General features: G+C 31.4%; 1 protein-coding gene, 1 long non-coding RNA gene and 4 pseudogenes across 2 annotated transcripts; 4 read left to right on the forward strand and 2 right to left on the reverse strand.

Moving 5' to 3' along the window:
* Positions 1–14,396: 14,396 nt before the first annotated feature.
* On the reverse strand, positions 14,397–219,729 carry LOC135950599 (transcription factor GATA-6-like). The gene is made up of 4 exons (XM_065500132.1): positions 219,726–219,729; positions 219,520–219,650; positions 167,768–167,869; positions 14,397–14,716 (listed from the first exon to the last, which is right to left on the reverse strand). The coding sequence occupies exons 1-4, from the start codon at positions 219,727–219,729 to the stop codon at positions 14,477–14,479; spliced, it is 477 nt and encodes a 158-aa protein (XP_065356204.1). The 3' UTR covers positions 14,397–14,476.
* LOC135949937 (uncharacterized) lies at positions 58,894–64,735 on the forward strand. Its single transcript, XR_010575915.1, has 2 exons — positions 58,894–59,095; positions 64,256–64,735. It is a non-coding gene; the product is annotated as an uncharacterized LOC135949937 (long non-coding RNA).
* On the forward strand, positions 183,846–184,958 carry LOC135952592 (putative nuclease HARBI1; annotated as a pseudogene).
* Positions 186,459–187,695, forward strand: LOC135952593 (putative nuclease HARBI1; annotated as a pseudogene).
* On the forward strand, positions 189,455–190,691 carry LOC135952599 (putative nuclease HARBI1; annotated as a pseudogene).
* Positions 219,730–269,272: 49,543 nt separating the features above from the next.
* On the reverse strand, positions 269,273–270,175 carry LOC135950600 (uncharacterized; annotated as a pseudogene).
* Between the last annotated feature and the right edge of the window lie 18,183 nt (positions 270,176–288,358).

Consider the following 288,358-nt stretch of genomic DNA (forward strand, 5'->3'; position numbering starts at 1 on the left):
TAAGTAAAATAGATTGTATTCCAAAGCTCTTGTCTAGCAAAAATCATGACTGCATTTTTATAAATAACCAACACGTGAATTCAGTTCAGGAATTATACCCTGGAGTTATATTGTTGAATCAATTTAATGGTTCAGTTAAAACTTCTAACAATGAAACAAATGAATTATCAGGAACATATTTAATACAGTTCCATAATGATAACATTACTATAATTAATAAAACATTTGTTGAAATTTCATATTGGAAGCCTCTTCCTGCTTTGCTCTAACCAACGCCAAATAAACAGGAAGTTCAAGAGGTTCTTTCCTTAGAACTAATGAAAGATTTACATATCAGAAACATTGACGAATTGGCATCAATTACGAATAAAGGCAAAATATATTTTCCTTCAATATGGTCCTCACAATTATATTGATCTTATGTCTATTGATGTTAGCTTATAAATTTTTCTTATCAAATAATAAAGGTAAATCAACGGTCACGAAAGTGATTAATGAAATTAAATTAACAGAGACTACAGATGTTAATAAAACATCCTCTTCTGGGTGCGAATTTCGTAACATCAGTGATCTTCCTATTCTAAATGAATCGGGACGATTCACTTAACAGATGGGAGAGTTAGGGAAACGGTGTAAACCGGACTTAAGTTTTTTTAAAAATAAATATTTTCAATTTTGTATTTGTATAGTTCCCACTCAGCAATAATTTATTCTGCTGTAAAAAAGTAAAATATCATATTTCAATTCCAAAATATTGCAACATATTGGTTTTTATTGTTTCTGGCATAAACAACAGTTTGAGCTGATTAATATTTTTTGACTATCGATTGCAACATGAAAATGTCGCAATCAAACAAATGTGCTGATCTAATGAATATGTCGGCAGACAAGCAGCGGTAACAAGTGTTTGTGATTTTTGCAAAAGAAAAAGGTTTAGGAAAATTAGTCTTTAAGTCAGTCATGTCTTAAGTATGAAAAAGACGGTTTTTTTAAAGACAAGAAAAAAATTTAAAATATAAGTAAATTTTAATCATAAGCAAATTTGTGTTAAACCAAAAGATTAATTAAAAATAAAATAATTAAAAAAAATGTGTTAACCAAATTATTTAATTTGCATGTGTTGTTTATTTGTTTATTCTTACATGTGCATGATCAATACATGTACTTGTTTTTTTATTTACATCTTCTCTTGTGCAGTTATTTACAATAATCTCTAGTCCGTAAGATGATATCATTTCCATGTATTTTGTTGTTGTGATATTTTGTGTGAGTATATTGATATTCATATCTCCAACAATAATGATGTCTTGCTTGTTTTTAATTTTGTTTATTATTTGATCAAGTTCTATTATGAATTCATTTAAGTTTTTATTTGGTGGACGATAAAGTGTAATAAGAGAAAAGGTTTTGTGTTTGTTTGTTTGTTACTTCAATTTGTATAGTTTCGAAGGAGTTAGTAGTTGAAGACTACTCTACCTCCTCTACTATCTCTATTTAGAAAGTAAGAGTTAAAGCCGTCTATATTATAAATATGATTTTCGGCATCGGTTATGTTGGTCTCTACTATAAGAATAAATTTGATGTTTTAATTATGTTTTGCATGCTTGCCATGAGGGGTGTAAAATGTTTACGGACTGAACGAATATTCATATAAAAGATCGTTGTGGGATAACTTAAAATAGATTTGTTAATGTGAGAAAGACTTTCAAGTGTTTGGTTTTGTGTGTGGTTCATTTTTTAATTAAAAAAGACTAAAAATTAGCAAAAGTGTATTTATTAAAATTTAGTTTTGGGTTTAAATTGTTAATGTAATTAACTCTATATCAGCGACATTGTTTTTTAAAATTGGGTTGGATATTTCGTTTTTCTTGGCAAAAATATTTCCATCACGCTCCCATACAAATTTCCAATCGGACTCTCTGGCTTTTGTTTTTGTTTGCCAAAGTAAACGGCGTTTGTATGTTGTTAGTTGGTCATTAATGTAGATATATTTGTTTTCGTTATTGTCATCGTTATTTATAATTTGATTTTCTACTCTATGGCGCTTAATCTTACTCATCAATTACTTTTTCTTATTTAAAGAGTTGAATTCCATTATAATTTTCTGAGATTTTTTTAAGCTATACGAGTTCTGATATCGACATCGTTAATTTGAACATTTACAGATGCTGCAATTTTTTTAAAAACTTCGGTGGGTGAAACATTTTGGTTTGTGATGTTTTTTATTTCAATGTTTTTGTTTAATATTTGTTGTTCCAAGTTGTTTATTCTTTTATCCATTTCTTGGATTTTTTTATCCATTTCCTTATTGCTTTCGCACAATTCGCTCACTTGAGCAGTAAGGTTTGTGAGGGTATTTGTTATTGTTTTAAGTGCTGTTTCTATGTTTGCGTTTATTTGTGTGTTGTTATGATTTATATTGTTAGCTAAATCGATCATTGTTGTTTTTATGTCGCTTATATCAGTTTTTACTGATGTTACATCGGCTTTCAGACCTGTGACATCGGAAATAACCATAAAAACTCTCTTATTTACATCTCTTCACAATCATCATCTCGCTGCTGTTTTTGTTGTTGGGGCTGTGTAGAGCAATCTACAAAATAGGGCAATCTTTTGACATCTCCAATTAGATCTTCGCTCAGCATGCATGGTGTCATATGTTTTTTCTGACAGAGAACAACACAAAGAGAAATGGTAGTTCGAATTTCAAGAGAAACACTTTACAAATTTTGTTAGTAATTCTTTGTTGCACTGATCACAGAGATTCATTTTGATTTTATATTTTTTTGTTTATTTTCTTTTGGTTAAAGCACTCATCAAAAACTTTGAAAAATGGTTTAGTGAGCAAAAATTCTACCGAAATAGTGTCCAGTTCGATATACCGACCTCAATACGTAATCATCTTTGTCTTTTTCACATTAGTCTTTTGACTTTGTAGATTATAACGCTTATCCCGCAGAAGAAGTAATTTTTCAATAGGATGGTGACCCAATACACACGTCAAAAATCGTAAAGAATGGTGTTCCTAGAAAAATTTCTTATTAATGCAGTTATCAGTTTTTAGTGAATCGTGAATTGGCGGTTGAAACAATACCGATTAACTCCTACCAATTTGTACGAGCTTTAACAGCAGATTGAGCACAAGAGAGAGAGTATTCCAAAAAAAGTTAATGAAAAATTTATAGAAAATATGCCAATGCGTGTAAGATTTTATTTACGTAATAAATGATTTTGAAATTTTTTTTAAAAAATGCAATTCTTTCCTAAAGTTATTGTGAAGGGAAAATTGGTGCAAAATTGAGTACATGCGAATTATTTTAGTTTTGTCTGTTTTTTATTTAGAACTGGATGTTTTTTGTTTTGAATTGTAATTCATTTTGTTACATATTAGACATAAAATAAATGACAGAAAAAATTTTTGGATTTGCTTTATTAGTTTTATTTTTATTCCATAAGAAGTGTACAAAATAGAAACATGTACTCATTTGAGCTCCCCACTGTATATATATTAGAGTGACAGCGGATTTTTTTTTTTAGATTTCAAAGAGTGCCGGGTGGAATATTGTGACACTAGGCCTAAATGTTAAGTGCTGAAAATTTGAGCCAAATCGGGCAACGATTTCTGGACGCGCATCGAGGTCAAAGTTCAGATATATGCAAAATTTTACTGTTAATATGGAATAAATAGGTGAAACTCGTTAACTTTCTGCATTGTTTTCTAGAAATGTGTAGATTTATTTATATTAATGAATACTACATTAAAAAAAATTTTGGAAATTAACCCTGTATCTCCTTTGGTTCAAAATGACCCAAAAACTGTATTATCGCCAAAATTAGAGAAAAATGCAAATTTTACAGTTTTTGAAAAAATTTTGCTACTAAATAAATACTTTTGCAATTGAATGCAAAAGAATCGAAATATGTACGTAATTATCGTTGTAATGAGATATAAATGACAAAATTTGATTAAAAAATTTTAAAGTTATTACAAATTCGCTAGACCATTAACGTGTTTCAGGCCACTTGATCAAAAAATTTAAGATATTTCGAGAAAAATTAAAATAAAAGCTCATTTTTACTTAAAATATGTCCATATTTACTTGTATATGAGTTTTTGTCTTCGTAGGATACCGTTAACCTATTCGCAGGTATGGCCAAAAAAAATAATTTTTTTAACGGCTGTTTCAAAACTCCATTTTCAAATTTTTAAAAATTTTGTTAAACAAATTTCAGATTTTTTCGATCATCACATTGGGGTTTATTGACATCAAAATAGAGAATAAAAATATGAAAAAATTATGTCAATACCTCTTACAGTTTTTCCCTACCTGCGATTTAAATTTTGCGTTTTTCAAGAAAAACTAATTTTTTGTCCATATTTAGGCGAAAGAGTCCAATTTCCTTACTGTTATAAATTTTAAGTAAAACCTATTCATAATATTATAGTCCTTGTAATTTTAAATATATTCTAAAATTTTCAGCACTTAACATTTACGCCTAGTGTCACAATATTCCACCCGGCACTCTTTAAAATTTTAACAAACATTTTTTTCCATACAACTTTAGTTTTGTCTGTTTTTTTATTTAGAACTGGATGTTTTTTGTTTTGAATTGTAATTCATTTTGTTACATATTAGACATAAAATAAATGACAGAAAAAATTTTTGGATTTGCTTTATTAGTTTTATTTTTATTCCATAAGAAGTGTACAAAATAGAAACATGTACTCATTTGAGCTCCCCACTGTATATATATTAGAGTGACAGCCGATTTTTTTTTTTTAGATTTCAAAGAGTGCCGGGTGGAATATTGTGACACTAGGCCTAAATGTTAAGTGCTGAAAATTTGAGCCAAATCGGGCAACGATTTCTGGACGCGCATCGAGGTCAAAGTTCAGATATATGCAAAATTTTACTGTTAATATGGAATAAATAGGTGAAACTCGTTAACTTTCTGCATTGGTTTCTAGAAATGTGTAGATTTATTTATATTAATGAATACTACATTAAAAAAAAATTTTGGAAATTAACCCTGTATCTCCTTTGGTTCAAAATGACCCAAAAACTGTATTATCGCCAAAATTAGAGAAAAATGCAAATTTTTCAGTTTTTGAAAAAAATTTGCTACTAAATAAATACTTTTGCAATTGAATGCAAAAGAATCGAAATATGTACGTAATTATCGTTGTAATGAGATATAAATGACAAAATTTTATTAAAAAATTTTAAAGTTATTACAAATTCGCCAGACCATTAACGTGTTTCAGGCCACTTGAACAAAAAATTTAGGAAAAAAATTAAGATATTTCGAGAAAAATTAAAATAAAAGCTAATTTTTACTTCAAATATGTCCATATTTACTTGTATATGAGTTTTTGTCTTCGTAGGGTACCGTTAACCTATTCGCAGGTATGGCCAAAAAAAATAATTTTTTTTAACGGCTGTTTCAAAACTCCATTTTCAAATTTTTAAAAATTTTGTTAAACAAATTTCAGATTTTTTCGATCATCACATTGGGGTTTATTGAGATCAAAATAGGGAATAAAAATATGAAAAAATTATGTCAATACCTCTTACAGTTTTTCCGTACCTTGAAAAAATTTTGCTACTAAATAAATACTTTTGCAATTGAATGCAAAAGAATCGAAATATGTACGTAATTATCGTTGTAATGAGATATAAATGACAAAATTTGATTAAAAAATTTTAAAGTTATTACAAATTCGCCAGACCATTAACGTGTTTCAGGCCACTTGAACAAAAAATTTAGGAAAAAAATTAAGATATTTCGAGAAAAATTAAAATAAAAGCTAATTTTTACTTCAAATATGTCCATATTTACTTGTATATGAGTTTTTGTTTTCGTAGGGTACCGTTAACCTATTCGCAGGTATGTCCAAAAAAAATAATTTTTTTTAACGGCTGTTTCAAAACTCCATTTTCAAATTTTTAAAAATTTTGTTAAACAAATTTCAGATTTTTTCGATCATCACATTGGGGTTTATTGAAATCAAAATAGGGAATAAAAATATGAAAAAATTATGTCAATACCTCTTACAGTTTTTCTTACAATTTTGCGTTTTTCAAGAAAAACTAATTTTTTGTCCATATTTAGGCGAATGAGTCCAATTTCCTTACTGTTATAAATTTTAAGTAAAACCTATTCATAATATTATAGTCCTTGTAATTTTAAATATATTCTGAAAGTTTTACTAAAATCAGAAAACGACAACCTTTGAATCGTGAAGTTCAAAGGTAAAATTTTTCAATATTTGGAATTTCTAATGAAAATATAGCGAAATGTTATATATTTTTGGGCTGATTTTCATGAAACTTGAGGTTAACGGTATCCTACGAAGACAAAAACTTATATACAAGTAAATATGGACATATTTTAAGTAAAAATTAGCTTTTATTTTAATTTTTCTCGAAATATCTTAATTTTTTTCCTAAATTTTTTGTTCAAGTGGCCTGAAACACGTTAATGGTCTGGCGAATTTGTAATAACTTTAAAATTTTTTAATCAACTTTTGTCATTTATATCTCATTACAACGATAATTACGTACATATTTCGATTCATTTCCATTCAATTGCAAAAGTATTTATTTAGTAGCAAATTTTTTTCAAAAACTGAAAAATTTGCATTTTTCTCCAATTTTGGCGATAATACAGTTTTTGGGTCATTTTGAACCAAAGGAGATACAGGGTTAATTTCCAAAATTTTTTTTTAATGTAATATTCATTAATATAAATAAATCTACACATTTCTAGAAAACAATGCAGAAAGTTAACGAGTTTCACCTATTTATTCCATATTAACAGTAAAATTTTGCATATATCTGAACTTTGACCTCGATGCGCGTCCAGAAATCGTTGCCCGATTTGGCTAAAATTTTCAGCACTTAACATTTAGGCCTAGTGTCACAATATTCCACCCGGCACTCTTTAAAATTTTAACAAAAATTTTTTTCCATACAACTGATTTCTGGACGCGCATCGAGGTCAAAGTTCAGAAATATGCAAAATTTTACTGTTAATATGGAATAAATAGGTGAAACTCGTTAACTTTCTGCATTTTTTTCTAGAAATATGTAGATTTATTTATATTAATGAATATTACACTAAAAAAAAGTTTTGGAAATTAACCCTGTATCTCCTTTGGTTCAAAATGACCCAAAAACTGTATTATCGCCAAAATTAGAGAAAAATGCAAATTTTTCAGTTTTTGAAAAAATTTTGCTACTAAATATAATTCTAATTCTAATAAAGATAGCGAAATGTTATATATTTTTGGGCCGATTTTAATGCAACTTGAGGAAAATATATATTGGGGTCTAGCATTTACAACAACAGTGCAAAAATGAATTTTAACCTTTAAGAGGACTTGGGGTCAAAATGGTTGTGTTTTTCGTGATTTTAAAAGTTGAGGGTAATTTGGACCCCAAGTGCTGCTAAGGGTTAATTTCCATTTTTGTGCTGTTATTTTAAATTCTGGACTTTATGTTATATTTTCCTTAAGTTGCATTAAAATCGGCCCAAAAATATATAACATTTCGCTATCTTTTCATTAGAAATACCAAATATTGAAAAATTTTACCTTTGACCTTCACGATTTAAAGGTTAACGTTTTCCGATTTTAGTAAAACTTTCAGACCATATTTAAAATTACCAGGATTATAATACTATAGATAAGTTTTACTTAAAATTTATAACAGTAAGGAAATTGGGCTTATTCGCCTAAATATGGACAAAAAATTAGTTTTTCTTAAAAAACGCAAAATTTAAATCGCAGGTACGGAAAAACTGTAAGGGGTATTGACATAATTTTTTCATATTTTTATTCCCTATTTTGATCTCAATAAACCCCAATGTGATGATCGAAAAAATCTGAAATTTGTTTAACAAAATTTTTAAAAATTTGAAAATGGAGATTCGAAACGGCCGTTAAAAAAAATATTTTTTTTTGGCCATACCTGCGAATAGGTTAACGATATCCTACGAAGACGAAAACTCGTACACAAGTAAATACGGATATATTTTAAATAAAAATTAGCTTTTATTTTAGTTTTTCTCGAAATATGTTAAATTGTATGTTCAAGTGGCCTGAAACACGTTAATGGTCTGGCAAATTTGTAATAACTTTAAAATTTTTTAATAAAATTTTGTCATTTATATCTTTTTTTTTTTCTTTTTTTGCATTCAATTGCAAAAGTATTTATTTAGTAGCTAAATTTTTTCAAAAACTGAAAAATTAGCATTTTTCTTTAATTTTGGCGATAATACAGTTTTTGGGTCATTTTGAACCATAGGAGATACAGGGTTAATTTCCAAAACTTTTTTTTTAATGTAATATTCATTAATATAAATAAATCTACATATTTCTAGAAAACAATGCAGAATGCTAACGAGTTTCACCTATTTATTCCATATTAACAGTAAAATTTTGCATATATCTGAACTTTGACTTCGATGCGCGTCCAGAAATCGTTGCCGGATTTGGCTCAAATTTTCATCACTTAACATTTAGGCCTAGTGTCACAATATTCCACCCGGCACTCTTTGAAATCTAAAAAAAAATCGGCTGTCACTCTAATATATATATATATATATATATATATATATATATATATATATATATATATATATATACACATCTGCTCAAAATAATAGATACACCTAATTGGAAAAAATTTAAATGGCGGTAACATTGAAAATTTCCTCGCAAGCGTTAAGAATACATCATATTATTAAAATTTCTATCTGGCAATGTCATGTCAGTCAAAAATCTGGCAACTATTTGCTTTCATGTTGATTTTTAAAAACGAATTTATTTGAATTACATCAGTAATTTGTAATTTGTTTATATACAATTTTTTTTTTGTGCAATTTTTTGTTCCTATTTACGTGAAACAGTAAGTATAATTTAAATTTTAGCAACAATTTTATAAAAAATAGGACTCTTTTGAAGAAAATGGGACGAAATCATCATTGTACCGAAGATGAGAAAAAAATTGTTCAAACGATGAGAAATCAAGGAAAATCATTACGGGAAATAGCAAAGAGCATAGGAAGATCTTTACATTTTGTCCAAAATGCTTTATCTAAAAAACAAAAAAGAGAAACTCGCGGTAGACCAAAGAAAACCAGTCCAGAAACAGATAGGCGGATCGTCCTTATGGTTAAAAAAGACCCTTTCATATCATCGAAAGCTATTTCTGCGGAGCTATGTAACGAAATCAGTCCACAAACAGTTCGTCGTCGTCTTTTACAAGCTAAATTGCCGGGAAGAATTGCCAGAAAAGTGCCACTAATGCGCCAAAAAAATATCAAGACAAGATTAGAATTTGCTAAAGAGCACTTACAATGGTCCGGGTGTGAAGGCGAAAAAAAATGGAGAAATATTTTATGGAGCGACGAAACAAAAATAAATTTATTTGGAAACGACTGCCAAAGAAATGTACGCCGACCAAAAGGAAAAGAATTCCACGTTAAATTTACAAAAAAGACGGTAAAACATGGCGGGGGAAACATAATGGTTTGGGGTTGCTTTTCATGGAATGGTGTTGGTCCGATATTCCGAATAGAAGATACCATGAATGCTAGTGGGTATAGAGACATATTGGAAAACGTAATGCTTCCATATGCATCGGAAAATATGCCATTAATATGGACATTCCAGCAGGACAACGACCCAAAACATAGTTCAAGATTAGTTAAAAACTGGTTCTTGGAGAATAACGTACCTGTTTTAAGCTGGCCCAGCCAATCCCCTGATTTAAACCCAATAGAAAACTTGTGGAGTGAATTAAAGATAAGGCTTTCGAAGGAAGTTTTCAAAAATAAAGACGATTTATGGGAGAAAACGCAAAAAATATGGTACGAGATTCCATTGGAGAAGTGTCAGAACTTGATATCCAGTATGCCCAGAAGAGTGGAGAAAGTTTTACAAAACAAAGGTGGATATACTGGATACTAGCTTTACTTTAATAATAAACTAATTTTTTTAAGATAAAATTTATTAGCTTTTGTTTAATAAGAATTTTTAAAAATGTATCTATTATTATGAGCACCAAATTTTTCGAAATTTAAGAAATTTAATTTACTTTATAATATTCATTATTAATTATGAAATATTTTGTTTTTGTTTTTTACTCTCCTTTTAACTATAAATAAAAATCGACTGAATTTTTTTTATAATTTTACAATATACCATTATTTTTTTTCGTTTTTAAAAAATAAATTTTGGTGTATCTATTATTTTGAGCAGATGTGTATATATATATATATATATATATATATATATGGGGGATTTCATGTCAAGTGAACCAACTTTTGAAATCGATGTCTTCCGATCGGGATGAAATTTGCACCAAGGTTAGCTCTATTGGATAGTAACTCAGACACAATTTTTCAACAACATCGGTCGAGAACTCTCTGAGTTATAGGGGGTAAAATTTTGACAATTTGGTCAAACAGGGGTTTTTTCTTATCCATGTAACTTATTACCTATTGTTCTTAGCAAAATGTGTCCCAAATAGTATAGATAGCTATTTCTTCGATCTTTCGAAAAAAAATATTTAAAAAAAAAAATAAAAAATTTTTAATATTTTTTTTCCGAAATCAAAAACTTTTTTGACTTTTTTTTAAAATACGCCCTATTTTTTTTTTTTTTTTTTCTTAAAATAAAGTTTAGATATTTTCCTTGAACACCTACTTGGTCGCTTAGTGGGATGCGAGTGGGATATCTATCAAAATAAATATTTTGTAACTCAAAACATAAAATTTTTGACTTTTTTTGCAAAATCAAAAACTTTGTTGACTTTTTTTTTCAAAATGGACCCTTTTTTAATCTTTTTTTTTAGGTCAAACAAAAGCTTAGATATTATCCTTGAAGACCCTTTTGGTCGCTTAGTGGGATGCGAGTGGGATATCTATCAAAATAAATATTTTTTAACTCAAGACTTACAATTTTTGACTTTTTTTTTTTGCAAATACGATTTTTTTTTCCAAATGGGCCCTTTTTTTAAAATTTTTTTTGTAGTCAAAAGAAAGCTTAGGTCCATTCCTTTAAGATATTTTTAGTCCCTTAGTGGGATGCGAGTAGGATATCTATCAAAATAAATATTTTGTAACGCAAGACATACAATTTTTTAATTTTTTTTTGCAAAATCAAAATTTTTTTCCAATATGGGCCCTTTTTTAATTTTTTTTTTTTTGCTCAAAAGAAAGCCTAGGTCCATTCCTTTAAGATATTTTTAGTCCCTTAGTGGGATGCGAGTGGGATATCTATCAAAATAAATGTTTTAACACAAAAATTGTATGTCTTGAGTTACAAAACATTTATTTTGATATATATCCCACTCGCATCCCACTAAGCGATCAAAACCATCTTAAAGGAATAGGCCTAAGCTTTCTTTATAGCAAAAAAAAAAATTACAAAAAGGGCCCATTTTAAAAAAAAGTCAAAAAAGTTTTTGATTTTGCCAAAAAATCAAAAATTGTATATCTTGAGTTACAAAATATTTATTTTGATAGATATCCCACTCGTATCCCACTAAGGGACCTAAAATATCTTAAAGGAATGGACATAAGCTTTCTTTTGACTAAAAAAAAATTTTTAAAAAAGGGCCCATTTTGAAAAAAAATTCGAATTTGCAAAAAAAAAGTCAATAATTGAATGTCTTGAGTTACAACATTTTTATTTTAATAGATATCCTACTCACATCTTCCTAAGTGACAAAATAGGTCTTAAAGGAAAAGACCTAAGCTTTCTTTTGCGCAAAAAAAAATTTTTAAAAAAAAGTCCCATATTGGAAAAAAATTTCGATTTTGCAAAAAAAAATTAAAAAATTGTTACAAAATATTTATTTTGATAGATATCCCACTCGCATCCCACTAAGGGACTAAAAATATCTTAAAGGAATGGACCTAGGCTTTCTTTTGAGCAAAAAAAAAAATTAAAAAAGGGCCCATATTGGAAAAAAATTTTGATTTTGCAAAAAAAAATTAAAAAATTGTATGTCTTGCGTTACAAAATATTTATTTTGATAGATATCCTACTCGCATCCCACTAAGGGACTAAAAATATCTTAAAGGAATGGACCTAAGCTTTCTTTTGACTACAAAAAAAATTTTAAAAAAAGGGCCCATTTGGGAAAAAAATCGTATTTGCAAAAAAAAAAGTCAAAAATTGTAAGTCTTGAGTTAAAAAATATTTATTTTGATAGATATCCCACTCGCATCCCACTAAGCGACCAAAAGGGTCTTCAAGGATAATATCTAAGCTTTTGTTTGACCTAAAAAAAAAGATTAAAAAAGGGTCCATTTTGAAAAAAAAAAGTCAACAAAGTTTTTGATTTTGCAAAAAAAGTCAAAAATTTTATGTTTTGAGTTACAAAATATTTATTTTGATAGATATCCCACTCGCATCCCACTAAGCGACCAAGTAGGTGTTCAAGGAAAATATCTAAACTTTATTTTAAGAAAAAAAAAAATAGGGCGTATTTTAAAAAAAAGTCAAAAAAGTTTTTGATTTCGGAAAAAAAATATTAAAAATTTTTTATTTTTTTTTTTAAATATTTTTTTTCGAAAGATCGAAGAAATAGCTATCTATACTATTTGGGACACATTTTGCTAAGAACAATAGGTAATAAGTTACATGGATAAGAACAAACCCCTGTTTGACCAAATTGTCAAAATTTTACCCCCTATAACTCAGAGAGTTCTCGACCGATGTTGTTGAAAAATTGTGTCTGAGTTACTATCCAATAGAGCTAACCTTGGTGCAAATTTCATCCCGATCGGAAGACATCGATTTCAAAAGTTGGTTCACTTGACATGAAATGCCCCATATATATATATATATATATATATATATATATATATATATATATATATATTTTTTACACAATTTGTATGTTCTCATCAAGACCCACGCTAGGTCGTTTTCCAAGTTCTTTTCACTGTAGCATCGTGTAATATATATATATATATATATATATATATATATATATATATATATATATATATATATATATATATATATATATATATATATATATATATATATATATATATATATATATATTACACGATGCTACAGTGAAAAGAACTTGGAAAACGACCTAGCGTGGGTCTTGATGAGAACATACAAATTGTGTAAAAAATTTCAGAAACACCCTCAAATTTAGAATTTATTCCAAAAAACCGTTTTCAGTGATATTCAGCAACACAACGACAAGTATAATTTTTTAATGGGTTTAGAAAAAAACTGATTACGCTTTAAAATTAATTTATGCATACATTTTATGAAAGGTTAATTTTTTGCCTTTCCGTAAATGTTTAAAATTTAAATCGGTATAAAAATGTGTGAATTAGAGGTACTAAAGTTCTACGACCTACCGTAAAACAGTTGTTTCAAAATAACTCAAATTTTTTTTTAAAAAAAAACTTTAAAAATAAAAGATGAAAATTGGACTTTTACGCTTTTCATTTGTTATGTATTAAAATTTATATTAAGTACGGTCATTATATCGTGTAACTCTAAAAATGTACAAGGGTCATTATCAAGAGTTGTAAATTCCTGCATTATGTTTTGCATAAAATATAAAAATTCTTCTAATAATTCTTCACGTTTACATTCTTCTTCATTGGCATCATTATCAGAAATTCCATATGACACGTATTCCCAGAAAACTTTTTGGTATTTATTTTGTTCCTTTCTTCAAAAAATACATAATAAAATACACGTTTTTGCATAAGTTATTACTGTGTACTATATAGTAGTAGTAAATATTAATTGATGGATATTATTGTCGAAAGATTCTATTTAGCTGGACAAATTCAATTTTAGCTTGAAACTGTACAGGCATCAAAAAAGCTGGACAATCCAGCCAAGTCCAGCCCGGCTGGCAACCCTATTCACCAGTATCCATGCTGGTGTTGTATTATTGTTTGTACACACATGAATGTAATAACACTGTGCAGTGTGTACACTTGGTTTTATATGAAATTGTTTTTGTTTGAAATATTTTTCAATTTAGTGTTTTGCAAAACTTTTTTTGTAACACATTAATTATGGAATGTTTTGGTTTTTAAATAACACACTAGTTGTTTTTGGAGATTCACATTCGGTTTTGTTTTTTTTTGGAACTATTTAAAATTGTTTGTTTTAAAAGAAAAGAATGTCTTTAGAAGAAAATAACGTGTGATTGCGATCGCGGTTTCATAAAGACTGTATAACAAATATTTAAAATCAAAATGTTTACAAATACAGAAAACTGATTTGTAAACGCTCCTTAACATGTCGGAGAGTTATGTTTAAAATTCTCTAAATCTATTTTTTTTGAGCAGTGTTTCACGAACATATACCTCAATGTTTTAAAAAGCTTGTATGATTCCTATTTTTTTAGTAATGTAAGAAGTAATTTACACATTGCTTTATTTTAGAGTTAGGTAAAACATTTAAAATACATATTTAGAACTCATTTTTTTTATCTAATTTGTCAGAGTCCCTTGGACGCCTGCGTCTGGTATGAATTGTATCTCTTCTCATGGAATGAGGTCTATTTACTCCATGCAATTTAAAGTACAAGCCACATGCATTACAAACGATTTCACCACGTATACTTCGTCTCCATATAGTTGTTGTTAGGGTCCCACAATTTGAACATGACATATCTCTTTGAGATCCAGTTTGCAAAGTACATATTTTTGGCTAAAAGTAAAAAAATAAAAAAATTACTCACTTTTAATAATCATAATATTTCATAAATATTAAAAATTACCTTAAACAATATTTCAAAAAAAGTACATCATACAAAGTTATTATCAAAAATGTAATCTATCAGTAGTGCGATACACTAACTTTTAACGATCTGACAATCGCAAAATTAGTCAACAATTTTTGTTGTTTGCAGTAACGTAAAAAAGAGGAATAAAAAACAGATATACAAAAATCTAAATTTTACACAACAAAAGTGAAATAAAAAGTGTAAATGATTGGAACATTATTATTAATTCATAAATGCCTTACTATATTGTTTAATAATGATCAATGATATTGTTGCCAAAGAACGCGCATCTCAGCTGAAGCCGACAATTATCGATTTAGTAATCAACACGAAAATAACAAACGACTATTATTTTCGTGTTGTTTACTAAATCATAAGTATTTGTCTTGTCGATAATCGTTTAGATAACAACAAAAGTTTACTCACTTCATGATAGAATATCGTTTAAAATGTTACTGAAATATTAACAATGCGATTATCGTTAACAATTAATAGTGAATCGCACTACACGTGTTTCACACCCACATGTGAAAATGTGAAAGCGAAATATTAAATGTGATTTTAGAAGAAATATTAAAAAAATATGTCATGCCTATTTTAAGACACGACAATTTATCTGAACATTTCTACATGAAAATAGTTTGATTCAATTTATTTTGTTATTCCAATTAATTAATTTTGTTAATAAAATTAAAAGGTTTAAAGGTTGTTTTTACAGTTTTTCGCTTATATATCGTGTAATGGTAATGTATCTTCCTATCAAAAATTGTGAGGTGTTTAAAGGATTTTTGCCTGCTTTGTTTTGTACCGGCGCACAGTGGTATGAGAAAAAAAATAGGGAAATAAATCTGTAACTTCTAAACCCTTAGTCCGATTTGAATGAAGGAAGTGCTGTCGAGTTTAAGTTTTGAACTCGGACCTCATGACCCCACCACGAGCGGGACCAGGGATCCCTAAAGTAGGACACCTCGGGTATGTTCAATTTTTAAAATTATCCTATTTCTTCGTTTGTGTTCCGATTCAAAAAAAAAATTACACATACAGAATCTCCTCGTCGAGCACTACATAAAACTATCAATTATCTCTTATAGCTAAGGAGATATTCGCATTTGAAAATTAAATTTTCAAAATTTGCAAATATTCAAAAGTTATATACATCAAAGTTATATACATTTTTGAAAAGTAGACATAATCCTCTATCCATTGATATATAACATGTCTACCTTATGTTTTTACGTGTTTTTTACGAGGCAAATAAATTAGAGAAAACTTAACAACTCGCTTAGAATTAACCTACATACTTTTTTAAGAATTTCTAAAAACATAAGATACTAATTTTGTATTCCCGAATAACCTTTTAACGATAAATTTGCAAGTTGCTTGTGCATTAAGACTAAACTGGCAACTCGCTTTATTTTGATTTTCTTGCGAAAACAATAAAGCAAGTTGTTTTTATTTTTTTTGTTTTTTCTTTACTCACTTACATACTACAGGTTGTGTCGGCAAGAAACCAACCAATTGTAGTAAGGAAATGTAAGAAAAGATAAATCATGGTTTATTGTTGGTGTTTTGTTTAAGCTTTGATATTTTTACAAATATAGTGTTACGAAATTGTACTTGAATTCAAATATAACGATTTTAACGGCTGATTTGAAAGCCTAATGCTTTCAAATAACAGTGCTGTAATAGCAAACTGTAACATATCTGTGGGCATTATTAACATTGAATAAAAGCTTTCAGTTGACCATTGATCGTAAGTTGGCAACGCTGTTTGCTGCGACTGTATATTCGAATTCGAATATTCAGTTAAAGAACATTGTAGAAAGTACACCACAGATGGCGTATGTATTAGAAACCTCTAGACCCATGGTAGGCGTTCATATTGTTCAGGTTACGATGATTTTCGTCGAACAACCCGAATGTGAACAAAAGAGCGTAATAGAGCGTTAAAATACACACATTTGATTCAGTTGCCTGATGTTGTTGTAGATATTTTATTTTTTACCCAAAAAAGCACACAAAATAAATGCCTCTTTTTGCCTACCAATGCTCTAGACAGTTAAAGAGAAATCTAGAGTGCTGATGGCAGTGTTATAAATAGTGGCAGAGGTTGCAGTCGTTAGTTAGTTTATCAGAGACGCTTTTCGAACAAACATCAACTGAGTGCTGTGTTTTTCAATTGAATACGTGTACATTATAAAGTGTGCCTGTATTTCTGCGAATTTATAAACGTGTATAAAAAACATTTGTCCAATTCACAATTGGTGTTGTATCGTTGTATGTCGTAATTTTTTTTATTGATGTTTTGTTTCGAAAAATTAGTTTGAAAAATATTTACGACATATAACGCTACAACACTAAAACATCAATTGTGAATTGGGTAATTGTGTGACTATTTAATTCTGTGGTTGTTGTACATTTTAAATAAATAAAGAGTTGTTACAATCTTTAAACTACTAAACGGCTTTGATTTGCAATCAAAAGTATCCGGTTTATTTAAAGGAAATAAACAAACGTTTTGAATAGGTTAAAACGAAACAATTGGTGTCAGAAGTGGGATTGCAAAATAATAAGCATGAAGTTTGAGGAACTAAAAGTTGAACAACTCAAGAAAGAATTGAGTAAGTTGGAGTTACCTACAGCTGGCAATAAGGCGGAATTGCAAAAGAGGCTGATAGATGAATTCAAGCGGCGTGATATTGACATTGGAGCTTACGAATTCGAGTATAAAGAAGAAATGGAAGTTTCTACCCGTGCAACAATAAGCAGCATGGATTTAAGCACAATGTTTGCTGCAATGATGGCACAATTTGCTGGAGTTAAAGAAGAAAATAAAATAATGGAAATGAAACTTCAAAAGTAAATAACGAGAAACTTCTTGCTGAAGTTAAAGAAGAAAATAAAATAATGGAAATGAAACTTCAAAAAACTTCAAAAGTAAACAACGAGAAACTTCTTGCTGAAGTTAATAAAGAAAATAAAATAATGGAAATGAAATTTCAAGAAACTTCTAGAGCGACAGACGAGAAGCTTCAGCAAATATCGGAAGTTATAAACAGCAGAGTGGACGGCAAAAAAAGCTATCGAGTTGATTTTGGCCTTAAAAGGAAATGCAGCGGTAGTTATTGAAAGCATGCCAGCGAGCAACAGAAATTGTTATAATGACATAATGGCGCTACAACGTAAGTATGATGGCGAACATAAAAAAGAATTATACCGAATGGAATTGCGTGGTACAGTGCAGAAGGCTAATGAGACACTACAAGATTTTGCGTTGAAAATCGAGCTACAGCTCACTTATCCAGGGGAAAACAATCCATTTTTGGACCATATCAAGATAGAGGCATTCGTCAATGGCATTCGCGATCCTGAAATAAAACATGCGCTTTGTGCTACACCTAAACCATCATTTGCTGAAACAGTCTCATTTGCACTGGCGCAAGAAACGGCGAAAATAATTTCAAAACCGCGAATATGCAACGTGCGCAATATCGAGGTTGTTGCTGAAGACGAGAGAAATATAGTCGACGAATTAAAAAAGGTGTTGGAGGCGTTTAATGATAAGCATAGCAAAGTCAGAGTAAAATGATATATAGATAGTAATATAGTTTCCTATATTAAGGCTTTCAAGGTCAGTGATTTGATGTAAATAAAAGATTATTTATATCATTTTCAATATAATCCGACGTTTCGTTGGTATTATTTCCAACTTCTTCAGGGATTGAATTTTATTTTAATCTGGTAACATTATAAATATACAAAAGGAAAAATTCTGGTCAATAACAACAATAATTATAATCTACATATTCAACAAATTTACTTACATATAATATTTTTTGTCAAGTTTACATCATTTATAAAATATATCACAGTTTTTTGTATAAGTGGACAACACAACACAAAACTTAAAAATATTAAAATAAATGTATGCAAAAATAAATAAAATATCACAGTAAATTTGTCTTATTCGATCACAGTTGTTGTTATTACTAAAATATTGCAATGGTGTAGTTTGCATTTGTATTATTTTTATCCTCTTTTGCATTTATTGCACTTTTTGATTTTTGCTGTATTCTCAAGTTCTCCAACGTATATCTCTTATTTTCCCTTTTTTCCTTATCTAAAATCTTCACTCTTTCAAAGTTTGGTTTGTGTCCGTTTTATGTGCAAATATTATTTGTTGGTCTTTTATCATCTCTCTCAATTTGTTGTTCTCAGTTAGTCTTGGGATAAAAGGTATACTGTAATATTTGGCGTTGCCAGATGTGTCCTCTTTGTCATTTTCCCGTGAAGAATTATAATTACTCCCATTTTTAACCTTAATTATCAGTTTATCCACTAGATCATTTGGAAAGTCATTTTTCCTCAGTATAATCTTAATTTTCGCCATATTTCCTATTTCAAATTGTCGGTCACTCATCTTCATAACTTTGTTAATTAGATTCATCGCTGTATTCATCTTTTGTCTCATGGGTTGTGTTGAGTGGAAATTCAATAATCGTCCAGATGCAATTGGTTTCATATACCAATCTGTCATTATCCTCTGGTTATTCCTATGTATTCTCATATCAAGGTATGGTATAGAGTTGTCCGTTTCTCTCTCCAGCGTAAATTTCAACTTGTTGTGATATGAGTTAAATGTCTTTAGTATCATGTCCTCATCCTCATATCTTATTATAGCAAATAAATCATCGACATATTTTGTGATGAGTTTTATTTTAATATTTCTCTCCTGTAGCTCCGCTAATGTTTGATCCAGTAGGCAGTCCAATATTATATCAGCAACTGTCGGTGATAAAGGGTTTCCCATTGGCATACCATATGTCTGGTGGTATAATTTGTCGTCATGTACAAAATAATTATTGTCATTCAAGCAGAAGGTATGTTTGTAAATAATTGCGGTAAATCTGGTCATATTCAGCGAAACTGTAAAGCACCGAGAAAACGAACCAGATCTGTTTCGCCTCCAAGAAACAACCAGCCGTCAAATCATCAATCGTCACAAGAATCACCTTTAAACTAAAACGAGCTAGCACTATGGGGCAAGAGCTAGCTCCCACATCTGAGGGCCCCACAATCTCCATATCAGTAATGCAGCAGAAAAATAGCAATCTTACGGCTAGTGGATACATCAACGGTCAGAAGCTCATTTTTACTATAGACACAGGAGCGTCGCAGTCCATCGTCAAGCCCGATTTAGTCAAGAACACAATTGAACCATTATGTGGGGTAAGTCTGCGCACAGCTACTGGGGAGCCAGCCACTGTCTATGGTAAAGTAAATGTGAAAGTAACCATTGCCAATGTTAGCGTCAATCATGTATTTATTGTTGCCGATATTATGGACGAAGTAATCATTGGTGCTGATTTCATGATTACTCACGGCATTACTTTGGATATGGGACAAAAAGTTATGTTTGGGCGAAATGTGGAAATACCCCTTGACGTCGGATATGAAAATAGGACTCAAGTAAGAAAGCTAGTTACCGTCGAGCATCAGAGACTACCACCACAGTCAGAAACTTTAGTATGGGCCCGTATGGAGGGAGATTGTGAGGACAACAGTTTGTGGGTGGTAGAACCAGCAGAAATAAAAAGTGATCTTATAACAGCAAAAGCCCTCGTTAAACTCTGCAACAACAAAATAGTTCCTGTAAGAGTGCTTAACCTGTCCAGCTATGAAAAAGTCGTTAAGCCAAATTCCGAAATAGGTCGATGCAATTCAGCAGAGGCAGTTATCAATTGCGAGAAAAACCCGGAACATCTCAATAAATCCACAAGGAACACGAGCTACTAGCGGAATATGTAGGGAAATTGGTAGGAGGATTAGCGCCGCCCGACAGAATTAAGGCCAAACAGCTTCTGAAGAAACATACCTCGGTCTTCGCCTTAAAAAGTCAAAGCCAAGGTAGAACGGCAATTGTAAAGCATCAAATAAATACTGGCGAAGCGAGGCCCATAAAGCAGGCGCCCAGAAGTATTCCTCTAGCAAAACGAAGTGAGGTGAAGGAGCTGGTTAACGAAATGGAGCGGGATGGAGTAATCCAACCATCTTCAAGTCCTTGGAGCTCGCCTGTTGTGTTAGTTAAAAAGAAAGGCAGCACTAGGTTTTGCGTCGATTATAGAAAGCTGAACGACGTTACCAAGAAAGACAGCTACCCGCTACCAAGAATTGACGACACCCTGGACACATTAGCTGGAACAAAATGGTTCTCCACATTGGACTTGCAAAGTGGTTATTGCCAGGTAGAGATTGCAGAAAAAGACAAAGAGAAAACCGCGTTTAGTGCTAGTGATGGATTATGGCAGTTTAATGTGATGCCCTTTGGACTTTGCAATGCTCTAGCCACATTCGAGCGTTTAATGGAACATGTGTTGAAAGGACTTCACTGGAAGACATGCATGGTGTACCTCGATGACATAATTGTCATGGGGAAGTCTTTCATGAACACTTGAAATACCTTGATGAAGAAGTCCTTAAACGAATAGCTGCGGCTGGACTAAAACTTAGCGTAAAGAAATGTGCATTGTTCCAGAAAGAAGTTAAGTATTTACGGCATCGCGTAACAGCAGACGACATATCAACATATGAGGATAAAATACGAGCCGTAAAGGACTGGCCTTGTCCGAGAAATCTACACGAATTGCGCAGTTTTCTAGGCCTTTGCACGTACTACCGACGATTTGTACCGAATTTTGCCAGTGTTGCCGTAAGCCTACATGAGCTAACGCAGAAGTCGCGAGCGTTCCTGTGGAGTGAATCTCAAGAACAGGCATTCCTTCAGTTAAAGAAATTGTTGTGTACAGCACCAATTTTGGCATATCCCATCCCAGGCGAAGTTTATGCTAGACAGCGATGTGAGTGGATACGGAATAGGCGGTGTGCTTTCGCAGGAGATCAACGGGACGGAAAAGGTCATAGGCTACTACAGCCGAATACTTTCCAAGCCTGAGAGTTCACGTAACGCGACGTGAACTCCTGGCAGTATTAGAGTGTGGGAAACATTTCCACAAGTATTTGTATGGTTAGCACTTCCAACTGAGAACCGATCATTCTGCCCTCAGGTGGTTTTTGCAATTTAAATAACCTGAAGGGCAACTGGCTCGTTGGATTGAGCGGCTTCAGAGCTATGACTTTAGCATCGAGCACCGGAAGGGTTTGAAACACGGCAATGCGGACGCGCTCTCAAGACGGCCTTGCAACGTAGAATGCAAGCATTGCGCAAAAGCCGAGAGAAAGGAATGTGTCATTGACGTTCGACTAATGCATATAGAGTCAAGAGCAGATTGGTCTGTATCGCAGAGAAATGACCCCATACTGTCAAAAATAATATCGGCAAAAGAAGGCCAACCCGCAATGAAATATCGGCCGAAAGTCCACTTATGAAATCATATCGGGCCCTATGGAATAGTCTACAATTGTTAAATGGCTGCTTATACCGCATATGGGAAAGTGCTGACGGTAAAACAGTGACAAATCTAATTGTTGTACCATCCTCTAAAATAAACGAAGTAATGAAAGAGTTTCATGACGGTACCAGTGGTGGTCATCTTGGTGTGACAAAAACCTTAGAGAAGCTAAAACAACATTTTTATTGGGTGGGTTGTCAGCAAGCAGTAGCCGATTGGGTAGCCAATTGTCCACAATGCATAGCAGCGAAGGGCCCAGTAAGAAGAAGTCGTGGACAACTTCAGCAGTATAACTCAGGTGCGCCATTTGAGCGGATTGCGATGGTAGCTCTTTCCCTGTCAGTGATGCTGGAAACCGTTATGTTTTAGTGGTTATGGATTATTTCAGCTAATGGCCAGAGGTATATGCAATACTCAATCAGGAAGCCAAAACGGTTATAAGCGTATTTGTAAACAACTGGGTGTGTAGCTAGGGTAGAAATTTTGAATCCGCCGTATTCAAGGAAATGTGCGATTTATACGGAATAAGAAAAACCAGAACAACGCCACTGCATCCTCAATCTGATGGCATGGTCGAAAGATTCAATCGCACCCTGGAGGAATATTTAAGAAAAGTGGTCAGTGGCCAGAAGGACTAGGATGAACACTAGGGTGGCTCACAATTTTTTTTCTCTTAAATTTTTGAAAGGCTCAGAGATAAAAATGTGCCAAATGGTGTAGCTAATATGTATCTAAAATTTTATTGCATTGTTTGAAGTTTTACTGCCTCCGGATCGAGATTGAATTTTTGGAAAGAGTAAATTTTTTACATCACATTAATAATACATTTTTATGGGAAATAATATTAACTACTGATACCAATATAAAATTTTACCATTCAAATCCGGATTCTTACTGTTACATTTCAGCAGAACACGTGTTTCGATATTACTTTTTTTTATACAAATACCCTAAAAATCGAGCTTTCCACATATTTCGATAGATTAAGGAAAAAGTGGTATTATTTATTAGGTTTTCATAATCTGAGAAGTGGAATAGTTGGAAGTGTCCCTTATTTTGGTGTTTTGTGTGATTTAAAAAATAATATATTGCCAACCTATGCAGATCTTATGAAATTTTATGAGTGGACCATACATAGCATTAAATATAAGAGGGAAACTAAAAAAGAGCCAACATATAAAGAAATATAAGCAATCGTTATTGGAAAACTGATATAAATATGGGAAAATCGCCAATACCTTCAGTATCTGTTAGACGAATGAAGGTTATGATACGAACATATAATTTAAAATGTAAAAATCTTATAAAGTCTCACCCGAAAATTCTTAAAGAAAAGTTGGAAAATATCCTTTGTGAAAGCAAGACTTTGTTTGATATTTCGGCATGTAAGTGCAAAGATTTTCGGAAATGTACTTGCATTAAAAAACAAAAAATACCTGCAAGAGAACGAATTTTGACAACATACCAGAGAACGGTTACACAAATGGCTATAAGTAGTCAGATACTTATATTGAACAGAGCATCTGAACTTGAATATGATCAGTCAGATTGTGAAGAAACAGAACAATTATATTTAAAATCTTTTTCTTGCATTCTTGTATCACTAAATTTTTTAATTGTATATTAAGTTTATTAGAAAACCTGAATGAACTGTCATTCAGACACCTGTTTCAACATATTGATGGTGGGACATCAAGGCCACAAACATTTTTAGGAGAAATTTGCAAAAAACGTGAAAACTTTAAAAAAGGCTAACAGTGAAGTTTCAACCAATTCTCACGAACTTACCAGAGCTTTGCGTTGAAGATATAAGTGTAGACCTTCATCTTTATATTTCAGTTGAGAACAAATCTAACAACTCTTGCAATATATATTGTAAAGGTTTACGCTCCAGTGTGGTTTTCTATAAAACCTCTTCCCAGCTGTAAAGACGGACCTCGACACCTTTTGAACTAATCAAACTTAGCAGATATTTACCAACAACTTTGAAGGTTTGTCGGCCCAGTGATTCAAAGAAACGGTTATTTAGCAGATCCTGAAAACTTATTAATTGTAAAGTTAATATATCCCCAACAACATATTCGTGAATTAGCTGTCCATCGAATTTTGAAAAGTAGATTCACATCGTCAAATAAATTACGGCTGTTTCAGATACCAACGATAAATTTTAATGCTACGTCATACTATGACCTTTTGAAATGGGGTGAAAATATTACTGAATCACCTATAATAAAATCTGAAGATGAAAAAAATCTTCTTCTGTTTATTGAAGAAGGAAAAAACGGAGGAATTGAGCTATTTCAGCCCCTGTCATACTCAAGCGGTAAAGAGAGCAGTCAAAGTAGTGTAAAGCAACATCAACTTTGTGCAACAAAACAACAGTAGAATCAAGAAAATTAATACCAAAATTTGATAGCAAAAATAATTTTGTCGCTATATGAACACTTCATTATTATTTTGATTATTCTTTCTTTCACTTCTGTGAACATTTTTGTAATACTTTTTTTCTCTAAATATTTAATATGTTATATGTAATTATAATTTATTTCTATTTCTACAAATAAATACAGTTACCTAGAATAAACATGCTTATCATGCTCTATTGTCATTTTCAATTACATTTTTGAAAAATTCAACATGAAACCGGAGGCAGAAAATTATTTCCGATTGCAGCCAAACTTGGTGACATGAAAATATTTATAATATGGCACATTTATGTCACCGTGCCCATAAAAAAACTTAAACAAAAAATTTCTTCATACACGGGTGACCCACCCTAATGAACACATACCAAAATTTCTATTGGCATACAGGTCAGCTGTTCATGACTCGACCTCTCGAACACCTGCAAAAATTGTCTTCGGGACAGAACTCAAGTTGCCTGGTGATTTAGAATTCGGTATTAAGCCCTCATCAAATAATGAAAACACTTCCCAAGACCTTAACGAACTTCACGAATTCGTACGCAGACGAATAAAAATGACCAGCGACAAAATGAAAGCCAGATACGATCGAGCAGCGAATTCTGAGGGATTTAATGAAGGCCAACTTGTACTGCTGTATAACCCACAACGCAAGAAAGAACTGTCTCCCAAACTACAAACCCATTGGGATGGACCATACAAGGTGATTAAGAAATTAAACGACGTGGTGTACAGAACACAGAAAGAAAAGAGCCCGAGATCTAAAATGAATGTAAAATAGATGTACATAGAACGACTATCTGCCTATGGGGGAAGTGAATATATGCCTATTCGGGACGAACGGGTGGGAGGCAGTGTTACGAAATTGTACTTGAATTCAAATATAACGTTTTGAAAGTAGCCTAATGCTTTCAAATAACAGTGCTGTAATAGCAAACTGTAACATATCTGTGGGCATTATTAACATTGAATAAAAGCTTTCAGTTGACCATTGATCGTAAGTTGGCAACGCTGTTTGCTGCGACTGTATATTCGAATTCGAATATTCAGTTAAAGAACATTATAGAAAGTACACCACAGATGGCGTATGTATTAAAAACCTCTAGACAGTTAAAGAGAAATCTAGAGTGCAGATGGCAGTGTTATAAATAGTGGCAGAGGTTGCAGTCGTTAGCTAGTTTATCAGAGACGCTTTTCGAACAAACATCAACTGAGTGCTGTGTTTTTCAAGTGAATTCGTGTACATTATAAAGCGTGCCTGTATTTCTGCGAATTTATAAACGTGTATAAGAAACATTGTGTGACTATTTAATTCTGTGTTGCTTACAAACTACATTTCCAATAGGTTTCCAATTAAATATAATTTTCCAAAAAGAAACTAACATTAAATTACGGGAACACATAGTTACATAGGTTCATAAAATAAACCTTAGCTCAACACATTGTTACATAGGTTCATAAATAATTAAGTAAGTATATTAAATATATTAAATATACTACACCTGTATGAGAATTAATCAAACTACACTTTTGATTTTAACTTAAATTCAAATTTATTAAATAAGCAGCTTGGCTGTAAACTTTATCAAACTTAAATTCAATTATTAAGCAGCTCGGCTCTAGACTTAATTACGCAGCAAGGCAGATGATATTATAATGTTCTCAGTTTTAATGTTTTTTAACAGAGTATCAAGAATAGTAATATAATTTTAAGTCGTAGTTAATATGTACCAAAAATTCCAAAATCAGTGTAAATAAAAACCGTTATTATACTTAAGTACAGAAGTAAGTAGATAAAAGAAGAAATATATAATTAATACAAAAAATAAAATGAGCATGAACAATGTAATTAACAAAATGTACATTACATAAATTAACAGCAGCTTAAAAATACTGGTTATATTTTAATATTGAGATAAAGAGATAGCAAATGTGAGTTTAATGATAAGTGTTACATTTTAGAAACCCCAATAGGAAATTTATAATTATAAGTTAAAATAAATAAAATAAAATACTGATTCTCCAACATTTTCCCCCTCCAAGAACAACTGTTCTTCAGTCAGAGTTATTTCTTAGCTTCTCATAATCTTCATCTGACGGCAAAAATGCAATTTTTGAAACGGGTCGCTTAAAGATTTTTCCATGGGATTGTATAGTAACCACTCGTACGATACCATCTGCACCAGGATGCACTTCCTTCACGCGAGCTAACGGCCATGTTCCAGGTGGGCAGCGTTCATCAATAATAAGTACAAGATCACCCACTTTAGTATTTCTTTTTGGTTTCAACCACTTAGGCCTAGATTGTAAACGACACAACCATTCATTTCTCCAACGGTGCCAAAAATGTTGTTTAAGCTTTTCAATTGCCTTCCATCTTGTGAGTCGATTAACGTTGCAGTCTAATAAATTTTTCTCTGGTATACAGTTTGTTGCTTCTCCGATTAGAAAATGAGATGGTGTCAAAGCATTAGTTGGATCATTGTTTATTGGACACTGAGGTCTAGAGTTTAGACAACTTTCTATTTGAGCCAGAAAAGTGCTTAATTCTTCATAAGTAACAACCTTGCAATCTAGTAAACGTTTAAGATGGTACTTTGTCGACTTAACGCCGGCTTCCCAAAGACCGCCGAAATTTGGTGTAGCTGGTGGTATAAAGTGCCACTGAGTTCCATCAGTAGGCAGTATTTTTAGCAATTCCTCTGGTAGCGACGACTTATTTCGGTTATATAAAATCTGCAGTTTTTTATTTGCAATAATGAAATTCGTACCGCAATCAGAGTACAGATCTGTATATTTTCCACGACGAGATGAAAATCTGCGGAATGCAGCCAAGAATGCTTCCGTTGACAGACTCGTAACGGCTTATAAGTGTAATGCCTTTGTTACCATACAAATAAAGAGACATATGTACCCTTTCGTTGTAACCGCATTTCTCACAGTTGACTGTTTGATAATTATGGGTCCTGCATAATCGACGCCGCTATGTTTAAATGGACGAGTAGGCGTTAAACGTACAGTAGGCAGGTTACCCATCATTTGTTGTGATGCTTTAGCGTTATATTTGAAACACTTTGTGCAACATCGTATTACCATTTTTGCCAAATTTCTACCATATAAAATCCAGTACTTTCTCGCTACGTACGATTGCATCTGTAAAAGAGACCCATGCAAGGTTTTTATATGCGCATCTGTAAATATAAGAGTTGACATTGGGTTTTGTTTTTTAAGCAAAATTGGATGTTTTGAAGAATAATCCAAATTAGAATTTTGTAACCGTCCTCCCACACGTAATATATTCTCAGAGTCAATAAATGGACACAAGCGTGAAAGGTGATTATTGACCGATAGCTTTCCATATTTTTGTAAATCACTTATTTCGTCCAAAAAATCAACATTTTGAGATATTACAATAAGTTTTTGAAGTGAAGCTCTTTGTTCAGTTGTGGTGAGAAAACCAGTCATCTTACATTTATCTAATGCTTGATTTTGTTTATGTCGTTTTTGAATCATTATGTTATATTGAAATCGATAAATATAAGAGGTTATTCTAACAAGTTTTTCTAAAGACGAATAGAGTTGAAATATATATGGATATTTAATTTTAACAGTTGTATTAGTTGAAGCATTTATATGTTAAATATGACTTAGATATTTCCTCAGTAGTTTCATAATTTAACGAGGGTTGTATTGGCCAGTTTTGTATGTTCTCTTTCAACCATTTAGGGCCCGTCCACCACATATCATTTTTAGCAAGATCGCTTGGGAGTATGCCTCTGGACGCACAATCGGCAGGATTTTCATTGGATGCTATATATTTCCACTGCTCTGCGCTTGAAAACCTTTGAATATCAGCCAATCTATTACCAACGTAAACTGTCCATTTCGAAGATTGACCTCTTATCCAGCATAAAACGGTTGTATTGTCAGTCCAATAAGTGATATTATCAATTTTATGTTCAAATTTTGTGTGGATTTTATTAAATAACTTGACTAAAAGTGTAGCGCCACATAATTCTAGCCTTGGAATATATAGTCTTTTAAGAGGACTTACTTTTGTTTTAGCTTGTAGGAGACTTATTACGGAATTACCTTCAACATCAGTAACTTTAGAATAAACTACGACTGAAAACGCTAATGTGGACGCATCACTAAATGCGTGTAGCTCAAGTTTAGCTGTTTTAACTAATCCGATCCATCTAGGTATTTTAATAATTTCTAATCCTTTTAAATTTTCCATATATGTTAGCCACTCGGATACTATATGATGGGGAAGGGGGTCATTCCAGTCTACTCCTAACAACCACAGGCTTTGAAACATTATCTTTGCCTTAATTGTTTATGGGGACAGCCACCCTAACGGATCATATAATTTTGCAGCATCAGAAAGTATACTTGTTTTGGTTACTGTATCATTACGCTTAAAGTTAACTTTAAAAGAGAACGAGTCTGTGGTGACATTCCATTCCAGACCTAGAGCTTTAACACTGTCGGTTTTATCTATTTCAAATACGTCCTTAATCTCTCTATATTCAATAGGTATACTACTAATAAATTGTCTGTCATTAGAGATCCACTTTCTTAGCGTAAAACCGCCCTTTTTTAACATTTTGGACAACTGTTGTTGTAGCAGAATAGCTTCATCGTAATTATCAGCACCTGAAATTATATCATCAACGTAAGTATCAGAGGTGAGCACTTTACTTGCTGTTGGATAATTTTCAATCTCATCTTCTGCTAATTGATGTAGTACTCTCATAGACAGAAAAGGGGCAGAAGTTGTACCGTAGGTAACTGTCGATAATTTGTAGATATTGATTTATAACATTAATTTGGCGAAACATTTTTTCTAAGTCTGATCGAAAGCCAACATTAAAACGTCTCCAACGTATAACAGTAGTAGGTAAATCATTTTGAAGTGCTGGCCCTGCAGCCAATTCATCATTTAATGAAGATTTTGTACAATTTTTAGCGCTACCGTCAAACACCACTCTTAATTTCGTTTTGGAACTACTTTCCCTCCAAACTCCATGGTGTGGTAAAAAGTAGCAATTTCTTTCCAAATCATTGGGATATACACCAACCGCTTTCATGTGATCTAAGTTTTCATATTCAGTCATAAATTTATAATAAGCGTCCCCAAATTTAGGATTTTGTTTACATTTTGCTTCCATATTTTTCAATCGTGAAAGTGCGCTATAATCAGTCATACTAAATATTGGCATTTGTTCACCTTTAATTATATTTTTAAACGGCAAAGAAACTTTGTATCGACCCGTGTTATTTCTTGTTGTTGTTGCTTTAAAATATCATTCACAAAGTTCTTCTTCTTCTTTCCTCTTTTCTAGTAATTCTTCTTGAAACCAGAAGGCCTTTAATTGTTCTTCTAATGAGCATTAATGAGGTCTCTATAAACGAATTTAGAAGTGGGTCCAGATACAATCCAACCAAAGTGGGTGTACTGTAAGAAAATACTATTTTCAAATTTCTTTTCATCGGGTAAAATTATCTCACCATAAACATCTCCACCCAGTAGTAAATCAATTTCTCCAGGATTTAAGAATTCTGGGTCAATTATCGATATTTGGAAGTTTTCCCATATTTGTTGGTATAGGTTGGTAATGTGTGATGGACGGTACAACAAGAGCACTACATTTCAATTCAAAACTAGGTTCTGTTCTAGATTGCAGTACTAAATTTACATATTTATGAGTAGTAATAGATTTATTTTTACAAACTCCACTAATTTGAGCAAATGTTTTAAAGGACTGTAATCTTAAAGTTTGTGATGCATTTTCAGTAATAAGTGTGGCTTGGGCACAGTGGTCTAACATTGCCCTGAGGGAAAAAGTTCCATAGTATGTTTTAACACTAACTCGCATTGTGGCTAATAAAACTTGAGGTTTTGCGAGTGCACTAGAGTGTATTGCAATATTGGAAGAGTTCTCTGTTGTCTCTGATCTATTAGACGATATTTGGTCCGTAGACACTGATGTTGTAAATTCATTATGAACTATGGTGTGGTGTTTTTGTTGGCATGTCTGGCAACGAGCTGTTGAGCGGCATTCGCGACTAAAGTGACCAACATTCAAACAATTATGACAAATTCGTTTGGTTTTCATAAGTTCACGTTTTTCGTTCGATGATATAGATATAAATTTAAAACATTTGTATAAGAAATTACGTCTGTTGCAGCATGGGCAATTGCTATCATCGTTCGAAGTTGTTATATGAATATTTCTACGAAAATTATTTCTAGAGTTTGGGTATGTCTTTACACGCGAAATTGACTGAGTAGGTTCAGCGAGAGATTCAAGTGTCCTAAACGATGTTTCCAAAAAACTAAAAAGTTCGCTGATCTTAGGAATTTCTACTGTGGCTTAAAGCGACTGTTCCCACTCCTTTCTTGTTTGAACGTCAAGGCGATTTACAGTGATGTGTATTATAATTGCATCATAGGTTTCCTTTGTGACTCCTAAAGTATTTAGTAGAGCTAAACAATTGCGTGTAGTATCCAAAATATTCTGTATACTTTCGGCAGTACCATTGGAATTCGGAATTGAGAACAGTTTAGATAATAGAGTGCTAACAATTTTCCTACGATTGTGATAACGCATATTAAGAGCATCCCATGCTAAGTCGTAATTTTCCTCAGAAGCTGGATATTCATTAAAATGTCTAGTGGAGTACCAGAGCAAGAACCCTTAAGGAAATAATATTTCTGTATCTTTGATAGTGACACATTACTATGTACTAATGATACGAACATATCTCTATATGAGATCCAAGACAGGTAGTCTCCAGAAAAGTTCGGCATATCAATTTTGGGCAATCGTGCTTCAGCTGGTATTGTCGTATTTTGCCTAGATGTTGATGCGTGAAATGTGCTTGAGTGAAATATAGGCGAATGAGGTTGCTGAGTCTCAGCATTAATATCTAGCAATCTTCCTTTAAACATTTGAAAGAAATCTTGGAATTCCTCAAAAATTTCCTCAGAAAAATAGGGTACCTCATCTGACCTAATGGACCTTTCTCGAATTAAACTAATAAGATGGTAGTGTGTATCTGTAAACTGCTGACATACTGATTCTATAGCTTCCAAAATGGTTTGAACATAACCTCGTGTCTTTAGAACCCTAGATTTACTATCAAACCTCTTAGATGTTCGTTTTAAATTGTCTAATAACCCACGTTGGTCTTCAATTATATTTGAAATGTCTTCCATTCTTAATACAAAAAATAAGATTTATACATACGGTTTATTATGATTTCAAACCAACATTTTCCGATTAAATAATCCTGGAATCGATCGAAATACAATTTCAAATACAAGCAAGATAAATGCAAAGCTGGTTTATTTATTTGGCTTCGGTTGATAGCGGAATCGTTCAATAAAAAAAAGCCTTCTCATAAGTCCACCAAGATGAATCCAATTCCAAAAAGTTTCCACAATCAGAGTTCAATTACAAGCGGCTATGATATTTTATTACAAATGGGTTTTCCCGGGTTTCGGCACCAATTTTAATGTATGAGAATTAATCAAACTACACTTTTGATTTTAACTTAAATTCAAATTTATTAAATAAGCAGCTTGGCTGTAAACTTTATCAAACTTAAATTCAATTATTAAGCAGCTCGGCTCTAGACTTAATTACGCAGCAAGGCAGATGATATTATAATGTTCTCAGTTTTAATGTTTTTTAACAGAGTATCAAGAATAGTAATATAATTTTAAGTCGTAGTTAATATGTACCAAAAATTCCAAAATCAGTGTAAATAAAAACCGTTATTATACTTAAGTACAGAAGTAGGTAGATAAAAGAAGAAATATATAATTAATACAAAAAATACAATGAGCATGAACAATGTAATTAACATAATGTACATTACATAAATTAACAGCAGCTTAAAAATACTGGTTATATTTTAATATTGAGATAAAGAGATAGCAAATGTGAGTTTAATGATAAGTGTTGCATTTTAGAAACCCCAAAAAAAATAATTTAAATAAATTTTTTTTTTAAAAATATTTATATATTTATCTAATATATTTTATAATATTTTATTTTTCAATATTTAATCCAAAAAAAATGGAAAACAAAACATTCATTATTGCTACGTAAATATTTCATTGAATTTTGAAGGGGTGCTGTATTTCATACAAATATTACTATATTTACACAAAAACAATTAGGATTTGCCAATTAAACCTTTTTTATTCCAAAAAATTAATTTGGGACACATTCGTTATTCAATTTATACATTGAATCTCACGTTAAAGTTTTACGTAATATTAACGTAAAAAGTTTCGTAGCATCAATGACACTACGAAATGACAAAAATACTCATTTTGCTTGAATCGTACTATTAACGTAATTTTCGTAAATACAACGTAAAATACCATATCATTAACGAAACTTTTCATTGCATTAACGTAAACAGGTTAACGTAAAAGTTTCATTGGGGTTACGATGCGTTTTTCTTTCAGTGTAGTTATATAATACTTATATGAACTTATATAACACACAATATTAATAATACAAATTTCAATCATGTGTTTAATATTTTTTAAATTGTTGTTATGAAATTCTATAGGGCATCCTATAATATATTTAGTAAGGTCATCTTGCATTGTAAGTATGTATCTGTATTGATTTGAATACCTTAGTGAGCCTACTGTGTCTATTGAAACGACATCAAAACTATCTTTTGATTCGATAGGGCATCCTATAATATATTTAGTAAGGTCATCATGCATTGTAAGTATATATCTGTATTGATTTGAATATCTAAGTGGGCCTACTGTGTCTATTGAAACGACCTTAAAACTATTCCCCGGTGTGTCAGTTATAGATAACTTTTCCTTTGTGTGTTTGGTTTGTTTGTTGATTCTACATTCCTCGCAATTGGTCACGTGTGTTTTAATCATTTTACCCATATTCTTCCATATATATCTCTGTTTTAGTTTTAGTGCGGTTTTTCTTATACCTAAGTGACCGCCTGTAGTTGAATCGTGATATCTAGTAATTAATTCGTTCTGCAAATTCTTGTCAGTTATGCGAGTTGGTGACCTATATATTAAGATTTTCAAATTCTCTCGTTCTTTTCTATATATCTTGTTAAAAATATTCTTAAATTCTTCAGTATTTACTATTGTAAAAATGGCATCATTGACACTCAAAGCAAGTTCCTGTATACTGTATGGGATAGTGTTATAGGTAAAAGCTTCTCCAAAGACAACTATGTGTTTATTGGATTATCGCCGCATTTTATTACTATCTCCATATCAGTAACTATTATGTGAGGTTCTCTAAATTTAGTATCTACCTCAAATCTTAATTTCATCACATGCACGAAATCGATGTGCATTCCCATGTGAAAAGTTCATGATGCTTTTCACCAGAAATTAAGGTTCCATCTTTGTTAATTCTTTTGTCTAATTTATTCTTCATACCACGAGTTATGCCCAATATCCTTTGCTTGCTGAGTTCTGTATCAGCTGGGATCATAGCCTTTAATGTATCTGTATTCTTGACAATGCATCAGCATTAGTGTTCATTTTGCCGTTCTTGTACGATATTTCGAAATCATAATCACAAAAATCTAGTCTAATCCGAGTCATTTTGGACGATGGATTATTATGTGTAAATAATGACACTAATGGTCTGTGATCTGTAACTACATAAAATTGTTTACCATTAAGATATGGACGAAAGAAGTTAATTGACCAATGTATTTCTAGAAGTTATTTTTCAATAACGCATTTATTTAATTCATGTTTTGTTAATGTTTTACTTGCGTATGATATGTGTTGGTCTGAGCCAATATTTCCTTGTGAAAGGTTGTTGTCAAAATAAAAGGTTTTTCGAAATCTGGATATTGGAGACTTCTGGTAGTTTTCATCCCATAAGAATGATTTATTCTTCTTTAATAGCTGGTTTAAATTCCTTGCTATTAGAGCAAATACTTTTACAAATCGTCTATAGTAATTGCAGAATGCAATAAATCTCCTGACTTCATCAGCATTTTTTGGTATTGGATAATTTCTTATCGCACTGTCCATATTTGGATCGGTACTTATTCCTCTATCGGTTATAAGGTGATTTAAATAAACCACCTCTGTTTTCAAAAGGCAACATTTGCTAGTGTTTAGTTTTAAGTTATATTGTTTCAAACGTTTGAAGACTTTTAGCAAGTTATCATGATGATACTGTATATGTTGTGTATACAAATTATTTACAGTGAGTTTCTCACCTTCAATATGAAAAATGTCATTATATTCAGCGATTATATTTAATAATGATTGTTTCGCCATAGGATCTATTGACTCAATATTTATTTCTTCTGAAACCTTTCTTATTCGACGTTTCTCTATTGTGGTATTATTTTCTCTATAGGTATATATTTGGTAATCGTCTAAATCCCTCTTAGAACCTTTATATGTTTTGTGCCTACGACTGGTATAATGCTATTCGCAACAAAAATACCTGGAGTTATTTCTATATTCAAAATTATGCTTTTCTTGTCTGTGTTTCTGGTAATCTATATGGATTAATATATACTATATATATACTATATATATATATCATTTATTCCATCCTTTAACATTTTGTCCACCTGAACATTTATCTCATTCATCGATACATTGAAATTTATTGTATACTAGTTGACCGCCCCGGCTTCGCCCGGTAGCATTTACTAATGTTCTTATTTATTATTATTTGGCAATTTTTACTCGAATGAGCTCTATTTCCTTACTCTTATGAATTTGAAGCAAATCTTATTCAGAATATTATAGTCCAGATAGTTCTAAATATACTCTGAAACTTTTACTAAAATCGGAAAACGTTAATCCTTAAATCGTGAAGGTCAAAGGTCAAATTTTTCAATATTTGGAATTTTTCATGGAAAGATAGCGAAATATTATATACTTTTGGGCCGATTTTGATGGTTTATAATAACAGCACAAAAATGGAAATTAACGCTTAATGGCACTTGGGGTTAAAATGACCCCAAACTTTTAAAATCATAATTTTTTATGGTTTTAAAAGTTTGGGATCATTTTAACCCCAAGTGCTCTATTGGGTTAATTTTAATTTTTCTGCTGTTTTTGTAAATACTAGGCTTTGTGTTATGTTTTTGTTAAATTTCATCATAATCGTCCCAAAAATATGCAACATTTCGAACATTTCGAAATCTTTCCAAGAGAAATTCCAAATATTGAAAAATTTTACCTTTGACCTTCACGATTTAAGGATTAAGGTTTTCCGATTTTAGTAAAAGTTTCAGAGTATATTTAGAATTATCTGGACTATAATATTCTGAATAAGTTTTGCTTCAAATTCATAAGATTAAGGAAATAGAGCTCATTCAAGTAAAAATTGCCAAGTTTTTCTCGAAAATTTCAAAATTTAAATCGCAGGTACGGAAAAACTATAAGAGATATTTTCATAATTTTTTCACATTTTTATTCCCTATTATATTCTTAATAAATTCCAATGAGATGATCAAAAAATTCTGAAATTTGTTTAACAAAATTTTTAATAATTTGAAAATGGAGTTTTGAAACTGCCGTTAAAATTTTTTTTTTTTTTTGTTCATAACTAAGAATAGGTTAACGGTATCCTACGGAGACAAAAACTCATATACAAGTAAATATGGACATATTTTAAGTAAAAATGAGCTTTTATTTTAATATTTATCAAAATATGTTAATTTTGTTCCTACCTTTCTTGTTCTAGTTGCCTGAGACACGTTAATTGCCTGGCGAATTTTTAATAACTTTAAAATTTTTTGACCAATTTCTGTTTTTTATGTCTCATTAGAACGAAAATTACGTACACATTTCGATTCTTTTAAATTAAATTGCAAAAGTAATTTTTTAATGGCAAAATTTTTACAAAAACTGAAAAAAATGCATTTTTTCCCCTTGTAAATGCATCTCAAAACTTCAGAGGGCTTGCGGCACGTCTTAACCCCAACCGATTTACCTAAAACTTTTTCAGGATGGTTTTTTTTACTAATGTTCACCAAACTGGAGGGTGAGAATGGACAAAATCCAACTTTCGTTTATTAAGGGCCACCCTAACATACATATATACTAGGGTATTCAATTAATCGGGTTTCTGATTTAATCGGTTAATCGAGCAAATAATTAATCGGGGTTTAGATTTATTCGGTTAATTTCAAATTATTCGATTAATCGAATAATTTCTATTTTAATTTTAAATTGAAAATACAACCACGAATTTTGTGTACAAAAACATAAAAAACAAACAAAACATAACAATTCAACCAAAAATAATAGCAAATATAGTATTTAAAATCCTTTTTGTATACACCTGTGAGTTTTTTTTAGGATTTTAGTGAGATCTTCTGAAATAATCTTTTAAACAAAATATAATTTAAATGTTTTCCTTTTAAACGATTTTTTTTCTTTAGAATTAATAAAACTTGACTTTGATAAAACTCTCTCGCTGATTGTAGATGTTGGAGAAATCGAAAGCATGATAAAGAATATCCAATATCTCAGTTCTTTTTTTTAGTTTTATCTAAGAATATAAAATCCTTCGTTATACCATTGGAGTCCTTTTTGGATTGTTTTAGATTTTGAATACTTTTAATATTTTCGTTAAGTTCTGATAAAAGACTCCTTTCAAAAAAAAGTTTCGTCTATGCATGTAAATACAAACAAAGTTTCAAATACATGTAAATACAGTTGTTATATTCATTAAACATGTTTCTTTGATGTTCGAAAAATATGTAATTTTAATTTCACATTTGTATTGGAATTAAAACGGAAAAATAAAAACCAAAAAATATGTTAAAGTGCAAAAAAAAGAATTTCGGTTAATCGGTTAATCGACACAAATTAATCGGTTTATTTGTTATTTGAAAATCGGCGATTTTAAATTATTCGAACAGTTAACCGTCCAAAATTAATCGGTTAACCGATTAACGGTTAATCGATTGAATACCCTAATATATACTAATTATAAAAAATAATAATGCATCCACAACAAAGGTGAAGGGTATATAAGATTCGGCATAGCCGAATATAGCACTCTTACTTGTTTTATTTAATTTTTCACCAAGGAGACACCTAGGTCCTTATGAATCTTAATATTTTTCACATACCAAGGCGCTGCTGTTATCATTCGTAATATTTTATTTTGGAATCTTTGAATTTTTTCAATATTAGAAGCTGAGGCCGTGCCCCATAATTGAATTCCATAGCACCATATGGGTTTTATTATTGAGTTGTACAGCAAAAGTTTGCAATCTTAACTCAATCTCGAGTTTTTACCAATTAGCCAGTAAATTTGTAGTAATTTTAACTTCATTTGAGTCAATTTCGTATCTATATGCTTTTTTCCAGGTAAGACGTAGAACAGTGGTATGAGAATAAAAAAAGAGGGAAATAAATCTGTAACTTCAAACCCTTACGCCGATTTGAATGAAATGCAAACCCTACTTGGGAACCAGGGGTTCCCGAAGTAGGACACCTCGGGTATGTTCAATTTTTAAAATGATCCTATTTCTTCGTTTATGTTTTTTAAGATTCTACATTACACATATAGAATCTCCTCGTCGAGCACTACATAAAACCTCGTCGTAGCTATCAATTATCTCTTATAGCTTAGGAGATATTCGCATTTGAAAATTTAATTTTCAACATTTTTACCCACCCTACTCCAGTTATTTGGTGACCGCGGTTCCAAATATTCCCGGATTTTATCAATTTTTCTTTTATAGGATTAACAATAGATCTATATATCAAATAAAGAAAGAAGTGTTTAAAAATCATGGCTGAGTCCAAAGTTACATGCATTTGAATTTAAAAAAATTAAAAAAGGGGATTTTTCGCAATTTTTTTTGGAAAAAAGTACTTTTATTCTTTTTAAGTTATCTAAAAAATTTCTAAGAGGATTTTTTATGTTAAATTCCACTTTAGGGCAAAAATTCTCAAATCGCATACTCGATATCAAAATATAGTAACCTATTTTAGATGGCCCAATAAGTTCTTAATTATTTTGTAAAGGGTTCCGATAACCCCGCCCCTGGTGTGGATATTATAGCCAAAAAACGAAAAAATCCCATTTTTGGGATTTCTTATAGCTTAGGAGATATTCGCATTTGAAAATTTAATTTTCAACATTTTTACCCACCCTACTCCAGTTATTTGGTGACCGCGGTTCCAAATATTCCCGGATTTTATCCATTTTTCTTTTATAGGATTAAAAATAGATCTATATATCAAATAAAAATCATGGCTGAGTCCAAAGTTACATGCATTTGAATTTAAAAAAATTAAAAAAGGCGATTTTTCGCAATTTTTTTTTGGGAAAAAAGTACTTTTATTCTTTTTAAGTTATCTAAAAAATGTCTAAGAGGATTTTTTATGTTAAATTCAACTTTAGGGCAAAAATTCTCAAATCGCATACTCGATATCAAAATATAGTAACCTATTTTAGATGGCTCAATAAGTTCTTAATTATTTTGTAAAGGGTTCCGATAACCCCGCCCCTGGTGTGGATATTATAGCCAAAAAACGAAAAAATCCCATTTTTGGGATTTTTCAAGATTTTTTTGGTAACTGCGGGATACTTGATAACAAATTTCAAAATTTGTTTTTATTTTTCCATTTTAAATAGAAAAATCTACATAACTGAGAAATTTCATTAAAAAACATTCATAAATAAAAATTTTATTTCAATTTAAAAAATTTGTATCTATGCAAAATTCAATAAAAAGCTTTTTTTGTCATATTTTTCAAAAAAGTATTCCATTAATTTTTTAATTGTCAAAAAATATATACAAGTAGACAAAATCCTCTATCCATTGATATATAACATGTCTACCTTATGTTTTTTACGTGTCAAATAAATTAGGGAAAACTTAACAACTCGCTGAGAATTTACCTAGCACTGTTATTTACATTCATAAAAATGTTGTTATGTAGGCAACATGCTTTTTTATGAATTTCCATGTTAGGTAAATTCTCAGTGAGTTGTTAAGTTTTCCCTAATTTATTTGACACGTAAAAAACACAAGGTAGACATTAGACCGTCTCAGTTTTTACACTTTTTTCGAAATTCCTTCAGGCACATCAATTTTCTGAATCTACTCTAAAAACCAAGAATTTTGGTGTATAACACTTAAATATTGATGAACGGGAAGTGGTCTCTCAAATCGTTTTTTCGTTTTTTTAAGCAAAATGCATTTTTTCCAAAAAATTAAAATATCATTCTTTAGTAATTAGAAAGCTAATTAAATTTCCTAAATGTTTCTTAAAGCAACATTGCCATTTTGTTCGATGGTTTTTTATTCAAAGCATTACAAATTCAGATTTTCAAATACCAATTTATAATTTTTTTTAATTTTTGCTTACCTTTTCTTATATAAAAATTGAGGTAAATTTTTTCTATTCTGTAAATGCAGTATGGTAGGAAATTTTAAAGTGAAGATTTTGATGTAGCATTCTGTTAAGCAAATCTGCAGTTTTAGTTGAAATTATGAAATGACTAAAGTTTTTTATTTGTAAATTTTCATCAATTTCATAAATACATTAATATAAAGTAAGAAGAGTTGAAATCTTTACTTAAAAATTTCCTACCAAACTGCATTTACAGAATATAAACATTTTGCCTCGTTCAATTTTTATATAAGAAAAGGTATGCAAAAATTAAAAAAAAATTATAAGTTTGTATTTGAAAATCTGAATTTGTAATGCTATGAATAATGTTGCTTTAAGAAACATTTATGATATTTAATTAGCTTCCTAATGCAAGTAATTAGGTTTAAATCCGTTAAGAACAGTTTGAGTTAGAGGCAAATTACTAAAGCAAGTTTTTTTAATTTTTTGGTAAAAATGCATTTTGCCTAAAACAACGAAAAAACGATTTGAGAGACCACTTCCCGTTCACCAATATTTAAGTGTTTTACACCAAAATTCTTGGTTTTTAGAGTAGATTAAGAAAGTCGATGTGCCTGAAGGAATTTCGAATAGAGGATTTTGTCTACTTTTCAAAAATGTATATAACTTTTGACAATTAAAAAATTCATGGAATACTTTTTTGAAAAATATGAAAAAAAAGCTTTTTATTGAATTTTGCATAGATACACATTTTTTAAATTGAAATAAAATTTTTATTTATGAATGTTTTTTAATGAAATTTCTCAGTTATGTAGATTTTTCTATTTAAAATGGAAAAATAAAAACAAATTTTGAAATTTGTTATCAAGTATCCCGCAATTCCCAAAAAAATATTGAAAAATCCCAAAAATGGGATTTTTTCGTTTTTTGGCTATAATATCCATACCAGGGGCGGGGTTATCGGAACCCTTTACAAAATAATTAAGAACTTATTGGGCCATCTAAAATGGGTTACTATATTTTGATATCGAGTATGCGATTTGAGAATTTTTGCCCTAAAGTTGAATTTTACATAAAAAATAGGCAATTTTTGAATGGACCTGATCCTGTCGGTATGAAAAATTATAAATGTTTTTTTGATTTAAAATATTTGGCGTAAAGTTAGCTTTTCAAAAAGTACAAATTCATTATACATCCTCTTAGAAATTTTTTAGATAACTTAAAAAGAATAAAAGTACTTTTTTCCCAATAAAATTCCGAAAAATCGCCTTTTTTAATTTTTTTAAATTCAAATGCATGTAACTTTGGACTCAGCCATGATTTTTAAACACTTCTTTCTTTATTTGATACTAGCTTCACCCGGTGCGCTTCGCTACCCCTGTCGAAGTAAAATAAACAAATGTGAAAAGATTTTATAAGCAAATAAATTAATATAATTAATACCGGAATTTCATGATTGTGATTAATTGCATACATGCCGTTGAAGGTATTAAAAATATCCTGTGATTTTGAAAAATCTTGAAGCTTTTTTAAGACATTCGCCTATTTTTAGTCAGACTCCTTATAATGATATGAAAGCTATTTATTATAATAGTTAAATTAATGCTTCAAATGAGTTATTTTGTTACCATTGTAGATAAAATATATAAATATTCGAATATCAAGTGAATCTAATTGTAAGTCTTTAAACTTTGTGTAAATTACGTTGATGCCAGTGTCCTGTTATGCCAGAAATTAAGAAGGGGTGCCACACCCCTTGTTCCCATCCGTCCCAATTTTGGATAAACTTCATGTACTGGTAAGAAATTGATTAGTATAAGTTTGAAGGCTGTCGCAATAATAGTTCCGCAGATATTTGAAAATACTATATACTTTGCATGGGAAGTTACACGCCCACTTATCCACTCCAGCCCATTTTCAGCTATTCTATGTAAAATGATAAGAGAGCTATTCGGACAAAGTTGGAAGAATCTAGTAATTTTAGATCTCAAGATATTTAGAAATAACTAATTACTTTGTATGTGAGGTGACTCACCCCGAGTTCCGATCCTTCCCATTTTTTTATTACAGTGATAAGAAATTAACTCATATGAAGTTTGAAGCCTTTCACATTTACAGTTCTCCAGATATTCGAAAATAACTATTTACTTTGTATGGTAGGTGCCACGCCCACTAATTTAATACCGCCCATTTTCAGCCAAACCATGTAAAATGATAAGTGACTAAATTTCAAGACTACCACAATTATAGTTCACCATATATTTGAAAATAACTATTTACTTTGTATGGGAGGTGCACACCCCATGTTCCGATCCGTCCCATTTTCAGTTAAACTTCAAACAGTGATACGAAATTGATTCGTGTAAAGTTTGAATATAGTCTCAATTTTAGTTCTGCAGATATTCGAAAATAACTATTTACTTTGTATGGGTGTCCCTTTGTGGTCCAAGCTAAGAAAAACTATATAGTCTATTATTGCTTCCAAGTAATGGAATATCTATGTTCCAAATTTCAATCAAATCGATGCAGCCGTTTACTCTTGATTGTTTAAGAACTAAAGGTACCAATTTTACCGGTTTTCCCCCTTTAAATCTCTTCTTGGTCGAAGTATTAAAAAAAGATATAGCCTATTGACGCTTCCAAGTAAGGATCTATCTATGTTCCAAATTTAAATAAAATCAATTCAGCCGTTTAGGCGTGATGCTCAAACAAACCAACAAACTTACAAAGACATTTATATATTTATATAGATATAGATCTATTGTTAATCCTATAAAAGAAAAATGAATAAAATCGGGGAATATTTGGAACCGCGGTCACCAAAAAACTGGAGTAGGGTGGGTAAAAATGTTGAAAATTAAATTTTCAAATGCAAATATCTCCTAAGCTATAAGAGATAATTTATGTAGACGAGGAGATTCTATATGTTTTAAATCGGAACATAAACGAAGAAATAGGATCATTTTAAAAATTGAACATACCCGAGGTGACCTACTTTGGGAACCCCTCAAAACTTAAACTCGACTGCACTTCCTCTTTGGGCATGTGATATTTCATTCAAATCGGCGTAAGGGTTTAGAAGTTACAGATTTATTTCCCTCTTTTTTTATTCTCATACCACTGTGCGTCGGTCTAGATGCAGACCTAGATATTTAACTTCAGTTTGTTGAGGTATTATATTATTATTTATTAGGATTGGAGGGCACGAATCTCTACGCAATGTGAATGTAAGATGTATACATTTTTGCACGTTTACTTTTATTCTCCATTGTTTTAACCACCTTTCTATGTCGAGTATATGGTCTTGTAAAAGTACAGATGCTTCTTGGGGGTTTTCATGAATGGCTAGTATAGCTGTGTCATCAGCAAAAGTTGATATGTGGGTTCGATTTTTTGTAGGCATATCACAAGTATATAGCAAATATAGGAAGGGACCCAGTATACTTCCTTGGGGTACGCATGCTTCAATAGCCTGTGGTGAACTTATGAAGTCTCCCTCTTTAAGAACGAACTTTCGATGACTTAAATAACTTTCTAGAAGCTTGTGTGTGTTCACTGGTAAATATTGTTTTATTTTTATCGATAATCCTTCATGCCATACTTTGTCGAAGGCTTGCGAAACGTCGATGAAGTAGGTGGTAACTCTTTTATGTCGTTTGACTCGTTTGGGGAAAATACATTCTGTAGATGACTAACAAACAGGTTTCCTTTTTCAGTATCGTTTCTCGCCCAGCCTCCACTAGAATTACGTAGAGGAGGTCTGCTCATAACAGGTGTTTTTAATTTTATTGTAGCTCGCCATAGAGAGTAATTTGAGTACTGGGTGGCATCTAAGTTCTCCAGATATTTATTGAGTCAGTTTTGCGTTTGTGAAGAAGCACACTGAGGCGTTTGCGACATTATCTAAGCTCCGTTTTAAGTTGAGGGGATCTGTAGACTTGCCACTAGGGTTTGGGAAATTTAAAATAATTAAAAATACTTTAATACATTTAAATATAACACTCTGTTTGATGAATGGCTTGTTCCAAATATTAGTGGTGGTTTTAAACCCCATTAAGGATACAGTAGAAGCATTAAGCCGACATTTTGCTATGATGAACACTCTTATCTAAAAATTCTACGATTTCTCAAAAAATGGTTCTTGCAATAAAATTTAATGTTAATAAACAATATAACACCAGACTTATTTAAATTTCTTAATAACTTCACAACATAATAAGTTAAATTATAATACAAAAAGACAATAGCGGTATTCACAATGTAGAGTACTTGGCCTGGTAATGTAGTAAAAGAGCACACTATCAAAAAACTAAAAACAAAATATATTAGAAATTGAAATGTTTGTCAATAAATAGCTTTTCTGTTTTTTTACTAGGCCAAGTACTCTACATTGTGAATACCGCTAATGTTCACACATACGCCTATTTGACCCAATTAGAGATGCCAAACGGGGAATCCCGTTCCCGAAAATCCCGGGATTTTTTAATATTAAATCCCGGGGTTTTCTGAATTTTCCAAATCACAAATCGCTCGTATTTTCCTGAATTCGCCACCGACACCACATTGTATATAAATTCGCCTTGGCCTTTTTCATGCATGTTGACATTCTACATGCCCAAATATCACAAAGTGATGTTCAGAAAAGTTGTTAAGCTCAACTCCTGCTACAATATAGTTAATAAAGGAAAACGGTATTTTTGGTTTTCCTTGAGTGGGACTCTAGAAAATCAATTCTTCACCTTTTTTTGTAAGTTGTGTAACAAAAATCAATTTAAATCCTCTTCAAACGAAATAGATTTTATCTCAGATGAGGAGCTTGAACAAAATGAAAATATTTCGATTGCTAAAAGATAAAAGATAAGGTACTGTTTTTACCAGTATGTAGATTAGGCTGGATCGATTTGTATGGACGATCAAACTGTAAAAAATCGTATAGCAGAAACGCAATCTACGGAAAATTCTAAGAAAGTTTCCTCAAGAAACCATTGGTCTAAAATCAAATCCTATCTTGTACATTTCGTATTTTATCCAATAAAAAAACTATTAAAAAAAATAAATACGAAATTCGCAAGATAGGATTTGATTTTAGACCTATTGTTTCTTGGGGAAAATTTCTTAGAATTTTCTGCTATACGATTTTTCATGAAAAAAATCGACCCACCCTAATGTACATACTTTATTGTTATTTTTTCTTATATAATGTATTCATACAAGTATTTCATGCTTTTTTAATATAAATTAATTGCTAAATAAAAAATTTTCTTTCAATTGTAAAGACATAATTATGTACGTTTCTTTCTTATAATTTTCGGGATATTAGATTTGCCGAAAATCCCGAAACCCCGGGTCGGTTTTTCGGAATTTTTTACCAAATCCCGAACCCCGGTATTTTCAAAAATCAATCAAAATTTTAAAAGCGACTTAGATTATTCAATCAATATTGAAAATGAAAATCCTAAACATTTAAAATCAGATGCTGAAAGTAGTTTTAAGCGGGAATTAGCTCTATTTAAAGCAAGTAGCAATCGGAGAAAAAATTTAGATTGTCTTTATTAATGATAAATCAACCACCTGTTTAAAGCGAAAGAGTTTTCTAGGAGTCTAGAAATTTTGCCACTAAAATAAGAAATCGTCAATTGACTTACTGAATGCATTTTGAAAACTCAATTTTTTAAAAAAAATAGTTCTCTGACGAACATATAATATTGTTTATATAAAATAATAGCGGTATTCACAATGTAGGGTACTTTCTCTAGCAAAGTAGCAAAAGAGCAGTTTAGCAGAAACCAAAAACAAAATACATTAGAACTACTTTTCTACTTATTTACACTTTTTAGACTATATGATGTAATTTATGTAAATGTATTAAATTTTATATTAAAATACATATGTATATGTATTTATGTGTGTGAAGTTAAATTCGAATTTAACTAGCACAGACAAAAACCACATTTTTTAACATTGATCATTTTACAGTCAACATAGCACTGTTAAGCACTTAACAGTCATCATAAATAAATTGTAGTACATGAAATATATCTGAAATATGTATCTGAAATAATTTCAGAACTATAAAAAATAAAAAAAATAATAAAAAAATAAATTTCTGACGTGAAATAAAAGTAAGATAGTAAGAATTAATATTGGAATTTAAATAAAATTGAGTTTTTTGAAAACAAAAGCTGGATAGGATTAGTGACCATTTTGGGAACTGGGTGAAAGGTTCGCATACTACACTATATAGAAATGTTGGTGCAATGAGCACTTGTTGGAACTGCTATAGTGGGATACCTGAAATAATCTTGGGATTTGAGAAAACTTAAGTTTTTTGAAAAAAAAGCTCGAGATGATTTGTGACCATTTTGGAAACTGGGTGAATGGTTCGCATACTATACTATATGGAAGTGTTGGTGCAAGGAGCACTTGTTGGAACTGTGGTAGTGGGATATCTGAAATAATCTTGGGATTTGAGAAAATTTGATTTGAAAAATAGTATTTTTTTGAAAAATTTTCTGGAGAGGATTTTTGTCCATTTTGGGAATTGTGTGGAAGGTTCGCATATTACACTATATAGATATAGTGGTCCAAGAGGTACTTGTTGGCACTGTGGTAGTGAGATATCTGAAATAATCTTGGGATTTGAGAAATTTCGACTTGAAAAATGTAATATTGCTGGAGAGGATTAGTATCCATTTTGGGAATTGTGTGAAAGGTTCGCATATTACACTATATAGATATGAAATTTTATTTAAAAAAAAAAAAATTCTGGAGAGGATTTTTGTCCATTTTGGGAATTGTGTGGAAGGTTCGCATATTACACTATATAGATATGGTGGACCAAGAGGTACTTGTTGGAACTGTGGTAGTGGGATATCTGAAATAATCTTGGGATTTGAGAAATTTCGACTTGAAAAATGTAATATTGCTGGAGAGGATTATTGTCCATTTTGGGAATTGTGTGGAAGGTTCGCATATTACACTATATAGATATGGTGGTCCAAGAGGTACTTGTTGGAACTGAGGTAGTGGGATATCTGAAATAATCTTGGGATTTGAGAAATTTCGACTTGAATAATTTAATTTTTTTTTGAAAAATTTTCTGGAGAGGATTTTTGTCCATTTTGGGAATTGTGTGGAAGGTTCGCATATTACACTATATAGATATGGTGGACCAAGAGGTACTTGTTGGCACTGTGGTAGTGGGATATCTGAAATAATCTTGGGATTTGAGAAATTTCGACTTGAATAATTTAATTTTTTTTTTAAAAAATTTCTGGAGAGGATTTTTGTCCATTTTGGGAATTGTGTGGAAGGTTCGCATATTACACTATATAGATATGGTGGACCAAGAGGTACTTGTTGGCACTGTGGTAGTGGGATATCTGAAATAATCTTGGGATTTGAGAAATTTCGAAATGAATAATTTTTTTTTTTTTTAAATTTTCTGGAGAGGATTTTTGTCCATTTTGGGAATTGTGTGGAAGGTTCGCATATTACACTATATAGATATGGTGGTCCAAGAGGTACTTGTTGGAACTGTGGTATTAGGATATCTGAAATAATCTTGGGATTTGAGAAATTTCGACTTGAAAAATTAAATTTTTTTAAAAATTTTCTGGAGAGGACTTTTGTCCATTTTGGGAATTGTGTGGAAGGTTCGCATATTACACTATATAGATATGGTGGACCAAGAGGTACTTGTTGGAACTGTGGTAGTGGGATATCTGAAATAATCTTGGGATTTGAGAAATTTCGACTTGAAAAATGTAATAATCTTGGGATTTGAGAAATTTTGACTTAAAAAATGTAATAATCTTGGGATTTGAGAAATTTAAACTAAGCAATTTTATTCCTGGTCAGTTTTGTTAAGTTTTCATAGTGCGATATAAATTTAAAAATATTTGTTGGCGTGTTGCCAACAAGTCCTCTCCAGAAAATTTTTAAAAAAATTAAATTTTTTAAGTCGATATTTCTCAAATCCCAAGATTATTTCAGATATCCCACTACCACAGTTCCAACAAGTACCTCTTGGTCCACCATATCTATATAGTGTAATATGCGAACCTTCCACACAATTCCCAAAATGGACAAAAATCCTCTCCAGAAAATTTTTAAAACAATAAAATTATTCAAGTCGAAATTTCTCAAATCCCAAGATTATTTCAGATGTCCCAATAATACAGTTCCAACAAGTACCTCTTGGTCCACCATATCTATATAGTGTAATATGCGAACCTTCCACACAATTCCCAAAATGGACAAAAATCCTTTCCAGAAAATTTTTCAAAAAAAAAAAAAAAATAAAATTATTCAAGTCGAAATTTCTCAAATCCCAAGATTATTTCAGATATCCCACTACCACAGTTCCAACAAGTACCTCTTGGACCACCATATCTATATAGTGTAATATGCGAACCTTCCACACAATTCCCAAAATGGACAAAAATCCTCCGGAATTTTTTTTTAAAATATAAAATTTTTCAAGTCGAAATTTCTCAAATCCCAAGATTATTTCAGATATTCCACTACCACAGTTCCAACAAGTACCTCTTGGACCACCATATCTATATAGTGTAATATGCGAACCTTCCACACAATTCCCAAAATGGACAATAATCCTCTCCAGCAATATTACATTTTTCAAGTCGAAATTTCTCAAATCCCAAGATTATTTCAGATATCCCACTACCACAGTGCCAACAACTACCTCTTGGACCACCATATCTATATAGTGTAATATGCGAACCTTCCACACAATTCCCAAAATGGACAAAAATCCTCTCCAGAAAATTTTTCAAAAAAAAAAATAAAATTTTTCAAGTCGAAATTTCTCAAATCCCAAGATTATTTCAGATAACCCACTAATACAGTTCCAACAAGCACCTCTTGGTCCACCATATCTATATAGTGTAATATGCGAACCTTCCACACAATTCCCAAAATGGACAAAAATCCTCTCCAGAAAATTTTTCAAAAAAAAAAATTAAATTATTTATATCGAAATTTCTCAAATCCCAAGATTATTTCAGATATCCCACTACCACAGTTCCAACAAGTACCTCTTGGACCACCATATCTATATAGTGTAATATGCGAACCTTCCACACAATTCCCAAAATGGGCAATAATCCTCTCCAGCAATATTACATTTTTTAAGTCGAAATTTCTCAAATCCCAAGATTATTTCAGATATCCCTTTACCACAGTTCCAACAAGTACCTCTTGGTTCATCATATCTATATAGTGTAATATGCGAACCTTCCACACAATTCCCAAAATGGACAAAAGTCCTCTCCAGAAAATTTTTAAAAAAATTAAATTTTTAAAGTCGAAATTTCTCAAATCCCAAGATTATTTCAGATATCCCACTACCACAGTTCCAACAAGTACCTCTTGGACCACCATATCTATATAGTGTAATATGCGAACCTTCCACACAATTCCCAAAATGGACAAAAATCCTCTCCAGAAAATTTTTCAAAAAAAAAATAAAATTTTTCAAGTCGAAATTTCTCAAATCCCAAGATTATTTCAGATAACCCACTAATACAGTTCCAACAAGTACCTCTTGGTCCACCATATCTATATAGTGTAATATGCGAACCTTCTACACAATTCCCAAAATGGACAAAAGTCCTCTCCAGAAATTTTTTCAAAAAATAACATTTTCAAGTCGAAATTTCTCAAATCCCAAGATTATTTCAGATATCCCACTACCACAGTTCCAACAAGTACCTCTTGGACCACCATATCTATATAGTGTAATATGCGAACCCTCCACACAATTCCCAAAATGGACAATATTCCTCTCCAGCAATATTACATTTCTCAAGTCGAAATTTCTCAAATCCCAAGAATATTTCAGATATCCCACTACCACAGTTCCAACAAGTACCTCTTGGACCACCATATCTATATAGTGTAATATGCGAACCTTCTACACAATTCCCAAAATGGACAAAAGTCCTCCAGAAAATTTTTAAAAAAATTAAATTATTCAAGTCGAAATTTCTCAAATCCCAAGATTATTTCAGATATTCCACTACCACAGTTAAAACAAGTACCTCTTGGACCACCATATCTATATAGTGTAATATGCGAACCTTCCACACAATTCCCAAAATGGACAAAAATCCTCTCCAGAATTTTTTTTTTAAAAATAAAATTTTTCAAGTCGAAATTTCTCAAATCCCAAGATTATTTCAAATATTCCACTACCACAGTTCCAACAAGTACCTCTTGGACCACCATATCTATATAGTGTAATATGCGAACCTTCTACACAATTCCCAAAATGGACAATAATCCTCTCCAGCAATATTACATTTTTCAAGTCGAAATTTCTCAAATCCCAAGATTATTTCAGATATCCCAGTACCACAGTTCCAACAAGTACCTCTTGGTTCGCCATATCTATATACTGTAATATGCGAACCTTCCACACAATTCCCAAAATGGACAAAAGTCCTCTCCAGCAATATTACATTTTTCAAGTCGAAATTTCTCAAATCCCAAGATTATTTCAGATATCCCACTACCACAGTTCCAACAAGTACCTCTTGGTTCACCATATTTATATAGTGTAATATGCGAACCTTCCACACAATTCCCAAAATGGACAAAAGTCCTCTCCAGAAAATTTTTAAAAAAATTAAATTTTTAAAGTCGAAATTTCTCAAATCCCAAGATTATTTCAAATATACCACTACCACAGTTCCAACAATTACCTCTTGGACCACCATATCTATATAGTGTAATATGCGAACCTATTCCCAAAATGGACAAAAATCCTCTCCAGAAAAGTTTTAAAAAAAAATAAAAATTTGCAAGTCGAAATTTCTCAAATCCCAAGATTATTTCAGATATCCCACTACCACAGTTCCAACAAGTACCTCTTGGTCCACCATATCTATATAGTGTAATATGCGAACCTTCCACACAATTCCCAAAATGGACAAAAATCCTCTCCAGAATTTTTTTTTTTTAAAATAAAATTTTTCAAGTCGAAATTTCTCAAATCCCAAGATTATTTCAAATATTCCACTACCACAGTTCCAACAAGTACCTCTTGGACCACCATATCTATATAGTGTAATATGCGAACCTTCTACACAATTCCCAAAATGGACAATAATCCTCTCCAGCAATATTACATTTTTCAAGTCGAAATTTCTCAAATCCCAAGATTATTTCAGATATCCCAGTACCACAGTTCCAACAAGTACCTCTTGGTTCGCCATATCTATATAGTGTAATATGCGAACCTTCCACACAATTCCCAAAATGGACAATAATCCTCTCCAGCAATATTACATTTTTCAAGTAGAAATTTCTCAAATCCCAAGATTATTTCAGATATCCCACTACCACAGTTCCAACAAGTACCTCTTGGTTCACCATATCTATATAGTGTAATATGCGAACCTTCCACACAATTCCCAAAATGGACAAAAGTCCTCCAGAAAATTTTTAAAAAAATTAAATTATTCAAGTCGAAATTCCTCAAATCCCAAGATTATTTCAGATATCCCACTACCACAGTTCCAACAAGTACCTCTCGGTCCACCGTATCTATATAGTGTAATATGCGAACCTTCCACACAATTCCCAAAATGGACAAAAATCCTCTCCAGAATTTTTTTTTTAAAAATAAAATTTTTCAAGTCGAAATTTCTCAAATCCAAAGGTTATTTCAAATATTCCACTACCACAGTTCCAACAAGTACCTCTTGGACCACCATATCTATATAATGTAATATGCGAACCTTCTACACAATTCCCAATATGGACAATAATCCTCTCCAGCAATATTACATTTTTCAAGTCGAAATTTCTCAAATCCCAAGATTATTTCAGATATCCCAGTACCACAGTTCCAACAAGTACCTCTTGGTTCGCCATATCTATAGTGTAATATGCGAACCTTCCACACAATTCCCAAAATGGATACTAATCCTCTCCAGCAATATTACATTTTTCAAGTCGAAATTTCTCAAATCCCAAGATTATTTCAGATATCCCACTACCACAGTGCCAACAAGTACCTCTTGGACCATCATATCTATATAGTGTAATATGCGAACCTTCCACACAATTCCCAAAATGGACAAAAATCCTCCAGAAAATTTTTCAAAAAAATACTATTTTTCAAATCAAATTTTCTCAAATCCCAAGATTATTTCAGATATCCCACTACCACAGTTCCAACAAGTGCTCCTTGCACCAACACTTCCATATAGTATAGTATGCGAACCATTCACCCAGTTTCCAAAATGGTCACAAATCATCTCGAGCTTTTTTTTCAAAAAACTTAAGTTTTCTCAAATCTCAAGATTATTTCAGGTATCCCACTATAACAGTTCCAACAAGTGCTCATTGCACCAACATTTCTATATAGTGTAGTATGCGAACCTTTCACCCAGTTCCCAAAATGGTCACTAATCCTCTCCAGCTTTTGTTTTCAAAAAACTCAATTTTATTTAAATTCCAATATTAATTCTTACTATCTTACTTTTATTTCACGTCAGAGATTTATTTTTTTATTATTTTTTTTATTTTTTATAGTTCTGAAATTATTTCAGATACATATTTCAAATATATTTCATGTACTACAATTTATTTATGATGACTGTTAAGTGCTTAACAGTGCTATGTTGACTGTAAAATGATCAATGTTAAAAAATGTGGTTTTTGTCTGTGCTAGTTAAATTCGAATTTAACTTCACACACATTATGTATTTTATAAAAAAATATAATAAAAATATGTATAACAGAAAAATTAAAAGAATGAAGCTAAAAACTGCATTACAAATGCAATTAAAATATTGATCGACAGTGAATTATAAAGGTACATTCACAATTTATAAAATTTTGTGACACTTAATTGCTCTTTTGCTTTATTACCAGGACAAGAGCTCTACATCATGAATATCGCTAATATTTAATTTTATAGTAACAAATGATCTCCAAATATTTTATCCAACATTTTTTTTGTTTTATGTTTGTAGAATTGAATTGTAATGTATTGTTTTTCATTTTCTTTTAATAAAATGAAACAATTTTGTACTTTTTTTTACTTATTTTTCTAGTTGAAAAGAAGTTCCCGGGAATCCCGGGAAATGAAATTTTTCATTCCCGTTTCCCGGGAAATAAAATTATCCGGGAAACCCCAAACCCTAGTTGCCACTCTCGAACTCTTCTTTTTTCAGCTAATAACTGTTCAATGTCTGCAGAATAGAGTCTACTGTATCTTATTTGTTGGGTTATTTGAGTGGCGTGTTCAACAGCAAGTTTTAAGTTTTGTTCAAAATTTTTGAGTGAGATATCGATATCTTCTGGTGTTCTTAGCGATATATTTTCTGTACTGTGTGTGCTAATATATTTTCTATATTTCAACCAATTTATTTTCGTGCTAGATATTGCAGAGTGACCAGTCGGGGATACTATTTCTAAGGGGTTCAATAGAGTAACGAAGGTGGGTGAGTGATCCGAGGATAATTCTAATGATTTAACCTGCATTAGTTCCATTGGTAAATTTTTTGTAACTGCAAACTCAATGACATCGGGTATTTTACTTGGGTCAGTAGGCCAGTATGTTGGTTCTCCGCTCGACAGCACATTCAAATTCAATTTAGAAATTGTATTAAACAAAGCGCGACCTTTCGGGGTTACAAGTCTTGATCCCCAGTAAGTATGCTTAGCATTATAATCGCCAGCTGCCAGGAATCGGGGTCCTAGTGATTCGTAAAAATGTTCATATTTGTTTTCAGTAATCGAAAACCTTGGAGGTGAATATATCGACGAAATTAATAGGTTTCTGTAGCAATCATCCAAACAGATTGTCGTAGCTTGAAGATAATCTTCACAAATGTCACACATTGAATGGTGTTTTATACGGGTTTTAATTAAAATTCCACAGCCTCTACATGCTCTATCTCTTGAATCATTTGTACTATAAAGAACATATCCATTTATCTTAAATAAACTTCTGGACGTCAAATAGGTTTCCGAAACTAACATTATATCAACTTCATGACTTTTAAGAAAATATTCGAGTTCGTTTTTATGTTGCGAATGCCGTTAGCGTTCCAAAAACATATTCTTAGGCAGTTCATGGTCTGTTAAGCACAGCCTGCAATAACATTGATTGCATCTTAAGCATTTCTTGCATCATGTTACTCATTGAGTTTGTAAAGTTATTTACCGATTGCACAAGAGTTTCTATTGTAGATTCTAGTCTGGTAAAATTGAAAATTGGCGTTTGCTCTCTTACCTCTGGGTTCATATTTTGGTTTTGTGGTTGACGGACTTGCGTCTGAGTTTGGTTGTTTCTTAGTACATTTGCATATGTTTCTTTGTTGTCGTATGTCTGTTGCAACGGGGGTAGTTCAAATTGATGTTATTTAATGGCTGAGCGAGGGAAATCTTCGGTTTCTGGCTTTGTGATTTTTTAACAATTGAGTAGACAGGACAACCCCTATAGTTTGCTGTGTGGTTACCTCCGCAATTGCTGCATTTTTTTATTTTATGATCATCTTTGGATTTGTTACATTGGGATGTGTTATGCAACTCCCCCAAATAACACATACGGGTGGCAATATGCCTTGGTGTGTCCATATTCTTGACAATTCATACATTGGACGGGGCCAAATCGTTTATGTGGTTCTTCTACCGTAATTTTACGATGCAATAAGTATTTCAGGTTATATATGGGATGTGTTTCATTTTTTTTCAGGTTTATGTCACCGGGTTCAAGTTCAACACGGAAGAGTGTGGTTGGGGTTTTTTCCCGATTTCTAATGTTTATCACATTTTTATACCCTTCACCTTCGTGAGAAGGGTATATATAAGTTTGTCATTCCGTTAGTAATTTCTACATTTTTCATTTCCGACCCTATAAAGTATATATATTCTGGATCCTTATAGATAGCGGAGTCGATTAAGGCATGTCCATCTGTCTGTCTGTCCGTCTGTCTGTTGAAATCAATTTTCTGACGACCCCAGATATCTTCGGGATCCAAATCTTCAATAATTCTGTCAGACATGCTTTCGAGAAGTTTGCTATTTAAAATCAGCTAAATCGGTCCATAAATAACGGAGATATGAGCAAAAACCGGGACAACCTCCATTTTTGACCTATTTTTGATCTATATCTGGATTACTAAGTCATTAATATAGACAATATTTATATCTAATGATAGATATTTCAAAGTCCATTGCAACGATGTAGATAAGGCTATAGTAAGTTGGACCTACAATGGGTCAAAATCGGGAAAAATATTTTTTGACCCGAATTTTTTTTTCATGAAAAATTTTTTTTTGTCATAAATTTTTTTTCCAAAAAAAAAAAATTTAAAAAACAATTTCGAAAAAAAAAATTTTTTAAAAACAATTTAAAAAAAATTAAATTTTGTTTACCTAAAAATATTTAAAAAAAATTTATTTTAAAGTATAATTTGGTGGAGGGTATATAAGATTCGGCACAGCCGAATATAGCTCTCTTACTTGTTTGTCTTAAAACCGTTATCTTGTAAGCTTTGCTTTATTTCGAGTGGTTCAACAGTACAGTCAATACCCTTTATATCAACTTGTAGACCCTTGCTTCCTTTCTGCTGATAAGTGTAAAAACTTTTCTTTTGAGTTTCAAAATCTGTTACAACCTTTCTATAATCGTTTTCACTATTGACCTGTATTTTAGTTTCATGAATCGTGCCTTTCTTGATTGGGATAACGTAAAAAGAGTTCTCTCCTATTAATGAGATCAGGCTCTGAATCAGTGAATTTGAATTATTTTCTCTCAAGTAAATAGGGGGTGGTTTTGTAGAGGTAATTTTATTTACTGGTTTATCTGTTTCACATTCCAGAATAGAAAAACGATTTTCATTGTTTAGTCTAGCAGGTTAATTATCCTTTTATAATTTAGCCAAGGGTGCCGCTTTCGAAGACTTGCCCGTTTTAATACTGTAACATACCGGTCCATTCCAACCAGTATTTGGGATTTATTATCCTTATTTAATGGTTGACTAATCTTAATGGGTTAATTTCAATTGTAGTCGGTGTGGTGGATTTCGTTTCTGAACCTGATATTGCTAGCATACATTCCGGCGTAAATAAAGTATTTGTATTTTTTGGTAACTCCAAATTAACAGCTGTTGGGTTTTCTTTTGTTTGACAATCATTAGTTGTTGACAATGCGGGGGAACAAGAACGAGCACGGTTAACATGCTTGGCGGTTAAAAACAAGCTGTCATCTATTCTTCTGTTTGTTTTGTTTATATTTTTTTCATCTGCATTAACTGTTACGTATGCATTTCTGCCGTTTACACTTAAGGCTGGGTTAGCCGACCGTTGATGTAATGTAACCGTAATGTTGACTTAACGTAACACTTTAGTGCAATTATAGAACATTAAAAACGTGTCATATGATTTTGACATAAACAAACAAATTTAAACAGCTGTTTGAAAGTGTTATCAACACAATTGTTTTAAATACTGTTCAAGCGATTTTATAATTTTTTTCTGCGATTTTAAAAAAAAAATGATTAAACTTTTTTGGTAATAGTATTAAAAAACCGTATTTTTTTACACATAATGTATTCATCATCATTGTGAAGTGCTTCGAAGTGACTTCATATACAGACTTTATTTATTAAAGGTCCGATAACTTAAAAATTAATTAATTAAATTGGCTTTATGTTCGTAATAGTAATAGTTAACTTTAAGGGTACCTTTTTCTATTGCTTAAAGTTTCACCTTCACTATTTCGAAAATAAAGGCAAGTTGTAATAATTTAATATTTTCAAACTTATTACTTTCGACTATTATTAGTATACATTTTATAAATGCTTGTATGAACTAATTTGTATAATAAGTAATACACACTGTACCTCTTCAAACCCTCGCCATCAAGTATGTCTGCCTTTAAATTTCTACATTGTAAAAGTGGACTATGCGCATTTCACTGGTTACTTAGGCCAGATCATCAGGAAACCTTTTCCCAAAAGGCTTTAGAAAAACTAAAGATATTATACAAATCAAACTATAGAGTGAATGAGAATTACAGACTCTCAAGCTTTATTTGTAAAAATATCAAAGCTTAAACAAAACATCAACAATAAACAGTGAGTTTATCTTTTCTTACATTTTGTTTTTTATTTATGTATTTATATCATTGAAATATTTAAAACATTGAAAATATTGTTAAGCGTTCTGAGCATAAGTATTTTTTATACAAGACTTTTAAAATCAACAAGTTGGCAACACCGTTAGTAAATGTCAAGTAGAAACGTAAAGAAATTCAGTTTTTAACAGGTTCAGACGTTACAGTTAAGTTACATTTTGTCACTATAACTGCTTTAACTACTTTACACACAATAGAAAGGATCAGCTGTTCCGTTCCGTTAAAGTTACATTACATTACAGTCGGCTAATCCACCCTTTAACCTTCGCTCACTGTTTTCGTTAAAGAGACTCATTAAAGAGTAGTTGTAAATACTTTAGTTAACACTCTTGATCTATATTTAATAGTTAATGCACAAGGTTCAAAGAAAAAAATAAAGAATTTTCACTTATTTGTCTTTTAGTTTTTGTTTTGATTTTTTTTATTTAATAATATTATTAAATTAAAAGCGTCCTTTCGCGTAATTATTAAACCGGTGTAATTTATATTTATTTTCCGAAAGAATCATTTAAAATAACAAATTAACTCGGAGTAAAAATAAAACACGTCCAATTTCAATCACAGTGTTGTGATGGTGCATTGTAATTTTGTTGAAAAGCTAGTATTGCTTTTCAAAGATTCAATTGCTTGTTTAAATAATTTCGCGAGTTATAAAGAAGAAATTGAAAATGGAGAACAATAAATTAAGTTAGTATTAATGTTTTTTGTTAAACAAGTTGAACATTTAGTTTGACTTGCTTGAAATAACCTTAAAAGTGCTGAAATTGGTCTATTATTCCATTTAGCCCCATACAAATGTCCTACCGAAATTGGACTTTATCGGTATATAAACAAATTTCGCTCCAAATAAGTTTTATATATACCGAATTCATGTCAGTAAGTTTTATGATAAGACCCGTTTCCGAAAATCACTTTAACGTAACAGAAATAGCTTTCATATATAAATTAATCACACGACCTAATTTCATGGCGATCGGTCCATAATTGGTCATAGTTACTGTTCAAGTCTGAACGAATGATTATGGTACTACCAACCTTGGCTTTCCCTAGTTAGGACTGTATTATCCTAAATCTGATGACAGCTAATGTCATCAGAAATTTTATTTTATCTTATTTTTTCGTATTGTAAAGTAAAGCTTTTCGAGCCAGTTCGTTGGTGTTTTTCAAGTCAAGTAATTGGATACTTGACCAGTTCTCCCGGGCTCCAAATCCTCTCCAGCGCACATAATCGGTAGCTTTTAATTGGTCCTTCGAACCGGATTAGTGGATTCTTGGTGAAACAGAGGACTTTGTCGGAAAAAAAGGTTAAATTTGTTTTATTTCATTTTAATTTTATTTTTGGTACAAGATAATAATTTGTGTTATAAGACAATACAGTGCAAAAGGTCTGTGAATTAGATAAGTACTAATTCACACTGTATTATCGTCTTGTCAAAATTTCTCACAATAGATCGGTATTGTAAATGAAAGGTGTGTGAAATCGGTAGATTTAGTTTATACATCAACCACTTTTCTGAACCAATTTACTAAAAATTTAGTTGGCAATACCGCCTATTGTTTAACTCGACATCTCTGCTTTTGATCGGAAAACATTATTATCTACACATATCATACATGTCATTTTCATGTCAATTTCAACAGCTGTTTTTCTTTTAATGTTTTTTTTCCACATTTTCGTTTATTTACATACAATTTTTTTTTCAAGTTTAATTTATTAAATTTTTTTTGCTATATGATAAAATATAAATTATAAGACAAGATCCTAAGTGCATAGAAAGGCGAACAACTGATAGAGACCGGAGGAAATAGCTGCAGGTATTATTTATCCTATTAAGGTGTGAGTGTTCCGATCGACAAAAAGAGGACAGCTAAGAAGGAAAAAGGAAGGTCCAGAGGATCCGCTCATGGCAAATAAGGTACGAAATCATTATATGCATATTTATAAATATTAATACAAAGTGCAGTTTGTTTGTTATTAACAGAGTACGGAAATAAACAAATCGAAACGTTTGCTATCGTTTTGTTTTGTTCTTTGCAGTGAGTAAAACATAAACAATGAGAATGATTGTGCCATTTTGTTTTGTATTGTTTTTGCTCGTGAGCGCAAACTGTACATTAATATAAACGTACGCAGCTAGAAAAGAAAAGAGTTAGAACAATATTGAAACATTCTGATAAAAAAAACGCTTAACAAACGTTTGGTAATTGATTTACTCATTACACCGTCCGACAAATAGAGAAAAAATTAGATAAGAACCGGATGGTATACGTCTGAAATTATAAATTTAATGGAGAAAAACTGTGCTTTCAGTTTTTCATTTCGTGATCCTGTGTCCTTTTTTAAGGACTTCAAAGTTTCAAAGAAGTACATTTTTCAAAAAATATTTAAAAATACTCCTGGTATTCCAACAATGACAAATTGTATGTCAAAAGAACAAGAAGAGTTGTAAAATATTTTGTATTATCTTTATTGTATCCTGTAACCACCTGGTTATACCTGATAATTTTTTATCCTGATAAACTTCAAAATGGTTGTCAAGATAAAAAATTACCTGGTATAGTCTCCGTTTATTAGTATTATTGCTTTGTTATGACAAAATTGTTAGTGCTTTTGCTCAGACAACTTTGTCATGACAAAAAATGTCATTTATTGTTATGATGAATATTTGTCAAGTATAGACAAAATGCCTATCCTTTAATATCCTTTAAGATTGCCAATAAATTCCTTTTAAAAAAATAGTGCGGTAAAGACCCAAATATTCTATACTAAATGTCAAAATTCCATCCTTTATATATAAAGGTCAAATTAAAATATAAAAAAAAAATATTAGTATACAAAAAAGTTTTAATAAGAAAAGTGCATGTTTATAAAATACACCACCATAGCGGGGGGAGGTATAATGGGTTAGGGCTGTTGTTTGCAACATACAAAAATATTGTCCCAACACCCACCTTAAATTACACCAATCTGCTCAGGATCACTTTCTGAGTCGACTAAGCGATGTCCGTCCGTCTGTCCGTCCATCCATGTAAACCTTGTAATCAAACTACAGGTCGCAAGTTTAAAGATAATAGATAAGATAATAGAACAAAATTTGGCACAAACCTTTATATTTCCCCAAGGACAAAGGCTATTGAATTTGGTTAGAATCAGCCCATTATTTATCCTAGCCCCCATACAATTGGCCTATTTGAAAATAGTTAAGTTCACATAAATATTTTAATTATAAACATATTCAAACCAAATTCAGCACAATTAAGTTTTATGTGACGATTGGTAAACTATATTCCATAGCTCCCATATAAACAACATTCTAGAAAATGTCATTAATATATATAAATCTCTGAAATATGTCAGTTTCCAAACAGAATTCAACACAAATATGTTTCATATATTCGCAATTCATCCCACCAAATTTTGTGACGATTGGTCCATAATTATTCATAGCTCCCATATAAGGCCCACTACCGAAAAAGTGTGTATTCAAATAAGATTCAACACAAATAAGTTTCATATCAAAAGAAAACTCTTTATAATCATATACCCGGTGTAGGGTATCATAAGGTCAGGCTTGTCCGACTATGCCATTTTACTTGTTTATTAAAAAGTATTCTTCGTTGCTTTTCACAACTGATTTTGTTATATTTTTTTCGAATGAAATATTAAAATAAAATATAAAAAATCAAATAATTCAAATTTAAAATATTTTTTAACACTTAGGCCCAAATTTTGTAAATCACGTCACCAAAGTGATGTTTAGTGACATTTTAAAAATTTGTTTTTGTTTTGTGTACACAATTTTCAAATTATGAAAGGCAAATCAACGCTTGAATTTTTGTGCGTTTGTTTGGTTCACAATTTGTACATAAAACAAAAACAAATTTTTGAAATGTGTGAATTGTTGTTTTTGCTTTGCACATAAATATCACTTTGGTGACGTGATTTACAAAATTAGGGTCTTAAGTAGTTAAGATAGAAGGATGAAATTTAGGCATGTGGTATTCAATATTTTAACTCACTATTTTATTTTTAAAAAAATTATTGGAAATCTAAAAGGATATTCAAGGATATAAATTTGAAAGGACATTTTTGAAATCTCTTGATCCTTACAGGATAAAATAAAAATAATACGAAATATTTTACAACTCTTCTTGATCATTTGACACCAAATTTGACATAGTAGGATGATCAGAAGTATTTTAAAACATTTTTTAAAAATGTACTCCTCTGAAAATTTGAAGTCCTTTTAAAAGGAAACATGATCCCGAAATGAAAAACTGAAAACGCAGTTTTTCTCCATTTAATTTATTGTTTCAGACGTATATCATCCGGTTCGTGTCTAATATTGAGTGTCGTACGGTGTTATAATAGAGAACACAGTTCCAAAAAAACAAAACGAATAAGAAATACGTTTCTTTATCTGTTTTGTACTCAAATGTACGATTGTAACGGTAAATTATTATATAATGCAGATGAGTGAAAAGCTAATCGTTTCGTTTTCTCTCTTTGCCACTTGAAAAGTTTTTGTGGAAAATTTTCAAGGTTTTGCTTAAATTGTTTGGTTAAAATAAGATATTGGAATTTTGTTTCTAGTATTTATTTAAGTTTCTGGCAACTTTTTAGGGAAACAAACAAGTTGCTTTCAGATTTTCGTCCCCATTTTTGGAAAATTATCGAAAATAAAGACATTTTTAAAACTGATTGTGAAGTTTTAAGAGTTTTACTTTTTTCTATTGAAATTTCTTGTTTTGTTTTTTGAATTTTCTATAATTTTTGGAGCTTTGGTGAAACAATAGTGTTTCATTTTACGTTTTTAGTATTTTGAGAAAGAAACGAGTCTCTTTTGATAGTATTTTTGAGATTAATTTGTCGAAATAATGGGTAAATCTGATCATTTAGATAAATTTGAGGTGATGGCAGCGTTATTACTCGAATTTGAGAAAGATTACGACGAAATGCCACAGGAAAGTAAGAAATCATTTACTGTAGACATTCAGAAGGAAGAATTTAAATCTTTATGGGAGAAGGTAAAAGATGCATATGAGGTTTTTTTAGTACAAGTAAACCCATGTTAGATTCTGATGATCATTGTGATCAAGTAAAACAGCTTTTTAAAGAATGTAGATTGGCCTACATTAATGTGGCTGCTCCAGTGGGTGAGCTGCAACAATCTTTTGTTAATAAATCGATTCTTACCTCTACTCAATATGGGCAAGGATTTGGCAAATATTCAGCCACTGTGGTGAATAATTGATCAAGCCATCATATGAAATTGCTACCATGCACGATGGAGGTTTTTAAAGGCTTTTAATAAATCATGGCCATCTTTTCAGGATATGTTCAGCGTAGTTTCATTAATTGTGATGATCTACCTGGCGTTGAAAAATAGTTTTATTTGAGACAATTCACTTCTATTGAATCACTGGAAATTGTAAAAGATTCCCCATTCACAAATGAAGGATTTGCAAACGCATGGAAAAATATACCTGAGGCTTATGAAAACAAGAAACTTTGTATAAATTGTTTGAATGAAGGCCATATGTTAAGTGAGTGTAAGAGTAATTCTAGTTGTTCAAAGTGTTATCTTAAACACCATACTCTTCTTCACAAGGAAATTAATACATCTGAACCAGAAAGTACCACTCGAATTAATGATGATATTCCTTCTGTATCAGGGAATAATACAACGGTATAAAGTTGTTTTTCTACGACTTCGAAAAATATATTGTTGGGTACTGCTATGATAAATATCATATCTCATAGTGAGGTTTTTTTCTGCCAGAGCAATTATAGATCCAGGCTCTCAAACCAGTTTCATTTCACAGAAATTACGAAATAGGTTGAAGTTGACAACATGAGTGACAAATGTGTGCATTTCGGCACTAAATAATTCAACACCTAGTCCAGCTTTGAGAAAATGCGATCTTACATTGGGCTCTCCTATCAATAGAGATTTTAAATTGAATATGTCGGCTTTTGTTCTACCTAAATTAACTGGTAATTTAGCAAATGAAACTGTTGATATTTCAAATCTAAGTTTTTCGTTAGATTTTTATTTGGCAGATCCAAGTTTTTCTACCAGTGGATCTGTTGACATTTTGATTGGAGCTGATTTTTACCCGAACATAATGAGTGGCGGTTCAAGGCAAAATGTGAAAGGGGACATATAGCCCATGAGAGTCATTTTGGATGGATATTGTTTGGTACAGTGCCTTCAAGTAGATACAAATCGACTGTTCGAAAATTTTTCACAAAAATAAGTTCTGATAAACCAGTAAAGCATATATGGAAACATTTTAAATCGACAGACGCTCATAGAATATCACAAGAAGTGAAAAACAGCTCAAATAAAAATCGTACTGAATGGAGAAAATAATGTATTAGGAACATACATACATCAAAATTTGAAAGTCGATGACATGGTTTTACATCGAGACGATAATTTTTCTATCAGTAAATGGCACTTAATTCATGTGGTCAAGGTCCATGTGGATAAAAAAAGGTTACACAAGAGTTTTTAAGCTTTTTTTGCAGTATCATGATCTCACATTGGATTATGAAATATTGCAATTGAAGTCTATCCCACTCGAAGGGAATTTTGAAGGATGTTGTGATGGGTGCAAAACCTAGACTACACCTGGCGTACTTATCGGAGTACAAGGTATTTCATTAATAGGGTATAAACTAAGTTCGTTGGCCCATACGATAATGACATTTTTGTTGTAGGACCTAGTTCGTCCGCTAACCTAAAGAGCAATGGACCTCGTTCGTCCCAAGTCTCTGCCAGGAGACCTCGTTAGTCTAGTGAGTCTGGTTATCGTTCGTCTCAATTTATAGTTCCTAATGTTTCGAGGGACTGTCACCAATACTTTAGATCATGATACATTAACTACATAATTTTATAATTTTTTTGGAATTATTTGCAGTACGTTTTGGATCGAATTCAGTACTGCTTTTGGATAACTACGTATCCGTAAATTAATTGTTGGGTTTTTTGGTTGGAGATATTTTATATGTATTTTGAATTCTTTTTTTTGAAATATAAATGATATTTGAATTCTTTTTTTGTTTTTAGTTTTTTTTTGGCGTTTTTGATACAGTTCTGAGTTGCAGTACTGCAAGGCCGCCGGGATGTTCCAGTCTGAACGAATGATTATGGTACTCCCAACCTTGGCTTTCCCTAGTTAGGACTGTATTATCCTAAATCTGATGACAGACGACAACTGGAAGCGGTAATGTCATCAGAAATTATATTTTATCTTATTTTCTTAGTTTCTTTGTATAAAATATAAGTTTTGTTGTTGTATTTTGGCGAATCGTTGCAATAGCTAATTAATCTGTCGCATTGTAAAGTCGAGCTTTTTGATACTTTGTTGTGCTTTTTAAAGTTAATTATAAAATATTTAATCAAATTAAATATAAATTGTTATTAAAAATTTGTAAACCCCCAAAATTAATAGAAAAAATAATCATAATAAACAAGGAAAGTGATATTCATAATAAACAAGGAAAGTGATATTCGATCACTTGTTAATTCAACAACAAATAAAACAAATTTCTGTCTATTTTTTGCTAGGCCAGTTAGTTGGGGTTTTTCAAGCCAAGTAATTGGATACTGGCCAGTTTTCCTGGGCTCCAAATCCTCTCCAGCGCACATCATCGGTAGCTTTTCAGTTACCATATAACCCCCACTTCCGAAAATCACGAATATAAATTATTGAAATTTTAAAAGAAAAATGATAAAAGCAAATGAGACCCTTTCCAAAGTTTCGGTGCAATCCATTTTACTGCATATTGCTGAAAGAATTGTTGAGATGCAATGGATGAGATGCTTACAAAAGCCGAATCGTTCCACACTTCCACCTGAAGTAATTGAACTATTATGTTGCAGTAAATGCATGAAAGAATTTCACCAAGACGATAATATTAATGAAAGTGAAGAGGACATTTTTGATTTAAATTTATGCAATTACTATTTGGATACCACTTATTGGATACGGCAGTACAAATGATGGGAATACGGCAAGAAGGTTTTTCCAAAATTACGAAATAACATCGACAATAACTGGAATTAATGAGGAACTTCTTCGAAGATGTCATGTTATACTGTCGGTAATAAACAGTAAAAATAATATAAATGGAGATAAATTTGAATCCTATGCCAAAGAAACCTTTAACCTTTTACGTTCCTTGTATGAATGGAGAGAACTTACTCCTACTGTGCACAAAGTTCTTCGACATGGTCGTGAGATTATAGAATCGAATCTTCTCCCACTAGGTGAACTAACTGAAGAGGCACAGGAAGCGAGAAATTCCGATTTTAAACACATACTGTTTTTTAATACAAGAAAGTGTTCCAGGCAGTCGCAAAACGAAGATCTCATAAATTATCTTATGTTGTCTTCTGATCCTGTACTATCTTCAATTAGAAAGAAATGGAGCAGGGACAGAAATTTATCATATGAAAACGAAGAGCTCAAAGAAGTACTAGATCTATTCGATGTAAATGAATATATTGTTGAAATAAAATAAAAAAAAACATATTTAAAAATAAAAAAATTGTGTCTCTAATTAATATCTGTCAGACATGCTTTCGAGAAGTTTGCTATTTAAAATCAGCAAAATCGGTCCATAAATAACGGAGATATGAGCAAAAAACCGGGACAACCTCGATTTTTGACCTATTTTTGATGTATATCTAGATTACTAAGTCATTAATATAGACAATATGGATATCTAATGATAGATATTTCAAAGTCCATTGCAACGATGTAGATAAGGCTATAGTAAGTTGGGTCAACAATGGGTCAAAATCGGGAAAAATATTTTTTAACTCGAATTTTTTTTTATCAAAAATTTTTTTTGTCATACATTTGTTTTCCAAAAAAAAATTAAAAACTAAAAAAAAAAATTTGGAAAAAAACTTTTTTTAAAAAAAATTAAAAAAACAATATCAAAAAAAAAAAATAAGATTCGGCACAGCCGAATATAGCTCTCTTACTTGTTTTTTACTAAACCTAAACTGTCAGCTTTCAAACTGCTTTTATTTTGCGTATTTGGCAACACTTACAAATGGAAAACTATTTCAAATCTTGCGTGAATTGTGACACAACCTTTATATGCAAAAGGAATAGTGCAAATTTTATTTTACTGATACTAATTTTTATTACATGTACAAATGTATATGTATAACGATTACATAGAATTCAAACCGGCCCAATTACTGCTAATTTATGGTAGGACCCATATTATGGCCTACAATATAAGGATAAAAATGTTCAAATAATATATATCTAAATGAAGATTAACCTACACGAAAATAAATATTATTTGTTTTTACTGCGAAAAATGCATTATACCAACTTTTCTTTAAGGTCAGTATACGTTTGAATTCATTAGTTACATTTAATATGTAAGTATACACATTTTGCATGCAATATATGAAAAAACGTTCAAATTTTTCAAAGGCGGCAAGGTTTGTGGAGCTTCTGAGTAGTAGATATATGCTTTTTATATAAGTATTTGATATTGGTAAAAACCTTAGGACTTGTAGATTCATATTTTAATAAAATTAAAGAATTTAATTAATTTTTTGAACGTCATTTACCTTAAAAACTAAAAAAATTATAATATGGTGATTTTCCATGAAGAAAAATATAAAATTTGATTTAATGTAAAATTTTAACGGTTAAAGATATCAGATAGATCCAAATGTCCTTAAATTAATGACATTATAATTTTTGACATTTTTTATTTTCAAATACCAAAATTCCTAAAACGGGGAAAATGTGTTACCGTGTGATAGTAAAACAACTTTCGAAGTATTTAAAAAACATATAGGGTTATACAAATACGGAACTTTTTCAAGGATCGGTGCTTTGCCTTTTTAGAATTTTTTACTGAAACCTAAATATTTTTTTTAAAATTGTCCAAGTTTGGATAGGTCTGGGGGATACTGTGTCCGCTTAAGTGAGCCCAATTTTACTTTACATGCTTTTGCATTAAGTTTTCTTTCCGGAACATATAAAAATTGTATATAGTCCCAAAGAAAATTTGTTTCTACAAAAGAAAAAATATAGGGACTTTTTTAGGAAAAATCGTAAAAAATTAGGCCCATTTTACATGTTCCAACTTTGGATGCGTGTAATTTTTTACACGGACGAGATAACTGTTACCAAGTTTTTTTTATTTTATTTAGAATTTTATTGCCAATATAGCTGATATTTTGAAAAAAAAATTCGACCCTCCGTAGGCCCGCCATATCTAAAAAACAAAAAAAAAATCGAGCAAAATTAAAAAAAAAACTAAATAAACCTAAATATCTCTTCAACTGAAGAAGATAACCTACACATGTAAGCGTATTTTTTGTAGATCTTCTCAAGGACTATTTATATTTTAAATTTCAGCTCATTCGGATCATAAATGAATTTTTGGGGATTTTTTTAAAAATTTTGAGACCCGAGGTGACCAACTTTGAGGGGGCACAAACTGGCCCGTATTGCCCCTAGGAAGCTGAACAAATGTAATTCAACACCTCAGCTCTAACCATGTGATATTTTGTAATAATATCTCCAATAGTTCCCGAGATACCGAATTATTTCCAAAAAAAAAAAGTTTCTAAACCACTGTGCATCGTTGGAAGAACTAAAAAAATTAAAACTTTTGGTTGCATATGAACGTGTCAAACATGTGTGGAAAAATTAATGTAGTTTTGTTTCCATATTTGGACGCTCTAAAAACCGTTACAAAATAAAAGAGTTGCATGTATTATAGTGTTAGATGTGATATTTTAACTTATATTAGTACATTATAAAACAGCACTTTGTTGTCTCATGAGGTGGCATAGTGGATGTGTGTATGACTGCGGTGCATTGGGTGCAGGTTCTAGTCCCGGTAGGACTTTTATATTTTTTCGATATTTTTTTTTCTTATTAATATTAATTCATATTTTAACATTTAAGCAGCCCGGAAAAAAATAATTCATTGGGATATGTAAACAAATATATCAATCAAATTTAAATAAAAATTAAATTAATTCACAAAAAATATTTCTTTATGAAGTTTTTTTTTTAAATCACTTTAGAAATATATAAAATGACTCTTGCCCTTTTTGTATGATGAAAGTTAAAACAAATTTTAAAAAATCTAACTCTGATACAAAATAACACTTTTTGTCAGAACTTGAAACACCCTCAAAATTTTGAAATGTTTTGAAAAAACTATTTTAGGCTAGAGGTCGTAGTACTTTAATTTAAACAGTTATGGATATGTAAAGAATTAAGCTTTCATAAAATGTATACATAAAATGTATATTCCTTTCAATACAGGAGCATCGAGAAAAATTATGTAAGTTTTTTTTTAAAAAGTTTCGCTTTATTTTTTTCGTAATTTTTTAAATTTAATAATAGTTGTTTTAATTTTTTTCTATATGTATATGCAAAAGCTATTTCGAAAAAAGTTCGAAAAATTTTACATTGTTAATTAAAAACTGTCCGAATATTTTTTTGTATTGTTTTTTTATCCGACTTGTATAATATAAACTATGTTTTGTTAAGAACTAAATTTCCTTTATACATTGCACAGTGGGGCAGAATCGAAATTTTTTGGAAATAAATCTGGCATTTCTAAACGGCTGGTCCGATCGGGATAGGGTACCTTCGACATGTAAAATTTTTAAACACGTGCCATTTTTTGTTTCCAATCCGATTTCAAAGAATTTTATATTTTTGGAAAGCGCTCGGCTAGATCGCTTGCGTGTGCTATTTATCTCTTATAATTTTCTAGTTATAGGCATTTCAAAATTGAAAGTTTAAAATTTTGCCATACCTTGGTCCGCTTTTTTAAAAATATAGGGCGCACTTTTGGACCGAATGGACTCTAATTTTTTTGTTAGTTAGACAACTAAATTACAAACAACATACAAAAGATTTCAGAGCAATGTCAATTACGAATCCAAAAATAACAGATTTTCAATTTAAAAATTCAAAAAATAGTATATTTTTGCTGTTTTTTTGACAAAAAGGTTAACTCTTTTTTATTAAAAAACTACTTTCTTTAAGACCATAGACCACAGTTTTATGTTTTTCTATAAAGTTTCTTTACGGAGAACATTTTGGTATAAAAAACATGTCCTATTTTTCGAACATGTCGGCCCTACGCCCTTTGGAAATTGACCTATTTATTAAATCCCAAAGCTGGGATTCCCTATTTATCCCTAAAGTATTTTCCCAACCCCGAAGGAAATGTGGACCCTATAGACAAAATTGTAAAAAATACCATTTTTGGGATTTTCGCTTCAATTTTTATGAATTGCGGGATTCCATTTGACCTTTTGACAAGTTTTTTTACACCTTTTTATTTAGAAAGAGAAACTTAAAAAACGCTGAAAATTTCATTGAGTTTCGTTAATATCCATATTTTTTCCGAGCTATATTTTTTTGTTTAGATAAGTTAATTTTTGGTCTTACAAAAAAAATTTCAAGTCAATATCTCAATTAGATTCAAAAATATGCCACTTTAAAACTCCGTCCTTCAAAAATATTGCACGTTTTAATAATCGATATTGCTCTGAAATCTTTTGTATGTTATTGGTAATTTAGTTGTCTAACTAACAAAAGGTTAGACATCCAAGGTATGGCAAAATTTTAAAATTTAAATTTTGAAATGCCTATAACTAGAAAATTATAAGAGATAAATAGCACACGCAAATTCTTTGAAATCGGATGGGAAACAAAAAAATGGCACGTGTTTAAAAATTTTACATGTCAAAGGTACCCTACTTTGAGCCCCCATAGCGCCGCCCCTGGCCGCATGTGATAGTCATCACCATTACCTACATTTCCTATATAGTGGTTACGCATGCCTCTGCCCCATTTGCCAAAATCCCTCATAGAACTCCAAAATTCTCAATGTGAATTTTAAAACATTTGTCAAAAATCTCACAAGTTCAATTCTGGAATTCCATAAACATGGTGATAGCCATCATCATTACCTACATTCCCCGTATAGTGGTTATGCATGCCTCTGCCTTATTTGGCCACATTGGCCAAAATCCCTCAAAGAACTCCAAAATTCTCAATGTGAATTTTAAAACATTTGTCAAAAATTTCACAAATTCAATTCGGGAATTCCATTAACAGCATGTGATAGCCATCGCCATTCCCTACATAGTGGTTATGCATGCATCTGCCTTGTTTGGCCAAGAACTCTATCAGAAATTGTAACTTTGTCCAAAATTCTTCTAAGAGCTCCAAAAATGCATGTAATTTTAAAATATTATATTACTTTTAATAACCATTAAAATTTCTAAAATAAATTAAAATTATATATTTTAGTGATAACTTCTACTTAAATGTGTTTTTTCAGTGTTAAATGTGTATGTCGTTACGTCATAACATATTTAACTTTATACTTAAATATGTTTTTTCTAAGTCGTTACGTTAAAAACATATTTATCTCGGCATATTTATCTTCACCAGTGTTGCCAATTCATGGTGAACAAAAATGGCTAAATACTTAGAAAAAAAAGGCTAAAAGGGGCTAAAAAGTGGCTAAAAAAGAGCTAACATTTGTAATTAAAAAAATACATACATTTGACACAAAAAACAACTTAGAATGTTATATTTGGCTATGCCGAATAGAAAACCAAAAATGTATGAATATAACACATGTTCAAACGCAAGAAAATAAGAATATTTATTCCTGTATGTTGATCCTTAACTTTAAAAATAACGTAATATGGGGCTACACGTATATCATATGCCGATGTTTTTAAAGCCTCGTATTTGTCACCTGGCCTGCAAAATGCTCCTAGGCAAATTTTTTTATATGAAAGACAAATTATGTAGAAAGTAATCCTTTGTGATAACTTCGATGGAGAATATTTTGATAAGTGAATATGGCAAATATGCCTCTCATGTAATGCAGAAAAAAATATTCTAAAAATTATACACGTCGCCGGACAGAATTGATTTTCATTGGCAAAAACATAAATTTTGCCACTAGTTAGTAAACATATCAAAATTAAGATAGCCAAAATATGTAAACATAAATATTTAATTTAATTTTGGAAAAAAGTTAATTTTCTATATTTGATCAGATAAAAATGATCATAGCTAAATTATTATCGATAATGAACTGAATTTTTCTTTCTAAATTGGTTGGATTGTAGTCTTTGAAAACGGTATACTACATGGCATGTGTTATAAAATATTTGTTAAATTATTTATCGCCCAGATAAAGTTAAAAGTATTGTCTTTAACCCTATATATGATTTTATAATCGCCCGGACCCGAGCGTAAAACATTAACATATTTATTAACAATTTTTATTCAAATAACGTCCATTTTCTCTATATTAGTTATGACATTTTTTTAATGTATGGAAGGCCCAACAATTTGTATGTGCTTAAATTGTTTACTGGTTCAACATTTTTTTTTACTAATTTTCAACAGCAAAAGTAAATAAATTAGAGTAAATAAATAATTTTCATTAGAGTAAATATATATGGCTAAATGAAAATAAAAAAGGCTAAAAAAATGGCTAAAGGCTAAATTTTTTTGTGGCTAAACAAGATTGAAAAGGGCTAAATTTAGGCCAAAAAGGGCTAAATTGGCAACACTGTTCTTCACTCACATTAATTTACATGCTTCGTACTACAGCTAGACGGACAAATATTTTTTTAAATCCATAAGAATCAATAATATTTTGACTTTTTGTGATTTGGATAGCAATTCTGATAATTTCAAATATCCCTTGTTTTTAAGTCTAAGTTCTAACTTTTAATCAGATGAATAACATACTTTAATAATGAATAATAATTTAGTCTGACTTTGTTATCATACTCAAAAACTGACGTTTTCTTAGTCTAATAAATAAATATACATCAAGAAGTACTATACTTATATGTAAAATTGTTTAATATAAATAGCACAGATTAAGTCATACTTAATCTGTGGGGATCTACAATCACTCGATTATTCAAAATTATTATCGAAATATCTGAACTGATTTTTTCTCCTTAACAAAAATAAAAAAGATGACTGACATACGCCTTATATTTATTAATTTTGTCCTTACTATATTTTTTCGCACATAACGGTTGTACATTTTTTTAATAACTATAGTTAGATTGCTATTTTCAACACTATTTTAATTTCACTAATGGGGAATTGGGAAAAACATTCAGCTCAATTACGAAAAAAAAATCCCCGGGAGTTTCTCAATTTTCCTATTCAAATTCTATGTTAAAAAACAAAAAGGAATAAAACTCCCGGGGAATTTTTTTCATAATTGGGCTGATTATGTTTGAAAATAAAATTAGTTTCCTGGTTATTAGGTTATCTGGTTTATTAAAAATAACATTAAAACGAACCTATTTCTTCGTTTGTGGACATGGATTGATCGACTCCGCCATCTAGAATGATCCAGAATATATATACTTTATAGGGTCCGAAAATTATATTGTGGAAATTAGAAACGGAATGACAAAGGGTATAAAAATGGGCAAATTGAGAAAACTTAACTGATTATTGGTTTGGTTTGATTAGTTTGTTTTTTTAGACTTTACTACTTAGAAAGTAAGTTATTAAAAAATACATTACTTGTATCTTTGTAAGCGAAGTTTTTGCTGGGTAATGCACACCTTTGAGCTTTGTTGAATACAATCCTATAACTACGTTTCCTCATTTCCTCCAACCACACCGTACAACCGTGAGGGAGAGATAAACTAATGCGTCAATGACTTCACGTCATTAATTACTTCGGCTCTGGATCATTCAAGGATCGAGATCTCTAGAAAGCCAAAAATGCATATTTCCAATTCAGATATTGAACGATTGCTTCTCGAAAAGAGGAAGCTTAGAAGAGAGTGGCAACAAAATAGATCACCAGCTGCAAAGCAGAGGCTGTCCATCTCTGCTAGAAAACTGAAGAGCCCTTTGTTTAGAAGAGGATCGCAGAAACAGAAGATACATTGAGAGTTTGACGAATACTAAACATACGAATTTTTCTCTTTGGCCACACGTAACATCAAACCACCGGTAGAGGGAAAAACTCCGTTGAGAAAAGCTGACGGTAATTGGGCAAGAAATGCTAAGGACAAAGCAGTAATTTTTGCCGAGTACCTACGTAATGTATTTAAGCCAAATCCACCCAACTATGATTTTGTACTGGAAAATCCTCCTGTTAATGAGACAGCGAATGATCATATCAGAGTAAGTCCCGAGGACGTCCGGAAACTTATCAAAAATAACATAAATACAAAAAAATCTCCGGGATATGACAAAATTACGCCATCCATAATTAAAAACCTACTGAATATAGCTATAATCGTGATATCTGTATTGTTTTTTGCCATCATTAGACTAGGCGTTTTCTCGACAAATTGGAAAATTGATCAGATCATAATCCGAATTCTTAGGACAATTTTAAAATGAAATAAGTCCCCAAACGCGGTGAAGGTGATCAAAAACAATGTTTTTATTTACTTTTGACAAAATAAAATAAATATTTTTGTTAATAATTGTATAGTTTCCTGAACTGTAATCCAACAACATTGATAGTTGAAATTTTGGAAAGCATTTGAAATAACATCTGTCATTAGCTTCATATCGTATTGACTGCATATTTTGAGACGTTTTCACGGAATAAAACAATGTTTGGAGCTATCTCCTTTTGTGTTGAAATCTCTTTTAAGACTTTTGGATGAAAAAAAAGGCGGCATGAAATAACCCCCCACGAAATAACACCCCAAAAATAAAATGAAATAACCCCCCAAAATTTGGGGCCTTATTTCATATGCAATAAAACCCCAGTTTTGAAAATGAAATAAGACCCCAACGAAATGAAATAATTCCCCAAACTGAAATGAAATAACACCCCAACATTGGGGTCTTATTTCATATGAAATGGAACCCCAATTTTTAAAATGAAATAAGTCCCCAAACACAGTGTAGGTGATCAAAAACCATTTGGGGTTTCAAACGGTCTGCTATAAGCTCATATTTTCATAATGTCCGATAGTTTAAACACATTTTTGTTGTTTTTCAAATAAAAAAGTTTTAATCTAATAAGACTTTTATAACTATTTTTATTGTTTTATCATAAAATAACACTTTTTGTTTGACATTATATTAGGACATTATCCAACAAATGAGCTTGTAGCTTTCTCATTTTGTGTTGAAATCTCTTTTAAGACTTTTGGATGAAATAAAAACTATATCTGTTTGAATACGAAATATATTTGGATTTAATGAGATTTGTTAAAATATTGATTTGTAGATATATTTTGAATTAATGTAATTGTGTAAAAAATAAAAAATCGCGAGATTTTTTATTTTTTACACAACTTTTCGGCTGCGGCGCTTGATTACAAAACATTACAGTAATTTACAAAACAATATTTCAACTAAACTTGTTTTAAGTTAAACCTTATAGCTCTTACTAAAAAAGTTAGAGCAGACTAAATATACAAATTTCTTATGAAAAAGTAGACCTTTTTTAAAATTAAAATCTTTTTATTTTTTATTTATTTAAATATGAGAAAATAAATAGAATTGCTTTCTCGGAAAATATTTTAAAACAACTTTAGAAATTTAGAAAAAAATATTTTTCAACTCCCTAACATACAACAATATACAATATCTTATTAAGCTCATTGCAGGGGTATCGCCTCAAAATATTCCTGCAAGATCTTCGCATTCGTCCTTAATTATATTAAGAGCCTTTAACTCCTAATACAATTCTTCTTCGTTCTTGAGGTTGTGCTCAACATAATTCCTGGCAAATAAGCAGTTACCAGCTGTTAGCACACTTACTCTTGTCTTGTAAGTTTTATTCCTGTATTTACTTGTACTATTGAATACCAACTTTTTGACATTCTGAACTAAAAAAAGTGATTCTGAACCCAGCTTCAATTTCAATTTCAAAATTAAAATTTATTCTTTACAACTTTTTTTGCACTGCGAAATTGTTAATATATCGGGACATAATTTACAGATTTTTCGTTTTCTTTATAAATTAAAAAATGAAATTATCCCTCAAAATTTATATTGGGGACTTATTTCATATTGATTTTTTGGGGTATTATTTCATATGAAATAATCCCCCAATTAAAAAAATTAAATAATACCCCAAAAAATGAAATAACACCCCAAAAATCTTTGTTGTTGCTCTCTGTACTAATTTTTGGGGGGTTATTTCATTTTATTTTTGGGGGATTATTTCGTGGGGGGTTATTTCATGCCGCCGAAAAAAAAACTATATTTGAATATAAATATTAGAGTGACAGCCGATTTTTTTTTTAGATTTCAAAGAGTGCCGGTTGGAATATTGTGACACCTGGACGCGCATCGAGGTCAAAGTTCAGATATATGCAAAATTTTAGTGTTAATATGGAATAAATAGGTGAAACTCGTTAACTTTCTGCATTGTTTTCTAGAAATATGTAGATTTATTTATATTAATGAATATTACATTAAAAAAAAATTTTGGAAATTAACCCTGTATCTCCTTTGGTTCAAAATTACCCAAAAACTGTATTATCGCCAAAATTATAGAAAAAGGCAAATTTTTCAGTTTTTGAAAAAATTTTGCTACTAAATAAATACTTTTGCAATTGAATGCAAAAGAATCGAAATATGTACGTAATTATCGTTGTAATGAGATATAAATGACGAAATTTGATTAAAAAATTTTAAAGTTATTACAAATTCGCCAGACCATTAACGTGTTTCAGGCCACTTGAACAAAAAATTTAGGAAAAAAATTAAGATATTTCGAGAAAAATTAAATTAAAAGCTCATTTTTACTTAAAATATGTCCATATTTACTTGTATATGAGTTTTTGTCTTCGTAGGATACCGTTAACCTATTCGCAGGTATGGTCAAAAAAATAATTTTTTTAACGGATGTTTCAAAACTCTATTTTAAAATTTTTAAAAATTTTGTTAAACAAATTTCAGATTTTTTCGATCATCACATTGGGGTTTATTGAGATCAAAATAGGGAATTTTCCTTAAGTTGCATTAAAATCGGCCCAAAAATATATAACATTTCGCTATCTTTTCATTAGAAATTCCAAATATTGAAAAATTTGACCTTTGACCTTCACGATTTAAAGGTTAACGTTTTCTGATTTTAGTAAAACTTTCAGACCATATTTAAATTACCGGGATTAAATACTATGAATAAGTTTTACTTAAAATTTATAACAGTAAGGAAATTGGGCTCATTCGCCTAAATATGGACAAATAATTAGTTTTTCTTGAAAATCGCAAAATTTAAATCGCAAGTACGGAAAAACTGTAAGAGATATTGACATAATTTTTTCATATTTTTATTCCCTATTTTAATCTCAATAAACCCCAATGTGATGATCGAAAAAATCTGAAATTTGTTTAACAAAATTTTTAAAAATTTGAAAATGGAGTTTTGAAACAGCCGTTAAAAAAAAATATTTTTTTTGGCCATACCTGCGAATAGGTTAACGATATCCTAAGAAGACAAAAATTCATATACAAGTAAATATGGACATATTTTAAGTAAAAATGAGCTTTTATTTTAATTTTTCTCGAAATATCTTAATTTGTTTCCTAAATTTTTTGTTCAAGTGGCCTGAGACACGTTAATGGTCTGGCGAATTTGTAGTAACTTTAAAATTTTTTAATCAAATTTTGTCATTTATATCTCATTACAACGATAATTACGTACATATTTCGATTCTTTCAATTACAAAAGTATTTATTTAGTAGCAAAATTTTTTCAAAAACTGAAAAATTTGCATTTTTCTCTAATTTTGGCGATAATACAGTTTTTGGGTCATTTTGAACCAAAGGAGATACAGGGTTAATTTCCAAAATTTTTTTTTTAATGTAATATTCATTAATATAAATAAATCTACATATTTATTCCATATTAACAGTAAAATTTTGCAAATATCTGAACTTTGACATCGATGCGCGTCCAGAAATCGTTGCCCGATTTGGCTCAAATTTTCAGCACTTAACATTTAGGCCTAGTGTCACAATATTCCACCCGGCACTCTTCAAAATTTTAACAAAAATTTTTTTCCATACAACTGATTGTCACTCTAATAAATATATATGAGATTTCTTGAAATAGTTATTTGTAAATATTACACTAATTTAGAAATCAATATTTCAACTTAACTTGTTTTTAGTAAAAGATTATAGCTCTTATTAAAAAATTTAAGGTAGGCTAAATATACAAATTTCCTATGACAAAAATCTTTTTACTTTTTGTCTTAAAAATGTTTAAGTGTCATTTTACGGTATGAAGATCTTTTTTCTCCTCCGGGGTGTATCAAAATCTGGCTTCGATCAGAAAAGATTTCTTTCATTGCAGAAAGGTTTTATAATATTTCAGAAAGCCGATTTTCATTTCGCACCAGATTAAGAAATCGTTGCAACCTGACAAAGACCGACGATGTAAAAATAATCTTTTCTGCGTTTGCATCACATCCCATAAACAGGATAGCACCTTTTCTTTTTGCATACTCCGTCAGCTCCAGCAACACATTACCAGGTGGATCTGGTGCTTCATTCGTCATATACACCGATGCCAATGTTAGCGTACGCTCACCTCTGGTTTCGCTGTTAACAACAGTGATGTCACCGCACCTGAAATAATCTCACCTTGTCCTCAGTGGGCGGGATATACAACATTCTTGGATCAGGGCCACGTTAGTCTAGGATCGTGTGGATCGAATACCGGAACCTGATAGTGCCAAACCCAAACTCACCTTATTCAAGATTTCCTTGCACACCATTGACACCACAGACTTCCATTGGTCTGTAGGGAGATTACCATTCTGTTTGGTCACTATTGCCAGTATGGTTTCCACCGGTCTTACGGGGGGTGGAATACACACTGTCACTATTGACTTTAGTGGTAGCTCCGAGGCGAGTATAACTTCCAGTTTTAAGACCTGTTTTCCCAAATATGGTTTTTAAAAATTCAAAAGAATTTTTATTACCACATTTGATAATCTTTATTCCCTTAGCCCAGTCAGTACCTTTGAAGGATACATCCTCCGAGTCACCACTATATATGGCGATCTCATCCAAGAGTCTGCTTTCAATAAGTTGCCATTGATCGGTACTGATCTTTCCATCCCACTATAGGTCAAATGAGCACTTTTTCTGTGCAAAATTAATAACGACTACAAAATCATGGTATTCAAACCAAAACCTGAAAGAATTTCATAAGTAAGAATAACGCTATTAAAAAAATGGAATTTAACCTACTAACGAATTAACCCATTTGCAACCATTAATGCAAATATATTACATTACAATTACTTCAGGTGGAAGTGTGGAACTATTATGTTGCAGTAAATGCATGAAAGAATTTCACCAAGACGATAATATTAATGAAAGTGAAGAGGACATTTTTGATTTAAATTTATGCAATTACTAAATGTTCATAAAAAAAATTAATGAATACAATGTAATATATTTGCATTAATGGTTGCAAATGGGTTAATTCGTTAGTAGGTTAAATTCCATTTTTTTAATAGCGTTATTCTTACTTATGAAATTCTTTCAGGTTTTGGTTTGAATACCATGATTTTGTAGTCGTTATTAATTTTGCACAGAAAAAGTGCTCATTTGACCTATAGTGGGATGGAAAGATCAGTACCGATCAATGGCAACTTATTGAAAGCAGACTCTTGGATGAGATCGCCATATATAGTGGTGACTCGGAGGATGTATCCTTCAAAGGTACTGACTGGGCTAAGGGAATAAAGATTATCAAATGTGGTAATAAAAATTCTTTTGAATTTTTAAAAACCATATTTGGGAAAACAGGTCTTAAAACTGGAAGTTATACACGCCTCGGAGCTACCACTAAAGTCAATAGTGACAGTGTGTATTCCAGCCCCCGTAAGACCGGTGGAAACCATACTGGCAATAGTGACCAAACAGAATGGTAATCTCCCTACAGACCAATGGAAGTCTGTGGTGTCAATGGTGTGCAAGGAAATCTTGAATAAGGTGAGTTTGGGTTTGGCACTATCAGGTTCCGGTATTCGATCCACACGATCCTAGACTAACGTGGCCCTGATCCAAGAATGTTGTATATCCCGTCCACTGAGGACGAGGTGAGATTATTTCAGGTGCGGTGACATCACTGTTGTTAACAGCGAAACCAGAGGTGAGCGTACGCTAACATTGGCATCGGTGTATATGACGAATGAAGCACCAGATCCACCTGGTAATGTGTTGCTGGAGCTGACGGAGTATGCAAAAAGAAAAGGTGCTATCCTGTTTATGGGATGTGATGCAAACGCAGAAAAGATTATTTCTACATCGTCGGTCTTTGTCAGGTTGCAACGATTTCTTAATCTGGTGCGAAATGAAAATCGGCTTTCTGAAATATTATAAAACCTTTCTGCAATGAAAGAAATCTTTTCTGATCGAAGCCAGATTTTGATACACCCCGGAGGAGAAAACCTTAGCGCCCGGCCGAAGGCCGGCAATGCAAAAAACTTTTCTGAGAGAAGTCAGTTTTTAATACACCCCAGAGGAGGAAACCTTAGCGCACGGCCGAAGGCCGGCAATGCAAAACAAATTTTGTGAGTGAAGCCAGTTTTTGACACATCCCAGAGGAGAAAACCTTAGCACCCGGCCGAAAGCCGGCAATGCAAAACAAATTTTCTGAGTGAATTGTATTAGGAGTTAAAGGCTCTTAATGCTTAATGGACGACTGCGAAGATCTTGCAGAAACATTATGAGGCGATACCTCTGCAATGAGTTTAATAAGATCTTCATACCGTAAAATGACACTTACACATTTTTAAGACAAAAAGTAAAAAGATTTTTGTCATAGGAAATTTGTATATTTAGCCTACCTTAAATTTTTTAATAAGAGCTATAATCTTTTACTAAAAACAAGTTAAGTTGAAATATTGATTTCTAAATTACTGTAATATTTACAAATAACTATTTCAAGAAATCTATATATATTTATTAGAGTGACAATCAGTTGTATGGAAAAAAATTTTTGTTAAAATTTTGAAGAGTGCCGGGTGGAATATTGTGACACTAGGCCTAAATGTTAAGTGCTGAAAATTTGAGCCAAATCGGGCAACGATTTCTGGACGCGCATCGAGGTCAAAGTTCAGATATATGCAAAATTTTACTGTTAATATGGAATAAATTGGTGAAACTCGTTAACTTTCTGCATTGTTTTCTAGAAATATGTAGATTTATTTATATTAATGAATATTACATTAAAAAAAAAATTTTGGAAATTAACCCTGTATCTCCTTTGGTTCAAAATGACCCAAAAACTGTATTATCGCCAAAATTAGAGAAAAATGCAAATTTTTCAGTTTTTGAAAAAATTTTGCTACTAAATAAATACTTTTGTAATTGAAAGAATCGAAATATGTACGTAATTATCGTTGTAATGAGATATAAATGACAAAATTTGATTAAAAAATTTTAAAGTTACTACAAATTCGCCAGACCATTAACGTGTTTCAGGCCACTTGAACAAAAAATTTAGGAAACAAATTAAGATATTTCGAGAAAAATTAAAATAAAAGCTCATTTTTACTTAAAATATGTCCATATTTACTTGTATATGAATTTTTGTCTTCTTAGGATATCGTTAACCTATTCGCAGGTATGGCCAAAAAAAATATTTTTTTTTAACGGCTGTTTCAAAACTCCATTTTCAAATTTTTAAAAATTTTGTTAAACAAATTTCAGATTTTTTCGATCATCACATTGGGGTTTATTGAGATTAAAATAGGGAATAAAAATATGAAAAAATTATGTCAATATCTCTTACAGTTTTTCCGTACATGCGATTCAAATTTTGCGATTTTCAAGAAAAACTAATTATTTGTCCATATTTAGGCGAATGAGCCCAATTTCCTTACTGTTATAAATTTTAAGTAAAACTTATTCATAGTATTTAATCCCGGTAATTTTAAATATGGTCTGAAAGTTTTACTAAAATCAGAAAACGTTAACCTTTAAATCGTGAAGGTCAAAGGTCAAATTTTTCAATATTTGGAATTTCTAATGAAAAGATAGCGAAATGTTATATATTTTTGGGCCGATTTTAATGCAACTTAAGGAAAATTCCCTATTTTGATCTCAATAAACCCCAATGTGATGATCGAAAAAATCTGAAATTTGTTTAACAAAATTTTTAAAAATTTTAAAATGGAGTTTTGAAACAGCCGTTAAAAAAATTATTTTTTTGGCCATACCTGCGAATAGGTTAACGGTATCCTACGAAGACAAAAACTCATATACAAGTAAATATGGACATATTTTAAGTAAAAATGAGCTTTTATTTTAATTTTTCTCGAAATATCTTAATTTTTTTCCTAAATTTTTTGTTCAAGTGGCCTGAAATATGTTAATGGTCTGGCGAATTTGTAATAACTTTAAAATTTTTTAATCAAATTTTGTCATTTATATCTCATTACAACGATAATTACGTACATATTTCGATTCTTTTGCATTCAATTGCAAAAGTATTTATTTAGTAGCAAAATTTTTTCAAAAACTGAAAAATTTGCCTTTTTCTATAATTTTGGCGATAATACAGTTTTTGGGTAATTTTGAACCAAAGGAGATACAGGGTTAATTTCCAAAATTTTTTTTTAATGTAATATACATTAATATAAATAAATCTACATATTTCTAGAAAACAATGCAGAAAGTTAACGAGTTTCACCTATTTATTCCATATTAACACTAAAATTTTGCATATATCTGAACTTTGACCTCGATGCGCGTCCAGGTGTCACAATATTCCAACCGGCACTCTTTGAAATCTAAAAAAAAAAATCGGCTGTCACTCTAATATTTATATTCAAATATAGTTTTTTTTCGGCGGCATGAAATAACCCCCCACGAAATAATCCCCCAAAAATAAAATGAAATAACCCCCCAAAAATTAGTACAGAGAGCAGCAACAAAGGTTTTTGGGGTGTTATTTCATTTTTTGGGGTATTATTTAATTTTTTTAATTGGGGGATTATTTCATATGAAATAATACCCCAAAAAATCAATATGAAATAAGTCCCCAATATAAATTTTGAGGGATAATTTCATTTTTTAATTTATAAAGAAAACGAAAAATCTGTAAATTATGTCCCGATATATTAACAATTTCACAGTGCAAAAAAAGTTGTAAAGAATAAATTTTAATTTTGAAATTGAAATTGAAGCTGGGTTCAGAATCACTTTTTTTTAGTTCAGAATGTCAAAAAGTTGGTATTCAATAGTACAAGTAAATACAGGAATAAAACTTATAAGACAAGAGTAAGTGTGCTAACAGCTGGTAACTGCTTATTTGCCAGGAATTATGTTGAGCACAACCTCAAGAAAGAAGAAGAATTGTATTAGGAGTTAAAGGCTCTTAATATAATTAAGGACGAATGCGAAGATCTTGCAGGAATATTTTGAGGCGATACCCCTGCAATGAGCTTAATAAGATATTGTATATTGTTGTATGTTAGGGAGTTGAAAAATATTTTTTTCTAAATTTCTAAAGTTGTTTTAAAATATTTTCCGAGAAAGCAATTCTATTTATTTTCTCATATTTAAATAAATAAAAAATAAAAAGATTTTAATTTTAAAAAAGGTCTACTTTTTCATAGGAAATTTGTATATTTAGTCTGCTCTAACTTTTTTAGTAAGAGCTATAAGGTTTAACTTAAAACAAGTTTAGTTGAAATATTGTTTTGTAAATTACTGTAATGTTTTGTAATCAAGCGCCGCAGCCGAAAAGTTGTGTAAAAAATAAAAAATCTCGCGATTTTTTATTTTTTACACAATTACATTAATTCAAAATATATCTACAAATCAATATTTTAACAAATCTCATTAAATCCAAATATATTTCGTGTTCAAACAGATATAGTTTTTATTTCATCCAAAAGTCTTAAAAGAGATTTCAACACAAAATGAGAAAGCTACAAGCTCATTTGTTGGATAATGTCCTAATATAATGTCAAACAAAAAGTGTTATTTTATGATAAAACAATAAAAATAGTTATAAAAGTCTTATTAGATTAAAACTTTTTTATTTGAAAAACAACAAAAATGTGTTTAAACTATCGGACATTATGAAAATATGAGCTTATAGCAGACCGTTTGAAATCCCAAATGGTTTTTGCTCACCTACACTGTGTTTGGGGACTTATTTCATTTTAAAAATTGGGGTTCCATTTCATATGAAATAAGACCCCAATGTTGGGGTGTTATTTCATTTCAGTTTGGGGAATTATTTCATTTCGTTGGGGTCTTATTTCATTTTCAAAACTGGGGTTTTATTGCATATGAAATAAGGCCCCAAATTTTGTGGGTTATTTCATTTTATTTTTGGGGTGTTATTTCGTGGGGGGTTATTTCATGCCGCCTTTTTTTTCATCCAAAAGTCTTAAAATAGATTTCAACTCAAAAGGAGATAGCTCCAAACATTGTTTTATTCCGTGAAAACGACTCAAAATATGCAGTCAATACGATATGAAGCTAATGACAGATGTTATTTCAAATGCTTTCCAAAATTTCAACTATCAATGTTGTTGGATTACAGTTCAGGAAACTATACAATTATTAACAAAAATATTTATTTTATTTTGTCAAAAGTAAATAAAAACATTGTTTTTGATCACCTTCACCGCGTTTGGGGACTTATTTCATTTTAAAGTTGTCCTAAGAATTCGGATTATGATCTGATCAATTTTCCAATTTGTCGAGAAAACGCCTAGTCTAATGATGGCAAAAAACAATACAGATATCACGATTATAGCTATATTCAGTAGGTTTTTAATTATGTTTGGCGTAATTTTGTCATATCCCGGAGATTTTTTTGTATTTATGTTATTTTTGATAAGTTTCCGGACGTCCTCGGGACTTACTCTGATATGATCATTCGCTGTCTCATTAACAGGAGGATTTTCCAGTACAAAATCATAGTTGGGTGGATTTGGCTTAAATACATTACGTAGGTACTCGGCAAAAATTACTGCTTTGTCCTTAGCATTTCTTGCCCAATTACCGTCATCTTTTCTCAACGGAGTTTTTCCCTCTACCGGTGGTTCGATGTTACGTGTGGCCAAAGAGAAAAATTCGTATGTTTAGTATTCGTCAAACTCTCAATGTATCTTCTGTTTCTGCGATCCTCTTCTAAACAAAGGGCTCTCTTCAGTTTTCTAGCAGAGATGGACAGCCTCTGCTTTGCAGCTGGTGATCTATTTTGTTGCCACTCTCTTCTAAGCTTCCTCTTTTCGAGAAGCAATCGTTCAATATCTGAATTGGAAATATGCATTTTTGGCTTTCTAGAGATCTCGATCCTTGAATGATCCAGAGCCGAAGTAATTAATGACGTGAAGTCATTGACGCATTAGTTTATCTCTCCCTCACGGTTGTACGGTGTGGTTGGAGGAAATGAGGAAACGTAGTTATAGGATTATATTCAACAATGCTCAAAGGTGTGCATTACCCAGCAAAAACTTCGCTTACAAAGATACAAGTAATGTATTTTTTAATAACTTACTTTCTAAGTAGTAAAGTCTAAAAAACAAACTAATCAAACCAAACCAATAATCAGTTAAGTTTTCTCAATTTGCCCATTTTTATACCCTTTGTCATTCCGTTTCTAATTTCCACAATATAATTTTCGGACCCTATAAAGTATATATATTCTGGATCATTCTAGATGGCGGAGTCGATCAAGCCATGTCCACAAACGAAGAAATAGGTTCGTTTTAATGTTATTTTTAATAAACCAGATAACCTAATAACCAGGAAACCGTGAACACCTTACTAATTTTATTTTCAAACATAATCAGCCCAATTATGAAAAAAAATTCCCCGGGAGTTTTATTCCTTTTTGTTTTTTAACATAGAATTTGAATAGGAAAATTGAGAAACTCCCGGGGATTTTTTTTTCGTAATTGGGCTGAATGTTTTTCCCAATTCCCCATTAGTGAAATTAAAATAGTGTTGAAAATAGCAATCTAACTATAGTTATTAAAAAAATGTACAACCGTTATGTGCGAAAAAATATAGTAAGGACAAAATTAATAAATATAAGGCGTATGTCAGTCATCTTTTTTATTTTTGTTAAGGAGAAAAAATCAGTTCAGATTTGTCGATAATAATTTTGAATAATCGAGTGATTGTAGATCCCCACAGATTAAGTATGACTTAATATGTGCTATTTATATTAAACAATTTTACATATAAGTATAGTACTTCTTGATGTATATTTATTTATTAGACTAAGAAAACGTCAGTTTTTGAGTATGATAACAAAGTCAGACTAAATTATTATTCATTATTAAAGTATGTTATTCATCTGATTAAAAGTTAGAACTTAGACTTAAAAACAAGGGATATTTGAAATTATCAGAATTGCTATCCAAATCACAAAAAGTCAAAATATTATTGATTCTTATGGATTTAAAAAAATATTTGTCCGTCTAGCTGTAGTACGAAGCATGTAAATTAATGTGAGTGAAGAACAGTGTTGCCAATTTAGCCCTTTTTGGCCTAAATTTAGCCCTTTTCAATCTTGTTTAGCCACAAAAAAATTTAGCCTTTAGCCATTTTTTTAGCCTTTTTTATTTTCATTTAGCCATATATATTTACTCTAATGAAAATTATTTATTTACTCTAATTTATTTACTTTTGCTGTTGAAAATTAGTAAAAAAAAATGTTGAACCAGTAAACAATTTAAGCACATACAAATTGTTGGGCCTTCCATACATTAAAAAAATGTCATAACTAATATAGAGAAAATGGACGTTATTTGAATAAAAATTGTTAATAAATATGTTAATGTTTTACGCTCGGGTCCGGGCGATTATAAAATCATATATAGGGTTAAAGACAATACTTTTAACTTTATCTGGGCGATAAATAATTTAACAAATATTTTATAACACATGCCATGTAGTATACCGTTTTCAAAGACTACAATCCAACCAATTTAGAAAGAAAAATTCAGTTCATTATCGATAATAATTTAGCTATGATCATTTTTATCTGATCAAATATAGAAAATTAACTTTTTTCCAAAATTAAATTAAATATTTATGTTTACATATTTTGGCTATCTTAATTTTGATATGTTTACTAACTAGTGGCAAAATTTATGTTTTTGCCAATGAAAATCAATTCTGTCCGGCGACGTGTATAATTTTTAGAATATTTTTTTCTGCATTACATGAGAGGCATATTTGCCATATTCACTTATCAAAATATTCTCCATCGAAGTTATCACAAAGGATTACTTTCTACATAATTTGTCTTTCATATAAAAAAATTTGCCTAGGAGCATTTTGCAGGCCAGGTGACAAATACGAGGCTTTAAAAACATCGGCATATGATATACGTGTAGCCCCATATTACGTTATTTTTAAAGTTAAGGATCAACATACAGGAATAAATATTCTTATTTTCTTGCGTTTGAACATGTGTTATATTCATACATTTTTGGTTTTCTATTCGGCATAGCCAAATATAACATTCTAAGTTGTTTTTTGTGTCAAATGTATGTATTTTTTTAATTACAAATGTTAGCTCTTTTTTAGCCACTTTTTAGCCCCTTTTAGCCTTTTTTTTCTAAGTATTTAGCCATTTTTGTTCACCATGAATTGGCAACACTGGTGAAGATAAATATGCCGAGATAAATATGTTTTTAACGTAACGACTTAGAAAAAACATATTTAAGTATAAAGTTAAATATGTTATGACGTAACGACATACATATTTAACACTGAAAAAACACATTTAAGTAGAAGTTATCACTAAAATATATAATTTTAATTTATTTTAGAAATTTTAATGGTTATTAAAAGTAATATAATATTTTAAAATTACATGCATTTTTGGAGCTCTTAGAAGAATTTTGGACAAAGTTACAATTTCTGATAGAGTTCTTGGCCAAACAAGGCAGATGCATGCATAACCACTATGTAGGGAATGGCGATGGCTATCACATGCTGTTAATGGAATTCCCGAATTGAATTTGTGAAATTTTTGACAAATGTTTTAAAATTCACATTGAGAATTTGGAGTTCTATGAGGGATTTTGGCCAATGTGGCCAAATAAGGCAGAGGCATGCATAACCACTATACGGGGAATGTAGGTAATGATGATGGCTATCACCATGTTTATGGAATTCCCGAATTGAACTTGTGAGATTTTTGACAAATGTTTTAACATTGAGAATTTTGGAGTTCTATGAGGGATTTTGGCAAATGGGGCAGAGGCATGTGTAACCACTATATAGGAAATGTAGGTAATGGTGATGACTATCACATGCGGCCAGGGGCGGCGCTATGGGGGCTCAAAGTAGTGCCATTTTTTTGTTTCCCATCCGATTTCAAAGAATTTTCGTGTGCTATTTATCTCTTATAATTTTCTAGTTATAGGCATTTCAAAATTTAAATTTTAAAATTTTGCCATACCTTGGATGTCTAACCTTTTGTTAGTTAGACAACTAAATTACCAATAACATACAAAAGATTTCAGAGCAATATCGATTATTAAAACGTTCAATATTTTTGAAGGACGGAGTTTTAAAGTGGCATATTTTTGAATCTAATTGAGATATTGACTTGAAATTTTTTTTGTAAGACCAAAAATTAACAAAAAAAAATAGGTCGGAAAAAATATGGATCAAATTGTTCCTAATATTTGCAATCCTATTAAAATTTTGATATAAATTTTAGTTTTAGAAACTCAATGAATATGTAATAAAATCTTTATTTATTAACGAAACTCAATGAAATTTTCAGCGTTTTTTAAGTTTCTCATTCTAAATAAAAAGGTGTAAAAAAACTTGTCAAAAGGTCAAATGGAATCCCGCAATTCATAAAAATTGAAGCGAAAATCCCAAAAATGGTATTTTTACAATTTTGTCTATAGGGTCCACATTTCCTTCGGGGTTGGGAAAATACTTTAGGGATAAATAGGGAATCCCAGCTTTGGGATTTTAGAACATGTGGCCCAAAGTTGAAATTTTGATAATAAATAGGTCAATTTCCAAAGGGCGTAGGGCCGACATGTTCGAAAAATAGGACATGTTTTTTATACCAAAATGTTCTCCGTAAAGAAACTTTATAGAAAAACATAAAACTGTGGTCTATGGTCTTAAAGAAAGTAGTTTTTTAATAAAAAAGAGTTAACCTTTTTGTCAAAAAAACAGCAAAAATATACTATTTTTTGAATTTTTAAATTGAAAATCTGTTATTTTTGGATTCGTAATTGACATTGCTCTGAAATCTTTTGTATGTTGTTGGTAATTTAGTTGTCTTTTCGAGTCCATTCGGTCCAAAAGTGCGCCCTATATTTTTAAAAAAGCGGACCAAGGTATGGCAAAATTTTAAACTTTCAATTTTGAAATGCCTATAACTAGAAAATTATAAGAGATAAATAGCACACGCAAGCGATCTAGCCGAGCGCTTTCCAAAAATATAAAATTCTTTGAAATCGGATTGGAAACAAAAAAATGGCAGGTGTTTAAAAATTTTACATGTCGCAGGTACCCGATCGGACCAGCCGTTTAGAAATGCCAGATTTATTTCCAAAAAATTTCGATTCTGCCCCACTGTGCAATGTATAAAGGAAATTTAGTTCTTAACAAAACATAGTTTATATTATACAAGTCGTATAAAAAACAATACAAAAAAATATTCGGACAGTTTTTAATTAACAATGTAAAATTTTTCGAACTTTTTTCGAAATAGCTTTTGAATATACATATAGAAAAAAATTAAAACAACTATTATTAAATTTAAAAAATTACGAAAAAAATAAAGCGAAACTTTTTAAAAAAAAAACTTACATAATTTTTCTCGATGCTCCTGTATTGAAAGGAATATACATTTTATGTATACATTTTATGAAAGCTTAATTCTTTACATATCCATAACTGTTTAAATTAAAGTACTACGACCTCTAGCCTAAAAAAGTTTTTTCAAAACATTTCAAAATTTTGAGGGTGTTTCAAAATATTTGAAAACGGTTTTAGTATGTCCTCACCTAGGCCTATAACCCCCATTAGATTGCTTTTCAAGTTCTGACAAAAAGTGTTATTTTGTATCAGAGTTAGATTTTTTAAAATTTTTTTTAACTTTCATCATACAAAAAGGGCAAGAGTCATTTTATATATTTCTAAAGTGATTTAAAAAAAAAAAACTTCATAAAGAAATATTTTTTGTGAATTAATTTAATTTTTATTTAAATTTGATTGATATATTTGTTTACATATCCCAATGAATTATTTTTTTCCGGGCTGCTTAAATGTTAAAATATGAATTAATATTAATAAGAAAAAAAAATATCGAAAAAATATAAAAGTCCTACCGGGACTAGAACCTGCACCCAATGCACCGCAGTCATACACACATCCACTATGCCACCTCATGAGACAACAAAGTGCTGTTTTATAATGTACTAATATAAGTTAAAATATCACATCTAACACTATAATACATGCAACTCTTTTATTTTGTAACGGTTTTTAGAGCGTCCAAATATGGAAACAAAACTACATTAATTTTTCCACACATGTTTGACACGTTCATATGCAACCAAAAGTTTTAATTTTTTTAGTTCTTCCAACGATGCACAGTGGTTTAGAAACTTTTTTTTTTGGAAATAATTCGGTATCTCGGGAACTATTGGAGATATTATTACAAAATATCACATGGTTAGAGCTGAGGTGTTGAATTACATTTGTTCAGCTTCCTAGGGGCAATACGGGCCAGTTTGTGCCCCCTCAAAGTTGGTCACCTCGGGTCTCAAAATTTTTAAAAAAATCCCCAAAAATTCATTTATGATCCGAATGAGCTGAAATTTAAAATATAAATAGTCCTTGAGAAGATCTACAAAAAATACGCTTACATGTGTAGGTTATCTTCTTCAGTTGAAGAGATATTTAGGTTTATTTATTTTTTTTTTTAATTTTGCTCGATTTTTTTTTTGTTTTTTAGATATGGCGGGCCTACGGAGGGTCGAATTTTTTTTCAAAATATCAGCTATATTGGCAATATAATTCTAAATGGTAACAGTTATCTCGTCCGTGTAAAAAATTACACGCATCCAAAGTTGGAACATGTAAAATGGGCCTAATTTTTTACGATTTTTCCTAAAAAAGTCCCTATATTTTTTCTTTTGTAGAAACAAATTTTCTTTGGGACTATATACAATTTTTATATGTTCCGGAAAGAAAACTTAATGCAAAAGCATGTAAAGTAAAATTGGGCTCACTTAAGCGGACACAGTATCCCCCAGACCTTTCCAAACTTGGACAATTTTAAAAAAAATATTTAGGTTTCAATAAAAAATTCTAAAAAGGCAAAGCACCGATCCTCGAAAAAGTTCCGTATTTGTATAACCCTATATGTTTTTTAAATACTTCGAAAGTTGTTTTACTATCACACGGTAAATAGCGTCACAGTAGGCACTTTTCTAAAAAAACTCAGTTTTTGGAACACATTTTCCCCGTTTTAGGAATTTTGGTATTTGAAAATAAAAAATGTCATTAATTTAAGGACATTTGGATCTATCTGATATCTTTAACCGTTAAAATTTTACATTAAATCAAATTTTATATTTTTCTTCATGGAAAATCACCATATTATAATTTTTTTAGTTTTTAAGGTAAATGACGTTCAAAAAATTAATTAAATTCTTTAATTTTATTAAAATATGAATCTACAAGTCCTAAGGTTTTTACCAATATCAAATACTTATATAAAAAGCATATATCTACTACTCAGAAGCTCCACAAACCTTGCCGCCTTTGAAAAATTTGAACGTTTTTTCATATATTGCATGCAAAATGTGTATACTTACATATTAAATGTAACTAATGAATTCAAACGTATACTGACCTTAAAGAAAAGTTGGTATAATGCATTTTTCGCAGTAAAAACAAATAATATTTATTTTCGTGTAGGTTAATCTTCATTTAGATATATATTATTTGAACATTTTTATCCTTATATTGTAGGCCATAATATGGGTCCTACCATAAATTAGCAGTAATTGGGCCGGTTTGAATTCTATGTAATCGTTATACATATACATTTGTACATGTAATAAAAATTAGTATCAGTAAAATAAAATTTGCACTATTCCTTTTGCATATAAAGGTTGTGTCACAATTCACGCAAGATTTGAAATAGTTTTCCATTTGTAAGTGTTGCCAAATACGCAAAATAAAAGCAGTTTGAAAGCTGACAGTTTAGGTTTAGTAAAAAACAAGTAAGAGAGCGAATCTTATATACCCTTCACCAAATTATACTTTAAAATAAATTTTTTTAAATATTTTTCGGTAAAAAAATTTATTTTTTTTAATTGTTTTTAAAAATTTTTTTTTTTGAAATCGTTTTTTTAATTTTTTTTAAAAAAAGTTTTTTTCCAAATTTTTTTTTTTAGTTTTTAAATTTTTTTGGAAAGAAATGTATGACAAAAAAAATTTTTTGATAAAAAAAAAATTCGGGTTAAAAAATATTTTTCCCGATTTTGACCCATTGTTGACTCAACTTACTATAGCCTTATCTACATCGTTGCAATGGACTTTGAAATATCTATCATTAGATATCCATATTGCCTATATTAATGACTTAGTAATCTAGATATACATCAAAAATAGGTCAAAAATCGAGGTAGTCCCGGTTTTTTGCTCATATCTCTGTTATTTATGGACCGATTTTGCTGATTTTAAATAGCAAACTTCTCGAAAGCATGTCTGACAGATATTAATTAGACACAATTTGTTTATTTTTAAATATGTTTTTTTTTATTTTATTTCAACAATATATTCATTTACATCGAATAGATCTAGTACTTCTTTGAGCTCTTCGTTTTCATATGATAAATTTCTGTCCCTGCTCCATTTCTTTCTAATTGAAGATAGTACAGGATCAGAAGACAACATAAGATAATTTTTGAGATCTTCGTTTTGCGACTGCCTGGAACACTTTCTTGTATTAAAAAACAGTATGTGTTTAAAATCGGAATTTCTCGCTTCCTGTGCCTCTTCAGTTAGTTCACCTAGTGGGAGAAGATTCGATTCTATAATCTCACGACCATGTCGAAGAACTTTGTGCACAGTAGGAGTAAGTTCTCTCCATTCATACAAGGAACGTAAAAGGTTAAAGGTTTCTTTGGCATAGGATTCAAATTTATCTCCATTTAAAGCCGATAGCCTAAGTTGCTAGTGCTTTTAGTTATAAGATTTATTGTAATTTTAATTATAATAAATATCTAAATAAATAAATAAAATTATCTCCATTTATATTATTTTTACTGTTTATTGCCGACAGTATAACATGACATCTTCGAAGAAGTTCCTCATTAATTCCAGTTATTGTCGATGTTATTTCGTAATTTTGGAAAAAACCTTCTTGCAGTATTCCCATCATTTGTACTGCCGTATCCAATAAGTGGTTTATCTATATTTAAGCCAGTTATCTCTTTAAACTCTTCTTGAATTCTCCGTTTTTCGTTTGCTCTCATTTCCATGAGTTCTTTTGTTATTTCTAACCATCTTCGTTTGGTTTCCAGGTATGCTTCTGTATTTTAGATCATATGCAATGTGAAGCATGTGTTCTAAAAAGCGTATCCGTGCATGTAGGGGAGATATTCCGAATTGAAGTACATCTTTGTTAATTGATGTCGTACTTGGGGTATCGTCAGAAATTTTAGAAAATTCAGATTTTTTCATTCCGCATAAAAAGCATTTCCACGCGGAATCTTTTTCCGTTATTGCATTACATACTTTTCCATCAATCATCGTTAGTTGAAGCTCGAACTGTATGTTAATATAGTAACCATGGATTTCAATACAAAGGGGATTCAATTTTCTATTGAGCGATTAATGCTATCAACCCAGTCTTTTGTAACTGACTTATTTTCTTTGAGATATTGAAATCTGATTGGTCTACAGAAAGCTTTAGATCCAGGGGTTTTGTTTCTCCATACATAGTTGATACTATTGGCTGATGTCGAGGCAACAATTGAATCATTCCTTAGGCGCAGTGGAACCAGTGATGCCATAAAGACACTTTTGTAGTCAGAAGTTGTATGTGTTCCAGATACTTGTTTGTATTCCGGCAATGTTGATAAGCCATCACATCCCCATTTGCATATTAGTGTTAAATTTGATTTATTAAGTTCCTTCGCTTGGTTTCTCGAAAATGTTGCAAGAAGTCTTATAACTGTATTTTCCAGGATTGCAGGCAATTCAACTATTGCTCCATCATTAGTTACTTCAATTGGCGATGGTATTTATTTTTACTGAGTCCTAGTTCCAGCATAAGGGCAATAGCTTCATCTTCAGAAAATTCTGACTCTGGAGACGTTTCGGTGATGCATCAGGAAGAATGTCTGCTATTTGTGTTGCTTCTGCAGGTTGTTTATTTCTTCTCAGCACTTCTTTAAAAGAATCCTTGACTTCAGCATCCGAATGGGTAGTATAGGATTGTTTGAATAAAAGAAAAAGTTATTTATTTTATCACTTTGCTCGAGCTAAATTACAGCTCAGAGTTGGTAATGCAAAGTGTGTCCATTTATTAAAATTTTATTGATTATATACTAAATTAATCCTTACATTGCATTTTAACCTAAAGTGGAGAATGTAGCAGTTGGACAGAATAATGAACGCAAGAATCACAGAAAAATGAAGTAACGATTAGTACAACACACAAAGTGTTTACTGTTTTATCGTTTCTGTAATATGATATTAATTCTTTTGTATTTCAATATTCTGTCGGTATAGTTGACATATGGTTTATGCTACACCTCCCTTTTACGGAAGAATGTTCATACAGTTTTTAAGTGTATGGACATTCTTTAACAAATGATTACAATAACCTTAATATTAAATTTTATTACAAAATATATATCTTATAAGTAATTTAAAATATGTCTACGTAGACTTTATAATGGAAAATTTTAATTCTATTCATTGTTAAAAATCTTAAGTCTATTCTTATGAACTATTTGCTCTTTGTTATTTTTCTTATCTATTATTGTTACATTATTTCTTAAATCTATATTTTTAATTTCAAAAGGTCCTTTATATTGTGGATCTAATTTATGACCTGCTTCATTTTTAACTAAAACTAAATCTCCTATTTTAAATGTATAATCTAACAATGTCTTATCATAATTTAATTTCTGTTTTAACTTATACCTATCAATTAGTTCTCGGGCCCTCTTATGTGCCACTTCTAATCTATATCTAACTTCCTTAGCATAATCTTCTACATTATATACAGGAGTAACTAATATGTTAATAGTTCAGTTCGGACGTGTTTATTTTTACTCCGAGTTAACTCGTTATTTTAATGTATCTATCGGAAAATAAATATAAATATCACCTGTTTATTATTTACGCGAAAGGACGCTTTTATTTTAATAATATTATTAAATAAAAAAATCAAAACAACAACTAAAAGACAAATAAGTAAAAAAAATTCTTTATATTTTTTTCTTTTTTTGAACCTTTTTTTTGCATTGACTATTAAAAAAAGATCAAGAGTGTTAACGAAAGTAATTACAAATACTCTTAAATGAGTCTCTTCAACGAAAACAGTGAGCGAATGTTAAGTGTAAACGGCAGAAATGCATACGTTACAGTTAATGTAGACGAAAAAAATATAAACAAAACAAACATAAGAATAGATGACAACTTGTTTTTAACCGCCAAACCTGTTAACCGCGCTCGTTCTTGTTCCCCCGCATTGACAACAACTAATGATTGTCAAACAAAAGAAAATTCAATTCAATCAGAAAATAAAAATATTTTATCTATGCCTGAAAGTATGCTAGCTATATCAGCTTCAGATACGAAATCCACCACACTTACTACAAATAAAATTAACCCATTAAGCGGCGCTGTACCCAAGATTAGTCAACCATTAAATAATGATAATAAATCCCAAATACAGGTTGGAATGGACCGCTATATTACAGTATTAAAACGGGCACGAAGTCCCAAGTCCTCGAAAGCGACACCCTTGGCCAAATTATATAAGGATAGTGAACCTCATAGACTAAACAATGAAAATCGTTTTTCTATTCTGGAATGTGATACTAATGAACCATTTACTTGAGAGAAAATAATTCGAATCCACTAGTTCAGAGCCTGATCTCATTAATAGGAGAGAACTCTTTTTACGTAATCCCAATCAAGAAAGGCACGATTCATGAAACTAAAATCCAGGTCAATAGTGAAAACGATTATAGAAAGGTTGTAACATATTTTGAAACTCAAAAGAAAAGTTTTTACACTTATCAGCTGAAAGGAAGCAAGGGTCTACAAGTTGTAATAAAGGGTATTGACTGTAATGTTGAACCACTCGAAATGTGATATGTGATAAATATTAGAAATCGCCAAAAAAATACCCCAACCACGCACAGTAGGGAATCTGAAAAAAAAAGTGGAAATAAATCTGTAACTTCTAAACGAATAGCCCGATTTTAATAAAATTTCCCATGGCTATAGAGGAGGTGTCGATAAGTTTAAGTTTTGAATTTGGGATTAAACAACCAAGGGGGGGCCGAGCCACAATGCCCCAAAGGGGCACCTCGGGTATATCAAAAATTAAAAATGATGCCAAATTTTTGTTTGCGATCCGATTTGAAAGATTTTTATATATATGGAATGTACTAGACGAGATCTACAAAAAACATTGCTTTAGCCATATATTATCTCTTATAGTTTACGAGTTATTCGCATTTGAAAAGTAAAATTTTATTTTTTTGCCTACCTTGGTCTGCCATTTTGCTAATAACGGATCCAATTCTTTCCCGATTTTCTTGAAGTATCTTTTTATTGAATTAACAACAAATTTATTAATAATCTTAAGAAAGAATTGTTAAAAAATATATACTGAGTCAAAAGTTATGTGCATTCACACATAAAAAAAATAAAAAAGTCGTTTTTTCGCCATTTTTTTCGAAAAAAGTACCTACATTAATTTTAAATTATACAGAAAATGAGAACAAAAAAATAATGTGTTTATATTTTTCTGAAAAATAACATTTCGGGAAATATTATAAAAGCAAAATTCGTATTATTGCGTGGTCCAGAGCCTTCAGAAGTAGACCTATTTTTTATGTAAATTTCAACTTTAGACAACGTATTCTAAAATCGCATAGCTGCTTTCAAAAAATTAAGACCAGTTTTGTACGTCCCAATCTGTTCTTCAATATCATGCAAAGGGATTTCATAGCCCCGAGCTTGGTACCTTCAATAGATCCAAAAATCAAAAAAATCCCAATTTTGGGATTTTTGAAAAGTTTTTTGGGAATTGTGGGATTCTAAATAACAAATCTAAATCCAAATTTTCACTTTTGCATTCCGACAAAAAATGTCTATATAATTGTAAAATTTAATTAAAAAATATTCATAAACCAAAAAGTTATAGCAGTTTAAAAATTTAAATTTTCAACAAAAAATAAAAAAAAATTATCTTTTTTTTTTTGCAAAAACTCTTCTATGAAGTTTTTAATTTTCAATATATTTAAACATTTTTGAAAAGAAGATGCAATTTCCAAAATATTGATGTATAATATGTCTACCTTATTTTGTCCACGTGTCACAGTAATGAACGAATGATTAACATGTCTAGTGTAATTTCATCACCAAGTTATTTTCTTCCATAACAACTTCAATGTTAGGTACTTATATAATACATAAGTACAAACATTAAGCGATTGCAACTCTTTTTTAACAATGAATCCCAGGTATAATATGAAATACCTGGGATATCCCTAAAACATATTTCATACATAATACTATTTTTTTACTACAGGTAATAGAACAGGTAAATTTCCAAATATACCTTCACCTATATAAACGTTGACTACAGGTAACCTATTATATGAAACTCATGAAGAATAATTAATATATAATCATACTCAATCCACAATTGACATTAGTTATAATTAGCTAAAGATGACGATCACATTAAAAAAAAAACTTTGTCCTCCATTTTACTTAAACATAAAACTGATCAATTTCAAGATAAAGTCAACCTCATATTGAAATTTATCGAAAGTACGCATAATAATAAAGTGAATAAAACGGAATTATGTAAAATCGAAAAGTTTGTTAAATCCTTTGACATAAAATGGAAAACCGTAAAATTTTCTGCTACGAAATTTGAATCCAAATATTGTGATTGGTTGGATGAAAATATAGAATTTTATGTGCCCACGTCTGCCTATGGTGCTCCCCGTAAGGAATACATGGAATTGTGCCCAAAATCCAAGAAAAAGCGGTTATCGGATTCACTATCAACCCTGTCTACTGAGGAAGTTTCAGATACATTTAAGGCTATGTTAAAGCAAGAAAAACAGCCTTTGGAAGCTCTTAAAACCGCTGATATTCTTCCGAATGCATCGCCTAGACGATTAAAACGAATTGTTAAGAGCATACCTACACCATCATCTAATACTGCTTTTACCGAAGAAGAGGCTATTGCGCTTATGTTGCAGCTGGGACTAAGCCCATTTATTCTCAGCACTTCTTTAAAAGAATCCTTGACTTCAGCATCCGAATGGGTAGTATAGGATTGTTTGAATAAAAGATAAAGTTATTTATTTTATCACTTTGCTCGAGCTAAATTACAGCTCAGAGTTGGTAATGCAAAGTGTGTCCATTTATTAAAATTTTATTGATTATATACTAAATTAATCCTTACATTGCATTTTAACCTAAAGTGGAGAATGTAGCAGTTGGACAGAATAATGAACGCAAGAATCACAGAAAAATGAAGTAACGATTAGTACAACACACAAAGTGTTTACTGTTTTATCGTTTCTGTAATATGATATTAATTCTTTTGTATTTCAATATTCTGTCGGTATAGTTGACATATGGTTTATGCTACACCTCCCTTTTACGGAAGAATGTTCATACAGTTTTTAAGTGTATGGACATTCTTTAACAAATGATTACAATAACCTTAATATTAAATTTTATTACAAAATATATATCTTATAAGTAATTTAAAATATGTCTACGTAGACTTTATAATGGAAAATTTTAATTCTATTCATTGTTAAAAATCGTAAGTCTATTCTTATGAACTATTTGCTCTTTGTTATTTTTCTTATCTATTATTGTTACATTATTTCTTAAATCTATATTTTTAATTTCAAAAGGTCCTTTATATTGTGGATCTAATTTATGACCTGCTTCATTTTTAACTAAAACTAAATCTCCTATTTTAAATGTATAATCTAACAATGTCTTATCATAATTTAATTTCTGTTTTAACTTATACCTATCAATTAGTTCTCGGGCCCTCTTATGTGCCACTTCTAATCTATATCTAACTTCCTTAGCATAATCTTCTACATTATATACAGGAGTAACTAATATGTTAATAGTTCAGTTCGGACGTGTTTATTTTTACTCCGAGTTAACTCGTTATTTTAATGTATCTATCGGAAAATAAATATAAATATCACCTGTTTATTATCTACGCGAAAGGACGCTTTTATTTTAATAATATTATTAAATAAAAAAATCAAAACAACAACTAAAAGACAAATAAGTAAAAAAAATTCTTTATATTTTTTTCTTTTTTTGAACCTTTTTTTTGCATTGACTATTAAATAAAGATCAAGAGTGTTAACGAAAGTAATTACAAATACTCTTAAATGAGTCTCTTCAACGACAACTAATGATTGTCAAACAAAAGAAAATTCAATTCAATCAGAAAATAAAAATATTTTATCTATGCCTGAAAGTATGCTAGCTATATCAGCTTCAGATACGAAATCCACCACACTTACTACAAATAAAATTAACCCATTAAGCGGCGCTGTACCCAAGATTAGTCAACCATTAAATAATGATAATAAATCCCAAATACAGGTTGGAATGGACCGCTATATTACAGTATTAAAACGGGCACGAAGTCCCAAGTCCTCGAAAGCGACACCCTTGGCCAAATTATATAAGGATAGTGAACCTCATAGACTAAACAATGAAAATCGTTTTTCTATTCTGGAATGTGATACTAATGAACCATTTACTTGAGAGAAAATAATTCGAATCCACTAGTTCAGAGCCTGATCTCATTAATAGGAGAGAACTCTTTTTACGTAATCCCAATCAAGAAAGGCACGATTCATGAAACTAAAATCCAGGTCAATAGTGAAAACGATTATAGAAAGGTTGTAACATATTTTGAAACTCAAAAGAAAAGTTTTTACACTTATCAGCTGAAAGGAAGCAAGGGTCTACAAGTTGTAATAAAGGGTATTGACTGTAATGTTGAACCACTCGAAATGTGATATGTGATAAATATTAGAAATCGCCAAAAAAATACCCCAACCACGCACAGTAGGGAATCTGAAAAAAAAGTGGAAATAAATCTGTAACTTCTAAACGAATAGCCCGATTTTAATAAAATTTCCCATGGCTATAGAGGAGGTGTCGATAAGTTTAAGTTTTGAATTTGGGATTAAACAACCAAGGGGGGCCGAGCCACAATGCCCCAAAGGGGCACCTCGGGTATATCAAAAATTAAAAATGATGCCAAATTTTTGTTTGCGATCCGATTTGAAAGATTTTTATATATATGGAATGTACTAGACGAGATCTACAAAAAACATTGCTTTAGCCATATATTATCTCTTATAGTTTACGAGTTATTCGCATTTGAAAAGTAAAATTTTATTTTTTTTGCCTACCTTGGTCTGCCATTTTGCTAATAACGGATCCAATTCTTTCCCGATTTTCTTGAAGTATCTTTTTTTTGAATTAACAACAAATTTATTAATAATCTTAAGAAAGAATTGTTAAAAAATATATACTGAGTCAAAAGTTATGTGCATTCACACATAAAAAAAATAAAAAAGTCGTTTTTTCGCCATTTTTTTCGAAAAAAGTACCTACATTAATTTTAAATTATACAGAAAATGAGAACAAAAAAATAATGTGTTTATATTTTTCTGAAAGATAACATTTCGGGAAATATTATAAAAGCAAAATTCGTATTATTGCGTGGTCCAGAGCCTTCAGAAGTAGACCTATTTTTTATGTAAATTTCAACTTTAGACAACGTATTCTAAAATCGCATAGCTGCTTTCAAAAAATTAAGACCAGTTTTGTACGTCCCAATCTGTTCTTCAATATCATGCAAAGGGATTTCATAGCCCCGAGCTTGGTACCTTCAATAGATCCAAAAATCAAAAAAATCCCAATTTTGGGATTTTTGAAAAGTTTTTTGGGAATTGTGGGATTCTAAATAACAAATCTAAATCCAAATTTTCACTTTTGAATTCCGACAAAAAATGTCTATATAATTGTAAAATTTAATTAAAAAATATTCATAAACCAAAAAGTTATAGCAGTTTAAAAATTTAAATTTTCAACAAAAAATAAAAAAAAAATTTATCTTTTTTTTTTTGCAAAAACTCTTCTATGAAGTTTTTAATTTTCAATATATTTAAACATTTTTGAAAAGAAGATGCAATTTCCAAAATATTGATGTATAATATGTCTACCTTATTTTGTCCACGTGTCACAGTAATGAACGAATGATTAACATGTCTAGTGTAATTTCATCACCAAGTTATTTTCTTCCATAACAACTTCAATGTTAGGTACTTATATAATACATAAGTACAAACATTAAGCGATTGCAACTCTTTTTTAACAATGAATCCCAGGTATAATATGAAATACCTGGGATATCCCTAAAACATATTTCATACATAATACTATTTTTTTACTACAGGTAATAGAACAGGTAAATTTCCAAATATACCTTCACCTATATAAACGTTGACTACAGGTAACCTATTATATGAAACTCATGAAGAATAATTAATATATAATCATACTCAATCCACAATTGACATTAGTTATAATTAGCTAAAGATGACGATCACATTAAAAAAAAAACTTTGTCCTCCATTTTACTTAAACATAAAACTGATCAATTTCAAGATAAAGTCAACCTCATATTGAAATTTATCGAAAGTACGCATAATAATAAAGTGAATAAAACGGAATTATGTAAAATCGAAAAGTTTGTTAAATCCTTTGACATAAAATGGAAAACCGTAAAATTTTCTGCTACGAAATTTGAATCCAAATATTGTGATTGGTTGGATGAAAATATAGAATTTTATGTGTCCACGTCTGCCTATGGTGCTCCCCGTAAGGAATACATGGAATTGTGCCCAAAATCCAAGAAAAAGCGGTTATCGGATTCACTATCAACCCTGTCTACTGAGGAAGTTTCAGATACATTTAAGGCTATGTTAATATTCTTCCGAATGCATCGCCTAGACGATTAAAACGAATTGTTAAGAGCATACCTACACCATCATCTAATACTGCTTTTACCGAAGAAGAGGCTATTGCGCTTATGTTGCAGCTGGAACTAAGCCGTGATAATTATATAACTTTAAGAAAGGCATTGTTGGGAAAAGGAGTTGAAGTGTTACCATCATATGGCTCAATTCAGGAAAAGAAAAGAGTATTATACCATCACCTATTGAAGTTACTGATCGGAAAGCTAGAATTGGACTCTCCACTCTACTCGAAAATACAGCATTAAGGATTGCTTGCGACTTTTCTACAGAACAGCTCAACAAAATAAATACTTATGATCTGCAACTAATCTGTAAGTGGGGATGTGATGGCTTATCATCACTTTCGGAATATAAGCAAACTACATCGAGTCAAACATCATCAGAGTATAAAAGTGTATTTATGTCATCATTGGTTCCATTAAGAATTCGGAAGTATGCTGCCAGTGATTCTCCATCAACTAGTTTTGAGGATATATGGATTAATTCAACTCCTGGATCGAAAGCCTTTTGTAGGCCAATATGTTTCGAATATACAAAAGAAACAAAGATTACGACACAAGATTTGATCAACTTAATTGAATCTGAAATTAAAGACGTGGTACCGGTTACAATCCAAATAGCTCAATATTCCTTCAACGTTTCTTTTAATATGAAACTAACGATGATCGATGGAAAAGTCAGCAACGCCATAACAGGAACATCATCTACTTGGAACTGTTCCATATGTGGTGAAAAAAAATCGGAATTTTCGAATATATCCAAGGAAAGAACAATTAACGAGGAAGTGCTCAAATTCGGAATATCTCCTCTACATGCCCGTATAAGATTTCTTGAACATTTTCTACATCTGGCATATGATTTAAAATATAGAAGCATACCAGAAAATATCAATGAATCAGTAAATAAAAATGAAGAACTGATGGAAATGAGAGCCACGGAGAAAAGAAGAATTCAAAAAGCAGATTGGATTAAACATTGATAAACCACTCGTAGGATATGGAAGCACAATTGATGGAAACACAGCTATACGATTTTTCAAAGATTTTGAAACAACCTCAGATATAACGGGAATTAATATGGAATTACTGAAAAAAGTCAATATTATTTTAATGGCAATAAATAGTAAGCACAAAGTGAATGCAACAAAATTTGGCGAGTATTCCACAGAAATTTCAAAACTTCTATTATCGTTGTACCCTTGGAAATAAATGACACCAACAGTACATAAGGTATTATGTCATGGAAAAATCATAATTGAACATAATATTTTGCCCTTAGGAGAACTTACAGAAGAACCCCAAGAATCGAGAAATAGGGATTTCAAGTATGTTCAGCAGTTCAACTCCAGAAAGTGTTCTCGACAATCTAAAAATGAAGACATTTTGAATAATCTAATTTTATCATCAGATCCAGTCTTATCATCTATGAGGAAACGTTGGATTTGCTACAGAAGTTTGACGTTTGAAAATAGTCATGACTTTAAAGATTTGCTTTATCTTTTAGATATGGATTGCTCTATGTCTGATTATTTTACTAAATTAAGCTAATTATATATAAAAATAAAAAATATTTTCCCAAAAAAACATTACTTGTTTCTTTAGTTTTTTGTTTATTTATCAAATATTTCACATGAAATGTATGCTATGAAATCTACCTGTTCTATTACCTGTAGTAAAAAAATAGTATTATGTATGAAATATGTTTTAGGGATATCCCAGGTATTTCATATTATACCTGGGATTCATTGTTAAAAAAGAGTTGCAATCGCATAATGTTTGTACTTATGTATTATATAAGTACCTAACATTGAAGTTGTTATGGAAGAAAATAACTTGGTGATGAAATTTCACTAGACATGTTAATCATTCGTTCATTACAGTGACACGTGGACCAAATAAGGTATTATATACATCAATATTTTGGAAATTGCATCTTCTTTTCAAAAATGTTTAAATATATTGAAAATTAAAAACTTCATAGAAGAGTTTTTGCAAAAAAAAAAAGATAATTTTTTTTTTTATTTTTTGTTGAAAATTTAAATTTTTAAACTGCTATAACTTTTTGGTTTATGAATATTTTTTAATTAAATTTTACAATTATATAGACATTTTTTGTCGGAATGCAAAAGTGAAAATTTGGATTTAGATTTGTTATTGAGAATTCCCAAAAAACTTTTCCAAAATCCCAAAATTGGGATTTTTTTAGTTTTTGGATCTATTGAAGGTACCAAGCTCGGGGCTATGAAATCCCTTTGCATGATATTGAAGAACAGATTGGGACATACAAAACTGGTCTTAATTTTTTGAAAGCAGCTATGCGATTTTAGAATAAAAAAATAAAAAAAATAAAAAAATCTAAAGTTGAAATTTACATAAAAAATAGGTCTACTTCGGAAGGCTCTGGACCACGCAATAATACGAATTTTGATATTATTTTGCTTTTATAATATTTCCCGAAATGTTATCTTTCAGAAAAATATAAACACATTATTTATTTTTTTCTCATTTTCTGTATAATTTAAAATTAATGTAGGTACTTTTTTCGAAATAAAATGGCGAAAAAACGACTTTTTTATTTTTTTTAAGTTTGAATGCACATAACTTTTGACTCAGTAGATATTTTTTAACAATTCTTTCTTAAGATTATTAATAAATTTCGGGAAATAAAATCGGGAAAGAATTGGATCCGTTATTAGCAAAATGGCAGACCAAGGTAGGCAAAAAAAATTAAATTTTACTTTTCAAATGCGAATAACTCGTAAACTATAAGAGATAATATATGGCTAAAGCAATGTTTTTTGTAGATCTCGTCTAGTACATTCCATATATATAAAAATCTTTCAAATCGGATCGCAAACAAAAATTTGGCATCATTTTTAATTTTTGATATACCCGAGGTGCCCCACTTTGGGGCATTGTGGCTCGACCCCCCCTTGGTTGTTTAAGCCCAAATTCAAAACTTAAACTTATCGACCTCCTCTATAGCCATGGGAAATTTTATTAAAATCGGGCTATTCGTTTAGAAGTTACAGATTTATTTCCACTTTTTTTTCAGATCCCCCACTGTGCCACGCTTCCGTGTTGAACTTGAACCCGGTGACATAAACCTGAAAAAAAAATGAAACACATCCCATATATAACCTGAAGTACTTATTGCATCGTAAAATTACGGTAGAAGAACCACACAAACGATTTGGCCCCGTCCAATGTATGAATTGCCAAGAATATGGACACACCAAGGCATATTGCAAATTGCCACCAGTATGTGTCATTTGCGGGGAGTTGCATAACACATCCCAATGTAACAAATCTAAAGATGATCCTAAAATAAAAAAATGCAGCAATTGCGGAGGTAACCATACAGCAAACTACAGGGGTTGTCCTGTCTACTCAATTGTTAAAAAATCACAAAGCCAGAAACCAAAGATTTTCCCCTCTCAGCCATTAAATAACATCAATTTGAACTACCCCCCGTTGCAACAGACATATGACAACAAAGTAACATATGCAAATGTACTTAGAAACAACCAAACTCAGCCGCAAGTCCGTCAACTCCAAAACGAAAATATGAACCCAGAGGTAAGAGAGCAAATGCCAATTTTCAATTTTACCCGACTAGAATCTACAATAGAAACTCTTGTGCAATCGGTAAATAACTTTACAAACTCAATGAATAACATGATGCAAGAAATGCTTAAGATGCAATCAATGTTATTGCAGGCTGTGCTTAACAGACCATGAACTGCCTAAGAATATGTTTTTGGAATGCAAACGGCATACGCCAACACAAAAACGAACTCGAATATTTTTTAAGAAACCAACAAATTGATGTAATGCTGGTTTCTGAAACTCATTTGACGTCCAGAAGTTCCTTTCGAATAAATGGATATGTAATATATGACACCAAATATCCCAGAGGTAGAGCATGCGGAGGCTCGGCAATTTGAATAAAAGCTCGAATAAAACACTTCAAGCTACTACATCGAAACTTAATGATTTCATCGATATACTCACCCCCAAGATTCTCAATTACAGAAAGTCAATATAATAGATTTTAAATCACTAGGCCCCCGTTTCCTGGCGATTATAATGCTAAGCACACATTCTGGGGATCACGACTGATTACCCCTAAAGGTCGTGTTTTGTTCGACTCAATTTCTAAAATGGATTTGCATGTGCTTTCGAGCGGCCAGCCTACTTACTGGCCTACTGACCCACGAAAAATACCGGATGTTATTGATTTTAGCGTGATGAAAAATATCCCTAGAGAAATGATTCAAATTGAATCCTCGCTGTAACTATCTTCAGACCACTCACCCACTATTATTACTTTATTGAGCCCCCTAGAAATTGTATCCCCGACTGGTAATTTAGCGATGGCAGGCACAAGAATAAATTGGCTCAAATATAAAAAATACCTCAGTACACATTGCTCGGAAAACATACCGCTAAGAACACCAGAAAACATCGATCACTCTCTTATCAATTTCGATAAAAATCTCAGACTGGCTGCTCAACATGCTACCCAAACCCCCCGACAATTCAGATATAATAGAATTAATTCTGCAGATGTTGAACGGCTCTTAAATGAAAAAAGAAGATTTCCAAGAGAGTGGCAATTGCACAGATCCCCCCAACTAAAATCAAAGTTTAAAGATTGTATAAAAAGACTTAAAAAGCTCTTGGAATTTCGAAAAATGGAATCATTGAATAAATATTTAAAAAGCCTGGACGCAACCCCGCAATCGGATTACTCATTATGGCGAGCAACAAAAAATCTTAAAAGACCCGTTATATGTAAGTCCCCCTTGCGAAATTCAAGTGGTGGTTGGGCAAGAAATGATACTGAAAAAGGGAATCTGTTTGTTAATCATTTAAAAAAAGTATTTACACCGAACACATCAAACGAAGCAATTGAGTTGCCACCTGTTGCGCCCTATTTTGGAGCAGCCGTACCCCTACGTTTTGAGATTCGAGAGATCGAAAATGCTATTGCTGATTTAAATCCCAAGAAAGCGCCTGGTATGGACAAGATCAGCAACAAGATGCTTATGGAGCTACCCCGGATAGCAATAAAAATAATTCTTTTTATTTTTAATTCTATATTACGACTTGAATGGAAGGTTTCACTGGTTACCATGATACCCAAGCCGGGAAAAGATCACACAAAAGTAGAATCATGCAGACCCATCAGCCTATTGTCTAATATATCAAAGCTATTTGAGAAGATACTTATGAACAAGTTGTACCCGATGTTAACTGAAAACAATTGTATTCCGAATCATCAATTTGGATTTAGAAGAAAACACAGTACTATCGAACAAACTCATAGACTTGTAAATATGGTGAGAAAAGCGTTTGAAGAAAAGAAATACTGTTCTGCACTCTTCATCGACATCTCTCAAGCGTTTGATAAGGTATGGCATGCTGGATTAATATACAAATTGAGTCAAAATTTACCGGCAAACACACATAAGCTGTTGGAAAGCTATTTAACTGGTCGAACATTTATGGTTAAAGAGGGAAACTTTTTAAGTACTGCACAACCCATTGAAGCTGGAGTCCCCCAAGACCTTTTTTATATTTGATGTATTCGTCTGATATGCCAACTAACAATCGCACTCATACATCAACATTTGCTGATGATACTGCTATTCTAAGCATTCATGAAAACCCTCAAGAAGCGTCTCGTTACTTACAAAACCACATATTTGAATTAGAAAAATGGTTAAAACAATGGAAAATTAAAGTCAACGAGCAAAAATGTAAACACATTACATTTACATTGATTAGAGAATCATGCCCCCCTATTCATATCAATAACCAAACAATAATTCAACAATCGGAAGTGAAATACCTCGGAATACATCTCGATCGTCGCCTTACATGAAAAAGTCATATAGATGCAAAGTTGACTCAAATGAAATTGAAGAAGAATGCCAATTTAACCAAAACCATGAACACAAAATTTTTTCGTCCGGCACTGGCTGGACTAATTAAATAATAATATTAGATATAAGATTTGAACCACTTATTGTTAGTTCATTAAATAAATGATGAAAAAAAAATATACAGGAGCTATTGATTGAACCTCATTAAATTGTTGAAACCCATTAGGAAGCTTACCAAAAACTAACTCATAAGGACAGTAGTCATGTACCGTAGATGGCGTAGTATTAAAACAATAAGTGAAATACTTGAGCCATTCATCCCAATCGCTATTGTCAACGGATATGTATGATCTTACATATTCGTTGAAGGTTCTATGACTTCTTTCCACAGTTCCTAGTGTCTGATGATGATAAGCAGTCGATGTAATATTCTCTATTTTTAAAAGATACACAATTCATTAAGTACTGAGTTTTTGTACTCTGTACCCATGTCCGTAATGAACGTCTTCATCGGACCATAAGTAAGAATAAAATGTTCAAATATAGCTTTCGCAACTGATTTTGCGCTTTTCTCTTGTATGGGTACCGTTACAAGATATTTTGTCATGTCACATATTATTGTGACAGCATAAGAATTTCCGTTATAAGATTTTGGTAGTGGACCTATAGTATCCACTATTACCGTATCAAATGGTTTAGTCGGTGTGTTTGTCAAAGTCAATGGCATTTTTGTGTGTTTTGTAATTTTAGCCGACTGGCATTTTTGACACATTTTAACATATTTCGTAATATCACGAGTCATATTCTTCCAGAAATAATATCTTTTTATTTTATTAAGAGTTCTTGAAACACCGTTACAAGATATTTTGTCATGTCACATATTATTGTGACAGCATAAGAATTTCCGTTATAAGATTTTGGTAGTGGACCTATAGTATCCACTATTACCGTATCAAATGGTTTAGTCGGTGTGTTTGTCAAAGTCAATGGCATTTTTGTGTGTTTTGTAATTTTAGCCGACTGGCATTTTTGACACATTTTAACATATTTCGTAATATCACGAGTCATATTCTTCCAGAAATAATATCTTTTTATTTTATTAAGAGTTCTTGAAACACCAGAATGTCCTCCTTCTGCTGGATCATCGTGGTATCGTTTCATTATCTCTGTTATTAATTTGGCATTTGTTACGTGGATCACCTCATTAAGTAGCGCTACTTTTAATAATTTATTGCCCATTTCTTTAAATTCATTAATAGAGATAAATTCGAAAATTTTCTCACTAGGTGCCACTTTTAATTTATTAATGTTTAGTTTACCGGCCACTTCTTCGAGCCTTGGGAAAAATTGTCCTAAGTCAAATTTCCCATTAATAAACAATTCATTCATTTGTATACATGCTAATGCAGATTTGCCACGTTTAATATAAAACTTTTGTGGGGTAATCTTTAGCTTACAAAATTTTCTGACGTCAGAATTCATAATTGGTACAAATATATTGGGCTTCTCATTTTCATTTTCTAAATGCCGTTTGTTGATTGTAACTGGAGACTTTTTAAGTGACTCTTTTGCCATTGATCGTGTGTTTATTTTGTATATATTGTTATTTTCATTGTTTATTTTTTATGTCATTTATGGATATACGTGATAATGCATCTGCAACATAATTATCTTTTCCCCTAAGATATTCAACTGTAAAATCATATTCCTCCAAATCAAGTCTCATTCTTGTTAACTTTGAGCTTGGATTTTTCATTGAAAACAAATAAGATAATGGTCTGTGATCAGTGCGGACTAAGAAATGTTTGCCATAAATGTATGGTCTAAAATATGTTATTGCCCAATGTATGGCAGTCAACTCCTGTTCAATGGTGGATTTGTTGCTTTCACCCTTTGTAAAGGCCTTCGACGCATATGCTACAGGCAAATGTTTTCCTTCATACTCCTGTGTTAATACAGCGCCACAAGCTTGTTTGCTTGCGTCTGTGGTTATGCAAAATTGTTTTGTGAAATCAGGATATTGAAGTAATGTTGGGCTCATTAACTCCCTCTTTAGGTATTCAAATGCATAATTGCAATCTTCTATCCATTCGAACTTTGCACCCTTCTTGGATAATTTTGTTAAGTGTCTCGAATATTCTGAAATTTTTTTTTATAAATCTTCTATAATAGTTGCAAAAAGCGACAAATCTTTTCGCACTATCTGCATCCAATGGTGTTGGATAATTTTTTATTATGGAATATTTACTATCATCTGGAAGTATTCCTTTATCAGTACATTTATGACCAAGATATGTTACTTCTCTCATAAAGAATGAGCATTTTTCTGGATGCAATTTCAGATTGTGTTTTCTGCATAGTTCAAAAACATATTTTAAATTAGAAAGCATATGTTTCTCTGAACAACCTAATACAACCAAGCCATCCATATACAGGAAGGCTTGATCTGGTTTTAATCCACTAAAAGCGAGAGTCATCATTCTTTGAAAGGAGTTAGGAGCTACCTTCAGACCATAAGGTAATCTTGTTAATTGGTATGAACCATTATTGGTTGAAAATTATGTTAAATTTCTTGATTCTTTTTCTAAACCAATCTGGTGAAATCCAGACATACGGTCTAAACAAGAAAAATATTTTGCTCTACCAAGTTGATCTAAAATATCGTCTATTCTAGGCAAAAGGAATTTGTCTGCTATTAGTTTTTTATTTATTTGCCTATAATCGATCACAAGTCTCCACCTCTTGTTTTCAGAATTTGGTAATGATTTCTATGGTACCAATAAGATTGGACTATTATACTCAGAATTAGAAGGTTCAACTATTTTGTCATTTATAAGTTTTTTGACTTGTTTATCTATTTCTTCCTTGTGTGAATGAGGTATTCTGTAATTTTTTTTATGTATACTGGAGTTGAATCTTTTATTCTTAACCTTTGTTCATAGAAATTATTAACAGTTATAGTTTCTGTTTCCAAACCAAAAATGTAACTATATTCAGAACAGATTTTTGTTAAAATTTTATCGAATTATTGTGGAAAATTTTTCTGTAATTTTTGTAATATCAATGACTTCCTATCTTCGCCATTGCCAGATTTTTCTGTTACTTTATCATAATCTGCAATCTTCTCCGTCCTTAAATTTTCAGTATTTAGAATACGAATATATGCGTTGTCAGATTTTACTAGAGTATTTGCTATGAATACACCTGGCATTATTTCCTGATTTGGTATTAATAACTCTTTTTCGGAAGTGGGAAGATTTACTTTTCGTATTGTTTCTGATCTAGCTGGCAAGACAATGTCATTGTTTGTTAGTGGTATTTTTATAACTTGCGAAATATTAGAAGGTCTAAGGATAAGGTAATCGTTATCGTCATTAAAATCCAATACACAATTGAATTTTTTAATGAAATCTATGCCAATGATTCCATCGCATGGTATTGGGAAATTATCAGGTACCACATGAAAAACATGAGGTATCAGAAAATTTTGATATTTTAATTCGAAGAATTTAGTACCCAATGAGCTAATTTTTCCTTTTCCTATTCCACTTAGTGTTGTTATTTTATTTCTATTTATTTCATTTAGTTTAAAAAATTTAATTTTAATTAAAGAAATATCTGCGCCTGTGTCTACAAGTAGAGTAATTGGTGTTTTAGTTTCGGTAATGTGAACATTTATAAAGAAGCAAAAGCTAAGGTTAAGTTTGTATACTTTTCTTTTTACTGAGTTGATCCTAGGGGAAGATTCGGGTTTTCCGAATGGCTTTCATTTTCGATTGCGTTAACGTAGTTTCTTTTCTTACGGTTATTATAATTTTGTCTGTTTCTGTAGTTGTAATTATTTCTGTTATTATTGTTTTGATTGCTATTCTTGTCATTGTTTCGTGGATAGTTATTTCTTCCACGAAATCTATTATATCCTCCACGATAATTGTTGGAGTTTTGCCTATAATGAAGTATTGCATTCTGTTGTCCAGTTGCTTCTGTACAACTATTTACGAATTTGCATATTGCGTCATTCATAGTATTGAATTGACCTGCTTCCATGATATTTTTTACCTTATCTATGGTGCAGTTTTTAGTTAGTGCTTTTACAGCTACTTGAGTTGAGTATTTGCTTGCTAACTCTGTTTTTAAGCCGTCATTTATGTAAGCACTTTCTAGTGATTTTGTCAAATTTTCAATTTCGCTGCAATATGCGTTTGCAGTTTTATTGTTTTGTTTAATGTTCATGATTTTGGCAGTCAGTACCTCGACTGATTCACCTTTAATGCTATTATTTAGCTTATTTATAATTGCAATTATTGTGTTTTCATTTTCAATATAATTTCTTGCTGTTCCTTTTAATTTTGGTTTAATAATGGATACAGCAACTGCTTTGTGTTCGCCCTTAATTGAATCAACAAGTTGCAATGAGTCAATGAAAGAACGTAGGTTTTCAGACTTTCCATCAAAGTCATTAATAAGCTTTGAAGCTGTATTAAGAAACTCTACTACTGTTTGGGTCATTTTGGAATGTTTTTTGAAACCTTTATTTGAAAATATAGTTTCGATTTTTATCTTTTCATGTATAGTGTCTGGAAGTTCAATTTAAATTTTCTTTTTGGCTGCTAATGTTGTTATTCTATTGTTGACATCATGAAAAAATGCCTCTGCTGCAATTTTATGTGCAGCTGTTAATCGTTCATAATTTACGTTTAGTACTATTCTTATTTCCTCCAAACAATGCAAAAGAATGTTAAAATGTTTGTCTACTGTTTCTTCCTTAGCTGGTCTGTCAACATTTAGACACTTATATGAGCGGTCAAATTCTTCTCTAATTAATCTAACCTTGTTCACTATATCTTGCCACTCCATCTATACTTTGTCTAAATCATTTGCTCTACTCGTGTATTTCTTTTTTAATCTTTTATTGTGTAATGCGTAAACACGCAAGACCGAATTTAAACCTATCAAAAGTGTTATTATTATTAAGCAAAATTCAATTAATTCTAAATTTACGTTTCCCTGTACTACTTCTACCTCATTGACCACGTTGGCTGAAGGATTTTCTATTTTTGATTGAGGTTTTCCCATTTTAATTTTCGAATTTCCTGATTAATAAAATCTGCAATAATGTTTTTATACTTTCTACTCTATCTCAAAGGACCTTAATTTTTTTTACTTAATTAGAACTAATTACAGTGGAGTCGGGTTAGAATGAACACTTGATAATATGAACTACTGGATAGTATGAACACACAAATTTTACATTGGAGACTCTAAAGAGTGAACATCGCCTACCTCTATAGAGTGAACATTAGTTTTTTTTTGCAAAAAAAATTAAAATCAAAAGTTTTTATTTGTTATTTTTTGTCTACATGCAGTTTTGACTCTCATTAGTATTTTTATACCACTTAAACTAAGTTTCTATATTTTTTTACACACATTTTTTATACAACACCGTTATTTCTGTTTTGGTTTTTCTGAGATTTTTGACTTTTTTTGAACCTACTATTTTTATTGCTATATAAACCCAAAAAATCTTTCTATAAAAGTTTAGCTAGAAATAATTAAAGATATGGACAATGGAGTGGGAGTTACAGGTCTAGCAAATAAATTTGGTGTAGCAAAGTTCACAATATGGGGCATTAAAAAAATACAAAGTGGAATTATATGCCACAATAAAAGTGCTATAAATAAAGAAAAACTTTGCGAAAAGCGGAATGTCGAAAAATACTCCATAACTGACTTTTAAAGCAGCGATGTAAAATTTGCCTGTCAGTGGAGAAATGCTTAAGGCAATATAAAAAAAAATAAACGAGCAGTTACACGATCAGGAGATTTCAATGCAAGAGCATGCTGGCTTCAAGGGTACAAAGCAGCAACTCAAGCTGTTCAAATTTTTGAAAAAGCCATTGACTGGGCTGAGAACAATACTAAGGATTATGAAAATATCTTAGTTTTACAAATTTCGTGATTTAGCAGTACAAAAAGCCAAAAGTACATGTACAAAACAAGCAACCATTAATGATTTATTTGTTCCTTTATAAAAATATAATAAAATGTACATTTTTGACATAAAATTTTATGATTTTTCATTATTTTTTCAGTCTCGATAAAGTGAATTTATTGGATAAAGTGAACAGGCCTTGCATTAATTAGTTCACTCTATCCCGACTCCACTCCACTTTTTTGAGAAGATCTACAAAAAATACGCTTACATGTGTAGGTTATCTCCTTCAGTTGAAGAGATATTTAGGTTTATTTATTTATTTTTTTTAATTTTGCTTTCAAAATATCAGCTATATTTGCAATAAAATTCTAAATAAAATAAAAAAAACTTGGTAACAGTTATCTCGTCCGTGTAAAAAGTTACACGCATCCAAAGTTGGAACATGTAAAATGGGCCTAATTTTTTACGATTTTTCCTAAAAAGTCCCTATATTTTTTCTTTTGTAGAAACAAATTTTCTTTGGGACTATATAAAATTTTTATATGTTCCGGAAAGAAAACTTCATGCAAAAGCATGTAAAGTAAAATTGGGCTCACTTAAGCGGACACAGTATCCCCCAGACCTATCCAAACTTGGACAATTTTAAAAAAAATATTTAGTTTTCAGTAAAAAATTCTAAAAAGGCAAAGCACCGATCCTCGAAAAAGTTCCGTATTTGTATAACCCTATATGTTGTTTAAATACTTAGAAAGTTGTTTTACTATTACACGGTAAATAGCGTCACAGTAGGCACTTTTCTAAAAAAAAACTCAGTTTTTAAAACACATTTTCCCCGTTTTAGGAATTTCGGTATTTGAAAATAAAAAATGTCAAAAATTATAATGTCATTAATTTAAGGACATTTGGATCTAAATTAGTTCCCAATTTTGTTATGATATCTTTAACCGTTAAAATTTTACATTAAATCAAATTTTATATTTTTCTTCATGGAAAATCACCATATTATATTTTTTTTAGTTTTCAAGGTAAATGACGTTCAAAAAATTAATTAAATTCTTTAATTTTATTAAAATATGAATCTACAAGTCCTAAGGTTTTTACCAATATCAAATACTTATATAAAAAGCATATATCTACTACTCAGAAGCTCCACAAACCTTGCCGCCTTTGAAAAATTTGAACGTTTTTTCATATATTGCATGCAAAATGTGTATACTTACATATTAAATGTAACTAATGAATTCAAACGTATACTGACCTTAAAGAAAAGTTGGTATAATGCATTTTTCGCAGTAAAACAAATAATATTTATTTTCGTGTAGGTTAATCTTCATTTAGATATATATTATTTGAACATTTTTATCCTTATATTGTAGACCATAATATAGTATTTGGGCCAATGTGTATTCTATGTAAATTGTCTTTGCAGAGTTATAAAATTTATTGAACACGATTTTTATTTTTTTTAAATGTACCTATCATAATTTCTAAAATTTACAGTGAGTAGTAATGGAACCTATTTTTTACCTACAATAAATTAGTTTATTAGGTAGAATAAAGGTTGCATTTATTACATAAACTACAGGTGTGAGGTGTCACAGTGGGCACTTTTAGGTGTTAGGTAGGCTACACATTATGCCCCTACAATTCCCTATTTAGTTATATGGATTTTCTGCTTTACCTGTAGATTTAACATATGAATGAATTATAAATATAGAAGAAAATATTATTATTTATTCTACCTATGTGAATATTTTTTAATATATAAATTAATATTTTTTAAAATATTCATCATTATTTTTTAACCATCATGGCTTTAACATTGCAATATAAAGTATTTTGTTGCGTTTTGTGGGAGACTCCGAAAACCTTGAGAGCCGAAAAAATACAAACGATAATTCAATATGTTGAAATTGAAAACCAATCGAAAATTATTAATACCGAATATTTGAGTTGAAGATGAAGTCTGTTAACTACAATATACGAAGATTTCAATCCAAATTTGCTACTTGGTTAGAATGTTTTATTGAAATAAAAACAACTAATGCAGGAGCCCCCTGTAAATCATACGAAGACCTGGGAGACAAATCTAAAAAAATGAGGCTATCAGATATATTATCTACTATAGCATAAACCATATGTCAACTATACCGACAGAATATTGAAATACAAAAGAATTAATATCATATTACAGAAACGATAAAACAGTAAACACTTTGTGTGTTGTACTAATCGTTACTTAATTTTTCTGTGATTCTTGCGTTCAATGTTCTGTCCAACTGCTACATTCTCCACTTTAGGTTAAAATGCAATGTAAGCATTAATTTAGTATATAATCAATAAAATTTTAATAAATGGACCCACTTTGCATTACCAACTCTGAGCTGTAATTTAGCTCGAGCAAAGTGATAAAATAAATAACTTTATCTTTTATTCAAACAATCCTATATGGCGATCTTGCCAGCCTTTTGGAGTGCTTGAAAAATAAAAAGCACCCAAAAGAGTATTAAAAAAAAGTCCTTTGGAGTGCATTTTCAAAAAGAAAGCACCTAAAGTAATCTTTTATTTACACCAGTCTTTTGGAGTGCTTAACAAACAAAAAAGAGCACCCAAAAGAAATCTTGTGGTTCCTGGCGGACAGCCAAGTCTCCGCCAGAAGTCTGTACGGCCAAAAGTACAGAATGGGAACGCCTGGACCAAAGGCAATTACGCTTGAGGAGTATATGAAAAGAAAAAAACCATCCCAGCCAACCAAAGATCTTGCCAAATTTCCAGTAACCACAAAACCCAAACGCAGGGGTGGTTTTAAAGCCAGACTGAGAAGGGAGAAGGCGATCCTAATCCGATTGCTGAACCAGGATCCTCCACCTCCATGGGACCAAGCGTCCTCAATGTGGATAAAGATCGAGAGGATTGATCTCCTTTTAAAAAATAAAATAAAAAAAATAAATAATAATAATAGTTTAAGAAAATAACTGTGCATTCAGTTGCACGTTTAGGTCAGTAGGCGTTAACCGCCATTTGACGGGTTAGAATGAACACTTGATAATATGAACTACTGGATAGTATGAACACACAAATTTTTACATTGGAGACTCTAAAGAGTGAACATCGCCTACCTCTATAGAGTGAACATTAGTTTTTTTTTGCAAAAACAATTAAAATCAAAAGTTTTTATTTGTTATTTTTTGTCTACATGCAGTTCTGACTCTCATTAGTATTTTTATACCACTTAAACTAAGTTTCTATATTTTTTTACACACATTTTTTATACAACACCGTTATTTCTGTTTTGGTTTTTCTAAGATTTTTGACTTTTTTTGAACCTACTATTTTTATTGCTATATAAACCCAAAAAATCTTTCTATAAAAGTTTAGCTAGAAATAATTAAAGATATGGACAATGGAGTGGGAGTTACAGGTCTAGCAAATAAATTTGGTGTAGCAAAGTTCACAATATGGGGCATTAAAAAAATACAAAGTGGAATTATATGCCACAATAAAAGTGCTATAAATAAAGAAAAACTTCGCGAAAAGCGGAATGTCGAAAAAATACTCCATAACTGACTTTTAAAGCAGCGATGTAAAAATTTGCCTGTCAGTGGAGAAATGCTTAAGGCAATATAAAAAATAAATAAACGAGCAGTTACACGATCAGGAGATTTCAATGCAAGAGCATGCTGGCTTCAAGGGTACAAAGCAGCAACTCAAGCTGTTCAAATTTTTGAAAAAGCCATTGACTGGGCTGAGAACAATACTAAGGATTATGAAAATATCTTAGTTTTACAAATTTCGTGATTTAGCAGTACAAAAAGCCAAAAGTACATGTACAAAACAAGCAACCATTAATGATTTATTTGTTCCTTTATAAAAATATAATAAAATGTACATTTTTGACATAAAATTTTATGATTTTACATTATTTTTTCAGTCTCGATAAAGTGAATTTATTGAATAAAGTGAACAGGATAGAGTGAACTAATTAATGCAAGGCCTGTTCACTTTATCCAACAGAACATTGAACGCAAGAATCACAGAAAAATTAAGTAACGATTAGTACAACACACAATATAGTAGATAATATATCTGATAGCCTCATTTTTTTAGATTTGTCTCCCAGGTCTTCGTATGATTTACAGGGGGCTCCTGCATTAGTTGTTTTTATTTCAATAAAACATTCTAACCAAGTAGCAAATTTGGATTGAAATCTTCGTATATTGTAGTTAACAGACTTCATCTTCAACTCAAATAGCTTGATGAAATTATTTACTTTATCTACTTCGGTATTAATAATTTTCGATTGGTTTTCAATTTCAACATATTGAATTATCGTTTGTATTTTTTCGGCTCTCAAGGTTTTCGGAGTCTCCCACAAAACGCAACAAAATACTTTATATTGCAATGTTAAAGCCATGATGGTTAAAAAATAATGATGAATATTTTAAAAAATATTAATTTATATATTAAAAAATATTCACATAGGTAGAATAAATAATAATATTTTCTTCTATATTTATAATTCATTCATATGTTAAATCTACAGGTAAAGCAGAAAATCCATATAACTAAATAGGGAATTGTAGGGGCATAATGTGTAGCCTACCTAACACCCAAAAGTGCCCACTGTGACACCTCACACCTGTAGTTTATGTAATAAATGCAACCTTTATTCTACCTAATAAACTAATTTATTGTAGGTAAAAAATAGGTTCCATTACTACTCACTGTAAATTTTAGAAATTATGATAGGTACATTTAAAAAAAATAAAAATCGTGTTCAATAAATTTTATAACTCTGCAAAGACAATTTACATAGAATACACATTGGCCCAAATACTATATTATGGTCTACAATATAAGGATAAAAATGTTCAAATAATATATATCTAAATGAAGATTAACCTACACGAAAATAAATATTATTTGTTTTACTGCGAAAAATGCATTATACCAACTTTTCTTTAAGGTCAGTATACGTTTGAATTCATTAGTTACATTTAATATGTAAGTATACACATTTTGCATGCAATATATGAAAAAACGTTCAAATTTTTCAAAGGCGGCAAGGTTTGTGGAGCTTCTGAGTAGTAGATATATGCTTTTTATATAAGTATTTGATATTGGTAAAAACCTTAGGACTTGTAGATTCATATTTTAATAAAATTAAAGAATTTAATTAATTTTTTGAACGTCATTTACCTTGAAAACTAAAAAAAATATAATATGGTGATTTTCCATGAAGAAAAATATAAAATTTGATTTAATGTAAAATTTTAACGGTTAAAGATATCATAACAAAATTGGGAACTAATTTAGATCCAAATGTCCTTAAATTAATGACATTATAATTTTTGACATTTTTTATTTTCAAATACCGAAATTCCTAAAACGGGGAAAATGTGTTTTAAAAACTGAGTTTTTTTTTAGAAAAGTGCCTACTGTGACGCTATTTCCCGTGTAATAGTAAAACAACTTTCTAAGTATTTAAACAACATATAGGGTTATACAAATACGGAACTTTTTCGAGGATCGGTGCTTTGCCTTTTTAGAATTTTTTACTGAAAACTAAATATTTTTTTTAAAATTGTCCAAGTTTGGATAGGTCTGGGGGATACTGTGTCCGCTTAAGTGAGCCCAATTTTACTTTACATGCTTTTGCATTAAGTTTTCTTTCCGGAACATATAAAAATTTTATATAGTCCCAAAGAAAATTTGTTTCTACAAAAGAAAAAATATAGGGACTTTTTAGGAAAAATCGTAAAAAATTAGGCCCATTTTACATGTTCCAACTTTGGATGCGTGTAACTTTTTACACGGACGAGATAACTGTTACCAAGTTTTTTTTATTTTATTTAGAATTTTATTGCAAATATAGCTGATATTTTGAAAGCAAAATTAAAAAAAATAAATAAATAAACCTAAATATCTCTTCAACTGAAGGAGATAACCTACACATGTAAGCGTATTTTTTGTAGATCTTCTCAAAAAAGTGGAGTGGAGTCGGGATAGAGTGAACTAATTAATGCAAGGCCTGTTCACTTTATCCAATAAATTCACTTTATCGAGACTGAAAAAATAATGAAAAATCATAAAATTTTATGTCAAAAATGTACATTTTATTATATTTTTATAAAGGAACAAATAAATCATTAATGGTTGCTTGTTTTGTACATGTACTTTTGGCTTTTTGTACTGCTAAATCACGAAATTTGTAAAACTAAGATATTTTCATAATCCTTAGTATTGTTCTCAGCCCAGTCAATGGCTTTTTCAAAAATTTGAACAGCTTGAGTTGCTGCTTTGTACCCTTGAAGCCAGCATGCTCTTGCATTGAAATCTCCTGATCGTGTAACTGCTCGTTTATTTTTTTTTATATTGCCTTAAGCATTTCTCCACTGACAGGCAAATTTTTACATCGCTGCTTTAAAAGTCAGTTATGGAGTATTTTTCGACATTCCGCTTTTCGCAAAGTTTTTCTTTATTTATAGCACTTTTATTGTGGCATATAATTCCACTTTGTATTTTTTTAATGCCCCATATTGTGAACTTTGCTACACCAAATTTATTTGCTAGACCTGTAACTCCCACTCCATTGTCCATATCTTTAATTATTTCTAGCTAAACTTTTATAGAAAGATTTTTTGGGTTTATATAGCAATAAAAATAGTAGGTTCAAAAAAAGTCAAAAATCTTAGAAAAACCAAAACAGAAATAACGGTGTTGTATAAAAAATGTGTGTAAAAAAATATAGAAACTTAGTTTAAGTGGTATAAAAATACTAATGAGAGTCAAAACTGCATGTAGACAAAAAATAACAAATAAAAATGTTCACTCTATAGAGGTAGGCGATGTTCACTCTTTAGAGTCTCCAATGTAAAAATTTGTGTGTTCATACTATCCAGTAGTTCATATTATCAAGTGTTTATTCTAACCCGTCAAATGGCGGTTAACGCCTACTGACCTAAACGTGCAACTGAATGCACAGTTATTTTCTTAAACTATTATTATTATTTATTTTTTTATTTTATTTTTTAAAAGGAGATCAATCCTCTCGATCTTTATCCACATTGAGGACGCTTGGTCCCATGGAGGTGGAGGATCCTGGTTCAGCAATCGGATTAGGATCGCCTTCTCCCTTCTCAGTCTGGCTTTAAAACCACCCCTGCGTTTGGGTTTTGTGGTTACTGGAAATTTGGCAAGATCTTTGGTTGGCTGGGATGGTTTTTTTCTTTTCATATACTCCTCAAGCGTAATTGCCTTTGGTCCAGGCGTTCCCATTCTGTACTTTTGGCCGTACAGACTTCTGGCGGAGACTTGGCTGTCCGCCAGGAACCACAAGATTTCTTTTGGGTGCTCTTTTTTGTTTGTTAAGCACTCCAAAAGACTGGTGTAAATAAAAGATTACTTTAGGTGCTTTCTTTTTGAAAATGCACTCCAAAGGACTGTGACGAGCAAAGTCTTTGGTATTCGTTTTGCTGCCAACATTGCTACATCGATTGATTTGATTATTTTATATTTTATTTTTTATATTTAGAATGTATTTTGTTATGTTATTTAATGGATATTGTTTTTTTATTATTATGGAGTAACAAGAGAGACTGAAATATTAAATTGTGTTATTAGTTTAAGTCCTTATGTTTAATTATAGTTTAAATATAACGTATATTTTTGTGAATTGTAACGCCACCTAGTGCTAAGTAGACAATTTTATTAAAACCACTGAGTGGTGTCGAGTACAAAAGTTGTGTGTACCATGCATGTGTGGGTGTGTGTGTATACTTAACGTATGCATCTACATGATAGTATGTAAAACACATGTGTGTAGATGATGGTACAAAAAACAGAAAAGGTATAAAAGGCGAGCCTTTAGTCGACATCGGTGAGTTGGTTCGTAGCGGCCAGTAAGGTAAGAGCTACTAGAGACAGTGGTTTCACATCTTTAGTAGAATTTAAATTACTGGCTACTAAAGAACTAGTGTGGAGGAATTGGGAGTATTGGCAGCAGGCTTCTCTGCTGATACTGACAATTCTTGGCGATTCCCGGAGATTGTGGTCAGTGCGCGTGGTTTCCGCGTGCTGCTCCTACGCTCCCCAGTCGCGAGACTAGACGAGGAACGAGTGCTGTTGAGAGGACGGTGGTTTCCCGCTCTTTCAGGAGCACTGGTTGTGAGTCTGCTACACAATTACTTGGCGTAATTTCGAACCTGTTTAAATAGTATCTGTAGTTAGTGTAGAGTGTAAATAAAAAGTTTGTAACGTTTTCTAAAGACACGTGTTTTTATTAACCGACCCTGGACACCGCAGAGCATACCCCAGCTTACAGCGGAAACGTGTCGTTACAATTGGCGCCCGAGCAGGGACTTTCGTGTCCAACAGATGACTACAACCATGTCCAACGTGTTGCGAACCACGTGGGTCTATTCCCTGAAAAAGGACGAGCTAGCTGGCTACCTACAACAATTTCAACAAAACTCTACAGGTACGGTCGAAGAATTGCGGAAGAGGTTCGCTAAGTTTGTCACCTCCGAGCATGAGGAAGAGCGACGGGAGAAACTTCTCGAATTGCAAACCCAGCACGAGCCTAACGTCCCGATGTCCCCGGATGTTCGGTTGGAGGTCCCTGGGTTAAGTGGTAACCGGACCCCGACAAACCGTGAAATGGTCAGGCCAATGTTTCATAGCGCATCCGTCAAGACCGAGACAACTAAGCGCCCACATGAACAGTGCGACATACCCACGACAACAAAAGTAGCTCGAGTAATGGTCATAGATGTCGTCCGTAAATGGGGAATCACCTACCATGGGGGCAATAACCCTTTGGAGTTCCTGGAAAGAGTGGAAGAACTAGCTGTGATGTATGATATTGCCTTGAATGATGTCCTCCCGGTCTTGAGTGAGTTCTTCCGTGATAGGGCACTGGTTTGGCTGAGAAATAACCACAAACCATGGAAGCAGTGGACGACATTTAAAGAAGATTTCTGCAACTTTTTCCTACCACCACGCTATTTTGAGAAGCTAGAAGATGAAATTCGCAAACGAACACAGCGTACACGGGAGCCGTTCAAGGATTACATTCTCGCCCTTCAGGACCGAGAACGTCATACTAACCTTACGGCCGAACAAAAAATCGAAAGGATATTCCGAAATTCACAATCCGATTACCAGTGGTACATTCGGAGACATGACTTCACCACTTTAGAGGATCTCATCCAGTTGGCCGCCGACCTAGAGTCCATTCCCAACACGCAACATTCTTCACGAGGCGAACACCATCGTGTGATGCAAGAGGTTTCAACCTTAGGAACAAGCGAACAACCATATATTGACATACATCCCAATAAGACTTACTTGGCTTGGGACTCTGATAGACTTAAAGCCGCTATTATGATGGAAGGAAAACGCTTTCCAGCTGGTATAAAAATACTAATGAGAGTCAGAACTGCATGTAGACAAAAAATAACAAATGAAAACTTTTGATTTTAATTGTTTTTGCAAAAAAAAACTAATGTTCACTCTATAGAGGTAGGCGATGTTCACTCTTTAGAGTCTCCAATGTAAAAATTTGTGTGTTCATACTATCCAGTAGTTCATATTATCAAGTGTTCATTCTAACCCGTCAAATGGCGGTTAACGCCTACTGACCTAAACGTGCAACTGAATGCACAGTTATTTTCTTAAACTATTATTATTATTTATTTTTTTTATTTTATTTTTTAAAAGGAGATCAATCCTCTCGATCTTTATCCACATTGAGGACGCTTGGTCCCATGGAGGTGGAGGATCCTGGTTCAGCAATCGGATTAGGATCGCCTTCTCCCTTCTCAGTCTGGCTTTAAAACCACCCCTGCGTTTGGGTTTTGTGGTTACTGGAAATTTGGCAAGATCTTTGGTTGGCTGGGATGGTTTTTTTCTTTTCATATACTCCTCAAGCGTAATTGCCTTTGGTCCAGGCGTTCCCATTCTGTACTTTTGGCCGTACAGAATTCTGGCGGAGACTTGGCTGTCCGCCAGGAACCACAAGATTTCTTTTGGGTGCTCTTTTTTGTTTGTTAAGCACTCCAAAAGACTGGTGTAAATAAAAGATTACTTTAGGTGCTTTCTTTTTGAAAATGCACTCCAAAGGACTTTTTTTTAATACTCTTTTGGGTGCTTTTTATTTTTCAAGCACTCCAAAAGGCTGGCAAGATCGCCATATAGGATTGTTTGAATAAAAGATAAAGTTATTTATTTTATCACTTTGCTCGAGCTAAATTACAGCTCAGAGTTGGTAATGCAAAGTGGGTCCATTTATTAAAATTTTATTGATTATATACTAAATTAATGCTTACATTGCATTTTAACCTAAAGTGGAGAATGTAGCAGTTGGACAGAACATTGAACGCAAGAATCACAGAAAAATTAAGTAACGATTAGTACAACACACAAAGTGTTTACTGTTTTATCGTTTCTGTAATATGATATTAATTCTTTTGTATTTCAATATTCTGTCGGTATAGTTGACATATGGTTTATGCTATAGTAGATAATATATCTGATAGCCTCATTTTTTTAGATTTGTCTCCCAGGTCTTCGTATGATTTACAGGGGGCTCCTGCATTAGTTGTTTTTATTTCAATAAAACATTCTAACCAAGTAGCAAATTTGGATTGAAATCTTCGTATATTGTAGTTAACAGACTTCATCTTCAACTCAAATAGCTTGATGAAATTATTTACTTTATCTACTTCGGTATTAATAATTTTCGATTGGTTTTCAATTTCAACATATTGAATTATCGTTTGTATTTTTTCGGCTCTCAAGGTTTTCGGAGTCTCCCACAAAACGCAACAAAATACTTTATGTTGCAATGTTAAAGCCATGATGGTTAAAAAATAATGATGAATATTTTAAAAAATATTAATTTATATATTAAAAAATATTCACATAGGTAGAATAAATAATAATATTTTCTTCTATATTTATAATTCATTCATATGTTAAATCTACAGGTAAAACAGAAAATCCATATAACTAAATAGGGAATTGTAGGGGCATAATGTGTAGCCTACCTAACACCTAAAAGTGCCCACTGTGACACCTCACACCTGTAGTTTATGTAATAAATGCAACCTTTATTCTACCTAATAAACTAATTTATTGTAGGTAAAAAATAGGTTCCATTACTACTCACTGTAAATTTTAGAAATTATGATAGGTACATTTAAAAAAAATAAAAATCGTGTTCAATAAATTTTATAACTCTGCAAAGACAATTTACATAGAATACACACTGGCCCAAATACTATATTATGGTCTACAATATAAGGATAAAAATGTTCAAATAATATATATCTAAATGAAGATTAACCTACACGAAAATAAATATTATTTGTTTTACTGCGAAAAATGCATTATACCAACTTTTCTTTAAGGTCAGTATACGTTTGAATTCATTAGTTACATTTAATATGTAAGTATACACATTTTGCATGCAATATATGAAAAAACGTTCAAATTTTTCAAAGGCGGCAAGGTTTGTGGAGCTTCTGAGTAGTAGATATATGCTTTTTATATAAGTATTTGATATTGGTAAAAACCTTAGGACTTGTAGATTCATATTTTAATAAAATTAAAGAATTTAATTAATTTTTTGAACGTCATTTACCTTAAAAACTAAAAAAAATATAATATGGTGATTTTCCATGAAGAAAAATATAAAATTTGATTTAATGTAAAATTTTAACGGTTAAAGATATCATAACAAAATTGGGAACTAATTTAGATCCAAATGTCCTTAAATTAATGACATTATAATTTTTGACATTTTTTATTTTCAAATACCGAAATTCCTAAAACGGGGAAAATGTGTTTTAAAAACTGAGTTTTTTTTTAGAAAAGTGCCTACTGTGACGCTATTTCCCGTGTAATAGTAAAACAACTTTCTAAGTATTTAAACAACATATAGGGTTATACAAATACGGAACTTTTTCGAGGATCGGTGCTTTGCCTTTTTAGAATTTTTTACTGAAAACTAAATATTTTTTTTAAAATTGTCCAAGTTTGGATAGGTCTGGGGGATACTGTGTCCGCTTAAGTGAGCCCAATTTTACTTTACATGCTTTTGCATTAAGTTTTCTTTCCGGAACATATAAAAATTTTATATAGTCCCAAAGAAAATTTGTTTCTACAAAAGAAAAAATATAGGGACTTTTTAGGAAAAATCGTAAAAAATTAGGCCCATTTTACATGTTCCAACTTTGGATGCGTGTAACTTTTTACACGGACGAGATAACTGTTACCAAGTTTTTTTTTATTTTATTTAGAATTTTATTGCAAATATAGCTGATATTTTGAAAGCAAAATTAAAAAAAATAAATAAATAAACCTAAATATCTCTTCAACTGAAGGAGATAACCTACACATGTAAGCGTATTTTTTGTAGATCTTCTCAAAAAAGTGGAGTGGAGTCGGGATAGAGTGAACTAATTAATGCAAGGCCTGTTCACTTTATCCAATAAATTCACTTTATCGAGACTGAAAAAATAATGAAAAATCATAAAATTTGATGTCAAAAATGTACATTTTATTATATTTTTATAAAGGAACAAATAAATCATTAATGGTTGCTTGTTTTGTACATGTACTTTTGGCTTTTTGTACTGCTAAATCACGAAATTTGTAAAACTAAGATATTTTCATAATCCTTAGTATTGTTCTCAGCCCAGTCAATGGCTTTTTCAAAAATTTGAACAGCTTGAGTTGCTGCTTTGTACCCTTGAAGCCAGCATGCTCTTGCATTGAAATCTCCTGATCGTGTAACTGCTCGTTTATTTTTTTTATATTGCCTTAAGCATTTCTCCACTGACAGGCAAATTTTTACATCGCTGCTTTAAAAGTCAGTTATGGAGTATTTTTCGACATTCCGCTTTTCGCAAAGTTTTTCTTTATTTATAGCACTTTTATTGTGTTATATAATTCCACTTTGTATTTTTTTAATGCCCCATATTGTGAACTTTGCTACACCAAATTTATTTGCTAGACCTGTAATTCCCACTCCATTGTCCATATCTTTAATTATTTCTAGCTAAACTTTTATAGAAAGATTTTTTGGGTTTATATAGCAATAAAAATAGTAGGTTCAAAAAAAGTCAAAAATCTTAGAAAAACCAAAACAGAAATAACGGTGTTGTATAAAAAATGTGTGTAAAAAAATATAGAAACTTAGTTTAAGTGGTATAAAAATACTAATGAGAGTCAAAACTGCATGTAGACAAAAAATAACAAATAAAAATGTTCACTCTATAGAGGTAGGCGATGTTCACTCTTTAGAGTCTCCAATGTAAAAATTTGTGTGTTCATACTATCCAGTAGTTCATATTATCAAGTGTTCATTCTAACCCGTCAAATGGCGGTTAACGCCTACTGACCTAAACGTGCAACTGAATGCACAGTTATTTTCTTAAACTATTATTATTATTTATTTTTTTATTTTATTTTTTAAAAGGAGATCAATCCTCTCGATCTTTATCCACATTGAGGACGCTTGGTCCCATGGAGGTGGAGGATCCTGGTTCAGCAATCGGATTAGGATCGCCTTCTCCCTTCTCAGTCTGGCTTTAAAACCACCCCTGCGTTTGGGTTTTGTGGTTACTGGAAATTTGGCAAGATCTTTGGTTGGCTGGGATGGTTTTTTTCTTTTCATATACTCCTCAAGCGTAATTGCCTTTGGTCCAGGCGTTCCCATTCTGTACTTTTGGCCGTACAGACTTCTGGCGGAGACTTGGCTGTCCGCCAGGAACCACAAGATTTCTTTTGGGTGCTCTTTTTTGTTTGTTAAGCACTCCAAAAGACTGGTGTAAATAAAAGATTACTTTAGGTGCTTTTTTTTGAAAATGCACTCCAAAGGACTGTGACGAGCAAAGTCTTTGGTATTCGTTTTGCTGCCAACATTGCTACATCGATTGATTTGATTATTTTATATTTTATTTTTTATATTTAGAATGTATTTTGTTATGTTATTTAATGGATATTGTTTTTTTATTATTATGGAGTAACAAGAGAGACTGAAATATTAAATTGTGTTATTAGTTTAAGTCCTTATGTTTAATTATAGTTTAAATATAACGTATATTTTTGTGAATTGTAACGCCACCTAGTGCTAAGTAGACAATTTTATTAAAACCACTGAGTGGTGTCGAGTACAAAACATATGATTATAAAAAGTTGTGTGTACCATGCATGTGTGGGTGTGTGTGTATACTTAACGTATGCATCTACATGATAGTATGTAAAACACATGTGTGTAGATGATGGTACACAAAACAGAAAAGGTATAAAAGGCGAGCCTTTAGTCGACATCGGTGAGTTGGTTCGTAGCGGCCAGTAAGGTAAGAGCTACTAGAGACAGTGGTTTCACATCTTTAGTAGAATTTAAATTACTGGCTACTAAAGTACTAGTGTGGAGGAATTGGGAGTATTGGCAGCAGGCTTCTCTGCTGATACTGACAATTCTTGGCGATTCCCGGAGATTGTGGTCAGTGCGCGTGGTTTCCGCGTGCTGCTCCTACGCTCCCCAGTCGCGAGACTAGACGAGGAACGAGTGCTGTTGAGAGGACGGTGGTTTCCCGCTCTTTCAGGAGCACTGGTTGTGAGTCTGCTACACAATTACTTGGCGTAATTTCGAACCTGTTTAAATAGTATCTGTAGTTAGTGTAGAGTGTAAATAAAAAGTTTGTAACGTTTTCTAAAGACACGTGTTTTTATTAACCGACCCTGGACACCGCAGAGCATACCCCAGCTTACAGCGGAAACGTGTCGTTACAATTGGCGCCCGAGCAGGGACTTTCGTGTCCAACAGATGACTACAACCATGTCCAACGTGTTGCGAACCACGTGGGTCTATTCCCTGAAAAAGGACGAGCTAGCTGGCTACCTACAACAATTTCAACAAAACTCTACAGGTACGGTCGAAGAATTGCGGAAGAGGTTCGCTAAGTTTGTCACCTCCGAGCATGAGGAAGAGCGACGGGAGAAACTTCTCGAATTGCGGCCGAACAAAAAATAGAAAGGATATTCCGAAATTCACAATCCGATTACCAGTGGTACATTCGGAGACATGACTTCACCACTTTAGAGGATCTCATCCAGTTGGCCGCCGACCTAGAGTCCATTCCCAACACGCAACATTCTTCACGAGGCGAACACCATCGTGTGATGCAAGAGGTTTCAACCTTAGGAACAAGCGAACAACCATATATTGACATACATCCCAATAAGACTTACTTGGCTTGGGACTCTGATAGACTTAAAGCCGCTATTATGATGGAAGGAAAACGCTTTCCAGCTGGTATAAAAATACTAATGAGAGTCAGAACTGCATGTAGACAAAAAATAACAAATGAAAACTTTTGATTTTAATTGTTTTTGCAAAAAAAAACTAATGTTCACTCTATAGAGGTAGGCGATGTTCACTCTTTAGAGTCTCCAATGTAAAAATTTGTGTGTTCATACTATCCAGTAGTTCATATTATCAAGTGTTCATTCTAACCCGTCAAATGGCGGTTAACGCCTACTGACCTAAACGTGCAACTGAATGCACAGTTATTTTCTTAAACTATTATTATTATTTATTTTTTTTATTTTATTTTTTAAAAGGAGATCAATCCTCTCGATCTTTATCCACATTGAGGACGCTTGGTCCCATGGAGGTGGAGGATCCTGGTTCAGCAATCGGATTAGGATCGCCTTCTCCCTTCTCAGTCTGGCTTTAAAACCACCCCTGCGTTTGGGTTTTGTGGTTACTGGAAATTTGGCAAGATCTTTGGTTGGCTGGGATGGTTTTTTTCTTTTCATATACTCCTCAAGCGTAATTGCCTTTGGTCCAGGCGTTCCCATTCTGTACTTTTGGCCGTACAGAATTCTGGCGGAGACTTGGCTGTCCGCCAGGAACCACAAGATTTCTTTTGGGTGCTCTTTTTTGTTTGTTAAGCACTCCAAAAGACTGGTGTAAATAAAAGATTACTTTAGGTGCTTTCTTTTTGAAAATGCACTCCAAAGGACTTTTTTTTAATACTCTTTTGGGTGCTTTTTATTTTTCAAGCACTCCAAAAGGCTGGCAAGATCGCCATATAGGATTGTTTGAATAAAAGATAAAGTTATTTATTTTATCACTTTGCTCGAGCTAAATTACAGCTCAGAGTTGGTAATGCAAAGTGGGTCCATTTATTAAAATTTTATTGATTATATACTAAATTAATGCTTACATTGCATTTTAACCTAAAGTGGAGAATGTAGCAGTTGGACAGAACATTGAACGCAAGAATCACAGAAAAATTAAGTAACGATTAGTACAACACACAAAGTGTTTACTGTTTTATCGTTTCTGTAATATGATATTAATTCTTTTGTATTTCAATATTCTGTCGGTATAGTTGACATATGGTTTATGCTATAGTAGATAATATATCTGATAGCCTCATTTTTTTAGATTTGTCTCCCAGGTCTTCGTATGATTTACAGGGGGCTCCTGCATTAGTTGTTTTTATTTCAATAAAACATTCTAACCAAGTAGCAAATTTGGATTGAAATCTTCGTATATTGTAGTTAACAGACTTCATCTTCAACTCAAATAGCTTGATGAAATTATTTACTTTATCTACTTCGGTATTAATAATTTTCGATTGGTTTTCAATTTCAACATATTGAATTATCGTTTGTATTTTTTCGGCTCTCAAGGTTTTCGGAGTCTCCCACAAAACGCAACAAAATACTTTATGTTGCAATGTTAAAGCCATGATGGTTAAAAAATAATGATGAATATTTTAAAAAATATTAATTTATATATTAAAAAATATTCACATAGGTAGAATAAATAATAATATTTTCTTCTATATTTATAATTCATTCATATGTTAAATCTACAGGTAAAACAGAAAATCCATATAACTAAATAGGGAATTGTAGGGGCATAATGTGTAGCCTACCTAACACCTAAAAGTGCCCACTGTGACACCTCACACCTGTAGTTTATGTAATAAATGCAACCTTTATTCTACCTAATAAACTAATTTATTGTAGGTAAAAAATAGGTTCCATTACTACTCACTGTAAATTTTAGAAATTATGATAGGTACATTTAAAAAAAATAAAAATCGTGTTCAATAAATTTTATAACTCTGCAAAGACAATTTACATAGAATACACACTGGCCCAAATACTATATTATGGTCTACAATATAAGGATAAAAATGTTCAAATAATATATATCTAAATGAAGATTAACCTACACGAAAATAAATATTATTTGTTTTACTGCGAAAAATGCATTATACCAACTTTTCTTTAAGGTCAGTATACGTTTGAATTCATTAGTTACATTTAATATGTAAGTATACACATTTTGCATGCAATATATGAAAAAACGTTCAAATTTTTCAAAGGCGGCAAGGTTTGTGGAGCTTCTGAGTAGTAGATATATGCTTTTTATATAAGTATTTGATATTGGTAAAAACCTTAGGACTTGTAGATTCATATTTTAATAAAATTAAAGAATTTAATTAATTTTTTGAACGTCATTTACCTTAAAAACTAAAAAAATTATAATATGGTGATTTTCCATGAAGAAAAATATAAAATTTGATTTAATGTAAAATTTTAACGGTTAAAGATATCATAACAAAATTGGGAACTAATTTAGATCCAAATGTCCTTAAATTAATGACATTTTTATTTTCAAATACCGAAATTCCTAAAACGGGGAAAATGTGTTTTAAAAACTGAGTTTTTTTTTAGAAAAGTGCCTACTGTGACGCTATTTACCGTGTAATAGTAAAACAACTTTCTAAGTATTTAAACAAAATATATGGGGTTATACAAATACGGAACTTTTTCGAGGATCGGTGCTTTGCCTTTTTAGAATTTTTTACTGAAAACTAAATATTTTTTTTAAAATTGTCCAAGTTTGGATAGGTCTGGGGGATACTGTGTCCGCTTAAGTGAGCCCAATTTTACTTTACATGCTTTTGCATTAAGTTTTCTTTCCGGAACATATAAAAATTGTATATAGTCCCAAAGAAAATTTGTTTCTACAAAAGAAAAAATATAGGGACTTTTTTAGGAAAAATCGTAGAAAATTAGGCCCATTTTACATGTTCCAACTTTGGATGCGTGTAACTTTTTACACGGACGAGATAACTGTTACCAAGTTTTTTTTATTTTATTTAGAATTTTATTGCAAATATAGCTGATATTTTGAAAGCAAAATTAAAAAAAATAAATAAATAAACCTAAATATATCTTCAACTGAAGGAGATAACCTACACATGTAAGCGTATTTTTTGTAGATCTTCTCAAGGACTATTTATATTTTAAATTTCAGCTCATTCGGATCATAAATGAATTTTTGGGGATTTTTTTAAACATTTTGAGACCCGAGGTGACAAACTTTGAGGGGGCACAAACTGGCCCGTATTACCCCTAGGAAGCTGAACAAATGTTATTCAACTCAAAAACACCTCAGCTCAATAGTTCCCGAGATACCGAATTATTTCCAAAAAAAAAGTTTCTAAACCACTGTGCGATGCAGCATCTGCAAAAAAACATTGTTTTTTTTCTTCTAGATTTTGCACACACAAAATTATTTACACTAGTTAACGAATTCACAATGAGAATTAGCAAACATTTTTTAAAAATTTCACAAATTCCAAAATCCCTCATAGAACTCCAAATTTCTCAATGTGAATTTTAAAACATTTGTCAAAAATCTCACAAATTCAATTCGGGAATTCCATAAACAGCATGTGATAGCCATCACCATTACCTACATTCCTTATATAGTGGTTACGCATGCCTCTGCCCTATTTGGCCACATTGGCCAAAATCCCTCATAGAACTCCAAAAATCTCAGTGTGAATTTTAAAACATTTGTCAAAAATCTCACAAATTCAATTCGGGAATTACATAAACAGCATGTAATAGCCATCACCATTACCTACATTCCCTATATAGTGGTTATGCATGTCTCTGCCTTATTTGGCCACATTGGCCAAAAATCCCTCATAGAACTCCAAAATTCTCAATGTGAATTTTAAAACATGTTGAATCGAGTTCAACAAATCATATATATGTATTATTTTTTTTATTTTTAGTTTTATAGTACCATGGCTTTGCCATCTCTGTGGTATTATTTTTTTTGTACATAAGACAAGAAGTCTAAATTTTGTTATATTCTTTTTTTTTAACGAAACATTTTTTTTCAGTCAAAATTCTGAAGTGCTTTTTATTTCAACACCAACAAACCTAACGGGAAGAGGAGTCACATCGCCCCAACCTAGAGGAACTAGGGCTGGAAAAAAACAAGGTGAACTTGTCCACTTATTTGTAGTTCCACCGCAACAACAAAGGCAAAAACAACTACCAAAAATTCTGTTGAAGTCGAAAACAGAAAAGGCCCTTACCGTGCGCGGAGAAGTACATCAATATCTTTCCAACGTCCCAGAAGCAGAATCTATAAGAAAAATACATTTAAGAAGGCGCCATGCTTGTAAGGATTGCGTCTTAAGCTCCAGTCGTAGCCAGAGGACAAACAACTTCATAAAAGAAAAGAAACGGCCCAGAAAACAAAAAAAAACTAACAACAACTTCAAAGGAAAATTAAATGGGTATGTACAGTGCTAAAATTAAATTTTGTGCGATTACTTTATTAGCTATTTAACAAAAGTGTTAAAATTCAAAGAAAAACAAAAAGAGGAAAAAACGTTGTAAGCAAAGCGTTATACATATGTATAATAAATAAAAACAACAACACATGTAATATTAAATGTAAATATTACATAAAGATTAGTCCATCACAGATTAATAGATTAGTCCATCACAGATTAATAAAATACCATATGCATTACAAAGTACCATCACTGTTAAGAATTCAACGAAATAGAAGAAGTTAAAACATGCGCAATAGTACATAAAACTATGAGTCACACTCTTCTTACGCACACAAATGTTCCAATTTCTACATGTTCCTATTAAACAACCACTTGATCAACTACGAAAAGAACGAACAACAAGTCAAAGCAGCAATAATTAAAGTGGTGTGTTAACAAGTGCAGATAAATGCCGGTATAAATATTAAAACAAATTCAAAGTGATAAATACAATTATTAAAGAATAAATCTGTGCTCAGTTTGAGTTTAGCTGTCATAGCGTAAACATTATTTTCTCCCTACGTTATTTTCTCTCTATATACCCAAGTATTTAAAACAAGTATATTTAAGTTACAAAAAACAAAATAAATAATATAACAATAACAAAATCTGAATAAAATTTAACAACAACACTTTTGGAATCGAAGTGTCCGTTATTAAATAAACAAAAACAATTAACAACAGCGCTTGCTGTAATTCCTACGATGAATAAACCACCCAATATAGGAACTCAATGTTCCCCTCACCAACATTCATTTGTTCTGGATAATAAAAAGCTAATGAAAGATTTGACCATAGGCCCGTAATACTTAGTAATGACCAGAACTGGAAATAAATCAACAAACTCATCAAACAAAAACGAAAACCTAACAAATGTATCACCATTCCTTATTAAAAAAGTGATTGATAGTATTTGTGGTGAGATTGAAATATGCAAAAAATTACAGTCAGGTGTTATCCTACTAAAAACCAAAAATTTTTCTCAAGCCAACAAATTGATCAAACTAGTATCGCTATCTCCTTCGATTCAAGTCGAAGTAACTGAACATAGATCTCTCAACCAATCTAGAGGTGTCATTTACTGCAACGACCTTAGGAACATTCCAGACAACGAAATTCTTGAAGAGCTAAAGTCCCAAAACGTCATCGAAGTCAAAAAAATCTTAAAGAAACAAACCAACATAACTACATCAAACAACGACAACAAAGAAATTAATTTAATTGAAACCGGTCTTATAATATTGACATTTGCAGCAATAAACACCCCAGAAATTATAAACATTGGCTACCAAAAAACCAGAGTCAGAACTTACATACCTCCTCCAATGAGGTGTAAAGACTGCTTTCGTTTCGGGCATATATCAAAATTTTGCAAAAATGATAAATTATGTATTCACTGCTGTAACATTGATCATCTTGCTGAAAACGAAATATGCGAAAACACACAACTATGCAATAACTGCAAAGAAAACAATTTAACTGAAACCAACCATTCAGTTCTTAGTAAAACTTGCCCAATTTTTATAAAGCACAAAGAAATCCAAGCAATAAAAACAATTGAAAAAGTAGATAACAAAACTGCTCACATGAAATATAAAGAGAGACATACAAACAACATCACTTACTCACAAATCACCAAATCCAACATCACTAATGATATCTCAAAAGAAACACCAACAACATCTAAATCCAGCTCAAGCAATAATAACAACAACATAGCAAATAAAAACTCAACACCAATAACAGAAAACAAAGAAAACGATAATGACAAAACCTCCACTATAATAAATTTACCAACAGATAAAACAAACATAACAAAAATAGTCAAAATCCTACCGAAAACATCATCAAGACGTACCAGAAGCCAAATTAAGAGTAAAGCAAAGAAAGTCAAAATTAGCAAAGAGAGCCAAGAGAGTGAGGAAACAGACAGTAATTTGATGGAAGAATAATAAATTATTAACCCATTATGGACCATCGGTGATGTGAATGATTCCTGCATCGAGCGGATTTTTTCTTTGAATTCATAGTTAGTTGATGTTGATTGCAATATTGCTTAAGTTTATTTATTTGAGCCACTATTGTTAATCTCTCTTCAATGTCTGGGGATCTAGCGATTAAGTCTCGTTCGATTTTTGAACCATTTACATCACCGATGGTTCTATTACTTTATATACTTATATATTTATATAATCATTATACATTATTATATTATTTTTTGTAGTTCTTATATTCACTATTAATATTATACACTCATTTTATATTTCTCTATAGTAAAATACATAAATATGTCACTAACAATATTACAATGGAATATTAGAGGATATACCAACAACTACAACGAACTACAGATACTAATAGCAAAATACAGACCCAAGATAATTACTTTACAAGAAACTCACATCCAAAATTCTGTCAACATTATAACTCCAATACCTTACAAAATTTATTTATCAAATACCACTCACAATTCCTTTGGCGGCTCCGCAATATTAATCCACGACTCTGTTCAACACGAATTAATCAATTCACCGAGCAACTTTGACTCCATATCAATATTAATACACTCAATGAAATCATTTATAATTTTTAGCACATATATTCCACCGACTAGAAGTTTCACATATAACCACCTACACAGTTTATTTAATTCTAGACATCCAGTAATAATAACTGGCGATTTCAATAGTTGGCATGTTAACTGGGGTTCTAATACAACTAATAGAAGGGGTAAGATACTATCTAAGTACATTTTGAACTCAAGATTATGTATTCTGAATGACAATACTCCCACTCATTTTTCCACACACAAAACATTTACAAATATTGATTTAACACTCATATCAGCCTCATTATCAATTTACGCCGATTGGAATATCGAAACTGATTTATCAGGTAGTGACCATTTCCCAATCGTCACTTCCCTATTTCAACACAATTTTACACAGCCAAAGTTTAGAAACCTTTTCAATTTGAAAATGGCAAGATGGGATCAATACAAAATACATTCTAAAACGTTCAGTGATAAACGACCTATTAGCCTTAACATTAATAAAGAAGCTGCTAACATAAATAAGATAATTTTACAAAGTGCTAATGAAAGCATACCTCAACACAAACCATATAGACGTAAACACGCTGTTCCATGGTGGTCTAACCATCTGGAACTCTTAAAGGCTAAGAAAAATCATCTATGGAACAAATTTAAGAGAAACATTTCAACAGAAAATGAATTAAACTTTAAAAAAGCGAATGCTCTATATAAAAGAGAAATTAAAATTGCAAAACGAACATCCATGTATAATTTCACATCTCAAATAAACCCCAAAACTAATACAGAAAAAATGTGGAACTATATTCGCAAATTTTGTGGATTAAGACCTAAAATTACAATACATTGTATACAAGATCCAATTAATACCCAAACTAATATTATAGATCCATTTTCCATTGCGGAAAATTTCTGTGAATATTGGTCTAATCAATCAAAAGACGATAATTTCTCCACTACCTTCCAACAATCTAAACATTATTTCACGTCTGCCCCCAATATAATTTTTCATACAGATAATAAAGCTTCTCTAATAGAGGATGATATTAATATGATGGAACTCAAAATTGCTTTAAGCAAATTAAAAGGAAATACTCCAGGATTAGACCGCATATCTTATCCAATGATCTCAAATTTATCAGATCATGTACTCTCAAGACTAATTCTATTATATAACAATATTTTTAACAACTACGTTCCTCAAATTTATAAAAATAGTCTAGTTATTCCTATATTAAAACCCAAGGGAGATAGGACTTTAATCCCATCATACCGCCCAATTTCCCTCAATCCATGTTGTTCCAAGGTACTAGATAAAATCATAGCCGGTAGACTATGGTGGTTTGTCACTACTAACAAATTGATCAATGAACATCAGTATGGTTTTATAAAAGGCAAATCTATTTCAGACCCATTACTTTATTTAGATTTTAAGATTAGTCAAACTTTACAAAACAAAAACCATTTATCTATAATTTCTCTTGATTTCGCCAAAGCTTTCGACAATACTGGATTGCATACAATATTGAAACAACTGATTGAATGGAAAATAGGGCCAAAAATATTTAATTACATAAGAAACTACCTTACAAATAGAAAAATTATTGTCCGAAATAATTCATATTATTCACAGTATAGACCATTATATAACGGGATTCCGCAAGGATCTCCTCTGTCCGTTGTTTTGTTTCTAATTGCCTTTGATAAACTATCGAACATCATATCATTACACAAAGAACTAGATTTCGTGGCATACGCCGACGATTACGTGATAGTGAGGAAACTTAATAGGGAAAAGAACAGTAACATAGATTTTAATAATGTTATTTCCGACATACAAGACTGGTGCACTTACTCAGGTGCACAATTGTCTCTAGAAAAATGTAAGCACTTACATATATGTCGAAAACTTAATTGCACTCCCATTCTTCTTACAAATAACACCACAATAGGATCAGTCAACAATCTAAGGATATTAGGAGTTATATTCAATAATCGCTACAGATGGAAATCACACGTAGACAATCTCATATTATCCCTTGTAAACAAACTAAATATCATAAAATGTCTCTCCTCTAAAAAATTTGGCTGCAATACTTCATCTCTTATTCAAATTTTTAAATCGATCATAATTTCTAAAATAACTTTCGCCCTATACCTCTATGGATACGCACCAAAAAGTACTTTAAACAAATTAAAGACCATTTTCAATTCCGCATTACGTTTATCATTAGGAGCCTTTAAGACCTCCCCAATTAGAAACTTAATCTTTGAAGCTGACGTTATGTCAATTGAACAATACCGCGACTACTCCACAGCAAAATTATTCAAATCAATTCTTTTCAAGGACAGATATCCACTTTCAAAACTTTTGGCAAAATCCTACCGACAAACTAAATTTACACAAATTCCATCGTCATTAACACGTATCTTTAATTTCTGTATTGATCATAATATACCCTTCAATGAAACACAAATACACACCTCAATCAGGCCCAATTGCATAATCGATCCACTCACAATTGATGTCTCTCTTAATGATCAAAAAAAATCTACTACAAACTCAAATATTTACCAACAATTATTTTACGAAATTCAACAAAAGTTTGCTGATTATAAATTCTTCTATACCGATGGGTCAAAAACCGATTATGGAACTAGCTATAGTATAGTCGATAACGAAGGAAAAACAGTAATTAACTCTATTTTATCCGAATACAGCACTAATTTTTCGGCTGAGATAATAGCTACATATAAGGCTACTCAGCATTTGAAAAATATTAGAGGAAAATTTGCCATATGTACTGACTCCCTTTCCGCATTAAATGCTATACGAAATTTCAATAATGATCAATTCTATCCAAGAACTATAAGACAAATAATAATTGAAAGACAGCCTCATATTAAACTAATATGGGTTCCAGGTCATTCTGGAATAAAAGGTAATGATGATGCAGACAATTGTGCTAAAATTTCTTTAAAAGCCCCCCTTATAACTACACTAAATCTATCATCGGACAATATAGCAAAATTTATTAAAGACATATTTCTGAATAAAAAAAAAGATAACTGGAATCAAACTACTGAGTGGTATAAGAACAATAACCCCAAAAAAATAAGCGCCCACGAAATCCTCAAGAATACCGATTATAACTTACTTCCAAGAAAGGACCAAGTTAAAATTATACGTTTAAGGCTAGGACATACTTTAATTAGCCATTCGCACTTAATGGATAATAACCTACCAAAATTATGCAACTTTTGCGGATTTGACCCAGTTAGTATTAGACATATTTATTACGACTGCCCCCACGTAAACAGATCTAAGAACGCAATACTTAACGGTAATGACCTTTTCCAATTAATCGACATTCCCATGTCCAATAACAATATTAAATTAATAATAAATTTCTTGAAACATTGTAATCTCTACAATTCCATTTAATTTTCTTAGATATCAATAAGCTTAAGACCCTCGCTGTCATAGCTTTATTTGTTATTGTACTAATAATTAATTATAAGTATAATATGTAAATAAATAAATAAATAAATCTGTGCTACAAATAAAACAATCATTTGATTTGTGTGGATACAAAAGGAAAATAAGTTATAAAATAAAACAAATTAAAACGAATGTTCTACAGTGAAAATTAACATACACACACATAAATTAAAGGTGCACAAAAACAGCAAATTCCACAAGAATAACACAAAATCAAATTCAACTGCAAATTCCACAAGAATAAAACAAAAACAACTTGAATTGTCACAAACAAGGGTTTCCGATAAGAAGAAAAGCAGGGGAAAATAAAGGTGAGTGGTAATTTGAAAAATTTTTAATTAAAATCAGTTAAATAAATTGAGGGTGGATTAAATAAAAATAAATAGTTTTTGGAAACTACAGTGGTGCACAAAAGTGGTAAAAGGTTGTTGAATTTTAATAAAATCTTTATAGAAGAAATTTATTCCATTGTCAACAGTGATGAGTAAAACTACAACGAGGGGTGCGTAATAATTTTATAAAATTTATTTTGGAGAATATATTTTACGATTTGGTACCGTTACACAAGTTAAAATCATTTTCATTGTGGAAATAAGAATTTCGCGTTTACAACAATATAAAAGTAATCTGCTACTTTCACTTATCAACGTAAATAAAAAATGGCAGCAAGAAGGAGATGTAAGTTTGACATCAATCTGGTGGAAAAGTTTTGCAATAATTATGAGGCAACAGCACCAGAAGACCGAACTGTTCCATACTTAGACATATCCATAAACGAATTGGATAGAAGGTGGCAAAAATTAAACGAATCGTTCGAAAATTATATGATGGACAGCGACAAAGAGGGCGAACCAGACTTCAAAGACGAATTAGCTCTAATCTATGAAAGAACTTGCGATAAGGCTCACAAAACCAAAGCAAAAATATTAGGGTTAATTACTTCAGCTACTTTAGAAAATTAATCCCAAAGAGGCGACACTACATTTGCACAACAGTCTTCCGCGACACTCAAGTTACCACCATGTGAGATAGAAAATTTTGAAGGAGGTTATGCACAGTGGCCAGCCTTCAGGGACATGTTCCATGCCGTGGTCGGAAGTCATCCTCATTTATCTCAAGCTCAAAAACTGTATCATTTGCGTAGCAAAACGCGGGGGGAGGCCAACCAAATTGTGAAACGTTTTGATTTGGTTGATGAAAATTATGCTTTAGCTTGGGAAGCCTTAAAAACAAGATTTGAAAATCCGAGAATCTTAGCTCATCAACAAATGAAGCAGATGTTTAGCATACAAGCTATACACAACGAAAGCGCTAAAGCTATAAGAAATGTTCAAAGCATGATAAATGAGAGTTTGGCTATTTTCGAGTCACTACATCTCACAAAAACGTGGGATGCCATATTAATATATTTATGTGTTTCAAAGCTTCCGGATATCCAAAAGATGTATCGGCAAATTTTGGTGAACGAAGCTGATCGGTCATATCAGCATATTTTGTTTCGTGAAAACGGGCAGGGTTCCGCAAAAACCTTTCAACTAAAAACGGTGACTTTTGGAGTCAACTGTGCCCCCTTTTTGGCAATACGGACTCTACAAGAGCTTAGTAAAGACCACAAAGTATACAGAGGCGACACGACCAAAAATATATATTTGTCTCTTTCGCTCGAAACAATTTCAACCAGTTTGGTTTTGTGCTTATTAATATAGTTGTTTGTTTTAACGCACTGTCTGTATTAAACCGCAAATTTGTTTTCTCTTTCTATCGAAACAATTTCAAAAAAAGCTGATTTTAGTGTTTTTGAACTGTCAAATTTGACACCTCTGTATACTTTGTGGTAAAGACTGTCGACATTTGTACCCGGAAGCGTCGTATATTTTAGAAAAAGAAATTTATGTCGACGATGCAACGACAGCAACAACTGATTCAAGCCCTGCAATCCGCCGGATTCCCATTGAGAAAAGTAACATCAAATGATCGGGTTCTGCTGCAACATTTGCCGCGGGAGCATCTTCTAGATGAAGAATTTTTGATGATAAATGGTTCATGCACAGTCAAAACCTTAGGGATCTACTGGAACGCTAAAGACGACTATTTTTACTACATCTTAGGGTCTATAGAAATTTTACCGTCCACTACAAAAAGAAAAATTTTATCGGCAATTGCGAAATTGTTTGACCCACTAGGATGGATAAGCCCAGTTATAGTAGTTGCCAAAATTTTGATGCAAGACTTATGGAAAGAAAAGTCTGGGTGGGATGAGGATGTCTCACCAGAAATATATAATAAATGGAAGGTGTTTGCCGAAAATCTACCTCATGTAGAAAATACTAAAATACCTCGCTGGTTAAGTTTTGCACCAAATTACCATGTCCAAATTCATGGATTTTGTGACGCCTCGGAGAAGGCGTATTGCGCTATGATTTATATAAGGACTGAAAGCACCACGGGTAACATAAATATCAGCCTACTAATGGCAAAAACAAAAGTCGCTCCTATAAAGAAAACTACTGTTCCAAAACTCGAATTGTGTGGAGCTTTGTTGCTGACCAAATTGATAAAAAGTGTTATAAATTACTCAAAATTATCTTACGAATTGTTATTGTGGACGGATTCGTCAATTGTGCTCGGTTGGTTACAGAAGGATCCCCATACACTTAAGACTTTCGTTGGAAACCGAGTATCGGAAATTCTCAGCGTTGCAAGTGCCAAGCAATGGAAACATGTAAAAACTTTAGAAAATCCCGCAGATTTAGGTAGTCGCGGCTGCTCTCCACAAGAACTCTTGCAGAGTATACTCTGGTGGAACGGGCCCCCTTGGCTTAAACAATCCGTATCTAGCTGGCCAACACCCAGGACATTTGATCCCATTGATTTAGAAACGAAGGGAAACGCCAACAAATACAAATGTGCAGAACAGAGTTCTAACTTTCATTTACAACCTAAGCACGTAGATTCCACATTGAATACTTCAAAGGCACATCACAATGAGCTAAATGATATTCTGGAAGAATTTTCATCGCTTGATCGAGCTTTAAGAATCATTAGATATCGATTGAGGTTTATTCACCGCATAATGAGGAAACCAACTTCAACCGAAAAGTATATAACTGCCGAAGAAATTACATTTACCAAGCACAGGCTTCTAAGCATCGCTCAACAACTCCACTTTGAGTCTGAATACAAAAGTTTAAAAGAAAAGACACATTTGTCTCTCTAAATCCATTTATGGATGATAAAGGTCTTATACGAGTAGGTGGGCGACTTCACAATTCCGAACTAAGCTATGAGGAGCAGCATCCAATAATAATACCTGAAAATTGTCAATTCTCTAAGCAACTTGACGATTTTACACATCGTATCTTGCTGCATGCCGAGCATCATACTATGGTAAGAGCAATCAGGCAAGGATTTTATATTCCCCGGCTGAAAACTCTGGTACGAAAATGCATCCGTAATTGCAAGACGTGTACAGTTTACAAACAAAAGTTGCAGCATCAGATCATGGCAGCTCTTCCCCCGGAACGAGTTAAATTTTCGCTACCGTTTACCTACACGGGAGTCGACTTTGCCGGCCCCTTTGGCGTTAAGTCCTCTAATTTAAGAAATGCAAAAATTTTGAAAGCCTACACCGCAGTTTTCGTTTGTTTTTCAATACGTGCAGTTCATCTAGAGCCTTGCTCTGACCTATCCACTGATGCATTCCTTGCTTGTTTTAGCAGATTTACTGGACGTAGAGGTCTACCTAAGACGTTGTTTTCCGATAATGGAAGAAATTTCATTGGAGCAAATCTGGCCCTCCTCAAAGCCCACAACAATTTTCTAAAAACAGCAGAACAAGCGTTAATAAATAAATACAGCCTATTAGGATTTACTTGGTCATTTATCCCACCTTATGCACCCACATGGGTGGTATATGGGAGGCTGCCGTGAAAAGCATGAAAATGCATCTAAAAAAGGTAACCAACTCCTTCTCATTTACGTTCGAGGAATTCACCACATTACTTATTAAAATCGAGGCAGTATTGAATTCAAGGCCACTATCCTCGATAACTGAAAATCCCAACGAGATTTTACCATTGACCCCGGGACATCTGTTACGCGGCGCACCTCTTGTGGCTCCACCTGAAACTCCATCTGACCCGAATGCTAAAAACTTGCTTTTCTTGAAACGCTGGGAGCGTTTAAAATCCCTACAACATATTTTTGCTCAAAGATGGAAAAATTAATACATCACCGAGTTACAACGTCGCTATAAATAGAAAAAATAAAGAGATAATCTTAAACCAAATGATATTGTCATTGTAAAAGACGATTCGTTACCGTCCACCGATTGGCGGCTTGGTCGCGTCACGAACGAAGTTTATGGAAAGGACAGCAAAGTTCGCGTCGCTGACGTTTTAACGCAGAATGGAATTATACGAAGATCCATCGTGAAACTCTGCATACTTCCAACTAAGAGTGACCACCAGAAAAATGTAGGCAGAAATACAACCCCTAATTCATCAAAAGTCACCTCTCAAAACCCAAAGAAAATTTGATTAATCCAATCCATTCAAACCCTCAAAAAAAAAAAAAAAAAAATAAACTGAAATGCAGCTAATAACACTTTTAGATAGTAACCGCACAATTTATTTTTTTTTCGCGCTGTATGTATTTCTTTTGTCTCCTTTTCTATGTATTTAGATGGAAGAGAGACGCCCCCGATGTCACATATGCTGTCAAAACCATCCTATAAAATATTGTAAGCAGTTCAAGGAATGGAGTGTTACGCTGAGACGGCTGTCGATACAAAATAAGGGATACTGTCTAAACTGTTTAGCGCACTTTCATACCCGGGAGTTTTGCTATTCTAGAGGCCGATGTACCGTCCGGATGGCAGATGATCGGATATGTGAAGCTAGACATCATACCCTTCTCCACCGTTCGATATATGACCCACTTTCATCGAGCTTTGAAGATGAATACGAGGACTATCCATATTCTTTAAGCGAAACGCCGGAGAAGGAAATTTCAATAAATCTTGATCCAGTGGATGTTACTACCCCTCCACATGAGGAAGAAGAAGACCGATTAATTGAATTTCCAATCCCAGTCGAAGATAATATCCCTCCTCATGAGGAAAAGGATAAGCTGATAACACAACTTCCTCATACAGCGTTACACCATTCAGTGGTAATTGACCCCCTAGTCCGGGTTAACCTCAATTATCGGGGACAAAAGATGTATACATCCTTCATACTAGACCGTAATGTGTCGCAATATTTTCTATTATACGATGTTGCTCGAATGCTCCCAGAATTTAGACCAAATCCTAGTACTATCGGAGAGCGACTCGGACGATTTGTAATCGAGCCGGCGTTCCCACATCCAGAGCACAACAAAATCGGAATTGACTTGCGTCTAGTAGACCACATACCTTTCTCTCCACCAGAGCCGAGTCAAGCTACCACCATTGCAAAACATTTTAAATTCTATGAGCCCCTAGCTCACCCTGACTTTACCACCTGCAAAGAAATTGACGGTGTATTGGGCGAAGACGTTGCTTCACAAATATTTAAGCCACATTATGTTCCACCAATCACTAGTTTTGCTATTGCACACAAGTCCACATTTGGCTATATAATTTCTGGAAAATGGAGCGGCTGCATTTGCCACAGTTTAGAGGCCGGAATATGTTGAATCGAGTTCAACAAATCATATATATGTATTATTTTTTTATTTTTAGTTTTATAGTACCATGGCTTTGCCATCTCTGTGGTATTATTTTTTTGTACATAAGACAAGAAGTCTAAATTTTGTTATATTCTTTTTTTTTAACGAAACATTTTTTTTTGTATTATTAGCCCATACGGTTCTTTATTTTTTCTTTTTAAGTCAGTAATAAATTGATGTTTGTAGCTTGAACAATAAACTCAAGCATTTGAATTCAGTCAAAATTCTTAAGTGCTTTTTATTTCAACACCAACAAACCTAACGGGAAGAGGAGTCACCTCGCCTCAACAAAACATTTGTCAAAAATCTCACAAATTCAATTCGGGAATTCCATAAACAGCATATGATAGCCATCACCATTACCTACATTCCCTATATAGTGGTTATGATGCCTCTGCGTTATTTGGCCACATTGGCCAAAATCCCTCATAGAACTCCAAAATTCTCAATGTGAATTTTAAAACATTTGTTAAAAATCTCACAAATTCAATTCGGGAATTCCATAAACGGCATGCGATAGCCATCACCATTACCTACATTCCCTATATAGTGGTTATGATGCCTCTGCGTTATTTGGCCACATTGGCCAAAATCCCTCATAGAACTCCAAAATTCTCAATGTGAATTTTAAAACATTTGTCAAAAATCTCACAAATTCAATTCGGGAATTCCATAAACAGCATATGATAGCCATCACCATTACCTACATTCCCTATATAGTGGTTATGATGCCTCTGCGTTATTTGGCCACATTGGCCAAAATCCCTCATAGAACTCCAAAATTCTCAATGTGAATTTTAAAACATTTGTTAAAAATCTCACAAATTCAGTTCGGGAATTCCATAAACAGCACCATTACCTACATTTCGTATACAGTGGTTATGCTGTAATGACACGTTTCCGCTGTAAGCTGGGGTAGGCTTAGCGGTGTCCAGGGTCGATTAAGAAAACACGTGGTTTTTTACAAAACGTTACAAACTTTTTATTTATACTCTACAGTGCTCCTGAAAGAACGGGAAAGCCAAAGTCCTCTCAACAACACTCGTTCCTTGTCTAGTCTCGCGACTGGAGGGCGTAGAGGCAGCACGCGGAAACCACGCGCACTGACCACAAACTCCGAGAGTCACCAAGAAATTGTTAGTATCAGCAGAGAAGCCTGCTGCCAATACTCCCAATTCCTCCACACTAGTAATTTAGTAGCCAGTAATTTAAATTCTACTAAAGATGTGAAACCACTGTCTCTAGTAGCTCTTACCTTACTGGCCGCTACGAACCAACTCCCTGCTATCGACTAAAAGCTCGCCTTTTATACCTTTTGTGTTGTGTGTACAACCATATACGCACATGTGTTTTACATATAATCATTAAATATACACACATTTATACATGTGTTGTACTCACAACTTGTTACAAGCATGTGTTTTGTATATGTCACCACCATTGCTTACAACCATGTGTTGTTACAAACATCTGTTTTGCACAGGGCACCACTAGATGGTTTTGATGTAAATCATACTTGTCCAGTTAGCAATAGCTGGCGTTACTATTCACAAAATATACGTTATATTCAAACCATACAATAATATAAAAGAAAAATATGAAATAGTAGAATACAAGGACTTAAACTAATAATAAAACAAAGCTCAACATTTCAGTGTAGCACTAAATCAACGGCACGACATAATAAAACAATATAAGAAACAATATCAAAATATAATATAGAATAAAATCACAAATAACAAATATAAAAATAAGGACTATTGAGAACAAAACGATACCTGCAGACTTTGGTAGTCACAATGCATGCTTCTGCCCTATTTGACCACATTGGCCAAAATCCCTCATAGAACTCCAAAATTCTCAATGTGAATTTTAAAACATTTGTCAAAAATCTCACAAATTCAATTCGGGAATTCCATAAACAGCATGTGATAGCCATCACCATTACCTACATTCCCTACATAGTGGTTATGCATGCCTCTGCCTTATTTGGCCAAAAACTCTATCAGAAATTGTAACTTTGTCCAAAATTCTTCTAAGAGCTCCAAAAGTGCATGTAATTTTAAAATATTATATTACTAAATTTTTTTGTAATTATTTGAACTTTTTTTATATATATAATTTGAAAGTAAATTTTAAATAAAAGACTAAAATCAGTTTTCAATCTCCAGTTTGATTCAATGAATCAACACCAAGGAGAAAGAAAGAAAAACACAAAAACAAATTGTTAACCAAAGGTTGACTACAGCAACACTAATAAAATGATAAATTTCTAATAATAAGAATACAGATATATAATAAAAATATTTGAAATTTCGTCTAATTTACAAATAATATAAATATGAATTAGGCTTCCCATATTCTAATTCCTAATAATAGTAAGTTAAATAAATGATATTTACAAATAGACCTTGACAATGAAGATTGTTGATGACGCCCTTGGCAGGGTAGAAAATGCATTCCAATTTGTCAATTGTCTAAAATTTTAGTATTCAGTGATATTCTTTGAATTATTACAAATAAATTATAATATAAATGAACTTAAGCCTAATTTAAAATTTACTTTCAAAATATTATATTACTTTTAATAACCATTAAAATTTCTAAAATAAATTAAAATTATATATTTTTGTGATAACTTCTACTTAAATATGTTTTTTCAGTGTTAGATATGTATGGCGTTACGTCATAACATATTTAACTTTATACTTAAATATGTTTTTTCTAAGTCGTTATGTCAAAAACATATTTATCTCGGCATATTTATCTTCACTCACATTGTAAATTATGGTATATAAAATCAGCGAAATCCATTTACAAATCATGGTGTTATAAGACATTTTCCAGGTTTTCCCATTGAAAATGGGTTCTTGGACCACTGCAAATATTTCTGTTTTTTACATATAGGTCACATATATTTCGAAATTTGTGAATCTGGGCAACTAAAAGAAAACAAGTCTTTGCTTCGTTTTTATTTAGATACTTTTTGAGTTTTTTAAACAATGAAAAAAAATAAAGGTTAATTTACCATATGTATCACGAGAGAATAGGTAAAAAATCCAATATTTTTGACTAAATTATAATATTTTGACCAAACAACCGAAATATCAAAGTAACACTGAATTCGATGAACAGTAAACACTCTGTGCTCTTTTTATTGAATGCGTGAAAGTGTCTTAAAAAACTGATTTTTACAATATTTTCAAATTAATATATTTATCTAACCAGATCACCCTGACGGCAATACATATCTAACTATTTGTTGAAATTACGACCAATAATGGAACTTTAAAGCATACATAGAGTTAGATTTTGTGTCAGCATACATAAGTACAGTTTCCAAAAAACCGAAGAATTTCAAAATCGCGGTTTCTGTTTTAAAAAATTTAAAACTGGTTTCGGTTTTGAGATAATTTGCTAAATATTAAGTGTTATAGAAACAAATGTTGATAATATAGGAAATGCTATACAAATTTAAAATTCAAACTCGATGGGTGTTCAAGAGGATAAAGGTGAGATGGGTGTTATTTTAAATTAGTTAGCGTATATACATTAGTGTGTATATACATTAGTGTTTTTATTTTTATACCCTACACCACCATAGTGGGGAGGATATTATGCGTTTGTGCAGATGTTTTTTTTTTTTTTTTTTTAGCTTTTTATTTATTTATTGAATCTGCCTATATCATTAGGCCTAACAATAAGTGATTAAATCTTATAACTAAAATTAAAACTAATTGCTCTCTAAAGAGAGCATTGTTTGATGGATGGACCACATCTCTGCAGATGTTTGTAACGCCCAAAAATATTAGTCTAACACCCACCTTAAAGTATACCGATCGACTTAGAATCACTTTCTGAGTCGATTAAACGATGTCTGTCCGTTCGTCCGTCTGGCTGGCTGTCCATGTAAACCTTGTGCGCAGAGTACAGGTCGCAATTTTGAAGATATTTCGATCAAATTTGGTACATATGGCCCAAGGACCAAGCCTATTGAAAATGTCTGAAATCGGTCCATTATTTCACCTAGCCCCCATACAAATGTCCTTCCGAAATTGGACTTTATCGGTCATAAATGTTTAATTTATTAATGTATCTCCACAAATTGCGCTCCAAATAAGTTTTATATACACAAAATTCATGTCACCAAATTTTGTTACGATCGGTCTATAATTAGTCATAGCTCCCATATAGACCCGCTTCCGAAAATCACCTTAACGTGCATAAATCGCTTAAAAATTATGGTATACTCACAAAATTCAACATAGTAAACTTTCATAGACATAAATCACACGATCTAATTTAATGGTGATCGGTCCATAATTGGTCATAGCCCCCATATAAGGCCCACTTCCGAAAATCACTCAAAAATATAAATTATTGAAATTTTAAAAGAAAAATGTTTTTGCTCTTTTACTTAGTGTATGGTCGGTCAAGCCCGACCATACTTTCTTATTTGTTTTTATTTTCTTGGGTGCTCAAACATAATTTAAAAGCTTATAGGGTGAATTTTTTTTTGAGATTTTTCGGAAGACGTTAGAGGTCACTCAAGTTGAGTTTTTGCCAAAAATAGGGGTTTTTCGGCATTTGAGTTTTCTTCATAACATTGTCAAAGCCCAGGATTTTCTTTTCTTTTGAGGGAACATTTTAAAAGAAAAATATCCAAGCTTTATTTTGGTGTGCAAAAACTATTAGTTTAATTTATTCATAAATTTTGTAAATAACGCTTTATAACTTTTAAAAATTTTATGAAAATGAAAAAACTGACAATGCGGTTGAAAGATCAATTAATTCTATATAAATAAAAATCAACGCATCAGTTGAGAACGGCTGGACCGATACAATTTTTTTTTAAATGTTCATCATAGTCCAACTTAAGTTTTTACAGAAAGAAAAATTGACAAAGCCCACTTTTTCCGATTTATTTAAAATTGGAAAACGGCTGTACCGATATGGCTAATTTTTTTTAGTTAAATGTTCGTAGTAGTCCAATTTATGTTTTTACTGAAAGAAAAATGGACTACGTCCACTTTTTTCGATTTATCTAAAATCGGAAAACGGCTGCACCGATTTGGCAAATTTTTGTTTAATGTTCGTTGACGACCACACTCACTTTTTTACGATATATCTAAAATCGCAGAACGCCTGGACTGATTTGGCTACTTTTTTTAATGTTCGCAATAGTCCACAAAAGTTTATTACATAAAGACAAATTGTCCATGCCCAAATTTTCCATGCTAATTTTTCCGTTGGATTGTTTCGTATTCGCCACTACTCTCAAAAACATTCAAAGCTAATCAAACTATTATTCATTTAGCCGTACATCTGGAAAATGGACAAAATGTGTACTTTACTGAGGATAAAGTATTACAACGAATTTCCATTAGCTGAAAATCTCAGCTTTTTAATTATCGTTAGCTGCACGACCGCCATCTACAACATTGACCAGGTTTTTTTAAATGTGCCGGAATGATGAATTTGCCAAAGTCAATCGTCAAAGAATTTTCAACGGCGGAAATAAGGAAATCCAGTTCTATTAGCGTCTGCTATTAGTCAACGTTCGTGGTCCAACATCATTCCAAGATTTGCGAATATAAATGGTGAGACACATATAGAAAAGCGTGTTAACGATTGAGATTTTTAGAGAATGACACTCATTCGAAGATGGTATAGCAAATACAAGATACCATGTGTGATGATATTTTGCATCACATGCGTATTAGAACATCAAATCCAAATTTGCCACAGAGCGAAGAAATTTACAAAGAAGCTTTTATTTTGTCACGTTTTAACCTTTTTAAAACGCTGGTTTATTTCCTTTAAATAAACCGGATACTTTTGATTGCAAATAAAAGCTGTTTAGTAGTTTAAAAATTTTAACAACTCTTTATTTTATTAAGAGCACCATACACTATAAAAATGCTTGATGTCACTTTCGTGTATGTGTAATTTGATGTACATTTGATTGACGACTCGTCAATTTATTTTTGATTTTGTGGTGTTAACACCAATAGCGGGAATTATATTTAATTTTTATTTGCACTAAAATGTATTTAAAAATGTCAATATCGGATGCAACTTTAATTGCAATAACGACAACATGTTGAGAATAAAGAAAAAAACTAAAATAATAAGTGAAATATGTAATATAAAAAATTATTCTCTTCATCCGACACACTCATCAACCTCACGCCTTGAAATATTTTTGTAAATGACTTCGTGATTGATGAGAAAACACCATACACTATCAAAAAGTGACATCAAGCATGCTAAAAATCAAAATGTTTTTGATTTTCCATCAAGCGTTGTCGGTGTCACACATTCAAACACATTTTCACTAAAACTACCATAGTGCTTGATGAGTATTATCCCTCCCAGCAATTGCAAGTTATATTTTCGATATGTATACTAAAATGTGTCTCTTTTGTGTCGCAAAAATGTTACTCAGCATATAAAAAATATTTTACAAAAACAAATTACATTACTATCGAATTATTCTCATCTTAAAGTACATTTTAGTTACAAACTAAATTAAAAATTAGATAATATTAAAAAGTATATTTTGATACAAAAACGATCCATTTTGGTATACAAAAGAATATTATTTTTGGTTAGTGACAAATTTTACAATAACAAATTACATTAATACCAATTTTTTACTGTTTACATTTTAAAAGAAAGAAGAAGAACATGATAATACTCAGTATATTTATGAATTTTAAAATCTGTTGTGTTAAATAAAAAGTGTGTGTTTTAACTTAAGTTTTTTTTATTTTATATAAATTTTTTTACTCTAATTTTTAATTAAAATCATATTAAGTTAAGTTATATCATTATTTTATTTTTAATGTAAATAAGTATATGAATAGTGTTTTCATAACTGGAATGCAATAAAATATTTCCATTTTAATACAAGAAGCAGAATTGGAAACATTATCTTCTCTCTGGACACTTTTTAGACATAAATTTAGATATAATAATACACTAAATGGATAGAATTGGTAGGTATCATATGCGTGGCACGTTTTTTCCCGCAATGTGACACTATTACGATAAGAAAGCGATATCATATTCGATGAGTTTCAACTTCAAGATGATACGTTTGGGACACTTTTTGGATAGTAATTGTTGGCAGGGATGATAGTGTATGGTGCGCTTTATACACGTTTATAAATTCGCAGAAATACAGACACACTTTATAATAGAGTTGGGTTTATTAGCTCAGTGAAGTGACCGCTCTTTTCAGCTCAGCTCACTGAAATGAACTAGGCGCTCATTAGCTCAGTATGTTGTATAATGACCATTTCATTTTGAGAATTGCTTGTAGTGAATTAAATAAATTATTTCTGTAGTTAGTTGTAAAAACACACAGTCTTTTGACAATTAGAGATTTATGCGTGAAATAATTGATTAAAATTTTAAAAAATCAAATTGCATTTTATTTAAACTAATATTTTTGCAATAACATGTGAAATTTTATTCCCATGAAATATCCATTTCCCTCGAAGGGAAAATTGCTATCGGGAATATCACGATAAAATTTACATTAACAATAGTTGATTTTGTTCGTAACAGCTGTTTATTATTTACAAAATTCCATCTAAAAATTTCACAACAAGGGGAATTTTTTCACGTGAACAAAGTTGATGAACGAAAAAAGGAAAAGGGAAAATATTTCATGTGAAATATTGATTCGCGATAGGGGTGCTAACCAAATGTTTAGACAATATTTGTTAAGCAGAATATTCACTAACTATAAGGTATTATTTTACCACAAAATAATAAAATTAACAAAAAAACTCAAGATATTAACTGGAATTTGAAAAAGGAAAAATAATTTGATATTGTGATCCAAAATAAAAATGTGACAATAACTAAACCAAAATGAATATTGTTGCAATTTTTTGGGTGTTTTCCCATTTACATAATGTTAGTTATCAATTGGCAAAATATATATTTTTTACCTGACTTTTACAACTTATATATATACGATCAACAAAATTTCTACTAAAAATACGAAAGAAAAATAGTTTTGTGATACAATTTTTATATTTTCAACATTAACTTAATGATTTTATGATATAACAATATATAAATAGAATTTCTGAATTTAAGGAATAAGATTTTATTGTTTTACGAAATAAAAAATAACGTAAAACTGTCATTCCAAAAAACAGCGAAAACCCCACGATAGGTCGCTCATGGCAGCTGCCAAATGTTCTGTTGATGTAGAAGTATGTATAGTAAAAAAGTACATAAGATATATGTTTTCTAAAAAAAGTAATTGAAATAATATTTCTAATTTAATTAAGAATGTCAGTACTTTGTATTTTTTTAATTATGTGTTTTGTTAGATATAATCCCACTAATGTATTTTTGAAATAGTATTTTTTTTTACTAATTACATACTTTCAATTACAAATATTATTTTAACAATAACAATTATGTATTTCCCTTTTTCATTATTATTTTATGAAATTTACTTAAAAACTGTAGCAATACTCTTTCTTTATTGCATTCTACATCACCATACCATAAATAAATTCACATTCATTCAATAGCACACATATAAAAATTCATTCATAAAAACAAAAACAATTTGAATTACTCTAATAATTCTTGAAACAAAAATATATACGCGGCAGCATACGATCATATATATGGGGCATTTCACGTCAAGTGAACCAACTTTTGAAATCGATGTCTTCCGATCGCGATGAAATTTGCACCAATGTTAGTTCTATTGGATAGTAATTCGGACACCATTTTTCAACAAGATCGGTCAAGAACTCTCTGAGTTATAGGCGTTCAAAATTTGACATTTTGGCCAAACAGGTGTTTTTTTTATCCATATAACTTATTACCTATTGTTCTTAGCAAAATGTGTCCCAAATAGTTTAGATAGCTATTTATGCAATCTTTCGAAAAAAAATTAAAAAAATTTAATAAAATATTTTTGATTTTTTTTTTAAATCAAAAATATTTTTGACTTTTTTTTCAAAATGGGCCCTTTTTATTTTTTTTAAGAAAGCTTAGGTCTTTTCCTAAGCGACCTATATGGTCGCTTAGTGGGATGCGAGTGGGATATCTATCAAAAAAAATATTTTGTAACTCAAGATTTAAAATTTTTGAATTTTTTTGCAAAATCAAAAACTTTGTTGACTTTTTTTTAAAAAAATGGACCCATTTTTTAATTTTTTTTGCTCAGAAGAAAGCTTATGTGTTTTCCTTTAACACCCTTTTTGTCGCTTAGTGGGATGCGAGTGGGATATCTATAAAAAAAATGTTTTGTAACTCAAGACATACTATTTTTTACTTTTTTTTAAAAATCAAAAACCTTTTTGACTTTTTTTTCCAAAATGCACTCTTTTTTTATTAATTTTTTTTTCTCAAAAGAAAGCTTAGGTCTTTTCCTTTAAAACCTTTTTGGTCGCTTAGTGGGATGCGAGTGGGATATCTATCAAAATAAATGTTTTGTAACTCAAGACAAAGGTTTTTAAATTTGCACTATTTTAATTTTTTTCATATTTGTGTGTAAACCTTAAAAATTAAACTTACGCAGAGAAACTAGACACATTAGCCTTTCCGATGGTATATAACATACCCAACTAAAATTTCATAGCCTCGATACTGTAATACCCATAATATGTTAACCTCAGGAATAAAAATCACTTTTTTTCTATGGAAATGTTGAATAATTTAATTTTGTTATTTATTTGTAATAATAATTAATTTAATATATAATAATAATAATAATAAAAAGATGAATAATTTAGTAAAATTTAATCTTAATCACAATAGATCAATTTATATAATAACTATTTTTACACTTAATTTATGAAGTTTTTAAATTTTCAAATATCCATACTTTTATCCTCCTTATTTGTCACCTTTATTAGCTGCTTTTTTTTTGTCAATCCTTTCTTGGCGTTATTAGATTCAGCTACTGATTTCGCTGCTGGAAAGAAATCGCATTGAGTAGATGCAGAAAACTTTTTTAATTTGAGTCTTCCATCGACAAGCGGTATGAAAGCATGGTATTGGTCAGTGCCATCGATTGTTACCGCAGCATCGAATCTGCTCTTTAGTGTTTTCAATGTTTCCTCATGGTCCTCTTTGCTACTAAAAACTATTTTAGTTTCTTTACAATAATTCTTTGCCCAATGGAATAAAGCAGTCGCATCTAAGATGCGATCTTGATGAGAGCACTGGAGGCTATACTTCGCAGCATTTCTTTTGAGGTTTGCTCCAATACCATCACATGCTCCTCTACCATGAGCAGTAGGATGAAAATGCCACTCAGCTGGCATTCCAAAATCTTTTTCATGAGCTGTAAGATTTGCGAAGCTACTTTTGTTTTTAAAATGTTGACGAGCTCCGTCCGAAACGTAGTATACCTTTTCTACTGTAAATTTTGATTTTAGATAATTTAGTATTATCTTCTGGTACTCATAAACTGCAACGGTGTCATGTTTTAAATCGTCGGATATGATTGCCATACTTTTGTGTTCCAGGTTTTCTTCTTTCATGTAGTAAATAACTACTGTGAATATAGTTGCTTGGTCGTTATTGAAGTGGAATGCTTGTATGGAATCCTGAAGAACACATTTATAGTTCTCTGCGAAATCAAATGAAATAATGAATTCACCAGACTTCAAATGTGTTTTCAAGTCCTTGAAGAATGACCACTGCTCTTTGACTAAAAAGTCATGGGTTCTCAAATTTAGCAATCCTCTACACAGTTCTTCCACAAAATCATCCACATTTAAAATTATGGTTTTCAGTGTGCATCTTTCAGTCTGAAGCCAAGATTCAAATTTTAACTCCTCAATACATTCTCGATCAAAAGAGTTGATTAAATTTTCTTTGATGGATGTGGTTTCCGGGCAATTCGAACATTCACCTAAGTGGCAAGAAGTTGTAGCATTAGGGCACATAGTCAATTTAAGGCAATCGCGGTAATGGTGTAAATCTTCTGATGAATCATCTTTTAAGTAATTTAAGTTGATTTCCTTCAACATCAATTTAACATTTTCATGGTAAATACAAACACATACTGTGTGAGTTCCGCTGCTTCCTTCCAAAACGCAATTTTTTGGCCTCAGTTGTGTAAATTTTGTGAATCCAATTTTGACATCCTCGTATTCAGATTGAAATGTTGCGAATAATTCATTCAGGTTACAGAGAACCGATTCGTACAGACATCCAGTCTTTCATCCCTGGCATCAGGCGACTCATATCATCTCGCTGATAAAACTGAGTTATTAGAGATTTAGTATCGCACTCCAAAGTTTTTCCCTTCTTTTTGTTTGGGAGTGTGAGAATCCCATGCTCAGCAACCAATTGTTTAGCAATTCTTGCTTTTCGTTGAGACGTTCCAAACTCAGTCATTGTTTTTGCAGAACTCCATGTTCTTGGAGCAAGCGTGAGAAGTTGAATTCTTTCAGCTTCACTCTGTGACGTTTTGTATTTCTCTTTTATTTGTTCAAGAACTTCTACTGCATCCTTATGGTATTGGTTTCGACACTCATTCGTTGAATTTGAAAAGTTAGAATAACCATCATCATCAACAGTTCTGTCTTCATTCTCGGAATTACTTTTGTCTTCATCTGAAATAACTTCAACGCAAGGCTCATTACTATTCAAATTCGGTAATTCGTTCAACTTTCCGAGCTCTTTCCTGCATGATCCACAAATTTTCAATCGTTTTGACAGCGTAGGGAATTTTTTTAATAAGCCGTCGGAAATATTTCGCATATCTGATGATCTGTGCTTCATTTTTTTAAAGGGATTAAAACAAAAAGACGAATAATTTTCATTTTCAACCTTAGCCTTTTTAGAAGTCGTAGACATTTTGAATTTTGTAAGTATTTATGTAAATAACACACGTCTTAACTTTAACGCTGTTTCTAAAAAAACTGATTTCCGTATGTCTTCAGAATGACAATAAATAGTTTTTTAAGATCATATACGTAGTACGTTTTAATGAATGAGTCTAAAATCTTTTATTAGGGTCAAGAAGGGCTTACATACTAAAGTACCTAGTTTAACCAAATGTTACAAATAATAATAAAAATAACCTACTTGTCAACTTCTACCTCTCCACCCACTTCTTAAAGTCAAATGTCATAAAATAATAAATAAACTGGTACTTCGGAGAAGGGCCATAAAATATTTCCACTTGATTCCAAAAATTTGTTTCTGGGGCACCTGATATTTTAACAATGAAAATCACGTGCGCTGAAAACTACCTCTAGGCTTGACTAAAAAAGCCGCAAGATACAAAACTCAGACAAATTTTGGGGGTGGCTATTATCGGCCAGTTGTTGTGGTTTTTATTTTTAAGGTTTTAGAAACACTTACACACAAATATGAAAAAAATCAATTTAAAAACATTTGTCTTGAGTTACAAAACATTTATTTTGATAGATATCCCACTCGCATCCCACTAAGCGACCAAAAAGGTTTTAAAGAAAAAGACCTAAGCTATCTTTTGAGAAAAAAAAAATTAATAAAAAAAGAGTCCATTTTGGAAAAAAAAGTCAAAAAGGTTTTTGATTTTTCAAAAAAAAGTAAAAAATTGTATGTCTTGAGTTACAAAACATTTTTTTTATAGATATCCCACTCGCATCCCACTAAGCGACAAAAAGGGTGTTAAAGGAAAACACATAAACTTTCTTCTGAGCAAAAGAAAAAATTAAAAAATGGGTCCATTTTTTTAAAAAAGACAACAAAGTTTTTGATTTTGCAAAAAAATTCAAAAATTTTAAATCTTGAGTTACAAAATATTTTTTTTGATAGATATCCCACTCGCATCCCACTTAGGAAAAGACCTAAGCTTTCTTAAAAAAAAATAAAAAAAAAAAATAAAAAGGGCCCAATTTGAAAAAAAAGTCAAAAATATTTTTGATTTAAAAAAAAAAATCAAAAATATTTTATTAAATTTTTTTAATTTTTTTTTTCGAAAGATTGCATAAATAGCTATCTAAACTATTTGGGACACATTTTGCTAAGAACAATAGGTAATAAGTTATATGGATAAAAAAAACACCTGTTTGGCCAAAATGACAAATTTTGACCTCCTATAACTCAGAGAGTTCTTGACCGATCTTGTTGAAAAATGGTGTCCGAATTACTATCCAATAGAACTAACATTGGTGCAAATTTCATCGCGATCGGAAGACATCGATTTCAAAAGTTGGTTCACTTGACGTGAAATGCCCCATATACATCACAAACCTACATTCGAATGATCGTTTTATTTTTGTAGGACACAATCAGCGTTGCCACTCATAAAATATTTTTCCTACCAAATTTCTAATTAAAAACTACCAAAACCTACTAAATTTAAAATATTTTAGAAATGCTATATGGATTCGTTTCAAAATTAATAGTTAACTTAAAATTATATTATTGCTGCTATAAAATTACCCAGAGGAAGAAAGTTATTTAATAACACTACAATCATAAATATGTTAAAATCGTTCAGTTTTCGAGATTTTATTTTCGAGTCGATTTAACGATGTCCTTCCGCACGTCTGTCTGGCTGGCTGTCCATGTATTTCACATAGCCCCATATAAATGTCCTCCAGAAATAAGACATTATACGTCATAAATGCTTGATTTATATAGATATTAAATAACATTTTTGCAAATAAATTACACCTAAAAATTCAATTCATAATTGACCATAGCTCCCATATAAGGCCCTCTTCCGAAAATTACTTAAACGAGCATAAAAATCCTAAAATTTTTGGTATCCCGAAAAAATTCAACACAAATAAGTTTCATATAGAAATAAATTAAGCGTCCTAATTTCCATAATTGGATATTTAAAGTGTCAGATGAAACTGAAATATTGAAGCAGAGTTTAACACATATTATTAGAAAATAAAAGTTTTGAGAGCCCTTTGGCATTTTTTGAACTCAACACTACTAAATAAATACACATTTACCTGACTAAACTAAATATTTAAGAAAATGCTATCTTCATATTTTGCAAATATGTAGTTTTATTATTATAAGTAGTTTTTTCGTTATTATTTCAATTATTTTGTTATTAAAAACACTTATGTATTAAGAAATATCGTAGCCTACCAAAATACGACAAATATCGGAACAAACCAACCAAACTACCAAAAGTCAATTTGTTAACTTGAAACTACCAATTTTGGTCCAATTGGACCAAAGCGGCAACGCTGGACACAATACTCACTCACTTTTCAATGTCAGTGAGCGAAAGAATGTTACAGAATTGACGAGTAAAGTGAAACATGTGAAACATTGAAAATGACAAATAAAACATGAGCATAAAACAAAACCGCTCAGTTGAAAACGCTCAGTGCTGAGCTGAAAACGCTCAGTATGATGAATGATTCACTTCGCTCAGTTGAGTGAATAGCTCAATTGAACTAGGTCATTCATGAGCTACACAACTCTACTTTATAATGTACACGAATTCACTGGAAAATACAGCACACTTTAAGGCACTCAGTTGATGTTTATTCGAATAGCGTCTCTGATAACCTGAACTCACGACTGCAACCATGGCCACTATATACACACTAGGGTGGCCCTTAATAAACGAAAGTTGGATTTTGGCCATTCTCACCCCCCAGTTTGGTGAACATTAGTAAAAAATCATCCTGAAAAAATTTTAGGTAAATCGGTTGGGGTTAAGACGTGCTGAGACACGGTAATGTGCTGCCGAATTTTTAATAACTTTAACATTTTTTGACCTCTACGATGGGTAGTCATCTTGACGCGATGTAGAGGCTTAAGTGCGATGATTCGTGTTGGACATGCTGGAGGGGACAGTTTAACTTGAGTTGGCTGTCTCTGGCAGGGTCTCCCATTCCAGAAGGGCACGCGTTGAGCATGATACTAAGAACTACCCTCCCCCCTTTGTCTGATAGCGTCTGTTCTCCTATGGGGCGGCTATCATACGCTATTTCCATCGAACCATTTTCCCCTCATTGAGAGGGGTGGTTAAGGTGGATAGTCCGGCTGGTCCGTAAGGACTCTTTAATGTCCGTCCGAAATCCACCAGCGTCTGTTTCCCATATTGGGCGGCTGGTGGTCTGCGTCTGTTTCTCCAATGGGGCGGCAGTTATCTCAACACCTGGCAGCAGGTATAAAATGCAATTAATTGTCCATCAGGACACATGGAAGAAGGAAAGCCATGCCCCATGTACCCGGTCGGGGGCTTCATAATATCCGGGGACCCTACTCCCACAGCGATGGTTTCGGGCTGTGGTGAGTCGAATGCTACTGCAACTCAGGCTAGTCAGGTGATCACACCGGGCCAGACTAGTCTGCATGCTACTGGTGTCGCAAGAGGTCAATCTGGCATACCCAGATTGGCTGATTGTAAAAAATCTAAGGCAATAGGTGGTAGTGACCTAAGCGGCGAGGTACCTCTGGACTTCTCTCCAAGTACCTCCAAAGCCGCGAAAGCCCAATTCGTCAAGGCGGCTAAACCCCCTGTTTCGGGTGCCTCTAAGGGGGAAGCGACTAAGTCGCCCCTCACGGATGCTTCCCATATGCCAACTGTGCGGTCAGGTCTTGTGAAGGAATCCTCCTGTCCTGAAGACGCATCACCCCTGGCCAATCCCGGCTCTGAAATTAACCCCAGGCATAAAAACCCTGCTAGAAGGGCTGCTACCACCAGGCGTTCCGCTTACCGCTTTGTTGAGGCACTTGGCTCTAAAAAAGTCGAGGATCTCACTAAGGAGCAACAAGCTTCACTTTCCTGGGCGAAAGCCTATATTGCTGGTCTCAAGACCGCTCCTCCTTCTGCTGAATTACCAGCGGGGACTAAACGGCAACGTTCAGAGGAGGATACAGCGACCAAGAGCCAGCAACCGGGACCTAAACGGCCCAAAGCGACACAAAGGTCGTTAGCTAAGTCCTTTAGCGAGATTGTCAAAGACAGTCTTGTCAGGGCGGTTATCAACCGGAGTGCCAATGACGGATCCATATCTCAAGAGGGCATGGATTGCAATGACGCCACTGATCCAACCGACACTGAAGATACCAACTCAGTCTCCGAACTAGTTGGTACATTCTTTGAACGGATGGATGAGGTGGTGGACGAGGACGCCCTCCTGAATTCTGACCAGGAGGACGCCGACGTCACTATTGTAAAAATGGAGCATGGTGAGAGTGACACAGATAAACCTTCACCACTCTAAAGCAGCATCAGCTGCACTGCTCCTCCGCATTGCTCAGAACGGGGAGGAGCTAGTCATGGTCCAAGAATCTTGGGTCCATCAGGATCGTATCTGTGGAATATGTCTGAAGGGCTATAAGCTCTACTTCGCTAAAGGCGCAGGTAAAATTAGATCCTGTATAATGGCTAAAAGCTCTTTGAAAATCTTCATTCTGTCTGATTACAGTAATGAAGATACAGTAGCAGTCTCATGGGAAACTAATGAAGGCTGTTTGTTGTGGCTGATATCCAGCTACATGGCGCATGACCACGGGGAGCATCCACCAACCGATGATATCCGTAGTGCTGTGAAAAAGGCGAATGAGTCCAGGATACCTTTGGTTATCTGTGCTGACGCTAACTCGCACCACATTGTATGGGGTAGCAGCGACACCAACACAAGAGGTGAGAGTCTTTTCAGTTTCATACTTAATAGTAGTTTGGAAGTAGTTAATAGAGGTTCAGAACCTACCTTCATTGTTTCAAACAGAAGTGAGGTACTAGACTTAACACTTGTGAGTGCTGAGCACCACAGTATGATTAATAATTGGGCTGTCTCCGACGACTGCTCTTTTTCTGATCATCTATATATTGATTTCAATATTAGTGTAACTTATAGGAGTGATAATACCATTCTAAATAGGAGGAAGACCAATTGGGAGTTGCAGAATGATGTACTCTCTCGGTCTCTACCAAACCCGCCCACTATTGAAAATAGGGACGATATTGAGGTAGCAGTTGAGGCACTTACAGAAGCATTCCAATCAGCTACTAATTTGGCCTGTAAGCCGAATATCTGCAGGGGTAGGAATAAGCCTCCCTGGTGGAACCCTGAGATTGCACACGCAAGAAGGACGTGTCGTAAATTGTTCAACGAGGCAAAGAGGCTGGGTAACTGGCCGGAATATAAGTCCTCAGTGAACCACTTTAAGAACCTTACGAGGAATGCGAAAAGGAAAGCCTGGAGGGACTTCTGTAGCGGCGTGGAAGGATCCTCAGAGACTAACCGATTACGTAAAATTCTATCAACTTCACCGGTTGTACCAAGCTATATCCAGAAACCCTGTGGTAGATGGACTCTGAATAGTAAGGAAACACTTGAGGTCCTATTAGATACTCATTTTCCAGGTTGCCTTCCAGTCGATGATGAGACTGTGAATGGGGCTGCCGATTCTGCTGCTCCGGGTGATAACTCTGTTCCGATAAACAGGGATAGAATCCAATGGGCAATCAAAAGCTTCGACCCGTTTAAATCTCCTGGGCCGGATGGAATTATTCCTGCTGATCTTCAAAAGAACGAAGAAATAGTTGTACCATGGCTCATTAGCATATACACATGGTGGACGAGATGTAGAGTAGTCTTCATTCCTAAAGGTGGTAAGGCGACTCACACTAAACCAAAGGATTATAGGCCAATTAGTCTTGCATCCTTCCTGCTGAAAACCCTAGAAAGGGTGATTGACGTATATCTGAGAATGACCATTCCGTCGGAACTCATCTCTACAACATGCCTACACCAAAGGCAGATCTGTGGAAACAGCTCTACATTCGCTAGTTGGCTCCATTGAGGAGTCGCTAATACATAAGGAGTATTTACTTGTTGCCTTTCTCGATATTGAAGGAGCTTTTAACAATGTCAGGCCCGATGCCATCCTATCTGCGATGGATGAACTGGGAATTGATCTATGTGTTCGCCGACTAGTCGAAAAGATACTCGGTTATACAGGTATGTTCTGCAAATCACATTTTATAAAAGTGGTTTGAAATCACATAAAAGGTGTTCTGTGCACATAATTTTGTGATTTTAAAACGTTCAGCAAAGTCACTAATGTTTTCAAATCACTTGGTTATTTCTGCGGCTACTACATGGAAAATATTAAAATAAATTACTTAAGTATATTAAACAATATGTCCTTTATTAATTTTCTTATAGAATTACTTGTTTTATTAAAAAAAACACTTAAAATTTAATAAAAATCTAGAGACACCTATTCTGTTGTAAAAAGTTTTTTTGCTTGTGATTTCTTTTGTGATTTCAGGTTTGTTTTCAGTTGTCAGCTGTTTATGATTTTCGAAAATACATGGAAGCTTGCCAGACTAAAATTATTTAATGGTTGTCTAAAATATGTTCAATATCTTTAAATTAATTATAGAATTCAGCATAAAATTTATAATATTTGTTAGATTATATTATAAGTTATCAATATGCGTTAAGTTTTTTGCGCTAATTGGAAAAAAAATGCAACAAAGTTGAAGCAAGTGGTAACCAAAAGCAATTGTGTACTGTGGCAGCTTTGCTGTTTTGTTTTCTTTTTGACATAGTGGTTGAGCTTGCGCCATAGTTTTTGCAAAATTTTTATAAAATGTAATTCCATTCTTTTTAATTCAATTAAAGATATAACAGAAGCTCCAGGCATTTTTTATTTTCACTTTAATATTTCTACAAAATTATTTGCAAAACAAAACATTTAAAATAAACGAATCAGCTGTTTTCTTGTGCTTTCGAAAATTTAAAATCACACCGAAAAATACAATAACAGTGTGATTTACAGAACAGGCACAAATCACACGTGTGATTTTAAAACGGTATGTGATTTGAAATCACGTGGATTACAGAACATACCTGATAGAGTCATTTGTGCTACTTTAGGTGGTGTAAGTGTTTTAAAAGTGGCCAATCGTGGAAACCCTCAAGGGGGGTGTTTTATCACCACTTCTGTGGAATTTGGCTATGAATTCCCTGTTGATCAGGATGGACAACAGAAGGATCAAGACAGTCGCATATGCTGACGATGTTGCAGTTTTTATATCTGGTAAATTTCTGGATACAATATCTAGTTGTATGGAATCAGCATTAAGTAGACTGAGTGAGTGGAGTATTTCAAGTGGACTTAGTGTGAACCCACAAAAAACGGAATTGGTTCTCTTCACTAGAAGGTATAAGATCGATGACTTCAGACCACCTAGACTGAATGGAATCAGTCTTGAGATTAGAGATAATGCGAAGTATCTTGGCATCATTCTAGATAAAAGACTGTCCTGGAATTTGAATATTCAAAACAGGATTAACAAGGCTTATGTAGCCATCTACTCCTGTAAGAAGGCAATTGGTACAAACTGGGGTATTATGCCGAAGGGTATCAGTTGGATCTTCAAAGCCGTTGTTAAACCCATCTTGTTCTATGGAGTGTTGGTGTGGTGGCACGCCTTGGATAATGCTACTCACCGTAAGGCTGTGGAACGAGTTCTCAGGACTATTGCGATACTGATTACAGGCGCTATAAGGACTACCCCCTCTAAGGCACTTTTTACTATCCTAAACTGGTTACCAGTTGATTTGATGGTGATACAAATGGCTCTCAACTCTGCTGTGAGACTAAATGCTGGATGTTCGTGGTCTGGTGGTATTTACTGATGGCTCAAAGAGGGGCAATAGGGTCGGTGGTGGTTTCTTTATTGAGAACTATGGGATTTAATCCTATTTCAGGCTACCTAACTTTTGTACGGCTCTTCAGGCGGAAATTACGGCCATTAAACGTGCATCCAACTGGCTGAGGTTTTATCAAATATCTGGTGATATATGTATATTTACCGATAGCAAGGCTGCTGTTAACGGAATAGCGGGTGTCTTTACATCTAGGTTAACCGAGGAACGCCGGGTATCCCTTAATGAGATAGCGAGACATTCTAGGATAACGCTTATATGGGTCCCTGGCCACGATGGTAATCAGGGTAATTGTAAAGCTGACGAACTGGCCAAAATGGGGGCGATGATGGATGATGATGAGATCGACCCCTTTTCTGGTATTTCCCTTGCTATATGCAATATGGCTGTTCAGCGGACACTATATGAATCTGCACAAAGCAGGTGGACCAATGAGTCTTCCTGTGTTATAACGAGGTCTACTTGGCCCGTATATGATGCCAGCAGGACGAATCTACTTATGGAACTTCGTCGTGAGCAAATAAGGCTAATTGTCTCCTTCATTACAGGACACTGTATAATTGGGACACATGCTAGGAGATTGGGCCTACGGTATAATGACTACTGTAGGAGCTGCCATAATGAAGAAGAGGATGAGACGGTGTCACACCTATTCTGCCAATGCCCGGCTCTGATAAACCTGAGGGAACGCATCTTCGGAACACCATTCCTATCATGCTTAGATGAGCTATCAAGGATAAGTCTTAGACGAATCTACTCTTTCATCAGAGAATCTGGTTGGTTTAGCCTGGAAACAACGGACGTATAATTAATACCAAGATGTTTACCCCCTGGGTATCACAACGGGATCAGTTTTGAATGGACCCAAGTGAGCTGCTTGAAGAGTGGCTACCCATGGAACCTAACCTAACATTTTTTGACCAATTTCTGTTTTTATGTCTCATTAGAAGGACAATTACATACACATTTCTATTCTTTTAAATGAAATTGCAAATGTAATTTTTTAATGGCAAAATTTTTACAAAAACTGACAAAAATGCATTTTTTCCCCTTGTAAATGCATCTCAAAACTTCAGAGGGCTTGCGGCACGTCTTAACCCCAACCGATTTACCTAAAATTTTTTCAGGATGATTTTTTTTACTAATGTTCACCAAACTGGGGGGTGAGAATGGCCAAAATCCAACTTTCGTTTATTAAGGGCCACCCTAATATACACACGCCATCTCTGGTGAACTTTTTACAATGTTCTTTACTGTCAAAACTCGTATATTTCGAATTCGCAAACATTCAGCGTTGCCATACTTACGATCAATGATCAACTCAAAGCTTTTATTCAATGTTAATACTACCCTCAGATATGTTACAGTTTGAGAGGCACTGCTATTTAAAAGCATTATGTAACTTTAAATCAGCCGTTAAAATCGTTATATTTGAATTCAAGTACAATTTCGTAACAATAGTAATTGAGGACATGTGCTTGATGATGTAGAACAAGGTATTATCTGAGATCGCAATCGTCCGATGAACTACGCATTTAATCAAGAGTTGCGATGCAAAAAACAATATGAATGTGATGCCTCGAGAGAAACAGTTGAAACAACGTTCCCTGTTGAATCGACAACAAAAATATGCGTATGACACTCTTATGAAAGTTGTGAAAGATGGAACTGGAAGGATTTTATTTTGGACGCTCCTGGTGGAGCTGGAAAAACTATTTTGATCACGTTGATTTTGGCAATGATACGCTCGCAGAATGATATTGCACTTGCTTCATCAAAAATTGCAGCTACGTTGTTGGAAGGCGGTCGAACTGAAATCAATGAAAATCCAACATGCTACATTTCCACGAACAGTGCGATGGCCAAAATTTTGCAGAAAAGCAAACTGATCATTTGAGATGAGTGTACAATGGCGCATAAAAAGTCTTTGGAGGCATTAGATAAAACATTGCAAGATTTACCAAACAACAAAAGACGATTTGATGGTGAAATGATTCCGTTGGCAGGTGATTTTCGGCAAATATTGCCAGTGATTTCACGGTCAACTTAATGCTAATATGCTTTTCAGTAAAGAAATAATCAAGAATAGGGGACTCAATGGTATTATGATACCAAAAAAGGGGAACTAAACCAAACTAAGGAGTTCTTCAAAATGGTACACATGATTCTGAATGAGTTAGAATTCACAAAAGATACCTTTCTTTAGCATTTTCTATAATAATGGACCCCCAATCATTATGCTGATAAGGAATACAAAATGTGGGACTTTATTGTACTTTTTTTTATTCTAATAATACCTTTCGAATGTGCTAGAATCTGTTTTTAGGGATATTGGATGAAAAAGTTTGTTTCTAATTTCTAAATTTTGAATTTTTCTACTGAAAATAGATTAAAAGTAAAAACCGAAGAATAATTGTCGGTTTCGGTTTTAAGATAGGATCACACGATTGCCGCAATGCACCAATTATTGGTCTATTTTATAACTCAATCGTGTGATTTCACAACTTATTGGCTCATTTGTCAAACCACAACAATATTGTGCTTATTTGGCCCAATCAAATGCAACCCTGTGCGGCAATCATGTGAAAGCTTGAGAGGCAACCATACACCAATAAAACGTTAAAAACACACCAATTTTTATTGTCTTCTAGTGCGACAATCAAAGAAGACACTTCGCGGCAATATTACTTTTTTTTGCAATATTTATTTGTGGCAGCATTTATTTTCGAAAGTAAATAAGTTTTCATTGTTGTATTTATTATAATTTAAAAAAGTGATGTGTATTGTGTTATGGGAAATTCAGTGCTTCTTTTTGTGAACCACTCTCTGACCCATATACTTCTTTTCTTTTATTCATTTTTTTCTTCATCAAGTCCACACACGATAATTAAAGCCGACACAATTTTATTCTTTTTTCTTAGTGAACAAATCATTTTTTCACAAATAGATTAAAATTTGGTATATTTATGTAAACAAAACAAAATTAAACATCTAGCACAACAGCTGTTTTTCATAGTGGCCGTATTCTAGAACAATCGTGTGACTAAACCCTTTTGCGGCAATTTACGGCAATCAAATTTATGTAAAATGAGGCAATTATGTGATTAATGAGAATTTTATTGGGAGAATTTCTTTATTGGGCCCCAATTCAGCACAATAAAAATTGTATAAAATTGGTGTATTGAGGCAATCGAGTGATCCTACCATTAGACCTTGAAAAATTGCGGTTTCGGTTAAAACCGAAATGGAAACTCTACATAAGTACATTGCTTTGTTTTAGTAGAATATTTTGCATACATACCTTTTTATCGCGGAAAACTACTTCGCAATTAGTCGTAGCACAACTGGGATTATTGATATATGAATTTACATTTTTCTTCTTAAAAATTTTATTACCATCAATCTAAAAATGTAAACGAAATTTATTAATTTATTAATTGTAAGTAAAAAATAGAAGGCATTTATATAGTATTTTAAATAGTATTTCCAAATTTTGTTCCCAAAGGGTTCACATACCAACAAGTGTTCTGTATAAACATTCTAGTTGGTCATAAATAACTTCGCTGTATTATTTTTCTTAAATGTACAAAGCTTGCTTTGGCAAAAGTACGACAATAACACCAAAAGAACTCCTATTACTTACGACTATTCAAAACAAAAAAATTGTTTTATTTTATGCTATTTGATCTTACAAAACACTTGTAAGAGTAAACACGTCAAACAAATTTGTGCTAATAAAAGTGGTTACGCTTTTTTGAATAAATATTTCTCATGAGTGACCCTACCTTTAGATCAGTGTCGCTCAATATTACAATTCCCTAGTACGCGTGATAGGCAAGGTTGCCAACTCTTCTGCTCAGGAATTGGCTAGATTCAAAAGAATTAAAAATGGCTAGAAATGGCTAAAACCCAAAAATAACTGAATATAAATTCATAAATATTACATTTCTTGCCCCCATTACCACGAATTATGGTTATGTATTAACTAATAGTTATACTGACAGTTTTCAAAAATAATTTTTACCGACTTCGTGTTAATGGGGTTTAGCAGATTAACTCCCACTTTCTCAATCTCCGGTTATCGTTTTTCGTAACGATATACTTCCAATTAATAGAATTTTTGTATGAGAACTGTCAGTATATCGTCACGATAAAAAATAACCAGAGATTGAGGAAATGAGGATAAATATTGTAATACCAATAATTTTTTTTCCTTTTAGATAAATTAAACAAATAAAAAATACTGTTTTATTTTATGGCTAAATGAAAATAAAATCGCTAGATCTAGCCGGAAAATGGCTAAATTGGCAACCTTGGTGATAGGCTGACGTTACTTTGATACACATACACTATAAGCTTACTTGTGTGTTGTCTTATAATGATCATGTGTTTGTTGCTTTGTTTTCATCTCAGAGAACAAAATCAAATCAATTGTGGTGTTGTTGTTGTTTTTATTCTCCGCTGTTTTACCAACACAACAAAAGCTTTGATGGTATGTGTTTGAGCACCACTGCTTTAGATCAGTACCACCCCTGCCAACAATTACTCGTACTATCCAAAAAGTGTCCCAAACGTATCATCTTGAAGTTGAAACTCATCGAATATGATATCGCTTTCTTATCGTAATAGTGTCAGAGTGCGGGAAAAAACGTGCCACGCATATGATACCTACCAATTCTATCCATTTAGTGTATTATTATTATAAGATAATGTTTCCAATTCTGCTTCTTGCATTAAAATGGAAATATTTTATTGCTTTCCAGTTATGAAAACATCATGCATATACTTATTTACATTAAAAATAAATAAAATAATGATATAACTTAAAAATTAGAGTACATACATATAAAAAATTATATAAAATATGTTTCACTAATTAGTTGGAATACGTATTTACATTTAAACAAAAAAAATTCACTAGTTATTGCACTAACTCTATAGCGGAGTTCAGTATTAAGTTCGAATGGTATTGCATCATTGCAAATGCAAAATTGTAAATGTTTTTGTGTGTATTTTGTTATTGGATTACGGTAAAATTTTGCATTTGCAATGATGCTAGACCATTCGCACTTAACAGTGAATATCGCTTATATCTTTAAAAAAAACTTTATTTATTGATACACTTTGAACAAACACTTCAATTGAGGGTGCTGTGGCTTAATTGGTTAGCGCGTTTGATCATTAAGCATGATATGGTATTTGTGGCCTGGGTTCGATTCCCAGCCGCTGCCAATCAACAACATCAGTTTATAATAATTATTAGTTTACTAATAACTAATATTTATCACAGCGCCCTCCTTCGGTGGTATAACACTAAAACGCCACCGAAGTAAAAATAATTAAATAAAGGTTGTTGGCTTGACTAAGGCGTCATATCACCACCTGAGGCGCTGCAACCTGCACTAATAACAAACATAACGCGCAATTGCAGAGTTGTCAATTAAAAGCTTTTCTCCTCCTTTCACCACCTTTTCCTCTATATCCCCTTTCCAAAGAAAGTAACACATTTAATATAGGCATATTAATTGCCTGAGTGTTACTTCTCTTTTTTTAAAAAAGAAAACACTTCAATTACAAATGTAATTTAAATTAATCACTAATTATTTAATAAAACTTTATTTATCACTATTTAATTTGAACTTAAGTTAAAACACACACTTTTTATTTAACACAACCGATGATTTTAAAATTCATAAATATACTGAGTATTGTCATGTTCTTCTTCTTTCTTTTAAAATGTAAACAGTAAAAAGTCGGTATTAATGTAATTTGTTATTGTAAAATTTCTTACTAACCAAAAATTATATTCACTTGTATACTAAAATGGATCGTTCTTGTATCATAATGTACTTTTTAATATTATCTATTAAGTTAATTTTTTGGGATCTTTGTTTATAACTAAAATGTACATTAAGATGAGCATAATTGCGACACAAAAGAGACACATTTTAGTATACATATCGAAAATATAACTTCCAATTGCTGGCAGGGACGTGGTGTTCAAAAATAAAAATGAAGATGTATTGGTGGGAGAGCTACCTAGCAAACATAATGTCAAACAATTAATATAATAACAAAAGTTAAGATTTAGAATTATTGTCAAATAAAACCAATTTATTAAATGAATATAATTTAAATTTTAAGGAAATGAAAGAATATACATTATACGGCCGAAATACTCTCAAATTTTTTATTTATTTTTAACTTTGTTTTTTTGTGTTCAATTGTAACTGAAACGCGTGTGTTTGCTATGCTTCATCCAAAAACCAACCAACAACAATGCTTATTGAATTTCTCAAAAAATGAGACATTTATTATGCTCTTTAAAAGAGAATAAGAATATGTGTGTTGTTACTCAGCGCGAAAGCACAATGAAATGAACATCATTGCTTTAGATCAATGATGTTCAAGAATAAAAATGAAGATGTATTGGTGAGAGAGCTACCCAGCAAACATAATGCAAAACACTTAAAATAAGAACAAAATAAAGAATGTTTACAGTTAGAATTTTTGCCAGATATAACCAATTTATTAAATGAATATAATTTTAATTTTAAGGAAATGAAAGAATATACATTATACGGCCGAAATTCTCTCAAATTTTTTATTTATTTTTGACTTTGTTGTTTTGTGTTCAATTGTAATTGAAACGCGAGAGTTTGCTATGCTTCGTCCAAAAACCAACCAACAACAATGCTTAATGAATTTCTAAAAAAATGAGACATTTGTTATTCTCTTTAAAAGAGCATAACAAATGTGTGTAAATTTTTTGAACAATTGTTGTATGGCATGAACATCACTGCTTTAGATACAAAATTGTAGGATAGATATCAAGGCGAATTCATACAAGGTGGTGGTAGTTCTACAAAAACAACAAATGGTCTTAACAAATGTCAAAAAAATAGAAATTAAAATCTAAACAAATATGTATTAAAACTAAATATAGTGTAAATAATTTAATAGTGAGGGCTTTACTTCTTTACGCAAAATATAAATATGTTGTTAATTAGCTTAGAATATATAGATATTGAAGTATAAAAACAAGCTTTGACAGATGTTAGAACCAAACAAGCGAAAAACGAGTAATCAGCTGATTGACTGACTCCACCTTGTATAAATTCGCCTTGGATAGATATCTTTAAATCAGCGAGCTGCAGTGAGCTGTCAAATCAGCTCTCTTGTTTTTGTTTTCACATGTACGCAGCGCTGCCAACTTTGACGATTTTTTAAGTCAAATTTATTAAAATGACGATTGACGATTTTTCATTTTTCATTTTTCCCGCGAACAAAAATTACGATTTTTTAAAAGCAAAACATATGGTAACCTTTTTTCCTAAAATTCAAATTTTGTAAGTCCCCTTCTGCAATGTACAAATTGAAAGGCAGACAGCGTCCAATTTTATATTGAATTGGTTTCACAAATTTTAAAACATTTTGATTTTGGCGATAAAGTTTTAGAAAGATTAACTCCATTGAACAAAAAAAATGATTCAATTTTACAATTGGCCAAACTTATTCCAAATTTATTAAATGGAAAAGAATATCAAGAACTTGATAATGAAGTTCGAGAATTACGTAATATGAAATTCACCGAACTCGAAACATTGGAAAAATGTTTCTAATTTAAAGAGAGTCAATAATGCGAAGGCCTTCCCAATTTTAACACTCACACATTCGTCGGCCAATGTTGAAAGAATTTTTAATATTGTAAATTTAAATAAAACAAAAATCAGAAATGCTTTGGATTCTTCAACATTACAAGGAATATTTTTTTCAAAAGATTATTAAGTTAAATAATTCTCAGTTTTTAAATTAAATATTTTTTTTATTAAATAATAACTTTATTTACATGTAAATAAAATAAAAATAATTAAAAAGTTAATAAAAAAATGTTTTTGGTATTTTTAACGTATTTTTGTCTTGACGATTTCTTGACGACATTTTTCTTTTTAACTTGACAATTTTGACGACTTTTTTTAAAATTGACGATTTCTCCAAAAAAAAAGTTGGCAGCACTGGGTACAAGGCACGCCTAGTTGCCAAGGGTTGCAACCAACAATTTGGAATTGATTTCCAGGAAGTGCGGTATTCGACAATACGTTTACTTTTAGCATTGGCGGTACAGAATAAGATGCACCTACACCAAATAGATGTGAGTACAGCATATTTAAATAGTAGTCTTCAAGATGAGATATATATGCGGCAACTGACACATTTTGTTGATGCTTGTTCACCAGAAAAGGTTTTACGTTTGAATAAGGCGATTTATGGTTTGAAGCAAAGCGGTAAAGAGTGGAACTGTAAACTGGAAAGTGTTTTACGACAAATTAATTTTGTTCCATGCGATAATGAACCATGCTTATACAAGGCTTTCAAGAATAATAATCTGGTGTTAATAGCGGTACACGTAGATGATTTGATTATTGGGTGCAGTAACAGGTACGAATAAATTGAGTCAATCTCAATATATTCGTGATATTTTGAGACAATATGGTATGGATGAATGCAAATCAGTATCGGTGCCACTTGAGGCTGGTTATCAGGTAAATTGTAATGATGACTGTGAGAAAGTTGATCAACACGATTACCAATCACTTGTTGGTATACTCATGTATCTTGCGATTTCTACAAGACCGGATATTTTGCATTCCGTGTCCAAGATGGCTCAACGAAATTCGGACCCACACGTTGAACATATGGCCAAATTGAAACACATCCTAAGGTATCTATCTGGAACAATAGATTTAAAACTTATTTATGAAGCGGGTGATCATAACAAAGCTGTGGTGGGGTTCGTAGATGCTGACTGGGGACAACAAATCTTATACAGGTTTTGTATTTTTCTTCTATGGTTCTACAATTTCATGGGAGTCACGAAAACAATCTTCAGTCGCTCTCAGCAGTACAGAGGCTGAATATATGGCAGCTTTAGATGCGGCAAAGGAAGCAATATATTACTTATTGAAGTAAATGCATGCAGTGATGTTCCTGTAATTTTGAATATTGACAACCAAGGTGCTCAAAAATTAGCTGAGAATCCAGTTTTCCACAAACGCAGCAAGCACATCGACATAAAGTTTGATCATATCAGAAAGCTGGTGCAAAGTAAACAGGTGGAGCTTGTATATTGTCCAACAGCTGATATGATTGCGGATGTTTTGACGAAAAACCTACCAAGGGTTAAACATTTTAATTGTGTGAATTTGATGAAATTAAATTAAGTTTTATTTGTAAAACAACATCCACATTGAGGAGGAGTGTTGAAGATGATATGGCAACTCTACAATGTGTACGTTGTTACTTTTGCTTTTGACATTTTTCTTTTTGTATTCTATATATGTCACTCTCATTTAAAACTTTGAACTGTAAAGATATTTTTTCATTTTTGCTTTAATAAATATTTTATACGTTACTAAAAACTTTAAAGTGTGTTACAATAAAATTTATCATATGTGTCTATTGCGAATAAATTTTCTAGATTTTCTTCTTATGCCTCCCATTAATAGCTGCACAACTTTTCTTCCCACTTCTACCGTTATTCCAGCATATTTATTCCACTTTGTTCTCATCAAAATCTGGTAATTTACTGTACCTGCACTCTTTTTCAATTTACGTTTAACAATTGCCCAATATATCTCGATTGGACGAAGATTTGGGCAATTTGTTTAATTGATGTGTTTTGGTATAACATCAATATTATTATCATTATACCACTTCGTAGTTGTATTTGAGTAATGGAAACTTGCCATTGAGTAATGTCAACTTGTCTAAAACTTTGAATCAGATGTGTGAAGTCTTGTTTTAACATCACACATCTGATTCAAACACTTTTTTTATATCTGATATCTGCCGAAAATCAGATTTTGGCTATATTTTAAAAACGACAAAGTCGAATTTTCTAGATATTTGTGCTCAATTTTATCTCTAGCTTATTTTTTTATTGTGGGTACACTTTTTAAAACTAAACATAATGACTTTCAATTCATTGTAGAATAACGGTAGATTTGTTGTTAAAAACATATGTAATTTTTTTCCATTTTGATAACAGGGGACGTTGTTATGATTACTACAGTGCGTACGGATTTTAAGTGGTCACTTCTTTATTATAGCCAAAGAACATAAAAATACCATTTTTGGGATTTTTCAAACATTTTTGGGAACTGAGGGATTCCTAATTACAAAGTTTAAAAAAAAATAATTTTTCCTTTTTAAATAAAAAATCTATACAGTAAAACCTTGATAATCCGGATAATTGATTGCAGACCCTAATCCGGAATATTAAATTATCCGGACTACCGAATGAAATTTTTAAACATTATTCTTGTATTAAAAATGCTTTTAAAACACATATCTAATCATAAATTATATTTATGTATCACTTAAATAAAATAGTATGTATGTACACTTTATAAAAAAGTATTAACATATTTCAATTCTACAAGTCAAGAAAATAATAAAAATATTAAAGCTTTTTTTGGAAGTGTTTGTTCCTCAAACACTTCCTCTTTGCGCATGTCAAATTTTGTTAAAATCGGACCAACCGTTTTTTTATGCTCACATTCGAAAAAAGAATTTTTTGAATTTTAAGCACAAATCAGTGTTGATCAGTGTTGCCACTTCATGTGTAATTACTAGGGGCGGATTTATATGCAAATGCATGTTTTTTCTCAAACGTCCCAATACAATGTAGACTAATTATCTATCCGAATCACACAATTTGATGTAAAGTGGTATCGATTTGTTAGGGCATATTTTATTGATAATGCATATTTTGTTATATTTTACTTCGAAATGCACATTTATATGCATATTATCCCAATTTTTTATAAAAATAAAATTTTTTTCGTGAATGAGTAATATATTCTTTCGAAAAACAATTTTTTTAGTGGACAACATTTGATGATATTTCTATAACATAATAACTTCAAATGTTGTCGACTAACTTCTTTAGACATCTACAAACTGTCAATTTAAAATGGTTTAAACCAGCACAAATCGGAAATTTCCCATTTTATGTTAAATAAAAGCATCGATGTGATGTTAATTTCGGAGACACATCTTACAAATAGATATAACTTTAATATATCAGGATACTCATTTTATTACACAAACCATCCGGATGGTAAGGCACATGGCGGTACCGGTATCATAATTAGAAACCGATTGAGACACTATGCCCTAGAAGCGTTTTCAAAGGATTATATGCAAGCAACATCTATTCGCCTTGAATACCCAGCTGGAGACCTAACTCTGAGCTCTATATATTGCCCACCACGTTTTTCGATGACCAAGGAAAAATTTGAAGAATTCTTTATAACACTAGGAGATCGGTTTCTGGCATGTGGAGACTACAATGCCAAACATACATATTGGGGTTCGCGATTGGTAAACCCCAGAGGTAGACAGCTGTATAAAGCTCTAGTTGATCGCAAAAATTGCTTAGATTTTGTGTCTCCTGGACACCCAACTTATTGGCCAACTGATCCTAGAAAAATTCCTGATCTAATAGACTTCGCCATATGCAGAAATATTATTCGGAATGCAATATCCACAGAAATATCCTATGATCTATCTTCTGACCACTCTCCTGTATTTATTAATTATTGTGAGAGACCCAACACCCCAAGATTTCCTAAGGACTCTTTGTATTTTAAGGCAAATTGGCTAAAATATAGGAAATATATCAGCAGTCATATCCACACAAATCCTAATTTACAGTGTGAGGAAGACATAGATAGGACCGTTAATGACTTCACGTCATTGATTGTTTCGGCTCTGGAACACTCTAGGTGCCAGATCCCTCCAAAAACTAATTCGCCTATTTCAAGTTCGGATATTGAAAGACTTCTTCTCGAAAAGAGAAGACTCAGAAGAGAATGGCAACATAATAGATCACCTGCTGCAAAGCAGAGGCTGTCCGCAGCAGTACGAAAACTGAAAAGAGCCCTTCATTTAGAGGAGGATCGCATAAACGAAAAATATATTAAAAGTTTGACGAGTACAAAATACACAAATTTCTCTCTTTGGAAGGCAACGAGGAACATGAAGCCACCGGTAGAGGCACAAAGCGCTTTAAGAAAAGCTGACGGAACCTGGGCACGAAGTGCTATAGAAAAAGCCTCAGTATTTGCTGAACATTTAAGTGAAGTATTTCAACCCAACTCCACGGCAAATGAGTTTGAACTAGAAGAACTGCCAGCTTCAACAATGGCTAATGCAGCCCAATTCGATATTAGTCCTGAGGATGTTAATAGAGTAATTAAAAATAAATTAGACTTGAAAAAATCACCGGGATATGATTTAATAACGCCATCAATGATTAAGAACCTACCAAATGTGGCAATAATTGTGCTATCTATATTGTTTAATGCGATCTTGAAACTAGGAATTTATCCAAAAAATTGGAAAATTTCTCAAATAATAATGATACCTAAACCGGGTAAAGATTTAACCCTGCCATCTTCTTATAGACCTATTAGCCTACTCCCTTGTTTGTCGAAGTTATTCGAAAAAATATTCCAGGAAAAGATAATACCTTTTTTGAATGATGGAAACATTATCCCAGTACACCAATTTGGTTTCCGTGAACATCATGGCACCATTGAACAGGTCAATCGTTTAACTGGAGAGATTCGAAAATCTTTTGAATTAAAGAAATATTGTTCTGCCATCTTTTTAGACGTTGCTCAGGCTTTTGACAAGGTATGGCATAAGGGTCTAATACATAAAATCAAATGTTTACTACCACTATGTACTCATAAATTGCTGGAGTCTTATTTATCGAATAGACTTTTCAGAGTTAAGTACAATGATTATGTGACGAGAGAATGCAAGATTGGAGCTGGCGTTCCACAGGGAAGTGTACTAGGACCTACGCTATATTTGATTTACACCTCCGACCTCCCTACGTGCGATAAACTAACAATTTCAACATTTGCTGATGATACCGCCATTATTAGCTCAGACGAAAACCCACTCATGGCATCTAGTCAACTACAGAATTACCTCGTACGTGTGGAGTCATGGTTGAAAAACTGGCGAATAAAGGTAAATGAGCTGAAAAGTAAACATGTTACGTTCGCTCTAAGGAGAGGAAATTGCCCACCTGTCACACTCAACAACGTTAATATACCGCAGTCTGATTATGTCACCTACCTTGGTATTCATCTAGATAGACGGCTTACTTGGCGCCGACACATAGAAACCAAGAGACTTCACATGAAGTTAAAAGCCTCTAGCTTTCATTGGTTAATCAGTGACCAATCAAAATTAAGCCTTGAATATAAAGTCATCCTGTATAAGACCGTTTTAAAACCAATTTGGACATATGGAATTCAATTATGGGGAATGGCTAGCAACACCAGTTTTGATCTTATACAGAGGGCCCAATCTAAAATTCTTAGGACCATGACGGGAGCACCATGGTACATAAGAAATGAAAACATCCACAGAGACTTAGAAGTGACATTGGTAAAGGAAGAGTTCGAGAAAGTCCGTGAGAAATATATTGTGAAGCTGCGAAACCATCCCAATACGCTTGCAAGACAACTTGTGCGGACCCAAACCCGATCCAGGCTCCGTAGAGCAGATCTACCACCCCGCTAAGATGAGTGACAGTTTACCATAATGGCTCTCTTGCTGAAGAGCAAATAGTTTTAATTTTAGTTATAAGATTTAAATACTTATTGTAAGGTCAAAATAGACAGATTCAATAAATCAATAAAACGTTAAAAAAAAAAAAAAAATTTAAAATTAAAATACAAAAACATTTTGCTTCAAAAAAGTTTAGAGTTTTTTTAAAAGTGTAAAAATGCATAAATTGTATTAAACAAATTCATATTTATTTTCAATGTAATTTCGATTTATAAGAGATTTCATTTCTGAATAATTTTGTAACTTCACATACAAGATGAAAATTACTTTACAGCACGATCAACATTTTGATGATTTTAAAAGGTAAGTCGCATTATGGAGGCTCTAAAGATTATGGCGTTAGGCAAGTAGTAATCAGAGATATTAGGATTAATAAATCCATCTTTTTCTCAGAAGATCTATTATAATTTTAAAACCTTAACTATGTAGTTAACTATGTAGTTCTTAGTATAATTTTAAGAGTCCTAACTGCACAGAGATTATTTTTAATTTTATAACCAGATAACCAACCAATCGTGAACAATCTTTATATTTTATATATTTTGGGCATTGAGCGATCCATAGTTGTTTTATATTTCTGCACAAAACTATAATTGCATATTTTTTTAAATTTTTAGGTCATATTTAGTTTTTTTAAGCATATTTTAGGCCCATATTTTCCAATAATATATGTATGAAAATCCGCCCCTAGCAATTACACATATTGTGTGTAATATTGTTTTAATTTTAACCATGTGTAATTGAATTAGGGGTGCCAGACGTACTGTTTTTAACAGTATATGTACTGATTTTTTTCAATTGTACTGTTTACAACACCCAAATTAGTACGCAAATGTACGGTTTTTCGCACTTTGTACGGTTTTTAATGCAAACAAAAAAATTCTATGAATCAAATTCCGAAATGTTATACATATCGAGTCATAACAGCAACAAAGACGTAAGCGCCAAAAACCAAATTTTACAGGGGAAGGTTTTTTTAAATATCTTTGGTTAAAGTCGAAGTATTACCGTAAAATTGAGTATGTATGCACTGTTACTTCTTATCTATACATTGCATTTATTTTATTTCACATATTTCCACGATAACGGGTATTTATGTCGCTTACGCCTTTTTTGCTGTCATGATGTCTAGCCAATATTTTATGTTACGGCGATTACGTCCTTGTGATTTTAAAAAAAAAACTACTTTATGTTATAATTTATAAGAAATAACAAAAATTAAAATTAACGTTTTTAACATTAAATTCATTGGTTAAATTCATATAGTAGAAAATTAATGCTATTACATAAATATAAATAATGTTTATCCTGTAATGGTTCAATGGTTTTAAAAAGAATTAACTTTAAAGTTAGTACTCATGTCATCTTGATCTGCTTCAGGTAGTGAATCTTTAGTAGATTTGTCGTATTTTAAATTTAAAAATTTTCAAACCACTTGCAAAACATGTTTGCGAAAAAGTTTTTTGCTCGGAATAGTGATTAGAATCAGTATAACTACCATTTTTAATTGAAAACTGAAACAAAGTTTTACAACACCACAAAATAATAATTTATCGAAATATATTTATATTAAAACTAGCTTTAGCCCCGATTTTTCCAATTCCGGCCATTTTCAGCCAAGAAGTGCACAATGGTACCGAAGCAAATTCCGCAAAGTTTTGTGGCTTTTTAAATTATAGTCCACCATATTCACCAGATATTACATAATAACACAACATTTGCCATCGCGTGGTCCTAGGGCCAAAATTTGGTTATATCCCTAATGTACATACATATATAGAAGATAAAGCAATGACTTACACTTGTTACCACAACTCCATATTGCACAAACATAGGTAAAAATACTAAATTTAATTCATTTGTTGAAACGAATAAAGACGTAAGCGCCACTTTGTTGTCACATAATACATATGTATATAGAAAATAAATTGTACTTAAGTCTAAATTGTTTTTGCTATAAAATCATAAAGGTAGATTCTACAGCCATGGTATTTTGTGAGATAATGCGACTGATCGAGAACTAAAAGGCGCTTACGTCTTTTAGGCTGTTATGGCTCGATATGATATTGCTGAATCGTTGAAGTCTAAATTGGAAGATCGAAATTAAAACATGGCCAATAACAAGCTTTTTTAAAGATAAGACAAATAAAAAAAACTTAAAAAAAATAAAAAAAATTCCAAGGATATTTTCAAATATTTATTTCGGATACAAAAAAGTGTTTTTGTTGAGCTTAAGAAAAATAATGGATTTAAATTTTTAAACTCGATATAGAGAATATTGTAATCAAGGTTTTTAATGAATTTAGCACATCTATAAAGAAGACTTCAAATCAAAACGTATTTGATTTCTCAAGATAATTGTTCAGCTGTTTTAAAACATTTTTTTGAACTTGAGACTTCTGATGCTTACTTGGGATTTGTCCACAATGCAGGTATTGCATTACTGTCATAAATTAAGAAATTTGAACAGGACAATTCGTGACAAATTTGAAGAACAATAAAATTAAAATAATTATGTTTACATAGCCGAAACGGTTTATTTAAAAAACGAGATGACGCACTTATATATACTACACAGAAAAAAGAAATTCATAATTGGAATGAATTTTGTAATAAATATTCTTAACCGAACCTGACTTTTTTCCCAAACTTTTTTCATTCAGATTAAGAACATGTTCATAAATATTATTAATTTGTACATGACGCAATTTATTGCTTTTTTTACATAAATTTAATAATATTTTATAATAAATTGCATTATAATTGTATTGTGTAATGAATTAGTTCTAAAATGTTTGCATAATATCCATATATTGGCCAATATTTCAAGATGAATCCACAATATCTGAAATTTTCAAAATATCATTAAACATGATAAAACATTCATAAACTTTAAAGCATAGCATCCTGTTAAAAAATATGTGTCAATTACGCGCATATTTTCTCATTTTGAAGCAGAAAAACTTAAAAAAATAAAAAAAATTCCAAGGATATTTTCAAATATTTTTTGAACAACATAACAATATAAATGAAATTTTTCCAAGCCTTCTAAATTTAGTTCGAAAACATAAAATATGAAAAAAATCATACTATTTAAGAAAGTATTAATAAATGTTATGAATTGAAATCTATGAAATCAAATCATAATATTTATGTTGAAACTTTTTTCTGTGTATGTATGTGATAAAATCGATTTGATTTAAAAAGTAACAAAATTTAAATATTTTCTGTATACACAGAAAAAACTATTTCTTAAACCGTTTCAATTCAAATATTTGTCATATATTGAACTGGTTTCAATTATTTCATAATTAAATCAAGTATTCATTTGCTCAAAAACTAAATTTCTTGATATTTTCTATTGAATTTTGAGTTTTGAATTTGATTATTTTGACAATTGAATATACAATTTTCGTTATTGGTTGAATTTCAAATACAAAAATTATTGAATAGATAATTTTCGTAATTGAAACACAAAAAATAACAAAAATGTGTTTTCAATTACGAAAATTATCTATTCAATAATTTTTGTATTTGAAATTTTCTCATTTTGAAGCAGAAAAACTTAAAAAAAATAAAAAAAATTCCAAGGATATTTTCAAATATTTTTTGAACAACATAACAATATAAATGAAATTGAAATTTTTCCAAGCCTTCTAAATTTAGTTCGAAAACATAAAATATGAAAAAAATCATACTATTTAAGAAAGTATTAATACATGTTATGAATTGAAATCTATGAAATCAAATCATAATATTTATGTTGAAACTTTTTTCTGTGTATGTATGTAATAAAATCGATTTGATTTAAAAAGTAACAAAATTTAAATATTTTCTGTATACACAGAAAAAAATATTTCTTAAACCGTTTCAATTAAAATATTTGTCACATATTGAACTGGTTTCAATTATTTCATAATTAAATCAAGTATTCATTTGCTCAAAAACTAAATTTCTTGATATTTTTTGTATTGAATTTTGAGTTTTGAATTTGATTATTTTGACAATTGAATATACAATTTTCGTTATTGATTGAATTTCAAATACAAAAATTATTGAATAGATAATTTTCGTAATTGAAACACAAAAAATAACAAAAATGTGTTTTCAATTACGAAAATTATCTATTCAATAATTTTTGTATTTGAAATTCAACCAATAACGAAAATTGTATATTCAATTGTCAAAATAATCAAATTCAAAACTCAAAATTCAATAGAAAATAGCAAGAAATTTTGTTTTTGAGCAAATGAATACTTGATTTAATTATGATATAATTGAAACCAGTTCAATATGGGATAAATGTTTGAATTGAAATATAATTTTTTCTGTGTAGGCAAAAAAACTATATTTTTTAATACACTACAATGAAAGTTAAAGATGGATACAACTGTATTTTTTTGTGAATTTGTAGAGAAAATGATGTAAGATTTTTACAGTGGGTAGATATTACCACTGTACATCGATTTCTTGCAAAAAGTGAAAATTTAAAAAATTTGAGTTAACTTGTTATAAGTTGTTTGTGGTGATAAACTAGTTTATCCCTACAAAACAAAAACAGGTTTGTAACTAGTTTTTGATATAAATTAGTTACAAACAACGAGTTTTTACTAATGCAACTCTGTTTTTAAAAATTTATCTGACAACGCTGGTAACATTTGACATTTGCTAAAAAAAAAAACAGTTTACTTTTTTTTAAAAAAAGCCAAACTGTAAGAAAAATTTTAAAAAATTGATTAAAAAGTGTGTTTTATATAATATGGACAACGAAAATAATATGTATGTTTATATGTACATATTAGGGTAATCATTCGACTAATGATCGTTCGATTAATCGAATAATTTCTTACGAATAATTATTCGAACAATTTAAAAATGGCCATTTTCGAATAACGAATAATTCGAACAATTTTATGTGAATAATCGAATAAAACGAATAAATGTTCCTATATATTTAAATTTATTAAATTGCTTAAAATTTTACATAATTCCAAATATAAATAAGTAATAATCACCCTTATTGTGTTTGGCGTAGTCGAAAAACGATAGCTTTCGTAGTTGCTGTCGTATTTAGAATTTTATGTTACTAAACTAAAATGTCTAAAATGTTCGACAAGCTAAATTTTGTAAAAGATTCACAATGTAAAAGAATACGCTAAATTAAATGATTTTGAAACATCCTGTTAAAGATCTGTCAAACAAGGTCAAGCCCGACCATATAATACCCTACACTAAGTAAAAGAGCAAAAACATTTTTCTTTTAAAATTTCAATAATTTATATTTTTGAGTGATTTTCGGAAGTTGGCCTTATATGGGGGCTATGACCAGTTATGGACCGATCACCATGAAATTAGGTCGTGTGATTTATGTCTACATTAAAGTTAAGTATGTTGCATTTTGTGTTTATACCAACATTTTTAAGCGATTTTTGCACGTTAAAGTGATTTTCGGAAGCTGGTCTATATGGGAGCTATGACTAATTATGGACCGATCGTAACAAAATTTGGTGACATGAATTTTGTGTATATAAAACTAATTTGGAGCGGAATTTGTGGAGATACATATATAAATTAAACATTTATGACGGAAAGTGATTCTAAGTCGATCGGTATACTTTAAGGTGGGTGTTAGACTAATATTTTTGGGCGTTACAAACATCTGCACAAACGCATAATACCCTCCCCACTATGGTGGTGTAGGGTATAAAAAAAAGTAAATATAGTCAAATTTTTAAATTTTTGGTGAAATTGTTGTGTTATTTTACTTGTGAAAATGTTAAGTGTAGCTTTTTATTCATCATCATCGTCTGAAGATGAAGAAGCAGTCAGCATTCAAGAAATAAATGCTGTAAGGAAGCAGTTAAGACAGCAAACAAATATTTTTAAACTTCCAAACAAAAAGTGAGCTTAAAAACAATAACGTATTACAAATATATTGGTATGTAACAATGTTTATATCTATTTGTTTCAGATTTATTAGTTATTTTGGACTTAATAAAGATGCTTTTAAATACGTTTTAAATAAAATTTCACACAAAATGCAAGACCAAAAAGAAACACAGCTGTATCAAATCAAGCTAACAGCAACAATGAGAATACTCGGCGAAGGCAGTTATCAAAAAGGTGCTGGGAATGATCATTATGTAAACCTATGCCAAACAACAGTAAGCGAGTCTTTAATGAGTACATAGAAGGGATGTACAGTGAACTGTGTCCAAGATGGATTTGAAGTTGACGAAGCAAAACAAAATGAAATCTAAAGACACTTTTATCGTAAAACAGGATACCCTAGTATAATTGGTTGCATCGATGGAAAACATGTTTCAATTATACCTCCACCAGTTGTAGATCGTTTTAAATATTTTAACCGAAAAGGATTCTATTCGCTTAAGTACAAAATTGTATTTTTTCAAACAATACTTCTAAATTCGTATAAAACATTTTAGGCTTGCGATCACAGACTTCGCATTTCTTACATTCAGACACATTCTCCTGTCGAGCCATGATTCTCTAATATGGAACATAAGTGAATTAAAGCATCACTTAAAACAAAGATATGAAAATGGAGAAAGAAACACATGGCTGTTAGGTAAATACATTTTTGAAAACACATTTGTTTTTATTTTGATATCAAAACTAATTAAATTTTTGTTAATTTCTAGGTGATGCAGGTTATCCGTTGGAGCCGTACCTGATAACACCATTCCGATTGGCGCTTCAGGGTTCACCAGAAAGTAACTTTAATGAAATTCATTCCCGAACAAGAAATGTAGTGGAGGGTATTAAAAAACAGATTTCGCTGTTGACTTGGTGCCCGGCAACTGCAAGAAAAAAATTAAGTCATTTGACTTCTTATTAACTCTTCGAGTTCAATTTTTTTTCTTTTTATTTCTAGTTCGGATTTGGGTATTTCTAAATGAGATTTTTGTATTTTTCTTTATTCTTTTTGTATTTTCGCAATTTATCCTCTTTAGCCTTACATATTCTCCGGGTATATCGTTCTATTTCCGACAATTTATTTTTCAAGTCTATGCATAACTCTTTCTCTTGATTTTTATTTCTATTTAGCATAGGTGCCGCAGGTGAAGTACTTGGCTCTTCAATTTCGTTAATGTCAGTAACAGGGTCTAAATTTGGCTCGGGGTCTGGCGAAACATTTCGCGTTCTCTTAATTCCAAATGGATTTCTATGTTCGGTAACAGCATGCATGTCTAATAAATTAATTGCTGCTTCTTCGACAGCTGAAAGAGTATTTTTATTGAACGGCCCACCACTTGTAGCATAGCTTTCAGCTTTGTTATGAGTTAGTTTTTTTTTTCAATTTAAATTTAAAATCGGCCCACACCTTCATCCAACCTTCTCCGGAAGAGGATGGGAGACCCATAGAATTTAGTTCTTTTGAAACGGTGTTCCACTCCTCTTTAACATTTATTTTATTTAAACTTTTATGGAAGCCCTTCGCCAAATATGGTTTTTGCTCCAATATTGCTACTAACTTCGCAAATTGTGTGGCAGTTGTGATCTTTACTCTGAAATATACACCAAAGTTATGTACACAAGTCTATAATAACTAAATTATATTTCAATGATATTAAATTTTTTGCATGCTTACATTTTATTTCCTTCCATTGCATTTATTTCTTAAATAATATTAATAACGTCGTGATCAAAATGTTAAACGACAAATTTTTGAACTTTTGATAGGCAAATACGCCAAACACGGTACTATTTTTGCAATAGATTTGAAGAGTGTCGTATTCATTGGCGTTTTTTGCCAATCACGGTACCATTTATTTCTTATTTCTAGCTTACGCCGCGAAAACGACGAACACAATAAGGGTGAATGACTCACAAAAATTGTATTGTATTCGACAAATAACTAAAGACAAAGGGACTTTCGATAACTGTAGATGAGCGTTCCGATAGCTCCTTCTATAAATATATAAATATTACTGCACGGTTATAATTCTAAAAACAAATCTTTCAAAATTTTTAACTTAGGACTTGAACCAATGAAAATAAAAGGTACGGAATAAAATATTTGTTATTTAGCTGGCGAAATATTAGAAGAATCGCAATTAATAATCAAAATATTAACTTAGAATAAAGTAGAGTTGAATGTGAGATACATATATAAATTAAACATTTATGACGGAAAGTGATTCTAAGTCGATCGGTATACTTTAAGGTGGGTGTTAGACTAATATTTTTGGGCGTTACAAACATCTGCACAAACGCATAATACCCTCCCCACTATGGTGGTGTAGGGTATAAAAAAAGTAAATATAGTCAAATTTTTAAATTTTTGGTGAAATTGTTGTGTTATTTTACTTGTGAAAATGTTAAGTGTAGCTTTTTATTCATCATCATCGTCTGAAGATGAAGAAGCAGTCAGCATTCAAGAAATAAATGCTGTAAAGAAGCAGTTAAGACAGCAAACAAATATTTTTAAACTTCCAAACAAAAAGTGAGCTTAAAAACAATAACGTATTACAAATATATTGGTATGTAACAATGTTTATATCTATTTGTTTCAGATTTATTAGTTATTTTGGACTTAATAAAGATGCTTTTAAATACGTTTTAAATAAAATTTCACACAAAATGCAAGACCAAAAAGAAACACAGCTGTATCAAATCAAGCTAACAGCAACAATGAGAATACTCGGCGAAGGCAGTTATCAAAAAGGTGCTGGGAATGATCATTATGTAAACCTATGCCAAACAACAGTAAGCGAGTCTTTAATGAGTACATAGAAGGGATGTACAGTGAACTGTGTCCAAGATGGATTTGAAGTTGACGAAGCAAAACAAAATGAAATCTAAAGACACTTTTATCGTAAAACAGGATACCCTAGTATAATTGGTTGCATCGATGGAAAACATGTTTCAATTATACCTCCACCAGTTGTAGATCGTTTTAAATATTTTAACCGAAAAGGATTCTATTCGCTTAAGTACAAAATTGTATTTTTTCAAACAATACTTCTAAATTCGTATAAAACATTTTAGGCTTGCGATCACAGACTTCGCATTTCTTACATTCAGACACATTCTCCTGTCGAGCCATGATTCTCTAATATGGAACATAAGTGAATTAAAGCATCACTTAAAACAAAGATATGAAAATGGAGAAAGAAACACATGGCTGTTAGGTAAATACATTTTTGAAAACACATTTGTTTTTATTTTGATATCAAAACTAATTAAATTTTTGTTAATTTCTAGGTGATGCAGGTTATCCGTTGGAGCCGTACCTGATAACACCATTCCGATTGGCGCTTCAGGGTTCACCAGAAAGTAACTTTAATGAAATTCATTCCCGAACAAGAAATGTAGTGGAGGGTATTAAAAAACAGATTTCGCTGTTGACTTGGTGCCCGGCAACTGCACTATAGCCCTGAGTTTGCTGCAAAAATTACATCAGTTTGCGCTGCTCTACACAACATTTGTGTCCATTTTAATATAGAATGGCCTGAAATTGACGTAAGCGATGAAGTTACGCATGACCATATTGATGAAGACAACTTAAGCGCATCAAATATCGGAAAAAAAATTATGGAACAATTTATTTAATATTTTAAGATTAGTTTTATATTACCTTTATTAAAAAACATGTCTGTTTTTGTATGTATGCTTTAAGTAATGTGTCCTGTGATTTCAATTAATCTTTGCAAATAATGAATTAATTTTTTATTAATTTTTAAATTGACCTGAAACAGCCATTTTAAAACGATAGTTTTGCATTTGTCTATTAAAACATAAACATTTAAGTAGTTCTAATATAAATGTTTAAATATAATTAAATAAATAAAAGCAAGAAAAAAAATTAAGTCATTTGACTTCTTATTAACTCTTCGAGTTCAATTTTTTTTCTTTTTATTTCTAGTTCGGATTTGGGTATTTCTAAATGAGATTTTTGTATTTTTCTTTATTCTTTTTGTATTTTCGCAATTTATCCTCTTTAGCCTTACATATTCTCCGGGTATATCGTTCTATTTCCGACAATTTATTTTTCAAGTCTATGCATAACTCTTTCTCTTGATTTTTATTTCTATTTAGCATAGGTGCCGCAGGTGAAGTACTTGGCTCTTCAATTTCGTTAATGTCAGTAACAGGGTCTAAATTTGGCTCGGGGTCTGGCGAAACATTTCGCGTTCTCTTAATTCCAAATGGATTTCTATGTTCGGTAACAGCATGCATGTCTAATAAATTAATTGCTGCTTCTTCAACAGCTGAAAGAGTATTTTTATTGAACGGCCCACCACCTGTAGCATAGCTTTCAGCTTTGTTATGAGTTAGTTTTTTTTTTTCAATTTAAATTTAAAATCGGCCCACACCTTCATCCAACCTTCTCCGGAAGAGGATGGGAGACCCATAGAATTTAGTTCTTTTGAAACGGTGTTCCACTCCTCTTTAACATTTATTTTATTTAAACTTTTATGGAAGCCCTTCGCCAAATATGGTTTTTGCTCCAATATTGCTACTAACTTCGCAAATTGTGTGGCAGTTGTGATCTTTACTCTGAAATATACACCAAAGTTATGTACACAAGTCTATAATAACTAAATTATATTTCAATGATATTAAATTTTTTGCATGCTTACATTTTATTTCCTTCCATTGCATTTATTTCTTAAATAATATTAATAACGTCGTGATCAAAATGTTAAACGACAAATTTTTGTACTTTTGATAGGCAAATACGCCAAACACGGTACTATTTTTGCAATAGATTTGAAGAGTGTCGTATTCATTGGCGTTTTTTGCCAATCACGGTACCATTTATTTCTTATTTCTAGCTTACGCCGCGAAAACGACGAACACAATAAGGGTAAATGACTCACAAAAATTGTATTGTATTCGACAAATAACTAAAGACAAAGGGACTTTCGATAACTGTAGATGAGCGTTCCGATAGCTCCTTCTATAAATATATAAATATTACTGCACGGTTATAATTCTAAAAACAAATCTTTCAAAATTTTTAACTTAGGACTTGAACCAATGAAAATAAAAGGTACGGAATAAAATATTTGTTATTTAGCTGGCGAAATATTAGAAGAATCGCAATTAATAATCAAAATATTAACTTAGAATAAAGTAGAGTTGAATGTGAGATACATATATAAATTAAACATTTATGACGGAAAGTGATTCTAAGTCGATCGGTATACTTTAAGGTGGGTGTTAGACTAATATTTTTGGGCGTTACAAACATCTGCACAAACGCATAATACCCTCCCCACTATGGTGGTGTAGGGTATAAAAAAAAGTAAATATAGTCAAATTTTTAAATTTTTGGTGAAATTGTTGTGTTATTTTACTTGTGAAAATGTTAAGTGTAGCTTTTTATTCATCATCATCGTCTGAAGATGAAGAAGCAGTCAGCATTCAAGAAATAAATGCTGTAAAGAAGCAGTTAAGACAGCAAACAAATATTTTTAAACTTCCAAACAAAAAGTGAGCTTAAAAACAATAACGTATTACAAATATATTGGTATGTAACAATGTTTATATCTATTTGTTTCAGATTTATTAGTTATTTTGGACTTAATAAAGATGCTTTTAAATACGTTTTAAATAAAATTTCACACAAAATGCAAGACCAAAAAGAAACACAGCTGTATCAAATCAAGCTAACAGCAACAATGAGAATACTCGGCGAAGGCAGTTATCAAAAAGGTGCTGGGAATGATCATTATGTAAACCTATGCCAAACAACAGTAAGCGAGTCTTTAATGAGTACATAGAAGGGATGTACAGTGAACTGTGTCCAAGATGGATTTGAAGTTGACGAAGCAAAACAAAATGAAATCTAAAGACACTTTTATCGTAAAACAGGATACCCTAGTATAATTGGTTGCATCGATGGAAAACATGTTTCAATTATACCTCCACCAGTTGTAGATCGTTTTAAATATTTTAACCGAAAAGGATTCTATTCGCTTAAGTACAAAATTGTATTTTTTCAAACAATACTTCTAAATTCGTATAAAACATTTTAGGCTTGCGATCACAGACTTCGCATTTCTTACATTCAGACACATTCTCCTGTCGAGCCATGATTCTCTAATATGGAACATAAGTGAATTAAAGCATCACTTAAAACAAAGATATGAAAATGGAGAAAGAAACACATGGCTGTTAGGTAAATACATTTTTGAAAACACATTTGTTTTTATTTTGATATCAAAACTAATTAAATTTTTGTTAATTTCTAGGTGATGCAGGTTATCCGTTGGAGCCGTACCTGATAACACCATTCCGATTGGCGCTTCAGGGTTCACCAGAAAGTAACTTTAATGAAATTCATTCCCGAACAAGAAATGTAGTGGAGGGTATTAAAAAACAGATTTCGCTGTTGACTTGGTGCCCGGCAACTGCACTATAGCCCTGAGTTTGCTGCAAAAATTACATCAGTTTGCGCTGCTCTACACAACATTTGTGTCCATTTTAATATAGAATGGCCTGAAATTGACGTAAGCGATGAAGTTACGCATGACCATATTGATGAAGACAACTTAAGCGCATCAAATATCCGAAATAAAATTATGGAACAATTTATTTAATATTTTAAGATTAGTTTTATATTACCTTTATTAAAAAACATGTCTGTTTTTGTATGTATGCTTTAAGTAATGTGTCCTGTGATTTCAATTAATCTTTGCAAATAATGAATTAATTTTTTATTAATTTTTAAATTGACCTGAAACAGCCATTTTAAAACGATAGTTTTGCATTTGTCTATTAAAACATAAACATTTAAGTAGTTCTAATATAAATGTTTAAATATAATTAAATAAATAAAAGCAAGAAAAAAAATTAAGTCATTTGACTTCTTATTAACTCTTCGAGTTCAATTTTTTTTCTTTTTATTTCTAGTTCGGATTTGGGTATTTCTAAATGAGCTTTTTTGTATTTTTCTTTATTCTTTTTGTATTTTCGCAATTTATCCTCTTTAGCCTTACATATTCTCCGGGTATATCGTTCTATTTCCGACAATTTATTTTTCAAGTCTATGCATAACTCTTTCTCTTGATTTTTATTTCTATTTAGCATAGGTGCCGCAGGTGAAGTACTTGGCTCTTCAATTTCGTTAATGTCAGTAACAGGGTCTAAATTTGGCTCGGGGTCTGGCGAAACATTTCGCGTTCTCTTAATTCCAAATGGATTTCTATGTTCGGTAACAACATGCATGTCTAATAAATTAATTGCTGCTTCTTCGACAGCTGAAAGAGTATTTTTATTGAACGGCCCACCACCTGTAGCATAGCTTTCAGCTTTGTTATGAGTTAGTTTTTTTTTCAATTTAAATTTAAAATCGGCCCACACCTTCATCCAACCTTCTCCGGAAGAGGATGGGAGACCCATAGAATTTAGTTCTTTTGAAACGGTGTTCCACTCCTCTTTAACATTTATTTTATTTAAACTTTTATGGAAGCCCTTCGCCAAATATGGTTTTTGCTCCAATATTGCTACTAACTTCGCAAATTGTGTGGCAGTTGTGATCTTTACTCTGAAATATACACCAAAGTTATGTACACAAGTCTATAATAACTAAATTATATTTCAATGATATTAAATTTTTTGCATGCTTAAATTTTATTTCCTTCCATTGCATTTATTTCTTAAATAATATTAATAACGTCGTGATCAAAATGTTAAACGACAAATTTTTGTAATTTTGATAGGCAAATACGCCAAACACGGTACTATTTTTGCAATAGATTTGAAGAGTGTCGTATTCATTGGCGTTTTTTGCCAATCACGGTACCATTTATTTCTTATTTCTAGCTTACGCCGCGAAAACGACGAACACAATAATGGTGAATGACTCACAAAAATTGTATTGTATTCGACAAATAACTAAAGACAAAGGGACTTTCGATAACTGTAGATGAGCGTTCCGATAGCTCCTTCTATAAATATATAAATATTACTGCACGGTTATAATTCTAAAAACAAATCTTTCAAAATTTTTAACTTAGGACTTGAACCAATGAAAATAAAAGGTACGGAATAAAATATTTGTTATTTAGCTGGCGAAATATTAGAAGAATCGCAATTAATAATCAAAATATTAACTTAGAATAAAGTAGAGTTGAATGTGATGGAGAATGTAATTTTGAAACGGTCATCGAAAGTGATATTGAGGATGACATTTATGATTACATTGAAAAAGACGAAGGCCATGATCTTAAAATATATGTAGATAAGTGATGTTATTAACCGCGTACGTAAGTGTTGCAAAATATTTAATAAATCAAATGTTGCAAGAAAAACATCGTTGAACGTCTTTGTTCAACATGGTAATAAACTTTTTGCGCATTTGTAAATGCGTCAATCATGCACTGCCTTACTTAAATTAGCCACATTCACTGAAAATGATATCAAACTTTGGACAGATTCCCTTTATTGTGTAATTCCCCAAGACCACTTTATTAAGCAAAGATTCGGAAACGTTGATAGAGCTTGATGTATAATACAATTTGTTATAAAAAATTTAGAAATAGTGAATAATTAATTTATAAAAAATTAGTTAATCAATTTAAAACCCGAAATGATGAACGACATAAAAAAGTTCTTAATACGTTTATATTGTATTTGAATTCAGGATCATGTCCAACTAGCTCAAATTTTTTAAAGCATAGCTCCAAAACGGAAACTAAAGGATTTGCTAGTCAATTAGTTCGTAGATTGTTCGGGATCGAATCTGATCAGAATATTTCTGATGAAAATTTAATGATGTACTTTGTTTTCGAATGTTTTTTAACATTATCAATACTTGTGTTATTAATTTTTATGTTATTTCTTGTTTTTCTTTAACAATAAAATATTAAAAAACCGACATCAAAACTTCATTCTTTACTTTTTTAAAAAAAATTACAACAACATCAATATTGTTATTAATTTTTTTTTATATTGAAGTCAGTTGTTTTATGACTTGTCAAAAATAAACCACTTAACTGTCTAAAATGCTGATGTAAACGGTATAGTTTATGAAAGTAGCTTATGATCATAAACTAGTTTGAAAATTACAAGTGTAAATGCACTATTAGAGGAACCAGTGCGATATGTATACATAAAGATACAATATTATATTTTTTTCTTTTTAAAGTACAAAATAGTTTTGTAAATTACTTTTCAAAGATATTTATCACATTTTTTAGATGTTTTAAAAAGCGATTCTTTCCGTCTTTCGCTTTCAATAAATTTTAAAATTCATTACAATTATATATATTCGTAACTGGTTTTTATAATTAACTAGCTGACCCAACAGACATTGTCCTGTCCAAGCAACAACAGCATACATGTAAATCAATGGACATATTTTGAGTTTTTATATAAGTAATAGAATTTTGGTCTGAAATATGAGTGATCACAGATCTAGCACTTTTTCTTGATTAAACGCTTATTGGCCAAGTTATTAGCGAATTTAGATATTTTGAGTTTTTATATAATCGATTTTTGTTCAGAAATTTGAGTGATCACAGATGGAGCTGCTTTTCTTGATTAAACGCTAATTGACCAGGTTATTAGCGAATTTAGATATTTTGAGTTTTTATATAAGAAATCCATTTTTGTTCTGATCGAGCTCTTTTTCTTGATTAAACGCTTATTGGCCAAGTTATTAGCGAAATTCGATATTTTGAGTTTTTATATAAAAAAAATCAATTTTTATTCTGAAATATGAGTGATCACAGATCGACCTCCATTTCTTGATTAAACGCTTATTGGCCAAGTTATTAACGAATTTATATTTTTTTGTTCAGAAATATGAGTGATCACAGATCGAGTTCCTTTTCTTGATTAAACGCTTATTGGCCAAGTTAATAGCGAATTTAGATATTTTGAGTTTCCATCGAGCTCCATTTCTTGATTAAACGCTTATTGGCCAAGTTATTAACGAATTTAGATATTTTGGGTTTTTATATAAAAAATCGATTTTTGTTCAAAAATATGAGTGATCACAGATCGAGCAGCTTTTCTTGATTAAACGCTTATTGGCCATGTTACTAACGATTTTAGATATTGTGAGTTTTTATATAAAAAATCGATTTTTGTTCAGAAATATGAGTTACTAACGACTTTAGATATTGTGAGTTTTTATATAAAAAAATCGATTTTTGGCCAGAAATATGAGTGATCACAACTCCAGAAATATGAGTGCTCACAGATCGAACAGCTTTTCTTGATTAAACGCTTATTGGCCAAGTTATTAGCGATTTGAGATATTGTGAGTTGTTATATAAAAAATCGATTTTTGGCCAACGCAAATACTTAGAAGCACTCATCGTTTCTCGGATGGACCTAATGCGTAGCACAGAGGGTTGAAATGTACCAAAAGTGGCGATTAATTCAAAAGCTGAACTTTATCTGTTTCAGTCATGTTTGGTATTGGGTTAAAGTGCATTAAATAGTACATCACAAACTGCTAAAATTACAGTTGTGAGTAACTTACTTTATTGGCAGTGAGCGGTCAAAGTCAAATCATTTTTACAAATTTTGCGTGCTGTGGTTAAAATTGAAAATTGTGATATTTCGAGAGCTTATATTTTTTGTTAAATCTGTTAAAAGTAGAAATATTAAAATGGGACCATCAACTTCAGGTATTTGAGAACATAAATAAATAATTTTTGTTTAGATAAATGTTTTGAAAATATTTTTTAAGATTTTTTTTAAAGTTCTCCATTATTGAGGTTTTTAAAAAAATATGTACATTTATAACATTTTGTGAAAAACAAAAATTAGATTTTAAATTAAATTTATGCTAATGTAAATACATATAATAAATTTATGTTTTGAATTTTTAATAGCATATTAAGTATGCTTTTATTTCTAATTTAATTCATTAATTTATCGCTTTCTATTCCAAAGTTACAGCTTAAATTGTGAACTAAGGTCTTCACAATTTACCCGCATAACGGGTTAAAAATTTTTTTTTTAAATTTTTTTTATTTTAAATGATGTGTTTTTATGTATTTATGATTATTCATTACGAAAAAATTATAATATTCTCTTTTGTGACTTTTTTAAAAAAATGTGTACATTTATAAAATTTGGTGTAAAACAAAAATTGGATTTTAAAATAAATTTATACTAATTTTTTTAGTAGCACATGAAGTATGCTTTAATTTCCAATTGTATTCTTTAATTTATCGCTTTCCATTCCAAAGTTATAGCATAAATTGTGAGCTAAGGTCTTTTTTTCCAAAAAACAATAATGCATTTAACGAGTTAAAAAAAAAATTTTTTTAAACTTTTGTTTTCTAAAGTTCTGTATTTTTATGGATTTATGATTATTCAGTACTAAAAAATTATAATATTCTCTTTTATGACTTTTTTGAAAAAAATTGTAAATTTATAAAATTTTGTGTAAAACAAAAATTGGATTTTAAATAAAATTTATACTAATATAAATACATACAATAAATTTATATTTTGAATTTTTTAATAGCACATTAAGTATGCTTTAATTTCCAATTTTATTCAATAATTTATCGCTTTCCATTCCAAAGATACAGCATAAATTGTGAAAAAAGGTATTTTTTTCCAAAAAACAATAATGCGCTTAAAGGGTTAAAAAAAAATTTTTTTAACCTTTTTTTTTCTAAAATGCTGTGTTTTTATGTGCTTATAATAACTCATCAATAAAAAAATATAATATTTTAAAACTACGGCTTCTATGAATTAATCGCCACTTTGGGTACCATTCAACCCACTGTGCGTCGTTGGAAAACAAATGGGGGAAACCTGGAACTGGAATTCCTTGTTTCCGACGTTGAAATTTCTTTGACTATTGATTCCAAGTATATGCCAAGATATTAGCATTTCGGAGTATAGCAGGTTCGGGCAAAAAATTAGCCAAATCGGTATAGCCGTTTTCAGATTTTAGATAAATCTAAAAAAGTGGGCGTGGTAAATTTTTCGTTCCGTAAAAACCTAAGTTGGACTATGACCAACTTTTTAAAAAAAATTGTCTAAATCGGTCCAGCCGTTCTCAACTAATGCATTTATCAACGAACGACAATTGATTTTTATTTATATAGAAGATTTACTTTTCATTTGTTAAATTGTTATGTTTTTGTAATAGCATACTGTTTTTTCTTTAGTTGTACTGGTTTTTCCGAATTCCAAATATGGCTACCCTAAATTGAATGCATGTGTAATTCATGTGTAATTTTAAATTCCAAATATATCCAAAATATATTGTCAATGTATATATTTTATCAATATTTTGGATTTTTATTGAATGAATGAATCATGGATAATTCAGATTTCAAAACCGACTAAAAAATATATATGTATCTATTTTAGTTTATAAATAACAAATCGATTTATTATATTGTACTCGTATGTTACTCAGTATAATATTATTATATGTAGCAATATATAAAAAAACAGTTTTTTCCAACTTAAAGATATTTATACTAATTACTTTTATTCAATGGGTGACACAATCGGCTATCTAAAACGGACATTAGGGTCGCTCTCATTTATCCGTTGTGTGAAATATAGGATGATATTTGCGACTTTGATTTTTCAACAGAATTCGAATTAGACGCCGTAGTTTTTTTAATAATATAAAAACAATTGTTTTAAATTTTGTGATACTTAGCTGGAGTAGAAATCTATCGTTTAAGATAAAAAATTTATCAGAAAACTGAAAAAAAATTGCTGAATTAGTTATGTGAAAATGGAAAAATCACAAGTTTATATTGCAAATGGCACAAACAGGTACGCTTGTCTTTAAAATGTCACAAAATTGGCTGAAGAGTTTTGCTCGAAACTTTGCACACTGGTCAAGACCTAAAATCTAAATCTAAAATTCCTCCGAGCCGCTTGACGTTAGAATGTTTAGTTCGGACATAAATTGAAAAAATCTTTAAAAAAAATGAAAAAATGCAAAATTCTTAGTTTTTTTGACATTTCGATATAAATACCTTAGAAACTAAGCATTGTATTGTTAAGCGGCCCCGAGGAATTTTAGATATTGAAGTTCTTGCCCAGTGTGCAAAGTTTCGAGGAAAACTCTTCAGCCATTTTTGTGCCATTTTAAAAACAAGCGAACCTATTTGTTTCATTTTTCGATTTATCACATGGTGAACCGAGCTTGATGTATGATAACAATGTGAATAGATGTGTGTGAAGTTAAATTCGAATTTAACTAGCACAGACAAAAACCACATTTTTTAACATTGATCATTTTACAGTCAACATAGCACTGTTAAGCACTTAACAGTCATCATAAATAAATTGTAGTACATGAAATATATCTGAAATATGTATCTGAAATAATTTCAGAACTATAAAAAATAAAAAAAATAATAAAAAAATAAATTTCTGACGTGAAATAAAAGTAAGATAGTAAGAATTAATATTGGAATTTAAATAAAATTAAGTTTTTTGAAAACAAAAGCTGGAGAGGATTAGTGACCATTTTGGGAACTGGGTGAAAGGTTCGCATACTACACTATATAGAAATGTTGGTGCAATGAGCACTTGTTGGAACTGTTATAGTGGGATACCTGAAATAATCTTGGGATTTGAGAAAACTTAAGTTTTTTGAAAAAAAAGCTCGAGATGATTTGTGACCATTTTGAAAACTGGGTGAATGGTTCGCATACTATACTATATGGAAGTGTTGGTGCAAGGAGCACTTGTTGGAACTGTGGTAGTGGGATATCTGAAATAATCTTGGGATTTGAGAAAATTTGATTTGAAAAATAGTATTTTTTTGAAAAATTTTCTGGAGAGGATTTTTGTCCATTTTGGGAATTGTGTGGAAGGTTCGCATATTACACTATATAGATATGTTGGACCAAGAGGTACTTGTTGGAACTGTGGTAGTGGGATATCTGAAATAATCTTGGGATTTGAGAAATTTTGACTTGAAAAATGTAATATTGCTGGAGAGGATTAGTGTCCATTTTGGGAATTGTGTGGAAGGTTCGCATATTACACTATATAGATATGGTGGACAAAGAGGTACTTGTTGGAACTGTGGTAGTGGGAAATCTGATATAATCTTGGGATTTGAGAAATTTCGACTTGAATAATTTTATTTTTTTAAAAATTTTCTGGAGAGGATTTTTGTCCATTTTGGGAATAGGTTCGCATATTACACTATATAGATATGGTGGTCCAAGAGGTACTTGTTGGAACTATGGTAGTGGGATATCTAAAATAATCTTGGGATTTGAGAAATTTCGACTTGAATAATTTTATTTTTTTTTTGAAAAATTGTCTGGAGAGGATTTTTGTCCATTTTGGGAATTGTGTGGAAGGTTCGCATATTACACTATATAGATATGGTGGTCCAAGAGGTAATTGTTGGAACCGTGGAAGTGGGATATCTGAAATAATCTTGGGATTTGAGAAAATTCGACTTGAATAATTTTATTTTTTTTTAAAATTTTCTGGAGAGGATTTTTGTCCATTTTGGGAATTGTGTGGAAGGTTCGCATATTACACTATATAGATATGGTGGTCCAAGAGGTACTTGTTGCAACTGTGGTAGTGGGATATCTGAAATAATCTTGGGATTTGAGAAAATTTGATTTGAAAAATAGTATTTTTTTTAAAAATTTTCTGGAGAGGATTTTTGTCCATTTTGGGAATTGTGTGGAAGGTTCGCATATTACACTATATAGATATGGTGGTCCAAGAGGTACTTGTTGGAACTGTGGTAGTGGGATATCTGAAATAATCTTGGGATTTGAGAAATTTCGACATGAATAATTTTATTTTTTTTTTTGAAAAATTTTCTGTAGAGGAGTTTTGTCCATTTTGGGAATTGTGTGGAAGGTTCGCATATTACACTATATAGATATGGTGGTCCAAGAGGTACTTGTTGGAACTGTGGTAGTGGGATATCTGAAATAATCTTGGGATTTGAGAAATTTTGACTTGAAAAATGTAATATTGCTGGAGAGTATTAGTGTCCATTTTGGGAATTGTGTGGAAGGTTCGCATATTACACTATATAGATATGGTGGTCCAAGAGGTACTTGTTGGAACTGTGGTAGTAGGATATCTGAAATAATCTTGGGATTTGAGAAATTTCGACTTGAAAATGTTATTTTTTGAAAAATTAAATTTTTCAAGTCGAAATTTCTCAAATCCCAAGATTATTTCAGATATCCCACTACCACAGTTCCAACAAGTACCTCTTGGACCACCATATCTATATAGTGTAATATGCGAACCTTCCACACAATTCCCAAAATGGACAAAACTCCTCTACAGAAAATTTTTCAAAATAACATTTTCAAGTCGAAATTTCTCAAATCCCAAGATTATTTCAGATATCCCACTATTAAAGTTCCAACAAGTACCTCTTGGACCACCATATCTATATAGTGTAATATGCGAACCTTCCACACAATTCCCAAAATGGACACTAATCCTCTCCAGCAATATTACATTTTTCAAGTCAAAATTTCTCAAATCCCAAGATTATTTCAGATATCCCACTACCACAGTTAAAACAAGTACCTCTTGGACCACCATATCTATAAAGTGTAATATGCGAACCTTCCACACAATTCCCAAAATGGACAAAAATCCTCTCCAGAAAATTTTTAAAAAAATAAAATTATTCAAGTCGAATTTTCTCAAATCCCAAGATTATTTCAGATATCCCACTTCCACGGTTCCAACAATTACCTCTTGGACCACCATATCTATATAGTGTAATATGCGAACCTTCCACACAATTCCCAAAATGGACAAAACTCCTCTCCAGAAAATTTTTCAAAAAAAAAAATAAAATTATTCATGTCGAAATTTCTCAAATCCCAAGATTATTTCAGATATCCCACTACCACAGTTGCAACAAGTACCTCTTGGACCACCATATCTATATAGTGTAATATGCGAACCTTCCACACAATTCCCAAAATGGACAAAAATCCTCTCCAGAAAATTTTTAAAAAAATAAAATTATTCAAGTCGAATTTTCTCAAATCCCAAGATTATTTCAGATATCCCACTTCCACGGTTCCAACAATTACCTCTTGGACCACCATATCTATATAGTGTAATATGCGAACCTTCCACACAATTCCCAAAATGGACAAAACTCCTCTCCAGAAAATTTTTCAAAAAAAAAAATAAAATTATTCATGTCGAAATTTCTCAAATCCCAAGATTATTTCAGATATCCCACTACCACAGTTGCAACAAGTACCTCTTGGACCACCATATCTATATAGTGTAATATGCGAACCTTCCACACAATTCCCAAAATGGACAAAAATCCTCTCCAGAAAATTTTTAAAAAAATAAAATTATTCAAGTCGAATTTTCTCAAATCCCAAGATTATTTCAGATATCCCACTTCCACGGTTCCAACAATTACCTCTTGGACCACCATATCTATATAGTGTAATATGCGAACCTTCCACACAATTCCCAAAATGGACAAAACTCCTCTACAGAAAATTTTTCAAAATAACATTTTCAAGTCGAAATTTCTCAAATCCCAAGATTATTTCAGATATCCCACTACCACAGTTCCAACAAGTGCTCCTTGCACCAACACTTCCATATAGTATAGTATGCGAACCATTCACCCAGTTTCCAAAATGGTCACAAATCATCTCGAGCTTTTTTTTCAAAAAACTTAAGTTTTCTCAAATCCCAATATTATTTCAGATATCCCACTACCACAGTTCCAACAAGTGCTCCTTGCACCAACACTTCCATATAGTGTAGTATGCGAACCTTTCACCCAGTTCCCAAAATGGTCACTAATCCTCTCCAGCTTTTGTTTTCAAAAAACTCAATTTTATTTAAATTCCAATATCAATTCTTACTATCTTACTTTTATTTCACGTCAGAAATTTATTTTTTTATTATTTTTTTATTTTTTATAGTTCTGAAATTATTTCAGATACATATTTCAGATATATTTCATGTACTACAATTTATTTATGATGACTGTTAAGTGCTTGACAGTGCTATGTTGACTGTAAAATGATCAATGTTAAAAAATGTGGTTTTTGTCTGTGCTAGTTAAATTCGAATTTAACTTCACACACATTGTGAATAGATCATATCAATTGAAAAATCCTTAAAAAGCTATAAGGGCCATTGGCGTTAAGTATCCCGTTCTAGTATTTATTTACCAGATCTCTGTTCCTACCAACCTAATGTACCCCCGTAATGTGAGAAAATTAAAGCTCACTAGAAACTTTTGCTCATACTGAAAATTAAAGATATAACGAAAAATTTAAAAAGTCGACATCTACATTCGGCAAAAAAATGTTTTCGTAATAGCCTTGCAGAAATACTTTATATTAGGTGGTGAACGGGAATTTTTTTTTTTGAGGTACGGTCTACTGTAGCTATATGGGGGATTTCATGTGAAGTGAACAAATTGTTAAAACCGATGTCTTCCGATCGGGATGAAATTTTCAAATTTGTTCCAAATAGTTTAGATAGCTATTTCTTCAATCTTTGGAAAAAAAAAATTAAAAATAAAAAATGTTTGACTTTTTTTTTGCAAATTGAAAAAAAGTAAAACAAAAGTCAAATATTTTTTATTTTTAATTTTTTTTCGAATGATTGATGAAAATAGCTATCTAAACTATTTGTGACAAATTTTGCTATATATAAAATTGATTAACGTTGAATAAACTCGTTTGATATTAATAAACTTAATTATAAAAAAAAAGATTCGGTGTAATATTTATTACATTTACGTCTAAATTTCTTATTTTTTGTCAGAATTTCATCACACCCAGCAAAAACTTTACTTACAAATAAGCCGAAAAATAAGGGGAATTTGACGATTCGACTACTTATTTTTCTACTGCAAGAAGTCATTATTTTTGTTCGCGATGTCCCAAAAGTAATCCTTTATATTTTGGCCGGAAATAAGTTGTTTTGTTAGTAGAGTTATTTATCAGAGACCAAAAATAACTGTTATTAAATTTTTTGAGACTGAAAAAGTTAGGCTTAAATCAATTAATAAATTTTACGTTTTCAAATAAGAGTTACTCATAATAAATATTTTTTTTCGTGGCTCATATCTTTTATTTTCGATTTATATTTTTTTACGTTGCTCATAACTTTTTTTCAATTTGTATGTTTTTAAGTTGCCTAATAAGAGTTATTCTAAAGAATATATTTTTTTCGTTGCTCATAACTCAAAAGAAGTTTCTTTCGCCACCTTGATTGCATTTTATTAGTACATACATTGAATTTAACCTTTAAAGTCGAAAAAAATAAGCTTGGTATGAGATTGATGTTTTTTATTGTATGTTTATTAATTATGAAGAATTTTGTTTCACAATCAATGTTTTAGCAAACGCATTGTCCGCCAAGTTGCACCTTTTCTCAGTCAACAAAATACGCAAAGCAGAAAATGCTCTTTCAACAGAAAGCCGTTTAGCCGGCAGTGCATAGACAATATGAACCAATTTATTTAAAAATTGCAAAAGTATCCTTTTTCTCTTCCTAATATTGCAACAAATCGGCTTCTACGTCCAGTCTCATAGGTTTAAAGCTCTCTATTTCAGCTATAGCTGATAATAACTCTCGCGATGTATTGCCTTTGTCATCTTCTGAAGATAAATCCACTTCAAGTTTTCTAATTGATGTTCTGAACAACGATGACGTATTTAGATTCGTCGATTTGTAAATCAGAAAATCGGATATTGGTTGAAGTGGAGATACTTCAGGTGAAGTTAAATCGAAAATAAAAGTTATGAGTAACGAAAAAAAAATATTTATTATAAATAACTCTTCTTAGGCAACGTAAAAAATATAAATCGAAAATAAAAGTTATGAGTAACGTAAAAAAATATTTATTATGAATAACTCTTATAAGGCAATGCAAAAACATAAAAATCAAAAATAAAAGTTATGAGCAACGAAAAAAAATATTTATTATGAATAATACTTTTCAGCATTATTATGTAAGGCGTAGTCGTTTTACGACAACGACAGTTTCGTACTAGATTAATGAAACAGGTTGAATAATTTATTTAATCTAGTACGAAACTGTCGCTGTCGTAAAACGACTACGCCTTACATGATAAGGCTGATTGAAAAGCAAAACTTATTTTCATTGAGAATAACTATTATTTAAAGAAACAAAAATTTATTTTTACAATATAACAGTTATTGCTAATTTTTTTTAGATATTTCTTATAACAGTTATGTCTCTATTATTTATAGAATTTTGTATTTGCAAACAAGAAATAAAAAAAAAAAATAAGTCGCAGCCACGAATCGAACCACCAACCATTCGTTTGCTGTTGTTGTACTCACTACACCACTGCTTAGTTATTTCATTGTGCGTCAAATAATGATTTTCATACAGTAATGCAATATTCTTTTCTGTTCTAAAAATAAACATGCAATAAAAAAATGGGCAAATTGAAAAAAAGTAACAGTTTTTTTGTTTGTTTATTTTGTTTTTTTAAGACTTTACTACTTAAAAAGTAAGTTATTAAAAAAGACATTGTAGCTTTGTAAGCGAAGTTTTTGCTGGGCAGATAACTCTTTTGAACGGTTTTGAAATTATCTATTTTTCTGTTTCACCAATTAATCTTATTTGAATTTTTTTCGAAGTTGGTACATTCAGAAAAAATGTAGACCTAACACTCTTGGATAAATTTGCGGAACATTGTACAGCCTAATGCAAAAAGTCTATTTTGAGATATTGCTAATTATATGTACGAAGATTTTAATCATGTTTGAACTAAATTAACATAAGGGCACTGCTACACGTTCAATATATATTGTGGTATTTGGATAGCGATCCATTGTAATGAATCACGCAAAATTAGGATATTCTGCGATTTGGATCGCGACCCATCAATACTGCAAGCTACACGTTCAATAAATATAGCGATACTGGATCGCGGTCAATATATATTGATCGTGTAGCAGTGCCCTAAGGGTTTGCAGAAAAATACGATAAGAAATTTGGAGATTGCTATGTTTGTTTTACCAAGTGGACATTACCAAGTGGACGTATGTTAACATTTTATACAAAGGTAATTTATTAAGATTAAAAAAATATATAACTGTAAGTTTATGAATCTTTATTGCGAATACATTTTTTGGCTTTTCTTTTTATGCCTCCCATTAATAGCTGCACAACTTATCTTCCCACTTCTACCGTTATTCATTGAGTAATGACAACTTGGCTAAAACTTTTTATCAGATGTGTGATGTCTTATAAATGGCAGCAATCGCTTTTCCAAACTCTCTATTTATATATAACTAGCTAAAACCCGGTGTGCTTCGCTACACGTACCGTAAAGATTTACAATATATTTACCTCTGTTATATTTATCTCTGGTTATTTTTTATCGTGACGATAAACTGACAGTTCTAATACAAAAAAAAGATGTTAATTGGAGGTTTATCGTTACGAAAAACGATAACCAGATATTGAGAAAATGGGGGTTAGTCTATCTGAAATTAGTTTCTGTTCATGTGAAAAACATGGATTTTCTAGATTTAGTCCGCAAACTTGAAAATACTGACTTTATCAATTATCATTGCAAATACTAAGCAAATAGGAAACTGCAATCGAATAAAATCAAATGGCAGGTCGCTCCGATTAGATTGTTCATTAATTGTCTTATTGTAAGTCGAGTGCCATTACAAATACGCTAACAATCATACAAACAAACACACATTGACTTTTATATATATATAAGGGTTTCAAATGTATACAAATTTTAACATTTACTTAATATTGTTGGTAGTCCGCGCACTTCTGTACTAAAAATTAATATTGATAGCTGCTATAGCTTTCCCTATATATAATTTGTCATTATATCTATGGAAGGTGCCACGCCCACTTTTGCTAGTTTGCCCATTTTTGGCCTAAATATGTAATTCATACAAAGTTTCATTGATTTACATATCAAACTTATACACATAGATATGATTTTTAGTATAGTTAGGATGTGCCACGCCCACTATTGATAGTCCGCCCATTCTTGTACTAACTATTAATATTGATGATAGAATAACCGTGCAAAATTTATGGATTCTATCTCTTATTGTATCCCATATAATAGATTTTATTAATTATCATCATATGGGAGGTGCCACGCCCTCTGTGGCTTCTACTCCCATTTTGGCCTCAAATATTTATACAAACGGTGGTATTGCTCATGCAAAATTTGAGGACTATAGCTTTTATTGTTTCCAAAATATATGATATTTTAAATTAACTTTGTATGGGAGGTACCACGCCCACTTCAAATTTCGAAACAAAAAGTAGCTCCTTCCAGATATAGAGAAAAATACTGTAAAAATTTCAAGCAAATCGGTTCAGCCGTTTAGCCGTCTATAGATCCTAAACTAATAATAATAAACATACATACATACAGACACACATTCACTTTTATATTATTTTACATGGGGCATTTCACGTCAAGTGAACCAACTTTTGAAATCGATGTCTTCCGATCGCGATGAAATTTGCACCAATGTTAGTTCTATTGGATAGTAATTCGGACACCATTTTTCAACAAGATCGGTCAAGAACTCTCTGAGTTATAGGAGGTCAAAATTTGACATTTTGGCCAAACAGGTGTTTTTTTTATCCATATAACTTATTACCTATTGTTCTTAGCAAAATGTGTCCCAAATAGTTTAGATAGCTATTTATGCAATCTTTCGAAAAAAAAAATTTAAAAAATTTAATAAAATATTTTTGATTTTTTTTTTTAAATCAAAAATATTTTTGACTTTTTTTTCAAAATGGGCCCTTTTTATTTTTTTTAAGAAAGCTTAGGTCTTTTCCTAAGCGACCTATATGGTCGCTTAGTGGGATGCGAGTGGGATATCTATCAAAAAAAATATTTTGTAACTCAAGATTTAAAATTTTTTAATTTTTTTGCAAAATCAAAAACTTTGTTGACTTTTTTTAAAAAAATGGACCCATTTTTAAATTTATTTTTTTTGCTCAGAAGAAAGCTTATGTGTTTTCCTTTAACACCCTTTTTGTCGCTTAGTGGGATGCGAGTGGGATATCTATAAAAAAAATGTTTTGTAACTCAAGACATACAATTTATTACTTTTTTTTGAAAAATCAAAAACCTTTTTGACTTTTTTTTTCCAAAATGGACTCTTTTTTTATTAATTTTTTTTTTCTCAAAAGATAGCTTAGGTCTTTTCCTTTAAAACCTTTTTGGTCGCTTAGTGGGATGCGAGTGGGATATCTATCAAAATAAATGTTTTGTAACTCAAGACAAATGTTTTTAAATTGATTTTTTTCATATTTATGTGTAAGTGTTTCTAAAACCTTAAAAATAAAAACCACAACAACTGACCGATAATAGCCACTGGAGGGGTGCAATATGAGGCAGACCGCTATTAATTTTCCACCCCCAAAATTTGTCTGTGTTTTGTATCTTGCGGCTTTTTTAGTCAATCCTAGAGGTAGTTTTCAGCGCACGTGATTTTCATTGTTAAAATATCAGGTGCCCCAGAAACAAATTTTTGGAATCAAGTGGAAATATTTTATGGCCCTTTTCCGAAGTACCAGTTTATTTATTATTTTATGACATTTGACTTTAAGAAGTGGGTGGTGAGGTAGAAGTTGACAGGTAGGTTATTTATGTATATGGTGGTTTATTTTTATTATTATTTGTAACATTTGGTTAAACTAGGTACTTTAGTATGTAAGCCCTTCTTGACCCTAATAAAAGATTTTAGACTCATTTATTAATGAGTTGGAACTGTGGTAGTGGGATATCTGAAATAATCTTGGGATTTGAGAAATTTCGACATGAATAATTTTATTTTTTTTTTTGAAAAATTTTCTGTAGAGGAGTTTTGTCCATTTTGGGAATTGTGTGGAAGGTTCGCATATTACACTATATAGATATGGTGGTCCAAGAGGTACTTGTTGGAACTGTGGTAGTGGGATATCTGAAATAATCTTGGGATTTGAGAAATTTTGACTTGAAAAATGTAATATTGCTGGAGAGTATTAGTGTCCATTTTGGGAATTGTGTGGAAGGTTCGCATATTACACTATATAGATATGGTGGTCCAAGAGGTACTTGTTGGAACTGTGGTAGTAGGATATCTGAAATAATCTTGGGATTTGAGAAATTTCGACTTGAAAATGTTATTTTTTGAAAAATTAAATTTTTCAAGTCCCAAGATTATTTCAGATATCCCACTACCACAGTTCCAACAAGTACCTCTTGAACCACCATATCTATATAGTGTAATATGCGAACCTTCCACACAATTCCCAAAATGGACAAAACTCCTCTACAGAAAATTTTTCAAAATAACATTTTCAAGTCGAAATTTCTCAAATCCCAAGATTATTTCAGATATCCCACTATTAAAGTTCCAACAAGTACCTCTTGGACCACCATATCTATATAGTGTAATATGCGAACCTTCCACACAATTCCCAAAATGGACACTAATCCTCTCCAGCAATATTACATTTTTCAAGTCAAAATTTCTCAAATCCCAAGATTATTTCAGATATCCCACTACCACAGTTAAAACAAGTACCTCTTGGACCACCATATCTATAAAGTGTAATATGCGAACCTTCCACACAATTCCCAAAATGGACAAAAATCCTCTCCAGAAAATTTTTAAAAAAATAAAATTATTCAAGTCGAATTTTCTCAAATCCCAAGATTATTTCAGATATCCCACTTCCACGGTTCCAACAATTACCTCTTGGACCACCATATCTATATAGTGTAATATGCGAACCTTCCACACAATTCCCAAAATGGACAAAACTCCTCTCCAGAAAATTTTTCAAAAAAAAAAAAAAAATTATTCATGTCGAAATTTCTCAAATCCCAAGATTATTTCAGATATCCCACTACCACAGTTGCAACAAGTACCTCTTGGACCACCATATCTATATAGTGTAATATGCGAACCTTCCACACAATTCCCAAAATGGACAAAAATCCTCTCCAGAAAATTTTTAAAAAAATAAAATTATTCAAGTCGAATTTTCTCAAATCCCAAGATTATTTCAGATATCCCACTTCCACGGTTCCAACAATTACCTCTTGGACCACCATATCTATATAGTGTAATATGCGAACCTTCCACACAATTCCCAAAATGGACAAAACTCCTCTCCAGAAAATTTTTCAAAAAAAAAAATAAAATTATTCATGTCGAAATTTCTCAAATCCCAAGATTATTTCAGATATCCCACTACCACAGTTGCAACAAGTACCTCTTGGACCACCATATCTATATAGTGTAATATGCGAACCTTCCACACAATTCCCAAAATGGACAAAAATCCTCTCCAGAAAATTTTTAAAAAAATAAAATTATTCAAGTCGAATTTTCTCAAATCCCAAGATTATTTCAGATATCCCACTTCCACGGTTCCAACAATTACCTCTTGGACCACCATATCTATATAGTGTAATATGCGAACCTTCCACACAATTCCCAAAATGGACAAAACTCCTCTACAGAAAATTTTTCAAAATAACATTTTCAAGTCGAAATTTCTCAAATCCCAAGATTATTTCAGATATCCCACTACCACAGTTCCAACAAGTGCTCCTTGCACCAACACTTCCATATAGTATAGTATGCGAACCATTCACCCAGTTTCCAAAATGGTCACAAATCATCTCGAGCTTTTTTTTCAAAAAACTTAAGTTTTCTCAAATCCCAATATTATTTCAGGTATCCCACTACAACAGTTCCAACAAGTGCTCATTGCACCAACATTTCTATATAGTGTAGTATGCGAACCTTTCACCCAGTTCCCAAAATGGTCACTAATCCTCTCCAGCTTTTGTTTTCAAAAAACTCAATTTTATTTAAATTCCAATATCAATTCTTACTATCTTACTTTTATTTCACGTCAGAAATTTATTTTTTTATTATTTTTTTTATTTTTTATAGTTCTGAAATTATTTCAGATACATATTTCAGATATATTTCATGTACTACAATTTATTTATGATGACTGTTAAGTGCTTGACAGTGCTATGTTGACTGTAAAATGATCAATGTTAAAAAATGTGGTTTTTGTCTGTGCTAGTTAAATTCGAATTTAACTTCACACACATTGTGAATAGATCATATCAATTGAAAAATCCTTAAAAAGCTATAAGGGCCATTGGCGTTAAGTATCCCGTTCTAGTATTTATTTACCAGATCTCTGTTCCTACCAACCTAATGTACCCCCGTAATGTGAGAAAATTAAAGCTCACTAGAAACTTTTGCTCATACTGAAAATTAAAGATATAACGAAAAATTTAAAAAGTCGACATCTACATTCGGCAAAAAAATGTTTTCGTAATAGCCTTGCAGAAATACTTTATATTAGGTGGTGAACGGGAATTTTTTTTTTTGAGGTACGGTCTACTGTAGCTATATGGGGGATTTCATGTGAAGTGAACAAATTGTTAAAACCGATGTCTTCCGATCGGGATGAAATTTTCAAATTTGTTCCAAATAGTTTAGATAGCTATTTCTTCAATCTTTGGAAAAAAAAAATTAAAAATAAAAAATGTTTGACTTTTTTTTTTGCAAATTGAAAAAAAGTAAAACAAAAGTCAAATATTTTTTATTTTTAATTTTTTTTCGAATGATTGATGAAAATAGCTATCTAAACTATTTGTGACAAATTTTGCTATATATAAAATTGATTAACGTTGAATAAACTCGTTTGATATTAATAAACTTAATTATAAAAAAAAAGATTCGGTGTAATATTTATTACATTTACGTCTAAATTTCTTATTTTTTGTCAGAATTTCATCACACCCAGCAAAAACTTTACTTACAAATAAGCCGAAAAATAAGGGGAATTTGACGATTCGACTACTTATTTTTCTACTGCAAGAAGTCATTATTTTTGTTCGCGATGTCCCAAAAGTAATCCTTTATATTTTGGCCGGAAATAAGTTGTTTTGTTAGTAGAGTTATTTATCAGAGACCAAAAATAACTGTTATTAAATTTTTTGAGACTGAAAAAGTTAGGCTTAAATCAATTAATAAATTTTACGTTTTCAAATAAGAGTTACTCATAATAAATATTTTTTTTCGTGGCTCATATCTTTTATTTTCGATTTATATTTTTTTACGTTGCTCATAACTTTTTTTCAATTTGTATGTTTTTAAGTTGCCTAATAAGAGTTATTCTAAAGAATATATTTTTTTCGTTGCTCATAACTCAAAAGAAGTTTCTTTCGCCACCTTGATTGCATTTTATTAGTACATACATTGAATTTAACCTTTAAAGTCGAAAAAAATAAGCTTGGTATGAGATTGATGTTTTTTATTGTATGTTTATTAATTATGAAGAATTTTGTTTCACAATCAATGTTTTAGCAAACGCATTGTCCGCCAAGTTGCACCTTTTCTCAGTCAACAAAATACGCAAAGCAGAAAATGCTCTTTCAACAGAAAGCCGTTTAGCCGGCAGTGCATAGACAATATGAACCAATTTATTTAAAAATTGCAAAAGTATCCTTTTTCTCTTCCTAATATTGCAACAAATCGGCTTCTACGTCCAGTCTCATAGGTTTAAAGCTCTCTATTTCAGCTATAGCTGATAATAACTCTCGCGATGTATTGCCTTTGTCATCTTCTGAAGATAAATCCACTTCAAGTTTTCTAATTGATGTTCTGAACAACGATGACGTATTTAGATTCGTCGATTTGTAAATCAGAAAATCGGATATTGGTTGAAGTGGAGATACTTCAGGTGAAGTTAAATCGAAAATAAAAGTTATGAGTAACGAAAAAAAAATATTTATTATAAATAACTCTTCTTAGGCAACGTAAAAAATATAAATCGAAAATAAAAGTTATGAGTAACGTAAAAAAATATTTATTATGAATAACTCTTATAAGGCAATGCAAAAACATAAAAATCAAAAATAAAAGTTATGAGCAACGAAAAAAAATATTTATTATGAATAATACTTTTCAGCATTATTATGTAAGGCGTAGTCGTTTTACGACAACGACAGTTTCGTACTAGATTAATGAAACAGGTTGAATAATTTATTTAATCTAGTACGAAACTGTCGCTGTCGTAAAACGACTACGCCTTACATGATAAGGCTGATTGAAAAGCAAAACTTATTTTCATTGAGAATAACTATTATTTAAAGAAACAAAAATTTATTTTTACAATATAACAGTTATTGCTAATTTTTTTTAGATATTTCTTATAACAGTTATGTCTCTATTATTTATAGAATTTTGTATTTGCAAACAAGAAATAAAAAAAAAAAATAAGTCGCAGCCACGAATCGAACCACCAACCATTCGTTTGCTGTTGTTGTACTCACTACACCACTGCTTAGTTATTTCATTGTGCGTCAAATAATGATTTTCATACAGTAATGCAATATTCTTTTCTGTTCTAAAAATAAACATGCAATAAAAAAATGGGCAAATTGAAAAAAAGTAACAGTTTTTTTGTTTGTTTATTTTGTTTTTTTAAGACTTTACTACTTAAAAAGTAAGTTATTAAAAAAGACATTGTAGCTTTGTAAGCGAAGTTTTTGCTGGGCAGATAACTCTTTTGAACGGTTTTGAAATTATCTATTTTTCTGTTTCACCAATTAATCTTATTTGAATTTTTTTCGAAGTTGGTACATTCAGAAAAAATGTAGACCTAACACTCTTGGATAAATTTGCGGAACATTGTCAAGCCTAATGCAAAAAGTCTATTTTGAGATATTGCTAATTATATGTACGAAGATTTTAATCATGTTTGAACTAAATTAACATAAGGGCACTGCTACACGTTCAATATATATTGTGGTATTTGGATAGCGATCCATTGTAATGAATCACGCAAAATTAGGATATTCTGCGATTTGGATCGCGACCCATCAATACTGCAAGCTACACGTTCAATAAATATAGCGATACTGGATCGCGGTCAATATATATTGATCGTGTAGCAGTGCCCTAAGGGTTTGCAGAAAAATACGATAAGAAATTTGGAGATTGCTATGTTTGTTTTACCAAGTGGACATTACCAAGTGGACGTATGTTAACATTTTATACAAAGGTAATTTATTAAGATTAAAAAAATATATAACTGTAAGTTTATGAATCTTTATTGCGAATACATTTTTTGGCTTTTCTTTTTATGCCTCCCATTAATAGCTGCACAACTTATCTTCCCACTTCTACCGTTATTCATTGAGTAATGACAACTTGGCTAAAACTTTTTATCAGATGTGTGATGTCTTATAAATGGCAGCAATCGCTTTTCCAAACTCTCTATTTATATATAACTAGCTAAAACCCGGTGTGCTTCGCTACACGTACCGTAAAGATTTACAATATATTTACCTCTGTTATATTTATCTCTGGTTATTTTTTATCGTGACGATAAACTGACAGTTCTAATACAAAAAAAAGATGTTAATTGGAGGTTTATCGTTACGAAAAACGATAACCAGATATTGAGAAAATGGGGGTTAGTCTATCTGAAATTAGTTTCTGTTCATGTGAAAAACATGGATTTTCTAGATTTAGTCCGCAAACTTGAAAATACTGACTTTATCAATTATCATTGCAAATACTAAGCAAATAGGAAACTGCAATCGAATAAAATCAAATGGCAGGTCGCTCCGATTAGATTGTTCATTAATTGTCTTATTGTAAGTCGAGTGCCATTACAAATACGCTAACAATCATACAAACAAACACACATTGACTTTTATATATATATAAGGGTTTCAAATGTATACAAATTTTAACATTTACTTAATATTGTTGGTAGTCCGCGCACTTCTGTACTAAAAATTAATATTGATAGCTGCTATAGCTTTCCCTATATATAATTTGTCATTATATCTATGGAAGGTGCCACGCCCACTTTTGCTAGTTTGCCCATTTTTGGCCTAAATATGTAATTCATACAAAGTTTCATTGATTTACATATCAAACTTATACACATAGATATGATTTTTAGTATAGTTAGGATGTGCCACGCCCACTATTGATAGTCCGCCCATTCTTGTACTAACTATTAATATTGATGATAGAATAACCGTGCAAAATTTATGGATTCTATCTCTTATTGTATCCCATATAATAGATTTTATTAATTATCATCATATGGGAGGTGCCACGCCCTCTGTGGCTTCTACTCCCATTTTGGCCTCAAATATTTATACAAACGGTGGTATTGCTCATGCAAAATTTGAGGACTATAGCTTTTATTGTTTCCAAAATATATGATATTTTAAATTAACTTTGTATGGGAGGTACCACGCCCACTTCAAATTTCGAAACAAAAAGTAGCTCCTTCCAGATATAGAGAAAAATACTGTAAAAATTTCAAGCAAATCGGTTCAGCCGTTTAGCCGTCTATAGATCCTAAACTAATAATAATAAACATACATACATACAGACACACATTCACTTTTATATTATTTTACATGGGGCATTTCACGTCAAGTGAACCAACTTTTGAAATCGATGTCTTCCGATCGCGATGAAATTTGCACCAATGTTAGTTCTATTGGATAGTAATTCGGACACCATTTTTCAACAAGATCGGTCAAGAACTCTCTGAGTTATAGGAGGTCAAAATTTGACATTTTGGCCAAACAGGTGTTTTTTTTATCCATATAACTTATTACCTATTGTTCTTAGAAAAATGTGTCCCAAATAGTTTAGATAGCTATTTATGCAATCTTTCGAAAAAAAAAATTTAAAAAATTTAATAAAATATTTTTGATTTTTTTTTTTAAATCAAAAATATTTTTGACTTTTTTTTCAAAATGGGCCCTTTTTATTTTTTTTAAGAAAGCTTAGGTCTTTTCCTAAGCGACCTATATGGTCGCTTAGTGGGATGCGAGTGGGATATCTATCAAAAAAAATATTTTGTAACTCAAGATTTAAAATTTTTTAATTTTTTTGCAAAATCAAAAACTTTGTTGACTTTTTTTAAAAAAATGGACCCATTTTTAAATTTATTTTTTTTGCTCAGAAGAAAGCTTATGTGTTTTCCTTTAACACCCTTTTTGTCGCTTAGTGGGATGCGAGTGGGATATCTATAAAAAAAATGTTTTGTAACTCAAGACATACAATTTATTACTTTTTTTTGAAAAATCAAAAACCTTTTTGACTTTTTTTTTCCAAAATGGACTCTTTTTTTATTAATTTTTTTTTTCTCAAAAGATAGCTTAGGTCTTTTCCTTTAAAACCTTTTTGGTCGCTTAGTGGGATGCGAGTGGGATATCTATCAAAATAAATGTTTTGTAACTCAAGACAAATGTTTTTAAATTGATTTTTTTCATATTTATGTGTAAGTGTTTCTAAAACCTTAAAAATAAAAACCACAACAACTGACCGATAATAGCCACTGGAGGGGTGCAATATGAGGCAGACCGCTATTAATTTTCCACCCCCAAAATTTGTCTGTGTTTTGTATCTTGCGGCTTTTTTAGTCAATCCTAGAGGTAGTTTTCAGCGCACGTGATTTTCATTGTTAAAATATCAGGTGCCCCAGAAACAAATTTTTGGAATCAAGTGGAAATATTTTATGGCCCTTTTCCGAAGTACCAGTTTATTTATTATTTTATGACATTTGACTTTAAGAAGTGGGTGGTGAGGTAGAAGTTGACAGGTAGGTTATTTATGTATATGGTGGTTTATTTTTATTATTATTTGTAACATTTGGTTAAACTAGGTACTTTAGTATGTAAGCCCTTCTTGACCCTAATAAAAGATTTTAGACTCATTTATTAAAACGTACTACCTATATGATCTTAAAAAACTATTTATTGTCATTCTGAAGACATACGGAAATCAGTTTTTTAGAAACAGCGTTAAAGTTAAGACGTGTGTTATTTACATAAATACTTACAAAATTCAAAATGTCTACGACTTCTAAAAAGGCTAAGGTTGAAAATGAAATTTATTCGTCTTTTTGTTTTAATCCCTTTAACAAAATGAAGCACAGATCATCAGATATGCGAAATATTTCCGACGGCTTATTAAAAAAATTCCCTACGCTGTCAAAACGATTGAAAATTTGTGGATCATGCAGGAAAGAGCTCGGAAAGTTGAACGAATTACCGAATTTGAATAGTAACGAGCCTTGCGTTGAAGTTATTCCAGATGAAGACAACAGTAATTCCGAGAATGAAGACAGAACTGTTGATGATGATGGTTATTCTAACTTTTCAAATTCAACAAATGAGTGTCGAAACCAATACCATAAGGATGCAGTAGAAGTTCTTGAACAAATAAAAGAGAAATACAAAACGTCACAGAGTGAAGCTGAAAGAATTCAACTTCTCACGCTTGCTCCAAGAACATGGAGTTCTGCAAAAACAATGACTGAGTTTGGAACGTCTCAACGAAAAGCAAGAATTGCTAAACAATTGGTTGCTGAGCATGGGATTCTCACACTCCCAAACAAAAAGAAGGGAAAAACTTTGGAGTGCGATACTAAATCTCTAATAACTCAGTTTTATCAGCGAGATGATATGAGTCGCCTGATGCCAGGGATGAAAGACTGGATGTCTGTACGAATCGATGGCAAGAAAGTTCAAATGCAGAAGAGAATGGTTCTCTGTAACCTGAATGAATTATTCGCAACATTTCAATCTGAATACGAGGATGTCAAAATTGGATTCACAAAATTTACACAACTGAGGCCAAAACATTGCGTTTTGGAAGGAAGCAGCGGAACTCACACAGTATGTGTTTGTATTTACCATGAAAATGTTAAATTGATGTTGAAGGAAATCAACTTAAATTACTTAAAAGATGATTCATCAGAAGATTTACACCATTACCGCGATTGCCTTAAATTGACTATGTGTCCTAATGCTACAACTTCTTGCCACTTAGGTGAATGTTCGAATTGCCCGGAAACCACATCCATCAAAGAAAATTTAATCAACTCTTTTGATCGAGAATGTATTGAGGAGTTAAAATTTGAATCTTGGCTTCAGACTGAAAGATGCACACTGAAAACCATAATTTTAAATGTGGATGATTTTGTGGAAGAACTGTGTAGAGGATTGCTAAATTTGAGAACCCATGACTTTTTAGTCAAAGAGCAGTGGTCATTCTTCAAGGACTTGAAAACACATTTGAAGTCTGGTGAATTCATCATTTCATTTGATTTCGCAGAGAACTATAAATGTGTTCTTCAGGATTCCATACAAGCATTCCACTTCAATAACGACCAAGCAACTATATTCACAGTAGTTATTTACTACATGAAAGAAGAAAACCTGGAACACAAAAGTATGGCAATCATATCCGACGATTTAAAACATGACACCGTTGCAGTTTATGAGTACCAGAAGATAATACTAAATTATCTAAAATCAAAATTTACAGTAGAAAAGGTATACTACGTTTCGGACGGAGCTCGTCAACATTTTAAAAACAAAAGTAGCTTCGCAAATCTTACAGCTCATGAAAAAGATTTTGGAATGCCAGCTGAGTGGCATTTTCATCCTACTGCTCATGGTAAAGGAGCATGTGATGGTATTGGAGCAAACCTCAAAAGAAATGCAGCGAAGTATAGCCTCCAGTGCTCTCATCAAGATCGCATCTTAGATGCGACTGCTTTATTCCATTGGGCAAAGAATTATTGTAAAGAAACCAAAATAGTTTTTAGTAGCAAGAGGATCATGAGGAAACATTGAAAACACTAATGAGCAGATTCGATGCTGCGGTAACAATCGATGGCACTGCTCAATACCATGCTTTCATACCGCTTGTCGATGGAAGACTCAAATTAAAAAAGTTTTCTGCATCTACTCAATGCGATTTCTTTCCAAAGCCAAAAAAGAAGCCAGCAGCGAAATCAGTAGCTGAATCTAATAACGCAAAGAAAGGATTGACAAAAAAAAGCAGCTAATAAAGGTGACAAATAAGGAGGATAAAAGTATGGATATTTGAAAATTTAAAAACTTCATAAATTATGTGTAAAAATAGTTATTATATAAATTGATCTATTGTGATTAAGATTAAATTTTACTAAATTATTCATCTTTTTATTATTATTATTATTATTATTATATATTAAATTAATTATTATTACAAATAAATAACAAAATTAAATTATTCAACATTTCCATAGAAAAAAAGTGATTTTTATTCCTGAGGTTAACATATTATGGGTATTACAGTATCGAGGCTATGAAATTTTAGTTGGGTATGTTACATACCATCGGAAAGGCTAATGTGTGTAGTTTCTCTGCGTAAGTTTAATTTTTACAAACAAATATGAAAAAAATTAAAATAGTGCAAATTTAAAAACCTTTGTCTTGAGTTACAAAACATTTATTTTGATAGATATACCACTCGCATCCCACTAAGCGACCAAAAAGGTTTTAAAGGAAAAGACCTAAGCTTTCTTTTGAGAAAAAAAAATTAATAAAAAAAGAGTCCATTTTGGAAAAAAAAGTCAAAAAGGTTTTTGATTTTTCAAAAAAAAGTAATAAATTGTATGTCTTGAGTTACAAAACATTTGTTTATAGATATCCCACTCGCATCCCACTAAGCGACAAAAAGGGTGTTAAAGGAAAACACATAAGCTTTCTTCTGAGCAAAAAAAAATTAAAAAATGGGTCCATTTTTTTAAAAAAAGTCAACAAAGTTTTTGATTTTGCAAAAAAATTAAAAAATTTTAAATCTTGAGTTACAAAATATTTTTTTTGATAGATATCCCACTCGCATCCCACTAAGCGACCATATAGGTCGCTTAGGAAAAGACCTAAGCTTTCTTAAAAAAAATAAAAAAAAATAATAAAAAGGGCTCATTTTGAAAAAAAAAGTCAAAAATATTTTTGATTTAAAAAAAAAATCAAAAATATTTTATTAAATTTTTTTTTTCGAAAGATTGCATAAATAGCTATCTAAACTATTTGGGACACATTTTGCTAAGAACAATAGGTAATAAGTTATATGGATAAAAAAAACACCTGTTTGGCCAAAATGTCAAATTTTGACCTCCTATAAAATGGTGTCCGAATTACTATCCAATAGAACTAACATTGGTGCAAATTTCATCGCGATCGGAAGACATCGATTTCAAAAGTTGGTTCACTTGACGTGAAATGCCCCATATAGATTCTGAAAATTCTTTAAATTTTAAAGTTTAAAAACATGTCAGAAAAGCATGACTCTTCAAGCCGCAGCTGCGGATTGCCTGTCAAATTAATATTTTTGCACTGTTAAAGGCTATGACCACGGACCATGATAGACAAACATCCTATCTAAATATTCCAGCAATATTCATCTGCCCATCTTCTCCCATTTCCAAGAAATTTAGATTCATCCTCCAAAAAAAAAAAAAATTTCGAAAAATTTAAATTTCTCTATCAGAACTCGCACTGTTAAAGGTTATGACCACGGACCACGATAGACAAACATTCTACCTAAATATTCCAGCAAGATTCATCTGCCCATCTTCACCCATTTCCAAAAAATTTAGATTCATCCTCCAAAGAAATTTAAAGTTTTCGAAAAATTTAAATTTCTTTATCAGAACTCGCACTGTTAAAGGTTATGAGCACGGATCATGATCGACAAACACCCTATCTAAATATTCCAGCAAGATTCATCTGCCCATCTTCTCCCATTTCCAAGAAATTTAGATTCATCCTCCCAAGAAATTTAAAGTTTTCGAAAAATTTAAATTTCTCTATCAGAACTCGCACTGTTAAAGGTTATGACCACGGATCATAATAGACCAACACCCTTCCTAAATATTCCAGCAAGATTCATCCGCCCATTTTCTCCCAATTTCTAGGAATTTAGATTCATCCATCCATTATAAGTGAATTTTAAAAGTTCCGAAAAAATGTAAAAATATGTTTGACATTTATGATTTGACTATGTAAGCCTTTAAACAGAACTCTGTTAACTGAACTGGTTTGTGTCTAGAGTTATAAATTTCGAAATTTAACTTCACACACATATTTTTTAAATGGACCTGGTCCCGTCCTTTACATCAAATATTTTCATTTAAAATATTTGATGTAAAGTTAGCTTTTCAAAAAGTACAAATTCATTATACATCCTCTTAGACATTTTTAGATAACTTAAAAAGAATAAAAGTACTTTTTTCCCCAAAAAATAGCGAAAAATCGCCTTTTTTATTTTTGTAAATTCAAAGGCATGTAACTTTGGACTCAGTCATGGTTTTTAACCAATTATTTCTTTATTTGATATATACAGTGGTGGCCAGGAATTTAAGACAAAAAAAATCATGAGAACCAAATTCAAAACTTAAACTCGACAACACTTCGTCTTTGCGCATGTGAAATTTCATTCAAATTGGACTAAGGGTTTAGAAGTTACATATTTATTTCCATCTTTTTTTCATACCACTGTGTGACGTTAAAAATATTTGAATGCCAAAAAATAACATTTTATAGTAAAACATACCTTTAATAGGGCTATGGGTTCTTCAGGTACTTTTTCATCCACGGAAGGCGTTGGAGAAGCAGTTGGATAAGCGAATGAGCGATTAAGTATATGTAAAAGCTGAGTAGTTTCATTAGATTCTGTATTGTTCGCTGAAAATATTTAAAATATAAACAAATTTACTAAAAAAAAAATTTACTATCGACTTATTTATTAATAAATAGCACACATAATGTTTTTGATAAATAAATGCTAACAGGAATTCCAAAACGTCGGTTTGTAAAGCAACCTGAGGGTACTGCTACACGTTCCATATATGTATATTGTGATATTTGGATCGCGAACCTTGTAGTGGTTCACGCAAAATTAAGTTATTCTGCGATTTGGATCGCGATCCATCAATAATGCATGCTACACGTTCAATAAATATCGCGATATTGGATCGCGGTCAATATATATTGAACGTGTAGCAGTGCCCTAAAAGAGCCATTCTCAGCGAGTTTATAGGTTTTCCCTAATTAATTTGCCACGTAAAAAACATAATGTAGACATGTTATATATCAATGGATAGAAGATTTTGCCTACTTTCCAATAATGTATATAACTTTTCATAATGAACAAATTCATGGAATACTTTTTTGAAAAATATGACAAATATGACAAGATACAAATTTTTCAAATTGAAATAAAATTTTTATTTATGAATATTTTGTAATGAAATTTTACACTTATATAAATTTTTTGACTGAAAATGGAAAAATGAAAACCAATTTTGAAATTTGTAATCACGAATCCCGCAATTCCCAAAAAAGTATTGAAAAATTCCAAAAATAGGATTTTTTCGTTTTTTGGCTATAATATCCGTACTAGGGGCGGGGTTATCGGAACCCTTTACAAAATAATTAAGAACATATTGGGCCATCTAAAATAGATTATTATAATTTGATATTGACTATGCGATTTGAGAATTTTTGCTCTAAAGTTGAATTTTACATAAAAAATAGGCATTTTTTGAATGGACCTGGTCCCCTCGGTATCAAAAATTATATTTTTTTCATTTAAAATATTTGAGTTAGCTTTTCAATAAGTACAAATTCATTATACATCCTCTTAGAATTTTTTTAGATAACTTTAAAAGAATAAAAGTACTTTTTTCCACAAAAAATAGCGAAAAATCACCTTTTTTATTTTTTTAAATTCAAATGCATGTAACTTTGGACTCAGTTATGATTTCTTTATTTGATATATGCATCTGTTGTTAATCCTATAAAAAAGTGGAGAAAATCGGGAAATATTTGGAACCGCGGTCATCAAAAAACTGTAGTAGGGTGGGTAAAAATGTTGAAAATTAAATTTTCAAATGCGAATATCTCCTAAGCTATAAAAGATAAATTATACGACGAGGTTTTATGTAGTGCTCGATGAGAAGATTCTATATATGTAAGTTTTTTGAAATCGGAACACAAACGAAGAAATAGGATCATTTTTAAAATTGAACATACCCGAGTGTCCTACTTTAGGGACCCCTGCTCCCGCTCGTGCTGAGGTCATGAGGTCCAATTCAAAACTTAAACTCGACAACACTTCCTCTTTGCGCATATGAAATTTCATTCAAATTGGACTAAGGTTTCGAAGTTACAGATTTATTTCCATCTTTTTTTTTTCTCATACCACTGTGCAACATCCATTATAAAATTCTCCACTCAAAGCTAACTTTGTCAAACAAATAAAAATCACCCATTTAAATCTCACATTTCTAATACAATATTTTAGATTCAAAATGATAATTAAACAGATTAAAAAATTTATCATTTTTAAAACATAAAATTAAATCAACAAAACTCTAACCACAACATCAAAAATCCAATATCAGTCTCCAAAATTTAAAATATTTACATCAGAGTCGGCATCAAATAATATTTTCTTCAACTATTTCAAACTATAAACTTAAACAATTGCTACAATAAAATATTCAATTAAAGTTTGATTTTAATTATATTTCTTTTTACGAAGTCTCCATCCACATTTTTTCTGACATACAAACAACTCAAACCCAATCCAAGTCTCCAGAATTTCCAACGTTGACATCAAAGTCTAAATCAAATAATATGGTCTAAATACAAAATATTTCAAACTATAAATATTAAAAATTACTATAATTGTATAACAACTGATGAAGAATATATCGTCCCTGTTTTGAATATTAGTACTATGTGGTTTTTTTCGATTTTTTTATTGTTGCAATTTGTTCCTTTACTGGTCATACATATGTGCACAAAAGCATTTTTCGATATCTTAATTGGTTCAGGATTTAACAAAAACACCTGTTAAGACGTAATCCTTAACCAGCGTTCATAATCTAAATAATGAATATTTTTTTATACAAAATGAATTTTTTTGTTTATGTATATATTTAACTCTTAGTTTAAGCTACTTTTACTGTATTACATTGTAATAGAATTACATTAGATTTTGTAGGGAAAAATATTACCCTTGAAGTTCAATCCCTACAAAATATGGTTTTTGAATTTCCGTTTTTCAAGTTAAGTTTCATTGTAAAAAATCTGAAGAGGCAGCACGGCGTGCTATGAATAAAAAACTTGTATAATTCGAAAAGTTCCTGACTGATCCTTTTTTTTTCTACCATCAAAAGCCGACGGCTATAATCAGGAGGAATTTAAGAAAAACAATTTCGACGAAATTGAGTATCATTTTTGATATTTCACTTCCATACAAAGGTTCCTGGAAGTGAACATTGGTCCTTCGTTAGCCTCTAAACCAGCGCTTTGGAGTTTATACTGGTCACATCTTAAAATAATTTTTCAGAATTAATTAAATAATTTAATTATTGAAAGCTAAGTATTATCCCCGTTTTGTACGCAAATTTGCATCTCTGCAATATTATTTAAAACAGCCCTTTATAGAGATGAGTGGAAGAAGAAAGTAAGTACAAACAAAAGTATAATAAAAGGTTGACATAAGCAGTGTGTGTGTATGTGCATTAAAAAATATCACCTCAAAGTTTAGTGGAGAAAATTGTGCATTGAAAATAATAAGTGGAAAATATTACATAATCCAAGTTCAGATTAATAATTGGTTAAATGCTTGTAAATTCCAACATAAGAATATTTATTTTTCCAGTTTAACGGAAGAAATTTGGGTATACACAAAATTAAAACTTCGTGTCGTTCTCTCATGAATGCGTTTTTTTATGCTCTTTGAATATTTAATTTTTTGCACATTTCTTAAGCTCTTTAGTACTAAATAAAGTTATCGTCAGATCGTGTCATCTTTAGATGGGCATGTAACGAAAGAAGTAAAAGAGAGATATAAAACGAAAAAACAAAGTGACATAAAATAACAAATAATAAACGTGCTGATTTTTATATGAAAATAATACTAAAGAAAAAATAAATTTTTGGAAAAGTTAATGGCCCAATAATTTTAAATTTAAATTAAAAGTTACGAAGTTTTGGGAGAAGAACAAACATCGAAGATAGTGAATTTTAATGACGCAATCAACCCCTTTAACCCAAGAATATCGTGGAAATTTGGATTTGTTTATGAAACATCATTACATTCGTTAAAGTCTATTTGAACAAAAAATTCCAGCAGACTTAGTTAAGTTGCAGCAAAATTATCAAAGGTAAAGAAAATACATCCTATAAATTTATGATACACATTCATATATCTGATTGTCAATTTATACCCATTCACATTTTCAAATCCTCATGCACCTTCACATTTTTTTTAAATATTCTGGTCATTATTTATTATATATATCCAATAACAAATTAAATTTGAAAGATTAATAATAATTTGGAGTAACGATATATGAATAGATGTAATACATTGAACATTGTCATTACAAAGTATTTCAAATTCCGTATTTTGGTCTGTATCTACAATATAATATAATTTAAAATAATTAAAAGGCTGAGTTGTAAATAATTAGTCGCATCATTTCATAAAATATTGGTAATTAGTTGCTTATATTGTCGTTTATAGGAAAGCTAGACAATTTTCTTGAAATTCATAACATTCTAACTTAACTTTTAAAAGATAGAACTTTCTTTTTATTCTTATTTTTCATCATGAGTATGACGGTTAAATTCATTTTCGCTTCTGATCATTTATTGTCATTTTGCACTATTTTTGAAAAATGCTCTGATGATCAAACGCTTAATTTATTAGAAGTTAAGCTTCTAGACCTCACTCAGAGGTGGGAGGATTTAGTGTCAGCATATCATGAAGTAATGGTTTCAGATGATGTGGCCGTAACTAAAGAATTTCAAGAGTCAGCCAAAGGAAAATTTGAAAGTTGAGCTGAGTGTTATTATAAATGGAAATCAAAAATACTAGACCTAATAGAGTTGGAAAAAAGAAAAATTGAACCCATCCAGCAACCTACGTCTAATATAGAGCTTAGGCAACCACCCTCAAATGTATCATGCATTAAAGTACCACCATGTGATACAGAAGAATTTTACGGTAGTTATGAAGACTGGCCAGTTTTCAAAGATATGTTTACTGCGTCAATTTTGGATGGTTTATGTATACAAACCATCCAAAATTGACTAATGTTCAAAAACTTTATCACTTACGCAATAAAACTCGTGGTCAAGCTGGTACAATTGTTAAAAGATATATGCTTACCGATGAAAATTTTAATTTAGCTTGGGATGCACTCAAGTTAAGGTATGAAAACAAGTGGTTATTAGTAGGCAAACAACTACAACTTCTTCTTGGTATCAAAATAGCAAACACAGACTCAGGTGAGGAAATTCAACGAATTCAGACTACAGTTAATGATTGTCTTACGATAATTACTTCGCAGGGAATAAGCATAGATAACTGGGACACAATTTTGATTCATATTTGTACCTGGAAACTTCCAGAGGATACGCAAGCTCTTTGGCAACGAGAGATCGCCAAAAACCCCTTTCCTAAATGGGATACAATGAACAATTTCCTCACTTCAAGATACGAAGTATTGGAAAGAATGGACAGTATTAGGAATCCGAAAATTCGTACACATTCGCAAGATAATCAAATAAAGTTCAACACCCAATCACAAAATAAAAACAAATTTCATAACAATTCACATCAACTTCGATCACAAACTTACTTTACCGAGAAGTGTTCATACAGAAACAAAACAATGCAAAATATGTAAGAAGTCTCATATTTTACGATCTTGTCCACAGTTTAAAGAGTTGCGGGTCCAAGAAAGAATAGATTTTGTGACAAAAAATCAAATCTGTGAAAATGGTTTATCACCACTTCACAAAACATCCCAATGTACAAGTACTTATTTGTGCTTAGTTTGTAGACGCAATCACAACACTCTTCTCCATTCCGATGGTCAATATCAAAATGATAACCCCACCTCCTCCGCGACAAATAGAAGATCACAAGTACATTTAACACAGACTCAATATAATGACAATGAAGCAATATCACATAATTCGGATGATGAAAGTGCTCAAGTACAAACTTATTTTACAGCCAATAAGCATATACAATATTTCCCACAGCATTAATCACAATCGAACATGAAGGACAAGAATTTATAGTTAGAGCTATGTTAGATTTTTGTTCCTCAGGTTCTTTTATTACTGAAAGGTTACAAGGTAAATTGAATTTGACCTGTACAAATTTCCGTACTAACATTTCGGGAATGGGCGGTAATGTAACAAGTAGTTCAGAGAAGTTATGTGTTTTCAAGGTTGTAGAAAAGTCTCACAAAATTGAAATAGATATAGAAGCCGCTGTTCTAAAAAGGCTTACTAAGTTGTTACCTTCGTATCCTATTGAACATGAATACCTCGATGGTCTCAACGATTTAAATTTGGCAGACCCCAATTGTTTCATCCCTTCCCAAATTGATGTAGTACTAGGCGGCGAGATTATCAATAAACTAATTATTGCTGGAAGTATAATCAAAAATATTGGCTCTCTTACAGCATTTAATACTGTATTTGGGTGGATATTAAGTGGTCCAGTAAATTCCGTTAACGCTTATTCTACATGGATTTCTTATGAAAATGAAGAAAGCACAAATGAATTAATAAGAAAATTTTGGGAAGTCGAGGAAGTAAGGGAAGATAAACCACTTTCCGATGATGATAAATATTGTAACGATTTTTTTGAACGAACCACTAGAAGACTGCCAACGGGAAGATTCATGGTCAGATTACCCTTTAGAAAAGATTTTCCTTCCAAACTTACTCTTGGTCCATCTCGATTCATTTCGAAAGCACAATACATACGAATGGAGAAATCATTACAGAAAAACGAAGACTTAAAAACTCAATATACTGTAGTATTAACCGAATACTTGAACTTAGATCATATGGAAAAAGCTTCAAACTTAGAAATCCCACGGAATGGGTGCTACTACTCGTTTTATTTGCCCCATCATGCAGTAGTTAAACCCGAAGCCAAGTCCACCAAAGTAAGAGTTGTTTTTAACGCATCTAAGAAAACCAACTCTGGGCTCTCACTTAATGATGTCTTATATACTGGTCCAACATTGCAATCGGACTTGACAATGGTCATACTTAATTGGCGTTTATATCGGTTCGTATTTAACAGCGATATGGAGAAAATGTACCGACAAATTTGGATACACCCCGATGATCGTAAGTTTCAAAAAATTCTTTTCCGAATTTCCGATCAAGAAATAATTGAAGACTTTGCCCTGAAAACTATTACATTCGGACTAAATTGTGCTCCTTTCCTTGCAATTAAAACTATTCACACATTAGCAAAAAATTGTACCCTTTCGTATCCTTTAGCTGCTGCAATTTTGGAAAAGGAAACCTATGTTGATGATGTGCTCTCAGGTGGTCATAATATGGCTGAAGCAAAGGAGGCACAGTCTCAGCTTATAAATGTTCTTCAATCAGCAGGTATATCATTACGAAAATGGACTGCAAACCATTCCAATTTACTGAAAGACATTCCTGAGAAAGACAGAGTAGATACTAATTTTTTAAAATATTATGATGCAAGTTCAACCAAAACGCTAGGCATTAAGTGGAACGCAATAAGTGACTCGTTTAGTTACGCAATTACTCCCACTCAGACACCCACTAGTGCTACTAAACGCCAAATCTTATCGAAAGTTGCCACCTTATTTGATCCGGCTGGATGGTTAGCTCCGATTATAATTCAAGCCAAAATGTTACTGCAGCATTTATGGCTCGAAGGAGATAATAGGGACTCTAAGGTTAAACCTTTATCGCTACAAAAATGGATTTAATTCAATGAAAATTTGCCCGACTTGAAGGAGATTCAAATACCAAGATGGCTCAATTATTCCCCTATGAATAAAACCCAGCTTCACGGATTCTGCGACGCTTCTGAAAAGGCTTACTGCGCTGCAATTTTTCTGCGTAATATTGAATCAAATAACCAAGTATCTTCGAAACTTTTAGTAGCAAAAACGAAAGTGGCCCCCTACAAAAAACTAGTCTACCAAGACTGGAACTTAGCGGAGCAGTTTTACTCTCCAAACTTGTAAAAAATGTTCTCAATAACATGAATTTAAAGTCTGATGAGATAATATTATGGTCAGACTCCTTAATAGTTCTTTCCTGGTTAGACAAACCACCTCACGTTTGGAAAACTTATGTGAGTAGTATGGAAATGGGGAGGCAGAATTTTTCTGCTTCCCCATTCATTTGAAGCCAGCAAGATGAGTTTGTAGCAGAATTTGTCTGCGTCCCCATTCAATTAAAGCCAGCAAGATGAGTTTGTTGGCAGAGAAAAGGCAGCGACAATTTGTAAATTTTTGTTTTCTTGCTTCAGGTAATTTGACTAATGTAGAAAAAAATGCTTTGTGTGTTGTATTGTGTGGAATTGATTTTGTTTTTTTATTTCATTAGTTTTGTTGTAGTATTGTGTAGAGGCTTTTAATGCAGTTTTAATAGGAGGGTTTATTTTCTTTTAATTAGTCTACATTAGGGTATACAATTTTAATTATAGGGAAGATTAATTTTCGTGTGACTTGTAAATTTGCAAGATGATTTTTTTCAAGAATTTGTGAGAGAAAATTTAGTTTTGAGTTTCATATTTTTGTAAATTGTGTTGTTTGGTTTGTTTTCCTCTCTTTGAGTGTGAGTTGTTTTAATGTATTAATGTAAAACACCTCCTTGAGTGTTTTTCAAATTAAATATATTTTGGAAAATATTTGAGTAGAAATCATAACTTAAAAATATAAATACACAGTTCAAATATAAAAATGTAATCATTCATTCTAAAAACTCCACGAATATGAGCATTGCAAAAGTTACAAATGCCGAGATTATTGCGGCTTTTAATAAATTGAAGACAAAACCATATATATCCACTAAAGATTTACAGTCATCAAAACCACATAAGGTTTTGTCATTGTTTCGTCATAGGTCCAAATATGGAAACATTGTAATTGCAGAACTTGAAGATGTATTTTTATACCTCCCAAAACAATACAACAATTTGAATGATAGCGTGCTTGAAGGAGTTGCTACTGAAAAACTTATACTAACGAAGAAGTTGGAAAACAACAATAACGTTTTAGAATTGGAAGAGTCAATCCCCGCCGCTGAAAAGGATAAGGATTTCGATGAAACCTTTTTCATTCCTAATTCTCAACCGTTTTTTAGTTGGGAAGCAGCAAAAGTATCTTGAATTAATTAATATTCTAGATGTAAATATATGTAAACAAATTTATATAAATATTCAATTTAAATAAAAAATTTGTTCATTCAATCTAAAAATATTGTAGTAGTTAGTCGAATTCAAAAAAAAATGTTTAAAAAAATTCTTATATTTTTAAATGATTTCATTTTTCCTGAGCATAAAAAATTGGTAGATGACTTTTTAATTTTGGATAAAAGACGGAATCACGATGAGATGATAAATTCAATGTATGGTGTTCATTATACAAGTTGTCCATGGTCGAGGAATGATGCTACTGAGGGTCCGGATAATTGTAGTTGTATGATGTATAATAAACTAAAATGCAATGTAGAGAATATAATGAACAAATATTATTTGTTATCAAAACGTATATAAAACTTTATAGTTGTATTTATTTTTAAAAAAAATTATCTAATAGTTTATGAATATAAGTAAATTTTGAAGAAATGAAATGATTTGAAAATAAATGTTGTATAAAAATTATTAAACTTTGTTTTATTTATTTAATATTTTCTTTGAAATGTGAATATCAAACTATTGCAGATTATTAACTTCTGCTTCTCATAATATTGTAACCTAATGCGACTCACAATTTCCTACAATTTTAAATTTGGATAGGCTCTTCTAAATTTTGAATTTAAGAAATAATTTTAGTAAATAAAAGACAGTCATCAAGAAAAAACATATTCAGAATTATGGATACATCCAACAACTTTAAAATTGGATCAAATTATACTTCAAACAAGGACCAAATTGAAATTCAAGAAATTTTAATACTGCCACCTATAGACATTCCTCTATTCCTTGCATTGCATGACGGCCAGGATAAAATTTCCTTGATTTATTAAATTTCCACAATTTGAGTTATTATTATGATCTGGTGTTAAATCGAATGATAGTAAAAAATAACCGTTATCAAAAAGTTCTTTTGTAATTTGATGACCTTTATCGAAATGATGAATTCCAGTGCCTTTAAATAGAGTTTGATATCCACGAGTGCTTAATATTCCACCGTTGTTGTAATTAAATTCTATTGGCTGTGCGGGAAATTGTACTCCATTAACAACCAAATTAAATCTTTGTAAATTAAAATGTTGAAAGTTATATGGATTTTCTTTTCTATCTCCAGTATATGCTTTGTTAGATACCATTCCAAAAATTAAAAAGTTTGGTAGTTGTCCAAGTATAACGTTATCTAGAGTTAATGAGTGATTTCCTGGATGTAAAGTGAAGGTTTTAATTTCTACTCTTTTATATGGATAAATAGCATTTTTGGTTTGTAATACATTATAATGTGCCATTAATATACTACTATTGATAGTAAGATGATTTATATATAAATTAGCTTCATGTATCCTTAGATGAGATTCATTTTTTTCTCCACTTTCTAAAATATAAAATTCTGGCTTCTCCAAATTTAATGTAACCTTAAGATCAACATTATTAAGCAAATACTTTTTCTGATTAAATACATCTACATGACGTTTCCCAAAAAGCTCCACCTTTTTTCCATCTTTAAATATTTTTTTTCTTTTACCTAATCCAGGATTTTCTTTCTCGATTAATGAGTTAATTTTATTAACATCAGTAAACCAACCACACGATTCTAGATGTGTAGATGTAGCGTCATTTCCATAGTTTAATAATGTTTCGAAATATGCTCTATAGTGATAATTGTTGTCAGGCTGAGATACATTTTTATTATTAAGATGAACTGTACAATTCCTAAATATGGAATGTAACATGTTATTAACAACACCTCCACTTCCTTTAAATTCAACGACTAATCTGAGATAAATACTATTAAGGTCTCTATATGTTTCACCATTCCCCAATGATACAAATTCAATAGTACTAGAGTTGTCCAATGTAGCAATTGGATTATAACATATTTCTTCTGTTTTAATTACACTAGTTTGAATTGGGGGAGATTCAAATAAATCCAATTCACTTTTCATACATTCTACAAATCCCGACATTTTAAATTTCCAAAAATATCTTTGAACTTTCCTCTACAACGTTTGGATTTATTATGAGGTTTTTGTTTTAAACGTTTAAATTTTATATGCTTCCCTTTACCTTTTTGCATTGTTTTTATTTTTTCAATAGTAGCTTCTTTAATATTATTCATAATTTTTCTCCCCTGATTAAATAGAATATCTTTCACAGGTTTTGTTCCGATTTCCTCCAAAATTTCTTTTCCAATATCTAATGACTTATTTTTTAAATAATTGAATCCTGTCCTCAAGAATGGTTTTAGGTGTGAGAACAGAGATGAAAACAGTGATCCAATACCATGTCCATATTGCACAAACCTTGGTGTATGATATATTTCACCAATATTTTGCACATTATTTCCAGACTGGTTATTATAATAATTTGTATACAACACATCCATGGTTATAATAAAAATGATTTATTATTTTACTGAACATTTATTTTATACATTTTTATTTTTAAAGTGCAGAGTACAATAAACTGGTATGAATTCATCCAAATTTATTGTTCGTCCTTCATCATTACGGATCATTATAGATATATTATTAATGTTATAAGATTCAATAGGAAAATATTCAATTCGATTAAAATGAATATAATTTTTCAATGTTGATGTTGAAAATATTTTTAAACATTTAGTTTTTTTGTTACCCACATGTCGTGGTTTAATTATATCAGTGTAAATAAATACAATTTCATTTATATCTGGTGATAAAGCTTTAGTAAAATAATGTGTCATATTATCTGAAAATTTGTTTAAAGAGTTTTGCATAATGTGGCTTGTTGATGTTAAAATTGAATCTTTTTCAACGTTTTCCAATTCATGTCTACTAGTATGTTTATTATCTTTCTTTTCTATTTTAAAATTTGTTTGTGAGGTATCATTCTTTAACTTATTAAAAGAATCTGATTTTTTATCACCTAAATCATTTTTTTCTGTGGATACATTACTTTTTGGAGTAACATTTAATTTATTCAAAATTTTTGTTTTATGATTCAGATTGGGGTTTGCTATCATAAAATCATCAGAGTTTTCTAAGAGTTCATGAAATTTTAACTTAACGCCTTCATATTCATTATTTGCACTATGCTTTGCTATTTTTGATTTTCCATATACTGTAGGTTGTGTGTCGACATTTGAGGTATTTCGTTTTCTACGTTTGACAATATTTTGATTATTTCTTTCCAGTAACGAAAATGAAATATCTGATAATCCAACTACCCAGTGATCATCCAAATTTAGAGATTGTGTTAGCAAATTTGTAAAAGTGTTTGGAGTATTTTTATAAATATCCATTGAATTATTACTTAATAAAGTAACATAAATATCGTCTTCTTGTGTACTTGAAGCCATTTTTAAAAGAAATGATTAATATAGTATGTTGTTTGTTATACATATATTATTTACTAATATCCTTCTGATGAATCCATGAATTATATTCTTTTCCGAAACCAAGCCATTTTACAAATAGTTTTTCTCCTCTTCGCTTTAAAATTTTTTCTATCAAAAAAATTTTTGAAGCTTTTGATTTTAATAATTTCTCTTCATAAAATCCACCTTTAATTATATTTCCATTAAAATCTACAAGTTGATAGGTTATAGGATTGGTTATTAAAATTTTGTTTATCTTAAAAACCTCTGTAGACCAATTTGGTGTATATCCTTTCTCGAATTGATTTTTATATTTACTAATGCGAACTAAATCATTTAGTTTATATTTTCCTCCCTTGAAAATGTTTAAATTATTGTATACACTATTAAGAAGCTTTTGTTCATTTTTCTTATTAACTGAATTGGGTGTTGTTTTTATTGAACGATGATATGAAGAATTATATTCTTTCACTAATTTATCCAATATATCTATCCATTTATAATTTCCTTGCATACTAAATTGTTTCCACATTTTATTTTTTAAAGTTCTGTTAAACCGTTCAACTATTGATGCTTTCATACTTGAAAAAGTGTGGTAATGGTTAATTTTATATTCTTTCATAAGAGTTCTAAAGTTAATATTATAAAATTCTTTTCCTTGATCAGAATGGATATTTTTGGGAGATTTTCCTTTGTTCAATTTTATATGTTTTAATGCTTTCGAAATTTCTATTCCTGTTTTAGTTTTTAATGGTAATGCGTATGCATACTTTGAAAATACATCAATTATAGTAAGCATATATTTAAAACCTTTATTAAATTTTGCATACGGTATCATTTCCACTAAGTCAATCTGCCATGTATCTAAAATACCCTTTTGAATAAATCGTCGGGATAAGTTACAATTTCAATATTTAGCTCGCCAAGTATACCCAGAAAACTCAAAAGCTCTGGTTGATGTATATAATAAGTGTACGCAACAAGCCCATGGTTATTTATTAATTGATCTTACTCAACAAATACACAACGCATTAAGATTCAGAACTGAAATTTTCAATAAAAATCACTATTTAATATTTGCAAATATAAACAATGACCTCGAACCTAAAACTGTTGAAGGAGAACAAACATATTCTTTATGTTCTTAAGAAAGCTGATCCTAAACTACGAAGTGCAATACTTAAACATGTTGATGATGTTGTTATAAAAACAATAAATGAAATACTTTTTAATATAATTAATGAGAACCATTCTTGACAAAATAAAACCATATAAAAATACAATTAGAAAAGTTTGTTCACCAGAAACCTCAATGAAACAAAAGAGGAAACATCTAATTCAAAAAGGAGGATTTCTACCAATTATTATTTCATCAGTTTTAAGTGGAGTTATTGGAAAAATTTTAGAAAATGTCAAATAATTTATCCAAATTAATTGTTCTTAATCCATCAACTTACGATAAATTTAAAATTAAATATTCTGATTCTGATTTTCTACATCGAAAACTACTGCCATTATATGCTTCACACACACTAAAAGATATTAATAAATGGTATTACATTAAACAAGAATTAGCTAAATATTTAATTGGAAGCCAAATACCATCTTCTTCTCATCAAACTAAAAGTTCGAAATTGAATAACCTACGTGATAATGAAACTCAAACAAGGAAAATATATAAGAAACATATTGAAACTCAAACAATGCAACCAGAGTCAAGTAGTGTAGCAACACAATCCAATATAAATTTACCTGAGGACATTTATACTAATGATAATTATGATGACATTGATATGGATACAACAGTACAAAAACTGAATCCTACTTCTACCTCTTCAGTAGCTAAACGACTTAAACATTTTTCAAATAATGGAACACCAAAAATAAGAATATTGTCAAAGGACGAAAAACACAAAGATTTGAAGCAATCAACTTTACCATACCAATATTCTCCTCGACTAACTAGAAATCGTAAAAAGTTAGATTATGAAATAGAAAATGTACAATGGCAAAACGTTTAAAATAAAACACATTTAATAATATTAAAAAATATATAAAAATTGTTTTATTATTATTACTTACATACTAATTATAATTTAATTTTTAAAATCAAACATCTATGTTCATTAAATAATCATCATCAGATGAATATTTTAAAAATTCTACATAATCATTATCTATATTCATGAAAATATCATCGTCATCGTCCGTAAAAAAGGTGTCAAAATTATGTTGAAGTTTATAATGTCCACGGGCATATGTATTTATTTCGTCGGCCGCAATAATTCTTTTGTCATCCGCATAACTCAAAACTACTTTATACAACTTCTGTGTATACAGCTGGTGAAACTTTGATCTAAATCTATTCATTGAATCATAAATAATCTTTTTTTCAAATAATGTTTTTTATAATCTACAATTGACAAATTTTCCATACAAGACTTTTTTACTCCTTTAGATTTTTTCACCTCTTTTATGCCAACTGTTTTATATGAATACATTTTAGACCGAAGTCCCACAAACTCTTTCATAATTTTTCCATTATTCTCATCTTTCATCATACCAAGGACTTTTTTATTTAATAGAGGAATGTTAAATATGTTATCAGGTTGATACTCAGATGTATCAAACTTTAATGGAATATCTTCACGGATATCACTATAGAAATCCTCCGTCTTTATGGAGTATATGAATGAGTCCGTGTCCATATAATTCAGAGTTATATTTTTTTGGAATTTTGGTATCATATACTGATAATGGAAATCGTACATTTTCCATTTTGAGAGTTCCAATACAACAAAGCCTAAATAAATAGGTTTATTATATGTTATTTGCATAATTTTGAGTTGGACTGCAAACATATTATCAGAAAATTGGCATATGCTTGAAAAATTTGGCTTTGAAATTAGTGCTCTAGCTCCTAAATGATTCCGCCTGGTTGTTTCCCAGTCGGTCACAATTTTTACATCTTTCCGTTTGTGTACATTCTCCATGGTTTTTCCATAAACGGAATTATTTAATAATTTGAAAAAATCTTTTTCAAAAGAATTTTTGGCCAATGTTCTATGGTGAGTATTAAGGTCTATGTACTCTTTTAGCCATGGGGATTGTCTAAATTTTAAAGCTCTATGGATTTTTTTTAATATTAATCCATTCCTTAAACATTGTTTTAGAACTCTATAATGAATTGGATATTTTGTTTTATATGTTAAGTCTGCTATAAGCTTCTTACATTTAGAATTACCAACAATTTTGTTTTCTGCACAAAATGGAAGATCGTTGTGGGTTTCATGTAACTTTTGAGGATACTCTAAGTCTACCTCCAGGATATATCCAATATTGGAAGTATCTGAAATATTATTCAAATCAAGATATTTTAGCGTGTCCTCATCGTATACCCATTCAAATTCTCCGTATGGGAGATATTCAGACATTGCCCAACCGTAAAGGTTATTAGCATCTAGGTACATTAAGAATTCCGAGGGTTTGGTTTGATCAAAATCGTCCAAGTATTTATTATTTGCCTTGGAATATCGTTTAGAGCATTGGACTAGACCACCTCTGATACCATCTTGTATAAAGTTATACATATTAATATCATTGAATAACTCTAACTCTATTTTCGTGGTCCTAAGCATGGCATCCCACGATAATCCTGGAGCTGTATAGTACTGACATGGATCCAGTTTATAAATACTTTTACAAATTCTTCTAAAATTTTGAAAAATGTCTGTTAGAAGGAGAACATCTGTTTTTAAATATAATTTTGTGTAATCCAACATATTCTTACATTTAAAGGTTTCCCACACAGTTTGAGCATGCTCATAATCTTCATTTGTACATTCCGAATTACTTAAAATATTATAAAATTTATCTTTAGTGGGAAGACTTTGTTCACTAAAACGATTCATTGAATCAATGTAAGAGTATGGAAACACACCTTTTCTTTTAAGTAGATTAAACTCTTGCGTTGTTGTGAAAACTTTTTTTAAAATATGAAAGTCATCATCATTTAAATTATTAGCAAGAGATTCTAAACCCGAGGCCATAAATCTACAAGAGTCTAGAAATCGAATTTCAAAAGACTCCTTTTCTCCAATTGGTATAAACTTTGATAGTGATATATATAATTCTTTGTTGAGGGGAATTACTTTAATATCACCATTAAAGTTTGAGAGTTCTTTCATGAATAAGTGACAGTCATAAGAAGAAAAATTATGAAAGAGTACCGGTATAAATTTAGCTGTTCTATAAAGAAGATTACAAGAGTTATGGGCTGCCCCTCTATATTTACCAGTAAAATGACAATGGTCTCGTACTTTGTCAGTTCCTAAGTTTTTCTCACAAATATGACAATTTGTTGAGGAGTCATATAAATGTTGTTCATCACTGGAAAGTGTTGTCATAGGTGTGTCTTTAGCTAAATAATTTGTATAAATTTCTGTAGTATCATTAATTAAATTATCAATAAATATAGTAGGAGCATCATCTCCAAAATAAATATTAAACTTATCTAAACTATCGTCAAAACTACATTTAATATAATAGCTAAACGCACACGCTATATGTTTTTGAAAATTATTAGTTTCGGAATTTTCAATTTTCTCCAAGTAAGCTTCAAAGTCAGCATAAATAACAAAAGGAACATCCAACTGTTTATGATGATTTTTAAAACGTAATATATTATCATCTACATTAGGCATCTTTGTGACTACTTTCTTGCAATTATTCTCGTGATCCCTTATTATTTTTTCAGTTTGAGAGTATTGAAGACATGCGTTGCAAAGGTATATTCGTCCCTTATGCGAAGTTATGCTACTTCTTACTAATCTAAAATATTTATAAAATAAAATTATATTAATATATTGTATGAAAATTGTATGAGCATTATTATTATTTAAATTACCTTTAAATATCTGTTATTAATACATAGTGGAACCATTCTTCATCACTCAAAAGAAGGAGATTTACATGGTGTTCTTTCACTCCGTTTGTAAGATAATATGGCCCCACAATGTTATTCCCTTCACAACCAAACACATTAATACTAATATTGGTGTTGTTTTTTTCAAATTTGCTAATATCTTTTAATTTTAAAGGAAATTCCAGTCCTTCAAAATTAATTAATTGATCTTCTACTTGTATGCAGTTTTCAGCTATATTAATATTATTTATTATATTTAGCTTGTTTCTTGAAAATGAAGCAATAACGCTCCATTTAAAGCAGTAATCATCATCATTTAAAATATTGAAGCATGCTTGTTTTTTAATTAACCATTGAGGTAATGGGATGTATTTTGATCCTCGTATAAAAGAAGCCATATTAATGTTTATTTCAAGCTTCTTTATCCGAATAAGTGACCATCCACTATCCCTTTCTTGAAATTCACTCATTTTGTTGATTATTTTATCATAATGTAATTTAAGAGATTCTTCAACATGGTCACTCAGTGTGAATAGAGACATTTTGGAGCGGTGGGTGATGGAGGTTAATTCTATATCTTCATCTCTTATTTTTATGTACTCGCATTGAAGCTCCATATTATACTTGAATGTAGTATAATTTTTTATAGAATTATTAATAATACATACTAACCCTCCATTTACTATTTCGAAAAACTCTTTCGGCTGTAGTATATCCTCCTGTTTGTTTTCATAGAAGTATGTCTCTATTCTTCCTTTGAATGCTCTTCTACACTTAAAGTTGTTTAAATTGTTAAAATTATTATTATTTATGTTGGATACACTAGCGTGAGATCTCTCATGCTCTTGCAAATGGTTTCTGTTAGAAAACCATTTTCCACATTCAATACAATGAAGGACTTCATGTATTTTCAACATTTCTTTTTCAGCAAACACGGATTTACAAAACTTGCACTGAAACATAATTTCCTTTTAGTTTTTAATAATGCTTGTACACTTTAAAGTCAGTCTTTGGACTAATGAAAAATATATTTAAATATTTACCAAATGTGTTCACATATATTTTTTTATTTTGTTACATCTTAAGGTTAATAAACTTTGAACATAAACAAAATATGTAAATGTATACTTTGACAAATTTTCATAGTTGAAAGTATGTATGTAAAAAATTGCTAACTACAATCATTTTTTATTTTAAATATTAAGGTGTTTTAAATTACATCTTAATTATGGCACGCGACAAAAAACTATACATACACATATATATTTAAATATTAATACTCAAAAATAATATGGGAAAAATAAATTTTGCTTACACCACAATTTGAAATTCATTGTAAATCCATTTAATTTTTTTATTTTCAAATAATTTGGAATTGCAAAACAAACAAAAGATATGAAATGAAAAGTGAATTGAATTGAATAAGTGATATGTTCAAGGTTAAATTATTTATTTTTTTTAATATTAAGGTGTTTTAAATTACACTTTAATAATGCACGCGACAAAAAAAAAAAATATACAAAACATGTGTTTTTATATAATTTTTAAAAAAAAGTTGAAAAATATATTTTAATATTGACCAAATGCATTTTCCCACCAAAATATTTTTTTAACGGAAATAGTATGTTGCTTCGTTAAGCACTTTTAAATTATCGGGAATTATTGAATGGAAGTAATTATGTTGCTTCGTTAAACACTTTTAAATTATCAGGAATTATTGAATTGAAAGAATAATTCATATTGCAAAGGTGTATTAATAAATAATTGTTAATTTAAAAATGGACAGTCACAAGTTTAGTTGTGAATTTTGTCTGCATAAATCGTTTTCCACAAAATGGAATAAAAAGCGCCACTTTATGGAAGTACACAATTTCCATAGAAAGAAGGCGCGAAATTTTGAGGTGGCGAAGGAGACCGTTGAGAATATGGAGAATATAGAGGCCGCATTAGATACCACTGTCAATAAAATTCCAGTGGAGTATGAAAATCTTATGATAGAAGATGAGGATCTTCTACTGCATTTTGATATATAAAAATGTTTATTAAATAAATAAAAAATAATATAACATTAAATAAAGACTTTTTTATTTAATATTAAACAAAACTGTTTTATTTATTATATAATTTTAGCTATAATTAAGTTCAAATATTGCAAGACCATTTGAAGATTGACGACCTTTGTAAATACTAGTCCAGTTTTTATCATTCACTTGTGATAAATAGGGATCCTCCTTATTTAAAAACTTCACAAATCTTTGCGGAAGATAAAACCATTTATTGTTATCTAAATATATGATAACTTTTGATCTATAATGTGTTTCTTTCCACTCGAATTTTAAAATTTTGAATGGCTGGTATAAGGGAATATCATCAATTTTTGTATACTCCGCCTTAATACCCAGAGCCAATTTAATAATTTGTTCATATATCTGAAAAATAAAAATAAGAAATTTGTAAATATATAAAGACTTAAAAGCATTTTCCAATAGTGATAGCTTACCATTCTGTTAACTATACTTTGAAGTAATATTCAGATCAATGATAACAAATATGCTATGATACCTCTTTTTATACAAATTTAAAATAAAAAAATGCTTTGTCTTTCCAATTCATCTCCAAAGAATTAGTAATTTCTCTTTAATATTTTCAAATTGAGAAAATCTTAATTTAGGTGATATGATATTTAGTATTCTCTATTATATTACCAAGATTAATGATAGAAATATTCTAAAGAATGGCTTTTTATATCAGTTGAGTTAAGAAAACTGTTTCTCTATTAACATATTTAATTTGAAAAACACTCAAGGATGTGTTTTACATTAATACATTAAAACAACTCACACTCAAAGAGAGGAAAACAAACCAAACAACACAATTTACAAAAATATGAAACTCAAAACTAAATTTTCTCTCACAAATTCTTGAAAAAAATCATCTTGCAAATTTACAAGTCACACGAAAATTAATCTTCCCTATAATTAAAATTGTATACCCTAATGTAGACTAATTAAAAGAAAATAAACCCTCCTATTAAAACTGCATTAAAAGCCTCTACACAATACTACAACAAAACTAATGAAATAAAAAAAACAAAATCAATTCCACACAATACAACACACAAAGCATTTTTTCTACATTAGTCAAATTACATGAAGCAAGAAAACAAAAATTTACAAATTGTCGCTGCCTTTTCTCTGCCAACAAACTCATCTTGCTGGCTTTAATTGAATGGGGACGCAGACAAATTCTGCTACAAACTCATCTTGCTGGCTTCAAATGAATGGGGAAGCAGAAAAATTCTGCCTCCCCATTTCCATACTACTTATGTGGCCAATAGAGTCTCAGAAATTCGACAAAACGTAAACAATGCTACATGGCGCCATGTGCCATCAGCTGAAAACCCTGCTGATTTAGGTACACGAGGTTGTACCCCCAAAGAGCTCAAAAACAATTCCTTGTGGTGGGAAGGTCCTAGATGGTTAATCCAGGAAGAATGTAAATGGCCTGTATCAAAAGCAATTGCTCCCGAGGCAAGAACAACTGAGTGTTATCTATCACATGAATACACACAATGCCCTTTCAATCAAGTGATAATAAGTTTATCCCCCATAAATAATAATCTTAAATGCTTGTGTACAAACTAGGGTATTCGAATTATTCGATTTTTCTCTTGTTCGAATAAAAAGAATAATTCGAATAAGAGATTTTAACTTGTTCGAATAATTCGATCACACGTTTAAAATTAATCGAATTATTCGAATAATTAATTTTTTTTTTTAAAAAAGTAAAGAATGTAGTTTTGATGTCGGTTTTTTAATATTTTATTGTTAGAGAAAAACAAAAAATAACGTTAAAGATAACAATTCAAGTATTGATAATGTTAAAAAACATTCGAAAACAAAGTCCATCATTAAATTTTCAACAGAAATATTCTGATCAGATTAACACCCGAACAATATACAAAACAGTTGACTAGCAAACCCTTTAGTTTCCGTTTTGGAGCTATGCTTTAAAAATTTGAGCTTGTTGGTGTTTGAGCTGAATTCAAATACAATATATACGTACAAAGAACTTTTTTATGTCGTTCATTAATTCGGTTTTAAATTGAGTAACTAATTCTTTAGTAAATGAATTATTCACTTTATCTAAATAATTTATAACAAATTGAATTATACATCAAGCTCTATCAACGTTGCCGAATCTTTGCTTAAAGTAGTCATGGGGAATTACACAATAAAGGGAATCTGTCCAAAGTTTGATATCATTGGCAGTGAACGTGGCTAATTTGAAGTCAGGCAGTTCATGATTGATGCATTTGCAAATACGCAAAATGTTTATTAGCATATTAGACAAAGATGTTCAACGATGTTCAAAATCATGTATAAGACAAACTCCATGCTTTTCTTGCAACAAAACGTTAGTTTGCAATATTTGTGTTTATCATTCGATTTATTAAATATTTTGCAATACTTACGTACGAGGTTAATAACATCACTTATATACATATATTTTAAGATCATGGCCTTCATCTATTTCAATGTAATCATTATAAATGTCATCCTCAATATCACTTTCGACGACCGTTTCAAAATCACATTCTCCATCATATTCAACTCCACTTTAATCTAAATTAATATTTCGCCAGCTAAATAGCAAATATTTTATTCCGTAACTTTTATTTTCATTGGTTCAAGTCCTAAGTTAAAAATTTTGAAAGATTTGCTTTTAGAATTGTAACTTCTTGCAGTAATATTTATATATTTATAGAAGGAGCTATTGGAACACTCATCTACAGTGATTAATCCTTTTATCTTTAGTTATTTTTTTTTTAAAAAAGAGAAGTAACACTCAGGCAATTAATATGCCTATTAGTAAACTAATAATTATTATAAACTGATGTTGTTGATTGGCAGCGGCTGGGAATCGAACCCAGGCCACAAATACCATATCATGCTTAATGATCAAACGTGCTAACCAATTAAGCCACAGCACCCTCAAAATTTGAAAATGTCAAACTATCTTACTATAAGATGTTTAATCTACTGCTGAATACTTGTTGTAAAGACAAATCTTTAGTTATTTGTCAAATTTCAGAAACAATACAATTTTTGTGAGTCATTATTACTTATTTAAATTTGAAATTATGAACAATTTTAAGCAATTTAATAAATTGAAATATATATGAACATTTATTCGTTTTATTCGATTATTCTACATAAAATTGATCGAATTATTCGTTATTCGAAAATAGCCATTTTTAAAGTGTTCGAATAATTATTCGTAAGAAATTATTCGATTAATCGAACGATAATTAGTCGAATGAATACCCTAGTACAAACATACAAGACGATATATTAAAAGATTTCTCTTCACTTCTCCGAGCTCTACGAGTTATTGCATATGCCTTTCGTTTCATTCATCGTGGACTATCAAAATATCGGAATACAATTGAAGTGACACAAGGGGACATAACTACTATGGAGTTAAAATGGATAAAAGATCGTCTTATAAAAATCTCTCAAATTCAGTATTATCCCACAGAATATGCTAGTTTAAAATCCTCCATGAAATTACCAAAAAAAAAGCACACTTCTGTCAGTAACCCCCCTTTTAGATGCATGGAAAATAATGCGCGTAAAAGGTAGACTTAAGAATTCAGAGGACCTTACTTACGATGAACGGCACCCAAAAATAATTTCTCCCAAGTCCAAATTATGTGACTTATCGGTACAATTCATGCACATTTTACTCTTACATGGCGAAAATCAACTGATGCTTTTTAATTTGCGAAGATTATATTTTATACCCAAAGTAAAAAATAAGATTAAATCCTGTATATCTAGATGTAAAATTTGTACAGTCTATAAGAAAAGGGTTCAAAATCAGTTAATGGGAGACCTTCCTTCAGAACGAGTTACATTTGCCCCACCCTTTACACACACTGGGATCGATTTTGCTGGTCCTTTTCATTTAAAAAGTGCCCTTCTTAGAAAATGTCGCACATATAAGGGCTATGTTTGCGTTTTCGTATGTTTTGCTACTAGAGCGATACATTTAGAAACCTGTTCAGACCTTTCTACCGAAAGTTTTATGGCAGCCTTTACACGATTTGTTAGCCGAAGAGGATTTCCAAAAGGCGTGTATTCTGACAATGGTAGAAATTTTGTAGGTGCAAACAAACAACTCCTTAAAGACTACAAACAATTCATGGAAATGGCCTCAAAGAGTGTTATTAAAATGTATCAAAGTCATGGTATGGAATGGCACTTTATACCCCCAAGTGGTCCCAACTTTGGTGGTATATGGGAGGCAGCCGTAAAATGTTTTAAACGGCATTTTAAAAAACAGCGCAAAATACGATTTTTACTTTCGAAGAATTTACAACGCTTTTATGTCGAATAGAAGCCGTACTAAATTCACGCCCAATATCACCAATAAGTGATGATCCATCTCAAATTCTGACTCTTACACCAGGCCACTTCTTACGAGGAATGCCAATAATGGAAATCCCGGAGCCTGACAAACTGGATCTGCCTTTGCTTAATAGATGGGAAAACGTAAAAATCCTACATCATCGGTTTAGCAGGAAATGGAAAGCAGAATACTTAAGAGAGTTGCAGAAACGAGTAAAATGGAAATATCCTCAAGGAGAGATACAATTAAATGATTTAGTAGTAATTGTAGATGAGACTCTTCCTCCAGCAGAATGGCGACTTGGCCGAGTGACTCAAGTCCACATGGGAAGTGATAACCACGTAAGAGTTGTGACTTTAAAAACCCAATGTGGATCTATTACGAGACCTATTTCAAAAATAGGAATAAAGAATAAATCCACAATTATAACCACTCACAAAAAAATTAAAAAAAAAATTTTATATACATATTCCAAACCCACACATGTACATATGCACACACATTCAATACTTACAAACTGCTTCATATCCACACAAATAAAACTTAATAATTCTCTTCTATTTTCATCGATGTTAACAAATAAAAAATAATAATATGGTTTAACATTTAAATTTCAGTCGCCCTAATCTCCATACATGTCGATTATGTAGAAAACATCATTCTATCCGGTTTTGTGATCGCTTTCTTAATATGTCAGTAAGGAAAAGAAGAGAGGTAGTTAAAGAAAACGGTTACTGCTACAATTGCTTGGCGCTATCCCATAATGCGGCATTTTGTGACTCCAACAGCTCCTGCAAACGTTGCAAAGGAAATCATCATACTCTCATACACTTACATAAACATCCTCGTATAGAGACAGAGAGAAGAAACTGCCATGGAACTCATAAACGCAAGCTAGAAAACAAGTTCCGAAAGAGCCCCCATCATAGCCAGCTAAAATCTAAAGGGAGACGAGCTCAATCTAAATCAACTAAAGACACTCTCATGCAACTGAAAGCTGCCGTTCGCGCATTGAAAATGTTTCACAAAGCTCTCTAAATTGCAACGTGGCAAGGCCGGGGTCATGTTAAGACATAATCCTTAACCAGCGTTCATAATCTAAATAATGAATATTTTTTTATACAAAATGAACTTTTTTGTTTATGTATATATTTAACTCTTAGTTTAAGCTACTTTTACTGTATTACATTGTAATAGAATTACATTAGATTTTGTAGGGAAAAATATTACCCTTGAAGTTCAATCCCTACAAAATATGGTTTTTGAATTTCCGTTTTTCAAGTTAAGTTTCATTGTAAAAAATCTGAAGAGGCAGCACGACGTGCTATGAATAAAAAACTTGTATAATTCGAAAAGTTCCTGACTGATCCTTTTTTTTTCTACCATCAAAAGCCGACGGCTATAATCAGGAGGAATTTAAGAAAAACAATTTCGACGAAATTGAGTATCATTTTTGATATTTCACTTCCATACAAAGGTTCCTGGAAGTGAACAACACCTATGTGATTTTCATATACTAAATGCTTCAATAAAAAGTCCATGTGTTTCTAATCATATAGGTTTTCTTGTTCTAATCACTATAAATACATTTAGTTTATACTGGTAAGTATAACGTCAAAAAGAGTAAATGAACGCGAGTCTCCGAGTGTAATTATAGATCCAATATTATTTTCTTAAGAGATTTAATATTTTCCGTCCATATCTAATTTATCAAATTTTAAAATATAACTTTTCGCCGCGGAAATGCTGATTTTAAACGAAAAAATGGTGATTTTGAAGCAATTATACATAATGATGAAAACCATATTAATGAAAAGGAAGTAGCCATTCGCAAAATGTCCCCAGAAGAGCTGGTTGTAACGATGGATATGCAAAGTGTTTCATTATACCCAAAACATTGGCGGAATTCACTATTAAGTGTGAATGGTCTTGCATCATTGCAAATGCAAAATTGTATAGGTTTTTGTGTATCTTTTGTTATTGGATTACTGTAAAATTTTGCATTTGCAATGATGCAAGACCATTGGCACTTAATAGTGAATTCCGCTATTAAGTTTCGGAACTATATTACAAAACAAAGCTTGCAGTTCACAACTTTACTTTCTATGTTAAAAATACCAAATATGTTTTTTTGTATGTGTGGCATGAAGGAGATGGAGGCGTAACGGCAAATAAGTTGTGTTATACAATTTATTATTGTTTGAAATATAAAAAGGTAATACTCATATCTGATGGGTGCAGTTACCAAAATAAAAACAAAGTTTTATGCAGCGCCTTAGCAAATATGTATATCTTCATCCATAGGCCTTGAAATTGAACAATTAATTTTAGAAAAATGCATTGTTCAATTTCATGTACAATATCCACATGGAAGTGGATAGTGTACATTCAACTTTGGAAAATGTTTTTCAGCCCCTATATATTCCCCGAGTGACTATGTAAGTCGCATGGACTGATATTCGCGCACTTCCTTTCAAAGACAATGTAGTAAAGTTTAAAATACGTCACTCAAATAAATAGAAAATTTTACAACAAAAGAGAGCAAAGAAAATTAAAGTTGTTGAACCCAAGCCTTTATAATGTGTGTGAAGATAAAATTAAATTTATTTAGCACAGACATAAACCACATATTTTAGCTCAGCCCTTTTTGCAGTTAACAGAGCACTGTTAATCACTTAACAGTCATAATACTTGAATTATAATAAACAAATTTATACCTACAATATCTGAAATAATTTCAGAATAAGAAAAAAATGGAAAAAATTGAAAAAAAAACTATCCATCTGAAATAATAGATGGATATTTGAACCCATCGTAATATCAGGATTCCAATAAATTTGAGTTTTTTGAAAAATAAATCTGGAGAGGATTTTTGGCCATTATTGAAATTAGGAAAAGGGCTCGGATATGACACTATATAGAAATGGTAGTCCTAGGGTCACTGAATGGAACTGTGGTAGTGGGATATCTGAAATAATTTTGGGATTCCAATAAATTTGACTTTTTTGAAAAAATAAATCTGGAGAGGATTTTTGGCCATTATGGAAATTAGGAAAAGGGCTCGGATATGACACTATATAGAAATGGTAGTCCTAGGGTCACTTAATGGAACTGTGGTAGTGAGATATCTGAAATAATTTTGGGATTCCAATAAATTTGAGTTTTGTGAAAAATTAAATCTGGAGAGGATTTTTGGCCATTATGGAAATTAGGAAAAGGGCTCGGATATGACACTATATAGAAATGGTAGTCCTAGGCTTACTTAATGGAACTATAGTAGTGGGATATCAGAAATAATTTTGGGATTCCAATAAATTTGAGTTTTGTGAAAAAATAAATCTGAAGAGGATTTTTGGCCATTATGGAAATTAGGAAAAGGGCTCGGATATGACACTATATAGAAATGATAGTCTTAGGGTAACTTAATGGAACTGTGGTAGTGGGATATCTGAAATAATTTTGGGATTCCAATAAATTTGAGTTTTGTGAAAAAATAAATCTGGAGAGGATTTTTGGCCATTATGGAAATTAGTAAAAGGGCTCGGATATGACACTATATAGAAATGGTAGTCCTAGGCTTACTTAATGGAACTGTAGTAGTGGGATATCAGAAATAATTTTGGGATTCCAATAAATTTGAGTTTTGTGAAAAAATAAATCTGGAGAGGATTTTTGGCCATTATGGAAATTAGGAAAAGGGCTCGGATATGACACTATATAGAAATGGTAGTCTTAGGGTAACTTAATGGAACTGTGGTTGTGGGATATCTGAAATAATTTTGGGATTCCAATAAATTTGAGTTTTGTGAAAAAATAAATCTGGAGAGGATTTTTGGCCATTATGGAAATTAGGAAAAGGGCTCGGATATGACACTATATAGAAATGGTAGTCCTAGGGTCACTGAATGGAACTGTGGTAGTGGGATATCTGAAATAATTTTGGGATTCCAATAAATTTGAGTTTTGTGAAAAAATAAATCTGGAGAGGATTTTTGGCCATTATGGAAATTAGGAAAAGGGCTCGGATATGACACTATATAGAAATGGTAGTCTTAGGGTAACTTAATGGAACTGTGGTAGTGGGATATCTGAAATAATTTTGGGATTCCAATAAATTTGAGTTTTGTGAAAAAATAAATCTGGAGAGGATTTTTGGCCATTATGGAAATTAGGAAAAGGGCTCGGATATGACACTATATAGAAATGGTAGTCCTAGGCTTACTTAATGGAACTGTGGTAGTGGGATATCAGAAATAATTTTGGGATTCCAATAAATTTGAGTTTTGTGAAAAAATAAATCTGGAGAGGATTTTTGGCCATTATGGAAATTAGGAAAAGGGCTCGGATATGACACTATATAGAAATGGTAGTCTTAGGGTAACTTAATGGAACTGTGGTAGTGGGATATCTGAAATAATTTTGGGATTCCAATAAATTTGAGTTTTTGTTTTTAAATGCCTGAAATACATAATTATAAAATTCAAATAAATTTGAGTTAAGAAAAATACAATATAAGTTTTATGGAATTCTTGTCATTTTTGTTATTTAAGAAACATTTTATTACATTTATAAACAATAAAAAACATTTCTGGTAAAATATATTAATATCTAATAAAATTCTAGTAAAATATGTACCTATTATTTATTTTTTCAAGGGTGCCTCGAAAGCGGCACCCTTGGCCAAATTATATAAGGATAGTGAACCGGATAGACTAAACAATGAAAATCGTTTTTCTATTCTGGAATGTGAAACTAATGAACAAGTAAATAAAATCTACTCTAAAAAACCACCCCCCATTTACTTGAGAGAAAATAATTCGAATCCACTGGTTCAGAGCCTGATCTCATTAATAGGAGAGAACTCTTTTTACGTAATCCCAATCAAGAAAGGCACGATTCATGAAACCAAAATACAGGTCAATAGTGAAAACGATTATAGAAAGGTTGTAATATATTTTGAAACTCAAAAGAAAAGTTTTTACACTTATCAGCTGAAAGGAAGCAAGGGTCTACAAGTTGTAATAAAGGGTATTGACTGTAATGTTGAACCACTCGAAATAAAGCAAAGCTTAGAAGATAAAGGCTATAAGACAAAAAATGTGATAAATATTAGAAATCGTCAAAAAAATACCCCAACCACGCACAGTGGGGGATCTGAAAAAAAAGTGGAAATAAATCTGTAACTTCTAAACGAATAGCCCGATTTTAATATCGGGCTATAGAGGAGGTGTCGATAAGTTTAAGTTTTGAATTTGGGCTTAAACAACCAAGGGGGGCCGAGCCACAATGCCCCAAAGTGGGGCACCTCGGATATATCAAAAATTAAAAATGATGCCAAATTTTTGTTTGCGATCCGATTTGAAAGATTTGTATATATATGGAATGTACTAGACGAGATCTACAAAAAACATAGCTTTAGCCATATATTATCTCTTATAGTTTACGAGTTATTCGCATTTGAAAAGTAAAATTTTATTTTTTTTGCCTACCTTGGTCTGCCATTTTGCTAATAACGGATCCAATTCTTTCCCGATTTTCTTGAAGTATCTTTTTTTGAATTAACAACAAATTTATTAATAATCTTAAGAAAGAATTGTTAAAAAATATATACTGAGTCAAAAGTTATGTGCATTCAAACTTAAAAAAAATAAAAAAGTCGTTTTTTCGCCATTTTTTTTTTCTTTTCAATTATTTTTAATTTTAAATTATACAGAAAATGAGAACAAAAAAAATAATGTGTTTATATTTTTCTGAAAGATAACATTTCGGGAAATATTATAAAAGCAAAATTCGTATTATTGCGTGGTCCAGAGCCTTACGAAGTAGACCTATTTTTTATGTAAATTTCAACTTTAGACAACATATTCTAAAATCGCATAGCTGCTTTCAAAAAATTAAGACCAGTTTTGTATGTCCCAATCTGTTCTTCAATATCATGCAAAGGGATTTCATAGCCCCGAACTTGGTACCTTCAATAGATCCAAAAATCAAAAAATTCCAATTTTGGGATTTTTGAAAAGTTTTTTTGGGAATTCTCAATAACAAATCTAAATCCAAATTTTCACTTTTGCATTCCGACAAAAAATGTCTATATAATTGTAAAATTTAATTAAAAAATATTCATAAACCAAAAAGTTATAGCAGTTTAAAAATTTAAATTTTCAACAAAAAATAAAAAAAAAAAAATTTATCTTTTTTTTTGCAAAAACTCTTCTATGAAGTTTTTAATTTTCAATATATTTAAACATTTTTGAAAAGAAGATGCAATTTCCAAAATTTTGATGTATAATATGTCTACCTTATTTTGTCCACGTGTCACAGTAATGAACGAATGATTAACATGTCTAGTGAAATTTCATCACCAAGTTATTTTCTTCCATAACAACTTCAATGTTAGGTACTTATATAATACATAAGTACAAACATTAAGCGATTGCAACTCTTTTTTAACAATGAATCCCAGGTATAATATGAAATACCTGGGATATCCCTAAAACATATTTCATATATAATACTATTTTTTTACTACAGGTAATAGAACAGGTAAATTTCCAAATGTACCTTCACCTTTATAAACGTTGACTACAGGTAACCTATTATATGAAACTCATGAAGAATAATTAATATATAATCATACTCAATCCACAATTGACATTAGTTATAATTAGCTAAAGATGACGATCACATTAAAAAAAAAACTTTGTCCTCCATTTTACTTAAACATAAAACTGATCAATTTCAAGATAAAGTCAACCTCATATTGAAATTTATCGAAAGTACGCATAATAATAAAGTGGATAAAACGGAATTATGTAAAATCGAAAAGTTTGTTAAATCCTTTGACATAAAATGGAAAACCGTAAAATTTTCTGCTACGAAATTTGAATCCAAATATTGTGATTGGTTGGATGAAAATATAGAATTTAGAATTTTATGTGTCCACGTCTGTCTTTGGTGCTCCCCGTAAGGAATACATGGAATTGTGCCCAAAATCCAAGAAAAAGCGGTTATCGGATTCACTGTCAACCCTGTCTACTGAGGAAGTTTCAGATACATTTAAGGCTATGTTAAAGCAAGAAAAACAGCCTTTGGAAGCTCTTAAAATCGCTGATATTCTTCCGAATGCATCTCCTAGACGATTAAAACGAATTGTTAAGAGCATACCTACACCATCATCTAATACTGCTGTTACCGAAGAAGAGGCTATTGCGCTTATGTTGCAGCTGGGACTAAGCCGTGATAATTATATAACTTTAAGAAAGGCATTGTTGGGAAAAGGAGTTGAAGTGTTACCATCATATGGCTCAATTCAGGAAAAGATAAAAGAGTATTATACCATCACCTATTGAAGTTACTGATCGGAAAGCTAGAATTGGACTCTCCACTCTACTCGAAAATACAGCATTAAGCATTCGAATTCCTAGTTCAGTTCTAGTTCAGTTCGGACGTGTTTATTTTTACTCCGAGTTAACTCGTTATTTTAATGTATCTATCGGAAAATAAATATAAATATCACCTGTTTATTATTTACGCGAAAGGACGCTTTTTTTTTAATAATATTATTAAATAAAAAAAATCAAAACAACAACTAAAAGACAAATAAGTAAAAAAAAAAATTCTTTATATTTTTTTTTCTTTTTTTGAACCTTTTTTGTGCATTGACTATTAAATAAAGATCAAGAGTGTTAACGAAAGTAATTACAAATACTCTTAAATGAGTCTCTTCAACGAAAACAGTGAGCGAAGGTTAAGTGTAAACGGCAGAAATGCATACGTTACAGTTAATGTAGACGAAAAAAATATAAACAAAACAAACAGAAGAATAGATGACAACTTGTTTTTAACAGCCAAACCTGTTAACCGCGCTCGTTCTTGTTCCCCCGCATTGACAACAACTAATGATTGTCAAACAAAAGAAAATTCAACTCAATCAGAAAATAAAAATATTTTATCTATGCCTGAAAGTATGCTAGCTATATCAGCTTCAGATACGAAATCCACCACACTAACTACAAATAAAATTAACCCATTAAGCGGCGCTGTACCCAAGATTAGTCAACCAATAAATAATGAAAATAAATCCCAAATACAGGTTGGAATGGACCGGTATATTACAGTTTTAAAACGGGCACGAAGTCCCAAGTCCTCGAAAGCGGCACCCTTGGCCAAATTATATAAGGATAGTGAACCTCATAGACTAAACAATGAAAATCGTTTTTCTATTCTGGAATGTGAAACTAATGAACCAGTAAATAAAATCCATTCTACAAAACCACCCCCCATTTACTTGAGAGAAAATAATTCGAATCCACTGGTTCAGAGCCTGATCTCATTAATAGGAGAGAACTCTTTTTACGTAATCCCAATCAAGAAAGGCACGATTCATGAAACCAAAATACAGGTCAATAGTGAAAACGATTATAGAAAGGTTGTAACATATTTTGAAACTCAAAAGAAAAGTTTTTACACTTATCAGCTGAAAGGAAGCAAGGGTCTACAAGTTGTAATAAAGGGTATTGACTGTAATGTTGAACCACTCGAAATAAAGCAAAGCTTAGAAGATAAAGGCTATAAGACAAAAAATGTGATAAATATTAGAAATCGCGAAAAAATACCCCAACCACTCTTCCGTGTTGAACTTGAACCCGGTGACATAAACCTGAAAAAAAATGAAACACATCCCATATATAACTTGAAGTACTTATTGCATCGTAAAATTACGGTAGAAGAACCACACAAACGATTTGGCCCCGTTCAATGTATGAATTGCCAAGAATATGGACACACCAAGGCATATTGCAAATTGCCACCAGTATGTGTCATTTGCGGGGAGTTGCATAACACATCCCAATGTAACAAATCTAAAGATGATCCTAAAATAAAAAAATGCAGCAATTGCGGAGGTAACCACACAGCAAACTACAGGGGTTGTCCTGTCTACTCAATTGTTAAAAAATCACAAAGCCAGAAACCAAAGATTTTCCCCGCTCAGCCATTAAATAACATCAATTTGAACTACCCCCCGTTGCAACAGACATATGACAACAAAGTAACATATGCAAATGTACTTAGAAACAACCAAACTCAGCCGCAAGTCCGTCAACCCCAAAACGAAAATATGAACCCAGAGGTAAGAGAGCAAACGCCAATTTTCAATTTTACCCGACTAGAATCTACAATAGAAACTCTTGTGCAATCGGTAAATAACTTTACAAACTCAATGAGTAACATGATGCAAGAAATGCTTAAGATGCAATCAATGTTATTGCAGGCTGTGCTTAACAGACCATGAACTGCCTAAGAATATGTTTTTGGAATGCAAACGGCATACGCCAACACAAAAACGAACTCGAATATTTTTTAAGAAACCAACAAATTGATGTAATGCTGGTTTCTGAAACTCATTTGACGTCCAGAAGTTCCTTTCGAATAAATGGATATGTAATATATGACACCAAAGATCCCAGAGGTAGAGCATGCGGAGGCTCGGCAATTTTAATAAAAGCTCGAATAAAACACTACTTAATGTGTGATTTTTGCGAAGATTATCTTCAAGCTACTACAATCTGTCTTGAAGATTTTCATCGAAACTTAGTGATTTCATCGATATACTCACCCCCAAGATTCTCAATTACAGAAAGTCAATATAATAGATTTTTTAAATCACTAGGCCCCCGTTTCCTGGCTGCTGGCGATTATAATGCTAAGCACACATTCTGGGGTTCACGACTGATTACCCCTAAAGGTCGTGTTTTGTTCGACTCAATTTCTAAAATGGGTTTGCATGTGCTTTCGAGCGGCCAACCTACTTACTGGCCTACTGACCCACGAAAAATACCGGATGTTATTGATTTTAGCGTGATGAAAAATATCCCTAGAGAAATGATTCAAATTGAATCCTCGCTGGAACTATCTTCAGATCACTCACCCACTATTATTACTTTATTGAGCCCCCTAGAAATTGTATCCCCGACTGGTAATTTAGCGATGGCAGGCACAAGAATAAATTGGCTCAAATATAAAAAATACCTCAGTACACATTGCTCGGAAAACATACCGCTAAGAACACCAGAAAACATCGATCATTCTCTTATCAATTTCGATAAAAATCTCAGAATGGCTGCTCAACATGCTACCCAAACACCACGAAAATTCAGATATAATAGAATTAATTCTGCAGATGTCGAACGGCTCTTAAATGAAAAAAGAAGATTTCGAAGAGAGTGGCAATTGCACAGATCCCCCCAACTAAAATCGAAGCTTAAAGATTGTATAAAAAGACTTAAAAAGCTCTTGGAATTTCGAAAAATGGAATCATTGAATAAATATTTAGAAAGCCTGGACGCAACCCTGCAATCGGATTACTCATTATGGCGAGCAACAAAAAATCTTAAAAGACCCGTTATATGTAAGTCCCCCTTGCGAAATTCAAGTGGTGGTTGGGCAAGAAATGATACTGAAAAAGGGAATCTGTTTGTTAATCATTTAAAAAAAGTATTTACACCGAACACATCAAACGAAGCAATTGAGTTGCCACCTGTTGCACCCTATTTTGGAGCAGCCGTACCCCTACGTTTTGAGATTCGAGAGATCGAAAATGCTATTGCTGATTTAAATCCCAAGAAAGCGCCTGGTATGGATAAGATCAGCAACAAGATGATTATGGAGCTACCCCGGATAGCAATAAAAATAATTCTTTTTATTTTTAATGCTATATTACGACTTGAATATTATCCTCCAGAATGGAAGGTTTCACTGGTTACCATGATACCCAAGCCGGGAAAAGATCACACAAAAGTAGAATCATACAGACCCATCAGCCTATTGTCTAATATATCAAAGCTATTTGAGAAGATACTTATGAACAAGTTGTACCCGATGTTAACTGAAAACAATTGTATTCCGAATCATCAATTTGGATTTAGAAGAAAACACAGTACTATCGAACAAACCCATAGACTTGTAAATATGGTGAGAAAAGCGTTTGAAGAAAAGAAATACTGTTCTGCACTCTTCATCGACATCTCTCAAGCGTTTGATAAGGTATGGCATGCTGGATTAATATACAAATTGAGTCAAAATTTACCGGCAAACACACATAAGCTGTTGGAAAGCTATTTAACTGGTCGAACATTTAAGGTTAAAGAGGGAAACTTTTTAAGTACTGCACAACCCATTGAAGCTGGAGTCCCCCAAGGCAGTATCCTGGGACCTTTTTTATATTTGATGTATTCGTCTGATATGCCAACTAACAATCGCACTCATACATCAACATTTGCTGATGATACTGCTATTCTAAGCATTCATGAAAACCCTCAAGAAGCGTCTCGTCACTTACAAAACCACATATTTGAATTAGAAAAATGGTTAACACAATGGAAAATTAAAGTCAACGAGCAAAAATGTACACACATTACATTTACATTGCGTAGAGAATCATGCCCCCCTATTCATATCAATAACCAAACAATAATTCAACAATCGGAAGTGAAATACCTCGGAATACATCTCGATCGTCGCCTTACATGGAAAAGTCATATAGATGCAAAGTTGACTCAAATGAAATTGAAATCAATTCAAATTAATTGGCTTATTGGCAGAAACTCCACGCTTAGTTTAGATTGTAAACTTCTACTTTATAACATGATCATAAAACCGATATGGTGTTATGGCATACAGTTATGGGGCACGGCCTCAGCGTCAAATGTAGAAAAGATCCAAAGACGCCAAAACAAGTTTCTAAGAATGATCACAGTTGCCCCCTGGTATATCAAAAACGCGAATATACACAAAGATCTAAACGTGCCCATTGTAAAAACTGAAATCTCGAAAAACGTACAAAAATATTTAAAAAAACTTGAAGTTCACCCAAACCCGCTGGCCCGCAACATATTAGATAACCGTGGCCACACTCGATTAAGAAGGAGGGACACAGCAGACCTAATCTAGAAGGAAGAATGCCAATTTAACCAAAACAACCATGAACACAAAATTTTTTCGTCCGGCACTGGCTGGACTAATTAAATAATAATATTAGATATAAGATTTGAACCACTTATTGTTAGTTCATTAAATAATGAAGATACAATAAATAAATGATGAAAAAAAAAAAAAAAAAAAGTGTATTTATGTCATCATTGGTTCCATTAAGAATTCGGAAGTATGCTGCCAGTGATTCTCCATCAACTAGTTTTGAGGATATATGGATTAATTCAACTCCTGGATCGAAAGCCTTTTGTAGGCCAATATGTTTCGAATATACAAAAGAAACAAAGATTACGACACAAGATTTGATCAACTTAATTGAATCTGAAATTAAAGACTTGGTACCGGTTACAATCCAAATAGCTCAATATTCCTTCAACGTTTCTTTTAATATGAAACTAACGATGATCGATGGAAAAGTCAGCAACGCCATAACAGGAACATCATCTACTTGGAACTGTTCCATATGTGGTGAAAAAAATCGGAATTTTCGAATATATCCAAGGAAAGAACAATTAACGAGGAAGTGCTCAAATTCGGAATATCTCCTCTACATGCCCGTATAAGATTTCTTGAGCATTTTCTACATCTGGCATATGATTTAAAATATAGAAGCATACCAGAAAATATCAATGAATCAGTAAATAAAAATGAAGAACTGATGGAAATGAGAGCCACGGAGAAAAGAAGAATTCAAAAAGCAGATTGGATTAAACATTGATAAACCACTCGTAGGATATGGAAGCACAATTGATGGAAACACAGCTATACGATTTTTCAAAGATTTTGAAACAACCTCAGATATAACGGGAATTAATATGGAATTACTGAAAAAAGTCAATATTATTTTAATGGCAATAAATAGTAAGCACAAAGTGAATGCAACAAAATTTGGCGAGTATTCCACAGAAATTTCAAAACTTCTATTATCGTTGTACCCTTGGAAATAAATGACACCAACAGTACATAAGGTATTATGTCATGGAAAAATCATAATTGAACATAATATTTTGCCCTTAGGAGAACTTACAGAAGAACCCCAAGAATCGAGAAATAGGGATTTCAAGTATGTTCAGCAGTTCAACTCCAGAAAGTGTTCTCGACAATCTAAAAATGAAGACATTTTGAATAATCTAATTTTATCATCAGATCCAGTCTTATCATCTATGAGAAAACGTTGGATTTGCTACAGAAGTTTGACGTTTGAAAATAGTCATGACTTTAAAGATTTGCTTTATCTTTTAGATATGGATTGCTCTATTTCTGATTATTTTACTAAATTAAGCTAATTATAAATTTAAAAATAAAAAATATTTTCCCAAAAAAACATTACTTGTTTCTTTAGTTTTTTGTTTATTTATCAAATATTTCACATGAAATGTGTGCTATGAAATCTACCTGTTTATTACCTGTAGTAAAAAAATAGTATTATGTATGAAATATGTTTTAGGGATATCCCAGGTATTTCATATTATACCTGGGATTCATTGTTAAAAAAGAGTTGCAATCGCTTAATGTTTGTACTTATGTATTATATAAGTACCTAACATTGAAGTTGTTATGGAAGAAAATAACTTGGTGATGAAATTTCACTAGACATGTTAATCATTTGTTCATTACTGTGACACGTGGACAAAATAAGGTAGACATATTATACATCAATATTTTGGAAATTGCATCTTCTTTTCAAAAATGTTAAAATATATTGAAAATTAAAAACTTCATAGAAGAGTTTTTGCAAAAAAAAAGATAATTTTTTTTTTTATTTTTTGTTGAAAATTTAAATTTTTAAACTGCTGTAACTTTTTGGTTTATGAATATTTTTTAATTAAATTTTACAATTATATAGACATTTTTTGTCGGAATGCAAAAGTGAAAATTTGGATTTAGATTTGTTTTTGAGAATTCCCAAAAAACTTTTCAAAAATCCCAAAATTGGAATTTTTTGATTTTTGGATCTATTGAAGGTACCAAGCTCGGGGCTATAAAATCCCTTTGCATGATATTGAAGAACAGATTGGGACATACAAAACTGGTCTTAATTTTTTGAAAGCAGCTTTGCGATTTTAGAATATGTTGTCTAAAGTTGAAATTTACATAAAAAATAGGTCTACTTCGGAAGGCTCTGGACCACGCAATAATACGAATTTTGATATTATTTTGCTTTTATAATATTTCCCGAAATTTTATCTTTCAGAAAAATATAAACACATTATTTATTTTTTTCTCATTTTCTGTATAATTTAAAATTAATGTAGGTACTTTTTTCGAAATAAAATGGCGAAAAAACGACTTTTTTATTTTTTTAAGTTTGAATGCACATAACTTTTGACTCATTGACTTTTAACAATTCTTTCTTCAGATTATTAATAAATTTGTTGTTAATTCAAAAAAAGATACTTCAAGAAAATCGGGAAAGAATTGGATCCGTTATTAGCAAAATGGCAGACCAAGGTAGGCAAAAAAATAAAATTTTACTTTTCAAATGCGAATAACTCGTAAACTATAAGAGATAATATATGGCTCAAGCAATGTTTTTTGTAGATCTCGTCTAGTACATTCCATATATATAAAAATCTTTCAAATCGGATCGCAAACAAAAATTTGGCATCATTTTTAATTTTTGATATACCCGAGGTGCCCCACTTTGGGGCATTGTGGCTCGGCCCCCCCTTGGTTGTTTAAGCCCAAATTCAAAACTTAAACTTATCGACACCTCCTCTATAGCCCGATATTAAAATCGGGCTATTCGTTTAGAAGTTACAGATTTATTTCCACTTTTTTTTTCAGATCCCCCACTGTGCCACGCTTCCGTGTTGAACTTGAACCCGGTGACATAAACCTGAAAAAAAATGAAACACATCCCATATATAACCTGAAGTACTTATTGCATCGTAAAATTACGGTAGAAGAACCACACAAACGATTTGGCCCCGTCCAATGTATGAATTGCCAAGAATATGGACACACCAAGGCATATTGCAAATTGCCACCAGTATGTGTCATTTGCGGGGAGTTGCATAACACATCCCAATGTAACAAATCCAAAGATGATCCTAAAATAAAAAAATGCGGCAATTGCGGAGGTAATCACGCAGCAAACTACAGGGGTTGTCCTGTCTACTCAATTGTTAAAAAATAACAAAGCCAGAAACCAAAGATTTTCCTCGCTCAGCCATTAAATAACAACAATTTTAACTACCCCCCGTTGCAACAGACATATGACAACAAAGTAACATATGCAAATGTACTTAGAAACAACCAAACTCAGACGCAAGTCCGTCAACTCCAAAACGAAAATGTGAACCCAGAGGAGAAGAGAGCAAACGCCAATTTTCAATTTTACCCGACTAGAATCTACAATAGAAACTCTTGTGCAATCGGTAAATAACTTTACAAACTCAATGAGTAACATGATGCAAGAAATGCTTAAGATGCAATCAATGTTATTGCAGGCTGTGCTTAACAGACCATGAACTGCCTAAGAATATGTTTTTGGAATGCAAACGGCATACGCCAACACAAAAACGAACTCGAATATTTTTTAAGAAACCAACAAATTGATTTAATGCTGGTTTCTGAAACTCATTTGACGTCCAGAAGTTCATTTCGAATAAATGGATATGTAATATATGACACCAAAGATCCCAGAGGTAGAGCATGCGGAGGCTCGGCAATTTTAATAAAAACTCGAATCAAACACTACTTAATGTGTGATTATCTTCAAGCTACTACAATCTGTCTTGAAGATTTTCATCGAAACTTAGTGATTTCATCGATATACTCACCCCCTAGATTTTCAATTACAGAAAGTCAATATAATAGATTTTTGTTCGATACAATTTCTAAATTTCAGTACACATTGCTCGGAAAATATACCGCTAAGAACACCAGAAAACATCGATCACTCTCTTATCAATTTCGATAAAAATCTCAAACTGGCTGCTCAACATGCTACCCAAACCCCCCGACAAATCAGATATAATAGAATTAATTCTACAGATGTCGAACGGCTCTTAAATGAAAAAAGAAGATTTCGCAGAGAGTGGCAATTGCACAGATCCCCCCAACTAAAATCGAAGCTTAAAGATTGTATAAAAAGACTTAATAAGCTCTTGGAATTTCGAAAAATGGAATCATTGAATAAATATTTAGAAAGCCTGGACGCAACCCCGCAATCGGATTACTCATTATGGCGAGCAAGAAAATGTCTTAAAAGACCCGCTATATGTAAGTCACCCTTGCGAAATTCAAGTGGTGGTTGGGCAAGAAATGATACTGAAAAAGGGAATCTGTTTGTTAATCATTTAAAAAAAGTATTTACACCGAACACATCAAACGAAGCAATTGAGTTGCCACCTGTTGCACCCCATTTTGGAGCAGCCGTACCCGTACTACGTTTTGAGATTCGAGAGATCGAAAATGCTATTGTTGATTTAAATCCCAAGAAAGCGCTTGGTATGGACAAGATCAGCAACAAGATGCTTATGGAGCTACCCCGGATAGCAATAAAAATAATTCTTTTTAGTTTTAATGCTATATTACGACTTGAATATTATCCTCCAGAATGGAAGGTTTCACTAGTTACCATGATACCCAAGCCGGGAAAAGATCACACAAAAGTAGAATCATACAGACCCATCAGCCTATTGTCTAATATATCAAAGCTATTTGAGAAGATACTTATGAACAAGTTGTAACCGATGTTAACTGAAAACAATTGTATTCTGAATCATCAATTTGGATTTAGAAGAAAACACAGTACTATCGAACAAACCCATAGACTTGTAAATATGGTGAGAAAAGCGTTTGAAGAAAAGAAATACTGTTCCGCACTCTTCATCGACATCTCTCAAGCGTTTGATAAGGTATGGCATGCTGGATTAATATACAAACTGAGGCAAAATTTATCCGCAAACACACATAAGCTGTTGGAAAGCAATTTAACTGGTCGAACTTTTAAGGTTAACCTTCGCTTTACCAATACCCACCCGGGTGACCACATCGATTGTAATGGTTTAATATTTTTTTTAATTTTGTTTCGATTTAAATGAAATTTGTACTCACTGGACAAATTCTAGAGTTCTATAGAATTTAATAGAACCATTTTAAACTTTTTATAAGGTTTTTTAAATTTTTTAAAATTTCGTTCGTCGCATATATTTATAGAAGTGTAGTGTCACCCGGGTGGGTATTGGTAAACCATGTACATAAAAAACCTTTGGTAAAGCGAAGGTTAAAGAGGGAAACTTTTTAAGTACTGCACAAACCATTGAAGCTGGAGTCCCCAAAGGCAGTATCCTGGGACCTTTTTTATATTTGATATATTCGTCTGATATGCCAACTAACAGTCGCTGCTATTCTAAGCATTCATGAAACCCCTCAACAAGCGTCTCGTTACTTACAAAACCACATATTTGAATTAGAAAAATGGTTAAAACAATGCAAAATTAAAGTCTACGAGCAAAAATGTACACACATAACATTTACATTGTGTAGAGAATCATGCCCCCATATTCATATCAATAACCAAACAATAATTCAACAATCGGAAGTGAAATACGTCGGAATACATCTCGATCGTCGCCTTACATGGAAAAGTTATATAGATGCAAAGTTGACTCAAATGAAATTGAAATCAATTCAAATTAATTGGCTTATTGGCAGAAACTCTACGCTTAGTTTAGATTGTAAACTTCTACTTTATAACATGATCATAAAACCGATATGATGTTATGGCATACAGTTATGGGGCACGGCCTCAGCGTCAAATGTAGAAAAGATACAAAGACGCCAAAACAAGTTTCTTAGAATGATTACAGTTGCACCCTGGTATATCAAAAACGCGAATATACACAAAGATCTAAACGTGCCCATTGTAAAAACTGAAATCTCGAAAAATGTACAAAAATATTTAAAAAAAACTTGAAGTTCACCCAAACCCGCTGGCCCGCAACATATTAGATAACCGTGGCCACACTCGATTAAGAAGGAGGAACACAGCAGACCTAATCTAGAAGGAAGAATGCCAATTTAACCAAAACAAAAATGAATACAAAATTTTTTCGTCCGGCACTGGCTGGACTAATTAAATAATAATTATTAGATATAAGATTTGAACCACTTATTGTTAGTTCATTAAATAATGAAGATACAATAAATAAATGATGAAAAAAAAAAGTCAAATTTATGTTGTCCACAGTTGAATAATTTTTTCTGAATCCGGCTTGGTATTCATTTAATATGTTGTTGTTGTCATCCATTCAGTAATACGGTTCAGCATTATAGTATTAAAGGTCTTGCAGAGTGTGTCGATCAGCGATAAACCTCGGTAATTCGGAAAATTTTGGTCTCCTTTCTTAAAAAGTTTGTAGTAAATTTGATGTTCGAAAATTTGATGGGATTTTTTCATATAGAAATATTTTGTTGAAAACAGATAATAATTCTTTAATAAATCAATTTGGTGCATACTTATAGAATTCATAACTAATGCCATCTTGACCAGGAGCTTTGTTTAGTTTTAGGGTTTTGATAACCGACGAAATTTCACATAATTCAATGGGAGAATCTAAAAGTGGATCCGTAAAATTTTGATTTAAATTTGTTTTATCTTCTTCGTAAAAATTGTAATTTTATACTGGTAGATTTTTCAATGCTATATCATTCACTTTGTTTTGCAGACATTGGTCGAGTTGTCATGGCTAAAACACGTTCACCACTCTTTTCTCCTTTCTATTCGTCAATTGAAATGCGAGATAGATCATCTGCTCCTACATTGTCTTTGCCTTTCACGTATTCGATGGAAAAATTGTATTCAGATAATTTTAATCTTATACTTGTTAATTTCGAGGCTGGATCTTTCATGTTAAAAATATAGACTAGGGGTCTATGATACGTTCTAACTACGAATTCTGTCCCATAAACATACGGTCTAAACTGATTAATAGCAAAATATATTGCAAATAATTCTTGTTCTATAGTTGGACCGATTTTAATGAAATTTTCAGGGAATCTTCAGAATAGCCTTGCGGGTAACACTCTAAAATCAGATTTTTGATTTTCGGTCTGTGGGCGGAGGGGTGTGGCAAAATCAAATTTTTACATTATACCGCTAATGCCATCTATATATATAAAAAACCGCTGGACCGATTTTGATGAAATTTTCAGGGAATCTTCAGAATAGCCCAGTTACACTGTATAGTCAGATTTTTAATATTTGGTCTGTGGCCAGAGGGGCGTGTAAAAATTGGATTTTTACATTATACCGCTAATGCCATATATTTCATAAAAATGGATGCGTGTATGTATGTTCCGTATGGACTCAAAAATGGCTGGACCGATTTTGATACAATTTTCACGGAATCTTCAGAAAAGCCTTTTTGGTAACAGTGTATAGTCAGATTTTTGATTTTCGTGATAAACAATTTTGTTTACTCTTCCATATTAAGTGGATGAATAAGAAATTTCCATATGAAATCTACTTTTAATCAAAAAATTATGATGTTAACAAGCTCGATGATCAAATACAATTGAAAGTGTCTGGCGAAACAATAAAATACAAATCGATTGACACAGTAATGGACGAAGAACAAGTCGTCAATTGTCCTACTTAATTTTTGAATTCATTGGAACCAGCCGAAATGCAACCACATGTATTAACATTGAAGATTGGATTACCGACACTGTATATTAAAATCGAGATAGATAGGGTTCAGCTAGTAATAAATAAATAAACTCTCTTGTGTATATGGGAAACATAAATAGAAACCATCATTGTGTTGTAATCAATTTGATTTGATAATATTCCATCTGAAGGTATATTAAAATTATCAGAAACAATATGAAAAACTTGTGGTGTTGAAACGTCAGAAATTAATAAGTTTGTGTTAATTGTACCTAATGACTTCGTAGTATCTGTTGTTATATCCACAGTATTAACGATATTCTGTCCATTTATTCCCAACTTATCTTTTAAACACAAATCTTTTAAAATTGATATATCAGCTTGAGAATCTACTAAAAACGAATTAGTCTTATACGATGCAACACAGTTTATATTTACAAAATCGGAGTAATTTAAATTGAAACTGTATACTGACTTAACTGTACTATCATTTAAAATATTTAATGCTCTTATTCCCTCAACATCTGCTGAGGGACTTCGGCGTTTAAAGTGCGCACGGAAGAACCTTGATTACGAAAATTGCCCTGTGACTATGATTTGAGTTATTGCCGTATCTACGACGATTGTTATAGCCACTTCCACGATAATTATTGCAGTTATTTTGCCCACGATAGCTGTTATTTACATTATACGATCTATTTCCATAATTATTGTCATTGCGTCGAGGAAATCTATCCATTCGTGAAGAGTTTTGATAACTAAAATTAGACCTACTTCTACTATAACGCATCGACAAAACCTGATTATGTGTTTCATTGTTTGATACTTCCACGATGAATTTTGCCACAACATCATTTGGTTCTTTAAAAACAGTTGATGCTAATATTGCCTTTACCATTTCAGATCTTGTATTACCTCAGCACACATTTGCCTTTTGCTCAATGGCCATTTCATGTGCTTTATGTTTGGTTATGCCCTCTATAACTAACGAACGTTCCAGAGCATCGGCTAAATCTTCCACATTTTTGGCAAAATCTGTATAATTGTTATTTTTTACGTGCAATGCTGCAATTCTACCAGTAACAACCATCGAACTATCTGGTGTTATTCTGATCTTATGATAATTTTAAAAAAATCTAGTGTATTTGAATATAATTTATTTTATAAAATTCGATCTAATTCTGTAAAATCGTTTCTAAAGTTATGAAAAAACTTTAATTATATAATTTTCAAAACAACTATTTTTTATATTAATTTTTAAGTTTTTGTGGTATTGTACAGTAGCACCACATTACCCCCTTCCTAATGAAAATGTTAAGCATCTTGAAGTTTCAGTTTTATTCTCTGGTTCAGCAAACAATTCATCTACAAAAGCTGGTTTAAGTCTGTCAATTGAAACTTTATCAGTGTTCTTTCCATTCCTGATTGTAAAGTATTTTTCGCTTCTTTCAATAAAATCGTAGGGTCCACTATATTTTTTTGAAAATGGTTTTAATATTCCATCATTGCGTACCCAAACTTGAGGAGTTTTTGATAATTCATTATATCGATCCCTTAGCGCCAAATTATCGTAAGCGACAAAACACAAATTTTACAGGAGAAGGTTTTTTTGATTATTTTGAAATTTATACATAGAATTAAAAATGTTATGATGCGATATAATAAAATTTCGTTCAAGCTATTTGTTTATTTTTCAAAAATATTTATAACTTTTGACAATTAAAAATTCATGGAATACATACTTTATTGAAAAATATGACAAAAAATGTTTTTTATTGAATTTTTTCATAAATACAAATTTATCGAATTTAAATTAAATTTTTATTTATGAATAGTTTTTAATGAAATTTCACAGATATGTAGATTTTTCTATTTAAAATGAAAAAATAAAAACGAATTTTGAAATTTATTATCAGCAATCCCGCAATTCCCAAAAAAGTGTTTAAAAAAATCCAAAAGTGGGAATTTTTAGTATTTTGGCTATAATATCCATACCAGGGTCGGGGTTATCGGAACCCTTTACAAAATAATTAGAAACATATTAGGCCACCTAAAATTGGTTACTATATTTTGATATCGAATATGCGATTTTAGAATTTTTGCCCTAAAATTTAATTTTACATAAAAATAGGTGTTTTATGAATGGACCTGGTCCCCTCGGTAACAACAATTTTTTCTTTTTTTTCTTTTAAAATATTTTATGAAAACTTAGCTTTCAGAAAATATATATTCCTTATACATCCTCTTAGAAATTTTTTGCGATAACTTAAAAAGAAAAAAGTACTTTTTTCCCCAGAAAATTAGCGAAAAATCGTCTTTTTAAAATTTTTTAAATTCGAATGCTTATTAATTTGGACTTAATCATTATTTTTAAACAATTATTTTTCTATTTGACATATAAATGTGTTGTTACTCCAGCAAACAAAAATTGGAGAAAATCGGAAAATATTTGGACCCGCTGTTATCAAAAAACTGGAGTGCGGTGGGTAAAAATTTTGAAAATTTAATTTTCAAATGCGAATACCTCCTGAGCTTTAAGAGATATTTGACAGCTAGAACAAGGTTTTTTATAGTGTTCGATGAGAAGATTATATGTGTGTAATTTTTTGGAAATCGGAACACAAGCGAATAAATTGGATCGTTTTAAAAATATAACATGCCCGAGGTGTCCTATTTTGAGGACCCTTGGTCGCGCCCCCGGTGGACCCATGAGGTCAAGGTTCAAAACTTAAACTCGACAACACTTTTTCTTTGCGCGTGTGAAATTTCATTCAAACCAATCTAACCATTTGGAAGTTACAGATTTATTTCCCTCTTTTTTTTCGATACCACTGTGTGTCGCTTACGATAAAATTCGTTTTCTGTAAAATATAAACATTGACTTACGATAAAATCTTACCCGCTATAATATTTAAGTTATTAACAATTTTGATATTCTGAGAACGCTAAAACATCAGTCGGTCCATACAATTTTAATTTTAGCAATAAAAAAAATTTTGAAAATGTCGCTTACGATAATTTGGCGCTAAGGGCTCGATATATAAATGGTTTTTTTGAACAATGATATGATGCATCTACAGGACGAATTTTATTCATTACCGATTTTAGATTTATTAGAAAATTGGACGCAGATTGTTTTTCTTTAACATCGCAGAAAAATTGACCGGATAATTTTAGATTTTCACCATAGAGAAATTTTGTGTGCTGTTCTCATTCCAAGAAGAACAGTTGGCAAAATTTTTGTCCATGAATTAGTATTGTGACATGTTATGGCAGCTTTTAATGTGCGACGCATTCTTTCAACTATACCGTTATTTTGGTTATGTTAACGTTACCGTTGTTGTAATATGTTGAGCCCCTATAAATTGAGCTAGTTCATAAAAGACATTTGACGTAAATTGTCGTCCACGATCTGAAACTATTTTATTCGGACATCCATATCTAGATATCCAACAGGTGTAAAACGTGTCACATACAGTTTCTGCAGAAATATTTTCTATTGGTATGGCTTCAGGCCACCTAGTGAATCTGTCTATTGGAGGTAGAGGTCCTACTAAGTCGAAATGAACTTCGGTGAAACATTCTGAAACAATTGGGAAAACTCCTATCGGAGACTTCACGTGTTTATAATTTTGGGTTTTTGGCATTGTTCACATTGTCGTACCATTTCACCAATATCTCGATTCATTGACGGCCAAACGAAACGATCGGATATGGGACGCACGCACTCCAGGATGGCATAAACCATGTAGTTGTTTGAATATATCTAACCTTTGGTTATTGCAGACATATGGTCGTGACTTCTGTTTAGATATATCACAGTAAATACTTTTGTTTGACCCTGGTATATTGATTAAAATTAGTTTCAATTGAGTAGTTTTTGGGTCATTAAGAATTTATTTCAATTCATCGTCTTTATTTTGTTGATCAGCCATACTGTCGTAATTGATTAAATCTATCTCACTAGATAAATAATCTGCCACTACATTCTCAGAACCGGATCACGTTTCTGTTTAAAAGCGAATATAAGTGGTTTGTGATCTGTATATATCGTGAAATTGCGTCCTTCTAACATAAATCTAAAATGATTGACACTCGCATAGGTTGCTATTACATCCGTGTTTGTATTCAATAAGTAATTATAAAACACGTACTTCAATTTTAATAAGTGGATATTTGTCTTTATTAGAAATCAATTATAAGAAGTAAAATTCAGTTACACAGACAATTTAAAACTAAACAAAACTAAACATGTTCTAATAATAATAATAAAATGAGAGAGGGTTGCCATTAACATTTAAAATAAAAGTGTTGTAAATACTGCATATATAACATTTCTTCCCCTCATGGGGAGAACAAAACTCTAGGCCTGCGGACTCTGCTTGAGCGGCGCAGATCACACTCCCGCTGTGGGGCCCCCACATTTGGTGTAGATGCCGACCGGCCTGAAGGTTGTTGAAGGTGTAGAAGTAAATCCTTTAAATCCTGATGCAGCCGACGGAGTAGCAAAATATTGACTTTATAGTTCCTCGGTGCTCGATCCGTTCATTGGTGTATCATCTCGGTTCGAACGTTGATGAGTTTCAGGTTGGTTGTGTAGATGTCTTTCATTAGTATAACTGGATACATTATAATCTGAGTTCCCTTCTGGAAGAATTTAAGATGTTCCCAGTTCTGGTGCACTGTTATCACCTCTACTACGAATCTGATCGACGTGACGTTTGTAGTATTTCCCTTGGAACAGTATTTCATAATGTATGTCATCCTTCTCGAACTGTCTATATTCATTGTTTGATTTAAGGTATTGTTGGGATGAAACCTTAATGTTAACATCTTCCGGTCTTAATAGGTCCAAGCGCGTGTGAAGTTGACGTCCTAAAAATAGTTGAGCTGGCGACTGACCCGTGGAATAATGTGGTGCATTTCTATATTGTCTCAAGAATTCATTTAAATTTTCCCGTAAGGTCTCCTTGGTTGTGCACATTGCATAAAGTGCATTTTTCACCGTTTGCACATATCGTTCTGCTTGCCCGTTTGTAGAGGGATGATAAGGAGCCGTATACTTATTGTACTTAACGCCTACAATCGTCAAAAAAGTATTGAATTCCACTGAAGAAAAATTCGTTCCGTTATCGGACACTACCATTAAAGGCACACCATACGTTGCAAACACTTCGTCCAAAAGTACTATAGTAGCAGCAGCAGTAATAGATTTGGTGACTTTAACATCCAACCATTTAGAGAACGCGTCAGTAATAATGAGAATCATCATACCATCTATTGGCCCAGCGTAATCGATGTGTACACGTTCCCAAGGAGATTTTGGGTATTCTCAGTGATGATCTTTAAATTTTGCGGGATTCTTAGCATTTCTTGCGCATTAGTTTGCCATGCGGGATATGCACAACACCGGTAGGGACCTGCTCGGTTGCACTATTTGCACTAGGGGCTTATGATCCGTTATCAAAGTCCAGTGTCTAGCATATAGATATTTGTAAAATTTCTGCACTGCCCAAACAATTGCTAAAGCCTCTTTATTCATCTGTGGATATTTCTGTTCCGTTGCGGTCATGGTGCGGCTTGCTTATGCAATTGGTCGCTCTTGGTTGCCTTGTAAACGATGGGAAAGTACAGCACCCAGTCCTGTTTTTCTTGCGTCAGTTGCCAAAATAAGCGGCAAGTCAGGGTCATTTGAGGCGAAACCAGAATATTCCTAATTTTCCCATAAGCTTCGTCTGACCCCTTAGACCAGAAAAATTTACCGCTCCTAATAATGTCCCGTAGTGGTCTTTCCAGGGTTGATAAATCCGGTATGAAGTTAGAGTAATAGGATGCCTTACCTAAAAATAACTGCAAGTCATCCATAATATTGGGTTTTTCCGACTGTAATATAGCATCTATATGTTTATTGGATTTATGTATTCCCTGAGCATCTATCTTTTGGCCCAAAAACTCAATTGATGAAGCGGCAAAAACACATTTCGGCTTATTCAACTTAAAACCAAGACTTCGTAGTCTCTCCAGCGTAATCTCCAATGTTCTAAAAAGTTTATCTAAATTGTCAGCGTAAATTAGAATATTTGGTATATCCTGTAAGACTGTCTCCATTGTACGTTGGACGTATCAGCCCATGTGTTGGAGTGTTGAGAGTTAGGACATGAGCAAACTCCTCGTGCACGACCAAATGACTATAAGCATCTGTCACATCAATATGCAAACACGCTGGCACCTTTCATTTTATTGAAAATATCCTCAGTTTTCGGAATGGGGTGCTCATCTATCACCATTTGCGGGTTAATAGTTGGCTTGTAATTGCCAGTAATTCTTATACCTCCGTTCTTTTTAATTACGATGTGTGTTGTGGAAGCCCACTCCGAAAACTCCACTTTCCTGTAAAAACCCGCCGAAATTTTAGCGTCTATTTCCTTAGCATAATCATCCCTTAACGCAAATGGAATTTCTCTAGGTCTTGCGAAAATCGGTTTAGCATTTGGCTTAAGATAAACTTTAACAGCCGCACCCAAAGTCCCAGCGATCTTATCTAATACTATATCGTACCGTGTTAACAGTTGTTGTAACCGACGTTGTTGTTCAGTAGTCAAGATAGAAGTTTGAACCGAAATTGTATTCATATTTCGCTCAGTAGATGAAACCAAGTTAAGCTCACTAGAATTACTCCGAATATTTGTTTCGAATAGCTCAATGAAATTTATATCGCGAGCAAAATGAACAATCCACTCGCGACCACATAACGTGTCAACATTGTCATTCACAAATTCAATCTACGACTTGTTTTTCTAAAGGTTACATTCACTATTGCCTTTCCAATACAATCCAATCTTTGGCCCGTACAACTAGAAAATTGCCGATCTGATTTTCCAAGCACAAGTCTTTCACCAAGGGCATTGAAATTCCTAATGCACATGACACCGTACGGCGCACCTGTATCTAATTCCATATCGACATTTTCACCATTTAGATTTACCGTGATAATCTTCTTTGCCACTGCGCCGGTCGTTTTCACGATGCCAACTTGATTTATAAACTGCACCATCTCATTATCATCACCATCCGATTCAGATACTTGTTTTAAACTCGCCTTGCACACTTTGCCTATATGGCCCAATTTACCGCACGAAAAACATTTAGCATTTTTAAATTTTCAATCCCGTCGTAGATCTTGACCACCACACCCGTAGCATTTGGTAGTTTTTGTAGTACTTGTTCTGGCTCGATTCTCGTTCTTAGTCTTAACTGGTGTATAACCCAACTTACATGTGGGTTCTGTGGTATTACTGTCACCTGTGTTCACAGCGTTCGTTGAACGTTGAGTCAATTCTCTGGAATAAGCAATTTCATACGCATCTGAAAAATTTCCGGGTTTTCTAGCAATAATATCATCACAAATCGACCGTGATTCTAGTCCAAAAATCATTTGCTCAATTAACATTCTATCTAGAGATGTTCCATACTCGCAAAAACGTAGAAAAAACGCCGCCAAAGATTCACCATATTCTTGTCTTACTTGTCGAAATTTAAAGCTCTCCGCAAATATGTTTCTCTTGCCGTCGAAATGTTCTGCTAATATAAGCTTAATCTCGTCATATGTAAGATCCTTAGGATGCCTCGGACTGATTAAAATACTAAGCGCTGTGTTCAGTTCACCACCCATATGGACACGAGCATAATTATGGTATTCACTTTCAGATATCTTGCTTAGTTGCAGCGCACAGTGGTTCAGAAACGTATTTTTTTGGCAATAATTCGGTATATTGGGAACAAAATCTGCTATATTGTTGATAAAAATTTTGGTTTGAGTAAAAAATTTTAAAAAGGCAAAGCATTGATCCTCAAAATAGTCCCACATTAGTATAGCTCTATATGTTTCTTAAATACTTGCAAAGTTTTTTTACTATCACACGGTAAATAACGTCACAGTATGCAGTTTTCTAAAAAAAACTCAGTTTTTGGAACACATTTCCCCCGTTTCAGGAATTTCGGTATTTCAAAATAAAAAATTATAATGCCATTGATTTAAGGACATTTGAGTCTATATTAGTTCCAAATTTTGTTATGATATCTTTAACCGTTAAAATTTTACATTAATTCAAATTTTATATTTTTCTTCATAGAAAATCACCATATTATAATTTTTTTAGGGTTTTACATGTTCCAAATTCGGATGCATGTAACTTTTTATAGGGACGTCATAACTGTTACCAGTTTATATTATTTAGAATTTTATCGCCAATATAGCTGACTTTGTAAAAACAAATGTCGACCCTCCGTAAGCCCGCCATATCTAAATACCAAAAAAAAGATCGAGCAAAAATAAAAAAAATAAATCAATAAATCTAAATATCTCTTACCCCCAGTAACACGAAGTCTGGTTATGTTTTAACTAATAGTTATACTGACAGTTTTCATACAAACATAATTTTAAACGACAGCATAACTATTAGTTAAGGCATAACCAGACTTCGTGTTAATGGGGGTTAAACTAATATAGTTAACCTACAAATCTAAGCGTATTTAAATAGTACTTGAGAAGATATACTAATCTTCTCTAGTACTATTTATATTTAAAATTTCAGCTCATTCGATCATAAATTGATTTTTGGCGTTTGTTTTTTAAAAAATTGAACTACGAATCAACTGGAAAACACCTCATCTCCAACCATGTAAAATTTCGTAATAATATCGCAAATAGTTCGCGAGATAACGAATTATTTTTTTTTAAAAAAAGCAGTTATTGCATGCGCAATAACATGCTTGTGAAGCAAATTTTTCCTAACTTTTTTTTTAATTTTTTATACCGGAATTGCTTAGGGGCAAAAATGGGCAGCTGAATTTTTAATAAGTGTTAGCTGAGATTTCTAGTTTTAATTTTATATAAGTCTCGGTATAGAGGTCGTTGGAGATCAATAGATACAAACCATAGAAATTGTAGAAAATAAATATTTTTGGACAATTTATAGTAGCAAAAAAATTTTTTTTTTTAATTTTCAATATTTTTTTTATTTGCATATATATCATTTATAACATCCAGTTGTATAAAAACAAGTAAGAGAGCTATATTCGGCTGTGCCGAATCTTATATACCCTTCACCAAATTATACTTAGAAATATTTTTTTTTTAAATATTTTTATTTAAACAAAATCAAAATTTTTTTTTTCCAAATTGTTTTTTAATTTTTTTTAAAAAAAGTTTTTTCGAAATTTTTTTTTTTAAATTTCTTTAATTAATTTTTTTTGGAAAAAGAATTTATGACAAAAAAAAATTTTTGATGAAAAAAAAATTCGGGTTAAAAAATATTTTTTTCCGATTTTGACCCATTGTATGTCCAACTTACTATGGTTTTATATACGTCGTTGCAAAGGTCTTTGAAATATCTATCATTAGATATCCATATTGTCTATATTAATGACTTAGTAATCCAGATATAGGTCAATAATAGGTCAAAAATCGAGGTAGTCCTAGTTTTTTCCTTATATCTCAGCCATTTGTGTACCGATTTTTTCGATTTTAAATAGCGACCGAGCCGGAAGAATTTCGGAGATATTGATGTATGAATGTAAGTATGTAAGTTATTTGGGGGCTTCGGAAAGTTGATTTCAACACACAGACGGACAGACGGACATGGCTATATCGATTCCGCTATCTATAACGATCCAGAATATATATATACAAATGAAAAATGTGGAAATTACAAACGGAATGACAAACTTATATATACCCTTGCCACTCATGGTGAAGGGTATAAAAATTATTATGATGTCATTACAAGAGTATTTTAAAAGCATGAAGCGTTCATCAAAATCGGCACAAAAATATACAACATTTCGCTATCTTTCGAAGAGAAATTCCAAAAATTTACTTTTGACCTTCACGATTACAGGTTTAACGTTTTCCAATTTTAGTAAAACTTTCAGAGTATATTTAGAATTATCTGGAGTATAATATTCTGAATAGGTTTTACCTAAAATTCATAACAGTAAGGAAATAGAGCACATTCGCCAAAAAATGGCCAAATAATTGGTTTTTCTCGAAAATTTCAATCGCAGGTACGGAAAAACTATAAGAGATATTTTCATAATTTTTTCATATTTTTATTCCCTATTATGTTCTGAATAAATCCCAATGAGATGATAATAAAATTCTGAAATTTGTTTAACAAAATTTTAAAAAATTTGAAAAAGGAGTTTTGAAACTGCCGTTAAAATTTTTTTATTTTTTTTGTCATACCTGCGAATAGGTTAACGGTATCCTACGAAGACAAAAACTCATATACAAGTAAATATGGATATATTTTAAGTAAAAATGTGCTTTTATTTTAATAGTTTTCAAAATATGTTAATTTTGTTCATACATTTATTGTTCTAGTTGCTGAGACACGTTAATGACCTGGCGAATTTTTAATAACTTTAACATTTTTTAACCAATTTCTGTTTTTTATGTCTCATTAGAACGATAATTATGTACACATTTCTATTCTTTTAAATTAAATTGCAAAAGTAATTTTTTAATGGCAAAATTTTTACAAAAACTGAAAAAAATGCATTTTTTCCCCTTGTAAATGCATCTCAAAATTTCAGAGGGCTTGAGGGCTTAACCCCAACCGATTTACCTAAAATTTTTTTCAGGATGATTTTTTTTACTAATGTTCACCAAACTGAGGGGTGCGAATGGCCAAAATCCAACTTTCGTCTATTAAGGGCCACCCTAATCTATATATATATATATATATATATAAAAGAGTAACGTTACTGACTGAATGACTGACTGATTCATCATCGCACAGACGAACGACTGAAGCTACAATCATTAAATTTGAACTGTGGGTTCCTCCCTCCCCAAAACGATCCGATGAAGGATTTTTGGAAATTCGAACGTTTAGGGGGTAAATTCGGTAACCTTATATCTTCAAAACTAATAAAGATCCAAAAAATCTTAAAATTGCATGTTACTCCAATTAAAAAATAAGCTGACAGGTGTTTCGTACTTTTTCGAAATTCGAACCTTTTATGAGAGAAAACGAGTAAAAACTTTATTTTGGTACTTTTTTGGCACCCTATATATCTTTTAAACCAATAAACATAGAAACAAATTTTAAATCGTATTCTTTACTTATCAAAAAACAAAAAATATAAGTTTGGTACTTTTTTGAAATTCGAACCCTTAAGGGATACAAATTGTGTTTATTTTTGGTACTTTTTCATAAAATAGGTTTTTCTATAATTTGATATAGACATACGAATATTTTATTATGAACTCCCATCACGATACAGAAATTTATTTGAATAAAATTTTACCACCGCAATGGGGATAAAAAAGGTACCAAAAAGGGGATAAAATTGGGAAAATACATTTTATTTGAAATTATTAAGCCAATTTTGATAATTTGTTTAACATTGGTTCCTGGATTTATACAAAAATTAACTAACAGGGTGTTATTTGGTACTCGAGTGCCAAGGTGTATATTGGGCCAAATCCGGGTAAACAGTTTGGTACTTTTTTTAAAACATATTTTTTCTGGGGCATATTAACACAGATTTTAATCTTTTAAGACATTTCTGTAGCATAAACAATTTTGGCAAAATGGAATATTTTTAAATTTCAAACTTGACTGGTGTTCAAGGAGGAAAAGGGAAATTGGTACTTTTCTCCAAATGGGACTATTATTTTAAATTATTTCACTTATCGACATTAAAGTTAGCTATTATGTATCTGAATGAAATTAGTGTTAGGAATAGGGGATAATATTTAGGTACCAAAATGTAAGAACTATAGGTACTTTTTAATTCTTCTAATGGTACTTTTTGAATTTTCTATAACAATGGACTTCAAAACATGAAATTAAGCATATATGGTCCTAAGTGAGTGAGAATTCTAGATGGAGACTTTTTGGTACTTTTTCTTTATTCGAATGAACCTAAGGAGTGAGATCGAAAAATTCTTAACATACATATATGTTTATAAAAAAGAAACCACTAAACTTACAGCTTTAATTTTTTTTTTATTTGATTGAAATTATTATTACAATTTACAAAAAAAATTATTTTTATAGTTTTAATCACTAGTGATGAAATTTTGAACCTTTTTCGGAAACCCTTCCATTAACGTTTTTATAGTGCTTTCTGTCACTTTGCTCGAACATGTAGTCCATCTCCGTTTAAAATCTACCACACTTTTGGACACCTTTTTTGTACTCTTCAATTCTCTTTTAACAAGAGCCCAATATCTCTCCACTGGCCTTAGCTCCGGGCAGTTTGGAGGATTTGCCTCTCTTGGTACAAATACCACATTATTGTTCTTGTACCACTCAAGGGCTTGTTTGCCATAGTGACAGGATGCCAAGTCAGGCCAAAAATAAGTGGACACATTATGAAGTCTTATGAATGGAAGCAGCCTTTTTTGTAAACATTCCTTGATGTAAATTTCGGTATTTATAGAGCCCGTTGTAACAAATGAGTGGCTTCTTTTGCCGCAACTGCATATTGCTTGCCATACCAAGAACTTTCTGGGAAATTTTGTCTGCTTTTGGGTCCTAAACTTTTCTTCAACATTCCCTCGAGCATCAGCAACATAAAATTTTTGACCTGGAAGTTGCGAAAAATCTGCCAGAACATACGTTTCGTCATCCATTATGCAGCAAGAATATTTTTTTATAAAACTTGACTTCAATTTCCGTGCTCTGTTTTTGGCCTCTAAATTTTTAGTAGCGTTCCTGTCAGGAACTTTTTGAGCCTTGTATGTTTTTAAACCTGCATTAGCTTTAACTTTTCGTACCAAATAGTCCGAGCACTGAGCTAACCGGGCTGCTTTCCTACCGGATGTGTTGGGAGCTCTTTTGAAAATGCGTTCTATTTTTTTGGCTTTAGAAACATCATGTGGACCATTCCTTCTACCTGAACCAGGTTTTCTATCAACTGACAAGTTCTCCCGGTACTGTTTAATAACATTGGAAACAGTTTGACGGCAGACCTTTGTATGCTTGGCCAACTTTTTGTAAGACCAAGTTGGGTTTTGTTGAAAATATTTAATAATTTCAGTACGCACTTTTTTCTGGTCACTCATTTTAATCAGATTAACAAAAAAATTAATATAATTGACATTACACATAATAACTGACATGTTTTTCAAAGGTAACTTGATCAAAAAAAAATTCAAATAATACTTGGGTTAAAAAATGTAATGAAAAACGTGTGTTAAGAATTTTTCGATCTCACTCCTTAGAAACATGAAATAAAGTTTACATGGGCCCGAGTGAGTGGGAATCCACAAGTGCCTGCTTTTTGGTACTTTTTCTATATTCTAATGGTACTTTTTTGAATTTTCTATAATAATGGAGTGAGTGGGAATCCACAAGTGCCTGCTTTTTGGTACTTTTTCTATATTCTAATGGTACTTTTTTGAATTTTCTATAATAATGGACCTAGAAATATGAAATTAAGCGTATACGGTCCGAAGTGGGTGAAAATTCAAGCGGATACTTCATGGTACTTTTTCTTTATTATAATGGTACTTTTTTAATTTTCTATAACAATGGACTTAGAAACTTGAAATTAAGCATACATGTACTCTTAGGGCACTGCTACACGTTCAATATATATTGTGATATTTGGATCGTGATCCATTGAAATGGATCACGCAAAATGAGGTTATTCTGCGATTTGGATCGCGATCCATCAATACCGTATACTACACTTTCAATAAATATCGCGATACTGGATCGCGGTCAATATATATTGAACGTGTAGCAGTGCCCTTTTCTTCACCAATGAACCTAGAAACATGAAATAAAGCTTATATGGACCCGAGTGAGTCGGAATCCACAAGTGCCTGCTGTTTGGTACTTTTTATATATTGTAGTTAGTGTTTATAAAAAACCGACTTTTTAAAAAACCGGTTTGTCGATTAACCGAAAATTGGCCTTTTTTAGAAAACCGGTTTTTCGGTTAACCGACATCGAAAAAACCGGTTAACCGTCATATATGCGTAGAAAACATAAACTGTCCAATAAAGTATATACAGCTTAACAATTTTTATTGGTGTATTCATTAAATTAGTGTATTCATTAAATTTCAACCAAAAATGTAAATCAATTTTTTAATTAAATAATTGATAATTTTGAAATTTATTATCACCTCGACTTTCTGATATAAAACAGAGAATGCTCCAAGTCCAAAAAAGGACATATAAGGTGCAAACGCACTTCTTCATAACTGTGATAATTTGTCATTATAAATCTTACCAAATAATTAATAAAACTCCATTATCAGTTTTCAAAAATATTTCAAATCATTGAATTATTTCTGAAAAGTAACACTAAGCTAACGAAATTATTAATAAAATTAAATTTTAAGAACAAAATACACTAATGAATTCAAATTGATTGAAATAAGGTATGCATATCAAATTCAAGATAACGTTAGGTAAAATCATCACTAAGTTTATAATGAATCATTATTAAGATTTAACTTAACTTCTAGAATTATGCGGAATTTCATTTTTAATAGTTTCATTATGTGCAATTTATTCTGAAAAAGTTTTTAAGTAAACTCATCGTCCTCTACTATTTAGAATCATTGTAATTCTTAAAAATATCAATATAAATAGTTTTGTATTGTAAATAAGCAGTTTAGGTTTCAAATAAAACCAATAATGTGTATACAATGAATATAAAAAATTCACAAAACCATGAGATTTCTTGATTTTGGGCCTAAATTTTAAAAACCGGTTAACCGACTGATAAAAACCGGATAAACCGGTTAACCGAAAATCAACATTTTAAATTAACCGGTTCGCAAAAAACTGAGATTTCGAAGAAAACCCGGTTTTTCGGTTAACCGGTTTATAAACAATAATTGTAGTGGTACTTTTTGAATTTTCTGTAGTAATGGATATAGAAATATGAAATTAAGCGTATATGTTCCTAAGTTAGTGAGAAGGAGAGGGAGTCTTTTTGGTACTTTTTCTTTATTTGAATGGTACTTTTTTGAATTTTCTATAATAATCGACCTAGAGTTTCCAAAAAAACCAAAGAATTTCAAAACCGATAGGTTTAGGTTTTTTCGGTTTTGTAATAATTTATTAAATATTAAGTGTTATAGAAACAAAATTAGTTGATAATATAGGAAATGCTATACAAATTTAAAATTCAAACTTGAGGGGTTATGGTTTAGTGAATGCGAATTCAAAAGAGATAATCAATGGTACTATTTGTTTATTGTAATGGTACTTTTGAATATTTTATAATAATAAACCTAAAAATTTTAAATTAAGCACACATGATTCTGAGTGAATTTGAATTCACAAAAGGTAACTTTTGCATTTTCTATAATAATGGACCCAGAAATATGAAATTAGACATTTACAATTAGATTCACAAAGTGACTCTTAATAGTACTATTTCATTCTTCTAATTGGGGTGGCGAAGCGCACCGGGTCAGCTAGTAATCCATAAAGTGGCTTAGAAAGAAATTCGGTTATAGTCCAAAAAAATTGTGTATCGTATTAAATATTTAACATACCTGAGGTGTCCTAATTTGGGAACCCCTGTCCGCACTTTTATTGGGCCCATGAGGTCCTAATTCTTTGTGCATGTCAAATTTCATTAAAATTGGACCAACCGTTTAGAAGTTACAGATTTATTTCCCTCTTTTTTTTCTATACCACTGCGCAGCGCTGTCTAGCGTGAGTTCTAGGTAAAAATAAATATCAAAAATGGATTCCCCGACCCCAAAAATAATAAGATACAACTTTCCGGGAAAATAAAAATAAATAGGCATTGTTTTATCAAAGTTTTAATGATTTTTTCTTGTTAGACAGCGTTCCAAAATCACCAACTTCAAATGCGTAAAAAACAAGTAAGAGAGCTATATTCGGCTGTACCGAATCTTATATACCCTTCACCAAATTATACTTCAAATTTTAAATATTTATAGGTAAACAAAATTTTTTTTTTTAATTTTTTGTAAACAAATTTTTTCGAATTGTTTTTTTTAAATTTTAAACATTTTTTTTAATATTTAGCGAAATAAAGCTTGGCAACAAAAAATTCGGGTTAAAAAATATTTTTTTCGATTTTGACGCATTGTAGGTCCAACTTAATATGCTGGTCTTATAAACGTCGTTGCAAAGGTCATTGAAATATCTAACATTTTGATGAAATTTTCAAGGAATCTTCAGAATAGCCCAGCGGGTAACACTGTATGGTCAGATTTTTGATATTCGGTCTGTTGGTGGATCCAACTCCGATACTGTTTTTTTTCCAAATTGTAAATTTACGCAATAAATGTGTAAATCTTATAATAGAGTTAAATTAAAGAAAATTTCGTCCAGTATAAACAATACGTAACATGTTTTGTTCGTTTGTTTACAACTTTAAATTGATTTGGAAATTTTCCATACAAAAAATAAAAAAAAATTTGGAACATATTGGGAGCCAAAATAACTGCACATCTTTTGAGGCCAAGAACGAATCAAGCCAATATCGGATACTTGGGTATTTCAGTCACGGACAACCAGCCAGAAGATGGACATAATGATTTTTAATTATTCTGAGTCGATTGATCAGTCTCCAGTCTCAGTTGTGCTTTTAAAGAGATTAGTTGTTCGCAATGTCGTCGGATAAAAAAATCATTTGTTCAAAATGTTACAAAAACATTCAAAATAATGCATGTATTACTTGCGAAATATGCCAATGTAAATTCCATGGAGTATGTGCTAAAGTTGAAAATGAGTGTGCGGTCACTGCCCTTTCTACCTTTATAAATATTGTTTATAATTTTGACAATTGTTTACAAACATCCAGTGATTTGGTGAAAAAAATAAGCCTACTAACATATGAAGTAGAGCAATTAAAAATGTTATTCTCACAATTTATGAATAACAATGCTAAAAACAATAATAAATCAAATCAAAATAAATCTCTTTGTGATGGTACTGCTGTTGTTTTTGCTAAAGCCAGTTCTGTGGATGCTGTTAATGATGTTGTTGTTGCTAAACCTAACTCTGTTGATGCTAATAATACTGCTGTTGTTGTTGCTAAAGCCAATACTGAGGATTCTGATAAAGCTGCTACTTATGTTAATGCTAATAGTAATGCAAATGCTGTGATTTTAAATGCTGAAACCTCTGAAAATGTGGGAGATTGGACTAATGTTACTAGGAGGAAAAATACTGCAAAATACCGTAAAGTTGTTTTTGGTGATAATAATAATGAATTAGATGTTATTGTTAAAATGAAATGGGTGCATTTATCTTCATTTAAGCCAACAATAACTGAAGATAATATTATTAATTATGTAGAAAAGCATCTAAATATAAATAAGATGCATTTATCATGCTATAAATTAGTTAAGAAGGATGTTTCTTATGATGATTTAAAATTTGTTAATTTTAATCTTGGTATATCTCCAGCTTTTTATCAGGAACTTTTTAAACCTGAACTTTGGACTTCAGATATAATAGTCCGACCACTTAAGTTTTTTCCAAAGAAGCCTATTGTGGAAAAGAACGAATCCTTTTAAATCTCTAAAAATTTATTACCAAAATGTTTCTGGAATGCGAACTAAAACTACATTATTAACCTTATTTACATGTGATTGTGAATTTGATGTTATTGTTATCACTGAAACTTGGCTAAATTCAGTTTTCTTTTTTTTTTCAACATTTGTTTATTGTATCTTCATTATTTAATGAACTAACAATAAGTGGTTCAAATCTTATATCTAATATTATTATTTAATTAGTCCAGCCAGTGCCGGACGACAAAATTTTGTGTTCATGGTTGTTTTGGTTAAATTGGCATTCTTCCTTCTAGATTAGGTCTGCTGTGTTCCTACTTCTTAATCGAGTGTGGCCACGGTTATCTAATATGTTGCGGGCCAGCGGGTTTGGGTGAACTTCAAGTTTTTTTTAAATATTTTTGTAAATTTTTCGAGATTTCAGTTTTTACAATGGGCACGTTTAGATCTTTGTGTATATTCGCGTTTTTGATATACCAGGGGGCAACTGTGATCATTCTTAGAAACTTGTTTTGGCGTCTTTGGATCTTTTCTACATTTGACGCTGAGGCCGTGCCCCATAATTGTATGCCATAACACCATATCGGTTTTATGATCATGTTATAAAGTAGAAGTTTACAATCTAAACTAAGCGTGGAGTTTCTGCCAATAAGCCAATTAATTTGAATTGATTTCAATTTCATTTGAGCCAACTTTGCATCTATATGACTTTTCCATGTAAGGCGACGATCGAGATGTATTCCGAGGTATTTCACTTCCGATTGTTGAATAATTGTTTGGTTATTGATATGAATATGGGGGCATGATTCTCTACACAATGTAAATGTTATGTGTGTACATTTTTGCTCGTTGACTTTAATTTTCCATTGTTTTAACCATTTTTATACCCTTCACCATGAGTGGCAAGGGTATATATAAGTTTGTCATTCCGTTTGTAATTTCCACATTTTTCATTTGCGACCCCATAAAGTATATATATTCTGGATCGTTATAGATAGCGGAATCGATATAGCCATGTCCGTCTGTCCGTCTGTCCGTCTGTGTGTTGAAATCAACTTTCCGAAGCCCCCAAATAACATACATACATGATTCATATATCAATATCTCCGGAATTCTTCCGGCTCGGTTGCTATTTAAAATCGAGAAAATCGGTCCACAAATGGCTGAGATATAAGGAAAAAACCAGGACAACCTCGACTTTTTACCTATTTTTGACCTATATCTGGATTACTAAGTCATTGATATAGACAATATGGATATCTAATGATAGATATTTCAAAGACCTTTGCATCGACGTATATAAGACCATAGTAAGTTGGACCTGGGCTGAGATATAACCATAAAACCAAAACACAATGTAATTTGTTATTGTTTTCAATGATGTCATGCAAATATATGTATAATAACAAACAAAGCTTTATTTGTATGTATATATGTATGTGTTTTTTTGTCAATCTTCAGCAATGCGAATTTATATACCAGGTGGTGTCGATTCTACAATAAGTACAACATTTACAAAAACCACTTGCAATTTGTTTTTGTGTATGTGGTTTAAGCTGTCAAAGTTTACCTGTTGTTTTTGTTACTTTTACGTTTGTTGTAGCATTCGCCGCAACAATCATAGGATAATTGACAGCTCAAACATCAAAACAACATTATCAACACCACCTGGTATATAAATTCGCCTTGAGAGAGAGCTTTTTATAATGTGTTCTCAAAAGAGCAACTCTCTCACGCGTACACAGAACCAGTGTTGCTATATATTTTTTGAAGAAAACATTTTATTTCTAAGTACATACTAAAATTACAAAACCCAATTCGTACATATATGTAATCAAACTGAGATAATTTATGTGAATTTAGTGCTGGAGACACTTTCAATATATTCAAATCAATCTCCCCATTTAGTGGATGAATTTGGGGACTATCATTTTGAAATCATCGGTTCAACTTATTGATATCAATTTTCCAAAAAAAACTTTTTTTTAAAAATAAAACTTTTTGCGTCTCAAAAACCTTGCTAAAAAGGGAAAACTTGATATTTGGTAACACTGCACAGAACACATATTGTACAAAAACAACAACCACGTTGTTTGAGCACGTTGCTTTTGCGCTTATTTCATTTTTGTTGTTGTATGTTGCTATTGTCAACAAATAATTGAGCAACGCAACCACTCCCAGCAAGGCGAATCTATAGAAGGTGACGACAGAACTACAACATGTACAAAAACAACAGGTACTTTGTTTTTGTTAAAAGATAGTCGAACTGTCAAAGTTGCCTGTTGTTGTTTTTGCTTTTGGGTTTGTTGTATTTTTCTCCACAACAATCACAAGTGAATTGACAGTTCACATGTCTAAACAATTCGCCTTGACTCCCATATTGTTATTCTATTTTTTTTAGCCGTTTTTAAACATGAAAGTAAATAACAAACATTTCAGAAAAAGCTTTTTGTTCGATTGTTGTGTTTAATTCTTTTAATACCCTTCATCATATGTATATGTAAGTTTGTCATTCCGTTTGCAATTTCTATAAAATTTTATGAAATTTCAACAGATTATGTAAACGATTCTATATTGGATTTGCTGTTACGGTTCCATATGTGTTCTCCTTTTTTAAGATTTACTTTTAATCTTATATACAGGGATGGAAAATTATATTTTTGTTCCGTATTAAAATAGTATTAAAAAATTACTTTCTTCATCACCAGAGTACTTAAAATTTTAATATTACTGTAGCTTTATGTTGTAAACAGTCGTCTGTTATCACAAAATTGTCTATAGAAAGTGCTGTTGAATACGAGATTTTCTATAGAAAATGCTGTTATAATAGACAAGATTTTTAAAGAAAATGCTGTTTTTCATACGATTTTCTATAGAAAATACACAACATGTCCAAAAAATATAGTTATAGACAAGATTTTCTATAGAAAATTATTTTATTTTCTATAGAAAAATGTTACACTCAAGATTTTCAACAGAAAATATAGTTATACTTAAGATTTTCTACAGCAAATATTGTTATACACATGATTGTTTATAGAAAATATTGTTCTACGCAAGATTTTCTATAGAAAATATTGTTCTACGCAAGATTTTCTATAGAAAATATTGTTCTACGCAAGATTTTCTATAGAAAATATTGTTCTACGCAAGATTTTCTATAGAAAATATTGTTCTACGCAAGATTTTCTATAGAAAATATTGTTCTACGCAAGATTTTCTATAGAAAATATTGTTCTACGCAAGATTTTCTATAGAAAATATTGTTCTACGCAAGATTTTCTATAGAAAATATTGTTCTACGCAAGATTTTCTATAGAAAATATTGTTCTACACAAGATTTTCTATAGAAAATATTGTTCTACACAAGATTTTCTATAGAAAATATTGTTCTACGCAAGATTTTCTATAGAAAATATTGTTCTACGCAAGATTTTCTATAGAAAATATTGTTCTACGCAAGATTTTCTATAGAAAATATTGTTCTACGCAAGATTTTCTATAGAAAATATTGTTCTACGCAAGATTTTCTATAGAAAATATTGTTATACACAAGATTTTCTATAGAAAATATTGTTCTACAGAAGATTTTCTATAGAAAATATTGTTCTACACAAGATTTTCTATAGAAAATATTGTTCTACACAAGATTTTCTATAGAAAATATTGTTCTACACAAGATTTTCTATAGAAAATATTGTTCTACACAAGATTTTCTATAGAAAATATTGTTCTACACAAGATTTTCTATAGAAAATATTGTTCTACACAAGATTTTCTATAGAAAATATTGTTCTACACAAGATTTTCTATAGAAAATATTGTTCTACACAAGATTTTCTATAGAAAATATTGTTCTACACAAGATTTTCTATAGAAAATATTGTTCTACACAAGATTTTCTATAGAAAATGTTGTCCTACACAAGATTTTCTATAGAAAATGTTGTCCTACACAAGATTTTCTATAGAAAATGTTGTCCTACACAAGATTTTCTATAGAAAATGTTGTCCTACACAAGATTTTCTATAGAAAATGTTGTCCTACACAAGATTTTCGATAGAAAATGTTTCTATAGAAAAAATCGTCATACACAAGATTTTCTATAGAAAATATTGTTATACTCAAGATTTTCTACAAAAAATATTTTCTATAAAAAATATTGTTCTACACAAGATTTTCTATAAAAAATATTGTTCTACACAAGATTTTCTATAGAAAATATTGTTCTACATAAGATTTTCTATAGAAAATATTGTTCTACACAAGATTTTCTATAGAAAATATTGTTCTACACAAGATTTTCTATAGAAAATATTGTTCTATACTAGATTTTCTATAGAAAATATCGTCATACACAAGATTTTCTATAGAAAATATCGTCATACACAAGATTTTCTATAGAAAATATTGTTGTACTCAAGATTTTCTATAGAAAATATTGTTCTACACAAGATTTTCTATAGAAAATATTGTTCTACACAAGATTTTCTATAGAAAATATTGTTCTACACAAGATTTTCTATAGAAAATATTGTTCTACACAAGATTTTCTATAGAAAATATTGTTCTACACAAGATTTTCTATAGAAAATGTTGTCCTACACAAGATTTTCGATAGAAAATGTTTCTATAGAAAAAATCGTCATACACAAGATTTTCTATAGAAAATATTGTTATACTCAAGATTTTCTACAAAAAATATTTTCTATAAAAAATATTGTTCTACACAAGATTTTCTATAAAAAATATTGTTCTACACAAGATTTTCTATAGAAAATATTGTTCTACATAAGATTTTCTATAGAAAATATTGTTCTACACAAGATTTTCTATAGAAAATATTGTTCTACACAAGATTTTCTATAGAAAATATTGTTCTATACTAGATTTTCTATAGAAAATATCGTCATACACAAGATTTTCTATAGAAAATATCGTCATACACAAGATTTTCTATAGAAAATATTGTTCTACACAAGATTTTCTATAGAAAATATTGTTCTACACAAGATTTTCTATAGAAAATATTGTTCTACACAAGATTTTCTATAGAAAATATTGTTCTACACAAGATTTTCTATAGAAAATATTGTTCTACACAAGATTTTCTATAGAAAATATTGTTCTACACAAGATTTTCTATAGAAAATATTGTTCTACACAAGATTTTCTATAGAAAATATTGTTCTACACAAGATTTTCTATAGAAAATGTTGTCCTACACAAGATTTTCTATAGAAAATGTTGTCCTACACAAGATTTTCTATAGAAAATGTTGTCCTACACAAGATTTTCTATAGAAAATGTTGTCCTACACAAGATTTTCTATAGAAAATGTTGTCCTACACAAGATTTTCGATAGAAAATGTTGTCCTACACAAGATTTTCGATAGAAAATGTTTCTATAGAAAAAATCGTCATACACAAGATTTTCTATAGAAAATATTGTTATACTCAAGATTTTCTACAAAAAATATTTTCTATAAAAAATATTGTTCTACACAAGATTTTCTATAAAAAATATTGTTCTACACAAGATTTTCTATAGAAAATATTGTTCTACATAAGATTTTCTATAGAAAATATTGTTCTACACAAGATTTTCTATAGAAAATATTGTTCTACACAAGATTTTCTATAGAAAATATTGTTCTACACAAGATTTTCTATAGAAAATATTGTTCTACACAAGATTTTCTATAGAAAATATTGTTCTACACAAGATTTTCTATAGAAAATGTTGTCCTACACAAGATTTTCTATAGAAAATGTTGTCCTACACAAGATTTTCTATAGAAAATGTTGTCCTACACAAGATTTTCTATAGAAAATGTTGTCCTACACAAGATTTTCGATAGAAAATGTTTCTATAGAAAAAATGGTCATACACAAGATTTTCTATAGAAAATATTGTTATACTCAAGATTTTCTACAAAAAATATTTTCTATAAAAAATATTGTTCTACACAAGATTTTCTATAAAAAATATTGTTCTACACAAGATTTTCTATAGAAAATATTGTTCTACATAAGATTTTCTATAGAAAATATTGTTCTACACAAGATTTTCTATAGAAAATATTGTTCTACACAAGATTTTCTATAGAAAATATTGTTCTATACTAGATTTTCTATAGAAAATATCGTCATACACAAGATTTTCTATAGAAAATATCGTCATACACAAGATTTTCTATAGAAAATATTGTTGTACTCAAGATTTTCTATAGCAAATATTGTTATACTCAAGATTTTCTACAGAAAATATTTTCTATAGAAAATATTGTTCTACACAAGATTTTCTATAGAAATATTGTTCTACACAAAAAAATGTTGTTCTACACAAGATTTTCTATAGAAAATGTTGTTCTACACAAGATTTTCTATAGAAAATGTTGTTCTACACAAGATTTTCTACAGAAAATATTGTTATAGACAAGATATTCTACAGAAAATATTGTTATAGACAAGATTTTCTACAGAAAATATTGTTATAGACAAGATTTTCTACAGAAAATATTGTTATAGACAAGATTTTCTACAGAAAATATTGTTATACTCAAGATTTTCTACAGAAAATGTTGTTATACTCAAGATTTTCTACAGAAAATGTTGTTATACTCAAGATTTTCTACAGAAAATGTTGTTATACTCAAGATTTTTTACAGAAAATGTTGTTCTACACAAGATTTTCTACAGAAAATTTTGTTCTACACAAGATTTTGACCTATATCTGTATTATGGATATCTAATGATAGATATTTCAAAGACCTTTGCAACGACGTATATCAGACCATAGTAAGTTGGATCTACAATGGGTCAAAAATCGAAAAAATATTTTTTAACCCAAATTTTTTTTCACTAAATTTAAAAAAAAATTAAAAAACAATTTCGAAAAAAAAATTCCAAAAAATTGGAAAAATAAAATTGTATTTGTGTTTATCTGAAAATATTTAAAATTTTTATTTTAAAGTATAATTTGGTGAAGGGTATTTAAGATTCGGCACAGCCGAATATAGCTCTCTTACTTGTTCTAATTCAAATATGTGGTTTTGTAAGTAACGAGACGCTTGTTGAGGGGTTTCATGAATGCTTAGAATAGCAGTACCATCAGCAAATGTTGAAGTATGAGTGCGATTGTTAGTTGGCATATCAGACGAATAAATCAAATATAAAAAAGGTCCCAGGATACTGCCTTGGGGGACTCCAGCTTCAATGGGTTGTGCAGTACTTAAAAAGTTTCCCTCTTTAACCTTAAAAGTTCGACCAGTTAAATTGCTTTCCAACAGCTTATGTGTGTTTGCGGGTAAATTTTGCCTCAGTTTGTATATTAATCTAGCATGCCATACCTTATCAAACGCTTGAGAGATGTCGATGAAGAGTGCGGAACAGTATTTCTTTTCTTCAAACGCTTTTCTCACCATATTTTCAAGTCTATGGGTTTGTTCGATAGTACTGTGTTTTCTTCTAAATCCAAATTGATGATTCAGAATACAATTGTTTTCAGTTAACATCGGGTACAACTTGTTCATAAGTATCTTCTCAAATAGCTTTGATATATTAGACAATAGGCTGATGGGTTTGTATGATTCTACTTTTGTGTGATCTTTTCCCGGCTTGGGTATCATGGTAACTAGTGAAACCTTCCATTCTGGAGGATAATATTCAAGTCGTAATATAGCATTAAAAATAAAAAGAATTATTTTTATTGCTATCCGGGGTAGCTTCATAAGCATCTTGTTGCTGATCTTGTCCATACCAGGCGCTTTCTTGGGATTTAAATCAACAATAGCATTTTCGATCTCTCGAATCTCAAAACGTAGTACGGGTACGGCTGCTCCAAAATGGGGTGCAACAGGTGGCAACTCAATTGCTTCGTTTGATGTGTTCGGTGTAAATACTTTTTTTAAATGATTAACAAACAGATTCCCTTTTTCAGTATCATTTCTTGCCCAACCACCACTTGAATTTCGCAAGGGGGACTTACATATAACGGGTCTTTTAAGACTTTTTCTTGCTCGCCATAATGAGTAATCCGATTGCGGGGTTGCGTCCAGGCTTTCTAAATATTTATTCAATGATTCCATTTTTCGAAATTCCAAGAGCTTATTAAGTCTTTTTATACAATCTTTAAGCTTCGATTTTAGTTGGGGGATCTGTGCAATTGCCACTCTCTTCGAAATCTTCTTTTTTCATTTAAGAGCCGTTCGACATCTGCAGAATTAATTCTATTATATCTGATTTGTCGGGGGGTTTGGGTAGCATGTTGAGCACCCAGTTTGAGATTTTTATCGAAATTGATAAGAGAGTGATCGATGTT

This window comes from Calliphora vicina, chromosome 2, assembly GCF_958450345.1.
Source record: "Calliphora vicina chromosome 2, idCalVici1.1, whole genome shotgun sequence".
Taxonomy (NCBI): domain Eukaryota; kingdom Metazoa; phylum Arthropoda; class Insecta; order Diptera; family Calliphoridae; genus Calliphora; species Calliphora vicina.

Bases quoted from the DNA above. Each gene is read 5' to 3' on its own strand.
- LOC135950599 (XM_065500132.1), bottom strand. The intron at 167,870-219,519 runs GTATGTTTTACT...TTACATTTTTAG, and splicing joins AACCCATAGCCCTATTAAAG to ATTGATGGTAATAAAATTTT. The intron at 14,717-167,767 runs GTATGTATGCAA...TTTTACTTTTAG, and splicing joins TAGTTTTCCGCGATAAAAAG to CCAAAAATATGTACTTTGCA.